At 48.7% G+C, this 283,084-nt stretch overlaps 9 protein-coding genes and 1 pseudogene across 21 annotated transcripts in view; 4 read left to right on the plus strand and 6 right to left on the minus strand.

Annotated features, from left to right (window-relative positions):
• CNNM3 (cyclin and CBS domain divalent metal cation transport mediator 3) overlaps positions 1-12,643 on the plus strand; it is an 18,107-nt gene extending 5,464 nt beyond the window's left edge. Inside the window, exons 3-9 of the mRNA XM_032397362.1 lie at positions 2,966-3,109; positions 4,104-4,253; positions 4,630-4,799; positions 5,003-5,099; positions 5,458-5,591; positions 6,036-6,174; positions 9,660-12,643. Of these exons, the coding sequence (XP_032253253.1) occupies positions 2,966-3,109; positions 4,104-4,253; positions 4,630-4,799; positions 5,003-5,099; positions 5,458-5,591; positions 6,036-6,174; positions 9,660-9,724 (899 nt within the window). The 3' untranslated portion in view covers positions 9,725-12,643. The remainder of the gene's footprint in view (positions 1-2,965; positions 3,110-4,103; positions 4,254-4,629; positions 4,800-5,002; positions 5,100-5,457; positions 5,592-6,035; positions 6,175-9,659) is intronic.
• Positions 12,644-13,677: 1,034 nt separating this feature from the next.
• Positions 13,678-19,664, minus strand: ANKRD23 (ankyrin repeat domain 23). Its single transcript, XM_032397357.1, has 7 exons — positions 19,638-19,664; positions 18,871-19,149; positions 18,172-18,315; positions 16,660-16,755; positions 16,477-16,575; positions 16,260-16,359; positions 13,678-15,959 (listed from the first exon to the last, which is right to left on the minus strand). The coding sequence occupies exons 1-7, from the start codon at positions 19,662-19,664 to the stop codon at positions 15,736-15,738; spliced, it is 969 nt and encodes a 322-aa protein (XP_032253248.1). The 3' UTR covers positions 13,678-15,735.
• Positions 19,665-21,531: 1,867 nt separating this feature from the next.
• Positions 21,532-32,111, minus strand: ANKRD39 (ankyrin repeat domain 39). Of its 2 annotated transcripts, XM_032397368.1 has the most exons (4): positions 31,972-32,111; positions 27,240-27,343; positions 26,609-26,812; positions 21,532-22,363 (listed from the first exon to the last, which is right to left on the minus strand). In XM_032397368.1, exons 1-4 carry the CDS (start codon positions 32,069-32,071, stop codon positions 22,220-22,222), a joined length of 552 nt encoding a protein of 183 aa, XP_032253259.1. In that variant the 5' UTR covers positions 32,072-32,111; the 3' UTR covers positions 21,532-22,219. The 2 variants fall into 2 exon arrangements, with proteins under 2 accessions (XP_032253259.1, XP_032253258.1); XM_032397367.1 differs by lacking the exon at positions 21,532-22,363 and having other exon boundaries at positions 24,708-26,812.
• Positions 32,112-33,489: 1,378 nt separating this feature from the next.
• On the minus strand, positions 33,490-44,958 carry SEMA4C (semaphorin 4C). 6 transcript variants are annotated; one of them, XM_032397370.1, is made up of 15 exons: positions 43,902-44,958; positions 40,925-41,070; positions 39,300-39,448; positions 38,883-38,945; positions 38,590-38,688; positions 38,397-38,493; positions 38,154-38,270; positions 37,907-38,058; positions 37,644-37,819; positions 37,184-37,328; positions 36,866-37,088; positions 36,619-36,731; positions 35,507-35,664; positions 35,359-35,429; positions 33,490-35,230 (listed from the first exon to the last, which is right to left on the minus strand). In XM_032397370.1, exons 1-15 carry the CDS (start codon positions 44,087-44,089, stop codon positions 34,401-34,403), a joined length of 2,727 nt encoding a protein of 908 aa, XP_032253261.1. In that variant the 5' UTR covers positions 44,090-44,958; the 3' UTR covers positions 33,490-34,400. The 6 variants fall into 6 exon arrangements, with proteins under 6 accessions (XP_032253261.1, XP_032253260.1, XP_032253264.1 ...); XM_032397369.1 differs by having other exon boundaries at positions 40,925-41,073; XM_032397373.1 differs by lacking the exon at positions 43,902-44,958 and adding an exon at positions 43,606-43,819.
• A 3,105-nt stretch (positions 44,959-48,063) lies between these two features.
• On the minus strand, positions 48,064-161,123 carry FAM178B (family with sequence similarity 178 member B). Its single transcript, XM_032397355.1, has 17 exons — positions 161,025-161,123; positions 132,506-132,570; positions 131,863-132,302; positions 130,530-130,591; positions 128,525-128,626; positions 123,129-123,281; positions 116,465-116,570; positions 112,601-112,685; positions 91,399-91,513; positions 85,412-85,505; positions 84,945-85,121; positions 84,549-84,646; positions 70,981-71,068; positions 64,263-64,388; positions 50,429-50,506; positions 49,968-50,120; positions 48,064-48,705 (listed from the first exon to the last, which is right to left on the minus strand). The coding sequence occupies exons 2-17, from the start codon at positions 132,549-132,551 to the stop codon at positions 48,676-48,678; spliced, it is 1,953 nt and encodes a 650-aa protein (XP_032253246.1). The 5' UTR covers positions 132,552-132,570; positions 161,025-161,123; the 3' UTR covers positions 48,064-48,675.
• A 66-nt stretch (positions 161,124-161,189) lies between these two features.
• On the plus strand, positions 161,190-163,043 carry LOC116627551 (cytochrome c oxidase subunit 5B, mitochondrial). Its single transcript, XM_032397356.1, has 4 exons — positions 161,190-161,350; positions 161,898-161,971; positions 162,144-162,243; positions 162,845-163,043. The coding sequence occupies exons 1-4, from the start codon at positions 161,248-161,250 to the stop codon at positions 162,955-162,957; spliced, it is 390 nt and encodes a 129-aa protein (XP_032253247.1). The 5' UTR covers positions 161,190-161,247; the 3' UTR covers positions 162,958-163,043.
• A 638-nt stretch (positions 163,044-163,681) lies between these two features.
• Positions 163,682-178,650, minus strand: ACTR1B (actin related protein 1B). Of its 4 annotated transcripts, XR_004298502.1 has the most exons (13): positions 178,449-178,613; positions 176,323-176,387; positions 174,982-175,057; positions 173,790-173,915; positions 173,321-173,445; positions 172,871-173,087; positions 172,642-172,734; positions 172,380-172,554; positions 171,343-171,404; positions 171,047-171,087; positions 166,907-170,879; positions 165,530-166,693; positions 163,682-163,766 (listed from the first exon to the last, which is right to left on the minus strand). XR_004298502.1 is itself a non-coding variant. In XM_032397363.1 (11 exons), the coding sequence occupies exons 1-11, from the start codon at positions 178,494-178,496 to the stop codon at positions 170,777-170,779; spliced, it is 1,131 nt and encodes a 376-aa protein (XP_032253254.1). In that variant the 5' UTR covers positions 178,497-178,650; the 3' UTR covers positions 170,597-170,776. The 4 variants fall into 4 exon arrangements, 1 of the variants encoding a protein (XP_032253254.1); XR_004298503.1 differs by lacking the exon at positions 163,682-163,766 and having other exon boundaries at positions 165,332-165,708; positions 167,021-170,879; XR_004298501.1 differs by lacking the exon at positions 163,682-163,766 and having other exon boundaries at positions 165,332-166,693.
• Positions 178,651-179,613: 963 nt separating this feature from the next.
• Positions 179,614-210,664, plus strand: CUNH2orf92 (chromosome unknown C2orf92 homolog). The gene is made up of 6 exons (XM_032397364.1): positions 179,614-179,781; positions 194,347-194,409; positions 199,583-199,687; positions 207,271-207,378; positions 208,670-208,820; positions 210,243-210,664. The coding sequence occupies exons 1-6, from the start codon at positions 179,691-179,693 to the stop codon at positions 210,376-210,378; spliced, it is 654 nt and encodes a 217-aa protein (XP_032253255.1). The 5' UTR covers positions 179,614-179,690; the 3' UTR covers positions 210,379-210,664.
• Positions 210,665-217,772: 7,108 nt separating this feature from the next.
• LOC116627569 (tyrosine-protein kinase ZAP-70) lies at positions 217,773-238,011 on the plus strand. Of its 4 annotated transcripts, none has more exons than XM_032397378.1 (14): positions 217,773-217,844; positions 218,058-218,131; positions 227,578-228,010; positions 228,644-228,804; positions 231,328-231,466; positions 231,556-231,637; positions 231,716-231,762; positions 231,956-232,004; positions 233,057-233,249; positions 233,788-233,994; positions 235,635-235,827; positions 235,919-236,063; positions 236,155-236,267; positions 237,520-238,011. In XM_032397378.1, the coding sequence occupies exons 3-13, from the start codon at positions 227,609-227,611 to the stop codon at positions 236,229-236,231; spliced, it is 1,695 nt and encodes a 564-aa protein (XP_032253269.1). In that variant the 5' UTR covers positions 217,773-217,844; positions 218,058-218,131; positions 227,578-227,608; the 3' UTR covers positions 236,232-236,267; positions 237,520-238,011. The 4 variants fall into 4 exon arrangements, with proteins under 4 accessions (XP_032253269.1, XP_032253268.1, XP_032253271.1 ...); XM_032397377.1 differs by having other exon boundaries at positions 235,919-236,059; XM_032397380.1 differs by lacking the exons at positions 217,773-217,844; positions 218,058-218,131; positions 227,578-228,010 and adding an exon at positions 228,294-228,392 and having other exon boundaries at positions 235,919-236,059.
• A 27,282-nt stretch (positions 238,012-265,293) lies between these two features.
• LOC116627554 lies at positions 265,294-273,385 on the minus strand (annotated as a pseudogene).
• Between the last annotated feature and the right edge of the window lie 9,699 nt (positions 273,386-283,084).

The raw sequence follows: 283,084 nt of genomic DNA on the forward strand, positions 1-283,084 counted from the left end.
AAGACAGTGTAGTCATCCCTGCCTGTAATTTTTGTCTGAAGATATTAGAGCATCCTGAAGAACAATACTTTGTTTTCTTTAGAAGGACCCCTGTGCTGGAGACAGTACGTTGGCCCAGTGTAACTCACCCAGAGGGGAGGGTCTCCTAAGATTTGGTCTCTTGTTCTCCAGTGAAAACGAGATGAGTATGGTGGTTAAGAGAATGGATTCAGGGGTGCCTGCATGGCTCAGTCGATTAACGTCTGCCTTCGGCTCAGGTCATGATCCCGGGGTCCTGGGATCGAGTCCTGCATCGGGCTCCCTGCTCCACGGGGAGTCTGCTTCTCCCTCTCCCCTTGCTCCCCCGCTCATGGTCTCTCTCTCTCTCTCTCTGTCAAATAAATAAAATCTTAAAAAAAAGAAAAAGGAAAGGAAAAAAGAACAGATTAAGAAGCTAGCTGCCTGGGTTCACATCTCGGTTTTGCACTTGGGTGAGTCACTGAAGCTCTTTGAGCCTGTTTTCTCTGCAGACTGTAAATGGGAATAATCCTCTGTTCCCAGTAACTTAATAAATGAATACAGCATTAGTGGCCAGCACACAGTAAGCAGTACGTGCCGCATTCCTTCAGTTCATAGGTGCATTGTTTTTTGTATTTCAACATCTTTGCAATCAGGATGTGTCTCACAATTGATGGCATCTTCAATTTGATGAAATATAGTAAATGTTTTCTTTTTCTTTTCTACAGCCTCATTCCCTTTTTTTGTTTAAAGATTTTATTTTTAAGTCATCCCTACACCCAACATGGGGCTCGAACTCACAACCCTGAGATCAAGAGTTGTATGCTCCACCGACTGAGCCAGCCAGGTGCCCCTGCCTCATTCCTTTCTTGATCATTTGGCCAGTGGTCTACTAATAATAATAGCTTTTGGTTGACTGGACATTTTCTTTTTATCTAAATTTGGAGCAGGGGCACCTGGGTGGCTCAGTCGATTAAGCATCTGCCTTCGGCTTAGGTCATGATCCCAGGGTCCTGGGATCGAGCCCCACATCGGGCTCCCTGCTCAGCGGGGAGCCTGCTTCTCCCTCTCCCTGTGCCTCTCCCCCTGCTCATACTGTCTCTCTCTGTTTCTCAAATGAATAAATAAAATCTTAAAAAAAAATAAAATAAATTTGGAGCAGAGGTCTTCCTGCACCTGATGCGGGAGGGGGGTGGGGGGGGCATGGATGCTGAAAGAATGAGGAGGCAGAGCATGCCAGATAGACTTTGAGAGAGTGTGTTTCTGAACTCAAGTTCACTACGCTGTAACTAAACCCAAGGTATGTGAAGTATGATTGACACAAAGAAGTGAACTTGACTTTTTGCTTTACCAAAAGATTCTTGAAGCAAATACCCCCTTACATGGATCCAGGCTTGCTTTTACCCAAAACTTTTTTCACTAGTAATGAAGGGCATGGCTGAGATGAGTTTCTCTGAGTTCATATCCTAGACCTGCACAACCCCGTCCAGCAGCCAGTGCCCACATGTGGTCGAAAGACAGCTGGGCTGAACTGAGATGTGCTGGAAGTGCCTCACACACACCAGACTTCACAGACAGTACAAAAAAGGAAAATATGTTTTAATTTAAAAATTTTTTTAATAATTTTTTTTAAGATTTTATTTTTAAGTAATCTCTACATCCAACATGGGGCTTGAACTTACAACCCCAAGATCAAGAGTCCCATGCTTTACCGACTGAGCCAGCCAGGTGCTCCTGTTTTAATATTTTTTTATTTTTTTTTTAATTTTATTTATTTATTTGAGAGAGTGAGTGAGTGCTGGAGGGGGAGGGGTAGAGGGAGAGAGAATCTCAAGCAGACTCCACACTGAGTGCGGAGCCTGATGTGGGGCTCGATCTTGCGACCCTGAGATCATAACCTGAGCCGAAATCAAGAGTTGGATGCTTAGTCTGCCTTCGGCTCAGGTCATGATCCCAGGCTCCTGGGATCGAGCCCCGCATCGGGCTCTCTGTTCAGCGGGGAGCCTGCTTCTCCCTCTCCCACTCTGCCTGCTTGTGTTCCCTCTCTCACTGTCTCTCTCTGTCAAATAAATAAATAAAATCTTAAAAAAAAAAAAAAAAAAAGAGTTGGATGCTTAACGACTAAGCCACCCAGGTGCCCCTGTTTTAATATTTTTATGTTGATTGCATGTTAAAGTGATACTGAGGGCTATATTGTGTTAATTACAATATGTTACCACTTAATTTCACGTGTGTTTTTTTTCTTAATGTGGCTACTCAGAAATTTAAAATTACATATATGGTTTGCGTTCTGTTTCTTTTGGACAGGTTTCATAAAGTTTCATAGATGAAAAGCAGAGTCAGTTCTTGAAGTTTTCCCAACAGTCCCCAGCACTCTGAGGCTTGGGCTTTGTTCAAGCTTCCATTTCTTTATTAGACAAACAAACCAATAGGAAGCTCAGCTGAAGGAGGGGAAGGTGAACAGTTCCAGGCTGCTGCCCTTCCTCCCGCACAGTCTGGGCTCTGACTGGCCACTCACCGTTTATCATCTTCCCCCTGGATGACTTGCATAGACCTTGGCTTCTGGAAATAAAGGACAGCTTTCAGAATGGGGATGCTTCCCCAGGAGAGTCACTGGGTGGCCCTTCTGCGCTCCCCCATGTAGACTGTCCCTGGGGAGAACGTGCTTCTGGAGTTGGTGCCCTTGTGTGTGCAGCCCTAGCATCTGTCCCGGTCTGATGCAGCCTTATCTAAACCACGTTCCTGTAGACCCGAGGCTGACTCCGCTCTGCCCCTGCCTGGGTGGCCTTGTGCGGCTGACCGTAGTGCCTGAGATTTAGGGACCTCGTGTGTAAAGGGAGGCTCGTCCTCACGAGCGTGTTGAGAGCCTTAAGTAAGAACTTAGGAAGAGTCTCACTGGTGCCTGGTATGTTGTGGGAACACAGACGTCACCTCAAATGGGATGTAACCTGAGCGTCCCCTCCCCCAGGGAAGTCCCACCTGGCCATCGTGCAGAAGGTGAACAACGAGGGTGAAGGTGACCCCTTCTACGAGGTGCTGGGCCTGGTCACCCTGGAGGACGTCATTGAGGAGATCATCAAGTCTGAGATCCTGGACGAGTCTGAGGACTACCGTGAGTCTTGACTCCTGGCAGCGTTCCATCTCAGCTGGTCTCTCAAGCCTCCTGAGATGTGTGGTGTGCCTCAGAGGACAGCGGGTCTCCGTGTTGCTGAGACGAGGCTGGATCTCCAGTCAGAGCTGTTGGCTAGCTGGGGCCGCGGGGGAGCGGGCCAGGAGGGCCCGCGGCTGTGCGTGGATGCGACGCCGCGGTGGCCCGGCGGGGCCTTTGCAGCCCCACTGCCTGCCTGGGGCTCTGGCTGCAGCAGCAGTTTGGTTTCTCCGGCACAGATGGGGGCTCTGCCCTTCAGGGGCCTTTCCCAGGCTCCCGTCTTCCATGGCCCTTTGGCTTTCTCGGGCTCTTTTCTACGTTACAGAAGCCTCTCCTCAGAGAATCCCGTTCTTTACTGCGGAGAGGGTCTTTCCAAAACCAAAGATCCGGGGGCCCGTGATCATGCCTTAGGGGTGTCTGGCTCTTAGGAAGATGGCTGAGGTCTGCAGGGCAGACACAGAGCCTGGACCTGATGGCCCGGGGCCTCACGTGCACGCTTGGGACACTGAGCCCCCCCAGCTCCATTTGCTATCAAGTGAATCGCTTTGCCCCCCCGTCTGTCCCCAAAATGCAGCCTCTTTAGTTTGGTTCCTCAGGCTGCCATAGGCATGGGGACATCAGGTTAGCTGCTGCCGTGTCGTGCCCGTAATCTGCAGACGTGCTTTCTGGTGAGGGGTCTCTGACCGTCCTGTCAGTATTCTGCCTTTCCAGCTCCGAGGACAGGAGCAGGCCCTGACCGTACTTCCTCAGGACATGGCTGGAGTGCCGGCCTGCCCCCTCCGCCCTGCCAGGTGTGCTGTGTGTGGGGAGCGGCCACCAGGCCCCAACAGGGCTGTGTCCCCGGGGCTCTGATGCCGCCTCCCCCACCTGAGAGCCCCCAGGCTGCGCAGTGGGCCGCGGTTTGCTCGTACTGACTGGAGGACTGCTGTTGCCTCAGTGGGCCTTCTCGCCATCCTAGGAGATGCCGCCGTGCGGAAGAAGCCTGCTCCTCTGAGTGCCCCCCTCAGGCCGAAGGAGGAATTCTCCCTGTTCAAGGTGTCTGACGATGAACATAAAGTGAAAATCTCGCCTCAGCTGCTCTTGGCCACCCAGCGCTTCCTGTCCCGAGGTGAGGGTGAAGGGTGGGCCTTTGCTCTCTGGCCCACCGTCCGGTGGGTCAAGAGGCCCCCAGGGCAGACACCCGAGTGCCCTCAGTCCCGGGAAGGAGGAGCGTACCCAGGAGCCCTTCGGCGCTTCTCTCCAGCCCTGTCAGCACTTCAGGGCCCCTGAGGGACGGCTCCTCTCTGCCAACGGCTGAGAGCTGCAGCCAGGCAGGCGCCACCTCTGGCGAGCCACGGCGGGGGGGCCTCGGGGGGGGGGTGCGGCCTGCCCAGTTCCCTCGTGTTGGGGAGGTGACTTGGCTCGGGGGGCAGCAGGAGGCGGTGTGGTCGTGCAGGCCACTCTGGGCCCGGTGGACACTGTCCCTTTTTCCCACCACGGGGCAGAGGTGGATGTATTCAGCCCCCTGCGAATCTCCGAGAAGGTCCTGCTGCACCTGCTGAAGCATCCCAGCGTCAACCAGGAAGTGAGGTTTGACGAGAGCAACCGTCTGGCTGCACACCATTATCTGTACCAGCGCAGCCAGCCGGTGGACTATTTCATTCTCATCCTGCAGGTAACCGGGAGCCCGGGCTGGAGCCTCCCACTTGCTCAGAAAGGAGGGAAGGGCCTGAGAGAGGGAGGATCATGCACATCCACGCCCCCTCAATAATTGGGGTTGGTGCTTTCTCCTTGTGCTCTCGTCTGGCGGGGAAGGTAATCTGTCCACATCTCTTTCTCTCCCTGCCCCTCCTCCCTCCCTCTCCCTCCACCTCCCAGGGCAGGGTTGAGGTGGAGATCGGGAAAGAGGGCCTGAAGTTTGAGAATGGGGCCTTCACCTACTATGGAGTGTCTGCCCTGACAGCACCATCCTCAGGTAAGCGCCAGCCCCTCCTGGAGCGGAAGGCTGGGCTCAGCTGCTGGTTGTGCGGCTCTCCGGGGCCCAGGGTCTGGCCTCCCCTTCCTCCAGAGCCCACGCGTCCTGTCGGGTGCTCCACTTGAAGAGGGGCTGGCTTTTCTCTTCTCTGGGCTGTGTCGAGGGAGGGGCAGCGTTTCTCTGGGGCTCGTCGCTGTTGCTCGCTCCTGCCCCCGCCAAGCCTTTCCCGCGAGGAAGTGTGCTTGCCGTTCTTCTCCGTTCGTAGCTGTGGTCACATCATAGAGTGGTCTGTGGGGTGGATCTCTGAGGCGGTGCAGTTGTCCCCACCAGAGACGTCACTGATTGTTCCTTCTGATAGTTCACCAGTCCCCGGTGTCCTCGCTCCAGTCCATCCGCCACGACCTGCAGCCCGAGCCAGCCGATGGTGCCCGCTTGTGTGCGTACTGTCCTGACTACACCGTGAGGGCCCTCTCCGACCTGCAGCTCATTAAGGTGACTGTCTGGGCTGCTCATTGGTGCTGGCTGTTAGGCAGCTCTGTGTCCCCCAGGGGCTAAACCAGCTGGCCGCAAGTTTGTATGGATTAAGAGTAAATTCTTCTTGAGTCTCTCTGAGACTCGCTGGAACAGGACCGTGTTAATTGCTCTGAAGGACAGACGGCCTTGGCTCCTGCAGGTCCCTCTGACTGCTGGCAGTCTAGTCCCGTCGCTGGGACTGTGCGCCCAGTTTCCTTTTGAGATCTTAAAGACTGCTTGACTGTTCTTCTCTGCCCTTAGCTGGCTTAAAGCTCTTCATTTTCCTTGGTCCTGCTGAGTGTGACTCTCCCACCTAGTTCTGGTGGTTGTGGGCAGGAGGGAGACGTGCGACCTTCTTGGAACTTGCTTTCTCCGTCTGGCTTCACAAGTGGCACCTGCCTGGGGGTGCTTTCTGTCCTCCAGGTCACGCGGCTGCAGTACCTCAATGCACTCCTGGCTACTCGAGCCCAGAACCTGCCACAGTCCCCGGAGAACGCAGACCTCCAGGTCATCCCAGGCAGCCAGACCAGGCTCCTCGGTGACAAGACAGCCACGGCAGCAGGTGAGCCCCACAGGGCCACATTCCCCGGTGTGGTAGCCCGGAGGGCGTGCACGTCCTGTGCTGGTCCTTGCTGCTCCCACACACACTCACTCTCTCTGCCCTCACTCTGCCTTGTATTCCTCTTCCCTTGTCCCCTTTTCTGCCCATTCTTTCCTTTTCCTCTTTTCACTGTCTGACTAGCTACGATGACATTGCGCTGCAGGCCAGGTCGCGTGCAAAGTACGTGCGGTCAGCATTTTCTCTGGACGACCTGTCAGCATGGGTTGCCTTCATTAGAGAAGAGTTGCTAAATGGGAATAAGATCAAGTCCAGACACTCTTGGTCAGTTAGGATTAGGGTTAGGTCACCTGGAAAATGAAGACCCAGTCACCAGTGGGCCCAGCTCAGAAGGTGGCTGGCTGGTGGGCACCATGCCAGGAGCTGAGAAGGGCACCAGTTGAGATGTTTGGTCAGGTCAAGCTAATATTTAAGTCCTGCCCCTCACATCTAGGGTCCCACTGGGAGCCGCCGGAAGATCGCGTTGGGTGAAATAGATGGGGCGTAGGCTAGCAAACCCTGCCTTGTAGATAAAAAGGAGACTGTGGAGAGTGGGCTTTGGGTGGGAGTGCTAAAAAGTTAGGGAACTTTCTTGGTTTGGTACTCAGGAAGGTACTTTCATTCTGATTGAGCTCCTGTGTTGGGGTCAGAGATACGCTCGGGGGCTGGGTGGTCCTGGGGGAGTGGGCGGGGCTTCCAGCGAGGCCGTGGCAGAAGCTGCAGGCTGCCGGACGCCCTGGGCACTCTGAGGTGGGGACACCGAGCGCTCTGAACACTGGCTCTGCCTGGCACTGTGCTGGGAGCTTTGCTCATCCTCACTCATCTAAGAACACGTCTCCATTCTCAGAGGTGGCAGTCGTTAGGCCCATTTTACAGATGAAGAATCAGAAGCAGAGAGAGGCCGAGGCGCTCTGGCCTGGAGCCTCTGCATGCCCTTGGCCTCTGGGCAGTGGTGTCCCACAGGGAACAGTTCTGGTTATTTAGACCCGCGCTTGCGAACACGAACGTGTTTTTATGATGGATACTTTCTGAGAGGTGATGTGCAGGTGCAAGGGACAGAAAGCTCCGGCCTGGGCCTGTGAGTGGCTCAGCCCCTGGGCGCTCCATCTCTGTGCGTTGGTAAAAGGGGTCCCAGCGTGAGGCGTGCTGCTCCAGCCCTGGATCCGGGCCTTCCGGGCCTTCCTCGGTGTGTGTGTACTGAGAAGTGGTGTTCTACCTGTTAGGGCTGGTCGCGGTTCTGTATTTACCCACTGTGATGTTCTGTTCTTTTGTGAGAGGCCGCTTGTTCACACCATCACCTTAGACTGGGGTCTCAAAAGCCAGTATGTTTTTGTTTTTTCAAAATGTGAGCGTTTGGTGTTGGTTTTTTCAATGTGAACCTTTTCTGGCCTCACCTGCTTACTGAGACGGCACATGTTCTATTCAAGGCATAGACTTAAATCTAAGAACCATGGTTTTTCCTTCATTTCATTCTTTATTATACATGCAGAGTTTTTTGGGGGTTTTTTTTAGATTTTATTTATTCATAAGAGACAGAGAGGCAGAGGGAGAAGCAGGCTTCCCGCCGAGCAGGGAGCCCGATGCGGGGCTCGATCCCAGGACTCCGAGATCATGACCTGAGCCGAAGGCAGACGTTCAACCATCTGAGCCACCCAGGCACCCTATACATGCGTAGTTTTTTAAAGTCCTTTTGGGGCTTCAGCCGTTCATTGGGCCATCCTCTGAGGAAATACAGGTGTCCCCTGAAAGTTCGCTTCGTGCCACTTTGCTTTTACAAAAGACTTAGGTCGTGCCTGTTTTCACTAACTGAAAGAACTCTGAAGAGGGGTTTTGCTTCTTGAAATGGTAATTGTTTCTTGGCTTTATGCCACGCTGGCTTACAAAAGATTTCATGGGAGCGCTCTGCTTTCAGAAAGCAGGTAAGCCCGTGACCTGCCATGGCTCTGTGGGTCCTTTGCCCCTCAGTGACTGCTTACCTGCTTTGTGCGGGGGCCGGGGCAGTGTCGTAGCCAGAGAGGTCTACCCGAGGCGCCACCGTGCTGATCGTAGTGGATTCCCCTCCCGTTCTGTTGCCATGATGTGGGTTTTCCCCGAAACGTGGCCGGATGTTTGTCCGCAGTGAGGCTCGCCTGCTGTCTTCCTGCTCCCTGCCTCAGCTCTCTGAGGTCGTACTGCGGCTCATCTCTGCTAGGTGGCCCTCCACTGCCCCCCAAGAGAGCTTAGTGTAGCTGCACACGTGGAGATGTCGCCGGGGACGTTGCTTAAATAGCACAGGTCAGAACCATCCCCTGATTGACTTTGGCACTGGATTCGCTGGCAGAAAAACACCTTATTGAGATGCTTGGGAAATTAGTAACTGCCTGAGGCAGGACCGGCAGACTGGCCGGCTGCTGGGCTGGTAAATAAAGTCCTATTGGACCCTGCCTGCTTGTTTCTGGATTGTGTGTGAGTGCCTTTGGCTGCGACAGTGGAGCTGAGCTGTTGCCACAGGGACTATGACCTGCAAAACCTAAAAATACTGGCCCTTTACAGAAAGTTTCCTGACCCCAGGCCCGTCATGTCAAACTCGGGTTAACCCCCGCACAGTGGCCGTTCCCAGAGCTGATTTCTAAGGGAGAGTGCACTCCAGACGCCGCGCTTCCTGCTCCCTCTGGTTCTGAGCCGCGGGCAGTCAGGGGCACACCCGCCTCCCCCCCCCCCCCCCACAGCACGCCCGCGGGGTGGCCCAAGCCGAGTGGTCCTGCCGGCGCAGCTGCACAGCTGGTCTCCTCTTGTCTCTCTCCCCTCTGCTCTCTCTAGCCTTCCCCGTAGACCTTTCCCTCTTTGGCACATTTGGAAACTGCAGTTGATAATTGACTGTGGACTAGTGAGCATTTTTTGTTTTCAGAAAACACCCAAGGTAAATATCTTCCCTTTCACTTTCTCTTTGCTTTCCTTCCCCAGCCCTCTAGCTGCCGGGAGGAGCCCTGGACACGGCCGCCCCCAGACAGGGAGGTGTTTCTCCAGGGGTGGGTGGTGAGGGGGCCCTTCCTGTCCTTCGTTGCCACTTTTCATTTCATTATTCTGGAAGACTGGCGGGGTCACGAAATAGCCCACTCGGTGGTGGAAACTTAAAGCTTCCTTCCGGTGCAGGGGCTTTCGTGTCCAGGCAGGCTCCTCTCACCCAGCCTTATGGCCTTGGCCTCCTGTGAGCAGAAACCCCCTGCCCTGCTTTCCTGCCTCTCAGTGACGCAGCCCTCCTCCCAGTGGTTTTCTCTTGGGTGGCAGAGTCAGCCTGACCGTTTTCCTGACTGCCCACTCCCGGCTCTGCCTTGACGCTGAGGTGTCCTGAGGCCCCTCTGCCTTGCCAGCCCTGTCCTGTCCTAAAGAGGACTTTGATACTTGGCTTTGATGGGACCTGCTTCCTTCACCGGCTTTGATGCTAACTCTCCTTTTCCTCTCTCCTCTAGGGCCCAACCACAGCAGACCCGGCCTCCCAGCGGAGGAGAGCCCTGGGCGGAACCCAGGGGTTTAACTGCTTGCCAGGCAGCCCCAGCTCTGGGGAATGGACAAGCACGTGGGGAACTGGAGAGCCAAGGAGTAGCTTGTCAGCCTGTCCCCATCCCCTGCAGGCCACGTTTTAGATGGCCCTTATAGATGTGGGTCCTGGGCTGTCCTCAGAACCAGACCTCAGTGCCGGGAGCCTTCAGCAGGTCCTGCCCTCCTTTAGGAAATGGGGGTCAGTTGGGGCACAGCCCTCCAGGCCTGCTTCTGAAGGGAATGAAAAGACACTGTCATCTGCGGTCCCCAGGACCCAGCCTTCTCCCTGTGACAGTGCAGTGTATTTATACCTCTTTGGGCCAAGCCATGATGTGAGTGCACGATTACTGCCTTTACGTGGCCGTGACCTGTACTCGCTTCGCTTTTAATTTGCCAACCTGCTGCTGCTGGCGGCACTTTGAGCAAACCGGGAGCGCTAGTTGGGGCTGGGGGGGTTCACATCCTTGGCCGTAGCCACAGTGAACGATTTGGCTTCCCTTACAGTGCCGTGTTTCAGAGCACGCGCCCCAGCCTGCCCCATGTGCCAGACCTCAGACTCGATGACCCACCGGTATGTGCCACTGTCCTGCTCCCTCCTGTGGAGGTTGCTTCTCTGAGCCCTGTGCTCAGAGCCCTGCGCGAGAGAGCTGGCCCCCAGTGGCACTGAGGAGGCCTGCTCCTTCTGCTTCTCTGCCTGTCTTGCCTAGGTGCTTCTAATGGTATCATCACTTAGTGTGTTTGAAGAAGAGAGGTCACCCGTGGGAGGAAGGGGTGTGCTGCCCCTAACCCTTTCTCAGTTGCTGGATCCCAGGGAGAGGATCCAGCCGTTAGACCTACTTTGTACCTTCTTCCTAGGCCTCCATGGAGAGCTGGCTGGCTGTCATTCGCACAGGGAGAGGCAGGGGAGGGAAGAGTTGGTTATGGAGCAGGTAGAACCTCATCCCCTTTCTTTAAAAAAACCAAAACCCGTCAGTTTTTCTTGTATCTCTGAAACATTTCAGCTCTTTGCTTTTTTGCTGTTCTTAGCTACGGGGTTTTAGAGAATTGGGAACAAGAAGGCATTTATGTTTTTCTTCTGACTTACCCATTTTTACCTTCTACAGTTCTTCAACTGTGCAGAAACAGGGGCGTCACAGAGACGTAGGATTGCAGATTGGATAGGGAGGGAGGAGGATTTCTGGAACCTTTCTCAAAGGAATTTGGGTCCCTTATCTGGGACCGGTGGGGATGATGGCCAAAGAACAATGGCATGCTTGCTTAGAAACTTCTCAAGGAATTCTAAGAGCAAACCCGGGTGGGAAGCATACTTTACAATCATCTCTCTCCAGAACAGTGGTTCTTAACCTTGGCTGCACGTTAGAATCACCTGGAAAATTGAAAAATACTGATACCTGATACTTGGGGCCTCCTCTTCCGGGGAGCCTGATTTAATTGATCTGGGCATGAGGATTTTATTTTTTGAAACAATTTTAATTAAAAAAAAATTTTTTTTTCTTTTTTTTTTAAGTAAGCTCCACACCCAACGTGGGGCTTGAACTCCCGACCCTGAGATCAAGAGTCGCATGCTCTACTGAGTCAGGCAGGTGCCCCTTAAACAATTTTAGAGTTATGTAAGAGTGAAGGGTTATATCCATATACCCTTCACCCAGCTTCCCCTAATGTTACCATCTTACATATAACCTGGTACATCTATCAGAACTAAAAAAATTAACATTGGTACAAACCTGTTAAGTAAATTACCGACTTTATTTGGATCTTAACGGTTTCTCCAGTAATGTCCTTTTTCTGTTGCAGGATCCAATTCTGGATACCAAGTTGCATTTAGAGTTACCGCTTTTTTCTAAGTCTTTATTTTGAAACGATTACAGATCCATAGGAAGTTGCAAGCTAGAGGGACCCTTCACCCAGTTTTCCGCAGTGGTTACTCGTACATAGTTAGAACACAGTATCAAAACCACGAAGCTGACACCGGCACAATGTGGGTGATCATTCTCTGCCCTCCCAAGTAGATCTGGGTGGCTGCCACTGCCCTCTCGACAGAGCCGTCCCACCACCACGGGGACCTCCTGTTAGAGCCACCCCAGCCCCTCGGCCTCCATCCCTAATCCCTGGCAACCACTGATCTAAGATTTTGTCATTTCAAGAATGTTGTGTAAGTGGGGTCATACAGTACGTGACCATTTGGGATTGGCTTTTTTCACTCAGCAGAATATTCCGGAGATGCATCCAGGTTGTTGTGTGTGTCAGTAGTTCATTCCTTTTGATTGCTGCGTAGTATTCCTCAGTACGTTCACTGTCCCGATGAAGGACATCTGGGTGGTTTCCAGTTTTCGGCTATTCCAAATAAAGCTGCTATGAACATTCCTTCCAGGTTTTTGTGTTAACGTTGGTTTTCTGAGGTAAATGTCCAGTAATACAGTTGCAAGGTTGTGTGGCCATTGCATGGTTTGTTTTTTTAAAGAAACTGCCACATGCCTTTAGAGTACCTGTACGATTTTACGTTCCCACCCGCGACGTGTGAGTGATCCAGTTTCTCCAAATCCTCGCCAGCATTTGGTGGTGTCACCATTTTTTATTTTCAGCCATTCTGGTAGGTGTGTAGTGAGATCTCATTGTGGTTTCCAGTTGTATTAACATAATGGCTGCTGTATAGCTTTTCATGTGCTGCTTTTGTGCAGTATCTGTTCTTGTTTTTCACCCATTTCTAGTTGGATTGTTTGGTCTTTTACTGTTGTTTTGAGAGTTCTTTATTCTAAATAGTAGTCCTTTGTTGGGTTTTTAGTTTGCAAATATTTTCTCCCAGTCTCTAGCTTATTTTTTCATCCTTTTAACAGGATCCTTTGTAGAGCAAAAGTTGTTAATTTTGATGAAGTGCAGTTTACCAGTTTTCTTTTACGGATTGTGCTTTTGGTATCATGGGTAAGAATTATTTACCTAGGGGCGCCTGGGTGGCTCAGTCGTTAAGCGTCTGCCTTCGGCTCAGGTCATGGTCCCAGGGTCCTGGGATCGAGCCCCACATCGGGCTCCCCGCTCAGCGGGAAGCCTGCTTCTCTCTCTCCCACTCCCCCTGATTGTGTTCCCTCTCTCGCTGTGTCTCTATCAAATAAAAAAAAAAAAAAAGAATTATTTACCTAGTCCTAGATCCCAAAGATTGTCTCCTAGGTTTTTTTTTCTAAAATTTCTATAGTTTTATGCTTTACCTATGTGATCCATTTTGCGTTAACTTTTGTATAAGATTTAGGTCAAGGGTTTTTGTTTTTTGTTTTCTGTTTTTTAGCCTGTAGATGTCCAGTTGCTCCAGCACCATTTGTCGAAAATGCTTTTTCCTCTCTTGAATTTTTTTTTTTTTTTTTAAGATTTTATTTGAGAGAGAGAATGAGCAGGGGAAGGAGCAGAGGGAGAGGGAGAAGCAGACTCCCCGCTGAGCTGGGAGCCCAGTGTGGGGCTTGATCCCCAGACTCCGGGATCATGACCTGAGCCAAAGGCAGACGCTTAACCTACTGAGCCACCCAGGTGCCCCAGTTACTATAGCTTTATAGTAAGTCTTGAAATTGGGTAGACTGGCTCGTCCCACTTTATTTTTCAAAATTGTTTTAGCTATGTTTCTATTTTTTAAAATTTTATTTATTTGAGGGGCGCCTGGGTGGCTCAGTCGTTAAGCATCTGCCTTCGGCTCAGGTCATGATCCCAGGGTCCTGGGATCGAGCCCCACATCAGGCTCCCTGCTCTGCAGGAAGCCTGCTTCTCCCTCTCCCACTCCCCCTGCTTGTGTTCCCTCTCTCGCTGTGTCTCTGTCAAATAAATATAATCTTTTAAAAAATATATTTGAGATAGAGCACAGTGGGTGGTGGGGGGGACAAAGGGAGAGGGAGAAGCAGACTCCCCACTGAGCAGGGAGCCCGATGTGGGGTTTGATCCCAAGACCCTGAGATCATGACCTGAGCCAAAATCAAGAGTTGGATGCTTAACCAACTGAGCTACTCCGGCGTCCCTTAGCTGAGTTTTTAAATCATCTTATTAACTATATCTACAAAAAAAATCTTGCTGGGATATTTGGTAGGAGCTGCATTAAGGCTGTGTATCAATTTGGGGAGAATTGACATCTTTACTAGATCTCATCTTCCAATCCACGAACAAGGTATGTCTCTCATTTGTCGTCTTTGATTTCATTCATCAGTGTGTTGTAGCTTTCAACATACAAGTTCTTAAGTGTTAGATTTACATCTAAGTATTTTGTTTTTAAAGGCAACTTTAAGTGGTACTGTGCTTTTAATTTTTGTGTTCATGTAGTCATTGCTAATACGTAGAAATAACGTCTTTGTAGGTTTATCTTATATCCTGAGATCTTGCTGAACTCCCTTATTCTAGGTGTTTTTTGTAGATTCCTAAGGATTTCCTACATAGGTATGTCGTCTGCATGATGATGGGGATACCTGGGTCCCACCCCCAGAGACGCTGACTTAATTAGCTTGCACATCAGGTCTTTTGAAACCTTCTTTGTGATTGTGATAAGCAGCCAAGGCTGAGAACCACTGCTCTTTGAACTTGGCCATCAAAGAGCGGAGAGATGCCTTGAGCACAAGAGCCAAGTGCCTGGACGCCCCACTCTGCACTTGGGGGCCTGTCTTGCTGTCAGGCCCGTATGGTTAACAGGTTGAGGTTTTGCTGCTGAGGAAGACCAGGTCCTGGGCCTAATGAGCTGCCCCCACCCCCCAGCCCAGAACAACTAGGCTGTGATGGATAGTCAACAGTTTTAATGAACAAAAAACGAAGTGTATAAAAGGGTCCCCATCTTCTAGATGGAGAGTCGTCTTCTCCATGAATTTGAACACCTGCTTATCCTATGGCTCCAGCACCTGGGTGAACTGTCAGCACAGTTGCCTGCAGGGCTGGAGCTGCCCGTGGCAAGAGAAGGTGTGTGAGGGCTGTAGTCGCTTTTTCACATAGTGAGAATAGCCTTGTGCTTGGCCCAAGAAGGCCGCCGCGTTAGACTAGAGAGAACTGCAAAATGCATGTCCATCCAGGTACTTTACGTACATGAGGGAGGCTGACCTCATCAGCCGGTCCCTCTGCCTGCGGTTCTCCATTTAGGGCAGAGTTCCTTAAAACTCACTTTGTGCCAGTTCAGGACCCAGCCCCGCCAGCAGCATGGGTCTCCGCCAGCGTGGCGTGAAAGAGAAAAGGCAGGGAGGGGAAGGAAGTGTGAGAACTTGTGTGCAGCTGGGTCCTGACCCTGCCCCCACGCAGAGAGGGGGGAGCAGTAGGGGTGCTGCTGCTCTCTGCTTCCCCTTCAGGGCCGAGCAGGTGCGGCCACGCGGCCCAGGCCAGGGCTCAGGCTCTAGTGCTAGTGTGACGTTGCCTGGGGCAAAGGAGGGTTGCAGGCCGCCACCCCAAAAGTTGGGTGGGCCACAAGCAATCCCCAGCTCCCAGGCATGTCACCCCGGCACGGGGCGCCACCAGCTGGCCAGCTAGAGAGCGGCAGGCAGGCGGACCGAGGCCTGCAGATGTGGGCACAAGGTTTCCCGAAAATAAACGTGAGCTCTGGCTTGTGTGTCGGGGCTTCTGAGGCAACCAGGTTGGTACTGGGCGGGTGCGGCAGTGGGGCCTCGACCCCGTCAGGCACCCCCTCCAGCCTGCCACACCCAGCTCCGGGAGCCAGAAGGCCCGAGCTGGCTGGAGCTGGAGGCAGTGGAGTCCCCAGAGAAAGCCCTGCCCCGAGGGCCTCGGCCAGCTGCGCGGTGCCCCACAGCGGTGTGGCCTGGATGGCGGCTGGGCGGGACACTGGCCCTTGTGGAGGGAGGGGCCCAGGCGGAGGATGGGGGGATATCGAGCGCCCAGCCCCGGGCAGCTCGAGGCTTAGGACTCTTCAGTATTGCTCCAACCTGGGCCGCTGAGGACCCGCTTTGTGTCCGGCTTCCCCGGGGTTCCCCGTGTCAGCCCTTCCTGGCGACAGCGCGGCGGGGAGCAAGTCCTCGCCAACCCTTGGAGCCAGGGAAGCCGGCTCTGTCACCTGCTGGGCAGGGCTGGCCAGAGGGACGAAGACCACAGAGGGGTGCGGACGACCGTGAGGGCACGTGGCGGGGAGTGAAGGGTGGAATGGTGGCTGAGAAGTGACCGTGCGGGGCTGTGGGCGGCAGGACCGGGTGCGAGGGTGCCCCGCGGGGGGCCTGCAGTGCTTCCCGGATGCCCCGCTGCCCGTCTTGGGCCAGCTGCACCGCGGTCACCGAAGCCTGGGAACAAGGGCCCAGGATCAGTCCTTTTCTCCTACGTAGGAGCCCCCCACCCTCCTCAGACCAGGGGGCCTAGTACGTTAGATAGCCTGGCCCCCCCGGAGCAGCAGCACCTACGTGGCTTTGTAGTGGCCGTGCCGTGCAGCCTCATGCACAGCCGTGTCCCCTTTGGGGAAAGGGGGCTCATCCTCCAGACACCCCCCCCCCCCCCGCAGGGTCCAGTGGGCACGAGCGGTCCCCGAGCTCAGGCTCCGAGTCCCCATCCCCTGGTGGAGCAGACCCAAACCAAACAGCAAGCACCTGCCTTGTCCTGGGCATCAATGTGGGTCCACATGCGACGATGCTCCAGGCAGTCACAGTGTCTCGTGTGCACGGCCACGTGCAGGGGGGTGCTCCAGATCTAAGGGGTGAGAATTCCTGTCCCCCCCCCCCCCGGGGGGAGGCCGCCTTACACCACCAAGGGGCTGTGCTTTCTCTTCCCTGGGAACAGGCCGCCCCACAGCAGCGTACCCCTCACCCTGTCCTGGGCGTTGACCTGGACTCCCTGGCTAAGCAGCTGTTTGAGAATGTCCAGGTGTCCTCCACGGCAGGCCCAGAACACCGGTGTCCTGTCCAGCTACCAAACAAAAGCACCGATGCACAGACACGCTCTCGTGCGGGACGGGGTCTGCCGTGACGGTGGCTCCTGCCCGGTTCTCACCAAGTTGCGAGTGTCCACAGCACTTGCCTCCATCAGCTTGGTCACGAGCTGGCCATGACCCTTCGGACAGACCCAGTGCAAGGCGGCGTGGTGCAGCTGGGGGTGGAGACGGGACATCAGGCAGTGGGAGCACAGCCGCCCCCTAGAGGCCCGGCCCTGGGTCCTAGTCCCAGGACTAGGTTCCCCAAAGGTACGCACCAGCTCCCTGCTCTCACCGAGGGCCCCTCCTTCCCGGCTCTGAAAAGGCCCGCAGTTTCCCAGGCCAGGACTGGAACACACGGAGGATGGCACCCCTGCAGCTCTGACACTGTAGTCCGAGTCCCCCCACTTGCTACCTTGTCATGGGCACTGGGGTCCCCTCCATCTACCAGGTACTTGCCAATCAGGGCCTCCTGGCTCTCGGCAGCTGCCTTCAGGAGCATCTCCAGGTCCACAGACTCCGGCCTGCGGCTGGGTAGGTTACAGGGCGAGACCAAATCACTTTCGCAAACCGCAGTCTTCACCAGTCTAGCCAAGCAGCTCCCAAGAGCCAGCTGAGGACTACATGTTGGTTGGTGGCTGGTACAAACTAATTCTTAACTCCCTTCCTCCCCCAGATTCGGGCCGACGAGGCACCTATTACACCCATTATGGGTTGCCATGCCCCCTGCCCCCAAGTTTATATGTTGAAGTCCCAACCCCAGGACCTCAGAATGTGGCCTTATTTGGAAATAGGGTCATTGCGGCTGTAATTAAGATGAAGTCACACTGGAGTAAAGTGGGCCCTAATCCAATGACTGGTGTCCTTAATGAAAGGGGACACGTGGGCACAGCGGGCACAGTGTGAGTGCCATGTGAACTCAGGAGAGATTGGGGTGAGGCACCCACAAGCCAAGGAACACCAAAGCTAGCCACCAAGCACCAAAAGCTAGCAGACTGGCAGGGACAGATTCTCCCCCACAGCCCTCAAAAGGAACCAGCCCTGCCGGTACTTTGATCTCAGACTTCCAGCCTCCAGAACTGGGAGAATCAATTTCTGCTGTTGAAGCCACTGTGCGTGTGGTCCCCAGCAAACAGGAGGGCTGTGGGGCCTCCAGAACGGAGTCTGTCCAGCTCAGCAGGCCCTGGCGGTGTCCGCTCTTCCCCAAGCCCTCCCGCAGTGACAGGAAGCGCTTCCTCACAAACTCAAGCCCCCCCACCCCACCCCCGACTTCTCACCTTAACCACGGGCTCACGTGCCCTAGGGGGGGACTCTGCATTTCAGTCGCCTCTCTCCCCATCTTTGAACCAAGTTTTTCAAGTCAGCCAGTCTCCAGATTCCATCTGGAGCTGTTAAATCTCTCAAGCTGGGGCACAAGAGCAGGCCAGCGGTCAGCCACGGGGCGCCAAGGCCTCGGGGGCAGGCTCCGGGTTGGTCTGGCCCTCGCCTCTCCCACCCGCAGGAGGGGCCCCAGCCACCCGAGGTCCTCGGGGCTCAGAGCCTGCCCGCCTCGGGGTTGGCACTCACCACCCCCCAACCCCAGCACTGCTCACTTTCTTCTTCTCTTCTCCCACTTCCCACCGCTCCCGGGTCACAGCCTCTTCAGCTCCCAGCCTCCAGGCCCCAGGCCTGCCTCCAGGATCAGGAACTCCATGTCCACATCCCGACACTTTCCTTCCAACTCTGTCTCCACATACCTGTAGGAGCGGGATAAGGAAAAAGACTCAGAAAAATGAGGAAGCCTTAGGAAACAGCTGTGCAGTACAGGGATCCTGACAAGAGGTGACCTACAGAGATAGCATTGTAGATGTCATAGTGGCCTGACCCTTGGCGAAGCTTCCTGGCGCTCTGCTGGCATGCTCCCTGATGCCCATGGCTCTTGGCTCTCACCCACTGTAGTGTTGCCCAGGGCCCAGGAGGATAACTGCCGCCTACCATGTCCTGTCGCAGGACACAGGGTCAGGGGCATGACACCGTGTCTATTTATACTGCTGGGCTTGTGTCCAGGTACGCTTGGGACAGGTGACACCTCAGCTTCCCTCCTGGGCTGTCGTCCTTACATTCCTATCAGATCACGCCATACTGCCACCTGACCCCGAGCTCAGAGGAACAGAGATGCCTCCTGGGTAAAATTCTGAATTCCTGGGTTCAAATCTTGGCTCTTGTGAAACTCTGTTTCTTCATCACTAGAATGGGGTAAAACTAGCACCTAGCTCAAGGGGCTGTGAGGATGAAACCGGGCCAGAACCCACCGTACAGTGATCTGCTCTTCCTTCCTGCCCCCACCGGGCGTTCAGGAGCTGGGGAGCACTGAGGAATAAGCGTTCTAGGGGAGAGGGAAAAGGTTGGGATGATAGGATGGCAGAGCGTAGGGCTTCCAGCCACACAGAACGAACGAACTGTATTCTCTTCCAAAGCCAATGCTGGTGGCAACCTAACACTCCTCTGGGCCTGCATGCTGCCCCCCCCCCCCTCCGCTGAGAGGCCGCACCAGGCAGGGTCGCAGTGGGGCTTGCTGGGCAGCGTGACTCCTGGGCCTCCCGGGCCCACCTCACCAAAGCAGACACCCCAGAGCGTCACCAGTGTGACCGTTCCTCTCACCGCCCAGGGAACTCAGAGCACCCTTCTTCCTCCCCGACCAAGGCAGCCAGACCCCCTGGACCATTTCCAGAGCAATGGCTATGGCAGCAGCTGAGCTCAATCCCCGCAGCTATGCTCGGGTCTTCTGAGTAGCCTGCTGTTTCCTGTTTTGCCATCACAGTCCAGGGCAAGACTCCCTAAACTCGAGGGCTGTCATGTCTACACCATCACCGGGTATCTCCCCGTTGCTTCGTCTGTCACTGCTTCACAGAACTGGACAGACAGAAAACAACTGCGTGTTTCTGCTCCTACACCTCTCCTCCGACCACAGGAAGCAGCCGCCTGCCCCCCTCCAGCTGGACCCCCTCGTTCTGCTGGCCCGGCCTGGGGACGTCTAGACCATGACCTGCCTCCCACCCCCGCCGCCGCATGTCCGTACCAACTGCTGGATGCTGATGACGTCCATGGTCCCCCCCCTGCTCTTCACGCCCCCAGTGAGAGGAGCTGAGCTGCTCAGCCCTTTTCAGGAGAGCTGGCTCCTGGGGGCAGGGCAGGGCAGGCCAGGGGCTTGTGCCCGGGGCCAGAGAGCTCAGTGGTTCTGTGACGCTGACCGAAATACCAGTGTGGGCGTGCAGCCCGCTGAAGGCAGGAGCCACTCTGAGCTGCGTCGGGTGCAGCGTCAGACACCCACTCTCCTGCACCTGTGCCATCCCCTACACCTGCTCAGGAGTAATTCGACCAATAAACGTGTGGCCAGGGGTGCCTGGGCCACTAGAAAAATGTTGAGCGTGAGCCTCCCTGTTGCCACAGGTCTAGGTGCCTGAGACCCTGAAAGACCCAGCCAGCCTGTTCTGAGCAAAAGGAAGCCAGAATCCTAGAGAGGACCTCGGGAAGGAAAGGGCCAAGAGGCTGACGTCTGCGGCAGGAATCCGCATGGCACCTACAGGAGGAGATCAGGCTTCAAGCAACTTCCCCACTCCCAGTTTCAAGGCTGCCCTCCATACTTTTGCTTTCCTTCCCCAGGCGCCCCCCACTTCTCCCTCAGCACTCCGAGAGCCAGCGTATTAAACTACACCACGGCCAGGAGCCAAGTCCAGCCTGTCATCAGCAGCCCCTGCCTCTTGAAAAGCCTTCCACGCCCCACACATGCAGGTCCCTACCTGCTGCTCTCCTGGGCAGGGAGCACGCCATCCCACAGGGAAGCTGGACTAGGTTGTTAGCCATTAATCTAGTCACCAACCAACCTGTCTCAAGCCACCAAAGTCAAACTTCCTCATTTAAGATGCCCAGCATGCCCTTCACCCAGCTGGGCCTTGAATTCTGCCTTGACCTTTGAAAGGAAATCTGATCGTAAATAAGACTCCAGAACTGGAGCTATATGAGCAGGGATGACCAGAACGAGAGGGAGAACTACAGGTCAAGGACAGCCCAAGGCCCCAGAGAGCTGGGAATGGTTCCACCCACAGCTGGCTTCTCGGTAAATACATCCAAGTTCTGAGACTTAGGGAACCCAGAGCTTTTAAAAGAAACTCAGTCCTTATGCATCAGGGGTTTTTGTCAAAGGTGATTTCTTGCCTTTGGTTATGAAAAGAGAGAGCTGCCTAGACTAGAGTGAGGGTAAGACAAGACAGACTTTGGCTTTGGTCTCTACTATCTGCCGACTCTAAAACTCCTCTCCTTCAACATTCAAGGACAAGGGCATCTTACACCAACATGCTTCATCTGAAATTCTCACCAGAAAACTAGTTTCTTCCACAGGAAATTGACTGGTATTAATTCTTACAAAAAAGTTATTCCTTGTAAAAAACTGAAACAAACAAATAAAGCTCAAGATGCACTTGACAAACCACTCTCACCACAGCAGACCAGGCGACACCCCAGGTACCAGTGTAATATATATCCTCGACTTTTTTCCTGTAATTTTGTGTACGTACATGCAGGTTTCCATAGACGGGTCTTAAGAGGCATCATACTGTGACTGCAGCTCAGCACACTTTCCATGTTAGTCTTACACTGCACTCGTGACCCATGTACCAGAATTTAATCCTTTCCCTAGCAGGGAACACTGAGCTTACCTCCTTTCTTCCTTATATTATAGCACAACTCTGTAGATGTCTCTGTAAGTAAATTATCTTTGTATACGTGGGTATTTCTCTAGGTAGCTACAGAGAAATTATTGGCCATCATCTAAATTTTAATAGATATTCCCAAACTCCCGTCTATGGTGGGTTTATCGATTTCCATGAACAGATACCAACAAAGTGATGGTTAAAAAAAAAAAAAAAATTTATATATATATATATATATATATATAAAACAAGATTAATATCCAGAATACGTAACTCCTTATGAATCAATAAAAGGAAGAAAATCTTTAAACAGGCCATAGTTATGGACAGGAAGTTCAGCGAAGACAGGCGGTCATTAGCAATGCACAACGAAGCAACAGCACTTGTTAGTCTATTAGGTTGTTAAAAGGGAAGGTGAGGAAGTGTGCGCTCGGACAGTGTGCAGCGTGCCTGGCACACTCGGGCCCTCCATATATTCGCTCCTTTAACCTCCGCAAGGCCACTGAAGCAGGCCGTTATAATCATCCTCACCTCACAGATGAGGAAGCAGGGACAGACGGGCAAAGTGACCTTTCCCAAGGGCATTCAGCTAGAAAGCAGCTTTTAATTTGTCATATGTCCCAGTTTCTTCTAATACTTACGTAGTTCTGTTTTTATACTTAGGTCTTTAATCTACTTGAAATTTATTTTTGTGCATGGGATGAGGTAAGGATACAACTTTATTTTTTCCAAACGGATAGATGTTTCCACGTGAACTAATTTAGAATATGATCGTCTGTCCAGGCTTAAGCACTTGCAGCCCTGCATCTACTCCCTCGCTCCCCGAGTGGCCAGAATAGGGCTCTTCAGGCCTCAGGTCCCCACCCTGCAGCACGGATGCTGGCCAAGGCAGGAGCTAGGAGGGCTAGTCTGGGTCCTCTTGCACGGCAGCCTGAGACAGAAAGGTGGCGGCTCAGGTGGCCAGCAGGTCCCACAGGTCACTGTCGCAGGGCAGCAGGTCACATGCTAGTCGTGCCTTCCGATCCCGGACAGCCTTCAGGGCTGGGCTGTGTTCCAACAGCAGGGAGCAAATGTCCACATGACCCTTCTCAGCAGCCTGTGGAGAAAGATGCATGAATCAAAAGCCATATCCCCACTGGGCTCTACCCTTTCTTGCTCCACTTCGGGGAATCTCTTGGTCCTAAAACAGGTCTTATGGAAATGGGAGACACCGGCTATTTGAGTAGATTTACCCTAATTCCTACCAAATCCCAACGACTTGCATAAAGATTGGTGGAATTCTCTAGTGCCATTCCTGGCAGTTAGCTTGAGTTTTTCTTTCTGGTGTCCTCTGCTCAGTAGCCATTCTTCTCTGTCCAGGCCTGCACATTAAAAATAAATATAGACGGGCACCTGGCTGGCTCAGTTGATGGAGCATGCGACTCTTGGTCTCGGGATTGTGAGTTCAAGTCCCACGTTGGGTATAGAGATTACTTAAAAATAAAATCTTGAACAAACAAACAAAAACAAATACAGAACCTTGGATCTCTAAGTGTCCCTTATAAATGTTCAGTCATCTATCAGCTGGGCACCGTAGGCACAAGATACACCAGACACGGCCTCCGGCCACGTACAGATGAGCAGAGAAAAATGGATCCAGGTTCCCGGCTTTCTCCTCTTCCTTTGAAATAGACGATCCCAACCTGGACGTCAATTTTTAACCTACCTCCTCCAGAAAAGAGAGTTAAGGTGATTTACACAGATTAGCTTATATAACTTTCATAATAACCATCAGAGGTAGGAACTATCATCATTCCCATTTTACAGATGAAGAAACTGAGGCTCATACAAGGTAAGTGGCTTGTCCAATGTCACAGTGCTGGTGTGGCAGCCTGGGGATCCTAAACCAGGTCTGTCTGACTGCCAAGTCTCAACTCTTAACAACCGTGTTATAGCACTCTATTCCCTGCTCCTCCCAATAGTCACTGATGTACCACGGGGCTTTTGAGAGGTGTCAAAATTAATATTAGTAGCAAATACCACCTCAAATTTGAATCCAGATCTTTATTTAGCAGGTCCTCTTGTTGAGTACAGACCTAAGGTTCTCAGTTTTGTTGCCTCAATTCAGGCAGTGGTATGTTGTGAGCAGTTCTGGGGTGCATTCTGGGGAGATGTGAGATGCATTCCAAAGAATTTTGTAGAAAAAAAAAGTACCAAAGTTTGCAAGTAGCTTATTTGTTAAAAAAAGAAAGAACAATTCCACTCTTCCCATATCTGCATCCCCTGAATGAAAGGCCAGAGAGGCACTGAGAAGGCCTCAGGCTGTAAGACCAGCCAGCACCATGCGCGCAGTGTCTTGCCGGTACACACCCTCCAAGGGAGTTACACCGTCCGAGCAACACCAGTGCAGACTGTCAAGGAATAAGCAGTCTGCCTCTTCAACCGGCAAGGATCTTAAAAGAAAATAAAACGCCATCCAGTTGTTCACTCAGCAAATATTCACTGGGCACCTGTGCTAAGAGCTGGGGCTACCACAGTAAACAAGATCAAGTCTTCGCTGTCTCTGGGGAGAGAGAGCTCAGACAGAATTTAAGAGGGAGAAAAGTTATGAGGAGTCAAGTGCAGGGTGCTTTTGCACACACAGCTGGGGGAGCTACCCATGTCTGAGAACAGGAAAGCTCTCTGAGTGTGAGGTAGAAGCTAAGATCCAGAAGGAAGGACAGAAACAAGCCAGATGAAAACTGGGAGAGGAGAGGCATCGAGCCAGGGACAGCTTGACAGGTAAGGTCCTGGAGTGTCACCATGACAGGGTCAAGAAAGGGGGCCTGAGTGTAAGTGACAAGGGGATGAGAGCTCAAGATAGTGGCACCTGGCTGGTTCAATGGGAAGAGCATGAAAGTCGTGATCTCGAGTGGTGAGTTTGAGCCTCACGCTGGGCATAGAGATGACTTAAATTAAAAAAAAAAGAAAGAAAAGAAAAAAGAAACTGGAGGAGGGAAATGTTGACATCTTCCCTTGAGTGGACGCAAGGGTAATATATCTGCAAATCCTTGGACAATGAAATCCATCTGGCTTCCTAAAAATTAAGTTGGTCCTTGAAACAGCCCCCCACCCAATTTTTTATTATGGTAAGAACACTTCACATGAGATCTGACTTCTTAACAAATCTATTTTTTTATAGTTTTTTGGTAATTGTTTTTTGTTTTTGTTTTGTTTTTGTTAAATGATAGCCACCACCCCCCTATCCACGCCTAACGTAGGGCTGAGATCATGAGTCCCACGCTCTGCCGACTGAGCCAGTCAGGCGCGCCCCCTTCTTAACGAACTTAAAGCTTGTTAAGCACGGTCACCCACCGACACGGCGCAGATCCGCTGCACTTCATCAGCTCCCCAGTGACGCTGCGCCAGCTCAGCAGCCCCCCCCCCCCCCCACTGCCCCGGCAACCACCATCCCACTCTCTGCTTCTGGGTTTGACTATCTTCTACACGGGCACACCTCATTTTTTTGCACTTTGCTTTACCGTGTTTTTACCAAGTGAAGATCTGTGGCAACCCCGCACTGGGCAGGTCTATTGGTGCCATTTTCCAACAGCATTTGCTCACTTCGTATCTCTGTGCCACATTTTTGTAATTCCTGAACTGCTTCAAAGTTTTTCATGATTATTACATCTGTTATCTGTGATCACTGATCTCTGATGTTACTAATCATTTTGGGATGCCTAAACCGCACCAATATAAGACAGAGGAGCTAATCTATAAATGTATGGGTTCTGACTGCTCCCCCAGTCTTTCTCTCTCTCTTCCTCGTGCCTCCCTACTCCCTGAATGACAATATTTAAAGTAAGCCAATTAATAGCCCTGCAATGGCCTCTCAGCGCTCCAGTGAAAGGAAGAGTCAGTCAATGTGGCAAAGTCCATTGCTGTCTTATTTCAAGAACCGGTGAGCCACAGCAGTTTCTTAAACCTTCAGCAACTCCTACCCTGACCTCCCTGATACGCTGAGCATTTATCCACATCGAGCTAAGACCCTCTACCAGTTAAAAGATTACAACTTGCTGAAAGGTCAGATGATGGTTAGCATTTGTTAGCAATAAAGTATTTTTAAATTAAGTTTCATACATGATTTTTTTGGACATAATGCTAGTGTACACTAAATAGACTACAGTGTAGTATAAACATAACTTTTGTGTGTCCTGGGAAACCAAGAAGACTCACCCGACTTGCTTTATCACGGAGGTCTGCATGTCTCTGAGGTGCGCCTGCGCCTCACGGAAGGTGTGTCATGAAGCATAAAAAACAAAACCAAAACCTGCTACATGTATTTTTTTAATATATCTACTAGTGTCTCTACCAAAGTGTTATCCCACTCCCATGATACATTAAAAAATAATGGTAATAACGTGTTATTCAACAGTCAAGTGTACAAAATAAAAACAAGACCTCTATCTTTGTGGCCGTAACATTTCAAGGCTGCTGTCGCTAAGCAAGCACCTTTCTGTCCTACCATGTTTCTGAAGTCCAGGTTGCTTGCTGGGGATCTGCCAACCCCTAGGTGTCTCAGCTACGGGCTGGGGCGACGGAGTAGAGTGTGCGGAGTAGGAACACTGGCTCCTAAAAGCTCTCCTCCTGGAAAAAAAGCTCGTCAGTGTGTCTTGTCTTCTGGTGGCTGAGAACTCGCCACGCTAGGGAGCGGAACATAGTCTGAGACTGTAGAGCCCCGTCTGAGGGACAGGTCTCTAATACGAAAGAGTGAGCACAAATTTTTGGTGGACAGCAAAAAGTGTCTGCCACAGGCTCTCATGGTAAGTCATGTAGTCAACTTACATTTTTCTATTTTAAAGTTCATAAGAGAATACGTTTACACACACACACCATAAATATGCATAAACCGCTTCTCTAAAATGCATAAGCAATCAGTAAAAGGGATGCCTTGAGCAGGGTGTCCCGGAAGACTGAGGGACCAGGGGTCAGGGTGGAAGGGAGACATTTTCACGCTGCACTGTTTTGTGCTCCTCAAACTCTTCACCACGTGCAGGTATTTCTGGTCAGCAGAAAGTTAATGAAGTGGTCACCCTGGCTACCGTACGGCGAGCAGGCTACAGGGGTGGGCGAGAGTAGATGTGAGCTTCAGAAAACTAACTTCACGGAAAAGCATTCATGACATATCATGAAAGCAAAGAAAAAAAAAAATGACGCCGTACGTGTAATTCTAATTTACACGCCCAGGGAAACTGCTGGCACATTGTACATTAACCCTCAAGTGATGACTGGTAAGCACGGACATTGCAAGTGCTTCTCTGCTTTCCCCGTGTTTTCTCCACTGAACAAAAGCCAAGATCGTGAAGGGGGAAGGGCGGCATACCTTGTGCAGACTGGTCATGCCATCGTCGTCCACCAACCTAGGGTTGGACCCGTGAGACAGCAGGAGCCGTGCGATTTCGGTGTGCCCACAGTAGCTGGCCCGGTGCAGAGCGGTGGCGCCCCCGTGCGTTTGGGCATCACACTTAGCCCCGCTTTCCAGCAGGAGCTGGCACACGGCATAGTGCCCGTTGCGGCTGGCATAGTGCTGCAGGGGACGGAGAGCGAGGTCAGACAGCAGAGCCCAGGCAGGCGGCAGGACGGTGGGCGGGGGAGAGCACGGGCTCTGGAGCAGGCTACAGGGCAGGCGAGAGGACAGTAACGAGCTCAGAGGCCACGTCCGCCAGCCGTGTGACCCGGACAAGCCACTTCATTTCTAGCATCAGCTTCCTCAACAGCAAAGTGGGGATAATAATCATTCCTACCTCACAAGATTGTTAGGTAAATGAAATTAAATAAATGATGTAAAGCACTTAACACTAATTAAGGAAAAAAACAAACCAAGAACAAGGTTCACACAATGCTTAAAACTCAAAACCTGCTGGGAGAGAAGAACAGGCGGCAGCACGGGCAACATCCCCCCCTCCGCCAGAGAGGGCAGGTATCCCGAGTGCAAGTTTCCCTCCCCAGCTCACCAGAGCCGTGTAGCCAGCCGAGTCGGGCTGGCTAGGGTCTGCTGCCTTCTGGATGAAATATTTCACTCGGCCTAGGTCTCCATTCAGGGCTGCCGACCAGATTCCTGTGGAAAGACAGCCAAAGTGCTGAATAATGCTGAATGACTGGAGACTTTCAGTGCTTCCTTGACTTCTTGACCACCATTTTCTCATCTATAAAATGGGGGATTTACTCATTCAACAAACATTAACTGAGGGGCGCCTGGGTGGCTCAGTCAGTTGCGTGCCTGACCCTTGGTTTGGGCGCAGATCATGATCTCAGGGTCCTGGGATCAAACCCCGAGTCAGACTCTGTGCTCAGCTTGAGATTCTCTCTCCCTCTGCCCCTCCAATCAATCAATCAATCAATCAAACAAAATCTTTTAAAAAATTTAACTGAAATCTCTGTGCTAAGGACTGTCCTAGGTGCTGGTGAGAGAGCTGTGAGCAAGACGGACAAGGAGCTTTATCTAATCAAGACAGTAGGGTTAGACAGGTGCAAATCCCTTCTTCCCACTTCAAACACATAAATATTAAATAAAGTAATGTTTAAAATGTCTGAATACATAGGCAAATTCAAAAGCAAGATAAGGACACTGCCAGTTGCCAGAGAAGATGAAAACCATAGCCAAAGTGGTGAGCAGGTACTCCATCTGCAGAATCCCAAAAGTCCTTGTAAATAGACACACATCTTAGAGGCTCCGGCTTGAACAACTAGGCAGGGTCTGGAGCAAAGGCCGCAGGGCACGTGCATGGCCAGGAACAGACACAACAAAGTTCTGCGCACAAAGCTGAGAGACAGGAAGTACCACCTCATGGGTGAATTGGGACTAGAAAATCTCTACTTTCCTGAACAGCAGCAGAAAGCAAGCTACCAGGCCCAGGCAGTTCACTCATTCAGCAAATATTTACTGAATACCTATCATGTATCTGGCACTGTTCTGCGCGCTAGAGGCCAGCCAAGAATTAAAAGGTCCCCAATCCCCAGGGCTGCCCCCAAAGCTTTGGTCTTATGGAGGTTACTTTCTAATTAAAGGAAACAGATGAGAAAAAAAAAAAAAATGAGAGAAATCAGGTGGTGCTAAGGACTATGAAGAAAAAGAAAACAGAAGGGATACAAGCAGTGGTCAGGGATGGCATCTCTGATAAGGTGACATCTGAAGAGAAACTTAAAGGAAATGAGAAAGGCACCATTTCAATAGGTGTGAGAAGACAGCAAGGGCAGAAGAAACCTAAAAAATCAGATACCATGACCCATTCAACTTGGAGATGTTATATGTATACATATATATGTATATTTATTTATTTTTGCATTTTTCCCATCATGTAAACTTCATTAACTGTATGATCTCTTTTCCAGCTTTATAGAGAAATAGCTGACATACATCACTGTATAAGGGGACCTATATCTATTTATAGCCTTAGGGAGCAAAACCCCCACGCTAAGGATCTGTCATAAAAATGGATCCAGACAAGTGAATGCTATAAGGGCTGCGCAGAGGCAACTTTTAAAAAATGTCCCATAAGGACACTCCCACAAGCCAACAAAGGTGTGGCTCTGTTGTGGATAACCTCTAACAAGAGAAGACACCCCCCCTCCCCCCCCCCACCGGTGAGCTCAAAAATTAAAAGCTGCAAAACAAGAATCCACTGCCACATGAGATAGTCAGCAAATACAACAAATGGAAAAATGCATACTTCAAAAATGAGCCATAATAGCACAATCTAAAAGACTTTAAAACAACATTTAGTGTGTTCACAGAGATGAAGGAATACAATCCACAAATGAGCAGAACATTAGGGAGAAAAAAAAGAACAGGGAGATCTGAAACAAAGTCAGGGCTGCCTGGCTGGCTCAGCCAGTAGAGCATGTGACTCTTGATCTCAGGGTCATGAGTTCAAGCCCCAGTGTACAGATTGCTTTTTAAAAAAGTCAGTAGGGGGACGCCTGGGTGGCTCAGTTGGTTAAGCTGCTGCCTTCGGCCCGGGTCATGATCCCGGGGTCCTGGGATCGAGTCCTGCATCAGGCTCCTTGCTCGGCGGGGAGCCTGCTTCTCCCTCTCTCTCCTTCTGCTTGTGCTCTGTCAAATAAATAAAATCTTTAAAAAAAAATTTTTTTTAAAAAGTCAGTAGGGGCGCCTGGGTCAGTCATTGAGCGTCTGTCTTCAGCTCAGGTCGTGATCCCAGGGTCCTGGGATCGAGCCCCACATCGGGCTCCCTACTCGGCGGGAAGCCTGCTTCTCCCTCTCCCACTCCCCCTGCTTGTGTTCCTGCTCTCACGGTCTCTCTCTCTCTCAAATAAATAAATAAAATCTTTAAAAAATAAATTAATTAAAAGTCAGTAAATTAAAAAATAGAATCATTGAACTAAAACAACAACAGATAGCTGGACAGTACTGCAGACCCACCCGGGAGGGAATGAGTGACTTGGAAATCACCCAGAACACAGAATGGTAAAGAGAAAAATATTAAAGAGAGGTAAGGAAACATGAAAGGCAGAATGTACCAACATATGTCTAATAGGAGTTTCAAACAAAAAAAAGAGAAAAATTGGACAGAATGGGAGAGAGGAAATGCCTGAAGAGATAACGTCTGAGAATTATTCTGAAGTAAAGACAACAATGAGTTCTCAGATGAAAACCACATTAAATCCCAAGGAGAATTAATCAAAACATATCTACCATGGTAAAATGACATCAAGAATAAAGAGACCTTTTAAATTACCAAAAAGAAAAGATCATTAGTCACTGAAGAATTATAATCAGATTATCAGGATTTTTTTAAAAGTTTATTTATTTGTTTATTTTTTAGTAATCTCTACACCCAACGTGGGGCTTGAACTAATGACCTCGAGATCACGAGTCACTCGCTCTTCTGACGGAACCACCCAGGTGCTCCCAGCAGAATTCTTAACAGCAGTAGCAGAAAAAGAAGATAAATATATTTTCAAAGGTTTGAGGGGGATAAATAATTGTCAGTCTAGAATTTCATACCCGGCTAAGCTACCAGTCAAGACAGAGAAAGAGAGAGAGAGAGATGAAGAATCATACTCACTGAAAAAACTTTTAAAAGCTATACTTCAGGAAAAGGGAAAATGAACCCAGAGAGGAGATATGAAAAAAAAACAACCCACACAAGGATCTTTCCCACGTGTGGGAAATAATGAGTAAGCAAACAAAATAATACCAGGTTGTAAAAACTGCTTTGATGAAAGCAAGGTAATATATCAGAGTAACCTGGAGGGGAAGGGACCCTACTTTGGACAGGGCAAGGTTTCTTTCTTAACAGCTGCACAACTGGCACTATAGGCCAGTTAATTCTTGGTTATGAGGAACAGTCCCGTGCATTGTGGGATGTAGACTAGCATCCTTGGCCTCTACCTACTAGATGACTGACTGTAGCATCCTCCCAGCTGTAACACCTGAAATTATTTCTAGACATTGCCAAACACCCTTAAGGGTCAGAACTGCAACTGCCCCCATCCAGTTGAGAACTACTAGAATGGGGTGTTGCCCACCCCCCACAGTTGAAAACCAGAATGCAGTGTTCAGGGTGAGTCTCTCTGAGGAGGTGACATTTGAGCCAAGACCAGAAGAAAAGCATTAGCTAGCCTAATGCTGCAGAAAGTTCACTCCAAGGAGCTGGAACAGCAAGTACCACGGCTTTAAGTCAGAAAGAGATCTTGCATGTCTGTGAAACCAAAACGAGCCCAGTGTGGCTGAAGCACAGAGTGGGGAAGAAAAGGATGAGAAATAAAGTGGGGGCGGAGAAGTAGAATAGGCAACGATTAGGTCACACAGTTTTGTAGGCCATGAAGGGAATTTGAACTTATTCTAAAAGCAATGAAATTATCTGATTTAATATATTCAAACGGTTACTCTGGCTTCTGTGTGGAGTAGAAAACTTTGTAGGAGGGCAGGAGGGGAAGCAGGAAGGCCCATGAGGGAATTGCTTCAGAAGCCCAGAGGGTGGCGACGTGGAGGGAGGTAAGCAGGTGCAAGAGCCACTTAACAGTAAATTAAATCAGAATGCATAAAAAGCGGTAGCATCCACCCAACAGCTGATGAGAATGTTATTACCCCATAAGCTGCCTCTGCACTGACAGGTGATACACGGCCTCCGAGGAAGAGCGGACTTGTTTTTCAGCTTTACTCTGTTCCTTACAGACGATATAATCTCCTTACAGTGTGGGGTAAAAGAGTTACCTCTCTGGGCCCCAAAGGTGGGGATAACATCACCTGCGTCGAGGGCCATGTGTGCCGTATCTAAACCATACAGGGCCTGACACATCGGGGCTCACATCGGAGGTCAGAACGTTAGTTCCCTTCGCAGCGCAGCCCTCCCTCTGAAGCTGCCCTCAAGGTGGCTGCAATAATCCGACTGCAGATTCTGCTTCCCGACCCCCCCCACACACACACCCACACCCCCGCCCCGCCACCCGAGAGGGCCCCAGCCTCCCGCGGGCACACCAGCTGAGGAGCCGGGCCGACCACTTGGGAAAGTTACCGAAACGAGGGCCTCCGTTTCCCAATCTGCACGCGAGACGAAGTTTCTAGAGGCCGAGCTCGTGCCAGGTCCCTGGCGGGATCTCAATGACGCGGGGGCTGTAAGCCCGCCGTCCGCCCATGCTCCCACCAGACCCACTGCGGCCCTCGGGGCCCCGCTTCTCGGCCATCTCCTTGTTCCGCGATCTGGAGAAAGCCGGGAGTCTCACCCCTGTCGAAGTCCATCTCGTCCAGCGTTTGCTGCACGCTGGACGCCGAACCCGGCCAGGAGCAGCAAGGGCCGTCCGCGCAGGGTCGCGGCGCCGCCATGTCGGCCCCAGAGCCCGCTCCGCCCCGGCTGTTGTGCGCACGCGCGGCCGCGACGGGTGGGTGGGGCGGGGCGGGGCGGGGCGGTACCAGTACCAGAGCCCAGCCGCGCCAGTAGCTCGGGAACCAATCGAGGCGGCGGGGCGGGGTTTGCGGCGCTGCACCGCGCTCCGAGGCGGCCGCGCGAGGGCGTCCCAGGCTAAGCAGAGTGCCGAGGGCGCCGCGCAGGATGCCCAGACCCGGACTGCCGGCGGATGGCGCCCGGGCCGCCGGCCGTGTAGGGCGTGTGGAGCCCTGTAGGGTGTGGGGACGCAGCGGGCGGCTCGGCCGCCCGCCAGAGCCCAGCCCTCCAAGGTTCCCTGCGTCCCACCGGTTTCCCTAGGGCAGGGAGTCGCCGGGCGCGCCCCAAGGTCCTCCGCCCCGTCTTTCCGCACCACCCCAGGCCCAGTGACCTCGCTTCCCCTTTCCTCCTCCAGCGCCTCCTGCCCATTTCCTGAAAACCCGTGGGAGGCAGGTGGCCACAACTTTTGCCACTAGGAGCACATAAGCCCCAAGGGCAAGTATAGGGCCTTGGGTTGTGCGGAACTCCCCAACTCCAGTGGGAGCCTACTTTACCGTATCAATCTTCATATAGCAAGACATCCTAAGGCCTGAGGTTTACTGACCATGATGGAAGCTTAGCGTACCCAGAAGTGGGCAGATCACAGCCCTTTCCTACAGCTAAGGACACCCAGGGCAGCAGCCCCTTTCAGCCACCGCAGGCCCTCCAGACCAGTCAAATGTAGGGAGCCCATTTCACAACTGCCTCCATCTGTGGACATGAATTACAGAATCCAGGCTGGGTCTTCCCTTCCTTACGAGTATCTGGGCCCTCCCTGTGCCCACTCCTCTGATAGGACAGTGGCTTGGTGCACACTGGGTGGTGGTGGGGCAAGTTCCATGTTCCACATTGCTGAAGCATTCAAGACGAATATTCCTGGAGCGTAGGCAGAAGGCTGGAAGTAAACTTTCCTCCTCTAGGCTAGTTGGGAACATCCTCACACAAGCCAGTCCATACAACCTGAAGCTCTTTCTAGGAAGTTCCCCTCCTTTAGCTCACTCCCACTTCCCCTTCCCAGAGCTCTGGGAAGGCAGGCCCCCTCTCAGGCCTTCCTCCCAATGCCCTAACTTCTCCTTTTGGCCAGAACCCAAAGCTGCCAGCTGCCTCCCAAGAGCCTGTGGCCCTGGTCTGGTTCCCAGCCCCACAGCTACCACTGTGGGGAAACACTGGAGCCTGGGCTATCCCCCCTCTGGAGAGGGGCACAAGCATGCAGGGATAACATTAGGGGCAGCTGCCCCAGAACTACAGGGAGGTGAGGCTAGTCCTGCCTAGAAGGTTTTAGCCCAAATGCCTTATCCCTACCACAGTTAACACTTAACGGTTTTCTTGATTTTTATTTGTCAATATAAAAATACTCAAATATTTACAACAAATAAATACGTGGGGACACAATAAGTTACACTGTTAGGAGCCCTCCTCCTAGGGCTGGGAGAGGATATGCAATATCCACAGCATGCCCACCCTCTCTCCTCCTCCCTCCCCCACCCCCCACACAACCTTTCCCAGCCCGGTAAGGGAGGACAAGTATAAAATACCACTGAACCCCAGGGCCAAGTGGGAGGCCCCTCCCACCCCTGCCCCAAACACACAGGAGAATCCATCTCCCTCCCCCCACCCTGAAAACATTCACAGCCCTAGGAGCAGGACCAGGCCCACCCCAGAGCCCCGGACTCCCCGAAAGGGGCACAGCACCCTGCCCAGCCCACCCCCATATGTACATTGCTGACCCATGCTGGGGACTGGCGGGAGGGTAGGAGGGGCGAAGTGATACGACCCCCTTCCCCTTCATAGCTCCAATGACTCACCAGGAGGACCCCAGGCCAAGGGAAGACTCGACAGAAAAAGTAAGACCTCTCTCTCACACTCTCACACACACACACACACACACACACACACACACACGACTAGGTCACACACAGACATATAGATACAAACACACCCACATCTCCAACTTCTGCCTTGGAAAGTTTTGGCTGCTGGGGTCCCACGTGTCCGTGATTCACAGCCCCTCACAGAGAGGAGGAAGAGGCCTTCCGGGAGGCTGGTGTCCTGGGGAGCAGTGCCCGTGCTGAGCAGAGCAGGTCCTCATGGCCGGGCGGGTGGCGGCCAGGCTCCGTCCCAGGCCGAGCCGGTGCCCGCGCCATGTCCCTGAGGTAGCTGGTGCGTGTGCAAAAGGAGGAGCGGCGCCTCGCACCCTGCCCCTGCGAGGCGGGGGGTGGGGTGGGGGTCCCCTCATACGGAGGACTCCTCAGGATTGGAGTCCGGCAGCGGCTGGCGCTGCTGCAGCTTGCGCCTCAGTTCGTCGGCCAGCTCGGGCAGGGGGTGCCCGAGCCCGCCGCGGTCCTCCGCTCCCAGCTGTAAGCGCACATAGCCGTTGGCGTTAGAGTTCCGCCCACCCCCCAGGTGAAGCCGGGTCGGAGAAGGCAGGGGCTGGCCGGGGATGCCAGGAGCTGGGGAAGGGGGCCCGCCCCCGGGCTGGCACCGCGCGTGTCCAGGCACGATCTTGAGGGAGCCGTCCGAGTAGTAGTAGCCGACGGGGTCCCAGAGTTTCTCATCAGTCTCCGGGCCGGGCCTGAAGGGGGGACTGGTGGGCTCCTTGGGCAGCTCCAGGGGGTACACCAAGGTCCTCTCCGCCGCCTTGGCACCTTTCTCCAGCTCCTCCCGCAGCCGCCGGCGCAGTGACAGAACCAGCAGCAGCAGGACCAGGCACACGGCCCCCAGGGCCACCACAGCCAGCCACACCAGCCCCAGATTTTCCAAGGGCGCCCGAGCCTCCAGGGTCACCGACGGGCCCGCCACCACGGCCACCAGGTAGCCTTCGGCAGCCAGCCGCGCCCCCTGCTCCTCCGAAAAGCAGTGGTAGGCCCCGGCGTGGCGGGGCTGGGCAGCCATCACGACCAGGGCCTGCAGGCGGGCGTCATAGAGGAAGGAGCCAGGCTGTTCCGCAGGCAGGTCCCGGCCCCCGAAGGTCCAGCGGGCGTGGGCCAAGTTGGAAGAGAGACGGCAGGGCAGCACCAGGTCCGTGCCCGCCACCACGGTGATGTTTTTGGGTGTGAGCCTGACTGCAGCAGTAGAAAAACAGGAGAGCCGAGTTAGCATGGGAAACCCAGGGCCCCGCGGAGATGCAGCTAGTCCAGCTCTGGCCCAGGGCCCATCCTACCGGGGAAGAGGGAGAGAAAAGACAGCTCACCTTTTTTATTGCCACGGAGGTTACAAATGCCTGAGGTGTCTGAGACCGTCACGTGCTGGATCAGCGAGGACCTGGTTGGGGAAGCAGGGTCCATGGGCACTGGGGCTCCAAACACCCTGCCCTCACCCTTGTGCTGAGCCCCACTCACCCCGAGGGGCCATCCACGGCCACACAGCGGCTGGTGTTGACGCTCCAGGCACAGTAGGGGTCCCGAGCGAGGACGCAGTCTGCGCAGGAGCGGTACTTCACGCAGTCGGCCAGAGGCAGCTGAACCAGTTGCGAGCGAGAGCCTGCAAAGAGCAGCTTCTGCAAGAGAAGCGGGGCACAGGAGGCTCAGCCAGACTGGGACACAGACTGCGGCATGGGCGCACGAGGGCAAGGGTGCCAGAGGAGGAAGAGGGCAGTGCGAAACTCCGAGGAGGGAAATCGAAGGACCAAAGAACGCACAGAGGGCTTACTACAAGCCAGACGCAATCCTAAGCACCTTATAGATGTGACCTTCTTAGACAGGGAACAGTGGAACTACAAGGCTGAGAAATATAATCTCACACACACACACACACACACACACACGCACACACTCACTCTCCCGTACTGTATAAATAGTGCAGGAAATGTGTTTTCCGCTAGGCCCATCAGCCCTCACAATAGCACGAGCAGAGCATAAGGTGTTTTCCTCTGTTTGAATGGTGACTGCCAATCTGTGTGTTTCTTCAACCACGGACTTTCTTTCTGCCATTATTCCATGTTCTGGGCAACAATCTGAGCCACAATAGTTGGTCAAGGGCCAGCACATGAAAGTTCAGGGGAGTCACAGACAGGCCAGAAGAAGGGTAGGATGCAAGCGGCACCTCAGGCAAACAGAAGGGAGTGCAGGCCGGGACTGGACTGCACTGGGCCGGACTAGGGGGCCGCTGGGAAAGCCGGCATCAGGAGGGCAGCTGAGCAAACGGAGCCCGAGAGGCCCGGTCCACCGTGGCACCACCAGAGAGGCTGTACGTCACAGAGAACAGCACAACCTCGAGGGGTCTGAAGGAAGCGTGGAGAGCGGCTGCCAAGGCCCAATTCTGGGAACACAGCCCCGTGGGGACCTGGCTATATATAACGCCTGCCGAGCGCAGAGTCCGTCAGCACGCGTGTTTCCTGGAACGCTCCCCAGGCTAAGTGTGGTGTGTTCGAGTGCCTCCCCACCCCTGTCCTGGCCAAGCAAAAGACTGGGGAAGGTATAGGGACAGCGGTGGGTGGGGCCTTGATTACTACCTTGCTCTGGGATAGGACCAAGCTTTCCACAGGCTCCTGGTCAAACACCTGCAGCTCCTCGATCAGGTGGACCCAGGGGCCCAGGCTCACGGCCTTGAGCAGCCAGCCGTCTCCTGTGGGGGTTGGGGGAGGACAGGCATAAACGAGAGGGCACGGGGGCCCCTGGGGCATCTCCAGATCTCGCTGCCCCGACACACAGGCCTTTACCCAGCTTCCGGCAGCCACACCCACCGCCCCAGGTGCCTACCTGTACCAATGAACAGCACTGTATAGGTGGCTCCGTCAAGGCCTGTGACCCGGTCAGCCACCAGGTGGGTGAAATTGGTGTCCTTCTTCACAAGCAGGGGCCGGCCCCACCGGGGCCCTACCTGCTCCTCCATCAGTGGGTGCTTCTTGATGAAGTTGAGGGTGTTATCAGGCAGCTCCAGAGAACTGGTGTAGCCATGGCGTCGGTGCCAGTTGTTGATGCACTGGGGGCGGGGGGGTGAAGACGGGAGAGCTGTCAGCACGTGGCAGAGCTACTGCGGCGGAGGGCAGGAGCCCATCCCCGCCCCGGAGGACTCACTGAGCCGGGCCGTGGGCTGGGGACAGGGTCGGTATAGCGGCCCCACTTCTGGGCTTGCTCACGGTATTCCTTGTAGGGCCCCTCGAATACCCTCTGGATCTCTTCCAGCTGGTACTCGCAGACCGCTGACAAGTCCACATCGCCCCTGTCACAGCAAAGGAGGGACCCCAAGGGTGAGGCACGTGCCCACTTTACCCCAGCTCGCGGCATGGACCGGGAAGGCGGGGCCCCCACAAAGCAGTCCTGGGCGTGTGCGATGTCATGTTGGCTCTACAGTACCACTGGGGGAAGGGCCCTGCACACCTCCCCTGGGGGGGCTCTGAAAAGGGGCACATGCCCAACATCCTCCTTGGCTTCTGGTCTACCGACCACTTAAGACTTTACTCAGACGCCTGCACCCACCCATCATCCCTACCCCGCAAACCTCCTCCCTAGCCCCAAGTATTCCTGGCCAACTCACCACCGCGCCCGGAAAACCCCGAAGAAGGTGGTGTTGTGCCAAGAGGCGTCGCGCAGGGTGTGCAGGGCCTGCAGCTGGTTGAAGTAGAGCTGCCGGTCGGGGGCCGAGCACACCAGCCTCGCCTTCAGGAACGTGGTCCACTTCCTCTGCAGGGTCCGCGCACCCCCCATGTCCCCCTGGCGGGTGGCAAGGGGACACTGCTGGTCAGGCCTGCCGAGCCACCAAGGCTCCCAGGGCTCCCCACTCACTGTAGGACTCCATACCTTGCAGACACGGGCTACACGGGCCACCACCTGTTCCGCGTAGCAGTCATACTCCACTGCCCGCTCGCTGAAGAAGAAGTAGACCTTGTCATCGTCCCCTGTGAAGCTGCCCACGCTCTCTGGGATGTAGGCAGAGCCTACAAAATGAGGTTCTACAGGAAGGGGAGGAGGGTTAGCGGTGGAGGGTGCTGCAGGGCCCCTCAACCATGGCTCCCCCCGGGCCCCACACCAGCTCCTCGGGGCTCACCGTTGAGCCAGAAGGCCAGGTACTCTGTCTTCATGGAGTGGTGAGGCCCCATGTTACGCAGGATTACAGGCTCTGTTCCTAGGAAGTTGTTGAGCGTGGCCGAGTACAGCTCGCCGTCTATGGGAGACAGAGGATCAGGCAGGCCAGAAGTGACATGAAGACACATTCAGGCCACGCAGACCCACAGTGAGAACAAGTTCTGGGGGCGGACTCCCCCCGCCTGCCCCGGGGACAGCCACTCACCCACAAGGAGGCCAGTGTGGCCCTTGGCCGGGTCATAGGGACATTTCCCCTTCCCATCCTCAAATTCTCCACGCTCCAAAGTGAAGGTGAGCATGTCCTGGGGCAGGGAAGAGACAATGAGGAGGAGATGCAGAAGGGCCCGGGAGTCCAGCGAAGGGCGAGGAGGGGACTGAGGGGGGACACCAGCACTCACGATGTAGGTGCACTTGGGCTGGAAGGCGTAGGTACCACAGACGTACAGGTGGGACGTGTTGTAGGGCTGCAGGAAGCGGATGAAGTTGAAACACTCCGTCTGCGGAGAGAAAGGCATTCACTGAAGAGTACGGGGACATGGGACATGGGACACAAGGACCAAGAACGGGTCTGGGACAAAGAGAGAGGGTGGGGGTGGGGGGAGACAGCAGGCGCCATGAGGCCTGGCCAGCGGAAGTACAGGGTGGGGGGTGGGGGGGCTCTGGCTCTCCTGGCCGTATCCGGAGCACCCACCTGGTTGCTCTTCCCTTTCTGGATACACTCGGCTTTCTTCTCAGCTGGTGCCTCCCATGCGATCTGGGGGGAGGGGGGCACGTCAATCCCAAGTACACACTGAGCATGTGCCCGGAGTATCTGCCACATGCATGGCCTGTGGCAGCCACGTGGGGACACCATAAGTGAGCACACATAGTCCCCATTCTCTGGGAGTTTAACAGAGGACGGAAGCCCCAAACTGCCCCAAAGCTGCAGATGAGGGAAAGCAGCGTGCCCACTCTGCTAGGAGGATGGGCCTGGAGACTACGCAAGATTTCCACAGGAAAGAACAGGGTGGGGGCGGCAGGGCTGAGGGGACAGTTTGGTCAAGCTAAGCCCCTCTGGGTCCTGCCACTCTCCCCACACCTGTGTACCTCCCACTCCCCCACCTCTCACCGCTCCTTGCAGCTCCAGAGCCTCCACGCTGAAGGCAAACAGGGCCTCCCGGGCCCCCACGTATAGAAGCCCTGTCTGCTCAGTCAGGGTCAACGTCAGGAAGTCCTGGATGCCCGTTTGGGAGAACCGCCGCACTACTGTGGCCAACTCTGCAGGACAAGGTGGGAGTGAGCACGGTGGTGAATGGGCAGAGGGCTTCCTGGGGCTCCAGGCGTCCTCCTCCCCCCAGAATCAGCCTTCCCCTATACAGTGGTCTTCGGGGCCTAATCACCCCTGCTGCCGGCCAGCACCCCACAAGCAGATGCCAGCTAAGCACCCTGACTGGCAATAAAGGGCCTTCTCTAATAGCCTTTTGGCTCTGACAGCTCCACCCAAGCCTCCCTGGCCTTTCCCAGCCTGGGAGGCGGCGAATCTGGGCTGGTGAGGAGGAAGGAAGGATATCTCAGCCACAGCTTCCGGCCAGAGGAAGCCATCAGACTGATGGCCCTCACTCTCAGGGTCAATAGCGTCTCTGGCTGCAGAGCTGGGCTCTTCCCCCTCCCAGCTTCCTCCGCTGCTTCCTTCTTTGCTGCCTGCTACCCACATCAGGCTCTGGCCAGGCCCCAGCCCATGATCCGGCAAAGCAGTTATGTACTGAAGTTGTAAGCTCTGCTTGCCTGAGGAAACTCTTCACTCCAGCAGGACCCAAATCCAGGCGGCCAGAGATCCGAGCACGGCCGGCCACTGGGACAGTCGGGGACATGGGAGACTGAGTTGGGGCTGGGAGGCCAGGCCAGCGTGGTCAGGGGGAACCAGAGGCTAGGGACCAGAGAAGGCACTGAAGCCTTGGAGCTGGGAAGCCTTGTTGCTGTTCACCATGCAAGGTACTACGACACTGATGTAGTCACAGAATTCCTAAGTCAGCCCCCAAAATAGCTGCTGACCTATCCTCAGGGTCCCCCTAAACCAGCCTTAGTCTTTGGAGCCACACACAGGCGGGCAAGGGAGGACTTCATTAGCAGCTGAGTGGAACCTGTGGGAGGTGAGCTCATCCTAGGTCCCCAGGGTGCACTGATGATACAAACACCTGACATCACCTCTTAATACAGGTGTGCGCGCGCAGAGGGCTGTCGGGTCTGCTGTCCCCCGACATGAGCACGTGTGTAAACACATCCAGGGCCAACAGAGGGCACAAGGGTAGCAGAGGGGTAGCAGAGGGGGCCTATTACGGTTGATAAAGGGGCTCCTGGGGGCAAAGAGCTAGAAAGGCTTTGGGGAGGGGGATGATAACACTCTGCCTTATGCCTACCCGGGCTCCATTTTCTCTCTGCGGGCTCTCAGTGCAAGTGCTAGTTCCAGAAGTAAGGCATGGGGAGAATGATACAGAACGGTCTCTCTTCCTTACATTACAGTGGCAGCCAGGTCCTAACCATCTAAAGAAGGGCTATCCCAAGACTATGAGCTCTGGGTCCCTGGGGCCACTCTGGGGCCACTCATTCTCATTTCTTAGAAAGCTGTCATATACATCGGTGGGCTTTGAGCCCGAGAGCAGGATAAAGCTGGCACGATCTAGGGGCAATCACTCCTCTCCCCCCACCTCCCCATAGTCCCTCCTGGCCTCCCCCCTTGGGACTTCAGGCACTCACCCCCAGAAGATACGGTCTTCCGGGGCACCAGGTTCCACCACATCTCAGCCCCAATGCCCAGGCCCCACAGCCCCACTACCAGCAGCCAGACAGCCCAGTGTGGGGCCATGGCAAATGCCCCGGCTCGAAGCTCCAGGCCAGCTGCCCTGCTGGGGGAAAAGAAAGGGTCAGAATCACAGCCAGAGAAAACAGACCGGAAGGGGGCCCACACAAGCCCATGCCGGGAGGCACTGACAGAACATATGACCTGATCAGCCTCCCCAGGAGCCTCCTGGATTCCCCCCCACTTACCCAGCCCTTGGAGCAGAACTTGGTGTCCCCCCCCCACACCTGGCCTCGGCCCCCACAGATTCCAAAGGAGGTGGGGACCCCAGAGGAAAGGGGAGGAGCTGAGTCAGCTGGAGGGGTGGACACTCCAAGAAACCTCTGGCCTCCAGGCCCTCACCCACTCCCTCTCAACAGGAAGTTGTTTAAGAAATTAAAAGGGGACCCCTTCCCCCCCCCCACATTCAGGCCTGACAGATTTGAGGATTTCTTAAAATAACCTCTGGAAGCAGGACTTGCCCCCACTGGGGCTCCAGCCAGCCCCAAGATATACTTCTGGCACGCAAACCCCTTGGCAGGGTGAAGGGGCATACGGTGGGTGGGCGGTTCCAGAAGCCCCTCCACCCCCCCGGGAGGGGACTTGATGGAGCCAGCCGTGCGGGGGTCCTGGCCCCAGCCTCTCCCCTCCCCCAGCGCAGACAATAGCCAGGCAAAGCCCCAAACCCCGGTTCCACATCAGCAGGGCTGAAGTGGAGCCGGGAGCCGAAGGGGCCCAGCTTCCCGAGGCCCCTTTGTTGCCCAAGGCGGGAGGCAGGAAGTGGGTGGGATGGGCGTGGAAATGACCAGGGCCTCATCCTGTTCCTCGCACAGCCTCCTAGGAGACACTAGCCTTCGGGCTTTGGGGCGGCGGGACAACAGAGCTGGCTCCGGTCTAATCAGGGATCTCCCGGCGAGCAGCTCTCAGGCGGGGGCGGGGGGAGCTGAGGGGCGGGTGGGGAGCGCGAGAGGGATTCCTCTCGGACCGCGGGGGACGCCCTGTGCAGGGCCGGCGCCTGCTGCGCTCCCCCCGGGTCTGACGAATCTTCCCAACTCAGGGATTGCGCCCCGGGACCCCGGCCTGGGCAAGCCATCTGGATTAATTGCACTGCCCCAGAACTCCAGTGCCGGGTACGGAGACACAGAAGCTGGGGACCTGCTCACCCCAAAACAAAGGGTCCCCGCCAAGACCGTCCTTGGTCACCCCCCCAGATTCTCCCCTCCCCCCAGCTCCCGGGATTTGAATGCAAACAAAGCGGCGGCGCTGGGAGCGTGGCAAGCCCGGCCGGCGGACGCCCCCTGTCGGTCCAATACCCCAGCACTGGAAGGGCGGGGGGGGGGGGCTGGGGATACGTTCACCCCTCCCTCCCCCACAACACACCCCCAGCCCTCCCTCTGCCCCTTACCCTAGACCCCGGCCGGACCCCGCGGCGCGCTCCGAGAATCGGCCAGCACGGCGATGCCCCCACCCCCAGCTCCTCCCAGGGCGGGGAAGCAGGGGCAGCCGGAGGGGTGGGGGCTGGAGGAGCGCGGGGCCCAGGCGGTGCGCCCCCCACCCTCGCCCACCGCGAGCGACGGGGCGCGAACGGCGCTTCCGCGGCTGCAGGGCGGGCGCTCCCGCCAGGGACTGCGCGGCCAGGCTCGGGTCGGGAGCCTGGCTTTCCAGGACAACCCGCCTCCTCGGCGGAGCGGGCGGGCGGGGGCCCGCGGCAGGGAAATCCGATCCCACAACATCGGCCTCAGTCCAAGCCCGCCCCAAACTTTCCGTCGGGGGTGGGGGAGCCGGGGGCAGTTCGGGGGCCTGGAGAGGATCCTGGCCGCCGACCCGACAGCACGGGGGACCCCCCGCTCCCGAGAGCAGCTCTTCCAGACCAGTCCGCGCCTCCGGACGCTATGGCTGCGGGCACTGCTTGCCCGGCTCAGGAGCCCCCGCCAGGCAGCCCGCTGGGGGCGCAGGAAGGATCTCGGACGAACTGCTGTCCCCGCCGCTAGCCCTCCCTGCACCCCCAGACCCTGTCCTTCGAGCGTGCGGCGGCCCCTGCCCGGGTCGGGGGACAAAGCGGCGGCCCCGGAGCCCTGGTGCTCCCGCCCCGCGCAACCCTGGCCTCACTCACCTCTTCTTCGCGGCTTGAATCCCTGGGCGCCGCCCTCGCGTTCGGCTCGGATCACGGTCCGCCCCTACCCGCGCGCCGCCGACGGCCTGCGCGCGCCCGCCTGCCCTCCTCCGCTGTCCCCTCTGCCACCGCCCCTCGGTCCCGGCTCGGCTCGGCGCCCCTGGGCTCGGGCTCCCCGCGCCACCGCGCCGGGTGCCGGCTCTTTCTCCAGCGCTGCCGCCGCTCTCCGCCCCCTCCCCCCTGACGTCAGGCGGGGGGGGGGTGTCGAGCGGAGGCCGGGGGCGGGACGCGAAGGCCGGCCCAGGAGGGGGCTGCGACCCGCCGCGACCCGCCGGCCCCCCAGCTCCCTGCCGGCGGGCTCGGACCCCCGCCCCTCCCCGCGCCCTGCCGCCCCGTGCCTCGGAGTCGCGGTCTGCGCCACAGCGCCGGGAGGTGGGGCGGGGGAGGGACTCCGGGCATTGCCTTGGCGGGGGGGATCGGACTCACCCGGTCTTTCCGAAGTGTCCCCCAAGGCCAACCGCGGGCTGGGCGGCTGGGCTCGGGAATGGGGCTGAGGAGCTCCCCACGCTGCAATTACTGGAACCAACGCGGGCAAACCACCTCGGGGCGAGTATCCGAGGGAGGGGTGCCGGGGAAACCGAGGCTCCTTCTCGGGGCGGACCAGAGTGGGTCTATCTTTTGGCCCGAAATTCTGCTTCGTTTCTTGGCCGCAACGCCCACTGGCCCCCCCCCCCCCCCCCCCCCCCCCCCCCCCCCCGCAGTCAGACTGGAACGGGTCTTACCATCCAGGAGGACCCACTAATCTCCGGAGAGTCTGCTCCTTGTTTTTCATGCTCCACACGGAGGAACAGCAGCGCCCTTGCCCAGCTCCCGGTGAAGACAACCCTCCGGGAGACTCCTGTTGCACAGAGCCTGCCCCCAAGAAATGACTCCTTCTGATGCCACTGGAAGGCTGAATAACAAGTGACATGAGCCCTAATGTTCAGATGAAAGCGGCTGAGGGGAAGCCTTGGTGGAGAACTACCACCTTTTAGAACCGCCTGCCTCCGCCCACAGCAGCTCCTAGAAGTCACTTGTAGCTCTGGCCTCCTGCGCTGGGGCCGTGCTGGGGTGGACCTTGCCAGCTGGTCCTCGGAGCTGGGCAGGTGGACAAACCCCAGGGAAGCCGCCCCATCAGCGCCCAGATACGGATGCCTCCTCTTGGCTAGGGGCAAATGACAGAGATAAAGAGACTGGAGCCCCGAGGCTTTGGTGGTAACTTTAAGCGGGTGCAGTCCTGGAAGGGAGGAACAGTGGAGGGCCCCCGTCAGCAGATCTGGATTATAAATCAGCCCCGACAGGAGCTTTTGTTCTGAGTTAAAACTTGGCATCTGAAAATGGAGACCAGAAGAGTAGTGGAGATAATTGGGAAAAGCAGCCCAGTTTGGATTCAGTAACAATTGGGTCTTTGCTGGTACACATAAAGGCCCCTTCTCCCGCACTGGCCAAAGCCACATTTCCCAGCTCCTTTCCACCATAGGAAAAAAAAACAAAAAAAAAAAAGCTGTGGTCTTGGAGATGCTGGAGATAGAGGGCAAGACAGTTAACAGCATGGGGTGGGCAGGGAAGGCTCTGTGCTTCAGCGGGCTGGGAGGGAGATGGGTGTAACCCCCCTCCTCCAGGTTAGACCCTGCATCTTTTTAAGTGGAGGTAAACGGATGCTCAATATTCGTTCTGTGCTTTAGACTTTGCAACCTGCCTTCACATACATTTCCTCACATAATCCTCATGACGACTGTTCAAAAGGCAGGTATGGGGTGCCTGAGTGGCTCAGTGGGTTAAGCATCTGCCTTTGGCTCAGGTCATAATCCCAGGGTCCTGGGATCAGCGGGAAGCCTGCTTCTCCCACTCCCTCTGAGGCTCCCTCTGCCTGTGCTCTGTCAAATAAATAAATAAAACCTTAAAAAAAAAAAGGGCAGGTATTGTGTCTCTGATTTTAGAGATAAAATGCGTCTCAGAAGGATGAAGCAACCTGCTCAAAGGCACGTAGATAATTAGCAAGGTCAGAATGTTAAATCAGGTCTTGAGACTCCCAATTCTGTCTTTGCACCAAGTCAGAGTGCATCTGGACAACCTTTAAGCCCTAAACAGCTTGTTTCCTGCTGTTTTTCCTCACCTTCGCTCCCACCCCCACCAGGCAGAGACTTGAGCTCCTGGCTCCACCTGCAAGATGGCCCCAGTGGAAAGTTTCAAAAGGTGGTTTGGTTTCACTGGCAGGGACAGTCTTCTGTACGTTAATGGCAGGCTTCTCTGTTCCTGCTAACAGACTCCGGGAGCCTTTCCCTCTCAAATGCTCCTCCAAGATAAGGCTGCAGCTCCCCCCACCCCCCCTCCCCTTTTCTACCTTCACTCATTTCCTGCTGTGTTCTGTTCATTTCCAGCACTGGCCTTTTCCATGGGTGGGTGGGCAGAGGATAAAGTTTCCTGCATGACTACTTGCTCATGATTCATACTTTTTAATAAAAGCACAACCGGTCAAAAATGAGGATTCCTGGGTTTTAAATTAAGAAAAAAAAAAAGAAGAAGAAGAAGAAGTCTCCTGTACCTGTCATGTCTCTCTAGGGCCTGTCTGGCATATTCTATTTAAGGTACCCATGCTTCAGGCCTTAGGCCCTAACAGGCCCTCCTGCTCACCTGCTTGTGGCCAAGTCAAGGAAAGACCCAGATATGCTAAATGCCTTCCGAGGTTCTCCAAGAGTCCACTGGCAGCTCAGCTCAGGCCAGTCCCTACAGATGGGCCCAGGAGTCTTATCTGAAAGGCAAGCCCCCACTCCCTCCCCCACGACATTGGTCATGTGCCATGGTGTCCCTGATTTGAGCTCCTCACCCCTAGTTCTTGCAAGGCAGCTTTCGGACCGGAGTGGAGCCCAGGGTTCACCCTGGGATTCTCCAGTTAGCACTGCCTGGCCAACTTCCCAAAGGATCCGGGAGCTGTTGTCAGCCCACAGAGGGGGAAATGAGAAAGCCTGGGTCAGCCACCCTTCAGGGATCTTTCTGAGGGCCTGGGGACCGAGGTGAGCGGGGACATAGGAAAAGGACTTCCTCTACTTCCTCCTAAAGGAGAGTTATCAAAGCTGTCCACCTGGGAAGCCTTTCCCTTCCCAGCCCCTCCCTGCCACCATCACCAAAAGGAAGCAGGAAAACATCCGTCATCACAGCCCCGGATGCTGCGTTTCCAGTGGCTTCAATCAGGATATCCCTCAGCCTTTTCCCAGGAGCTTAAGGATCTGGAAAGGGCAAGTGGTGCAGTTGCCAGCACCATTGTGGAATTCTTGGCCTAGAGGAGACTGAGTCTCTAACTGGTCCCAGACCAGTTTGAGATCTGGTCAGCTCCCAGCCAGTTCCAGAGAGGGCCCATTACATGTCCCAGGGGATATGGGACGCCCTTGGGTGACCTCGAAGCGCACCCCTCTGCTCAGGTTACAGCTAGGTCTCTGGAGGGACTGAGAGTCACCAACACCTCCTTTCTCCTTGGTATCTATTTCCCTCTTGGGGATGAGTGTGTTTGGGGAACAGGGGAGGAGGGGTCAGTGCACAAGGACCAGGACTGGGGAGAAGGGCCCCAGATATCTATGGTGATAGACCGCATGGATCTCTTTCTCAGAGCCACAAAGGGGCAGCTTCGAGAACTGGAAACTCCCCAGTTTGGCCTCTTAGGCCTCCCTACTCCCTCTCTGCCCTTGGCAGTGAGAACAAAGAGGGGAAATTTCAAAGGTGATTTCCAGGTTTCCAGAGCAAACTGAAGAGCTGAGGATTAACTGTCAGGATGTGCAGTGTCAGAAGCAGGGGCTGCCCGGAGGGAGGTGAAGAAGGCTGGCTCACCAGAGCCTTCGCTCTTTTATCAGACGATCTCAGGCCTACCTGATGCCCCTGGGGCCTCAGTGGTGCCCCAGCCAGGGGGCCCTGTGATGTGGCCAGGAACAGAAACCAGAACTCTCGGTCAAGTCACCTGGGCATCCAAGTCACCCTGGCCAAGGACTTCTTCCACCTCTCACTTGGCAAAGGGAGCACGGCAGGGCGACAACCCGTATGGCACCCAGCACTCTGCCGTGTGCTCATGCCCTCTGAATTATAGATGCCCCCAGCTCCCAGACTTCTGGGCGAGGGAGGCAGCTGTGTCTAAAACAGCTCCAGGGGGCACCTGGGTGGCTCAATCGGTTAAGCGTCCAACTCTTGATCTCGGCTCGGGTCTTGATCTCAGGGTCATGAGTTCAAGCCCTGCGTTGGGCTCCACGTGTGGAGCCTACTTAAAACAAAACAAACAAACAAACAAATAAATAAGACAGGCCCAGGAAGTGATGGGCTACCCTTCAGTTCTGCAAACTGAGCCACTTGTCCTGAAGGTCCTTTATTTGGGGGGAGTCTCTCTCCTAGTTAGCCTGCCTTACCCTACCCCTGTGGCATGAGAGCAAAGGAGAGGGGCACATAAACACATAAAGTCGTAAGCACCAGTCATGGTGAAGCTCCGTCGGCAGACACGGCTTGAGCTGAGGAGTGGGCCCGGGCCAAGGGTGTAGGGGTCATCCTCTGCTACTTCCACCTCTTACGGCCCCCGCAAAACCCTCTTCCAACCCAGAGTTATGAGAAGCCTGACGCTAAAATGGATTCTTGGGATTGGAGAAGTAGACAGAGAATGGGGATACCCAGGGATCTCCCCAGTGATGCACAGGGCCCACATGCTTCTCAAGGGGGGGCAGGTCAAAGATACCCAGCACTTCATTAAGGATCAGGGCCCACCAAACCAATCTTGGGCAAGCCTGAGGGAAAGTATCCAGAACTGTCTTTTGGCACCCCGCCCCACTTCTAAGTCTGGGGAGTTGATTTCAGAACTCAGTGATAAACCGAATTAAGTGTAATTACAGCCCTGACCCACCAGCTCACTCTGGATCCTCCCCAGTGAGGGCAGTGAGGGGGGGGGGGCGTAGTTCCAGATCCGGTCCAAACAAATGCTCCCTATTGGTGCTCCCCGTTTTCTGACAGCTCTCAGGCCACAGGAGTAACTGCTCCTCCCTCAGGATTTACAAACAGCCTTCTGGGGCAGGGGGTGGGGCCTAAGAGGCCCAGGTCACATGACTGTCCGAGGTGGGAACTCAGCCCAGCACCAGCAGAGATGTCAGGAAACTGGACGCTGGGCAGGAGCCCTCAGGATAGGCATTGAAGGAAATCTTCTAAACCACCGATGCTGAAATAAGACTTTAGTGTGCACAAAGAAAGCTCGCATTAGCGCCAGAGAGGAAGGAGGGTTGGGAGGGCCCAGGAGGCCCCGGGGAAAACGGAGAGTGGATACAAAGGCCTTGGGGCAGAGGAGACGACTGGGAGGACTGGGAGGGAAGGAGGGCTGAGGGGTGGGCCAGGGAGACACATCCGTTGCCTGGTGGGGGTCAGGGGGAGGCAGGCTCTTGCTTCATCACACCAGTCCTCCTCTGGCCTCTGTTCTTCGCTCCCTCCTGTTCCTTGAAGCCTGTTTGCTTCCTGCCAGAGCCAAGAGCTAGGGACCAGCAGCCGTGCCCTGCTCCTTTAGTCTTTCCAGGGGCTGAAGTACTGGGCCTGTGGCAAGGAGAAACACAGGGCGATGGCCCCGGGCCGGGTGGTGCCCGCTGTCCTGATGGTGACTCTCCAGCGTCAACATCCACTACAGGCCTCCTCGTGCCCGGTGCTGAGCTACAAGAGTCCTGTGGCTTCCCGTCCAGGAGAGGACACGGCAGGTCAACAGGCCATTTGAGCACAGCGCAGGAGTGCTCTGTCCGGGTTCCCTCTACTCACGGCTCAAAGGCCCAGGGCAGTGTGACAGGAAGGTGGGGCCTGCCCCCTGACTTGGCCAGGCCACAAATCACTTTTCCTGACAAACACGCTGTTTCCCACCAGAAACTAGTGCGATCTAGTTCCTGGGGGATTGAGGGTGAGGTCTGCTCTCCAGCTTTCTCAGAGACTTGCGAAATCTGAGACCCAAGCCACAGCCTGTGGCCAATGTGTCAGCCCCAAGTCAGAGGTTACAGGAGGAAGGACAAGCAGAGAGAAGGCCGAGGATAGACACGTTGGGAGCCGAGGGGCACTGGGAGGATGGGAGGAGAAATGCTCACCAGACCCAGCCTGTGTCCATCGAGGGTTCGGGACTAGGGGAGGGAAGAGCCCCCAAGGCAGCCGGTGCTGTTTGTCAGAGGGATCTCTGCCCTGGTTCTGACATTTACACGCTGCCTTCATGATGGGGCAAGCTATTTAACCTCTCAGCGACTCTGGTTAGCTTGCTCATAAGTAGAATGGGATGGTAACAGGACCTGTCTCATGGGGATAGCTATCTGGATTTGTGAAGAAAGGTGGTCTCTGTTCAATACGTATTAGCTATGACTATCATTCCCTAAGAAAGCCTGAGAGAATCAGGGGCGTGGAGGTTGTCGCTCCAGACATTGCAGGGACCAGGGCAGGCTGAGAGGGTCCCTCCCAGCAGAGTAGGAAGCCAGCCTCAGACCTGCAGGACAAGTGGGCAGAGGGGAGACAGCTGGTCCCTCTGGTGCCCCTTCCTGGCACTGCTCACTGCTCCTCCTCTCTAGGGTGAAGTTTTTCTTTGCATTTGGCCAGGAGTTGGCCTCTCTGTCTCCCCCTCATGACACCCCTGCACCGGGCATTGGATTCTTGGTGAGCATGATGTGAAGGTCCTGCGTGGCACCTCCACCCCCCCACACTGCCTTCTCCACCCATGGGCCAGTCAGGAGCTCAGTAGCTGCAGTCGGGGCGGACGTGCTGCCGGCTCTGGTCAGCCCACCTGACCGCTTCCCTCCCCTCCCAAGTCTCGGGCCGGGAGGGGGCACCACCTGGGGCTGGCAATGGGCCAGCAGCTCCTGCCAACGGATGTAGGTCTGGGCAGCTAGGTCCTTGAGTCTGGTCCGGTGCATGGCCTGCGGGCTCTCCCGGATATGGGTGCTGATGTGACGGTCCAACTGCATACAGAGCAGCTGCAGTTCTCCCTGGGGGGTGTGGGTGTGGGGGGAGGTGTGGCGTGGGCCAGGCCCCTCCGCAGAAGGGGAGGAGGGGGAAAGAAATCAGAGCAAGAGAGGGATGGATTTGAATGACTGCTCAGAAGTAGGGCAGGAAAGGGAGGAGAGGAACAGGGCAGCTGCTGGGAGGCTGGGTCAGGATCCCTTGGGAATGCCTCGCGGGACACTGGGAGAAGGAGGGAGCCTGGCTCCCCTAGGCCCCCGTCTTTCAGGGCCTCCCACTCTTTGCAGCTCCTGACAGCGGGCTGGCCTCCATCTCAGCCTCTTGGGAGACTCACCCATTGGTCTGGAGTAATGTCCTGGCAGCCGACCACCACCCCGGCCAGTGTCAGCAGGCTGTAGCACAGGTAGCAGGCCTGGAGAGGACACAGACAGACGGCGCCCCTACGTCCGTCGCCCCCAGACTCCGTGCTCGCAGGCCCGGCGGCCTGGACAGGGACTCAGCCCACCGCTGGGCTTCCAGGCACAGTTCCTAGGGAGGTGTCCTAATGGAGGGCTGTGGACCCCCTCACTCAGAACCCTCCCTCTGATGGATGACTGTCCTCCCTTCGTTCAGAAAAAGAAGAAAACTCTGCCATCCAGAAACCCATCCTGTCACTCAGGCCTGTCCCGGGGGCCCAGCAGAGAAAGCCTGCTGTGGAGAAGGGCCCGTCCACTCTCACCTCTGCACGGTGTCTGTGGTCCCGCTCTGTTCCCTGAGGCACCCGTGGCAGGTGCCACGATTCTCTGGGGGGGGGGGGGGACACATGGCCCCGGGGTGCCCAGCTTGCTCCTCGGCAGGAAACCCCTTGCACAGACAGATGTGCAGCCCTGTGTGGACAGTCAAACCGTGTTGACCCAAGGAGGCCAGTGAAGAGAGGAGAGGCTTCAGTTAAGCATCTGCACGCTTACCCTCCAACTCATACCCTTGCTCTGCCCCCTCGACATTCTGAGGGGTACAGACAGGACAAAGGCCAATTCCATCTGCTCAGGGAATGGTTGGATCCCAGGGTGCCCTGGAACTCTGTCGGCACCCATTCTTTGATGGGACTATCCAGACAAAGCGAGGCATGGGGAGGGGAGCACCCTCAAAGACAGGCGTGGCGTCTGCCGCGAAAGGCAGCCTGCTCCTGGCACTCTGAACTCCTCCACTTAGACGTGCCTGCCGCCTTGTCCCCTTCAGACTCCTACGTCTAAGATAGGGAGGGTGGCAGGAAACACCCCCACCGTTGTGCCCGTTGCAGATAACTAGCTCTGAGGCCGCGTTGGGATAGGAGAGGCGAGCTCCAGAGAAGGCCAGCAGGGCTGACGCATGGTAGTAACAGGGCTGGAGCTCAGAACCGGCCCAGAACTCCCCTGTGCCCCTACCATCCAGAAACAGCAGCAGCCCCTCTGCACAGACCCAGGAGCCTCCTGAGGGCAGAAGCCAGAACCGTTTTTGAGGGCATCAGACATGGTACTCTGGAATACTATCTTCCTGAACTCAAAATACCTCGGTGCAAAATCCTGAGACGGGAAGCACGCCCCCGCCCCCCCGGCCGCCGCCACCACCCCCGGCAGCACCTGTCTTGCCCAGGACCCAGCCTGCTCTTCGGCACCACAGCCGAGGCCACAGGCGGCCTGACCCCATAGTCTGGCCAGGATGGGCTGGCGGAAGACGCAGGGCAGGAAGCCTAGGGGACCACCGGCGTGCCTCCAAGCAGTGCCGCCCCAGGTTGGGCAAGAGCCTGTTCCTGAGCCAGCGGCACCTGTCGGGTCCTGCAGCTGCCTAGGCCTGAGTCCCCCAGCTGGGCTGGCTTGTCAGTGAGCTGGCTTGCTGGCAACCTGCTGCTTCCCCCAGGCTCCCCTTCCCCAGCCTGGCCTTGCCTTAAGGAGGGCCACAGCATTCAGAACTCCTTCTCACTCTGCAGTCCTGGCAAAAGGCTGCTGCCGCCCGGCCCGCCCCCCCGCGCCCCCCCACCCCGCCCCCATAAAGCAGGCACAGGCCTGTGAGCCAGACGCCGTTCCGTACTAAGACACAGCCACGAACACTTAGACGTTAGAAGATACTTCAGAAAGGCAGTCATTTGGTCAACGAGTACTGAATCTCAACTTCCCCATGGACCAAAAAGAGAAAGGGTCCTTCTAGGGTTTTTTTTTTTTGGTGGGGGAGGGGGTGAAATGCAGCTCTGAAGGCTTCAGGGAGGAAGTGACTAAGCCCAGCCCGGCCTCAAAGGAACAGTAGGATCTGAGGTGAAGATGGCCCTGTGGGGGTGGGGGCAGGGCCAAGATTACACCATCAGACAGATCCTAGGGCTGATGCAAGAAACAGGCAGGGCACCTTGGGGGACTGACCACCAGGTAGCTGGCTAAGCTGGGGCAGGGGGGAGGGAGAGGGCCCCCTGAGGACCGGGCTGGCCCCAGAGGGCCTGGACAGTGGGCTGTGGAGATCGTTCAGGGCTCCTGAGCAGAGAGACTGGGGTGTGGGGGACAGACCTCCCCCCACCCCCCCGGAAGGAGGCCATTAGAATCAGTTGGGATGGAATACCACCAGAATGAAAATGTGGCTGTCTCTGACAGAAGAGACTATAGGACATCCTTAATCTTTTCTTTTCTAAGCTTATTTTTCTACAACATGTGTGCTTTACTCGTATAATCTGAATACAATTAAAGTTTTTTTAAAAGTTAATTTAAAACGGGACAATACTAGTTATAATTGACTGAACCTCTTGGGTTTGGGGTGGGTGCGGGAGCAAGGGAGAGAGACGTGACCCTGAAAAGGAGCGGCACTCGTAGGACCCAGGCCCCTGTTTGAGAGGGCACTGAGCAAGCTGCTAGCAAGAGGTGGCGGTGGCAGGAGACGCCGAAGAAAATATCCAGGGGCCATAGAGCGGGTGGGTCAGAGGAAGGCGCGGAGAGGCACGTGAGAGATTTCTGCATTTCAGAGACCCCTGTGCTGCGTACAAAGCCAGGGGCTAAAAGGGACTTCGGAGCCACCCTGGGATTGGTACAGAGGCCAATCTCTGTCCCTGGGGGTCTCAGGCACCACCGCCCCCTCGCCCCCCACCCCCACCCCGGGGCAGAATCTATCTTCCTAAATGGGAGGCATGGGGGAAGATGGGCCCAGGATCTGAGGAATGCCCTGGAGGAAAATTTGTGCAGTGGGGATTTACTGAGAAAAAAAGCAGCAGGACCAGGGACTACGGGAGTGCGGGTTTCACAACTTCATTCTTAACGCTGATTCCCATCATTGAGTCCAGGGGGAAAATCCCAGGGAAACTATCCTGAATGTGTGTTTTTGGGGGCAGGGGGGCGGGAATAGCAAGAAGGAAATGATCGTTCTGAAGAAAATCCCTGTGAACCGCGTGTTACCAGCTGTATTTCCCCAAGGGGGAAGAAAACCTTGCCCACTACCTACAAGGAAGGCTGAGGGCATTTTTTTTCCTTGCCCTCAAGGGTGATCCCTGGAGTTGGGCCTAAGTGAGGGGAGGCCCTTAGTAGGCCTCCCAGAGAGGCCTAATGATTCTCTCTTTAAGGAAGACTTTGATCCAACTTAGGGGGATATAGTTTCATCTGTGCACAGAAATCCCCACAAAAACAGCAGTCTTTATAGTAGTACTTTTGGGGGGGGGGAAAAAAGGTTCCATACTACATGGGAAGCGCCCAGCCCATGTGGTCCTCTCCCGTCCGTCCCCTAGACCCATGGCCCCAGCACTGAGGAGAGGTAAGAGAGCATCCGATCTCATCCAGACAACCGGACAGACGGTGGCACTGGGCGCCCGCAAGTCTTCTTGTGAACCCCACCCTCCCTCAGACTCCTCTCCCTTGCCCTGTTTTGTGAAGGTCCGAGAAGCAGACATTTAGCAGAACCTGGGGCTCTGACTAGGAGGGGGCTGCACCCGAGCCACCTTCCTCTGAGAGGCAGGCCCGGAGCACCAGCAGCAGTCGGGAGAGCGGGCCACTCCCCGGGGACACAAAGTAAACAGCCAGGTTGTGGGAGCTGCGTTTCCTGCTCCAGTCGCGCTGTGGCCGGTTCCTGAGCTCAGCAAGCCCGTTCCTGTCCCGGCTGGCACCACAGAGACACGGGGCTCTGTCTTCCCTTTCAAGACGGGGAAGGGAAGCCGGGCAGAGGCCATGCAGCAGCTGGGCTGGTAGACGGAGAGGCCCAAGCCCCCTGCCTGCTCCCATTTCCTCCACAGAGGGAAGTGCAAGGTGGCCCTCTCCTCAGCCTGAGGCACCTTCCAAGTCCCCAGGGTCGTGTGTGTCGGGAGGGGGTAGAAGTTAGTGTGGCTTCAGGGTTAAAGGGTAGCGCAGAGACACTCCTTGGGGTTGGGGTGCGGGGGTGCTATGCTTCTCAGGCCTTCCGGATCTTGTCTGAGAAATGGGCCCCCACCAGTGCAGGCTGCCCAACTCTTTTCCCACTGGGTGTCAGCGGGGGCTTGGGAAGCCCCTGTGGAAAACGGAGCCCCGGAAACCTCAGGCAGCAACTTGGGGAAAGGCAGAGTCCGAGGGCGAGGGCGAGGAGTGGGACAAGCCCGCACCCAATGCTGACAAGACGAGACGGTCCCCCGCCAGCGAGGCCTGTAGCTTTCATTTTCTGGGTCTCTCCCCAGAGTGTGGCAGGCCTACTTTTCTGGGAAGTTCTGTGTTGGATGCCTCCTTCCCGGCTCTGGAGCCTTAAAGCCCTGCCCTCCCCCTGGGGAAGGACGACGAGGATGAGAGATAGGGCTTGTCACCCTGTGAGGCGGGGAGGAGGAGGGGAAGGCCAGTGTCTCCTTTTCCTAGCCCAGCTACTTCTGACCCCAGGAACCACCAGCCAAGGCTCTGTTTGCAGCACTTTCGTCATAAGAAAGAAGGGAAAAAGGGTGAACATTTCCCAGACACTTCATCCTTTAGAAAATTCCCCTCTAGCTAATGCCAAGGGAGCAGGCTGTGGCCTGGGTTATTTACACGAAAATAGGGCAGAAAGGAGGAGGCAGAGAATCTCCCAGGAAGTCACTTGCTCTGGCTGAAACAGGATGGTTTCTCCCACCTCAGATCATGACCAAGAATCCAGGCTTGCCCCAGGCAAGTCTCCAAACCAAGCCCTTTCCCTGGAAGCTGCCAGGCTGGGTGGGCATCCTGTGGGAGCAGGTTCAGCCAGGCTCTGGGGCAGCTGCTGGGGTGGGGGCTATGGGGGGGGGGCAAAGGCTGATTCAGGAACACCTGCTGGGGAAAACCAAGACTCACCCAAAGGACATGGCCTTCCCGGCCTGGCTGCTGGACCCAAGGGGCTGCTGCTCAGGATGCTGGCCCTGCAGGCCTATAGGTGCCCACTCCCTGCCTGGGACGCCAGGACCCAAAGCAGCTGCCTTTGCTTTCACCTCTCCATGCTCACAGGCCCTGGGGGGTGACTGCCCGGGGTTGGGGGGGGCCCTGCCTTCAATCACAATCTGGCTGGGCTGCTCTCAGCCCTGTCCAGAGGGCCTGCCGATGGACTCCAGGGGGAGAATTCTGCATGTGGGTCCACTCAAGGGTTTTGTTTCTGTCCAAAACAGATGCACGCACACATGCTGAGGGTCAGCTCTAGAGCCAGTCCGGGCCGGGGGAGACTGGAGCAGCACTGGTCTGTCTGCCTTGGCACATTTCAGACCCAAGGCTAGAGCGAGGCCTCCATGAATTCTTTTTCTTTTCTTTTTTTTTTGTTAAAAATCAAATTTAAACCTACAGTACCACTTCACAGTGCCCCGACCCAGCAGGGCTCCCAGAGAGGCCTAATGATTCTCATTTAGAGCAGATGTGGAAGCTGAGCTTGGAGAGATCCCGACTGCATGACCATCTCCAATAAGGGTTAGGTCTGAAGCAGATGTCTGTACTCTCTTCCTAAGGCTTAACAAGTTCCGTGTGTGTGTGTGTGTGTGTGTGTGTGTGTATGTATTTTCCATAAAGGGCATTTAACTGGAGACACCCTCTTTCAGAAGGAACAAGCTCCGTTTGCACTGCCCAGCAGAGGCCCAAGGGCCTATTAGCGGCAGGATAGAGAGGATGAGGCTGCGCCCCTAGGAGGGGGAGTGGGGCCCCAAGCCTGAGCCCCAAGGGCATGGTACTCTACCACAGGATGGGCAAATAACAACAACAATAATTAGTAATGAGTAATCCTGAGGTAGGGCTACTTGGAGGCCCCAGGCCAAGAGCCTCAGGCTGGTGGAGAGAGCCAGACCTCGTCCCACTGGTATGTCCACAGAACACAAGATGAGAAGTGACCCGTCCTGGAGTGTGGCACCTGCCATCATCTCTAGGACGCTATTTCTTCCCTGTGCCCATAAAGGAGACTCTGACCAGGACGGGTCATCGGTCGGAAGTCCTCGCAAGAAGATGACAAGGATGCACGACCGATAATTAGGAAATGAGATGGTGACACAAGGCCTCTCCCTAGCCCAGGCTCCCTGAAGGCACAGAGCACAGAGGCCAGGGAGCAGATGTCACAGGCAGGGCCTGCCATACTTACCCTCCGGCTTACAAGGCCAGACACTTAATTCTGTAAATGAAAGTGCCTGTTTGGGCACGGGGGTGGGTGGACCCTCAACATGGACTAGGGATGAGGCCAATCGAGGGTGATGGGAGACAGGCTGGCAGAGTCTGCAAAGGAACAGGACTTCTGGCTCAGCCGCTGGCGAGGAAGTTGGCTCTCGGGTCCCCTCTGGGCGGCCAGGTAGGTAGCATCCATGCAGCCCGCTGAGGGACCTCGAAGGCCCAGCACGGGCCCGCCGGCTCCCATCCCGCAGAAGGTGCGCCCTGTCCCTGCACTTCCAGATGCCTGGACAAAGTGAGTTCAGAGACTCCAGACCCTGAACTCCAGACAGACAAAGAGATTCTCTTTTAAGCTTTATCTCAAACTTGGGACTGGCCCCTGTGCAGCCGTGGCCCCTGCTCTTGGTACTGAGGATGAGGAAGGAACGAGGAGGCCCTGGCACAGTGGGGCGAGGATGGGAAAGAGATGGAGCTGGGACAAAGGCAGGAAGACTGAGGGGTTTTAGTTCTGTGGATCTGCTGCAGGGAGGTTATCTCAGAGCATCTGACCCATTCCTGTGTCTGCTGGTGGGAGGAACGAGGGGTTGCAGGCAAACCTTTGCTAGAGTGCTCCCCCCCCAGCCCCCCCTTCCTTTCCGGCTTCCTGCTGGCCGTGGGGGGTAGGGGAGATGACAAGTCAGGACTGGCTGGCTCTTCCTGCTCCTCCAGCTGGGACTAGAGACCCTGACCACAGGGGGATCTGGACCGGAAGCCCAGCTTTGCTGACTACCCAGAGAGGGACCAGATTCTCAGTGCAAATGTTTGAGAATTTAGGACTGGCTGTGCATGAACACATCAGTATGTGGGTGCTGGTGCTGGACGGACCCATTGAAACCAGCCAGGGTGTGGGCATGGGCACCCTCCCGGGGCTGGAGAGCCTATGGAGAGTACTGGCTTCCTCAAAAGCCATTTCCTCAATAGCAATGGCTTCTTCTCTTTCTTATCTTTCTCACTCCCTGAACGGTCTCCTGGTGTGCTGGCATGGGAGGACCCTGGAAAGCACTGAGTCCTTATACTTCCTATAGATATCACAGCATAGGGCCATTGCCCATGGCTACAGACCAGGCTATGGGCATCCAAGGTTTCTGGGTACCCAGGATCCTGCCCCCTCCTTTGTCAAGAGTGTTGCAGCCCCCGATTCCCTATACTCCATGGTGGTGACTTCAGCCCTGACTCTGGGGGAAGACATGTGACCCGGGCCGGCCACTGTATGCCTGCCGATTTGATTGGCTTACAGATGAGCATATGATCCAAGCCAAGCCAATGAGACTCAACTCTGGGATTCTGGTTAGGACTCTAGGATAAAAGATCTTTCTTTCCCCCACTTCCCTAGGGCTGCTAAGGGAAGGACATAGCCTGGAGTTTCTCAGGACCAGCAGGGAAAGCCTGCCTGGGAATACACCAAAGGGCAGAGCTGAGAGATGCAGAGAGAGGTTTCATGCCACTGCTCAGCTCCTGGTCCAGCTGAGACTGATGGGCTGTTCCAGGACCTTCCAGGATATGTGTCTGTGTTTCCGTTACTACAAAGTCCTGCCAAAAATGGGAGAAGGGACCAAAAAGGCAGTGAACTGAAAAGCAGTTGAGAAGGCCACGGCTTGCCTGGCAACTGCTTCTCCATCTGGGGAAGTGAGTGAGGGACCTCACACACCCTTCCTGGTCCTCCTTAGGTGCGTGGTGGGAGCTGAGCCCAAGCTGCTTAGACGCAGCATTTAGAAGGCACTGTCCCTGAGAAGGTATAGCCTGGGAAAAGAGACAAGGTGGGGCAGGGCTGGGTGCAGGACAGGTGGGCAAGGGTCCCTCCCAAAGGCTGCACCTGCCAGGGCACCCATTTCAGTGGGAGCCGTGGGACACCGCTGAGCTAGACTCTGGACCCGATCCTCAGAGACAACTCTGTTTAGGTGTGTGAAGCAACGTGTGGACAGGCCATGGGTTAAGTGAACAGACTGTAATGACCACGGGAATCCAAGGACAGGGGAGACAGGCCAGGCATTGCCAGGAAGAAGGAATAGCAGGAGCAAAGAGAATGGAGGCTTGACATCTCACATTTCCCATGACATCTGGGAAAGATGTCCGCTGCCTGGAATCAAATGGTGTGGTTTGATGTGCGGGAGAGAAGCTGTGGGGATGAAGTAGGGCCCCCTGACAGAGGGGCTGAACGTGGATGTGATGGGCACTTAGGACTGCCTTTCCCTAAGTAAGAATGGGAGGAAGACAATCACAGGGTTGTCCAGGAGGGCTCAAAGATGAAGAGAAGGACTGTCAGGCCAGCCAGTGTCAGTGTTAGGTGAGTTACCTGGCATGGAGCAAGGGCTGTGCCTGGGGGAGGTACCCCCAAGAGTCCCAGGACGACTGGGCCTGGAGCAGAGAGCTCAGAAGCTGCCTAAAGAATCCAAGCCTGCTCTCTCTGGCTCCACTCTGTCACTTCAAGCCCTGCTTGCAAAGAAGCCAGGGTTCCTGGGACCCAAACACAGCTAGTCTGGGCCTGGGCCCCATGTGGCCTTCAGCTGCTCACAAGTACCCATTCTGAAGAGGCTCGGTGGCCTACGAGGTGGGTGTGACCCGGGGCTGGTGCGTGGATCTCCCCTTGGGGTCAGCTTCCCAGAGGCCATCTCTTTGAGGTTTATTTCAAAAGATGTTTGATGTTCCTCATTTTGGAGGAAGGAAGAAGGAACCCACCACAGACCAGGCGAGAAGGAACACAGGATTCCTGAATATCTATTTTCTGTTTCTTCAAGCCAGTTCCTTTCTTCCCAACCCACCTAATCTTGCCCTGACTAAGGTCTCCAGCCCTGAGGGCAGGACTCCCCCTCAGGTGCAGGGAAGGGGCAGGATATAAGGATAGGCACTTTCAGGTGAGATGGCGGAGGGTACGGGGAGAGGGAGAGGCCCCCGCTCCAGCTGGGCTTCTGGCTGACGCGGGGCGAGGGGCCTGTTCTCCAGCCAAGCCTGAGGGAGTATGTCCCTTGGCTGGTGTTGAGTGCCAGCGGGAGAGGGCAGAGCCAGGCACGGAGCTGCCAGGGCCTCGAGGCACCCTCCCTGCCCACTCCCCACAACCTCCCAAACCACACCCCAGTGGCTCCAGCGGCTCCTGGCAGGGTCACCAGACGCAGGGGCAGGCCAGTCCCAGCCACAGCAGGAGCAAAAGCCGTCAGACTTGTCTGTCAACTCTATTAACACGAGGGCACGCCACAAACACATACAGAGATACACACAACACATGCATGCAGACACACACGCACTCATGCAGACATGCGCGCACGTGCACACACACACGTGCGTGCGGCGGGCCCGCAGCCTCTGCAGAAGATGTGCAGAGATCCAGGAGTGAGGGGCAAAGGAGTTTGTTCAGTGGGGCAGAGTTTGTTTACCCCAGAGCATCACCCAAGTGTGGAGTACTCACCCGCTCCCGCATAAAAATCAACTCTTTACACACGTACTTCTCCAACACACAAGCCATCCCCAAGCCTCAGAAGCACGGAGGTGGACAGCACGCAGTGTGCACGGTGAGGAAGCTGATGGGAGCCACCTGCGGTCCCCAGGCTCAGTCTGGGTGGTGGGGCCTTGAGGACCATCACAGATGCAGAGCCCTCAGTGGGTCCCACGCTGCCTGTCCCATGAGGACACTCATCAGGTTGTGTGGAGGACATGCCCTGGAAGACGGCGAGACAGGAACCCAGCTCCTGGTGCCTCAATGCAGCCCCAGCTCTGGGACATCCGCCTTTGTGGACCTCCATTTTCTTCCCACACGATGCTTAACTTCCTCAAACTTCCCAGATTTAACCAAACTGGGGAAAAACGCCCCATCCCACCATAACGATCCTGGTTCTGTAGACCTTCTGAATCCCCAGGGGGAAAAAACATGGAACAAAAAAGTTCCTTCATTATAGCAAAAGGCCTGAGGAAAAGCAAGAAACAACAGGAAGGTGAGCACATAGAAACAGAACATACAATGGCGGGTCTAACAAGACCAAAACATCAAGAATCTCAATTAAAGTGAATAGGCCAAGACTCTGAGATTGGGCAGAACACAATTAGACAAAATCTGGCCCAAGACGGTTCACGCAAGCCACCGAAAAGGAGACTCCTGGTTCTGGGTTGGAAGGCTGAGGAGACAGTAGCAAACCACATCCAGTTACACGTTTGTCTGCAGAGCGGTCGAAGGACAGGCTCACACGGGGCCTGGGACAGCACTGGTCTCTTACAGAATTGGATCCAAGGACCCAAGGAAGCACTGGGAAACCAGCTCTGCAGCCGCCTCCTGCATTAAAACAACCTCTCCACCTCTCTCAGCTGAATGGGCACCTGCCTCCCGACGGGCTGTCTCAGACCCTGGTGCTTACTCTGACTTAGATGTTTATTCTCCTCCGGGAGAGCCCCTGCTCAAACCAGGCAAGCACAGGGCCCCCGATAACCACCAAGGGGGCTGAGCCACCATTTCTTTATCAAAAGCGCTTGAAGATGCTGAAAGTGTTCTCCTCGTCTCGCCAGGAAGCAGAGTCTTAGACTACACAAGCTCCGCCATGATTTGCTAGGACACTTTGTGCTCTGACCCAGCTCGGACGAACAGCCGGTCCAGCTCCCCTGCAGGGCTGCAGCGGGACCAGCTTGCTGCTTTTGTTGCTCTTGGTGGTTAGCTTTCCCAGGCAGGAATCTCACCAGCTTATAATTGCAAACAATGTGCTGTGATTGGTTCTCTCAGGAGCAGGTAAGGCTTCTGAAGTCAAGGACCTCCAACACAAGAAGTGCAGGCCATAAACCCTCGTGGCCTTCGTGAAACAAGGACTTTCAGAGACAAGGGGGCTGACACGTAGAGGCTGGTCAGAGGGCATGCAGAGGGAGAGGGTTCTGGAAACCGGGTAGGAGAGTGGACGGCCCGAATGCGGTGGAAGAAGAGACCTCGGAGAGGGAGAGAGGAACTCAAATCACGTTCATTCCTTTGTTCATTCATTCACTTATCCAGTGCCCAATATACCAGGGCTGTGGAGAGGCCCCCATGCTGTGCCCATGGTCTAGCTGGGGAGACCCACCAGTAAAGGGTCAACTACAAAGCCACAGGATCCGTGCAGAGAGAGAGTCAAGCCCTGGGCACCAGACAGCAGCTCACCCAGCCCTAAGGGAGGGCAGGCCAGGGAGGGGAAGAAGGCTGGGAGCTTCCTAGGAGAGGGAGGAGACTGGGCAAAGGAGGAGGTGGGGAGAACAGGGGGAGGGGAGCCTGGCAGAAGTGTTTATCTGCAGGGCTGGAGGAGGGCTGTCACCCAGCTTCTCACAGGAAGTCTCCCAGACAGGGGTGAGCAGGGCCTGGCGGATGGGGCTCAGCACGGCCGCCCTAAGGGCTGGGAAAGCCCTATTTCCTCCAGGCCGGGCTGCCTCGGGCCAAGCTCACTCTGGCCTTAGTTTCCCCACTGCCCCTGGAGGGAAGGAAGGCAAAGACTTTGAGTCCTAGGGATGAAAGGCTCAGCCCAGGCCCAGACCACCACTCCCTGTAAAACAGGGCGGGTGACGCCGCTGCTCTTTTTGGCTGGTGAGTAGCCTGATCACCTTTGAAGATGAAACATGCTCGGGCCTAATGAGGAGTCAGTTGGCCAAGGTGGGAGCAGGGCTGGGCTGTGGGAGCCCGGCACCTGTCTCACCTGGCCCCAGCACCCGCCCAGGGGGACAGAACGCTTCCCATTTCTGTGCAGACCCCCATGCCCGCACCAGCCCCACCTCCTCCCCTTCCCCAGACCAGGGCCCTTTCCCTCCTCTGCTCCTGGCTACCTCCCTGTCAGGCTGGGACCGATCCTAGGTGGGCAAGAGGGGCAGCCAAGGCCTTGGAGAACTGCCTTGGCCTCACGTGCCCCTTCACTGCCCTGGGCGGGGCCCACACCCTTCGCTTTTGGGACACCCTGCCGAGACACACTGAACCCTCCATGTTTCCAGGCCACACGGGTCATTTCCAATATGGTAGCTGACCAGGGGGACACAGCTTCCTTCACATGCATGAGAACAGTGCTCAGAATAAAGGACACCCTCAGGCCACTTATTCCTCTTCTTTCCTGGGTGTGGAACAGACATGTGCTACCAGATGGGCTCCAAAAGCAAGGAGCCAAGTGGAAGCCTCCGCCCTGGCGGTCACTGCTCTGCTGGGTGAGGGCACAGGAGTGGTCTCCAAAGTGTTTGAAGCGCACCCTCTTCACTGGGCAGATCAGATGCAAGCCTCTTTTCTGCCACCGCTCCCCTTCTTTCTCTTTCCTTTTTCCTTCCCTCAGTCCAGCCTGGGGCCTGCCCACTTGTGTCCTGCTCAGACAGACCCTTCCCGCCCATGGGCCAACCCCACCTCCTTTCTAGAGGCCTTGGAACATCCAAACACAGCCTCTGAGACCAGCTCATTTCCCAGGAAGTCATTGGGAGAACAGAACGGGGCATGCACACAGCTCAGGCTCTCCTGGGAGGCAGGCCGGCAGTCTCGTAAATGCACTAATATTAGGCACAACTCAAAGATAACCTTACCTACGTGCTCCAGAAGAGGTGCGTCCACCTGGGATTATCATATCTTCTTAATGGTTCATTTGTGTTCATTAAGTAAATTAATTCATTTATCTGATTTGCAGAGCAATGCCCAAAGGGTGGACTTCTGGATCGTCAACATCCAACCTCCAAGTAAGCTTTTGGAATTTCTACTTTCCTAAATTAGAAAGATGTCTATCTCCATTCCTCATCCTCGAGGCTCCAGGGAGAGAGGAGCTCACTGAGATCTACACCCGTCCCCCGGCCTTCCCCACCTCCCAGAGCCAAGCTTGGGGCTCCCACTTTGTAGCCCCTACATCCTACACCACTGCCCCTGCTTGACCTTCACCCCCAGGGTCCACAGGCCTCCCCATTCCAAACGGCACAACCTGCAGGCTCAGGGATTCCTCTTTGTCCTCGCCTCCTACCAAAGCTGGGCTTTCCGAAGAGCTGGGCAATGTCTGGAAAGTCCATTAGGAGGAACTGGGGAGGGGCGCCTGGGTGGCTCAGTCGGTTAAGTGTCTCACTTCAGCTCAGGTCATGATCCTGGGGTCCTGGGATCGAGCCCCACGTTGGGCTCCCTGCTCAGAGGGAGTCTGCCTCTCCCTCTCCCTCTGCTCCTCCCCCTGCTTGTGTTCTCTTTCTCAAGTAAATAAATAAAATCTTTAAAAAAAAAAAAGGAAGAACTGGGGGAAAGGCCAAGGACTCGGCCTCAGTGGCAACCACGGCGAGGAACAGGGAGGAGGCGCCCAGCTCCATTCCCCTCACCAGGATTTCAGCTCCTGCATCCTCTCCAAACTGTGCTGTACGACTCCCGGAGAACCCCACGCTAACGCATCCGTACTGGACCATCGAGGATGCAGCAAAACCCCGGAGCAGGGCCAGGGGGACGCGCATGCCCGTGTACACAGCGCCCCACTGCGCCTCCGTGAGGGGCATGGGCAAGGGCACTGATTACAGGCTCTGCAGGGAGGCAGCTTACTGGAATTTTAAGGCCCTGGGGTTTTAGGAGGACTGGCGGCAATAAGGCCCTCCAGGCTGGGCAGCGTGGCCGGCCCTGCCTTCCCCGCTAGCTGGTGGTGCCGCACCCTGGCTGGGCGGGCAGGCGCGGGGGCTCACCTTGTGGTCGAGCTCAGCACTGGCCTTTGGCTGTTGCCCCTGGCACGGTGGCAAGGTCTCAGAGCCCAGGTACTGCCTGAGGGATGATGGCCTCATGAGGCTCAGCAGCTGGCTGAGTGAAGACAGCTGGGAAGGAGAAGAGAGGCTGTCATACAGAGGGGCCTTGGGACACCTGGGGACTCGGCCGGCACCGGGAAGTCAGAGCATGGGCTCTGGAGCCAGACCACCAGCTTCCGTGACCTGGATCCACCTCTCCCCAGCATGCTGTGTGGCCTCTTGGAGCCCGAGTGTCCTGTAGCTGCAAGATGGAGACAGCCACACACCCTGTTCCTAGGACAGGAGAGCCGCGCGTGCACACGGGGCCTGGCACAGGCCGAGCCTTCCTTCAAAGGCGTGAACTCAGATCTCTGTAGGCTGGGGATTTGATCCACTTCCCTGGAGGGAGCACTCAGGCCTGGAAGAACCAAGGCCACCCCGAGCCGCTGCTCAAGTCCCTCTCCCCGCTGAACTTGCTGTGGGCTTGGAGGGGCTCACGGGGGAGCAGAGGCTCTGTGCCCCCCGCCCCCTCTCATGCCTGCTCCCCATCACTCTGCCTGCCCCCATTTCTCCGCCCCGCCCTTTCCCTTCCACGGGATTTTAAAGCAAATCCAAACACTGTATCATTTTACCCATAAAGAGCTTCTCACCCAAAAGGATAAGGATTTCTTTCCCCAGCATGGTCACAGTATCATTCTCTTGCCCAGCAAAATTACCAAGAATTCCTTATATGATCTAACACTGTGTTCGGGTTTCTCTGATCGTCTCAAAAAATGTCCTTACCAGTTGTGTTTTTGGAACGGGGATTCCCCACAAGGTCCGCACACTGCATATGGTTGCTATGTCCCTTAATCTGCTAGCTGCCCGCCCCCTCCATGTAAACTGCTTACCCTCTCTGAACAAATGGGAGTGCCCCCACCCTTCCCAGGAACAGGGCCTGCAGGAGTCCAGGTGTCAGCAGTGAGCCACTCCTTCGGGCCCAGCCCCTGCACCTGGTTTGGGCCACCTGGGTTCAGCCCCAACAAGGACCATTCAGCTGCCCTGGAGCTAACTTGTGGTCAGGACAGAGGCAGGCAGTATGTGGGTCCCTGGCGCCTCTGGGCCCACCTGCAACCCTGGGAAAGGGGTAGATGCAGATTGAAGGAGCAGAGCCAGCCGAGTTCACGGAGGCACCATCTTTTTAGATGTAGCAGGTGTAGACTGCCCTAAAGGGCTTAGGCCTGAGCCCCCAGCCCAGCATCCTGCTCGAGCCCAGCCTTGCCCGGCACATCTGGCTTCCTCTCCCTGACTCACCCGCAGACACCTGCTCAGCATCTCAGCCGGCCACAGGCTTAGACAGCCCACAAGAGCAGCTGGGCTGAGGGCTAGGAGACAGGCCTAGGGCCTCGGCTCATGGAAGGGGGCCAGGGCTTCTCGGCCTCGTGTCTGATCCCTTTAGGAACGGAGAGGAGGCAGGAAGAGAGAGAAGGTTCTAGGCGAAGAGAGGCACCATCTGGAGCTTCCCCCAAACCAGAGCTGGGCCGTCTTGCTCAGGCCTTGCGAGGCTGGGGATGGTTTCCAAAACGGCCCTGCCTGCTTGGGGATCACAGCTGTGCAAGCACAGGGGCCAGGCTCTGCAGCCCACGCCCCCAGAAGCCGTCCTCAGGCAGGCAGCCTCGCCCCAGCTAGCTCCTCCCGGCTACGGGAGGCCGGGGCGGGGCCGGCGGGGGAGTACACAGCGGCAGCTCAGCGGCTTGCTAGCTCCCATGTTTTTCCTCTCCACGAAAACTGCTTCGCCCTGCTCAGCGCAGCAAGCTGCCGCCTTCTGATTGCTTACCCTCCTTTGTTTCCAGTTCTGGCAGCCACACCCCTCTCCGGGATAAGGGCTTATTTGGACCATGCATCCCCGCAGGGAGGGCCAGGGCCTGACATCGCACCTCCCCACCTCACCCGGCCGCTGGGAGCTGTCTCTACAAACACTCAGCCCATTAGGACAGACACCTCCAGGCAAGAGGCAAATGATCACCCAAGCAGGCAGGCCTCCACTGGTCTTGTCCGCCCGGTGGGCAGCAGGAGGCAGGCAAGTTCCAGCCGGGCAACTGGCCACACGGCCGGTCACTCCTGTGCTCAGGCCCCGGTGGTGCTTCTATCTGCCCAGTGGAGAAGACCAGGATCTTAAGTGTCAGTGAGGCTCGGGCAGCCCTGCTGTCCCCTGGAGCCGGCACCCTCACCGGGCCTTGAGACCAGACACGTGCAGCTGCCCCCTATCCGCCTTCCAGCCCCAGCCCCCCTCCCCTGACACTGCCGCCCACGCCACCCACACCTGCCAATCCTCTCGCCCGGAATGACTTTTGCGTCCACCACATTTACCACCTCCTAACGCGTTCTGTAATTTACTTGTTTACCATGTTTCTTACCTGTCCCCCTCTCCCTCGCTAGAACATAGGGCCCACGAGGGCAATTTTGTTCCCTGCAGTGTCCCCCCGGGCTCGAGCACAGCCCCTGGCACATGTTATATGTTTCCTAAGTCTTCGTTCCCTGAAGGAGTGCAGGGCAGGGCAGGACTGCCGTCAGCCTCTCCCTAGGAGATGCAGACCCTCGAACTCCTGCATTTGGGCCATTTACAGCCCGTGTCTTCCCGACTCCAAACTGGAAGACGTGGCTTGACGAAAGAAGCTTGCTGTGTTGCAAGAGGTGGCCTGGGAGAAGAAGCAAACTCCCGACTGGTCTCCAAACCTGTTCCACCTGTGTCTTGCCGATCTCGGTAAAGAGCCTCTCCATCCTGCCAGTTGCATAGGTCCGGGAGCCCTCCTTGTCTCCTTCCTCTCACATCTCCTGTCCCACTGGCTGTGCTTGGGAAACACACCTAGAGTTGGACCACTTCTCACCATCTACGCTGCTATCTCCCAGGCCAAACCATCTTCATCTCTTACCAGGATTACTGCAATTGCCTAAGCTCAACATAGCAGCCAGAGTAATTTAAAAATATTTTATAAATTAGATTCTGTTTCTCTTATCAAAACCTTCCAATGGCTCTCCAGCCACAGTGGCTTCTGTTTCTCCTCTAACCTAAAAGAACTCTGGCTGCCCCAGGGCCTTTGCACTGGCTGTTTCCTGTGTGGAATGCTCTTCCCTGAGAAACCTGCCTGACCTTTTCAGTTCTATGCACAAATGTCCCCATCTCCCAACATTCCCTCTTCTCTTTATCTGGCTTTATTTTTCTCCAGGGCCCTTATGACCATCTGGTATGGCAAATATTTACTTTTTTCTTGGTGCCTGTGTCCGTCTCCCTCTAGACTGTGAGTTTCACAAGGGAGGGACTGAGTTCTCTTCAGGGTTGTATCTTCAGTGCCCCGAGCAGGGTCTGGAGCACACTGTGCACGAAGCCAAAACCCTGCTGTTTCTGGGATATTCCCAAGATTCCCAAGGACAACAGGAAGCAGCCTGACCCCAAGGCTCTCCTGGAAAATGAGGCCTTGGGGGAGGGCAGGGGTGCATCCTGACCACCTACAGAAGTCCCATTCCTCAAATTCTAGTTCTTCAGCTCCTACTCCTAGGGCCTCAGACTGCAGCCTGAGACAGAGAGTCAAGCCATCCAGGGGTCAGGGACTCCTCCTGCCCAGCAGGGCCCTGAGAGCCTCTGCCCAGGCACTCACCCCAGAACTTCTCCTAGAGGAGTCAATTCTCTATCCCCCGGCTCCCCTTCAGAGTCAATCAACTGATAAGGTTTATCAAGCATTTGCACCTCAATGAAGGAAGTAGAAGCCACAGCCCTTGTTCTCCTAGCTGCCACTTAGGGATAAAGCTCAAGGGACCAGCAGGGCACCTTCAGCATGAAATGGCAGGCCTGGTCTGGGCTGTCACCACGATGACAGCCAAGGAAGGGGCTGGAGAAGCGGAGATGGCATGTTGCAGTGGTCAAGGGCAAGGACCCTGTGGCTGAATCCTAGCTCCACGGCTTTCCCCGCTGTATGGCCCTGAGAAGCTTCCTAACCGCACCTGCCTCAGTTGTCCCATCTGTGAAAAATGTCTAATGGTAACAGTCCTTACAGCCGGGGGCTGCTATGAGAGGTAAGCTCTGAGAACAGACCCTAGGACACGGCCCGTGCTATGCAGAGTGTTGGCTACGGCCGTTTCAGTTGGGATGTGATGATGGAAAGGAAGGAGGGTCAGGGCACAGAGCTGTGTGCAGAGAGAGCGGGGCTGGCCCGCGAGGAGGGCTGGGAAGAACAGGTGGCGCGGTCAGGCCGCATGGAGAAGCTGGGAAAGGGGGCGTTGCGGGGTTCGATGCGTGGAGGCTGTGGGGCCAAGGTGGTGGCCCTTTGAAGGCAAGGATCCGTCTGACAGGCCAGACTGGAAAGGGGAGCGCCTACAGCCCGGAGACCTGGGAGGCGCCTGCAGTGGAGATGGGGGAAACAGGCAGGGGGGCCGCAGGCAGGCCCCAGCTGGTCCCTCCTCTCCGCGAGCCGCCGGGAGGCTGCGCACCTGTGCGCAGCCGCACTGGCCGCCGGCAGACTCTCCTCTCTGCAACACGAGCACTGACTCAGCCTCCTGGCCCTGGCTCAGGACACCTTCTCTGGAAGCCACTTCATGGCCCTCGGGCAGTGTTAGTCACTGCACCCTCAGCCCACCTTGCTCACACCCTGTCTTCAGAGGCTGGTTCCTGGTGCGGAGCCTGGCACGGAGCCTGGCACACAGGCGGTGCTTAGCTGGGGTCTCGGAAGAGATGGGCACGCGGTGGGCATGCGGGCGACTGGTATGGCTGGAGAGCCCTGGAGCTGGGCGGGGCTGGGCTGGGCTTGGCCCCTGGCAGGCCCTGGGGAGCAGCTGGGGGCTCCCAGGCCCGGATGCTTGAGCCACTCTTTGGTCACTGCCAAACACTGCAGGTGGGCGACCACCCCCCCACCCCCGCACAGCTGGTCCTGCCTTTACTGAGCTGGACGCTGTGGCTTTTCCCCTCTGCTCTGCTGACACCGTGCTCTGTTCTCCTTGGGGCTCACGGACCCCCACCTGCCCTCCAGAGCCCTCTGGGTCCAGGCGGTCTTGTTTGCCTGCTGCATCTCCGCCGGCCCCCACTCCTAACCGCCTGCACCCCCGAGACACCGTTTGGTCTCTCCTCCCTCACGGAGATGCTCTGTCATCAGGCTGTCATCTGTGTGAAGGCACCCCAGTGCGGGCCACTCCCTCCCCCACCCCTCCCCAGGTCTCTGGGGAAAGGGAACTTCCGCTTGCACACTCCAGGGGCTCCACTCCAGGCTCGTTCACTCCACAAGTACACGCGGAGTCCCCATGTGTGCCAGGCACTGTGCTGGGTGCTGACGGGCAGAAAGATTTGGTCCCTGCACTCAAGGAGCTGCTGCTGGGATGTGTGTGTGTGTGTGTGTGTGCGCGCGCGCGTGCACGCGCGCGTGCGCGTACACAGACCGTGACCCAATAAATAAGAAAACGTCAGGAGGTAAATAATTTAAAACAGGGGGATGTGCCAGGGGACTTTGCATTGGGTGGTCAGGAAAGGCCTCTGAGTGGAGGTGTCATTTCAGCAGGAACTGGAATGACAATAAGCTCCAGCCAGGCTAAGTCCTCAGGAGAAAGTATTTACAGCAAAGGGGGCAGCCGGGGCAAAAGCCAGGCCGAGCCCACTCAGACAAGCCAACACAACCAGTCAGCTTTCTGAGCTCCCGCCCTGCAATCCCGGCATTGCAGACTCAGCAATATTGTCCACCCTGCCCCGGGATGTGCCAGAACGTTCTCTCAGCACTCTGGGCAAGGGGTTACGCAGGCTTCCTGAGGACGCCTCTATGAACAGAGACGCACAGCCCTTCACAGGGACTGCCTGGACCCTCTCGTGTTGCTGAGCTAGAGGGCTTGGTTGTACCCAGCAACTATTCTTGGATCCCAGGAGCTTCCAGGGGGTAAGGGTGAGGGCGTGCTCAACCTCTCTGCCACCCATCCGTGGGCTGGCTGGGACCCACGCTGCCCCCATGGCCCCGAGCTGCGGAGGCTGTGGTCAGAGCTTTCTGGGGAGAAGGGGAATGGGGAAAGAAGACAAAGCTCTACTTTTCTTTCGGCCCCAAGAATGCCTAACATTGGAAAAGGAGAGGCACTAGGCGTGAGTAGTTTTAAGGGCATAGTGTTTGTTTTCGTTTGCACTGTTTTTCTTTCCACCTATAAAAAGTAATATAAGCAGGGGCTGGGGAAGGAGAGAATGGAAATTAGCATTGAACGGGTATGGAGTTTTTATTTGGGAGGATGACAAAAGTTCTGGAGGTGGACGGTGGTGATGGTGCACCACTTTGTGAATGTACTCAGAGCCGCTGAATTGTACGCTTCGAAATGGCTGAACTCTGCACTTAAAATTGTCATGATGGTAAAAAAAAAAACAAAAAACAACAAAAACGTTAAAGCGGTAAATGTTATGTCATGCATATTTTACCACGGCTAAAAAAAACCAAACCAACAAGTAACACATGCTCCCAGCTCACTGCTCTAGCCTCAGTGCCTAGCACACAGTGGGCATACAAAACAGTCATTGCTGAATGCAAGGATATGAGGGAAAAATTCACACTCGACTTGCCTCTCCTGGCCTGAGGCTCCCAACCTTTGGGAAAAGCCACAGGAGCAGGCAGGCCTCGGGGGGAGCCCTCTGCTCACCCACAGGCTTCCTGGGCCCAGGGGATGCTGCCCAGCTGAGGCCAAGACTCACCTGGGCCTTCTCTTGCCAGAGAGGGAGCGTCTCTTCCTGGTCCAGCATCTGGGCAATGACCACGAGGCTGAGCTGGCTTCGAAGTTGCCTGTGGGGAAGGAGCAAGAGGGACTGAGGGGTGGGACACTCTGAGAGCAAGTGGGCTGGAGGCACATGTCGGGGCAGCATGGGAGAGGCGTGCTGCCTGGAGTACTCTGTCCTGCTCTTCTGGTTTATAGTATTTATCATTTATTTTAGAAGCAATAAAACATGATGGCAGGGTTAAAAAATAAGCAAAAGGAAAAAAAAATTAAAGTCGGTAATTTCAGAGGCTGGCTCAGCAGTGTTTGTCTTCTCAGTTCGTCTTTCTGAGTATCTGTACTTATCTGCGGATACACAGAGATAAGGAACGTTCAACTGCTTTGGCACAGACCTTTGCCTTTTCTGTCCTTGGTGGCATTAGAATCTTTCGTGGGGCTAAACTTTGTTTTTCTTTCACCTAGCATCAACTTTCCTTTGGAGAAGCTGCTCACCCAGAGTGGGCACATGAGCCAGGCCCGGCCCATCAGAGTCTGACTGACTGAGCCTCTTAGAGGTTGCCTCGGTGCCCTGGTTGGAATTATCAAGCAGGGCATGTGCCCTGGTTGGAATTATCAAGCAGAACATGTGCCGTCCCAGCAGGGCCACTGGTCGGGCAGGAGGTGATCCTACACCTGCTGGTGACCATCATGCCTCCTTGTGGGAGAGCCTGGAGGATGAAGCAAGCAGAGACAGAGGACAGGGACAGAGCTCTGACAACACCCAGAGCCTGCTGTGCCTGAAGCCCCCGGCCCCTGGACCATTCAGTAGGTCAGTTAACTGGTCATGTGGGCCAATAAAGTGCCTTTGGCTTCAGTCAGTTTGGGCTGGGCTTCTGAGTCAAGCATTAACTAGTCTTAACTGATGCACTCAGGGGGCTAGTATCTCTTCTCTTTGGGACTGAAGACCTCTGATGGGGATTTCAGAAGCTCATGTTCAGGGCTCTGATTTCCATGGGTCCTTGAGGACTAGAGGGAGCAGAAAGAGAAGAGAGGAGGGGCGTGGAGACCAGAGGATGAGGCTGGGGTGGCAGGGGCTGAGGAGGCTGTGGGGGGGTCGAGGGCCCCTCCTCTGTCCACACTCCCTGCCATAGCTCGTCTCCACCAAGAGGGTCACATCTCTCTTGCACCTCCATACACTCTGGGAGCAGATGTCAGCCCCTGGCACGGACCTTGATGTGGCCACAGTCCCTAGTTTCTGCAGAGAGCCACCATCAGAAGAAGCAAAGGAGAGGTCCTGAAGCTAGAGGAAACATAAGGCACATGAAGGAAGACGCTTGGGCTGGAACCAGCTCCTTAAAGGGGAAATGCCCTCAGGTCACAGCACTGCTGGGGGGACCCACACAGCCGCCCTCACCCGTATTCCTGGAATGACACCACAAGGAACTGAAGGACTGGACATCTGGAACAGCCTGCCACAGGCAGCATGGGGAAATGCAAGTACTCTGGGGAGGCAGGATCCAGCCTGGCCACTTCGGGGCTTGGTGGTCCACTCTCCGCTGCAACTTCCCCAGGGCCGGGCCTGCTGCTGCCCAGGCCTCACATGACGGAGGGAACTGGGGTAGGAATGGGGAACTGGGGTAGGAACTGGGGTAGGAATGGCTCCTCGAAGTTCCTGTGGGGCTGGGCAGGCTGGAACCGCAACCAGGGGCCTTGCTGATTTTCTTAGCACTTCGTCAAGAAAGTCAGAGGGATCAACAAGGCAACAGGTACTTGATGAAACGGAGAAAAAAAGCAGCCGCAAAGCAGTACCACGATCAGTACCAGTACCACATCAGAAAGGAGAACGTGAAAAAGGGGGAAATGCACAGTGCAGGGGAGGGTGCGGGCCGGCAGAGTCGCTCACACACAGCAGGTGGGAATTCGAATTGCACATCCACTTTGAGAAACTGCTTGGCAAGATCAACTAAAGATGAACACGTGCTCACCCATGACCTAGCAATCCTACGCCTAGGCACCTACGCGCGCGCACACAAGGCGGAAGTGCACTTTAGGTACACCATTAGTATGCATACCCAGACTGGGCCCTATCAATCCAACTCAATCCTACTCGTAATGACAGCGAGCTAAAATGCTATCCAAAGTCCCGATGATCTTCACTGTGCCACGCGAAAGAAGCCAGATTCAAAAGAATACATGTGCATGATTCAGTTCCTATAGAGTACAAAAATGGCCAAATAGCAGCTGTTGGAAGCCTGGGTAGTGGTGATGGCTGGGGGGACGGGCAGGTTCTGCTCATGTTGCATTTCTTGCTCTGAGTGCAGGTTTCCCACGGGTTCCACTTGTGGCCACTGAGCCATGCGCCTACGGTCTGTGTTCTGTTCTGTTTGTATGTTGCAGTTCAATAAAACTATTACTTAAAGAAGCAATTCAGGTGGAGGGAGAGACAGGATTGCCAGATTTAGCCAGTAAAAATAGAGGATGCCCAGTTAAATGTGAATTTCTTATTGACAAAGAGTCATTTTCTTGGCGTACGGTTCTCCTGCGCAATGTTTGTATTTTATCTGGCAACCCAGGGAGGGGCCAGCCATCCCTGGTCCATTCTGGATCAGGAAGACCTGACATTAACCAGCACGGGGCCCTCCCGCACCCTGTCTCCCTTTAGCCTGGACCCCTTTCTGCGGAGCACCTCAGCATCCCCACCTGACCTTCTGAGAGCTGTGGAGAGGCAGCCTCTTTTAGCCGCATGGGATAGAAAACAGGAGTCCCTCATCATCCCCCACACTGGACTCCTGTGAGCGCAGCCAGACCCTCGCCCCTCACCCAGCGCCCCACCCTCCCGTTTTCTCCCGGAGCCCTGGCCACGCGGCACACCCTGCATGGCTTCCATCTCATTGGCAGCCAGGACCTGCTCTCCGGCTGTTGCCTGGGAGCCCCAGCAGCAGCTGGGCCGGGAACACAGTGGGAGGTAAATGGCCCCTCTGTGCCTTGCTCCAAAGTTAACTCGCAGCCAGAGTCAGAAGTCCTGCATCTGGGCTTCGTTAATCCAAAACCCAGGCCTCGGAGGGCGGGGAGGGGCCAACCTGGGGGCGGGGGTGCTGGCAGGCCAGCGGAGCAGAGCCGGGGTGGTTCCAGAAGGGAAGAAGCAGGCTGGGTGGGTCAGGACAGGGCTGTTGTCCAGAAAAGAAAAAAAGCACCAGAAAAAGCACCGGGTGAATGGATGAAAAGGAACCCACATCTGAGGGTGGCATGCTCCCCCTCGCTGTCCCCGCCTGCCCACTGCCTTTCATTCTGACGGCCCCCCTGCCTTTTAAACACAGTCTCCTGTGCTCTCAGTTCCCACTGGGACACAGGGACAGGGGACAGGACCGCTTTTTAATTTTAGACTGAGACCTTACTCTATGGAGGAGAAAACACAAAGACTCACCCCAAATAACACCCAAACTGTGCAGGGGGCAAGCAAAGGGGCCCCATGGGCCCAGCCAAGGTCGGCCAGGGGCTCTTCCTCTCTCTCCTAGAAGCTGCCTGACCCCACCCGGCAAGGACTCCCCGGGACTCAAACCGGACGGACAAAGGAGGATGCAGAAGGCACTGGAGGCATCCCAGCCACTGTCATATAAGGAAACAAGCCCCAGCTCTCTGTGCTCACACCAGGCCAGGCCTCTGCCTCAGCCCTGCCCCCACCCCTGCTCCCCCCACGGGCCTCCGTAAGATCAGGACACTGGATCGGCACTCAGAGGAGTCTAAGGCACTGCGAAATCTGGAATCCACAGCAGAGCTGGGAAGTGGAATGCAGGCACTCTGCTTCCCAGCCTCCGGCCTTCCCTCCAGCTCCTGCAAGGGGCAGCCCAGCCAGGCACCGGGCACCATGCTCGAACTCGGAGGAAGGCAAAGGCGCTAACCAGTGTGGGCCGCTAGGATGTTGGGACAACCACCCTGGTCAGTGCAGCCCCCTCTGGCGCCCCTCGTCTTCACTTGTTTGGAGGGGAACGGGGCCCTGCCAAGGCTGAACTACCCTAAAAGGCCATCAGGCATCTGGCCAAAGGCGTGAGCTGCCTTTTCCATGTCTTTAGGGCAGTTCAGGAAGCAACAATAGTGGCCTGTTCCGCTGTGGAAATGCTGCCCAACACCCTGCCTCAGGGCATCTGCCCGCCTTGCCTCTCGGGGACTGTCCATGCTGCCTCTCAGGCATCACGGCCACCCCTCATGCCACCGCCTCTGCCCACCACCCCCCGCCCGCAGTCCTTCACTTGGAGCCTACCCTGCACGTGAGCACATACTACCCAGGCGGGAAGAACCAGGGCCTGGGCTCAGAGCTTAGGGCAACCTCCTTGGGAGTCTGCCCTGTCATCCACACACATGTTGGGACACTCATGAGTGTGGGCATGCACAGTGCAGACAGGAAGAGACGGCCACAGATCCATACAGGGGACTGCCACACGGCAACATGAAGGGTCCATCCACAACAGCTCACTGCTACATGGACGAATCCCACAAAGTGTTCACACTATGCCAAGAAAGCCAGACACAAGAGAGAACACTGAGCACGGTCCCATTTATGCACAGGTTTAAAACCAGGCAAAAGGAAGCTATGGGATAGAAGTCGGGGAAATGGTTTTCTTTGTAGAGGGAATGCCTAGGAGGGGCTTGAGAGGGCTTCTGGGGGCAGGGTGACGGTCTGCCCTATGATATAGCGGTAGTTACACAGACAGCCCCCTTTGCAAAGTGCACTGAGTAGCCACCTCTGATGTGTCCTTTCCTGCATGGATATTATATGAATAAAAAGGTTACTACTCTTTAGTAGATAAAGTTCATATGGACAATTACAACCCAATTCCCACCCTCTTTATCATCCTACTTCCCTCTTTCTTTCTTTTCGGTATTGTGATGAAATCCGTAGAACCTCAGGCTTAGAACACTTATTAAAAGTCACCCAATCTAGGCGGCGCCTGACCGGCTCAGTTGGTAGAGCATGTGACCCTTGATTTCAGGGTTGTAAGTCATGAGTTCAAGCCCCATGTTGGGCTGAGAGCTTACTTAAAACAAACAAACAAAAAATAGTCACGCCATCTAATGTCCGCGTATTTGTCCATCTAATTAGGCTCTCCACATACCTGAGGGAAGTGGCCATTATTTTCCACAACTCTTTCTTCTCTGTGTATACAACATCCATACTTTTCTCTCTTTCAGAATCTTTTTGCTACTGTGGGTTGGGTCCTCTGAAGGCCCTGGGGGTTGTCAACATTCTCGTCAGTGAGGTGCTCAGAGCTGGCCCTGACACTCCTTTTCCTGGCTGCCCCGTGATGCGACGCAGATCGCAGACTGAGCCCAAAGTCTTTCTCACATGTCTTGCTGTCAAATCCCATTTCCCAGATCCTGTTGTTAATTGTGCAGCTGGGTCTCTCTTTTCCTCTCAGACAGCCATTATGGTTTGTTGAGATCTTCTGGGATCTTCCATTCCCTGTCAGTTGTATTCAGGTCATGTGTGAGTCTGACTATTGTTCCATTAATGGCCTCATCTGAGACACCGGGTCTGCCCTGACCAACCTGTCAGTGAAGATAAGACTTCAGGGGCCCCGGGGGCCTGCCCTCCAGGCGGACTCTGCTGGCCAGCAGCACCTTGTGATGAGGAGCCCCAGCTACTTGGACATCAATCGCTCAGCCCACATTTCTTACGTTGTCCTCAGGATAGGACGGTAGTCTCTACCAAGTGCCTTACAGAAACCCAGACAGTCCTCTCCAGAGTACTATTCTGGCTGGCCTGTCAAAACATAAATGAGGCTAGTCTGGTATGATTTATTCTTAGGAATCCTAGAAAGCAGAGCTTCCTTTTCTGTGTATGTGCTCACAAACCGTCCCTGGGGAATGATGTGGGGGGCGCCTCAAGCCTGCCGTGCTCCTTCTGCACCCTCCCTCCCCACCTCCGGAGGTCTCTGTGGACTCAGGGGACCCCCATCTGCTCCTCTCCCAGGACTGACCAGGGACGTCCTTGTACCACGGGAGACTTAAACCCATTTCTCACAGCGGGATGCTGCCACACTGTCTTCTCCCGTGCTGTCTTAGGCTTCAATTCCCTTTGATCAATAGTGGAGTCCAGATGAAAAATTATGCTCCTTGACAAAGAGAAGAGAAGCAAAATAGAAATTATATAGTGTTGTTCTCTCTTCATCGGTGTCAATATTTCACTGCCAGCCCAAAACAGCATTCCTTGCTTCAAAAACAACTACGCGGAAGCCCCTCCTATGGGCCTTAGTTTTCCCCACGGGCGCTAACATTGGTGCGTGCTGTTTGTCCATCTGCCTTGTTTTTGCGTCCTACTTTCCATCTTCTGTATCTTTCAAAATCCGAGATCATGCTCGAGCTCTGGGTGCAGCCCCTGCAGCCTTTAGATACTTCCTACTTTTTCCTTACTGGGTTCATTCACAGTCCACATCCAAAGTGTTACTGCACCCTGTCTCCGAGCCTGCCTGAGCCATCTTTGAGTTTGGAATTGGCTACTAAAAAACAACTCTACGCTCTTTGGGCTCTGCCCTCCAGAAGCCACCGCTCCACAAGCATGCATGCACATGAGTCCCTCCTCCATGCCAGGCTCCAAGGGCCTAGAAAGCAAAGTCATAGCTCCTCCCTCAAGATGCTCACAGCCCAAGGGATTAGCCAAAGGCACTGACGATCAGGGCCCTGTGTCACAAGGTTTCTTGGGAGAGTTGCCTTGGTCTGAGCCTAGTCTTGAGGGTGAGGAAATGTTAACCAGGCAAAGAGGAGGAGAGAGATAAGGGAAGCTGGAACTGATGCCGAAAGGCTCCGAGACAAATCCTGAGTTGGGGTGGCTGGAGCATGGGAACCTGCCGGGGACGCTGGGCAGGGGGAGAAGGTAGGATTGGAAAAGAAGGCACAAAGGCCTAGTATGCCACTGTTTGAATTTCATCCTGGGGACAGAAGCCCGAGGGATTTTAATGGAGCAAAGGAGTGACGCAGCCAGCTGTGCATCCGAAGGGAGGTGATGCTGCTGGACAGTGCAAGCATGGGTCAGAAGGGGGACAGCCTGGAAGGAGGCAGCATTCCAGGGGCACTGTGGTAAGAGCTGGAACTGTGTGAGGGTGATGGGAGAGGTGGCTATTGTTGGGGAGGAGGAGCTGGAGGGGACAGGAGGTGACCCTGGACTCTCAGGCTTTGGGCAGTGGGCAGGTGCTGATACCGTCATGGGGCCATGGAAGACAGGAGAAGGTGGTCCTCCTTGGAAGGTGGTGACTTCTGTTCTGCACATGCTAACCCTGAAATTCTTTTCCACGCAGATCTGGTGCTTAGCAGAAAAGTCTGGCCAAAGGTATTGACTTGGGAGCCCCTGGCATGAGCCTGGAGCTGTGGCCATGGATGAGGATGAGATGGGGTCTCAGGTCAAGTTCCCCAGGAGGTGGACTCTGAAGCGGAAGTGAGCATGCAGGGAGAAAGGGAGATGGGCGCTCTTGGGACGACCTCCTGTAGGGATGAAGGAAGCAGGTCTGGGCCAAAGGGGAAAGCCAGGCTGGAATGCAGTCACAGCAAAGCCCTTGGCTGACCCCTCAAGGACCTCTGGGGCTGGCAAGGTCCTTCAGAGACATCCCGGATCGAAGCAAAGAGGCAGGCCTTTGGGCCCCCAGCACTGGGCTGCTCCCAAGGAAGGCACCTAACCTCAGGTAAGGTAACCGTGTTCAGCAAAGGCAATTCCTGGGATTTGGGCTAGCAGGGTGACACTCAGCAGCTGGGGAGGGGGTGCCAGAGTCCTGAAGTGGGACCATGTGGACAGAGCACCGCAGGGCCCAGCCTGGAAAGCTCCCCCAGACTGCACAGAGTGACCACAGGAGAGGGACTGGGGCAGAATCCCCAGGCAAACTGAGGCTTGAGGAGCAGCGGAGGAAGGAACTGGATGATGGCGACTGAGAAGGATGGGCCAAAGAAGGGGAGGGGAGTCGGGAGAATGATATTGTGAAGCCAAGGAAGAAAATGATAAGCTTATTCCTGAGGAAGGGCCATTAGGTCAGGGGTAATAAGGCAGTTTGGCTAGAGTGCCAGATGAGGTATGTCTCCTCTACTCCCAGCTCTTTAGGTCTCTCCTACCACCCCTTACATGCGCACCCACTCGTAAAGGTGAGCCAGATCCTCTTCAGCCACAACCCCTCACACTCCTGGCTTCATGGGGACCCACTTTTTCTCTGCTGCCCTCTCGGCTCCAGCATGGCCCCTCGACCCCTAGACATGATCTTCATCTTGCCTCCTGTCCCTCCGGATTTTGAGGCCTTCTAAAATTTTGAGGGTTTTTGGATTGTGGCTGCCCCCTTCTAGAATGTTCTGGCCTTGCCCACCCCCAGAGCCTGAAATGTCTGTTTTCTCAGGTGAGAACTCCCTCTGACACTCTGAGCTCTGAAGAATCCACCATGTGTCCAGGGTGGGCAGGGTTCAGAAAGCCTGTTTCGGGTGAATGGAGTAAGGGAGAGCAGGGGAAGGGAAGCTTAGAGGTGCAGCAGTAGCTGGAGGAGGGGGGTGGCGGCAGAATTGCTGTTCTAAGGTAGGAGACACACGAGTGCACGTATTTGCTGAGGAAGAGCCAGTAAGAGGATGAGAAGTGAAAGGTATAGGAATAAGGGACGACTGCAGAAGGTCTGGAAGGGCAGGCCCGTTGGGGTCCTGAGCATGGGAGGTGGGGTCGGGAGAAAGGCAAGGAGGTGAGCTGTGGGTCCACTAGGTGTGTGGGTGGCTGGCAGTCAGACAGTAGAGAAAGAAGGGGCAGAGCTGTTTGCTGGGGTAGAGATTTCAGCAGCAGGAAGCACGGTGATGTCTGGAATCTTCTGAGGGCCCCAAGGAGGCTGGCCAGGCATTCAGAGTGGGTCCTGGTCAGCCAGAAGGGATCAGGGGCCCACGTAGGGACAGGCCATGTGTGGTGGCATGCAGGAAGGGCGTTATGGTGGAGCGAGGAGCCAGGACATGAAGGCAGCAAGGCAAAAGCACTGGGAGAGAATGAACTGGTTGGTCTTGGGCCTGCACCGGGCTGGGGAGGGAGAGGGTGGGGTGGAGGGGGTGCGAGGGTGGGGCCATGACACCCCACTAAGGTGCAGCCCTTGGCCCCGCCCGGAGGGGATGAGCAGCCCCACCCCAGCAGCGTGGAACACGAAAGAAAACAAGGAGACTTGGGGAACGCTATGGGCGCCTGCACGTGCCGTGGCTCTTATCCCCAGTGTGCAAAGACCTGAAGCCTCTGAAGGCCACCTTCTCCTAGGGCTCCTGCACTTGGACTTGAGCAGCCAGCTTTTCCTTGCGGGTCAGAACCTGGCGGATCCGGCAGCCTGCTCAAGCCAGTTTTATCTGCCCCTCTACTTTGGAGGCCGCAGTTAAACGGGATATTTAATAAACATTCGCGGGTGGTGAAGGAGGCGGGTCCTGGAGCCTGCGCACATCAGCTTTCAGTGGAGTGAAAGCAGCCCTCAGCCTCTGTCCTCCCCCTAAAAGGGCTCCTGGGAGTGGCTGCAGAGGTTCACTCAGAACACACACTGGAGACCCTGCACAGAAGCTGGAAGGGCAAGTCCCCCCGCCCCACCCCAGTGCCCTCGCCCCCAGCTCCCTGGAGCTACCCGAGAGGGGCCAGAGTCCCAAGACAGACTCTCCTCCAAGGGAAAGTCTTCCCATTGGCCCCATTTCAAATGGTTTGCTCTTGTATTTACTTTCATTTCTCCGGGTTGAGCTCAACTGTGCCTTAAATTTACAGTGCATCCCTGAAGTCTTGGTCAACGAGGTCGGGGGCAGGGGGGGACGTGCCTCGCACAAATGTTGGTGGAAGTTCTCACTTTGTGCTTAACCATAAGTCAGTAGACGAAGAATGTGACAGAATGGGCAACAGTACGCCCTCCTTCCTGGGGTCAGTCTGGGCACTGAGCCCAGTGGGGCAGCCACCAGCGAGGGCAGAACAGGCCGCCAGCAAGCTCCTCCAACTTCGCCACCACAGGGAGCAGGGGGCAGGGGCGGGGGGTGGCCGGCTAAAGACCACAGTGAATACAGTGAAGCTGTAAGGAAGAATTAGAAGCTCTTTCTGATCCAATTTGGAATGACTGCCAACACATAACTTGAAGTGAAAAGAAGGGCGGAGAGAATATGCACAGAAGTCCCAAAAAGAAACGGAGGCAGCCTAGGTGGCTAGTAGAGGGAGGGGCACATTTTCAAATAGGTGTTCCTGGTGCCTTTTGAATTTTGCTCTATTTATCTATTTAGAAAAGTAAGATAAAATTTCTAAATAAATAAATAGATAATACCCATCCCACGTTCTTAGCAAAGCTTGTGGCAGGAATTATCACCCTAGTTGATGTGTCTGTTTGAAAGTGAGGTGAGGGGGCGCCTGGGTGGCTCAGTTGGTTAAGCGTCTGCCTTCAGCTCGGGTCATGATCCCAGGGTCCTGCGATCAGGGCCTGCGTCTGGTTCTTCGCTCAGCGGCGAGTCTGCTTCTCTCTCTCACTTTTGCTCTCTCTCTCAGATAAATAAATAAAATCTTAAAAAAAAAAAAAAAAAGTGAGGCAAGGCTGTTCCATTATATTCACTCCTGGCATTTAAGGAACACTTAGTAAGGGTTCTGCAGTTACAAAGACACCCTGTAAAAGACACAGATCCCTGAAATCAATTTGACTCAATTAACAGATGAACGACATCATAAATTTAGGCTATGTTGAAGGTAGTCTCAAATCTGCTGGGAAAGGTGGATTATGAAGAAAGAAAGAAAGTTGGTGTTGGCCCCATTGGCTCTTCAGAGGTGGAAAATAATCCAGTTAGATCCCTGTCTCTTATCTTTGAATAATAGATTCCAGATGGGATTAAGAACCAATAGTAACAAAGTTAATATAAGTACCGAGATAAAGAGAACATTCTATTTTTGTGATCTTGGGGTGGGGAAGGCTTTTCTTTTCAAGATAGATTCAATAAGAATCAACTTTCTATACCATCCACATAACTTTTCTGTAAAGCTAAATCTATTCTAAAACAAAATTTCAAAAAACCCAAAACCTCAGTTCGCCGGAAGGTATCATTCACAAAGGTTTAAAAAGGACGATGTGCAAAAAAAGAGAAAAAAACGATATATAGGACTTAGAAGAAAATACAGTGCTGAAACATATATAATAAGCAATTTATCAAAACGTTAATAAGATTAATTGCCCCATAGAAAAATGGGCAAGAAGCGTCAAGATGTAATTTACAATAAGAGAAACACAAAAGGCCAATAAACATATGAAAAGATTCTCAATTTCACTGGCAGTCAGAGAAATAAAAATCAGAACCACAGGATCACACTTTTCACTTACCAGATTGACTAATAAAGCTTAAACACAAAACTGATAATACACAGTGGAGAAACAGCCATTTTCATGTCCATTGGGGGTATTATTAATTGATACAGCTTTTGTTGGAGGCCACATTTTAAATGTATATACCTTAGGACTGCAATTTCACTTCAAAGAGTTTATCCTATAGAAATATTTACATAGATGTGCAAAGCCTGTGCCCTGGTTGTGTGTATACCAGGGAACACTACACAGCTATGAAAATGAATGAGGTTCATCATACACATACATATACATATATATACATACACATACATGTATATATATATATACATGAAAGTGAGACAAGCTGGGGCACCTGGCTGGCTCAGTCGGTAGAGCATGCAACTCTTAATCTTAGGGTCGTGAGTTCAAGCCCCACATTAGGCATGGAGCCTACTTTAAAAAAAAAAAAAAAGAAAAAAAGAAAAACAAGTACCAATAATGGGGCCTGTTGGGAGCAAATGGGAAATTGGGGCTGGACAACATGGGCCCTGGAGGTTTGGACTTGGCATGCGAGGTAAGGCAGAGACAAGATAATCCCATGCAGCCATAGAGCGGACAGACTTTGAGGGAGGAGGAGATGGACCATCCATCCAGGTGAGAGACAGGACATGAAAGCAGAAGCAGGTGGGACAGAGGTGGCTGAGACCCAGACAGGTACCTGTTTTCACAGAGCTGACATGGACAGGCAACCACAAACAAGGATTTGGGATTTGGAAGTCAGAACGGACAGGATGTAGGATGAACGGGCATAATGGGCTGGGGATGGGAGAGACCTCTAAGACTACAATTTCTGACTCTGCGACACAGAGGACTAACTGTTTGGGGCTGAGCAGGGAGCCTGGAGGCAGAGGTCAGCCTCTTCAGATCATATGCAAAGAAGTCCCATGTGTCTGGGCTTAATGCAGATGGCGCCCACTGAGGCCCTGGTTTAGCGTTCACACTTAAAGTCCTCAGACAGAGCTTCTAGAAGCCCATTCTTTTTTTTTTTTTTTTTTAAGATTTTTAAAAAAATTTATTTATTTGACAGAGAGAGACACAGCGAGAGAAGGAACACAAGCAGGGGGAGTGGGAGTGGGAGAAGCAGGCTTCCCGCAGAGCAGGGAGCCCTATGCAGGGCTCAATCCCAGGACCCTGGGATCATGACCTGAGCCGAAGGCAGACGCTTAACGACTGAGACACCCAGGCACCCCGAAGCCCAGTTCTTTCAAAGAGAGAGCAACAACTCCCCTTCCAGGACTGTGGAGAGGCCTTCTCTCTTTATTCACAGACAAGAGCTGAAGCTGAGCTCAGGGTGACTGCACCCAGCGGGCCCTGGGATATGGGTCTGCATGGAATGCCAAGCCTGCTTCCAGAAGCTGCCTCTGGGGAGGGAGTTGAAGAGGAATGGCCCCAGTTAAGGGTTACCGCGGAGGTGCCTGTGAAGGCTGGGGGGTCTTCCTGAAGGGCCCCAGGACAGGCCTGGTTGGAAGGGTGGGGAGGGCCATCATTCTAGATGGGAGGAGAGGAGAGATGAGGAATGGTCTGCTCCGGGAAGGCAAGGAATTCCCTATGGCTGTGGCCTAAAGTGGGGGAAGGAAGGAGGAGAGGAGAGACTGGGTGGGGCCAGGTCCAGTGAATGGGTCTCATCTCCCAGTGGGCTGAGTTTGGTCACCTCGTTCATTCAGTCGAAAAGAATTAACAGAGTGCAAACAGCATGTCAGACACTGTTCTAGATGATGGGGGATATGGCAGTGACTACTGAGGGACCTGCTCTCCTGGAGGAACACGGAGGAGAGGCACCAAAAATAAGGAACCAACAGTAAGATAAATTTCTGGCAGAAAGCCATGCTGTGCAGAAAATAAAGCAGAATGATGAGTTGAGAGTTTGGGAGAGGGGTCTGGGAGGAGTGATTAGGGGACATAATGCCGCTGAGGTCTGAGGACAAGAAGGAACCCGCTACTGGGAAGCAGCAGGCAAGGGGGGGGGGGGGGGTGGGCGCTGCAGTCAGAAGCTAATTGTATAAGGCAATTGTTTTGCTAATAAGACCATGTTAAGAAAATTAGGCTCTTTTCCTTTCGGAATGAACTCATTAGTGAGCTGTATTTTTAGTTCTTTCTCCTGGGTTTTAGAAACTGGGCAGGAGGGGGAGGTTTGTTGGGACTGATGGGGAGGACTCTGGACCCCCACACCCCACCGTGTCCCAGGGGAAGGGACGCGTGTCAGAGGGAGGAGGCAGGGGGGAGGGGCACCCACCTGCTCCGAGAGGTCACATCCAAGAAGCACTGCACGACGGCCAGCAGGTTGTGGTGGTGACCTGACACCTTGCTCAGGGTGCGGCACAGCTGCTGGAGCTGTGGGGGCAGCAGGCGGCAAGGGGGGCTGTGGGAGGGCCCGTCGTCACCCTGACCTCCCCACCAGCCCACTTAGGGGAAAGCCAGAGAGTAAGAGGAGGGGGCGGTCACGGAGCCCAGGGACTGGTGGGCACGTTCCCCGGCATCCTGGTGACCTCCAAGCCTGCTATTCCCATTGAGTGCGCTCAAGGTGCAACTTCAGTCCCAGCAACAAGGTCAAGTGAGGAGGCTCAGGACCTTACAGAGGAGGCTAGGGCTTGGGCTTGGGCTTGGGCTTGGGCTTCGGGGCTCATGATACCTTCCCGGGCCACTCGTGGATGTTCTCAAGGAGCAGGAGCAGAAGCTGCTGAAGATCGGTCTTGGGCAGCAGGCGGAGCCCCACGTCTAGGCCGGCTCGGCACAGCAGCTCGATCAGGCTCAAGAGCTCCCTGTCGGTGTAGGCCGTTGGCTGGGCCAGGGCACACAGTGCCAGGAACTGGAGAGCGGAGAGAGTGCTAGGGCAGGGAGGGATGGCACCCGGAGCCCTGTGGCCGGGCTGGGCAGCGGCTGAGAAAAACAAGCGGCAAGGCCTAGAGTCAAGCCCCCCATGGGGTGCTCCGGTGGCAGGCCCGGCCATGGGGACTGTGAGCTTTCTGCAGCATCAGTCCCAGCAGCCGGCGTGGTGCCTACAGCGGCGCCGAGCCCACGGGGTGCGCTCAGTGGTACCTACCGCGTGCAACTGCTCAGCAGGTCTGGATGGTGGGCAGAAGTGGGCGTCTGACTCACCTTATAGATGTAGCTCAGGCTACTGTCCAAGGCAGTCTCTGGGGGGCTGTCCTGCCGCTGACTCCAGCTCAGGCTGATGTCGTTTTTAAGCACTCTAAGGTAAGACAAAAGCAAAGGGAAGGAAATGAGAGGAGGTGGATGCAAGGGGATAACTGAGGCAGGGACGGGGGCCTGCCGTTGCTCAAGAGCAGAGAGCCCGTGGATGGTCCATGCAGCCTGGGACACTCATGCCCTATGTGTGTTGGTCATCTACTGTGCGTAACAAATCCCCCAACATACAGAGGCTTAAAAACAAATATTTATTATGTCATGCAGTTTCTGAGAGTCAAGAATCCAGGAGCTGCTTAGCTGGGTGGTTCAGGCTCAGGGTTTCTGGGGAGGTTGCCTCCAAAATATTGAGGGTGGGGCTGCTGTCACGTCAGGCCAGAATGGGCTGGAGGAACTGCTTCCAAGCTCACTCGTGTGCCCACCAGCAGGCCTCCAAGTCCTTACCCCATGGCCAGCTTCCCCCAAAGTGAGTGACTCGAGAGAGGGGAGAATGCCAGAGACTGAAGCCACAGCCTTTATAACCTGGTCTTGGAAGTGACTTCATCCCATCACTTCTGCTAATGCACACAGACCATCTAGACTCCGAGTGGGGGTGAGAGCCACACAAGGGGAAGAACGCCGGGAGATGGGGATTCCTGGGGGCTGGCTCCCAACGGCTGCCATTCCAGCCAGGCCTCAGGCTTTACTTTTCTGGGACTCGAAGACCAGAAAATCATACTCCATTATCCCAAAGGAGTCTTCCTCAAGAAAGTTCTTTGTCCATACAGGTATGGTGGCTCTTTGCATGCACGGAAAAGTACACCACATGGTAGCTTAGGTGGGGGCTAGTTTCCAAAGTCAGCAAGTAATATGGGGTAATTCAGAGTAAAAATGATCTTTGAGAACCCCTCCAAAGGTCACGCTAACATGCTGTCTACCAACGAAGTTAGAGCTTAGGGTCATAGGAAAAAAAACACCTCTTTAAAGACTAGATTCATACTCAGGGTGGCAAGATCCCTACAGTGAGGGGGGCATCAGTGGACAGCAGAGCCGCACAAGCCTTGCACAAACTTTCCAGGTGCATGCTCACTGGATAGAAAACAGCAGGATCGGTCTCACTAAATCATTCTCTCTCTCCGGTCAAATGTGTACTGTTGATTGTCAGATACTGTTGAGGTGAGCTTATGACAAGGCTCCCTGTGCTGTCTCATCCACTTCTCCATGCTTATTAACTGGTTTGGAGTTCCCGAGAACAGTGGGGTCTCCACAAATGAAGGTATGGAGGACAGGAGCACTGTTGCCCACAGCATCTCCAGGGTAGCCGCCTGACCGCTGACCAAGGGGGAGCCCTCCGTTCCTGCATGCTCCAGGGAAGAGTCTCTGCTCTTCTTTACTTGACCCTGGTGCTGCTTCTCAGACAGGAAGAGGGAGAAATCCATCTCTAGGCATCGGAGAATTGGTGCCCACACACCGACGTCAGGGGAAGGGGCGGGGGTTAGGACTGGGCTTGGTCATTCTTCCAGAGTTCAGCATTTATTAGGGCCAGGGAATGGGTGAGGCTGCGTGTGCACATCTGGGCACCTGCTGGGCCCGTGTCCGTACAGGAGGGCCGTTCTGGTCGGCTCCAGCCTGTGAGCAGGCACAGGGGCCGGAAGCACGAGTGGCAATGTGTTCAGACTTCCCCACGGGTGGGGGCAGGCACAGAACCGTGACTCTGCTGAAGAGGAATGGGCTTTCAGACAGTTCGGTGCTGCCAGAGGCGGAGTGTGGAAAACATGAGCTGGGGAGGGAAGCGTGTCTGTGACAAGTGGAGAGGGCCAACAGCCTCCCCGTGCGAGCATCCCCCTGCGCCGCCTCTCCTTGGGAAGAGCGGGCAGTATGGCGGCGTCCTCTATCCCCTGCCTTTCCGAGGCTCCGAGGAACCACTTGACCGGACCGTCTGCCTCTGTGACTGCTATTCTGGGATGTGGCATCCGCTGACGCCCAGGCCTCCATCTCCATGCTCCGAGCAGGAGGCCACGGAACACAGGCATTCAGAGCCCAGCAACCCCGCTCCCCTCCTGGACTCAGCAGGTTAAGAGCGAGGTGACGGTCCCACCACTGGACTCCATGAACAAAGCGCTTCATCTGTCCACCCCCTGCCCCTCAGCCCTGCCCCCCAGCTGGCTGGGTTAGGGCTCAGCCTGTGGCCAGCACCCAGGAGCTGGAGTTGGGTTACAACGACACTGTTCTATACTTACAAGTAATCTTAAGAGGGGCACGTCACTGACCCCTATCCCAGTTTCTAGATTTGTTTTCCCCAAGAGTTGAAAACAATACTAAAGTTACTGTCTGTACGGTGCGCGGACATTCTCAGCAGGAGGATGGTCAGAGAGGCGTATGAGCACAGCACCTCCACAACCGTAGGCCATCCTCAAGGCTTCCAGGGGTCGGGGCCCCACCATGCAGGCTACGAGGGGGGTGCTCTCCCCTAGGCTTGTACTGCTAAACCAGACGGGACCTGTCCAGGCTCTACGAGCCAAGGTCAATGAAGTAAAGGGAAACTGATGCGGAGCTGATGGGAAGGGAGAGAGAAGTACATTTTACCTGGGTCGGATTACATTGTCCTGAGATGGCCAGTGACCAGCCTCCCCTACACTGGACAGAATACCCTTTCAATGGATTAACTGTCATTTAGTTGCCCCTTTGGCCTCTGCACCAGGCTGCCCTTTCAGAGAACCAAGGGGATGAAGGTTTCTGGCACTAGGCTACGGCAGTTTGGCTGCCAGTCCTGTCTGTCTGACTGGGACTCTCCACTGGGCTTTGTAACCTGGGAGCAGCCTTGGAAGACCCGCCGTTGGGGGCCAAGGACCTGCCCTGCCTTTGCAGGTGAGATTGGGGCCCGTGATGGAGAGTATCTGCATAGCCGTGTGGTACAAGCCCCCTCAAGCTCTCGCTTCTGCTTCCTGGTCAGTGTTCACGCTCTGGTCCCTCTTCTGCCCTTTTGCTCCCACACATCCTCCCAATTCCTCTGTCCCCAGCCTCGTCAGTGGGCAGAGGGCTACTGTGTTTGCCACAAGGTGGACATGGCATGGTCCAGCAGCAGAAGGGCTGCATCTTTCTGAAAGGAGATCTTGAAGCATTCGATGAGATGGTGATGGGTTTCAATGAAATCTGAGATTAAGAACAAATGGTGAAAGAAAGACCAGTCTTTCTCATAGACACTAAAAAGATAGTCCAGTTGTGGGGCCATGTGCAGAGACATCTCAACCCCTCATTTCCAACCTTGGCCAATATGAGGGCTCTGTGGGTGCCCTGGAGGAGCCCCAGAGCATCTGTTCTGTCGAGGAGCCCTAGATCAGACATCCCTGGAAGTCAACAGAGCAGTGGGTGACATGGAGCCAATTGGCATGGGAAGAACTTGAGCTAGGTCAGGAACAGGACAAGGAAGACAGTGGGGAGAAGGCAGCCTGCCCCGATGTTCCTCTTGTGGTCCATGTGTCTATGAAGGATGCCATACCCCCAGTGGAGGAGATGCCAGAACCTTCACAGTGCTTCCTGAATAGTCTAGAAGAGCTCTCTTCCAACCCTATGACTCCCAGAGCCTCCCCAACTACAGCAGCCAGCCAGCAACCCAGGTAACCCACCCAAACATCTCTGCTACCCCACATCTTGGGGAGGTCACTGGAGGGGTCTCCAGGTTGTGTTTGCTTTTCCAAAAAGAGGCCGTGTTCAGGCAGAAAAACCTCCGCAGGCTAAGTGGCTGGGCAGGTGGCCCCAGCCTGTCCTTAGAGGGCCACAATAAGAAAATCAGCCCTGAAGCCATCGGCCAGCTCCTCTGGGCCAGGTCTGAGTCCTCCGTGGGGAAACGGTGCCAGGAGCATGAGGCCCAAGGGAAGAGGCAGGGTGTCCAAGCAGCACGTCTGGTGGTGTGACTACGCAGCTCTGACAACACTCTGCGACCACGTGGATTGGCCTTCCTCTTACACAGGACGACCTGCCCGGTCAGGCTAGAAGTCTGCAAGTCTGCATGCTGGGCTTGGTGTTCCCAAGTAGTCGAGGTGGCAGACTTACACAGCCATGGTTCTAATGCCCACCTGCCCCCCTCCCCCCCGTGCCTCCAGAGAGGATGGATTTGTCCTGACGCACGAGGAGCAGGAAGCCATCGAATCTTGGGGGAAGGGAGAAGGGCGGGGGAGAAAGTGGCGCTTTGCAGAGCACGGAATAAATGAGGTGGTTATACGCCTCTCCCTGCGGTGGCACCTCTCACTTTCCAGGTGGACACCCAGTGCTCATCGGAACAGCTAGAAATAGCTCCTCTGACCCCACAGGCCCCCCAGCCCCCCCTCCCACCTGCATTTGTTTTTCTAAGTGTAATTCTTCCCCCAACTCATTCTCGAAGGCGGTGTGATTGAAGCTCTGTGTTGGGGACGAGGCAAGTGGCTTACGACACCAGATGTGGAGCTCCACGGGAAGGGAGAGGGGCAGGAGCGAGGCAGGCTGGCACATGCGTGGGGTATTTATAGCAGAGTGAGTGTGGTTTGGTCTGGTTTGGTTTGGCAGACAATTACTAAACACAGTCGTGGAACAGGTTCTTAAGAAAGCTTTGGCCTTCCCTGTGTAGGAACACCCGCCTGCCTACCACAGCAAGGGAAAGGGTCCCTGCACCTCCTGGAGCCAAAAGATTGTTACCGGCGGGGGTGGGGGGGGGGGGGGGGCGGTCAGGCTCCCACATAACGGCCTGCCCAGGGCTCTAAACACTCTGTTACATCTTCTCAAAGAATTGTCAAGAAAGAGTTTGAGTGTAATATAATTTGCAGAACAAGTTTATAATATGTAACACTTTTACAACCCAGACCTAATCACTGTCCACCCAACAACAGTCATTTATGTATTGTATGGCTCTGTTCCTAGAGGGCAGGGACAATGGCTATGCAAATTAGTACCCCCCACACAGCCCAGCCCAGTGCACAAAGGGGACACCCACAAAACAAAACTGGCCACTGTGAAAATTACATGCAAAATTGTGCCTTGCTGGCCATGAGTTGATATTAGAAAATGGGCCAAAATTGAGGCTTGGAGGTAGACCAGAGAGATTGGGACATGTCCTGGAAGAGGAGGAGCAGTGAGGGCTCTGAGTCACCGAAGGGCAGGAACAGATGTCAGCCAAAGCAGCCAGACTCACCCGTGCCTGGTTCTTCCGTCCCCCTGAAGCTGGGAGCACAGTCATTTACCAGAACACTTGCCATTCGTGGTGTGATGCCCATAATCCACGGGTACTTGTGTGTGGTTGTTCTAGAATCCCTCAGACTCTGCTTCCCCATGGGGGCTAGAGGCCGAGTTTGGGAAGTCCCCCCCTGCCAAATGCACATAATTCCATATAATAATCAGAGAAAATCCTTCCTTTTTCTAACTTACAAATGCTTATGGAGCTGAGGATGTGGACCACAAACAATAATGGATAGTTTTGTACAATAAATGGCCCGTTATGTTGTATTACCTTTACAGGTAATTTTTTTCTTCCCTTCCATTCCCCCTAAAATAGGAAACACTTTAATATTTCTTTCCTTTTTTTTTTTTAAGATTTTATTTATTTATTTGACAGAGAGAGACACAACGAGAGAGGGAACACAAGCAGGGGGAGTGGGAGAAGGAGAAGCAGGCCTCCCGCGGAGCAGGGAGCCCAACACGGGACTCGATCCCAGGACCCTGGGATCATGACCTGAGCCGAAGGCAGACGCTCAACGACCGAGCCACCCAGGCGCTCCACACTTTAATATTTCTTAGCATGAATATACATTGAGAAGAATACATCTCTCTTTTTCAGGTAATATTTTGTCTTTTTTTTAATATTTTGACGGAGGTATAACCGATATGGAAAAACCTGCACATATCTAAATGTATACAAGTTGACGGGCTTGAGGTGAGATCCACAGTGTTGAACGAATGAGAGAGGACAACAAGGAAGGGGAAGGACTCACCTCTCACTGGGCTGACAGGGCCCCTCTGGGCCCAGAGCAGGGCTGCAGGCTCCCAGGCTGTGAAATGTTTCCATGACCTCTTGCAGCGAGGGGCACCACCAACGCTTGTCTCCATCTGTCAAGCCAAGGGAGGGCAGAGTGTCAGGGAGGGCAGAGGGGGACAGGTGCACTACTCCCATGGGAGGGCTGGGCGTGACAGCCCCTGGCCCAACGGGACCCGTTTCTGCCTTCTCTAGCGCCGCAGGTGTTTTCTGGAGGAATCGAGCAACCAGCGGTTTTGAGACATCCGCTGGAGCTTTGGGAACCTGGTCCTTCATTCTCTTGTTTTCAAGCTCTGGCCACCTTGAAGTGCGAGGGCCCAGGGGTGATGGCACCTTGACTGGCTCCAGCAGGCAGCCGTCGGGGTGCTGAGCTGCCCAGAGCCGAGCCAGATGAAGAGACTTAAACCAGAGGCCTCAGAACTGCAAGATGTGGAAGACATGAGTCTCAGCAGCCCTGGGCCCTTGCTGAGGGCAGCCCTGAGCCTCCTGCTGACTCGGCGCTGCCCTTGCAGCAACAGCTGGGCGGTCCCAGGTCCACCATATCCCAGCCCAGGGCACTCCCTGCAGCCTGGGACACGTCTCCACAGCCAGCTTGAGCTCAAAGTACCATTGTCTCTTGACTAGTTTGACAAACCATGAACAGTAATCTGACCTCACCAATGATGAGGGAAAACCTTATGTACTCGGGGCTTTTCCTAAGGACATTTTTCAGAACCAGGAAACTAGAAAAACAATGTGCAGGATCCTATTTCCCAAAGATGGATGCAATCCAGTCAGCCTCCCACACGCTCTTTGCATTGTGACCTCTCCGCACCCCACCAAGAGGCGGAGTCCATGTCTCCCCGCGGTCCTTCCTCTACAGCACCTTATTGATTGATTTACTGGCTTCTTGTCTCGGTCTCCCCATTAGAATGTAAATTCCATGAGGGCAGGGCCCACTCTGCACACCCAGGGCCTGGAGGAACGGCTGGTGTGGGGGTGGGGGAAGCTGAATGAATGAATGAATGACTGGAGAGAATCCTAAACAAACCTGACTGAGTAGTACTGGAACAAGAGGGAAACTGAAGACCAGCCATAAGATAAGCTGGTAGTATCAGGAATGTGGACAGACGTTGACTTTGACAGATGGTCAGAATCATGAACTCGAAACAGGGCTAGAAGCACATTAGCAGTACGTGCTTGACCCTTCGCCGTTCTGCGGGTCAGAGTTCCCTCCGAAAGGCCCACCTCAGTGGATCCCCCCATGTGCTGGAACCATGCCAGGTGCCCAAGATAAAAAGGTGGCTGGGGGGGCGACCTTGACCTCAGGGAGCTCACAGTCTAGGAGGGAGGGGAGCCAGGCAGATAAATACAGGAGAGTGTATTCAAAAAGCAAAGCAGGTGAAAGGTGCAGAGCCTGCTCAGAGGAGGGGAAGTTCACTGGGGCGGGGTGGGGGTGGGGGCATGGCACAGGTAACGGGAAAGGTAGCACGCACCCAGCAAAGGGACAGAAATGACCAAGGCAGAGAAGCATGAAAGAGCACGGAATGCCCAGCGACTCAAGGCAAGAAACACAGCATCCTCAACTCTTTGAGAAGTTTTGGCCACAGTCTGGTATGGCTGCAGAGCCAGCCACCGATGGAATGGCCTGCAGAGGGTCTCTGAATCCCGTCCAAGGACATCTCTTCTGCTGGCATCGGGTGTCTCTCTCTTTAGAAATGTATATGGGTCGGGGCTCACCCAACAAGTAATTAGACTCTTGGAGGAGGAAAAACTTTGTTTTTTTTCCTCTCGGGCAACTTAACAAGTAAGAGTAATGATACCCCTTGCCTGCTTCACAAACGAGCGGAGAAGAATGAAGTCTGCAAAACACAATGAGATTCCACTACAGAGAGTGAGCTGTTTACCGGGGCCCTTGGGGGACTGCGCACGTACGCACACGCATGTGTGGGCGGGCCGACGAACTTTCCAGGGAGGGAGGATGCGTGTGCAAAGAGAATCGGCCTAGGGTGAGGCCCTGGAGGCCCAGCTTGGGGGGGGGGGGGGGGGGAAGACAGCTGCCTGCAGCGTAGGACCCCAAAGGGTGCTGTGCACATCCACCCTCACACGCCCTCCTCAGCCCATGCAGGTGCATCAGGTGCTTTAAAACCCCTTGGGAACAGCGGCTGCAGGTGCCGCCAGCTTCCAAACCTGGAGCCCAGCATTGTCCCTCTTCGCTAACCCGCCCCGTATTGACTCCGCACCACAGCCTGACCCAGGCTGATGGGTCAGGAGAGGTTCCAGAGCAAGGGGCCTGGGCTGCCTCAGGATAAATCGGGCCCAATCAACAGCGCGGGAAATTGGTTAAGTGACGACAGGCGCCCGACAGCCCGTAATTAACACTGCCTAGAACTAGGCCACGCACTCAGCTTTTCCTGAGCACTGTGTCCCGAGTGGGGGTTTTCCGGAGCGCTGACACAGAACCAACCTCCGACGCAAGGCTGCCAGCTCCAACACCCTCACTCTGTTTCTCCACAGCCACACGGCAGTCGTTGGAGGCGATGCCCCCGGGCGCATCGGGGCCCCGTGCCCTTCTAAACGCCAGTGCTAACAGCCCTGAGCTCCTGGGCTCTGTTTAGAGGCTGAAAGTCTAGAAGCATCCCTCTGGGTGGTTCTCCTGGGATGGAACTGATGCTTTGGGGGAAGGCAGGGGAGGAAAAGCACTGGGACTAAAATAAAAGTGACTTTTCCATCTGTGCCTCAGAAGAAGCGTTACTTCACGTACCACCACCACCTCCACGCTCCTGGCACCACTGTCAGGGAATGGGAAAACCACACACGTCCCAAAACCTCCTCGGCTCGACGTGCCAGTCCCAGCAGCTCCCCTCTGCAGGCCTGTGTCATCCCTTCCCACCCACCAGGTCCCATCCTGGGCCTTAGCGGTTAGATGACAGGGCACAGGGTCCGCAGGACTCTAGTCTCTTTCTCCCCCTCCCCGACCCCCAAATCGAATTGCTAAAGAGTATTCTGGGGTGGCTGCCTTGGGAGGGCCAAACATCTGCCTGGGTCCTGATTCTTTTTTTTTTTTTTTAAAGATTTTATTTATTTATTTGAGAAAGAGAATGAGATAGAGAGAGAGAGCATGAGGGGGGAGGGTCAGAGGGAGAAGCAGACTCCCTGCTGACAGCAGGGAGCCCGATGCGGGACTCGATCCCGGGACTCCAGGATCATGACCTGAGCCGAAGGCAGTCGCTTAACCAACTGAGCCACCCAGGCGCCCCCTGGGTCCTGATTCTTGACGCCATCTTGGAGACCCCACAATTCTCCAGGAGGGGGTTCCCAATCATCCTTAATGGGGGCGGGTGCTGGTTCCTAAAGAAAAGTTAAGCAACCACCCCATCAGACTGAGCCCAGATCCCACTTGGAGCGTGGGACTCAAGACATTTAGGGGAGGCTTACAATCTGTTGAACACAATCTAACCGAGTAAATACAAGGATCTAATTAGCTTTATTAAGCAATTCATCCATCAGACAGCACCCCACCTAGCAAGCAGAGGGGAGCTCCAAGGAGTTGGGCAAAATGGAAGGTTTTTATAGGAAGGAGGGTGGGGCAAAAAAGTTATTATGGAAAGAAAAGAAAGGATTGTTCCATGCAAGGTCACCTTCCCTTAGGGGGAAGGGCAGGGGGTCTTATTATACACATAGATTACCTCATTGATGCCTATCAGAAAATTCCTGACAGACTTAACACTTCTGGAGGGAGGTTGAAACTGCAGTTAAGTATTAAGCCCTGGTTTAGTGACCTGGCCTAAGTGATGCCATTTTGGGCCTGTGGTTTTCTTTTCAACAAATCTTACGTTTTTATTTTATTTATTTTTATTTTTTTATTTTTTTAAAAGATCGTATTTATTTGACAGAGAGAGAGAGACAGCGAGAGAGGGAACACAAGCAGGGGGAGAGGGAGAAGCAGGCTTCCCGCGGAGTAGGGAGCCTGATGCGGGGCTCTGTCCCAGGACCCTGGGATCATGACCTGAGCCGAAGGCAGACGCCTAACGACTGAGCCATCCAGGCGCCCTAAATCTTACATTTTTTAAAAAAGATTTATTGATTTATTTGAGAGAGAGAACAAGAGTGAGTGCACATGCTTGGGGGGAGGGAAGGGCAGGGAGAGACTATCCAAGCAGACTCCCCCCTGAGTGTGGAGCCAGATGGGGCTCCATCCCATAAGCCATGAGATCAGGACCTGAGCCGAAACAAGAGTCAGACACTTAACCGACTGAGCCCCCCAGGCGCCCCGCTTACCATTTCTTATCCTCCCAATTGTGATTACTCAACTTCCCTCAGCACTTCTGTATTTAAATTTACTTGTCTCAATATCACTGGCTTTAGTCAATCAGCTTTAGCCTGTCATTTAAACTTTTCATTCACTCAATAAACAGTAACTGAACACCAGGCATTGTTCTAAACACTGGGGGCCCAGCATTGAACAAAAGAGACAAAATCCTGGTCTCATGGAGCTGATGGTTTAGCAGGGAAACTGACAGAACACATGAAAAATAAACAGTTTACACCGAATGAAGCCAGGTGGTATAAATGGCCTGGAAGAAAGGCGGTTGGTCGGGGTGCTGCGGGGGGGCAGCTAGACACAGAAGGAGGAGCCCTGGGTGCACCCTGAGCCCAGGCTGCCATTCCTTGTCTTTTAGGCCCAGCCAGGAGCCAGGGTGCTAGAGGGGTGCGAGGCCCAGGGGTGAGAATATAGGACAGAAAGAGGGAGGGGAACCCACCTGAGACAGGGAAACTGAAGGGACCCCATGGGAAACTGCTTTTTGCTCCTCTCCCTGCTTCTGTTCTTGCTGGGACCTGCAGCCCCACCTTGCACACGCCTTAGAGTACAAATAACGTACGTCCTAACTGTAAAGGTCAAGGAGTACATGATTTCTTTGGAGTTTTCCGGCACAGTCGGTAACATCCAAGGAGGGACTGGGTGGGGTCCTCGGGTACGTATTCCAGACCCCTGACCTTAGACATCTTGACCCCAAGACCCCTTGGCTCCTGGGCATAAGTGACTTGTGGAGGATACCTGGACCCTTGTCCTTGTTCTGACCAGTTAGGACATGTGCACCATCCTCAACGAAAAGCCCAGACCCCAAGCAAAGGAGACACTCACTCTCCTCTCCTTTCTGAGTACCCCTACACACCCTGTCTGCTATACTCTATCACTGATGCTCTTCGATAAACTCTGCTTTCACTTCCTCCTGGCTCACTTTGATTTCTATCCTGTGCGAAACCAACAACCCTCTTGGCTGGTCCTGTGGGACCCCTCTGGGTCCTCGGGCCCCGCCTGCCCACACCACACAGACCCTGCAGACTGGGGCAAGGAAGCAACTGGTCTCAGGAGGATGGAGTGATGTGATCAAAGGGATCCATGTATGTGGTAAAAACACAAAATTCCATCAAGTGCATATTTTAAAAACATGTACATCTCATTGCCCCAACTATAGTGTGAGCACGGGAAGGAGTCTGGAATTCTCCTGAGCCTGATGCTGCCTCTCACCACGGACAACTACATGCCCGGGACCTGGATAAGCTCTGACCCACACGCTCTTCTTGCTTCTCATCCCCATGGGTTTCTTCTCCAGACCGCTCTACCCACGTTTTTTCCAGGCTTCCTTTTGTTCCTTCTCTGCCATGCAACCCATCCCACTGACCCTTCATTTTCCCTTTCCTACCTGCTCACCCTGAGCTAAGGCCCTCCCTCTGGCACCTCCACAGCCTCCTGCCTGCCTTGCTGTAATCCAGCCTAAACCCCCCCACACCCTCACACACACACATGCACCCCCATATCCACCCACCACACACACACACACCTATACATGCACACCATATACTACAGATCAACACCCACTTCTGCACCACTTACACTACACCCACACTACGCACATACCACCCATCTGTACACACACCACACATACCACAGATGCAGAACCCACTTGTCCAACACAAACATACCCACACGCCACACACCTACACACTGCACATACCATGACACACACAACACTCATCCACACACACTCACATATCACACACACGCATCCCGCCCATACTTACCACACACAGCACCCAGCCGCACCCCCCCCGCATAGCCCCCCCACCCCTGACACAGAGTCCTTGTCAGCCCCTGATCCTTCTATTCATGGGAGCGAGGGTGTGTATAGGCTAGGTGATGCAGTCCCCAGGCCACCTCTCCTCTCTCCTGCCCTCTGGAACTGACACCACTGCCCGGCGTCACCTAACACCACTGAGCATTCCTGGCCCCCAGTGTGTAGGACAGACTTGCATTGTGCCAAACCATTGAACCACCATAGCTCCTAGAACTAGGTTTTGCTGCAAATAACAAAAAGACCAAAAATAAAACAAAAAAACCTACCTGGGCTTAGATAAGCTAGAATTTTATTTCTCTCTGATGAAAAAGTCTGGAAGCAGGTGGGCCACACTGGTGCAGGGACCTGACTGATTTGTAGGATCTTGGGTGCCCGTCTTCTGCTCTGCCGTTCTTGGCATGTGCCTCTCCTTCTCAAGATCACCTCACAGTTCAGGATGGCTGCCAGAGGCCCAGCTGTCATGTCTCGACTCCAGGCAACCACTTCCTCACTTTCCTATCTCAGGATGCACACTATTGGATTATTTTTAATAATGCAAGGCCCCCTCAGTATGACTCAGGAAGGTAGGAGCAAACCGCCCTCTCACATTTAAAAAGCAAGAATCTGAGACTGATTTAGACTCAACCAAGAGCTTCCCAGTAACATCCCTGAATACAAGGCCCACCAGGATTTCTCTCACTTTGGATTTCTGAACCTGAGATTTCTGGAATATTCCTGATCTCTACCTAAAATGAAACAAAAGATACCAAATACTGACAAGGATGTGGAGCAACAGGAACTCTCATTCATTGCTGGTGGGAACGCGAAAGAGCCCTTTCGGAAGACTGTCTGGTGGTTTGTTACAAAACTAAACACTCTTACCACACAATCCAGCAATTGTGTTCCTTGGTATTTACCCAAATGAACTGAAAATGTATGCCCACACAAAAAGCCGCACATGAATGTTTACGGCAGCTTTACTTGTGATTGTCAAAAACTGGAAGCTACAAAATGTCCTTCAGGAGGTGAATGGCTAAACAAACTGTGGTACATCTAGGCAACGGATTACTACGGAGTGGCAAAAAGAAATAAGCTATGAAGCCATGAAAAGGCATAGAGAAACCTCCAATACATATTGCTAAGTGAAAGGAGCTAGTCTGAAAAGGCTACATACTGTATGATTCCAGCTAGATGACATTCTGGAAAAGGCAAACTCTAAAGACCATGAAGAGATCAGGGGTTACCAGGGGTTTGGACGGAGACGGGGAAGAGTGAACAAGGGGAGCACAGAGGATGTTCAGGGCAGCGAGACTATTCTGCATGATACAGCAATGATGGACACACGTCATACATTTACCAAAACAGAATGTACAACACAAAGAGGGAACACTACTGGGGCTGCCTTCCATGGGTTCCTCCCCGCACCCATCCCACCCCAATCATGGGTCCCTGTGTGCTGTTCTTGGAGCGAGGGCCGTGGCTTTCATTCGCTCGGTGGTTTCCCAATGTGGCTGCATCTTAGAATCACTTGGGATTTCTTTTTTAATTCTAGAGCCCAAGCCAGGCTCATTAAACCATCGTAGTGGGGGGATGGGGGGACAGGTGACAGTAAAGCTGCTCCCTAAGAGATTCCAGAATCTCTTTGTTTTAGATTTATTTACTTATTTGAGAGAGAGAGAGCATGGGGAGGGGCAGAGGGACAAGCAGGCTCTCCGCTGAGCATAGAGCGCAATGTGCCTAGGGCTTGATCTCAGGACCCTGAGATCATGACCTAAGACGAAATCGAGAGTTAGACACTTAACCAACTGAGCCACCCAGGTACTCCAAAGTGAACCCTAATTTACACAATAGCTTTTAGTTAATGATAATGTATCAGTAGTGCTTCATCAATCCTAACAAATACACTATACAAATGCAAGATGTCAGTAGAAGAAACTAGTGTGTGTTGCAGCGGGGAGAGGGGGGTGGCAGGCCAGGGGAGTAATAGGGGAACTGCTTTCTGATCAAATATTCTGTAAGCCTAAAACTGTTCTAAAACAACAACAACAACTGGGGCACCTGGGTGGTGCAGTAGGTTGAGCATCTGACTCATGGTTTCAGCTCAGGTCTGATCTCTGGGCTGTGGGATCGAACCCCGTGTTGGGCTCTGTGTTCGGCACGGAGTCTACTTGGGATTCTCCCTCTCCCTCTACTCCTCCCGCTCGTGCTCTCTCTCTTTCTCTTAAATAAATCTTTAAACAACAACGACAAAAACAAAGAACTCTGAAGAAAGGAAACAGAGGAAAAGGTCTCCCTCCCCACACAGCAGCATGGGCAGCACATCCCAGCAGTCCAAGGGATTTGGTGTTTGCTGCATTCCGCATCAAGGACCCAGCTGAGAACCAAATGCGGTGGTTCTCAGACCTGTCTGCACATTCTGGAATCTCTTAGGGAGCAGCTTCACAAGTTATTGTCATCCTCCCATCCCCCCACTACTATGGTTTAATTAGCCTGGCTTGGGCTCTAGAATTAAAAAAGAAATCCCAAGTGATTCTAAGATGCAGCCACATTGGGAAACCACCGAGCTAATGAAAGCCACGGCCCTCGCTCCAAGAACAGCACACAGGGACGCATGATTGGGGTGAGATGGGTGTGGGGAGGAACCCATGCAAGGCAGCCCCAGCTCCCTGTGCACGCAACAGCTCTCAGCCTTGCTCCCGAGGTGCAGGAGCCCAGAGGCCCCCAGCCCCACTGTTTACTGGAATCACCTGGGGAGGTTTTTAAAATGCCCCTGTCAGGGCTGTACTCCAGGCCAGTCTCTGGAGTCCTCAGTCCTGTTTAAAGCTCAGACACAACTGAAAACTGGTGGCTAGAGGCTGAGCTCTAGGGGAGCCACGGAGATTTCTGATCAGGGTCTGAAAGACAAACATGAAGAAGTGCTCACCCTATGACTGCGTGAGGTTTATGCACTTGGCCAAAGCAGCAGCCACGGAGCAGCGCCACACGACCCGGCCAGGACACGAGGGAGATGCCCGCTGGGCTGGGGTATCACACACACGCCTGTCCCCCCAGGGCCAGCGGATCCCGCCTTCTGACCTCGGACGGCCGCACAGCACGTCTGGAGTCTGGCCCGCGCACGCAGCTCCCCAGTCGACACACTGCACAGGATCAGAGGGGCTGGTGGGAAAAGATGCTGATGTCTTGCTGCGGGCAAAGCACACATTCCCCGACACTCAGCGGCACACTGAACAAGTACCACCTGAGTCCTACTGTGCGCCGGCTCCTGTAGCCGCCAGGAACTCAAGAGGGAGGTAAAACGAAGACGAGCGAAGCCACAGTCCCTGCGCTTTGGAGCACAGAGAGCGAGACAGAGAAGATAAAGTGAGCCGGAGCCGGGGGTCCAGCCCCCCACCTCGGAGACTGTAGGTCATACAAACCATGTGAAGCTTGGGCTTTCCAGGCCCCTGATTGTCTGCGAAAAGGGAAAATCACAGTATCTACTTGGAGGATTTTGTTGTGGTGATTAAATGAGATAGGCCTGGCCCTGCGCTCAGGGCCTGGAACCAGCTCTCTAGAAATGTGAGCTATTATTTTTAAGGAAATGACTTTTATTATCACAACAGACAATAATATGCTTTTAAAATGAGAATCAATTCTGAAGTTGAATTACTGTTATTGTCACGTTCCAACTGGAGACTTTGAAGGGGCCGGGCCTAACAAATGACAGCTCTGAGGGGGCCGGGGGGCTGGGCTCTCCAGGGTGGTCCTCACGGGGTTTGCCTGCTCCTTTGGGTCTGCACCATGTTCTCACAGTACCAGTGTGAGGATTAAGAGTGCAGCTGGATCCCAGCTTGCCTCCTTGGCCCGGGCAGAGAGGCACCTGCCCTGTGAAGTTGGGAGTGAAGGTCACCCCCACGTGAACAGAGGGCTGGGCTCTGGGCCCCGCACAGAAGTGCTCCTTGTATGTGGATGGCCGCCGCGACCATGGGACATGGGATCCCAGGCTGTGTGGAGCCCCCAGGGGCAGCTGTTCTCCGGCAGGGCCTCTACCCCGGGAGGCTGCAGGAGGCTCTGGACGGGTTGCTCCGACCACCCCCGCGGGAGACTCTCCCGAGCACCATGAAAGGCAGGTGAGGGGAAGTGAGGACAACTCCTAATAAGACAGTGAAGGGCAGAAAGTGTCAACTGAACAGACAGACTAAGGGATTTTTGACTGCTTAAAAGCCATCTGAGAAAAGAAAAAGAAAACCAAAAACCAATCATCTGAGAATAGAGAGAGACAGGAATGGCCAAAACAGAACTAGAGGAATTAAGAAGAGGGAGCAGAGTATTTGTGCTGCTTAGATCCTTTGGTTTATCTAACGATCTCTGAGTCATAAAGAAATATGTTTTTGCTTTGATAATAGCTATTGTATTTTGAGTGTCCACTCTACACCTAGTGCTTCACCGATGTTATTACTGCCAACTCTGGAAATGAACCTGAGTGCTCAGTGCTGGCCCCTCGGAGGACTCTGACAGTCGGACTGCCAAGCTCCATCTGTGTCCTGACGCTGCTCCATGCTGCTGTAGGGTTCTTCCCAAGGGAGCGACTGTCAGACATCCTGTCTCCACTCCATCCACCCCATCCTATGCTCTGTCACCCGTCATGCAACCCCATGTTCCCACAATATGTCAAAATTCCTAGGAAGGCATCAGCCTGCAGCTCCAATCAAAGACTGCTTCTGCTGCTCCCTAATACTTTTCTGATGGTGCACATCCATCATTAAAATTTTTTAAATTTGTACCTCCAACAAATATACATTTATAAGCTCTACAAATGTACCTTGATGCTAATATGCCATGTATGTGTTAAAAGGTGAATTTAAAAAAGATGAGCTTTGGAGTGCCTGGCTGGCTCAATTGGTGGAGCATGCAACTCTTGATCTCATGGTTGTGAGTTCGAGCCCCATGTTGGGTGTGGAGATTACTTAAAAATAAAATCTAAAAAAAATAAAGAAGATGATGATGAGCTACTTTTGACAACAAATAAAAAAAGATGAGATACTATGATTTAAGTTTCCACCTTAAAATACTGGGAGAAAATAGAGCAGATCAAACTCCAAACAAGTAAAATTTGAAAGGAAATAAAGGTAAGAGCAGAAATCAGTAAAACAGAAAACAGAAAAACTCTAAGGAAAATCAACGAAACCAAAAGCTGGTTCTTTGGGGATCAATAAAGTTGATAAACCTGAAACCCAACTGATCTGACTGAAGAAGAAAGAAACACAAATTACCAGTATCAGAATGAGAGGTCATCATCACTGATCCAACAGACATTAAAAAGATAATAAGGGAATATTATGAACAAACCTATGCTGATAAATTAGACAATTCAGGTGAAATGGACACAAACTAACAGAGCTCACTCAAGAAGAAACAGATAATATATATAGCCATGTATCTATTTCTAACAATTGGATTTGTAATTAAAAATCTTCTCATAAAGAAAACTCAAGGCACAGATGGCTCAACTGGCTAATTTTACCAAACATTTAAGGAAGAAATAATACCAGTTCTATACAAACTGAATATTGAAGAAGAGGAAATACTTCCTAACACATTCTATGAAGCCAGTATTACTCTGATACCAAAACCAGAAAAAGAAAACTACAGACTAATATCCTTTGTGAACATAAATGTTAAGAGTTCTCAACAAAAAGTTACCAGATTGAATCCAAAAATACATACAAAATTAATACATCATGACCAAGTAGGATTTATTCCAGAATGCAAGGATGAATAAACAAACATTCAAAAATCAGTCAATGTAATTCACCATATTAAGGGACTGAAGAAGAAAAACCACATAATCCATCTCAAAATCTAACATCCATTCCTGATAAAAATTCTCAACAAAGTAGGGGTTTATCAAGGTTATAGCATACAAGATCAATATGCTTTTGCTTCTGGAAATCATCACAAGAAATAATGACTCTTAATAATGACTATCTGGGGAGAAGTGGCCATGGGGAGTGGTTAGGCAGTGAGGCTTTCACTTTTCATTTTGCACCTGTCTCTAATATTTGAATTTTCTGCACTTGATACATAGAATACTTTAAGATAACAACAGGGGTTACCTAGCTAGTGAGGTTATTGGTCTTTGTTTTGTTTTATTCTTTTTACAAGCAGCAATCTTATAAATATTATCTGAGAGGGAATAAGGAAGGAGGATAGAGAAGGAGGGAGACAGAATACAAGCAACAAAAGAAAGTGACCCACAAAACAGGGGCCTGTCTCAGAGAGCCCCAAAGCCCCAATGACTGTAATACTGGAGCCCCAGGGACAAAGGGAAAAAGCATGGTGACCATGTGAGGAAGAACAAAGTGTCCAAAGACACTGCTAATAAAAATGAAACTAATTCGTTCTGAGAACTACATTTCTCACTCACTTAAAAAATGTCCAAAGAATGGGGGCACCTGGGTGGCTCAGTTGTTAAGCAACTGCCTTCAGCTCAGGTCATGATCCCAGGGTCCTGGGATCGAGCCCCACATCAGGCTCCCTGCTTAGCGGAAAGCCTGCTTCTCCCTCTCCCACTCCCCCTGCTTGTGTTCCCTCTCTCGCTGTCTCTCTCTCTCTGTCAAATAAATAAAATCTTTAAAAAAAAAAATATCCAAAGAATGTACTGGCCAGGGTCATTTTATTTTGTTATATTCTTCCCCTCCTACACAAATATTATAGAAGCTGGTAGGGAATGGAATGGGTAGGTAAGAATGAACAACATTGTCTTGGAAGCTAACAGGACAGAACCTACGCGTGTTTTCCTCCTTCTCTCAAGTGTTTCGATCTCATTGATGGAGCTCCTTTTTTCCAGGCACTGCTGCCTACTCAGTGTGCTTGGCAGACTTACTGGCCAGTCCTACACTGGCACGGCCAAAGCATGTTTGTTAAAGAAACATGAGGTCAGTTCTTTTAAGCAATTAGTTGCACAAGAACATGTTTGCTTTCAAAACCAAATTCTGCCATTAAAAAAATGATTAGAGCTAATAAACGAGTTCAGCAAGGTTGAAGAATATAAGGTCTGTATACAAAAATCTGTTCTCGGGGCACCTGGGTGGCTCAGTCCTTAAGTGTCTGCCTTCGGCTCAGGTCATGATCCCAGGGTTCTGGGATCGAGCCCCGCATCGGGCTCCCTGCTCTGCGGGAAGCCTGCTTCTCTCTCTCCCACTCCCCCTGCTTGTGTTCCCTCTCTCGCTGTGTCTCTCTCTGTCAAATAAATAAATAAAATCTTTAAAAAAAAAAAAAAAAATCTGTTCTCTTTCTAGACACCAGCAAGGAACAATCTGAAAAGAAAATGAGGAAAATAATTCCATTTATAATAGCATCAAAAATAATAAGGGGCACCTCGGTGGCCCAGTTGGTTAAGCATCTGCCTTCGGCTCAGGTCATAATCCCAGGGTTCTGGGATTGAGCCCCACATGGGGCTTTCTGCTCAGCGGGGAGTCTGCTTCTCCATCTCCCTCTGCTCCTCCCCCCCCCCCCGCTTGTGCTCTCTCTATCTCTCAAATAAATAAAAAATCTCATAAAAAAATAAAATACTGGGCGCCTGGGTGGCTCAGTTGGTTAAGCGACTGCCTTCGGCTCAGGTCATGATCCTGGAGTCCCTGGATCGAGTCCCACATCGGGCTCCCTGCTTGGCAGGGAGCCTGCTTCTCCCTCTGACCCTCCCCCCTCTCATGTGCCCTCTCTCTCTCTCTCATTCTCTCTGTCTCAAATAAATAAATAAAATCTTTAAAAAAAAAAAAAAAAATAAAATAAAATACTTAGGAATAAATTTAACAAAATAAATATAAGACTTACACACTGAGAACCACAAAACAGTACTGGAAGAAATGAAAGATCTAAGTACATGGAAATATATCTCATATTCATGGATTGGAAGACTCAATATTATTAAGATGGCAATAATACTCAAAGTTATCTACAGATTCAACACAATCACTATCAAAACCCCAGCTGTCATTTTTGCAGAGGTTGATAAACCATCCTAAAATTAATATGGAAATACAAGAGACCCAGAATAGCCAAAATAATTTTGAAAAGAGCAAAGCTGGAAGACTCACACTCCCAATTTCAATACTGCAAGCTGCAGTGATCAAGAATTTGGGTACTGGGCACCTGGGTGGCTCAGTGGGTTAAGTGCCCCACTTGATTTTGGCTCAGGTCATGATCTCAGGGTAGTGAGATTGAGCTCCATGTTGGGCTCCATACTGAGTGCAGAGCCTGCTTAACATTCTCTCTCTCTCTGGAGAGGGGGATGGGGTAATTGGGTGATGGGCATTAAGGAGGGCATGTGATGTGATGATCACTGAGTGTTATACACAACTAATGAATCACTGAACACTACATCAAAAACTAATGATGTACTATATGTTGGCTAATTGAATTTAAATTAGAAAAAAAGAAAGTTGCATTCTAAATAGAAAAAAAAAAAGATTCTCTCTCTCCCTCTGCCCCTCCCACCCCAGCTCATGCTCTATCAAAAAAAAAAAAAAAAATTGGGGGTACTGGCATAAAGATATATAAATCAATGGAATAGGGCTCCTGGGTGGCTCAGTCAGTTAAGCGTCTGCCTTCAGCTCTGGTCATGATCTCAGGCTCCTGAGATCGAGCCCCACATAGGGCTTTCTGCTCAGCGGGGAGTCTGCTTCTCTCTCTCTGTGTTCATGCTCTCTTGCTCTCTCTCTCAAATAAATAAATAAAATCTTTTAAAAAAAATCAATGGAATAGAAATGAGAATCCAGAAATAAACTCATATATCTATGGTCAATTGATTTTCAATAAGAATGCCAACTCAATGGAGAAAGAATAGTCTTTTCAACAAACAGTGCTTTTCAGCAAGTGGATATCCACATGCAAAAGAATGAAGCTGGACCCTTATCTCACACCACATAAAAAAACCAACTCAAAATGGACTAAAGAACTAAATGCAAGAGCGTTTTAAAACTATAAAACTTTCATAAGGAAACATAAGGGAAAAATATTCATGACCTTGGACTAGGAAATGGTGCTTTGTCTGACACCAAAAGCACAGGCAACAGTAGAAAAAAATACATAAATTAGGCTTTATCAAAATTTAAAACTTGTGCATCAGGGGCACCCAGTGTGGAGGCTACTTCAAAGCAAAACAAAACTAAACTAAACTAAAAAAAAACCTTGTGCATCAAAGTCCACCATCAAGACAGTGAAAAGATAAACCACAGAATGGGAGAAAATATCTGCAAATCATATATCTGGTAAGGGTCTAGTATCCAGAGTCTATGAAGAACTCCTGCAACTCAACAAAAAAAGAACCCAACCACCCAATAAAAAAATGGGCGAAGGCCTTGAATAGATGTTTCCCCAGAGAAGATATACAAATGGCCACTAAGTACATGAACAAATGCTGAACATCCTTAGTCATTAGAGAAATGTAAATCCAAACCACAAGATACCACTTAACACCCACCAGCTTGGCTATTAAAAGATGGACAATAACAAATGTTGGCAAGGGTGTAAAGAAACTGGAAGCCTCATACATGGCCAGTAGGAATGTAAAAGGATGCAGCCACTTCAGAAAATAGTTTGGCAGTCCTTCAAAAAATCAACCATACAGTCACCATATGATCCAGCAATTTCACTCTTAAGTGTACACCCAAGAGAACTGAAACTTATGTCCCCATAAACACTTGTGTGCAAATGTTTATAGTAGCATTATTTACAATAGCCAAAATGTGGAAACAACCCAAGTGTCCTTCAACGGATGAATGGATAAAATATGGTATATCTACACAACGGAATATTATTCAGCCATAAAAAAGAATGGAATACTAATACATGCTACAGGGTGCATGAACCTTGCAAATATGATGCTAAGTGAAAGAAGCCAGACATAAAAGGTTGCATATTGGGGCGCGTGGGTGGCTCAGTTGGTTGGGCGTCTGCCTTTGGCTTAGGTCATGATCCCAGGGTGCAGGGATCGAGTCCCACGTCAGGCTCCCTGCACGGAGGGGAGTCTGTTTCTCCCTCTACCTCTGCCCCTCTGCACTACCCCCCCCCCCACCACTCGTTCTCTCTCTTTTGCTCGCTCTCTCTCATTTGAGAGCGAGAGCAAGCACAAGCAGGGGGAGAAGGAGAAGCAAGCTCCCCACTGAGCAGGGAGCCCGAAGCGGAGCTTGATCCCAGGATCCTGGGATCATGACCTGAGCCGAAGGCAGATGCTTAACTGACTGAGCCACCCAGGAGTGCTCAAATGAATAAAATCTTAAAAAAACCCCAAAAGGTTGCATATTGTATAATTCCAGTTATATGAAATGTCCAGAATAAGCAAGTTCATGGAGACAGAATGTAGATTAGGGGTTTTCAGGTGCTGGGAGGAGGGGGGTGGGAAGTGACCACTGATGGGTATGAGTTTTTTTTCTAGGGTGATGAAAATGTTCTGGAATTATTAGATAGTGATTTTAGTTGAGCAACTCTATGAATCATATTGAATCATACACTTCAGAAGGGTGAATTACATGGTGTGTGAATTACATCTAAACAACTCCAATTCTGTACCAGTCTTAATAAATATTAATAAAGCTTCACTGTGTCTACAATGGCCCCCACTGTCCTCTAAGATCTGGCTCCAAACATCCAGTTTTATCCCCTACTCTGCCCCCTTTAAGGAAGTCCTACTCTCCCCTCCTCCTTGTCTTTGTTCCCACTGCTTCCTGCTTCCCTTGCATCGCTCCACACCTGAATCCTACCCCCAGGGCTGCAAACCAGTGGAGCTCTATTCCATCTACAGTCGAATAGAGCCTGCAGATGGGTTCACAGTGGGGGTTTGGGGGTTTGGTCTTTTAACTGAATTAGTTACCAAGAGGAGATTTCACATAAATGTGGGTATTCTGGCTAAGACAGATTCTGCTGGCTGCCGATCCAACAACCATGCTCCCCTTCCTCCCTGTTAAGGGAACCCAGTCCACCTCAGTGGATGAACCATGTCATCCCACTTATCTTGCAGGGATTGGTCTGGGGTGCTACTGGAGCAGTCAGAGCTCCGAGCCACAGGCAACAGAGAAAAGCTCTAGCTGTTTGAACAGAAAACAGTTTATTACGTGTCCTAAGCCAATTGACTGTAAAGTTAATGAAGCTTAAGTTCTGGGGCCCTCCCTTGCACGGCCCCCCTATGAATTTCTAGGTTAGGTAGGGAAGCCAGGCTACAACCAGTGGGCATTTCTACATGAACATTTCTGGAAAATACCCTAAAGATATCCAGGAGAATGGGACCTGAACTTCCCAAGGTACAGTAGTTAGTATGATTTCTCTACTCATTTTAAATAAATGTTCACTTTCATACTTAATTTTCCATGTTAATGAATTAGATGATCCACATGTTATAATTAAAGACAAAGATTTTAAAGCAGCTATTATAGCTATGCTCAAAGTGGTAAATGAAAATATGCTCATATTGAATGAACAAATAAATCCCAGTAGAGAAATAGAAACTATTTAAAAAATTATACAGAACTAACTGGAAATTCCAAAACTAAAAATTCAAATATTTGAAAAGAGGCTGAAAGAGTGAGTCTCCAGGATTCTACCCTGGAGGGGTAGAATCATGAGGCTAAAAATTCTTCAAACATAGCCAGGGTGTTCAAGGGCACCAGACAGTCAGAAAACATGGCAAGTGTCCTCTAAAACCTGTGACCCAGTTCTGTCTAATGAAACAAAATGGAGTGTCCTGATAAAAAGAAAAGTACGAGAAGGAATGACCTCGTCTCCTCTACTCTTCTTTCTGCCTTGAACTGCTGTGTCATGAGAACATGATGATGCTTGGTGTTATGGCAGCCATTTTGCAACCTTGAGGAGTAGTAGTGAGAAGGGAGACATAAAAGCTAAGCCAGAGCCCTGATATTGCAGATCTGCTGAATATACTACAGAAGCCCTCACCTCTGGATTTCTTGTCACGTGAGATAAGAAACTTCTCTTAATTGGGTATTTAATTCTCTTAATTGTTACTTACAGCCAAAGTACACTAACTAAAACATGGCTTCTCTTGAAAATGGAGAGATCTGGCAAGACCAGACCTACTAGCCTCTTAGACAAGGCAAGAGCTCTCTAGTCATGGACTTGCTTGGTCCCCACAGGCAAGTGAGTTTGCAATCCCTGCCTTATACATCTTTTGAGAGATGAATCAACTGCCCTCTCTCCTACAAAGCCCTCCCTGTCTCCGGCCTCCCCGAACCCCCCACCCGACCTGGCTAGAAGTAATCTTCCTCTCTTTGGAATTCCCACAGTTTTGTGGCTGTGTCCATCTCCTGTTGTAATTGTGCGTTTCATCCCCTCCCACTTGGCTGTCAGCCTTCTGAGGGCAGGAACTGCGCCTTATTCATCCCTGTATCTCCCTCTGCCGTCTAGCAAGGTACCAAATACAGGACACACTCAATGCATGTTTTCTAAATAAATGCATAAACACCCCCTGCAGTGAAAAATGTCAGTGTTCTGCAATACCCCATTCTCCAAGCTCACCAAGGAACTTTTAACTGGTGACCTGGGCTTCTTCTCAATCTAGGAAAACAGTATCCACCATACCCCAAAACTCCAGCGACCCCTGAACCTGAACTCTGTTCAGCCCTCAGCCGCAGTGACCCAGAGTGCACCTGTGACAGTCCACTCTGAAGCCTGGGCCTGCGTTAGCTCCCCCTTTACTCGGGAGGCATGTTGGGATAAAGGTGATATTCCCAGGATAGTCTGGGAAAAGCAGCCAATCACCACAGACTCCAGGAAAGGATGGAAATGTACACACATGCAAATCTCTGAAAGGCCAGGCAACCTGAAAACACGTACAGCAATTTTAGTTCCAAATGGGAGGGAAGGCAGCTCAAGGTTCTGCCTCAGGAGGCTGTGTCCCACAGAGGACAGGGACCTGCGGAGCACCTCAAGTTGCTAACAAATCCTGAGCAGCATGACTTCCTTTTATATCAGTCCTGGATCTAACTTAACCTTGCACATGCTTCTTGAACTGGTGGTTGATTTGTAGTTCCAGCTTTTGGTAGGTTCTCTGCTGGTCCCTAGTTCTTGTCTCTAAACTTGTTTGTTTTTAATTTTGGTAAAAAACACATAACATAAAGTTTTCCACCTTAACCATTTTGAAGTGCGCAGTTCAATGGTGTTAAGTACACCCCCACTGTTGGACAACCGTCACCATGTCCATCTCCAGAACCTTCTCATCCTCCCAAACTGAAACTTCGTACCCATTAAACGCTAACTCTCCATTGTCTCTTCCCCTGGGTCCTGACAACCACCATTCTACCTTCTGTTTCTATGAATTTGACACCTGTAGGTATTTCCCATAAGTGGAAAGTATTTGTCCTTTTGTGTCTGGCTTATTCACTTAGCGTAAGGTCCCCAGAGTTCATCCATGTTGTAACATGTGTCAGAATTTCCCTTCTTTTTAACACTGAATAGTATTCCACTACATGTGTATACCATGTTTTGTTTATCCACTCATCTTTCAGTGACATTTGGGTTACTTCCACCTCTTGGCTATCGTGACTAACGCTACTCTGAATGTGGGTGTACAAATATGTTTAAGTCCTGCTTCCGGTTCTTTTGCGGACCTGGCCTCTGACTTTCCCCAAATCAGTCAAGATCCCGACCTTGGGCATGGAATTCTCTAGGCCAGTCTCTATTCCAATGGGAGAGAAAGAGAAGCCTGGGCTGGGCTCTCAGGTGATGCCATGAGAAACGTTCTGGAGCCAGAGCTGAACTGGCCGAGAACTCCAGAGCAGGTTCCTGGCCCCTCCTGATGGGAGGGCAAATCAGGCACAACGTGGCAAGAAGCAGAGAAGAGTGGGACGTCCCCTCTGCCCCTGCGGGAGGAGACACATACCAGTGCATGGAGGAGAAGAGCAGGACAAGGAAGGCCTCTGTTCCCCAAAAGGGCAGGCATGCAGCAGAGGAGGCCCCAGACGCTCAAGAAAGGGCAGCCCAGGCTGCAGGGGCAGAGGTTATGAAAAGGATGGGGATGCCGGGACTAGTGCTATTCAGAAGACCTCAGTTACAAGGGTACCGGTGTGCAGATGGGGGGGGGGGGGGAGGGGGGGGGGGGGGGGAGCAGGGGGAGGGGGAGCAGGAGGAGGCTGGAATATTCTCATTTGACAGATGGGCCTCGGCTCAGCCAACTCCTGAAGTACAAGAGGCACAAAAGCAGAAATCTGAAGGGCTGGTGAGGCAGGGGCTTGAGGGTGCATCGTGGGTCCATGACTGGCCTTCCAAGCTACGTGCTTTTGAGTTTTAGTGGAAGGGTGGGCAGACTACAGCTGTGGGCAAAGGTGGGGTCTGGACACTTGTGAATCCCTCTCCTTGTCTGCCGTAAGCACCTTTCCACTGGCTACATGATATGTTTCAGTGCCCAAGTGTCTAGGTTCAGGTACCAAATGAGGACAGCCTGGTAAGGGCACAGCCACTAAAGGGAAAATTGATTGCTCTGTGGAACCCTGAACATCCTCAACTGTAAAGATGACTTAAATCACCCCTTCAATGCCAGGACCAAGGTATAGACTCAAGGCTCTCACTTTTGCCCGGACCAAACTTAGGGGCTTCTCTGATGTCCTAGGAGCCAAGAGGGACTGCTGGTGGGGGCACAGCCTCAGGGCCTTCCCCTCTCGTGACTCCAACACAAGGAGCTTCCCTGACTTGATGCAGATGTTCCTGAAAGCCACTCACGCAAACCGGGGCTCTCAGGAAGAACTCAGAGGCAAGGCTGTCCCCTTAAGTCCAGAAAACTCACCTTCCAGACTGTTCTGGGATCCCAGGAGTCTGTGAGGTCAGCCTGGACTTGGCCACAGTGACGTGGATCTGAAGCCAGATCAAGGTGCCAAGGAGCCTGTTGGCTCAGCTTTTTACTAATGCTGGAGCCAGAGCCAAAGATGGCCTGATGTCTCCATGTTGTGGTGACGCAATGTCCCCACCAGCACCTCTCCCGCACGCTGGGCTCTGCAGCTGCTGAGAGCTGTGTACTGTGTAGGCTCCCGAGCTTGGGTCCTCAGGGCTCAGGTCTCCACCCTGCTCCCTAGTACTGACCAGACTGATGGAAGAGCCCATCCATGCTGAGATCCCATAGGAGACTAAAGGCTCCTGAAGAAGTTTCTGGAGGCCATGTCAACAGCTAGGAGGAGAGAAAAAAAAAAAGCAGTTTAGGTTAGCTGGCATAATAGTAGTATGGTATAAGGGTAGTAAACCTTCATTACTCCATATTAAATAAATCCCATTTAACCCTCACAAGTCCACGTGGTAGAAGGATATTGCCCTTATTGACATTTTACAGATGAGGAAATCACGCTCAGAGGGGTCAAGCAACTTCCCCAGGGTCACACAGCCAGTAAGCAGCAAAGCCAGGATTCAACCCCAGGCCTATGTGACTTGAAACTCTGTCCACCTCCCTGTCTTGGTCCTTCTGCCCCTCACTCCCTGTGGCCACAGCCATGCCCCTCCAGGACAGGGGCCAGTGTGAGGAAGAGACATAGCTCGAAAGCACTAAGTACACTCAGCTGGACAATGACAAGTCAGCTACTCTCCATGATTCTTATATCCTTTCCAGGTCACTGCCTTAACTTACAGTCATCTTAGGCCACTGGCTCTGGGAAGGACTTGGTACTGAGTACGGATCCTCAAATAACCTGGTGGGGGGTGCAGGTCACCCATCTGACTCAAACTCACTGGGATCTTTACCTGAATGCTCCTTGAGTCTGAAGGTCATCAGGCTGGGGATTTGCAATGTGGAGAGAACATGACATGGAGATGAACAATGGGATAGCACCCTCCCCGCCCAGGGCCATCCAGCCTGGGGACACACAGAGGAGGCCAGGCCTTAGAGGTGGGGCAGCGCCTTGGCAGCCCTGTTCCTGCCCGTGGTCAGCCGTGCTGCACATTATACCATCCTTCTGAGAGTGCTGAACAAAGCCTGTTGCGTGGACACTCTGGGCACATCCCCTCTTCAGGCCTGAAGCTCTCATCCCAGGGGCTGTTGCTTGCTGAGAGCTCTGAGCCAAGGCCCTCTCTGGCATTGACCTTGCAGGGAGGGAGCGCCTCAATCAAGGTCACACCCCCTCTCCGAGTGCAGCCTTAGTCTGATATCTGGCCTGGCCAATACTGGAGTCCGAAGGCCTGGACCCCTTGCCTCAATTGGGACAACTCTAAAAGGTCACCCCGTTTCCAGAGTATCTGCAGAACTGGCTGTGGCCTGTTGAATTTGCTCTGCCACTCAGCTTCTCCTTCTCCCAGGGGCTCTCCCTCGGCCGGAGGTATGGCTCTTGGGAGCCCTCCCCAGGGAACCTCCGGGAAACCACGTCTCAGAGTCCTCCTCCAAAGGACCAGGCCTATGATACCAGAACTGCCTTCCTCTTCCTCTCATAGCTTCTTGTAACTTCTTCATACTTATCATTTTCCAACAAGAATATACATTCACTGACAGCATATGCTACCCGCTTTTGTCTACCCTCCCCAGCAAGGCTCACCTTGCTCCAGGTACACACTAGGGCTCCAGTGATGAGCTTAGTAATTCGTGAGCACTAAGGCCAAAGCCTATTCACCCAGGGTCCACCATACACTCCACTAGGGAGAGGGAGGGTGGTGGACAGCAGGATCTAGTTTCCATGGGAACTCAGGATGTCCTTCCCAAAAAAAGTTGAATGAGTGGGGCTGGAGAAATCTGCCTAGCTCACCTATCCCCTAGCTCTCAGATCAACCCCAGGCATATATATGAGCCCCCAGCTGCCCGGTGACCCTACTCACTTAGCTACTTTGGATTGGACTGGGGAGGGGGGTTGTCACTTAACTTTTGTTGGGCCAATGAGACTCTCCTTCCTGGGAATTACCTTGGCCACGGAGCCTGGTGAATAGAGAGAAACTAAGGCCTGTCCTGGGACCCTAAACCTTCCCCATCCTGGTTCCAGCTTTTCCTGAGGCCCAGCCATATCCCTGCCCTTGGATCCCAGGAACCACCCCTGCACCTTGAGGAGAATCCCACCAACAGCTTCAGGCAGCCCCCGTGGATTTCTGCCTTCTCCCAACCATACTCCCCACTAACAATGTGAGGTTCTGAAGTGGGTTGAGCACCACGGCCACATTCTGTGGCCACATTTACCTGGGACACCATTTCCAAGATCTTTCTATCCCTAGAGCTTACTATGTAGCAGGGACTTGACCCATGCCTAAGAATGAATGAATGAATGAATGCTACTGTTACTATAGGAAGATATGTTCCAAGTGGCAAAACCTCCAAAGTGAAATAGAAAGAGTCCATCCTGCTAAGGTCTATAAGACCTCAGCTGCCCTGCTCCTCCTTCCCCCTCCAGAGACAAAGATGTTGGGTAGAGTCTTGCCCAGAAGGCTCCCAAGGCCAAGTGCACCCTTTTCACTTATCTGGCTTCAGCCGTGGGGGGAGGAGGAGCTTTCGTTTCTCCTTCCTGAAGGTGGAGAACCAGAGCCTTTGCGCTAACATCATCCCTTTCCCATGATGTCCAGGCCCTGGGCCTTATGGACAAGGCAGGTCACAGGAATTCCTCACTTAGTCTTCACCTGGGACTGTCGGTCCCAGTTTACAAAGTAGGAAACTGAGGCAGAGAGCTGACATTAAACAACTCGTCCAAGGTCGCAGGGTAGTACGGGGCAGAGCTGGAACTCCCACCTAGCGTCTGTCTGGCCTCGGGGCTGGGTCCTCTGTTCTACGGCCCCCTGCTGAGGTGACTGGAGGTGGGAGAAGAGCCAGCAGAGCTGGGCAGGGCTCACCCCCTGCTCCCGGGCTGACTGACAGGGAAGGCACTCCATGCTGTGTCAGGGTCACACAAGGACCCTCTGTGGGCGACGTCTCAGATGGGCCCTTTGTGCCTCCCAATGCCTGATTGTGCATTTGGCCATATACTGTGCAAGGAGCCGAGAGAAGCTGCGCTGACTAGGGGTAGAGAAGAATGGTAGCACTGTTCCTGTTCGAGGCCTGCCAGTCCCATCGAGCCTGGGGGAGGGGCGAGGGGAGCAGCCACACTCTGGGCCCCAGGAGCTGAGCGGGACTTTTTCCTCTGGGGTAGGGAGGGGCACCATGGGAAGGATCCCAGAAGGGAGAGGAGAGAGCTGGAGGGCCTTTTCTGGAAGGCAGCCAGTCTGCCTAGGCTGAGGAGTTCCTAGAACAATCCACCCTGCATGGTGGCTCTAATTTACAGCTGGGGTCCAGGCCCCAACTGGCAGGAATGAGACCAGCTGGAACTTGTGACCTGCCCATCCCCAGGCAGGGGTGGCTCTGGGTGGGGGCCAAGGCCAGCATCCTCATGCCTTGCGTTCAGATGACAACAGTTGGTCCCTGGGTTATGCGGGCTGCTCTTCCTCAGGGTGGAGGTTTTAAGCCCAGGGCAGAATGCATGTTGCCCCAAGGCAAAACGTTCCCGCAGCCCGGGCAAGAGAAGAAAGGGGAAGACGGAGCAGCTGTTCTAGACTTTTCCAGGCACCCTACGACTCCACGGAGAGAGGCAAACGCTCAAACACCTGGGACACACCCAGCTGTAAATTCATGAGGGCGCTTCACACTTCCAAGGGCGCTGCAGGGCCCGGACCTGTGACTTGGGAGTAGCAAGCGAGGAGCAGTGCTGACACAACGGAAGCACCTGCTGAGTAGCGGGGAGTCAGAGAGAGGGCTTCTGGTGACACAGGCCACACAGCGTGAGGCACACGCTCTGGTGGGGAGTGGAGCGAGACCACGGGCTGGTCCCTGAACTCCGTGACGACAGGGGCATCCTAGGCTGCCTCCCTCCCTCCCTCCTCTTGCCCCGGGCTGGGACACACCCCGCAGCACCCAAAGTCAGAAAAGGGACGTGCCCATCCTCCCCCTCAGCGGCCCTGCCCGTGCTGCCGGGCCGGCGTGCTCCCGCCACCTAGTGGCAGGTCCGTGCTCCTCACCTGGAAGAGCCACTGCAGCAGGGCCACAGGGCAGTCGGGGGTGTGCAGGTAGAGGTTGCTCAGGAGGCCCGTGCGCAGGAAGGAGAGCTGCTGGGCCAGCGGGCAGCTGCGGAGGCAGAGGAGTGAGGTCGGGGTGGGTGGAGGGCCCTCCACGCAGGCGGCCCGGCAGCCTTTCCTCAACACGCCTGTCTCAGTAAAGCGGCGGTGGGGGGGGGGGGGTGTTCCATATTTGCAGCCTCACCGGACGCCAGAATCACGACAGCACCTGCTAGGGACACAAACGCTTAGAGCCCCTGATGCCCGAAGCTGTCAGAAGGAAAAACAGCCCACGCCATCGCCAGAATCACTTGATCTCCGTGAACATCTCTCAGTGTTTTAAGCACACGACTGGACAGTACGTTTTGTCCTTTCCCCATGGCGGAGGGGGGACACGAAGGGATTTACTGAGGTCGCAGGAGGAACCTGTGGGGAGGTGAGGAGAGAACCCGGGAGTCACGGCTCTCAGCCCAGGGCCCCGGGCCGCCATGGACAGGCGGAATTACCCGCGGGGCCCACGTGGGGCCCGAGTCTGGGGTCTGGTTACACAGAGCGTTTCTGCCCTGTCTTGTGTTTTTCCGACACAAAGGACACCTGAGAAGACGGGAAAATAACAGAAAGGGGCCCAAGACGGAGCCGTTCTGGGAAGGAGAGAACAAACAAGGGTGCCGCAGAGGATTCTTCAGAAACCGCGGGAGGGGCAGAGTTGGGGGGCGGGGGGTGGCACTGAGACTCGCCTCCCGCCTGGGCTCCTACCCTGCGGTTCCCCTCACGACGGGACCCTGCTGGGCCTCTCCCTGCTGCCCTGAGCTCTCAGAATCAAAGGGCCAGTGTGCAGAGGAGCCTAGCTTTGAGTCTTCGGCCGCCCGCCCCCTAGACCGTCGGGACAGGCAGGATCCCAGGTCCCTGTAAAAGGAGCTGAAATGATTCATGTGGTCGTAGGGCCTGTGGTGGAAGGTGCTGCAGAAGTCACTTCAGAGTGGCTGGCTGGACTTCATCACCCTTCCTGGTTACCCCCAGGGAGGCTGGGTTCAGGGAAGGCGGCTCCTACTCTCTCTGCATTTTGTGAATGTTCCTCTGCTCTCTTGTTCTAGACGATGTTCCTAAGGCAATGAATAGGGATTCTAGGAAATGAAAAAAGTAATTTCAGGTCTGTTCTTTTTTTTTTTTTTTTTAATGGCCAAATCCACACAAAGAACATTTCAGACAGCGTTTAAAGTCATGACACTAGATAGAAATTTCTTCAGTCAGCCCAACCTCTTCTCCTTTTTAAAAAGGACGTATTTTAATCTGCCAGGAACAGAATGCTCCAAAACAAAGATTCTCCTCTGAGCCAAGTTGCTGTCTCCTTGAGTATGTCCAGGCAGTTTACAAATTGTGTATTTTTTTCCAAATTATTTAAGTTCAGAGGAGAAAGCAGCTTTGTTCCTAGGTCTGTGAAGCTGACCGCTCTAAAATAGACCTTTATTTGTGCATACGAACACATGTGCACCCCAGGGCTGCTGGCGCACTCTGTTCTAATTCACGTGCTCCGCCACACGGACACTTCATGGGCTGACCCTGCAATGCATGCGCGGTTCAAGCACAGCACCCCGAGTGCAGACAATACCCCAGCGAACAATGCCTGGAAGACCTCACGGACTGGCAGGTCTTGGCCAGAGGCCATGTGGCAAGGAGGCTGGTGCTCCACGGACTCTAAGGAGACTCCGGCTCTGGCATTCCGCTCAGGGGGGGCACCCCACCACTTTCTCAGTAGGAGAACTGATTGTACAAGCCCCTGTGGGCTCAGATCAACACATTTCCAACTGCTGCTCCGAGGGAGAGCTACCCTTCGGTTGCAACGTCTCCTTTTGGCTACCCCAGCCTCGCAGCTCAGTTTCTGCCAGAGAAAAGATCAGTCTGCCTTCAAGTTCATTGCTGCCCAGGGAGGTTTGGCCTGTAAGGCAAGGAGCAGGAGATAGGCAGGAGGGGTCCAGCTGCGCCTTGAAGCGAATGGCTTTCAAGGAATTCTGTGCTTAGAGCTCCATGAGATGCAAGGAATCTCTGCAGGCTGCTGGATCCCAAGCCGAGTGCTGCTTCACCTCAGGGGAACCACGAGCCTTCTCACCTTCAACGCAAGGGACAAGGCTGATTGCACAGACACTGCCCTGATCTGTGGCAGGAGCGGAAGCCGGGAGGAAAAGGGTGGGCAAAGTAGGTGTGTGCACTGAAAGCTCAAAGACCTTGGGTTACAGAATCACTTGTTAAGTTTGCAAAAACCCACTTCATGTCCACAAGCCAAGAATGTGGACATGGGGCCCAACTGGGTGCTTTGCCTTTTGCAAAGCCAATGCTAAGTCAGAAGCCATCCTGAGAATGTCAGAGGACCCGGGGGTGAGAAGGGGAGGGACAGAGCCTTCTGGGCAGCAGATGCCACGCAGGCCTGGCTGGGCGAGAAGCCCCAGCTGTCCACTCTGAGGATCCCAGTAAGAGAGGTTCCCACCTGGGATGAGAGACCGTCACGGTCAGAATACTGCTAACCCCCAGCCCCTGTGGCGAGGAGAGGGGGATTAGCCCCAAAGGGGAATCAAACAAAACACAGGCCAGCTTGGGTCAGCAGGTTGGGCTCTTGGGCAGAGCTATGACCTTCTACTTGGACTGTGTGTTCCCGATGATGCCCAAGTCAACATTCCTCTAGGCTCTCTATCTTCATCTATTTTTTGGGCAGCAGTCCTGGAGGGCAAAGGATCCAAATGCCTCGGGAATCCCAAGTGATGGCAGAGGGATAAGCACCAAGTGTAGTTATTTATACGGTATCAGTTTCTGTGTCTTTGCCAAGTTCCTCAAATGCAAGTTTAGGGAGAACAGAAAGGAATAATGGTCAGAGCTTTCATCCATGTTCCTCTTTTTCTCTCTTTCCTTTGTTTAAAGATGAGTGAGCACCCTTCGGGTCAGGAGTCCAGGGATCCCAGCAACACCCCGGCTGGCGGCATCCGCTGGCTCTTTATTTTTGGGGGCAGTTGGAGCCAGTTGGGCCCTCAGCTCTGTCCACACTCTCTGTAACTGCTGGATTTATTTCACCCGGGCCTCAACCCCGGCCTGCCAGTGAGACGGGGAGACAGAAGGGACCCCATGAGAAAAAAAAGCGTTTTTTTTTTCCTTTTGCTTCTTATCCTGTTTCTGTTCTTGCTAGGACCTGCACCCCCACCTCACTTTACACATGCCTGGTAATGCAAATAGCCTATGTCTTCCTTGTAAGGGACAAGGAGTTAATGATCTCTAGAATAGATACCACCTAAGGAAGGACCAGGTGAGAAGGAGGGGAGGAAGCCATCATACGCGTATTTCAGACCGCGGACTGGACATCTGGACGTGAAGACCCCCTGGTTCCAAGGAATAACACCTGGGCCCTCGTCTTTGTTTTAACTGGTTCCTGGATGTCTGAGGAGACACATACATGAGGCCACCATCCTCAGTAAAAAACTCAGACCCCGAACAAAGATAAGACTTCCTGCTCTTTTCCTTTCCCACTGGTCTGGACGCTCCGTCTGTGTCTCTCTCTACAGATTTTCACTAAACTCTGCTTTTACCTTCTGCTGGCTCACATCTGATTTCCGTCCTGCGTGAAGCCAAGGACTGTTTGGCTGGTCCTGAGGGAACCCCCACTCCCCCCACCCCCCAGGTCCTCGGACCCGCCTGCCAGCAACACCAGGAAGAGGAAGAGGTCCTGGCAAAACCGGAGCCCGAGCTCAGCCTCAGGGAGACCCAGCGCACAAGCACACGGACATCCACATGGCTCAGACCCACCCGCCGCCTCCTGCCCGCAGATGTGTTCCTGGAGGAGGGGTCCCTGAGCACACACAGTGAACACCTCTCCAGAACAGTGGTGGACAACCCTCCCCCCCCCCAACTCCAGCGCACTCTGTGGGGGCCCAGAGAGGACCATGAATCATTCAGCAGGCAATCTCCACCCTTCCCAGGGAGATCACTCTGGCCTCTGAGCTGCATGTGGGCATAGGTCCCAACGCTTCTCCACTCAGGGGGATCGGATTTCCTTTTGAACGGCTGTCAAGGGAGGAAAAAGTTCAGCCCTTGGTACCAGCTTCTGTCATAAAGGCATGTGACTTTGGTTCCAGGGAACTGACCTGAGGTCACACATCCAGCTGGGTGATGAATGAGGGCAGACCGGCCAGGCCATCTCTGATCCCGGGGCTGTGGGCTCCAGGAGACGTGTTCTTGCACAGAAACCTGTGTAGGTGTGGCCCGGGAGGACGAGGCCCGGAGCCCAGGTGCTGAGGCCTCCCGCACCTGCCCTGCGCCCCATGCCAAGAGCACCCACTTCGTACAGTGGGAAGATGACACCCCTCCTCCCAGACGGGCAAGGAGACCTGATCTATTTCCAGAGGGGGTTCTTAAAACTCGCATTCACATTTCCCCCTAAAACCTCTGTTAAAAATGAGACGGAGTCATAAAATACAGAAGAGTATAATAAGGAAAATAAAAGTTACCTGTAATCTCACAAAGTGTTAACTTTTTGTACGGCAAAACACTGAACCCTATTGCCTCTTGAGAGATCAAGTAACCTTTTATTTTCCCTTCGTCTTCATGCTTCCGGCCGAACACAACGGGGTAATTATTGAACCACTATTTCCCTCTCTTGTGTCTGGGCTTGAGGTACTTGGCACAAACAGGAAATAAGAGTGACCCCAAGGCTAAATGGTGACCTTCAGGAAGTGGCCCCTACCCACTGCGTAGCAGGGGCCCCCCGACTGGACCATGTGGAAGGCAGCGGGCATTCCTCCAGAAAGGCCCTGGGCTCCGGGCCGGCGAGGCCGCCTCTCCGGTGCCTCATTAGCATACTTGAGGGAGGAGGGTCTGAATTCCTCACCCCGGGGGAGCTGGCCGGCCACCTGGCCCCATTTGGCAGGGCTGCTCGGCCCCCAGGTCACCGCTGCGGGGGCCCTGTCGTCTGTCAAACACTTCCTGCCAGCCGTCCAGTCTGGGACAGGAACCCTGCTGTCACACAGACCGCGGCCTGCGAGGCAGCTCTGCGAGACGCCTTCCTCTCCTCTCCTCTCTCCTGTTCCTTCCCTGCCCCTCCCCTTTCTCCAGCGCCGCTATCCTTTTCTCTTCAACCCTGGTTTCTTTTTTCCCCTTTTCATCATCCCTTTATGAGACACCTTCTCAGTGTGGCGACGGCAGCCTTTACCAATATGCAGATGCTCAGGTCCAGTCCCCGCACGTCGCTTCCGGGGCTACGCTCCAGACAAATATCTGTGTATGAAGATGTTCTCTACCACATCACTTATAAAAAAGCTGGAAGTAACATATATGCTGAGGAAAATGGTTAAATATGTTGAGGCATCAATGCTATGCAATGTTCTCTCACCATTCATATTACGACTAATGGTGACGTTAGGGCCTTGTTCAGATCCTGATTTGAACAACATAGAATACACATTTAGAGGACGACTGGGGAAATCTGAACACCGACTGATAGCAATGGTATGAAGGATTTGTAGTTTTTAGATGGAATAATGGCATTTAAGTTATATCTAAGGATAGAGTCCTATCTTTTAGAGACAGACACTGAAGTACTTACAGATTCAATTAAATGTGTCTGGGATTTGCTTAAAAATAATCCTGAGGGGATAATGTTAGTGGGCAGGGGTAGAGATGGAACAGGATTGGCTTTGAGCTGATGGTTGCCGAAGCTGAGTGATGACTATATGGGGAATCATTACACTGTGCTCTCTATCTATACTTGAAACTTCCCGTGATATGAGATGGCTTTAGAATTAGTGAAACAGACCTAAGGAACCCCTGAATAGCTGGAAACCACCACAAGACTCCTGCTTTCAAGAGACCAGAGATAGTTCAACCTCTGTGCTCCCCACGGGCTGGTGCGGGCCCGGCGGCCTCCTCCCCATCCCCCTTGGCCACCAAGGCTCAGCAGGGCGTCGGCCTCATGAGCACGAGTGGTCAGCTGCACTGAGTCCTGCGGGCTTTCTCTCTTAATCTCAGATAGATGAACTCACAACTCCAAGTGTTGTATGTGATTGTGGTCAAGCTTTTAAAATCCCCTTAAAAAGCAACATAGCCCATGGCTGTGTGATAACGTAAATTTCCTTCCACGGAGTCGAGCCACGGGGCAGATGTCCTAATGTTACACAGTGTGCACTTAGGGCCGGGGACAAACTTTTCAGTGTTAGTATCACACACGGACAGAAGAAGGGTGGTGTCTCCAATGAGCAGATGGAAGTGACGATGACGTGCTTTGGAAAACTGCTGGATGGCCCAGAAAGCGGCTCCAGTGTTGAGGGAGACATCACCCCAAAGGCATGTAATGGTGAGTCTGACTACAGTTGTTCCATGAAACTGGGGTGCGGGGGAGGAAAAAGCAATATGAATACATAAATATACAACCGACCTAATATTTACGACAATGTAGGGCTTTTTAAAAGTATGTGCATCCAAATCAGCAAATTAAATATCATAAGCAGACATGTGGGACTATTTCATCCCACAGTCCTGAAAGCTGACATATCCAAACTGGCTCAAGTACAGCTTTGAATTTCCTCATTTGGGCCAGTCCTTATCGTTGGGCTCCATGAGGGACCAGGCCTGGCCATCCCATGCTGACATTTACCTGACGAACAGTTCTTCCAGGTGGCTACGTGGCTTCAGCTGTGAACGGTCCAGGAGGCAGTGCAGGGGCTGATGCCTGGGTAGAAACACAGTCTCCCCGGGATGTACTGGTGGGATGACCTGCAGTGACACGGAGAACCTCTCCACCAGCATCCTGGCAAAGCAAGGAGCCGGAGAGGCGCGCGTCAGCAGGCGCACCTGGTCTGTAGCCTGGAGGGAGGCCAGGGAAAGCCAGATGGTGCCCCTGCCTTGCGACCGTGGCCTGGTGGGGAAAAGACTGGGGGGAGGACAGCGCCACCTGCTGGTAAAGGAGGAGCCTACGAGATGCAGACTCGGGAGCTCTTCCCCATCCCACTCTGCGTCCTGCATCCCAGCCCCTTCCTCAGGGCTTTAGTTCAGGAGCCAGAAGTCCTGCTCCCAAACCCAGCACCGCCCATTGCCTTTGTTCAGCTCAAACTTTCACTGAGCACCCACAATATGTGGGTGCCAGGTGCTGAAGGATGAGTCAGGCGTGGGCTGCCATTGCATGTCTAGGAGAAGGGTAAATAAATCACCACAGTAGCCTTCAGCAAATGGGCTGACCACAAAACTGCCTACACGGTCTGCCAGGGGCGGAGGAGAGAAGCTCTGGGTGTGGCCAGGGTCAGGGAGGGCATCCACCCAAGGAAGGAGCCTGGATGTTTCTTCTGGGACACCAGTCCTCAAGCTCTTGTGATCAGGAGGACTCCCCAGGGATGCCCAGATGCCCAGGCCCTGCCTTGTGAGTCTGATTAGTAGATCAGAGCTGGGTCCCCTGGACAGGGAAGGAACAGAGAGAAGAAGGGATACATTCCAACTCTACTGGGAAGGGTAAAAATTGTCAGGATTGAATGACCCATTTAAGAGGGAGTGGGGAAAAGGGAGGCAGTTAAGACAATTCCTAAGAACAAAGTAAATCTTTGCATCATGACCGACTGGCCACAGTGCACTGGTAGGTGAAAACAGCCAAGTTTCAGAATAGGAAGTGTGTATGTGTGTGTGTGTGTGCAGAGGTATACACACAGACGTATGCACACACATGTTCTTAGAAACACGGAACACCCCCCCACACCTGACATGCCCAGCTACGAGCTGGAGTCATCCCTAGGGGATAGGATTTGGGGGAGGGGGCAGAAGAGACATTTCCTGTTTACTTCATACAACTGTGTTCTGCTTGATTTTGTGGAGACAGAACACACATTTGACAATAAAAACAGCAAAAGAAAACGAGCTACAAGCACTGCATGCCCTCCCGTCACCGGAGGACGGTGACCTCGGAGCGGGAGCAGCACTCAGGGCTCCTGTCGGGGTCTGGGACGCAAGCAGCGGCTGCTGGAGGGGGGCAGCTGACAGCCCACCACTGGCCCCATGAGATTTGTCTCGCTTTCTGGCCACCGACCCGAGAACAGGTGCGATGCTCACCACAGGGCCGTCCGGAGGGTGAAATGGCACACGGTACGGAAATGACATGAAAACACCAGGGAGCTTCTGCTCCTGTGGGTTTTTTGCAAGCGGCTTGTGCAAACCACCACACAGACGGGAAAACATTCTTCTGTTTTGTTCATTTCTTTGCCATTTCAGCTTTTGAGGATCTATGGCTTATGTTACTCGTATATTAAGGAAAAGGTGCAAATTATTAAAAGTCTGTGGGAATTAGGCTCATCTGTAAAAGGGTCTTAGTCTTGTCCCCCAAACCATCACACAAAGGGACTTCTGTGATACTAAATATAACGTATGTGCATTATTAAGAGTTCTGAGATGACTCTTCCACGTCTAATTGGGGATTTCCTGTGCAGCCCCAAAGTGAGGATAAAGGATGATGTTAGGGTTGAAATATTCCCCCCTCCCCTGCCCCAGCACACACACACAGTCTTTTAACTTTAAGAAATACAGAACGTAGGATGGCATCCATTCAAGATGCAAGCCAGTCCTTAGAGCATGAGGGGATGCTGGGCTCTGGGTGCTTGTGGGTCTCTTCCACGGCGGGCATCCATGGCAGGCGTGTGACTCCTGGTCACAGACAACTGCTCTGGCAGATGGTGGCTGGCCCCCAGCCGCAGCCTCACCCCTTCCAGACCCACGTCCTTCCTTGGCCCCATTCAGGGATAGAAGAAGCTGCTGGCTTTGTGTATCAGTGAGTAATTTTCTTTGAAGCAGAGAGTCGAACTGTCCCATCAAAATGATCTCACATCAAAACCACCACCTCAAAGTGGCTGTTGTCAAAAAGGCTTTCTCAAAGTACTACTTGAAAATGTCACGTGCCCAGAAAATCATTGGCGATTTCAGAGCCTGGGACACCTGGCTTAAGCCGGTTCCCCAGATAACTCCCTTTCTGTAGGGAATTTCAAAACACCCAAGCCATGACTTCCAGAAGCCTGGATGCACTCAGTAGAAACGTCAAGAGCTAAAATCGTTATTCTTGCTACTGAGATTTTATTTTTTATTTTTTTAAGAGTTTTTATTTATTCCTTTGAGAGAGACAGAGAGAGTACAAGCAGAGGGAGAGGCAGAAGCAGGCTCCCCACTGAGCTGGGAGCCCGATGTGGGGCTCGATCTCAGGACCTGGAGATCATGACCTGAGCCCAAGGCAGACACTTAACCATCTGAGTCACCCAGGCGCCCCGCTACTGAGATTTTAAAGAGGGTTTAAAAGGTTTCATTCCAAGGTTACGTATCCATTGAGTAGGAAACCTGGAAACAAATCCATGAGCCCCGACTTAGAGAGACAACTGTTTTTATCACTTATGATGCCACCAAGGCACTCTTGTCCAAAGAGGCCTTTAGCCCAAACCCAGTGCTTCCACTCAGTCTCCACATCCGCCCTTCTGGGTTCGCTGTGCGCCCTGCATGGCACCCCTTCTCTGGGCCTCTAGGCAGCATGTTAGTAGCTCTCCACCTATGTGGGATGGCTGTTCCAATCCGAACACTCACAGGTGTTCACAGTGGAAAGTATCAGTGAGGAGGCTGCGGTCCTCCTAACCAAGGCCATGGGTCAGCAAACTGCCGTCTGCGGCCAACCCCTGCCCATTGCTGTGAACGAGGTTTTATTGCAACATAGGCATGTTTATTCACTTATGTATTGTCTATGGGAGCTTCCCTGTTACAACAGCAGAGTTGAGTGGTTGTTGTCACAGAGACTGCATGGCCCTCAAAAGCCTAAAATATTTACTATTTACAAATATAGAGTTTGCTAATCCCTGATTGAGTCCAGAGATGGTTATCAGAAAAACTTGAGGGAAAAAAAGCAAACAGCCAGCCACAGTGATGTTGATAACCATCCCTGGGCAATAAAAACAATGTAAACCATTTGGGGGTCCTAAAATGGAAGCCCCAAAGAAGGCTGTAGGTTGTCACTCAACATTCCCTTAGTAAGTGGAAGCAGAATGCTAACTTAGAGTGTGTACAAAAACTTGACCTATCACCGCTTAGACCAATGCTTAATAGCCTAACTCAGGCTGACAGAAAAAAAAGCCAAGCCTGGACAGGCAGATGATCTAGGGCATGTTCACCAACCTGCCCTCAGCCACATGGCTGAGGTGACCTCATCCCCTGCAGTCCACCCCAGCCCCTCCGGCGCACTTGGTTCCTGAGGGAGGGAGGGAAGGAAGGAGGAAAGGAAGCAAGGGAGGAACCAATTAAAAGAAAGAAAAGGAAGGGAGACATACAGAAAGATCTACCCTGACTCTACTTCCCCCTTCAGCTACTGCACATTTTTCTCTTTCGACCTCTCCTCCTGTTCCCCTTTGGGCCTGTTCCAGTCATGTTCACCCCCAGCACTCCACCAGAGCTGCTCTTGTCAAGGTCACCGTGACCTCTACATTGCCCCCTTGAGCCCGTTTTCTCTCTAAACTTGCTCTCCAGGTGAGCTCATCCAGTTTGTGGCTTTAAACGTCACCTTGGTGACTCCTGAGCCTGCCTTTCCGGAAGAGGGGATCCAAGCCGTCTCCTTGGTCTCGCCCCGGGATCCCCCAAATGAACTCTTGACCTCACAAGGGCCCCCACTGCAGCCTTCGTCACTTAAATCTTCCCCAGTTTAATTAGACAACTCCAACCTTCCAGGTGCTCAGGCCCAAATCCTGGGGGGGGGGAGTCCCCTCTGATTCCCCTCTTTCTCCCATACACTCCATCCAGTTCATCAACAAATCCTGTCAGTTCTACCCTAAAAATATATCCAGACTGTGCCTACTCCTCACCACCCACCCTCCCTCCCAGCCTCTTACTTCTCAGAGGATGACTGCCATGGCTCATTTGCCCCTGTCTGCTTTCTTCTGTCCTTGCACGCCACCCCCCCCCCCGCCCCAGGCTCCCCAGTTTATCCTTGACACGGCAGCAGAGGATCCTGTTCAGAGCAGTGGCGGCTAGCTCACAGAGAGGAGAAGCTCATGCATCGAGCCCACTCTTGGCCTCCCTGACCTCCTCTCCCCAGCCCTCCCCTCCATGGCTGCCGCTCCACTCTCCCTGCGGGCCCCCAGAGCTGCCTCTCATCTCCTTCACAGTGCCCTGCTAGAAGCCAGCCACCTGCTCATCGAGGTCTTCCCTGATCCTTATGCACAATCTTACAGGCCTTCCACGCTCATCCCGCCCCCTCTCTTCTTTATCCTCTCTCCTGAGCACTTGTTACCTCTCTTCGCTCAGGAGGACAGAGATTTCTGTCTGGTTTTGCTTTTGCTGTATCCCCAGAGTCTGTAACCGAGCCTGGTACAAAGTTGGACTCGGTGGATGTTTGCTGGTTGGCTGGCCGGACAGACAGTTGGATAGATGGATGGCTAACAGGGTACCCTGATGATGGATTCAACTGCTGTCTCTCAGCGTCTCTGAGACCCTTCAGTACAGATGAGACCAGCCCTCCCTCCAGCCAACGGCCCACTTAGATCATGGCCAGCAGACACTCCCCTCCCCTCGTGACAGCACTGACAAGAGCCACCTTCTTTTCCCCGGGGTGGGGGGGAGGGATGAAAAATGTCACATGACCATATTCTCCCCTTTAAAGACAGTTTTCTCTTAGACTGTGGTTTTGTAGAGTTACTTCCCCCAAGAGACCTGGTTCCATAAATTTGGGTGGACAGTTGGGGCCGAGTAGGCTGTGTTTTCCTTTCTCTGCATCCTCAAAGGCCCACACTGAACCCTGACACACAGTAGATGATCCAATATTTCTGTAATCAATGAATGAATGTAGGGGTTTTCTTGAATGTTGGTTTAAGAAAAGGAGGCCGCTCGAGAACTTATAAATACACACAGATTGCTGGTTGAAATTCTGTCTGAAAATGAGAGCCAGTCAACACTTAAATCCTTTGCCTTGAGAGGCAGGTGCGTGGACTAGCCCCCCCCAGCCCCCACAAGTGGCCAGGCCCTTGCCCCTCTCGTGCCCACGTCTCCCACCTGTGCTCAGGTGTGAGAGGCACTTCATCTTCATCCAGATCCAGGGCGCTGAGGTGGGGGCGGTGCTGCAGAAGCACCTGCTCTCGCTCCAGGGCCTGGTCCCTGCGGGGAGCAGAAAGCCAGTAACAGAGGTCAGCACTGTCCCCAGTCAAGTGACCCAGGCACTGGGCTGCAGACCCTGTGAACATGCCAAGGCCTAGGAACAGGGACACTTCCCTGCACTCCTGCGTAAAGGCCCTCAACATGAGACCTGGATGGGGTGGGGGAGAGGCATCACATTGCATCAACTGTGCTGTCTGGTTAAGCGGACAGGAGCAGACAGACCTGAAGGAAAATTTTCACCACACAACTTCAAACCCGCCTTTGTGTACCTTGTTTAGGATGTGCCCACTTTTTGACACATCCAGGCCTGTGCTTAGCCCCTTCTCCTCCTCCCAGGGTCTGGCCACACTGACCTGGACAGGCCCCCCAGGCTCATGGCTCCCGGAGCCCCTGACACACGGCCTGCCTTTCCGGCCCCAAGGGCAGCCCTTCCAGGTCCTGCTCATTTCCTTTTCTCCCTACACTTTGGTCTCCAGCCTCAGAGGCCCGTCCCCACCACAGCCCTGCATGCCAACCATTATCTTGCTGGAATTCTGACTCCCTCACCTCCCTCCCGCCCGAAACACACAAACCCCTGAGCAGGCACTGTCCATCCTTCAGCCTTCTTGATCCTTGGTCCCTCAACAGCCTGGGAGCCTCCCCAGCTGTTGCCCTGCCCCTCCAGGTGCTTGCCCTAGCTTTGCCCAAAGGTCCTCAGTTCTTACAGACTTTGCCTCCAGTCCAGGCTGCCATCAGGAGTTTGGATCCTCCCAGCCAGTGACAACTGAATGATTTCCAACTGAATGTGCCCGGACCTCTCCAAAGCCACATGTCTGGGTCTGAATTTCCTTCCACGCAGGCTCCAGAGTCCCAGCCACCCAGGTCAGCAGACTTATCATAGCCCCAACTGCCCTCCTCCCAGGGCCCCACCCCATCACCATTCACCCTACTTCCTCTCTCCCCATTCCCATCCATTCTCCATAATGCAGCCTAAGTGATCTCTGAAACACAGCGGGAAACACATCACTACCCACTTAAAATTCTCCCAACTCCACCCTGTGTTCATGAGGCCTCTCGTGACCCAGCTCCGGTTCACATCCTGGCTGCACCTCCTGCTATGTCGACCCCCAACCCCCACTCCCCAGTGCCGAGAATTCCAGTTCTAGTCGACCACCAGAATATCTGTCATACCCACCTTCACATGTGTGGTCACCCATGACGCTCCCCCCAAATCTCCTAATTCTCCTAGGTTCAAAGATAAGGATACCTGTGGGGAGCCTTTCCTGACCCCCAGGTTAAATGAGGTGCCAGTATTCCAGGCCCCTCCACAGCCACTTCACAGCATGGGAAATACTAGAAGCATGAGGATACATGTCCAGGCGAGCAGGGCGGCACCATCACCTCCATGTATCCAGTGCCTGGCGAGGGCCCGGTAGAGCAAGAATCTCCCAGCGCTGGGTGCCCCGATGAGCTTTACTTGCCCGCACCACCGGCGTGGCGGTGCTCAGGCTGTACACCTCTGTCGAGGCCACCTGCCTTTTCCCCTTCTCACCCACGGAACGCTTGAACGGGAGCCAAGAGGCCCCCACACGGGCATGAATTGGGCAGAAGAGAGCAAGGGATTCCCCCTGCATCCCACCCACACCAACCCAAGATTCACGAGCCCTCCTGAACGAGGGTTCTGTATGTGGCAGAGGTCTGGGGCTTTCTGCCTTCCAGATGACCCCCTTTGACCTGACTACCGTTCCCTGTGCTCACTGTTAATCAGAACACACAGGGTGCTCCAGGAGACACGCTGTGATGGAGTGTGGTAGGCTGCTCGATCCTGATGGGAATGTGCTAGAAGTCTTAGAGGACAACCCCCCGAAATCGCTGCCAACCCCACAGAATGAAGACCCCACGATGGACCTCTTCCCACACTCACCGCTTCTCCTGCAGTAAGTAATCCAAGCTATTGACGTAGCTCTCTGAGGCCCCAAAGGTGAACTGGAGAAACAGGACGTGAGAATGGGGGACAGAGAGAAAGACAGATAGAGGGGGGAGAAGAATAAAATTAATCTAAATTAAGCCCTTTATTTATCTAGTTTATGTTTCTGAATAGGCAATACCCTCACATGATTAAAAACTCGGGAAGTATAAAGGCATGCGGTAAGCTGTCTCCCCGCAGCTGCATCCCCAGCCACCCAGGGCCCTCCTCACAGGTGTTCACTCCTCTGTGTGCTTTCGGAGACATTTTATCCACAGACAAGCAAACAGTCAGACATCACAGACTCCCCCCCATCCATAACGCATATGGTAGCAAACTATGAACCCTATTCTACCCTTGGCTCTGTTCAATTAATAGTGTGTCTTGAGAGTCATTCCATATCAATACTAAAAAGATAAGTAAAAAAAAAACCACTTTCAGGGTACTCTAATGTAGGACTAGAACATAATGTATTAATTCCCTAGTGGTAGGCATTTAGATTATTGACAATCTTGGGCTATTATAAATAATTAAGACCAGGAATGCCTGGGTGGCTCAGTTGGTTAAGCGTCTGCCTTCGGCTCAGGTCATGATCCCAGGGTCCTGGGATTGAGTCCCATATTGGGCTCCTTGCTCAGCAGGAAGCCTGCTTCTCCCCCTGCTTGTGTGCTGTCTCTCTGACAAATAGATAAGGTCTTAAAAAAAAAAAAAAGACTTCCCACAAGAAGAAAAAACTTCTACTTAAAAAGAAAACCAAACAAAACAAATAATTAAGCCCTATTCTCAAAATAAATTTCCTGGATCCATGGGCCCCTAAGTGTTCCCAGTCTACCTAGCAAGAGCTGTTTATTCCCACCCAGCTTAAAGTTCATCACTGAAGTTTCCATTTAGACATTCCAATCCACTGGACCAGAGTCAGCCCGAGTCTTAGTGCCTGGCCTAACTTAGACCCAGGCACCAAGGTCCCCCTTTCCCCAAGGGGATAACCTCAACCTTAGGCACAAAAGCCTTGAAGGCTCCCACACAGAAGCAGCATCAAATTTGGCACCACCCAAGCCATCTGTTAGCAGAAGTTAGCAGCAGAAATAAGGGGAGAGATGCACCCCAGCCACAAGGGTCCAAGGGCTGGGGAGAGGTGGGGGGTATGCAGTTGAGGAGGGATAGTTAGGGGGAGGTGGCCAATGAAGGGCAGTTGGGGTACGGCCAAGGAAGAGTGGCCAAAAAGGGAGTGGCCCGGGGGTGACTGAGGAGGGGCAGCAAGGAGAGGAGGCCGGGGGGGCTGCTGGCTTACCATGCTGTGGGTGTCCACCACTGGAGCTGCAGCCTTCTGGCTCGGGCCTGCCATGTTCCAGAACGGCTCCTCCAGTGAGGCCAGACTCCCCTGGGGGTCCGAGTCCTGGGGCTCCTGCTCTAACTCCTCAGGCAGCTGGTGGGCCCATGTCCTCAGGGCCTGTGGCCCTGCCACACCCGCCCACCTCGGGGCTCGGGCCCCCCTGCCGGCTGGCGGTACCCTCAGGTTCAGGAACTCGACAGGTGGTGGGCTCCAGTCAGTGGGGAACATGTCCCTGGCTGCATGCACCTTGGGCTTCTTTGACAATGTAGGAGTTGGAGCTGAGGCAGGACTGCTGCAGCGCCGGGTGGGGTGGAGGAGCCCCTGCTGCAGGGGATGGTCGAAGCAGCTGCCCTTCAGGCTGCGTGACAGGAGGGGCGCCACTTCCGCTTCCTGGACCCCTATGGATAGGACAGAGTATTGTGGTACCCCCACTCACCCACCACCATCCCGGCCACTGTGCCATGCTGGGTGAGGAGAGGGGGCAACTCCGGATTGATGTGGGCAGGGGAATGCGAGGGGAATCCCTCAACTGTGGGTTGTCCGCTCCCTCATGGCCGCAGGCCTCAGAACAGCTCTACCTGTGCGGGTGAGAGACACCTACCTTCGTGCTGAGGAAGGGCTGACGCAGTCTTCTCAGGCCCGGCCATCTGCAAACCTCTGGACTTTCTGTCATGGAAGGAACTGTCTGTCAGGTGACATGAGCCGCCAGAAGAAAGCTAAATGCTCTGAAGTTCTAGGTTCCCTATGGAAGAGGGCCTGGGCCCACTGGTGCCCAGGAGGGAAATCCCCCTCCAGCTCTACCCTAAGGACCAAGCACGTGCACCATGAAGACCAAGTTGCTGAGGTGAAAGGGGCTCAATGTGACCTCTCATTTCAAGGATGTGATAGGCAAGTGTATGGACATCAACTTTTTTTTTTTTTAAACTTTTATAAAATCAAAACTAGCACAGCTCAACAGAAAAGATGTGTTCTGAGATGACATTCTACATGTCTTGCTTGCTCGGTGTCACCCCTATAAAGACTGTTTGCTCACAAGGGGTAGGCCAGGGCTCTCTAGTCCCTGTCATTTTCCCAGAATCAGCACAGACCTGGCACACAGTAGGGTTTGATGCATTTCTGTTGAATGAATGAATGATTTAAAGAGATACCCAGGGCTGACCCAACAAGCTTTCTCCAGCGTTAGGAACTGTCCATCTACAGCTGAGATGGATTATGCCTCACGCAGACATCTCTCATCATTTCAGGCTTAGGATCAGATAAACTGAAACGTACATGAAAGGCTGATATCTGAATGAGCTACTTTCCAAAGGAAACAACCATTTACAAAAAACACAAACATTAACTCAACAAGTGTTCAAACCCAACCAAAGTGGAAGACATTCAAATCAATATGCCTATGAAGTATTCTTTAATCATAATGAAATCATTAAAAAATTAAAAATTTATGATAAATGTTGATATGGCTGTGAGGAAATACATTTCTGTTGGTACTCTAAAATGGCTTATTCTTGGGGCGCCTGGGTGGCTCAATCGTTAAGCGTCTGCCTTCGGCTCAGGTCATGATCCCAGAGTCCTGGGGTCGAGCCCCGCATCGGGCTCCCTGCTGGTGGAAGCCTACTTCTCCCTCTCCCATTCCCCGCTTGTGTTCCCTCTCTCACTGTCTCTCTCTGTCAAATAAATAAAATCTTTAAAAAAAAATAAAATGGCTTATTCTTTTTAGAGAGCACGCTATCAATATACAAATAACTGCAAAATGTTCATACCTGGGATTAGGGAATCCCAGAAACCTGTCCCTCCACAAAAGCAATAATTAAGCTAACAAAACCTGTCAGAACCAACATTGACAGAACTCTAGAATTTAACAAGAAAGTAACAACAAGCAGGGAAAGGCTTAATGAAGAAAGAAGCTGCTAAATTTCAGTACAGTTGTGTTCTGGATTTTGAACTTACCCGACTTCATCCCCCACCCCCAGTTAAGAGGCAGCTGGTGGGAGGCTGTGTTCCTGGTGTGGCTTTGCTGGTGACAGAGAGGGTAATATAAACTCCATTCTCAAAGAATTGTGGTTGTATGTTTTGACCTGTATCCTGGCTCCCTGAGGGATCAACTCAGGGTCTTACCTTTGTTTTCTCTCACTTGGAACTTTCTCAGGGCTGAAGTGGCCTCCTGGGCAGCATTTGCTGAAAGCATTTAAAGGCAAGTCTACCAGCCACAACCACCTGGGGCAAGGGATAACAGGTGAGGCAAGCAGCAGGGCGTCTGAACAGCCTGAAAAGGAAGAGGCTGAGGAAGGAGATACACGGAGGAATAAAGATTTTAAAAACTCCCACATAAACCAGAGTCCAGAAGGCCACATGCATGCCCAGGGCTAATGCATGTTTAGGAAAGACTCCAGAAGATGGTAAATGTTAACCTCTGGCTGATCATTAGGCTCCACATAAGCAGGAAGTGAAGGCGAAGGCAGAGTTGCCTAAGTAAGGCCTGCCTAAGCTTTGAGGGAGTACTCCATCACAGAACCAATCTGCAAAGACCAGAAGAGTTTTACTGTGGTGGCGGTGGTGGCATTTAAGGAATTTTCTAACTACTTACCAGTTAACCACTAAGCTTAAGGAACAGTGACTTCAGTGACAACACACAACAAATTAGTAATGTCTTTATAAAAATAGTTTAGAAAAGTCATTAAACAATCAACTACAACTCACAACCAGCAACGGCAAATTCATATGGGGGGGTAGTCCTATTTCCAGGGTTACTGCATTATAATATTCAAGATGAACAATTTTCAACAAAAATTACAAGGCATGCAAAGAAACAACAAAGTATGGTCCATTCATAGACAAAAAAAGAATGAAAGAAACTGTCCCTGAGGAAGCCCAGGCATTGGACTTACTAAACAAAAACTTTACATCAACTGTCTCAAATATGCTCTAAGAACCAAAGAAATGGTGAACAAAGAACTAAAAGAAACCAGAAGAGAATGAGGTCTCATCAAACAGGGACTATCAATAAAGATTTTAAAAATTATAAAAAGGAACCAGACAGAAATTCTGGAGTTGAAAAGTACAAAAACTGAAATGAAAAACTAAGCAGAAGGCTTCAACACCAGATGCAGGCTAGCAGAAGAGAGAATCAGTGAACTTTTATAGAGGTTAATTGAGACAGTCAATTCTGAGGCACAAAATGAAAAAAGAATAAGATGAACAGAGCCTCAGAAACCAGTGTGACACCATTAAGTACACCAATATATGCATAATAGGAGTTCCAGGAGTTGAGAGAGAGATGGAGATAGAGATGGCGGGGGTGGAGGGGGACAGAAAGAATACTGCACTTCCAAGAAGCTCAGAAAACTCCAAGTAGGATAAATTCAAGGAAATCCACACCTAAATACATCATACTCAAACTGTTAAAAACCAGTGAGAGAATCTTAAAAGCACGAAGAGAGAAATGATTTATCACCTACAAGGAAATCTCAATAAGATTAACAGGTGATTTCTCATCAACCCCAGAGATCAGCAGGCAGTGAGATGAAATATTCAAAGTGCACAAAGAAAAGACTGGGGACCAAGAATGCTGTACCCAGTAAAACTATCCTCCAAAAAAGGAGAAGATGAGATATTCCCAGATAAACAAAAACTGAGAAAATTTGTTTCTAACAAATCTGTTCTGCCAGAAATACTAAAGTAAATTCTTTAGGCTGAAGTGAAAGGATATTAGAAAGTAACTTGAATCCATACGAAGAAAAAAGAACAATGATAAAGGTAACAACATGGATATACTTAAAAGATAGTATAAATGTTGTTTTTACTTGTAACTCTTTTTCTCCTGATTTAAAAGACAACTGTAAAGCAATAATTACAAACCTGTCTTGATGGGTGCCCAATGTCTAAAGATACAATTTGTATGACAACAACAGCACAAAGGAGGGGTGGGAATAGAGCTATATAGGTGTGAAGTTTTGTATCTTATTGAAATTAAGTTGGTATTAATCTGAACTATACTGTGAACTATGTGATATTTACACATAAATAAAAAAGGCAAGTACTACTATATTTTTGGTTTATAACTCTTTTTCCCCCACGTGATTTAAAAGACAAATGCATAAAACAACAATTATACATCTATGTTAATGAACACACAATGTTCAAAGATGTAATTTGTGACAATAAAAACATAAAGGGGAGGGATAGAATTGTTTTTTTTTTTTTAAATGTTTTATTTATTTATTCATGAGAGTCAGAGAGAGAGAGAGAGAGAGGCAGAGGCAGAGGGAGAAGCAGGCTCCCCGCCTAGCAGGGAGCCTGATGCGGGACTCGATCCCAGGACCCCGGGATCATGACCTGAGCCGAAGGCAGACACTTAACCATCTGAGCCACCCAGGCGCCCGGGGAGGGATAGAATTGTATAGGAGCAGAGTTTTTTTATACTATTGAAGCTAATTTAAACTAGTTTGTTATAAATTTAAAATATAAATTATAATCTCCAGGATAACCACTAATAAAATAACTTGCAAATATAAAGAAAAGGAAATGAAGAAGGAATCAAAACGATACAGTACAAAAAAACCCCAATTAAACACAAAAGAAGGCAGCAATAGAGAAACTAAGGAACAAAAAAGATATAAGGTATATAGGAAACAAAATAGCAAAATGGCAGAAATATTTTCTTATCAGTAACTAGTGTAAATGTAAGTGGATTGAACTCTCAAATCAAAAGGTAGATCTGGGCAAAATAGATGAAAAAACATCTGACTATACACTATCTGCAAGAAACTCACTTTATAAACAGATAGGTTGAAAGTGAAAGGATGGAAAAGATACTCCATGAACACAGAAATCCAAAGAGAGCTGAAGTAGCTATCCTAATACCAGACAAAACAGATTTTAAGTCAAAAATTACAATGGGACAAAGAAAGCCATGACATATTGATATAAGACTCATTCACCAAGAAGGCATAATAATTATAAGCATTCATGTACCTCAAAAGAGAGCTTTGGCAGAGTTGAAGGGGGAAATAGTTATAAACTGATAGTTGAAGAATTCATTATCATACTTTCAATAATGTAACCAGACAGAAGATCAAAAGAAAACAGAGGACTTCAACAACACCATGAACCAACTAGACATAAAAGGCATCTACAGAACTCTTCACTCTTCACAGAGCAAAGAGTATACGTTCTTTGAAAGTACACACAGAATTTTCTTCAGGATAGATCATATGTTAGGCCACAAAACAAGTCTCAATAAGTTTAAGAAGATGGAAATCCTTTATAAAGTATCTTTCCTGATCACAATAGAAACTAGACATAAAAAAAAAAGGAAAACTGGGAATTTCACAAATATGTAGAAATAAGACAACAAACTCTTAAACAACCAGATCAAGGAAGAAATCATAAGAGAAATTAAAAAATACCTGGGACACCTGGATGGCTCAGTTCATGATCCCAGAGTCCTAGTATCGAGTCCTGCACTGGGCTTCTTGCTCAGAGGGGAGCCTGCTTGTTCCTCTGCCTGCTGCTCCCCCTGCTTGTGCTCTGTCTCTCTCTCTGACAAATAAATAAAATCTTAAAAAAAAATACTTAGAGCAAAGTGCAAACAAACACAACATACCAAAACATATGGGATGCAATAGAAACGGTGCTCCCAGGAAAACTTATAGCTCACAAATGTCCATCAACTATTGAGTGGATAAATAAAATGTAACATAGCCATAAAATGGAGTATTATTGAGCCTACGTTAAAAAAAGAAATTAAATCTGGGCGCCTGGGTGGCTCAGTTGGTTAAGCCACTGCCTTCGGCTCAGGTCATGATCCTGGAGTCCCGGGATCGAGTCCTGCATCGGGCTCCCTGCTCGGCGGGGAGTCTGCTTCTCCCTCTGACCCTCCCCCTTCTCATGCTCTCTCTCTTTATCTCATTCTCTCTCTCAAATAAATAAATAAAATCTTTAAAAAAAAAATTAAATCAGTAACCTAACTCTATACTGTAAGGAACTAGAAAAAGAAAAGCAAACTAAACTCGAGGCTTGCAAAAGGAAGGAAATAATAAAGATCAGAGGGGAAACAAAAGAAGAAGAGAATAGAAAAAATAATAGTCAACAAAGCCAAAAGTTGGTTCTTTGAAAAGACCAACAAAGTTGACAAACCAAACTAGACTGACCAAGAAAAAGAGGAACTCATATCACTAAAATCAGAAATGAAAGTGCAGACATTACTATCAACCTTAGAAATAAAAATGATTAAAAGGGAGAATACTATGAATAACTGTACACAAACAAATTAGGCAACATAGATGAAATGGATGAATAATACACTTAGGAATAAATTTAGCAAAGTTTAAACTCTGAAAATGACAGAACATTGTGGAAAGAAATTAAAGAAGACATAAATTAATGGAAAGACATCTTGCATTTGTGGATTGGAAGGCTCAAGATCACTAAGACTGTAAAACTCCCTGAAGTGGTCTACAGAATCAATGCATCCCTGTCAAAATCCCAAAGGCCTTTTCTGACAGAAATGGAAAAAGCGATACTGAAATGCATATAAAATCACAGGGGACCTTGAAACAATTTTGAAAAGGAAAAATAAAGTTGGAGGACTCAAAGTTCCTGATTTCTAAACTTACTACAAAGGCACAGTAATCAAAACAGTGTGGTACTAGCATAAGGGTAGACATATCATGTCTAGGTCATATATCAATGAACTAGAACTGAGATTCCAGAAATAAACACATACATCTATGGTCATTTGATTTTTAACAAAGATGCTAACATCATTTGATGGAGAAAGAAGAGTCCAGCAAAAGTGCTAGGACAACTGGACATCCACATGCAGAAGAATGACACTGGATCCTTGTCTCACCCAACACCACACACAATAATTAACTCAAAATAAATGGAAAACCTAGGGGCACCTGGGTGGCTCCGTCAGTCGAGTGTCCGACTCTTGGTTTCGGCTCAGGTCATGATCTCGGGGTTGTGGGATCGAGCCCCATGTGGGGTTCTGTTCTCAGCATGGAGTCTGCTTGAGATTCTTTCCCCTTTCCTCACCCCCGACCCCCGCTCCTCCCCCTGTTCACACTCTCTATCTCAAAGAAATAAATAAGTAAAATCTTTTTAAAAAATGGAAAACCTAAATATAAGCATTAAAACTATACAACTCTGAGAAGAAAACACAGGAGTAAATCTTCATGACTCTAGGTTGGGCAATAGTTTCCTAGATATGATACCAACAGCACAGGCAACAAAAACAAAAGAATAGATACATTGGATTTCATCAGAATTTAAAACTTTTGTGCTTCAAAGACTAGGTCAAGAAAATGAAAAGCAATCTACAGAGTGGGACAAAATATTTGCAAATCATATAAATCTGATAAGGGTCTAGTATCCAGAATATATGAAAAACTTACAACTCAACAACAAAAAGACAAAAAAACCTGTTAAAAAGTAAGCAAGAGATTTAAATGGGCATTTTCAAAAGAATCTATACAAATGGCCAAGGCACATGAAAAGATGCTCAATGTCATTGGCCACTTTATTAGGGAAGTGCAAATCAAAACTATAATGAGACGCCACTTCACACCCACTAGGATGGCAATCAATCAACCAACCAACCAATCAATAACTAGTATTGGTGAGGATCAGAGAAACTGAAGCCCTCACCCACTGCTGGTGTGAATGTAAAATGGTACAGCCACTGTGGAGAAGAGTCTGGCAGTTCCCGAGCAAGTTAAATATAGAGTTACCGTATGACCAGCAATTCCTAGGTACATACCCAAAAGAAATGAAAATAGGTACTCAGACAAAATCCTTGCATGTGAATGTTCATACAGCCAAAAGGTGGAAACAGTGCAAATGTCCATCAACCACTGAATGGATAAATAAAATGTAAGACAGCCATAAAATGGAGTATTATTGAGCCACAAAAAGGAATGAAGCACTGATACATGCTGTAACAATGGATAAACCTTAAAATCATTATGCTTAGTGAAAGAAGCCAGACACAAAAGGTCTCATATTGCATATGATTCTCTCTATCTGAAATGCCCAGAATAGGAAAATCCATAGAGAGGGAAAGTAGATTAGTCGTTGCCAGGTGCTGAGTGCTGGGGTGTGAGGGGGAGGGGAGGAGTAATGGGGAGCAGCTGCACCAGGGGTACAAGGTCTCCTTTTTGGATGATGAAGACATTCTGGAACTCGACAGTGCTAATGGTTGCACGACACTGTGAATTTACTAAATGCCCCTGAATTTTAAAATGATTAAATGGTAAATTTTATGCTATGTGTATTTTACCACGAGAAAGGATAAATAGATATATAAATTATCCATGGGGGGGAAAAGTACATGTAAACTAATGTCAAGTAAGTAGAGGACAACACAACTTGGCAGAAATCATGGATTAAAAAGAGAAAAGTACTTAGAGATACAGGAAATAACCATATTAAGTAAAGGATTTATGGTTTGTAATTTTTGTACAATGGCTAAAATAATAAAATATTCTAAAGTTGTGCCTACATCAGTACTGAAGGGCAGCATCAGATGCTTCTAGTGGACCAGCAAGATAAGGATGATGCTAAAAATTATCCTCTGCCCTGGTTCTGGCACCTTGTCCTCCTTTGAGCCTTCAGGGAGGTGTTGCCCATGACTGCCCATCCTTCCATTCACCAGTGGAATTTGTTTCTGGTTTTTCTACCTTAAAAAATAACCAGTTTCTTTTCCTTCTACCCCTTTTTCCTTCCAGTCCTTCCTGAACATTGCTTCTGATTCAAACTTCCCAGACCTAGGGCATCAACTCAGTTGTGTAACTTCCTGGCTCAGAAGCCATGGCCAGGCAAAGGTGTATGAGGGTTCTTCAGAGAGTGATGAAAATATTCCCTATCTTAACTGTGGCAGTTGTTACTCAACCTATTACATTTGTCTTATTGTATTAGGGTCCTTCCCCAATGACCTCATTTAGCCTTAGTTACCTCTATAAAGGCGTATTTCCAAATACAGTCACATTCTGGGGTGGTTAGGACTTCAAAATATGAATTTTAGGGGGTCAACTGAGCCCATAATAGTGTATTTGGTGGCAACAGCCCTGCATTCCGTAGAAGGTGGAGGCTGGTGGTGAGGGCCTCTGAGAACATTAAAAATCCTTTGTGTGTATCAGAAAGGGTGATACTGAAAGTCCAAGGGCTTTTCCCATGTTCCTGATTTGGACGCCATTTTGCGGCCAACATAGTCATGACATGAGCATGATCACAGAGTCATCAGCTCAAGCACCCAAAACTTGTGTGTGACATTCTACCCAAACTCTCAATATGTAAGTGGGATCTCAGGTAAAGATTGGCAAAAGAAATTGCTCTTATAACCAGAAGTATCTGAAAAGCTATTTGGTCCATAAATAACAATGCCTGTGGTAGGAAAAGTCTCTGTTCCTAAGGCCATTAGAAGACTAAGGCCTGGATCCATCAGACTTATAGAGGATGAGAAATATGTAGAGAGAAGGAGTGTAAGCATGGTGATCACACCTCCAGCTTTTTTATGAAAGCATTTTAACAGATAAACTGCAAAGGTGGTCAGTAGCAAAATTTGCAAAATCCTACGGAAGTTAAAGACCAGTAAAATATTTCTTTGGCTTACTGATCATACAAGGAAAAGGGCTTTGGGAAACAGCCTGGCAGTTCCTCCAATGGTTAAACATACAGGTACCATATGACCCACCAATTCCATTCCTAGGTATAAACAAGAGGGAAATGAAAACATACGTCCACACAAAATCTTATCCATGAATAATGCAGGAGCATTATTCATAATAGCCAAAAAGGGAAAACAACCCAAATGTCCATCGGTTGTTGAGAGGATGAACAAAATGTGATATATCCATATAATGGAGTATTATTCAACTATAAAAAGGAATGAAGTACTGACTCATGCCACAACATGGATGGACCTTGGAAACCTTACACTAAGTGAAAGAAGCCCAACTCATAAAACCACATTCTGTGTGATTCCATTTACATAAAATGTCCAGAACACGCAAATCCAGCAAATTAAGGGCTTGGGAGAGAGGAGGGAAGTTGTGGGGGGCGACAGCTAAGGGATGCAGGGTTTATTTCTGGGGTGATGAAAATGTTCTAAAATTGTAGGGATGGTGGCACAATTCTATCAACTGTACACGTTAAGTGGGTGAATTGTATGGTATGGAGTTATATCTCGATAAAACTGTTTTCTTAAAAAAGAAAGTACAAGGGAAGCAAAACTGAAGGTCCATGCTGCTGCTGCTGCTGCTAATCTTCCAAAGGACAAAGGACTACGGCATCAGGAAGCTGGAAAACCTGCTAAAAGCTGTTCACATTGTTGATGCTAACCAAGAAGCAAGAAGGAAAAGAAAAAAACAAAAAGTATCACTAAAATCTCTCAGTAATATTCTCTATAAGTGATAGTGCCTTTTGAGAATACAAGGTACAGGGATTAAGGCTGCTTTTTTTTTTTTTTTTTGAAGATTTTATTGATTTATTTGACACAGAGAGAGAGACAGCGAGAGGGGGAACACAAGCAGGGGCAGTGGGAGAGGGAGAAGCAGGCTTCCCACTGAGCAGGGAGCCCCAGGACCATGACCTGAGCCAAAGGCAGACGCTTAACGACTGAGCCACCCAGGCGCCTCTTAAGGCTGCTTTTTAAAAAACCCTTTTCTTTGGGGGAACTTAAAGTATACCAAGTCGAGTCTGGAACATTTGCCAAAGACAGGAAAACCGCCCTAACCCAAGCAAACGTTGCAGTGTTGAGAAGTCCACAGAGATGATAAAATATAAAAAGAATCAGAAACTGCTGATGCATTGAGACCAAGTCCATGCAGTAAAAGCTGTGTGCAACTGGGGAGGGTGGGAGGGAAGGATATTTACTCTTTTTCAAGAGTAAATATCGGTTTCTTTTCTGAGCACAAGTGCTTTTATGTCCTCCTGAAAATGCAGAACCCACTGAGTGTGGAAACACAACCCCGGTCTTTGTTCCGCTCCGGAGTGGACGGGTTTTGCCATTCCAGTTTTGGCTGTTCCTCAAGATCATGAAAAGCAGCGCACTCTGGTTTCTGAAAGTTCAGCAGGTCACCACTTCAGATGGAGCACAAGACGGAGGAGCACTTTCAAGAACAAAAGAGGAGTAAATGTGTCATTGCTGCCTGAGGAAACTTACCATTTCTCGGCCCCTCCTCTTCACCCGCACAACACTTCATGTATTTTTACCACACTGATGACTTGGTCCCTCTTGAGTCACTTAAGTGCACAGACGAAGCCTTGTCTCTGTATCCCAGTGCCCAGCCCAGGGTCCAGCGCAGAATGGATTCTCAGAAAATTAGGTGGTTGATGCTACTATACATGTCTGTGTACTTCAGTCTGCCTGGGCTGCCATAGCAAAATGCAGGCCTACCTCAGAGATATTGCGGGTTCCGTTCCAGACCACTGCAATACAGTGCATATTGCAATAAAGTGAATCCAATGGGTTTTTTGGTTTCCCAGGGCATAAAAAAGTCATGTTTACACTATACTGTAGTCTATTCAATGTGCAATAGCAGTGTCTGAAAAAACAACGTACATACTTTGGTTAAAAAATAATTTACTGCTAAAAACTGGTAACCATCATCTGAGCTTCCAGCAAGTCCACTGTTTTGCTGGTGGAGGGTCTTGCATTAATGTTGATGGCTGCTGACTGATCAGAGTGGTGGTTGCTGAAGCCTGGAGAGGTTGTGGCAATTTCTTAATATAAGATAACAGCGAAGTCTGCCGCATCAATTGACTCTTCCATTCGTAGGCTATTTCTCTGCAGCACGCAATGCTGTTTCACAGCATTTTATCCAAAGTAGAACTTCTTTCAAAATTGGAGTCAGTCCTCTCAAACCCTACCATTGCTTAGTTGATGGTAAATTTATGTAATATTCTAAATCCTCTGGGGGTGCCTGGGTGGCTCCGTCGGTTAAGCGGCTGCCTTCGGCTCAGGTCATGATCCCAGGGTCCTGGGATCGAGCCCCGCGTCGGGCTCCCTGCTCAGTGGAGAGTCTGCTTCTCCCTCTCCCTCTGCCTGCCTCTCTGCCTACTTGTGCTCTCTCTCTGTCAAATAAATAAATAAAATCTTTAAAAAAAATATTCTAAATCCTCTGTTGATGTTTTAAAAATCTTCACATCGTCTTTGCCAGGAGTAGATGCCACCTTAAGAAACTACTTTCTTTGCTCATCAATAAGAAGGAACTTCTCATCCTTTCAAGTTTTTAAGACTCAAAGTAATCTATCACATCTTCAGGCTCCATTTCTAATTCTGGTTTTCTTGCCATTTCCACCTCATCTGCAGTTACTTCCTCCACTGAAGTCCTCAGCCCCTGAAAGTCATCCGTGGGGGTTGGAATTGACTTCTTCCAAGCTCTTGGTAAAGCTGATATTTTGACCTCTTCCCATGCATCATGAATGTTCTTACGGCATGTAGAATGATGGATCCTTTCCAGAAGGTCTTCAATTTACTTTGCCCAGATCCATCAGAGGAATCACTGTCTATTCGTGGCAATGATAACCTTACAAAACGTATTTCTTATGCAATAAGACTTGAAAGTCAAAATTACTCCTTGATCCATGGGCTGCAAAACGGATGTTAAGTAGGAAAACATTAATCTCATTGAACATCTCCATCAGAACTCTGGGGTGACCAGGTGCACTGTCCATGAGCAGTAATATTTTTAAAGGAATCTTTCTTTCTGAACAGCAGGTATCAACACTGGGGGTTTTAAAGTATTTAGTACACCGTGTTGTAAACAGATGTGTTGTCACGCAGGCTTTGTTGTTCCATTTCTAGAGCACAGGCAGAGTAGATTTAGCATAATTCTTAAGGGTCCTAGGATTTGGGGGATGGTAAATGTGCATTGGCTTCAACTTAAAACCACCAACTGCATTAGCCTCTTACAAGAGTGTCAGCCTGTCTTTTGAAGCTTTGAAGCCAGGCATTGACTTCTCCTCTCTAGCTATTAAAGTCCTGGATACAATCTTCTTCCATGGAAGGCTGTTTTGTCTACATTGGAAATCTCTTGTTTAGTGTAGCCACCTTCATTAATGATCCGAGCTAGATCTTCTGGATGACTTCCTGCAGCTTTTGCATCAGCACTAGCTGCTTCATCTTGCACTTTGATGTCATGGAGACAGCTTATTTCCTTAAACCTTATGAACCCACCTCTGCCAGCTTCAGACTTTTCTTCTGCAGCTTCCTCACCTCTCTCAGCCTTCACAGAATTGAAGAGAGTTAGGGCTTTGCTCTGGATTAGGCTTTGGTTTAAGCAAATGTTGCGGATGGTTTGATCTTGTATCCAGACCACTCAAACTTTTTCCAGATCAGCGATAAGGCTCTTTCACTTTCTTTCTGGAGTAGTGATTTTAAATTCCTTCAAGAACTCTTCCTTTGCATTCACGACTTGGCTGTTTGGAGTTTTTGGCCTTCCTCACTAGGCTTAAACATTCCTAGCTTTGATTTAAAGTGAGGGACGTGCAACTATGCCTTTCACTTGAAAACTTAGAGGCCATTATAAGGTTATTAATTGGCCTAATTTCAATATTTCTGTGTCTCAGGGAATAGGGAGGCCTTACGAAGAGAGAGGGAGAGAGATGAGGGAATGACTGGTTCATGGAACAGTTAGAACACACATAACATTTATTGTTTGCTGTCTTATGTGGGTGAGATTCATGGCGCCCAAAACAATTACAATAGTTAACATCTAAGATCACTGATCACCATAACAAATATAATAATAATAATGAAAAAGTTCAAAATATTATGAGAATTACCAGAATGTGACACAGAGGCATAAAATGAGCAAATGCTATTGGGAAAATGGCCCCAACAGACTTGCTAAAGGCAGGGTTGCCACAAACCTTTAATTTGTTTAAAAAAAAAAAAAAGCATTATTTGTGAAGCACAATAAAGTACGATAAAACAAAGTATGCCTGTACCATGGGCTAGGTGGCTCAAACAACAGATTTATTTTTCATAGTTCTGGAGGCTGAAAGTCCCAAATCAAGGTGCTGGCAAGACAGGTCTCTTTCTGAGGCCTTTTCTCATGGTTTGTGGGAGACTACTTGACTGCTGGTTCACAGGACCTCTCTTTGGTGTGCTTGTGGGAAAGAGAGAATTGTGTGCCGGCTTCTTCCTCTTATACAGATACTAATCCCATCATGGGGTCCCACTCTCAAGACCTCATCTAACCCTAATTACCTCCCATAAGGCCCCATCTCTGAATACAATCCTATTGTGGGTTATGGCTTCAATGTATGAATTTGGGGGAAGACACAATTCAGTCCTTATTGATATGCAATATACCGAGCAGCACTATGCTAAATGTAAATCAAATTAATCAACTTTAAAGCAAATGTGCGTACAGAAAAGTATACCAGGGTAAGAATACACCTAGATGAATTTTCACAAAGTGAACACCCCTAGGTAACCATTACCAAAATAAAAATGACATATACCAGCACCCCAGAGTCCTCTCCATGCTCCCTTCCAGTCAGCACTCCCACCCTCTGCCCCCCAAACAAAACTAAACACCACAGATTTGTTTTGCCTGTTTTTTGAATAATGCATAACCGGAATCACACATTATGATTCTTTTTTTTGTCTGGCTTCTTTTGTCCACTGTTACGTTCGTGTGTTCATCTTCATTGCTGTGTGGTATTCTGTTGCATGGATATAGGCTTAACTCTTTTGTTGGAAGACATCTTCATTGTTTCTAGTTTTTGACAATTATGAATAATGCTTCTAAAAACATTGTTATACTTGCCTTTTGTACACACACCCAATCACACACATTTCTGATGGGAGTGCACCTAGCTGTCAAATTGATGGGTCACAGGAATAGGTATGTTCATTTATGGTAGATAAGGTCAAACAGTTTCGAAGTGGTAGCATGAACTTACCCTTTGTATGCCATTTGCCAGTTCTCCTCATCCTATCCTTGCCAACACCTGAGACCATCAGTCTTTCAAACATTTACCATTCTAGTAGGTATGTACTGGTTTCTCATTGGATTTTTTTTTTTTAAAGATTTTATTTATTTATTTGACAGAGACAAAGCAAGAGAAGGAACAGAAGCAGGGGGAGTGGGAGAGGGAGAAGCAGGCTTTCCGCTGAGCAGGGAGCCTAATGCGGGGCCCGATCCCAGGATCCTGGGATCATGACCTGAGCCGAAGGCAAACGCTTAACGACTGAGCCACCCAGGTGCCCCTCATTGCATTTTTTATTATAAATTTTCATTTTCCTGATTCTAATGGGATTGGACATTTTTTTCATATTGTGCTGTCCACCTGGATATCTTCTTTTATAAAGTACCTGCTGCCCAATTTCTACTGAGTTGTCCTTAACGTTTCTTGATCTGTGGGCATTCTTATATATGCTCAAGATGAACCCTGTCAGTTTTGTGTGTTATAAATATTTTCTTCCACTGTATGGCTTGTCTTTTTACTCTCTTAATGGTGTGTCTTTATAAAGAAAAAAGTCTTAAGTTCAATGTAATCTAATTTATCAACATTTTTTTCTATGATTAGTGTGTTCTGTGTCCTGTTTAAGAAATCTTCCCCATCTCAAAGTCATGAACATATTCTCATGTCAACTTTTAGAATTTTTATTATTTTACAATTCACATTTGGATCTATAGCCCTCACAAGACACATTTTAATTTTTATTGATGTGTAACTTAGAGAAAGTGCACAAATCTTAACCATTCAGCTTGATGAATTTATACACATGTATACAAATGTACATATAGTTGACTTTTAAACAACATGGGCTTGAATTACGTGGGTCCACTTAGACGTGGGTTTTTTCTATAAACACAGTACAGTACTATAAATTTTCTCTTCCTTGTGATTTTCTTAATAACATTTTCTTTTTTCTAGCTTACTTCATTGTAAGAAAACAGTATATGATAGAGATATCATACAAAATATATATTAATCAATTGTCTATGTCAACGGTAAGGCTTCCAGTCAACAAAAGGCTATTAGTAGTGAAGTTTTTAGGAAGCCAAAAGTTATATGCAGATTTTCGACTGTGCAGGAAGTTGATGACTGAACCCTCATGTTGTTTAAGGGTCAACTTGTGTGTGTGTGTGTGTGTGTGTGTGTATACTACCTAGATCAAGATACTGAACATCTCTCACACCCTAGAGGGATCTCTCATACCTTTTTCAGTCAATAACCCCCAAAGGTAACAATACTGTGCCTGTAACACCATCAATTATTTTGCCTGTTTTTGAACTTTATATGCATGAAAGCATATATTTGGTGCTCTTTTGTGTCTGATTATAATTTGCTCAACATCACGTGTGTGAGATTCATCCACGTTGTTGCATGTTGCAGCTCTTCGTTCATTTTCATTACTGTATTCCATCATATGACTACAACACAACTTATTTATCCACTCTCCTTCTGATGGACATGTGGATTGTTTCTTATTTCAGGGTATTATGAATAAAGTTCCTATGAATATTCTTGTACACGTCTTTTGAAGGATATAAATACTCATTTCTTTTGGCTGTCTACCAGGATACACAAAATTTTGATGTTACCATACTACAAAAACTATTTAGATTTGTCAAGCTCTCCCTGTCAAGTACATATAACATATTTTAGTTGTTCCCACATCCATAATTCTTATTAGAAAAAAAGTGAAAACCTTTTCTACTTCTTTGAAATAATTTCAGACATACCCCATATTGCAAAAACAACACAAAAAAAGTCCATATGCTCTGTATCAAAATTCCCCCATGTCAACATTTCACTATATTTGGTTTATCATTAATTATCCCGTGTGCATGTCGGGGTGCATGCGTGCGTGTGTGTGTGTGTATGTATGTATGGTCTTGACACTGTTGAAGAGTATAAGCCAGTTACTTTGTAGACTCTATACATTTGGGTTTATGTGACATTTCCTCATGATCAGATTCAGGTTATGTGTTTGGAGCAAGAATACACAGATGTGATGCTGAGTTCTCAGTACATCATATCAGAAGGCACATGATGGTGATTTGTCTCTACTGCTGTTGCTAATTTTAATCACTTGGTTAAGGCAGTATCTGCCAGGTTTCTCCACTGTAATATCACTGTTTTTCCCTTTGTTTCCCTTAGTGTCTTACGGGAAGATGCTTTGAGATTATGTAAATATCCTGTTTCTCGTCCTACTTTCATTTCCTAGTTTTACCATCCATTGATGATTTTTTTTAAAAATTTTAATTCCAGGATAGTTAACATACAGTGTTATTCTGTTCATGATTCTTGCCTGAAATAATTTTTATGAAGTGATGAAAACTGGTTTTTGTTTTTAATACCTTCAAATTTTTCAAAAAATCTTACAGCGATAATCAGGATTTCTCACAAATCCAACTGAAATCCAGAAGATCACCAGACATTTATCTGTAAAAATACCCCCAAAGTCACCTTGAAAGATTAAAAAAAATAAAACCGGCAAACTGGTGGTGGTGGCATTCTCAAGCAAAGTGCAGCCACCCCCCGGGAGCCTGAGAGTCAGCCAAAGAAGACAGAAAAGGAACTCTCCTACAAGTCTCCACTTCTGTGCAAACCACCCCCAGACCATCTTGGTGCAGGCTGAGAAAAGATGTTTTGCATGTTCAAAGCATCTCATTCTAGAAGGAGCACCTAGAATGGGGAGCAGGGGTCAAGTCCTGCAGATCCTGAGGGCCCCTGGGGTTCAGCCTGTGTCTTCTCTGGAGACAAAGCAGAAGGTGAACTTTGCCCTTTTCTTTCCAGGAGATTCTCACTCACCTTTCTAGCTTTCTGGAGGCTGGGACCTGCTCACCTGCTTAAGCAGCAGACCCAGCAAAATCAATCCATAGAGATCCTAATATCCTGTGGGTTAACTAGTGAGGCTCTCTGGAAGCAAAGTCACCAAGTGAGTTGACATATAAGCAGATTCCAATTTATAAGTGGACAGAGTCCCAAAAGCTCATCCTTCAAGCCAAGGGTGAGAAATGCAGACTCTGCAGGTTAGCTCACAAAACCAATAACTCACAGGGCAGCTGCACAGATGACTGAGGACTGAGAAGGGAACCTTCACCTAGAACATGATCCCTGCAAGATGAAGACTTTGACTGAAGCACCAGGAAGACAACTTGCCTCAACTTGTCCAGCAGAGTTTTACTCAGCAAGACCCACCTTAGCATGTCTGATGCATCAGGCATTGTGCTGAGCACTGGGGAACCAAGGATGGGTAAAATATGGCCTCTGCCCTTGAGAGCTTACAGCAATGGGAGGTTTCTGCCAGGGGTAGACCCAGGGTCACCAAGACTCCAATGGATGGTGGAGCATGGGCCCCACAGTTCCAACAGCTGTATTCAGACTGGCTGGTCATGAGCAGTCTCAAGGGGGAGGGCTGCCTGCCCAGTGGGCGGCTAAGCCTGGCTGTGGCAAAGCACATTTCACTCAAAGGTATCCATCTACCAGTGGTTATATGGTGGTCCAATTTTGCCAGGAAAGGAGACACATCAACCAGCTACTTCTTCTCTCTCCAACCCACAAAGTAATATATTTTTCATACTTGTATCCATTGTTCTTGTTTTTATCAACCCCCTCTGTCATGTTCCTTGAAAACATTAGCATTTTCAAAGAAGAAATGAACCACAGTAGAAGGGTACAGTCTGATAAAAGGTCATCTTTTCTGCCTGAGTCCCCAACTCTGAAACCTGTAATTGCTGGACCAAGGCCACAGCTGGCTATAGTACTTCATCAGAGCTGGGATGCCACAATTTTAAGAGCATCATGACTTTTTTTTTCCACCCAAAGATTTTATTTTTAAGTCATCTCTACACCCAACGTGGGTTTCGAACTTACAACCCTGAGATCAACAGTTGCATCCTTTAATGACTGAGCCAGCCAGGTGCCCCAAGCATCATGACTTTCTATGCCACCAAGAAAGACAAAAAGCTGCCAAGTGAACAACGACACAGAGGAAGACAACACAGCCCAACTTCAATAGCTGTTAACATGTCAACAAAGACGCACCCAGGAATCAATCAGAAATGATCATTCTGGTTAATCTGACATGCTCCAAGTGCTGTGCGCTAGGTGTTGAGACAGGAACACAGGAGGAGACAAAAGGCCATCCCAGTCAAATGGGGAAACACACTCAACATCTAAACTTTACTTCTTCTGTCCTCTCCCTCCCAAGCCCCCCAACACCAACCAGCCAGGACCTCTTCCTCCTCCATCGCACTCATATCCTTTCCAGGCTAAGATGTGAAGCCATCTGGTTTCACCATGCTCCCTCCTCTCCCATCCAGCCCAGGGACTGCAACTCCATCTGCCCACCTCATCCCACTGCAAACCCCGAAATCCTGCAAACCCAAGCTCAAAGCCTGGAACGTTCAGCCTCCCTCCGCAACCCTCCCACTCTCCATCGCTGTCCCACGGTGTGATTTCAACATGTTGTCCCACTTTTTGTTCTTTTGCTTTCCTCCCTACAAGAAAAATAAAATAACCTGTCTTAAAGTGTAGCCATGAGGTCAGATAATTATGGAATCCAAAATGCTTCGAGCCTTGATTTAAAAAAAAAAAAGGATCCAAGATTAACTGAGACTATGACAACAGCCCTGTTTTTATGAATATCGCTTTTTTCAAGATGCCTTACTCCTAACACCATGCTTTATGTCCATCCTTTTAAACAAATATTTAATAGCTTAGGAATGTTAGTGAGGGCAGAGGCTCTGGTTAGCACGGCCTCAGCTCGCAATCTGAAAGATGAAATGAGTTTTATCCACAAAGAAAAGTCAAACAGTCTCCAGTATTATAAACTGCACATCCATCAAACTAGGCATGGGCTGGGAACAGAGAGCCTTTCTGGAAAGAAAATAGCAGCTACCCTTTGTGCCCTAGGGAAACACTGGAAAAACACACACACACAAAACCACCAAATCAACCAAAACGTAAACCAATTCTCAAGTAATTTTGAAGACAGTTCCGTCCCAACAAAGCAAACGATGCTTTGGAGACACTTCCACCCAGGAGAGTAGGGCCAGCCCTGGGTCCAGCAAGGCGCCCGGGTTGGAGTAACACGCAAGCACACGTGTTGAACCGGGAAATCCATGAGAGCGCAAACAAGGAGGCGGGCGGCTGTGCCAGATCTGACCTACCTTGGGACAGTCGGCAGTCCTAGCTGAGCGGGCAGGGCAGGGCTAAGAGGCCCGGGGGGGGTGCAGAAGCCCGGGCACAGGCCTGGAGGAGGACGGTGGGGCTGGAACGACGGAAGACCGGGCTGGGGAGAGGAGCGGGTTCCTACCTTCAAGGCCGCAGGGGCCTTCCCGCGTCCCCAACGTTGCACCGGCAGGTTGCACCTGGGCAGGTAACAGCCGTCCAGCATCCGAGAGTGCGCGCCGTCGCCGGCGCCCCCAACCCCCGCCACGTGCGCACCCACGTGCACGGCATGCGCAGCGCCGGAAGCCCACGGGTGGGCGGTGCTCCTGCCGCAGAGGCCCTAGGGCCACGCCCAGCACCCGCTCACCTCTCTGAGCTTTTGATGTGCGCCCCCCACTTTACGCGCAGTAAAGTCGCGGGATCCTCACCTGGGGACCAGGGCTTCCAGACCGATGAGGACAGGGAGGCCCAGAGGGAAAGGGCCACTTGCCAAGGCACACCGACAGAAGAGGGCGACGCCAAGATTTGAACCCTGGCCCACGGAGGCCTCTCCACCATCAGACCACTTGAGATCTTTGCCAAGTAAAGACACTGACCGTGTTGTGTGTTGAGAGCGCTCCTCTTATAACCACCGTCCGTGATTATTATTCACGGCGTTTTGCTTTGAGAACAGATGTGTCTGTCCTAGGCATGTGTAGCTGAGTGTGTGTGAGTGTGTGCGGCTGTGCGCGCGCGCTTTGGAGGATGTCGGCCCCGGCAGATTCACACTCGACAAATTGGTCGAGCCCCCACCCTGTGCCTGGCCCCGAGCTAGGCCATTTACACACATTATTTCTCGTCATCCTCAGCCCGTCCTGTCATCAATTAAAACTCATATCCTACTCTTCTGGGGCACTGATTTTTAATTAGGCATCATGAATAGCTAATTAATCGTCCTCCTGCGTGGTTTTCCAGGCAGGAGGGCGGTAGAGCTGTGCTGAGCTGGCCAAAGCTACCGCGGGCACTCTAGCTAAGCCCATATACCCTGAGGGAGCCCCTCTTCCGGGGCCAGGACATGAGGGAGAGAAGGCAGAGGCCTTGGTGTGTTGGAAGGCCTTCCTAGCAACACTGCTAACTTGACCTTTACTTCCTTTGATCAGCTCTGCTAGGAGTTTGGCTCATTTATTCATCTGACTTCCATTTGTTAAAAGGGATATTGAAGAGGTTGAAAGCCCATCTGAACTCCTTCCTGTTCTTTGGAGAATGCTTGCCATTTTTTTATTTAAAATTTTTTTTTTATTCCTGCCATTTTAAATGTTTTAAACATACATAGGTAGATTCATTTTAATGAGCGTCATTTAAAAGTTTAATATGAAGAGACTGAGTGAGCCAGCCCCAGGCAAAGTTGAAAATATTAACCTATACAAGAATAATTCTTTTTCTTTTTTAAGATTTTATTTATTTGAGAGAGAGGGGGGGATGGAAGGAGAGGGGAGAGCACAGAGAGAGTGAGAGGGAGAACAGACCCCAATGAGCAGAGAGCCCGATGTGGGGCTCTATCCCAAGACCCTGAGATCCCAGGACCCTAAGATTGTGACCTGAGCCGAAGGCAGACACTTAACCAACTGAGCCACCCAGGCGCCTGCAGAAGAATAATCCTTTTTCAGGATACAAACGCTTCCACCAACATTAGCTCATTCCATCTTCACTGTGAGCTGGAGGGCACTTTGACTACTCTCATTTTCCAGGGAAGAAATTGAGGCTTGAAGGCCACCTGCCTGGCCCAGGGCCATACACTGGGTTATGAGAGACCACATTTAAGCCCAGGGCTCTCATTGCTACTGGCCTGTCTTTCCCCACGTCTCCCAGAGTTTCGCTCTCATTTTAGTACCTGTTGTTCTCACTTCTTTGTGTTGAGGCCCTGTGTCCTTGAGGCCCTCCACATTCCTCCACATTTCAATAACCAGAGGACTTTGGAAGGAGAGAAAAGGAGGTTTGGCCAACAGGGCTGCCTCAGGTGGCTCAGGGACTCCAATAGAGGCCCTCCTCTGGGCCCGGTCATGTCAACTGAGCTCAGTCTCCTCCTCCTCCTAGGATCTCTTGTTCCTTCAACCCCTGCTCTGCAGAACCACATGCTATGTGGTGACTTGATATCTTAGCCCGGTTAAAAAGCTGTGTTCCCAAGAGTCCTTTGAATAGTGACCCTAGAGCTGGGATTGACTCAGGGGAGAGGGGCTTTAGGCAAGTTGGCCTTGCTCCTTCCCAGGACCCCGACTCCCATCGGCCAGCCTGGAGGGACACTTTCAATTATTTTATTCATTTATTCTCCTTCATGTAATTATCTTTTTTTATGTAATTATCTTTTATTGATCATCTAGCAAGTGCTACATGCACTATATACATTGTAATTCAATCCTTTTTAATGACCCTACAAAAGGGAAATTGGAGGTTCAGAGAGGTTAATTTGCCCAAGTTATAGAGCTGCTAGTTGCAAGACCTTCTGAATCCATGTTTCTCTGACCCCGCAGTGTATACCTTTTCTTCCATACTCCACTGTTTGATTTCAAAAGAGGTATTGGAGAAAAGATTAAAAAAAGAATCAAAACCACAAAGAGAAGGAAGAGCCACATTTTGGCCAGAGGGGCTAATGTGATTATGTGAATGAATATTAAGCCTGTCTCTGAGCTTCTTGGAAGCAAGAAATAAGTGTGTGTGTGGGAGGGGCATGGGCACAAGGGTCTACATGCTTCTCTATATAATACAGAGTCTCTATGGTAGAAGGAAATAAAAGTTTTTCCTTATTTTCAATTACAAAAGTAACTTCTCATATAGGATCTTATACAAGGACATTATGTAACAAAATTCAGAAAAATTTCAATAACCAGGTACAGCAAAACACAGATAAACAATTGTCCTGTGTAATGCATCCATCCATTCAGTAGTCATTCAACAAACACCGAGCAGCTATCACGCATTGGCTGCCCAGATGCAAAACACACAAAAAAAGGTAATTACGCTGTGTAATCAATCTCCTAATGGAAGCAGGCCCAGTACTCTAGGAGCACACACAAGTGGGATAACAACCCCGTGGGTGGAAGTCTGATGACCTCACAGACGAGGTAACATTTGCCCACAGTCTTGGAGTTGGAGTTGGAATACCAACTCGTTTCCAAAAGAAGGAGAAGCATTCAAGGAAAAGGGAATAGAATGTGCGAAGGCATGAATGTAAATGGTGTGTTTGAAGACTGGATTGTCAGTGATCAGTGGGGAAGGACAGAACTCGTAGGTGACAGCCAGCCTGAGGAGAACCTTGAGGGCCATACAAAGGGTTTTCTTGGCAGTATATCTGATTGAGTACTGAAGGAACAGAGAAAGGTGGAGATGGGGGTAGGCAGTTTAGCTGGGGAGGCGGGCTGGGAGTGGAACGAGGGCTCTGGTAAGGCCTGAATGACAGAAATGGTCCCTGGAGATCAACCTCCAGTGGAGGAAGAAGAGCCAAGAGACTGAAAGGCAAGGTAGAGGAAGCTTAGTTTGAGTGAAGGCAAGGACAAGGCAGCTAACAACAGGAAGATGTCTAAAAGAATGAGGTTATAAACAGAGTCTGGGGGTTGGCAAGGGTGAACTTAGCAACAGAATTTCAGGGCACAGTGGGGTCAAACAGTAGGTTGGGTGACATCGTAAGTGGCCACTGAAGAGGTAGACAAACACAGGGAGGGAGCTGTTCTTCCAGAAGTCTGGAAGTGGATGGGAGAGGCACTGACCTGAGAAAAGGCTAGGGTCTCAGCATCCTTGAAGCCAAGGGAAGGGGCCTGATGCAGGGAGAGGGTGAAGAGCTCAGCAGGTGAAGGGGCAGCCTTGGGGAGGAGAGACCCTGTTCCTCCAAGACCAGGGGGGAGGGGACGAAGGAAACGGAGGAGGAGGGTGAAGAAGAGGAGGGAAGGGAGGCTGACTCTCAGTGAAATACAAGATGGGCAGGGCACAGTGAAGAAAAGAACCACCAAGCTCCCAACATGGAGGGTTCAGCCAAGAGTGACAGTCACAAGCCTCTCGTGGTGTACGATTTTCTCTGGCAGTGCTTGCCAACTTGGAAGAAGGAACCCAGAAAACAGATGGTTGGGCATATTTAGCATTGGGTACCATGGACAACGGAGCAAGGACCCGGGAATGACAGTGTAGTTGAACCATTGAGCAGGACATCATCCCAGGCAGAGAACCATGCTGATCACTCTCTGTGTGCCCCTCTGGATCCCCCTCCACCCCTGCTCTTCGCCTGGGGGGCTGTCATCCATAGGTGGCATCGAGGGACTCCCTTGCCCTCTGGTTGCTGGTTAGGGTCACTTTGCTAATCACCTCCACCCTACCCTCTCTGCCAAGGCTCTAGCAGCTCCTCCTGCTGTTCAGCACTCCCCAGGTGCAAATACCATTGGGCCCAGGGTGGCCGTCCCTGGTCCTCAAGATCCCTGGGGGCTGCCTAAACCCCGCCACCCCTCTGCAAACAGCCCTTTACTCACCTCTTCTGTGGGGGTCAGTGGGGCCTGACTGACCCAGGAAGAACAGATCCCATGGGCCTGCCCAGCAGGATGCTGATGGAGGGAGATGAAGGGAAGAGGGGAAAGGAAGAGATGGCATGGGGGGAGAGAGGAAGATTAGGATTTCCCAGGTGGAGCTTATGTTCCTCTCTGGAAGGGTAAAGGGGGCTCCGTGGAATGGGGAAGAGGGTTATGGGGTGAGAGAAGGGTTCTGGGAGAGGAAGGGTGGCAATTCACATTTGCTCCTGTACGGCCCCACTGGTTGACCACAACCAGTGCTTTTGTTTCTTACACACACACCCATCCCCCCCCACACCCACCCACCCACACACGTGCGCGCGCGCACGCACACACACACACACACACAGAAGAATCCTCCTTTGATCCCTCTGAGCCCCAGTGATCACCAGGCCTCATGCTGACCACAGTTCCAGGCGACCCATTTCAGATTTGTGGCATCTGCACAAAAACGTTTCATTTGTTCTGACCTGGCTTTGCTGCCAGAAGAGTCCTAGCTCCCAGCAGGCTGCAGGAGGTTCAGCCACTTTATCACACCTTCCTCAGGCCTCCTTAGGTGGCCCTTGAGGTCCGGGCTGTCCCTGGCTGAAGCAGGATCCCAGCAGGCCTGCACACAGCAACTGTCTCCCCCTTACCCCACTCGTTATAATTAAAAATTGGCCCTACACATGCCTTTGTAAGTGGTCAGGGTCTCTGTGGCCCAGCCAGAGCAACAGAAATGCAGATTAAGTCCCTTTTATGACCCCATTCTTTCAAGCTTGTGAGAACTCTGCCCAAACTAAGAACAAGTTCTCACCCCTTCCACTTTCTTGTGATCTATTTGAGGAAGAAGCCACATTTTATTCCCTTTGAATAGGGACCAGCCTTGGCCCATGGGAAGGACTCAATACAACCTCCTTAACATTCAAAGAGTCTCTGCAAGTCAATAAGATAAAGGACCTCCCCTAGTAAGAATATGAATAGCCAATTAAAAAATGTTTTTTTCATTTCTGGATAGGTAATACATTTTCTGGTAATATATATTTTTGTAATTGATATTCACTTATATATCTGTATATTTTAAGAAAAATCCCTTAGGGGGCACCTGGGTGGCTCAGTTGGTTAAGCGTCTGCCTTCGGCTCAGGTCATGATCCCAGGGTCCTGGGATCGAGCCCCACATCGGGCTCCCTGCTGAGCAGGGAGCCTGCTTCTCCCTCTGCCCCTTCCCCCTGCTCATGCTCTTGCTTGCTCTCTCTCTCAAATGAGTAAATAAAAAATCTTAAAAAAAAAGAAACATCCCTTATACGTGCATTTGTTTGAATATGTCTATATGAGCATGGAGCAGTGATTCTCAATCAGGGTGATTTTGCCCTCCAGGGGACACATGGCAATGGCTGAAGACATTTTTGGTTGTCACCACTGGGGAATGCTAATGGCAGAAATGCTAAAAATCCTACAATGCACACAGGACTGCACCCTACCCTGGAAAGAATTATCCAATCCAAAATATCAATAGTGTTGAAGTTGAGAAACCCTGGCATAGAGAAAGGAAAAAAAAATGGAAAAACACAAAACTGTTAATATTGAACCTTTTCCTCACTCATCATATATGTTTGACTTATTACAATATGTATTTTGACCACTAAAAATTATCCTATAAAGTAAAAACATAATACTCAGTGAAAGTTTCTTATTTTGGCAAAGACAATGATGGAGCCGGAGTAGGGGAGACTGTTTCCCAAGGAGACATTAGGGGGCAGGGGTGTGAGCAGAGGGTAGTGGGAGCTGGAGGCAGCAGGGCGTGGGTGGGGATGCTTAGAGACTGGTCCTGACATAGGAGCTCACCTGCAAAGTCTGAAGAATCCCAGGTCTTTGTGAGCTGAATAAGGACTTGCAAAAATGTCCTATGATTGGGCATAAACTTTATTTCCATTTCATAGACTGGAGTGAACCAGTCTTGTGGTCAGGCAGCAGGGAATCATAACTCCTCACAACTGCATTTCTCACTGGCCTGCTGAGAGTTGGGTTAGGTGCTTCTTGGCAAAGAGGGGTCAATGAAGATGGAAAAACTCTGGCTTAAACCACAGGTGAATTAAACAGGATTCTTCGCTGCAGGCCTAATCAGAGCCTTTAATGTGCTAGAATGTGCATCTCCAAGAGGGAATTCAGTAAATGCAGGACTTCCCAAGTCCTTTTTACTGACAGCATCTCCTGAGACTAGGATTCTGAGAAATACTAATCTAGTCTAATCAATTTTACTGATGAGGAAATGGGTGGCCAAAAGAAAAGTAACTGGCTAGGCTAACTGGTGCGGTTCCATCCCAGGACACCTGTATTTCAGACCAATGCTTTTTCCCTAGCATTAAACATTTAACCACAGGTACAAATCAACCCTAGATTCTTGGGGAACGTTCCTAAGATTTACGAAATTTTTTTTCCCCAATTTAATTTGGAGCAGTTGCACTGGAGGTTAAGAGAGAAGGGAGTAACACTGGAAGCCATTCAAAGCAAAACCCACCTTTCAAGAGGATCGAGACATTCTTTGCCTCAGAAGAGAGACCATTTTTGCTTGGTGGAGGGGGCACCCATGAAGACCAAATGTGCTCCCATGAAGGAATGCTCCACCAGGTCCTTTTGAAAATATAACCTGCACGGACAGATGGAAACACCTGCGACTTCAACCCTCCCCAGTGTACCTCAAATTGACCTCACTGGGCAAGGAGAAGCCCTAGAAAACTTATTCTGTATAATCTCTCCAAGAAGTAAAGTGACTAAAATTTACTTGCTCCTGTTACATGCCGGGCCTCTAGAAGGCACTTGAGGATTCAAAGATGAATAGAGCATAATTCTTGCTCTGAAGGGAATCTCCATCTGGTAGGGAAACATATTCCATGGAGTCAGACTGAGATAGGGCTATACTGACAATGTGAACAAAGTCCTAGCAGCCGATGAGGGGCAGTGTTTACACTTTTGAATGCCCACCCTTCTAAGAAGCTTGCACACCTCAGCTTGCGGGCAACGGGAGCTATGGAAGATGTTTTCAGTTTTAACCAGAGAACTCTGGCCCAGGTACCTTCAGTGACTCCACTTCCCATTATCAACTTCCCTTCTTGCTCCCCTATTTTGTTTGGGGCAAATTATGCTCAGAGACTGAGACTGTCTTTACTAATGATTTATTTAATACAGGTTCATTGAGGGAATTAAAATTTATAATATTTCACAAGCCAATAGCATAAGGATGTCTCTTTATAAGCTAATAAAGAAATAACATACTTCAAACCAGTGACAGGTTAATTACGCTATTGTTCCAGGCAAGGGGAGATGAAAGTCCAAATTTAGTTGAGGTATACCTTTCCACACTGGGTAGAGTCAATCCTTCCAACTAAAAGCTAGATAAAGCTTTCAGCTTAGGTTCCTCACTCCCAGGGCACCAGTGTTGGCAGGAAGGTGTGCTGCTTCGACGAGATCACTAAACGGATTGTGCCACTGCCTACGAGTGCCAAGGCCGGGACAGATGCCCCTTCTCTAAGACTGCTGCAAGGGTTTAACACCACTGCTGACCAAAAGTAGCCTCACTAGGGCAGGAGAAAGTGTCTCAAGATCTTCAGAGAACTATTTAGATCAAGAAAGAGTAGTCTTGCCCAGACTGAACACTCTCGAGGTGTTGGTCAAACCTCTTGGTTTTTAATGTTTAAAAATCTGTTACATGATGGACCCACTGCTGTTACAACGGTGTCAAGGACATAATAGTCCTCTCCACGCCAGGGGCGAGAGTTCATTAAGTCCTAATACCCAACTTCAAAACGAGTTCAAACCACAAACAACTTTGTCCAAAACAAGCTTTCAAAACATGGATTTGAAATTATAACAAGTCAGGACACAACAGCGTCCCTTAACTTGTTCCTTGGTTAATAACCTGCGGGTATAGCCCACCCTCTCACTCCACATCACCAAAGGTCTTGGTCCTGGGAGGAGCCCTAAATCTGGCCCAATCCTCCTTCCCCTCCCCGGTCCCCCCTCAAGCCTGGACCTCATCCCCACAACGACTTCATCATCTCAGCGCCACTGTAACAGGAAACTGATGCTAGGACTGCGGGTGGGTCCTGCCCAAGTTCTTACAGACTGGGCCAATGCAACAAGTTCGCGATGCCTCACACTGCCCGGCGAACTCGCATAACAGTTAACACAGTGGCCTTCAGGAGCTAGCTCCTAAATTTAAGTCATTTGGGGGAAAAGAATAAAATAAATTTAAATCATTTGGGGGTCCAGCAAGTCTCTTGACAGACTCGGGCTTAACAAGTTCCATCAAGAAGCCTCCTCGTTTACAGAGCACAACTAGCAGGAAACACGCACAGGAACTCCACTGTGGTCGCCTCATTCTACGGAGGAGGCCACGGAGTCCCAAGGGCGCAAAACGAGCTGCCCCAGCGTTAGTAAAGGGCAAAGCCCCAGAAGCCTACGTTTCATACCGAGACGGCCCGGGTGCCTCCGGAACCGAGCAGCGGAAGACGGCAGTGAGAACCAAGCACGCGCTGACTCTCCCGGCCTCCGGCCAGAGTCACGTAACTGGGGGCGGGCTCCAGGCCCGGAGGAAGCGGAAGTCCGACAGCCGGTTGGGGGAAGCCCTCCCCCGGAAATCACGCCTCTTTCCGGAGCCTGCTCCCGGAAGTGCTGCTATTCGTAGCGGGCGTGATGGCTTCAAGGTTACTTCGCGGAGTTGGAGCGCTGGCCGCGCAGGCCCTTAGGGCCCGCGGTCCCAATGGAGTCGCCGCGGTGCGCACCATGGCATCTGGAGGTACTCGGCCCGCCCGGCGCGTCAGGGACCGGCACCGTTGCCCTCCCGGGGTGGTGCCAGGGCAGCGAAGCAGGGCGGGCCGTTCAGCTCCTCGGGGCCCCAGTGACTGCTCCGGGGCCCTCAGTGCCTCAGGCTCGGCGGGCTTCTCCCTGTTATTCCTGGCCGCTTGTGCTGCCGCCCACCGAACTGACCCCCGCTCCGGAAGAATCCTAAACTGAGGCGCCGGGTGACCTTGGGGGACAGGGGTTGCAACCGGGATGCGGAGAGGCTAAGCTGCGCTTCAGACCCGCGCTCACCTCAAGTTGGATGAACCCCAGTAGGACTCTGACTTACTTTTAGAAAAAATGTGTAGAAATATTGGTCTCCGTGGTTGAAGGAAGAAAAGATTATTACCCTGTGCTGCCGCTTTTGGGGATCGTGACAGTGGTTCTTAGGAGACTGTGTTTGAGTAGCCCTTAGGAGCTTGTAAATTATATGTAAACGTTCGTGTATAATGCATTTTTCGTCTTGATAATTCAGACATCATAATTCACGTTTTTTCCTTTAGGTGGTGTTCCTACTGATGATGACCAGGCGACTGGGCTGGAGAGGGAGGTCATGATGGCTGCACGGAAAGGACTGGTGAGAAGCTCCTTTCTGTGCCTTCAATGGAGTTCATGGTCTTGGATGATGGGATCAGAACGGTCTCCTCTCTGGTAGCATTTGAGATAGGGAACCTGATTTGTGTGGGAACAGTACCACTAGCCTTTGGAGGGTAGGGATCATTTGGCATAATGGCTTAATTCTTTTTCAGGACCCATACAATATGCTAGCCCCAAAGGCAGCTGCAGGCACCAAGGAAGACCCTAATTTAGTCCCATCTATCACCAACAAGCGAATAGTGGGCTGCATCTGTAAGTACCTCACTACTATTTTTTTGTCCATTTGTTTAATGTATTCTATACAGGATGTCAGTAAGATGTTTCAAATCTTTTGTGTGTATGGTGTGTGTGTGTGTGTGTGTGTGTGTGTGTGTGTGTATAAAGGGGATATGTGTGTAAATGAGTTATTCTAAGGGTCCCCTGGCCCTTTCAAACTTCAGTAACCTTCATTAATTAAGTAGGTTGTCCTTACTGTAAAGAGGCATAGAACATCAGTAATACCAGCTCACTGGGGATGCAGCATGAAGGAGTATTCATCCAGAAAATATTTATTGTACTTCCTCTTTGCCAGATACCATTTTAGGCACTAGGGCTATATATCAGAATGGACTATGCTTTGGGATTCTACATAGGCAGAACTACTGTTAGAACCTAATAGTGACTCTGATGTGAGCCCATAAGTAAACTCAGGGCCTCATTTCTTCATCTGAAAAGTGGGGAAGGAGAGAGCTTGAATTGATTTCTTTAAGATGTCAGCCATAACTTTGTGTCTTAGAGGTGTCTGAGGAGGAGGTTAATATTGAAAGTCTCCACTTCTAGGTTGGATGGACTTCAACCACCTTTTCCCTTTCAGGTGAAGAGGACAATAGTACCGTCATCTGGTTCTGGCTGCACAAAGGCGAGGCCCAGCGATGCCCTAGCTGTGGAACCCATTACAAGCTGGTGCCTCACCAGCTGGCCCACTGAGCCTTTGCACTAACTTACTCAAAATGTGCTGTGAAGTTTCTTCTTTCCAATAAAGACTAGCCATTGTGTTGGCTCCTTCTCCCATAGTTGGCTGGTCTTATTTCTATCCTTTATTTTTTGGGAGGCATGGATTCTTATATTGGGAATAGCTATCTGTTAATATTATTTTGCCATCCACGTGCTTGTGTCTGCCAAGATTGACAATCCCATAATACAATGATTGGGACCATCTGCTATGGGGAAAGCATGGGCTATGGCGTCAGGCCGACTGGACTTGTAATATTGGCTCCATCATTTAGCTTTGTCACTGGGAGCATGCCCTCTGAGGGTAGGTTACATCTTCAAAACAAACAAACAAACAAACCTTGTGAGGTGTTAGAAGTAATAACGTAATATAAAGAGCCTGGCAGATGGCTTACAGTATTGTTATAAAATAGGGTGACCTTGTGACCAGAGTTTTGGGGGCTTTGAAGACTTGGGGTTCAAGGCATAGTTCATGGGGATACCATCAGCAAAATCCAGAATATGAGACAATTCCAGAAACCAATGACCAGTTTCTTCAAATAAATTGCTGTGAGGAGGGGCACCTGGCTGGCTCAGTTGGTAGAGCATGCTACTCTTGAACTCACGGTCATGAGTTCAAGTTCCACAGTGGGTGTGGAGCCTACTTTAAAAAAATAGTTTAAAATTAAAAAATTGGAATGAGGAAAAAAAAGAGACAGAACCTATCAAGTGAAATGGATGTGAGGGAGATAACAACCAAGAGCAAAGCGTGGACCTTGTTTGGATCTTTATTTGAAGAAATGCAACTGTAAAGAAAACAAATTGAATAATTTGAACTTTGGGTATTTGACATTTAGGGATTTATTAAATTTTAGATGTGTTAATGGAATTAACTTATGCGTTAGAGATTATTGGTGAGGTACTTAGGGGTGAAGTATGTCTGGGATTAGCTTTAAAACAGTGGGAAGAAAAGGAAGAGGAGTTTGGGGTAGGAATGATCCATTGTAGCCAGGTAGAAGAAGGGTCATAGTTCTACTCTTGTGTATGTTTGAACTTTATCATAATAAAAAAAAATAAGAGTTGAAAGAAATTTTAAAAAGTCCATTTCAGCTACTTTATATTTGTGACATCCTGGACAATTAAGTTCTCAAAAGCTGTTTGTAAAATGGAACTGGTACCTTTCTGTTTTTGTTGGGATTAGCCACAGAGGTAGCTTTAGTTACTTTCTCCACAAAATTGGTTCGGACTAGGTCTTTTTTTTTTTTTTTTTTTAAGATTTTATTTATTCATGAGAGACAGAGAGAGAAGCAGAGGGAGAAGCAGGCTTCCTGCCCAGCAGGGAGCCCGATGCGGGACTCGATCCCAGGACCCTGGGATCATGACCTGAGCCCAAGGCAGATGCTTAACCATCTGAGTCACCCAGGCGCCCCAGACTAGGTCTTTGAGCTGAGCTGATGATGGGGAGCTTTAGGGAGAAAAGTCCTTTCCCCCAATGTTGCCTTCCTCTTCAAGGTATAGTCAGAGCTGCTGTTTCTCTTCTTTGCTGTCATTATCTTTGGTTTCCAGGAAATGCTAGAGCATTTGTCTGCCATTCAAGGCCATTCCCTTTGGGAAGGGGAATACCTACCTATCTATTAAATCTACCCATACCAGGGTGCCTGGGTTGCTCAGTCGTTAAGCGTCTGTCTTCGGCTCAGGTCATGGTCCCAGGGTCCTGGGATCGAGCCCCGCGTCGGGCTCTCTGCTCAGCGGGAAGCCTGCTTCTGCCTCTCCCACTCCCCCTGCTTGTGTTCCCTCTCTCGCTGTGTCTCTCTCTGTCAAATAAAATCTTTAAATAAATAAATTAATTAATTAAAAAAAAAATCTACCCATACCACTCCCACCTCAAATGCTGTTCTAAACAAGAGTTTACTCCAGTACTGCCACTCAGCCCTTCTGTCTGGCCTACCTCCTGCATTCCCCCTTCCTTTTCCACTGTCTTCCTTTCCACCCTTCTTAGGGTGAGCTTTTGACTCCATATGTCATTAATTGGGTTTATCTTCTCCCTCCCTCAATTTCAAGACCCTCTTTGCTTTTTAAAACTGTACCCAGGGGCGCCTGGGTGGCTTAGTCATTGGGCATCTGCCTTCGGCTCAGGTCATGATCCCGGGGTCCTGGAATCAAGCCCCACATCTGCTTCCTGCTCAGTGGAAGGCCTGCTTCTCCCTCCCACTCCCCCTGCTTGTGTTCCCTCTCTCGCTGTGTCTCTCTCTGTCAAATAAATAAAATCTAAAAAAAATAAAAATAAAACTGTACCCAATTCTCAGGGCGCTTAGCTGGCTCAGTCTGTGGAACATGCGACCCGATCTCAGGGTTGTAAGTTTGAGCCCCACGTTGGATGTTGAGATTGCTTAAAAAAAACAAAAAAAACCAAACATATTCTCCCCTAAAGAAAGAAAAATCCCCAGTACATGTCCAGATTGTGGTAGGCAGGATAATGGCCCCCAAAGATGTCCATAATCTAGTCCCAGAATCTGTGAATACATTAGGTAATGTAGTAAAAAGTTATTAAGGTTGCAAATCAACTGACCTTAAAATAGGGAGATTATCCTGGATTATCCAGGTGGGCTCAATAATTCAAGGGCAGCAGAAGAAGAGAGTCCAAGGGAGATGTGACTGTGGGAGAATGGCCAGAGAGACGCAGCATTGTTGTTTTGAAGATGGAAGAAGGAGGCTAGAAGCGAAGGAATACCAGGCAAGGAATGTAGCCTATAGAAGCGAGGGAAGAAGATAAGCCTCACTCTGACGGTATTAAACAATCTGCAAGTACAGAATAAAAAACTCGTTTCCTGGAACAATTTGAGTGTAAGCTGCTGATCTGATGCCCCATCGCACTTCAGTGTATGTTTTTTACAAAGACGTTCTTTTATATACCTATAATATGACCATCAAAAATCAGGAAGTTAAAATTTATACAGTTCTGCCATTTAATCCTCAGACCCTATTCAAGGGTTGCTAAGTGTGCCTATAATATCCTTTATAGAGCCAGTTCAGAATCCTATGTTGCCTTTAGTTGTCATGTCCCTTTACTCGTCTCCACTCTGGAACAGTTCCTCAGTCTTTCCAGACCTCTGAAAATTATACCAACTCGGGTTGGTCTGATGTTCCCCCAGGACTGGGTTCAGCATTCTGTGTCTTGGGCACGAGCACTGCAGAGGTGATGCTGCACTCTTCCTGCTAGGCGTGTGATGTCGCCTTGTCCCACTGCTGACAGGGTTCACTTTGGTCACCTGATTAAACTAACGTCTGTCAGACTTCACTGTGCAGTTGCTCCTTAATAAGTATCTTAATGCAGGCAACACTTTGAAATGCTCCTCACCAAGACTTTGATTTATATCAGAATGGACTCATGCTTTATTATATTCAGTGGATTATAATTCGTAACTATTATTTAGCTTCTGATGTTTAATTTGTTCCAAATTTGGCTGGTAGGAGCTTCTTCAAGTTGGCACCTGTGGCCTTTTGACATGTCCCTATCATTCTTTGAGCACTTTTTAAATTTTCCGGCACAAAATGTTCTAGGCTCACCCTTCCAGGCTGTTTATAAACTCATGAGGTAGGTACTATTATTATCACCCCCATTTTAGAGATGGGGAATCCTAGGAACAGCTCAGGATTATGCAGCTAGCTAGTTGTGGTGACAGGATTGTGAATGCAGAACACAGCTTGAGCCTGAGCTCTCCCCGCCCGCCACCTTTTTTTTTTTTTTTTTTTTTTTTTTTTAAGATTTTATTTATTTATTCATGAGAGACAGAGAGAGAGAGAGAGACAGAGGCAGAGGGAGAAGCAGGCTCCCCGCGGAGCAGGGAGCCCGATGCGGGACTCGATCCCAGGACCCTGGGATCACGACCTGAGCCGAAGGCAGACGCTTAACCGACTGAGCCACCCAGGCGTCCCTGCCCGCCACCCTTTTGAGGTAATTTTAGAATTGCAGAGACTGCACAGAGTTCCTGTTTACCCTCCACCCGGTCTCCCTTAATGTTAACAGCACAATGACTGAAACCAGGAAATTCACACTCACACGGGGCTATTCACTGATTTTGCCAGCTTTCCCAGTAAGGTCCTCGTCCGGTCCCGGACCTCACATTGCATTTCGCTGTCATGCCTTAGTCTTCTCCAATCTGTGACAGTTGCTGTCTTTACCTCCATAACCTGTCACTTTTGAGTAAGAGAACTGGTCCGTTAATTTGTAGGATGCCCTGAGTTTGGGTTTGCCTGTTTGTCCCTGGCCAGACTGAGGTGATGGGAATAGCACGGGTGACGCTGCACCTTACTTAGTACAGCACCTCAAGAGACCGTGACTAATGACTGCGGAGGCACATTTTGGTCATTGGTTTAAGGTGCTATCCACTAGGTTTCTCCGCCATAAAGTTACTATTTTTCCTTTTTGTAGTTACTAGTTATCTTGTGGGGAGATACTCTGAAGCAATGCAAATGTCCTTGCTTTGCTCACTAATGTTTGCATCCATTTTTGTCTACAACAATTAGTACTGTGGTGTTTGCCTGCCTGTGGTGATTTCCATTTTCCATTGCTCCTTCTACAGGAATTGAACTACTGTAAGGAAGAACTGTCCCTCCTCCCCCTATGTTTACATCTATTCAGTTTATTTATATCAGAGTGGACTCATAAGTATTTTATTCTATGGCTTATCATCCACCACAGATTTGATCACTGGGTGCTCCTTCAAGTTGGTTTCTGTGTCCTTAAGACAAGCCTCCTCCTTTTGGGGGCACTTCCTTACTCTATGGTACCACAAGATATTCCAGGCTTACTTTATACTTTCTCTGCTCTAGATCTGGAATTCCTCCAGATCTGATTCCTTCTACCGAAGAGTGGTATTTAGAAGCACTGTATGTGCCTGTTACTGGGGTGTCACTGTGTCTAGGTTCTCTAAGCAGACACGGCTGGGAAATACGCACATACATTCTAACCCCAGCGTTCACACACTGAAGCCTATTTATTTCAGCATCTATCTGTATGTGTATTAAAAACCATGAGTCCATACCTCCAATCCCAATCCAATACCACAAAGTTCGTTCTAGCCTTACCACCTTTTTGTAGCTTTTCTCCAACAGTGGGAAACCTGGCATGACCAGAGATCTGTAACCATACTGTCCCTACTGGAAGAGGGAGTGGGGAGGATGCTGCATTGTGCTTGGCCTTAGAGGATGGGATTTTGACAGACATGAGGGAAAGTCATTCCCGGCAGAGAGTAGAAGCTGGCGGGCAAAGCATGATGATGTGTGAACCTACAACAGGAAAGGAACAGATCCCAACGGGCCTGAATTTAATGCAGCATGTAGTTCATGAAGGGGATTTCACCTGCGGCACATCAATTCAGTTCTTTTCTGCCAGGCAGTGAACTGCCTGACATTTTGGATTAGGAAGTGGCAGAACCAAGGCTATGTGGGCTTGAGATCCAAGAGCAAATGGACTGGGTAGGGGGGAGAATGAAGCTAGTGTCGTAAGACAGGGTGGTAGAGGCCAGCACAGTAAAGGAGCGGCGGGTAGGAAAGGCATTATAGAAGAACCAACAGAACTTGGTAAATGGCAGAAAGTGGAGAAGGTAAGGAAAAGGAAGGAGTCAAAGTAATAATGCTCCAAACCTGTGTAGTTTGGAGAAAGTGGTACCATGAACCCAACCCCAAAAAGCGTTCTCTGTAAATTGTTTTCCCCTTGAGGGCACGTACAGGCTTAACTACCTTGTGACCACAAAGCCTGGTAAAATGCCCTGTGACGATAGGCCTCAATCAGCTCTCCCTTACTACCTGATCTCAGCTCTCGGATCTCCTTCAACCCCACCAAATCCAAATGCCTTCAACACACGGCTATGACAACCATCCTCCCATGGCCGGCTGCCCATCACCTAGGACACAGCTGAAAACCCTCTCAAGGCCCTCCACGAGCTGGCCCCAACCTCCCTTTTGGGTTTATCTTGCATTATAACCAGAGGAGGCCACTTACCCTTCCCTGCTAACTTGGCATCACTTGGGTCCATGCCCTTCTCTCAAGCCCCACTGGTCCCTGGCATCCCTTTGAGTTCTTACCTCAACCAGGAACACCCTCCCCTACCTGCCTGACCCCTCCTGAACCTGTGCAAGTCAGCCCACCACTTGCTGGGTTGGATGCCCCTCTTCCCAGCCCCACAATGCTACCAAAATGGCCAGTCCATCTTCTTCCCCTAACCCATACGTTTTTGGGGGCCAAGACATGTCTTGTTTACCACTGGCCCCAAACTTGTGGCACCTTCCTGGACATACTGCAGGTGTCCAAATCCCTGATGAAGGAAGGAAAGGGCAGACAGTCACCAAACTCTCTCATGCCTCACTGAACCCTCCCATCCCCCACCACTCAGCTTCTTCCTTCAGAGCTTAGCTCATCAACACAGCCTTCTCTACCTCCCCCAACAGTCTCCTTCCAGCTGGCCTGACCCCTGAGCCCATATCACTGTTGGGTCTGTCAGCCTCGGCCATGTCTGAGCAGGCCAGCAGAGGTGCCCAGACAGAATGGGCGGGTGCAGATGCCCCGAGCCCAAGCCCTGCCTGCCACAAGGTCCTGTCCAGGAATAAGGCTGGGGAAGGCAGCCTTGTTCTCTGCTCCTCCTGGTGGATTGCAGCAAGTGGGTAATGAGGCAGGGGAATTCTACCACCAGGTTGAGAGCCCAACCCCCTGGGGCCTCCTGTGCCACGTTGCCCTGCCAACCACTGAAACCCTCAGGCTTCTGAGCTAGAGCCAGTACCATGCTGCCTTCTTGCTGGTCCTTTCTCAAAGTCCCCAGGGATGGATGAGTGAACAACAACACAAAGAACCACAAGGAAACAGAGCCACGCACCAGGCCTTGTCCATAATTATTACTATAATGATTTACAAAAAAAGTTTTCAGGCAACTGTGTTAAATTATTGTACACATCTGGGAGAGGGAAGTGGGGGTCCTGGCCACAGGGTCAATGAAAACCTCCTTCATGGGAGAGGTGGGAAAAGGAAATGTGCCCCCCTTACTCCCCCTAGGTCTGACTCCAGATAAAGTGGCTTCCTCTCAACAAATGGAAGACCGTTAACCCTTTCCTATCCCGGGCACTAAGGTAAAGGAGAGGGAGCAGTGTCAATGAAGTGCTTTGAAGGGAGACCGCAATAAACTGTGGCCACCCGGACCCAGTGATCCTCTGCCCTGGCTCAAAGGGTCTGTACTTGGGCCAGACCCTTGGCTGGGGATGGAAGACTGCCCAGTCCTCAGCCTACACCAAGGCATCCACCTAGGAAGACAGGAGGACTGAATGCGATAGGGTAAGGGATGCCTAGGTGTGGCACAGGAAGCGGTGACGCACCAGGGGGGAGCCGCTGGCCACCCCTCCACCCACGCCTCAAGGCTAGCTACGCAGGCATCCAGGCACTCTGGCTCTGGGAGGGATCCTGGCCTTGGAGCCTAGGGAAGCAGCCCCAAGGGTCAGAACAAGACCCTGCCAGGGGAGACCCGTGGAACAATCCAAAGCTGGGCTCCTCAATTCCTAAGTTCCAGCTCATGACTCCATCCATGCAGCTAAATGTTACTGTGTGTGTGTGTGTGTGTGTGTGTGCGCAGGTTTGTGTGCGTGTGTGTGTGTGTGTGTGTGTGCGTGCGCAGGGGAGGGCTGCAGGGAAGCATGGCTGCCCCATCTGTCCAGGGTTCAGGGCATGCAGGGGACTCTAGGCCTAGGATGTGAGCCCAGACCAGAAAGGGGTAAGGGCTCTGACTCCCCTTTGCTCCCACTCTCCCACCACGCTACACCTCTTCGGGCACTAGAAGGTTTTCCGATGAATAGCACGGGAGCCATCCTCTTCATACTCCTTTTTGGATACCCACATCTTCTTAAAAGTATCGAGCGAGGCCAGGATGGAGCCACTGTGAGAAGGGAGGGATAGACTATTGTGGACCCAAGGGTTCGGCCAACGGCCATTTCTGGGCACTCAGAGCTCCATCTCCTTTACCTGGGAGGGAAATCCACCCACTTCCACCTGGCCTGGGCCAATGGTCTCCTCCCAGAGCCCTCCCCGTGAGCCCGGCCTCACCCGATCCACGTGGAGTACAGCCGCTCCTGAGGGGCCGAGATCTAGAGGGAACAAGCAGCAATGTAATTGTCCACCCCACACGGCAGACCCCACCCCAGCCTTGGGAACCTTTCCCTCAGAGCCGGAGGCCAGGTAGCAAGTGCATCAGCTGGGAGCAGTGGGAGCAGCCGGACACGGAGGAGGCGGCCGAGCTGAGCTGGGAGTGAGAGGATGTCGAGGTGGCATTTGCCCTTTCCTCCCCCACAGTCAAGGTTGCCCAGCACCCCCATGCCCCATGGGGCTCCCTGTAACCTCACCTTGATTTTGACATCCTTTGGGGCAAGCTTCTTCACTTCACTTAGCAATCGGTCACCGAAGCCTGTGAACACAAGGCTGGCTGAGCCCAGGGCCCATATCTGAACCCCCTTACCACTAGCAGCCCCATCTCTACCCTCTGGTGTCCCCAGCTGCTGCCAGCCTTCTTTTACTAGTTCTTTCAGGATCAAGGAGGGGGGCGAGCCACCCCAAGGGCAGGAAAGAGCACCATGCCTGAGGTGGGCCCAGCTTCCTCAGAGAGGCAGCGTGAGAGGGAACCCTGAGTCACACACCTCGGTCTGGCTCCTGCACTCTTCCATCCAAAGCAAAGTCGCGGGTAAATGACAAATTGGGGGAAAATACCTACCATTTCTGCCCATCACAGAGGCAAAGATCACATGCAGTGCTGGGAGGGCCCTGGGGGACTCACTTTGGCGGTATCTACCAGATAACAAGAACCTATGCCCACCCTCTGACTCAGCAAGTCTCCTGGGATTTCCCCTTTAGGGATATTCTTACTGTGTGAGGTTATCCGATGCAGCACCTCTGTGATTAGAGATGGCTGCAACAACCTCGCATCCATTCAGTGAAATACCACATGGCCGTATGAAAGAGCTCACATGGATGGGGAAAGACCTTCCAGATATGGGGCTACGTGACAAATACACGGTGTGCAGCATGGGGAGCGTGTTATGATGGGTGTAAAAGCGGGAGCAAGGGGCAACGCACTTTTGCTTTCACCTGCACAGTGCTGCTGAGCCCACAGCTGAGGAACCCGTACCTGCCAGGGGAGGGGGCGGGGCGACCAAGACAGTGGGGAAAGGGAGACGTCATCTCACACATTTCAGATCTTACGTGAACTTATCACCTACTTACAAAGTCAATAAAATTTAATTTTAAGCCTTTCTCTTAAAAAAATAAATGCTGAGTACCAAAAAGCCAATAGAAAATGGGCCACGTCCTAGGCTCCAGGGAGGGGGTTGTGGTCTAAGACCTAATGGTACCTTAGTCTTGATCGCCACCTCCCAAATGGGGCTACCTTTGAAAAGCGTGGAGCCACCCGAAAGCACGATGTTGGCGAACAGCGTCCGGCGAAGGTCCATGTCGGACTTGTGGATGGCGAAGGCCAGCACCTCGTGGAGCCCCTCACTCTCATCACCTACCAGGTCTGGCTGGAACAGCAGCTCAGGGGCCCGGAACCGCGCTGGCCCCACCTTTGGAACACAAGATTGAGGGGGCCTCTTCTTCCTCCAGATACCAGCATCACCGCCGCCCCCCCAGTGCCAGGCCGGGCAACTTACGTCGAGCATGCTGCCATCTGGCAAGGTGTACTGCACCTTCTCCGTCTCCAGAGCCTCGTCCTTCTGTGGGTTGATGGAGAGGTAGCAGGCTCGCTGCGGTAGGCAGGGACACAACGCTCAGAAGGCTGCAACCGGGAAACCCACACCCGGGGCTCAACCTCACGCCTTGGTGCCGCCATGTCCCGTTGCCGCACCCAGCCTGCCTCCACACCCTCCTGCTGTCTGTCACCTCTTTGATAGTCCGGACAACCTCGAACTCGGCTGAGGTGTGAAAGTCAACTCCTTCCTTGCGCAGCAGTAGCCGGAGGTAGCGGGAGATGTCGCGGCCAGCAATGTCCACGCGCATGATGGAGTGCGGCATGGCAAAGCCCTCGTAGATGGGGACAGCATGAGTGACCCCGTCCCCCGAGTCTAAAACCACTCCCGTTGTGCGTCCTGTTGCATACCTGTCACCAGGTCAGCATCCCTTCATCTCAGCCACTGAGGCACGGGGCCCTCCTCACCCCTGGAAGGGACCCTGGGACATGTGCCTTATCGGGTCTGAAAAAGGGACCTGAGCAACTCCCCAAAGGAACAGTTACCAGGGGGCTGTTTCTATGGGGAAGTGAGACATGAGCAGGAGGACGGCCACAGGGAGGACGGGGACCCAGGAGACCCCCAGGGCTTGGGGAGCACTCACAGGCTGAGCACGGCCTGCATGGAGATAAACAGGGCTGGCACATTGAAGGTCTCAAAGAACACCTCTGCTGCCTTCTCCCGGTTCTTACTCGGGTTGAGTGGAGCCTCCGTTAGGAGAACAGGATGCTACAAGAGATGGCAGGGTTTAGGCATGCGCAGACAACGTGCTAGGTCCTAGAAGGATCTTCCCAGCCGGCCAACCCCCCGCTGCGAGCACAGGCCACTGCAGTCTGCCGTCCTGCCCAAGGGCAACAGCGCACTGTCTGTCAGCAGTTCCCCTTCCAAAGATCCCGCTTTCTCTGGAGAACTCGACTTGGCAGCCACCAACTGTGCGGACCCGCATCCACGCCACGAAGAGGCAGCAGGCGCTAATAAAATGCAGAGGAAGCGGGGCAGCACAACCAGGAAGGAAAGAGCAGCGAGACGGCAGAGCGAGGGCAGAGCGGGGAATTCAGGGCCGCCTGTCACACCTCCTCGGAGAAAGTCTGCAGCTGGTCCTTGGAGTAGACGTACTGCCAGATGCGCTCCATGTCGTTCCAGTCCCGCACCACGCCGTGCTCCATGGGGTAGCGGATGGCCAGCAGCCCCCGGTGCTCCTGCGGGTGAAGGTGGGAAGGTCAGCCGGAGCACCGGGCCCCTCTCCAGCAACCGCTTTCTGCCTTCCTGGAAGCCGCCCCTTCATCTGCCCTGAATAGAACCACCACTGCTTCCTGGGTGTCCCCAAGCCTGGTGGCAGGTCCTACACTCAGCACAGGCTCCTCTGTCCAGCAGCAGCTTCTCAGGCCCTCAGGGCCCAGTCAGCTTCAACTGGCAGGGGACAGCGAGGGTGGTGACGTGCTCCCTCCCATGCTAGTCCTCCCCTTCCTCCCTTGGCTGTGCTTCGGGGGCTTCTCTACTTGCCGCCAACACATTCTCCCCTCTTCTCCCCTCACACTGCCCAGCTTCCTTCCCCACCACTCTGCGGTGACTGCTCCCGAGCCAGGAGCCGCCTTGTGGCTGATCCCACGCTGTTCTCTCCTGTGGTCACCTGTTGCTCACCGCTCCTTCCAGCTTTTCAGCCACTGCTCACACATCCTGCATGGACCTGCCCTTCGGTGGCCCCCCAGAGCGTGCCCCCTTTCACCAAACACCACCGGACCCCTCTCACCCACAGCCATGGCTCCTACCGACCCCACCTCCTGAGAGGCCCGCATCTCTGCACCCCTGGCTCAGGCCCCCCCCACTGTGTCCCCCAGGTGCCTAAACTGCACTTGCTGCTGCCCCCCTACACCTCCGCTCCTCTCCCCGGGGCCTCCTCTGGCCGTGCAGCACTTAGACAAGCCACCCCACCTGGACTGTAAGAGGTGGCCCCACGACACTCATTTCTATCAGTCAAGTCTGAGGGATCCAGACTCTTAAGTCACTTTTTAATCAATTCTTTCCTCTGTAGCTTCCAAATCGCTCTACAAGACAGGGCCTGAAGTAGTCTGTTCCCCCATACAGGAACCCTCGTGCCATCTCAGGGCGTTTCCGAGCTGGAGCCTTGAGAGCCCAGGAAGATACCAGACAGATGGCCCCAGAAAACAGATTCCCTCTCGGGAGGTATAGCTCTGACCACGAGCCCATGTTCCCGGGACTATGAAGACCCCAAGCCCAGGCAAAGGCAGGCCCCACAGGTGTTACCTCTGCTTTTGGTCCAATGAAGAGGTCCCCCTCCAGGGCTCCAGCCATCACTCGCATGTGCTTAGGGCGCCCGACACTGCAAGGACAGGTCGAGTCAGCAAGGTGGGTGGGGGGCGTGGGTGAGCCCACATCCAGGAAAACCAGTCTAACTGTGGTCAAAGGGTAACTGCTCCAAAGCATCTGGACGTGGCCACGTGGCAAAGGCCAGAACCCAGGCCTAGGGGATATGGGCCTACAGAGCGGGCCTTGGCAGGATGGCATGCTCAGGGTCAGAAGAAAAGGTATCCTTTTCATTCCCCACCCTCCCTCCCAGAGAAGGCGGAGAGCTCTGGAATCTCGGGCCCTTCATGGTCCAGCCCTGGCAGAGGGTCAGCTTCTGTAGCCACAATGACTCAGCCCACGCTCTCGATTTCAGGAGGGCAGGGCTGCCGCCACTGTCTACAGACCAAGGTCCCAAAGTTGGGTCATGGCTCCCTTGTGCACCCCTCTCTCATTCATTTGATCCTGCCCCTGCCCACTGCCAGGGCTTTCAGAATACAGATTCAGTTCTTGGAAGACTGGACGACCTACCATTCCAAAATTTGCCTCAAGTTCCCTGCACATCAATAGGAACTTTTAATTTTACTGAAGTGGGGTTCAGAAAAGAAAGCTGAAGCCCTACTGAGTGCTTGGTGCTCCAAGCTGGCCCTGTCCCCAGACCAGGCCTGGGGTTCTTGGTATAGCCAGCCACTTTGGGGCCCCCCAATGCCCCTGCTTAGGCCAATCCCTCTAAAACCTCCAGGATTTGAGAAGAAGCACCACCTAGGAAAAACTTCCTGATGGGCTACAGTAGCCGAAGGAGCACTCCAGGTTTATTCCATGCTTTCCCCCCTCTTACCCCTGCTGTCACTGGCTCTATTCAGGGAAACACTCCCCTTGACCGAAACCCATTATTTTCTAGAGTTGGAAAATAAACAAGCTCTGAAAGAAACATTTCCTGGGAGGAAAGGATGGCTGTGCATTAATGCTCCACTCTTTCTCCTCTGAGTTTAGGTTTTTCTCCCAGAGCTGTCTCCCTTCCATTCTTGCTGCTGCTATGCCACCCTGTTCCCAACAGAATGCTGGTGGCTTCTCCTTCCTCCCTGGCTCAAGGGGGGACCAAAATGAGACTTCAAAGAAGAGGAAGCCCACAGCACTTGTCTTGTCCTTCCAGAGCCGGTAACAGCATTAGTCTCACAAGTCTGGTGTTTTCCCTTATAGGTGGGGGGCAAGAGTTGGCTTCAAAGAGAGCTGTGACAGAGAGCCAATGTTCTTCTAGGAATCCAACAAAAAGGTTAGGGCTGCTGCCTGAGCAACACTTACTAGTTTGGGAAACAGTATTTGGGAATCTGGTCTCCTGCAAAGCCAGCCTTGATCACCCCCGAACCCTGCAAGGAAAAACAATGTTTAGCTCCTGACATACACCTCCAGATGAAGGCAGTGCCCTGCAGTAGAGAGAACTGGCTGCTCCATCATGGCAGCCCGCGGAGGAAGTCTGAGATCCTGCCAAGAGGGCAAGATCATTTACAAGGACACCAGGGATTCACAACTAGGGGGTGATTTTACACCCCTCCTCCCAAATTTGACAATGTCTGGAGACTGGGGAGGGGAGAGCAGGGGGAGAGGGCTACTGGCACCTAGGGGGTAGATGCCAGGGATCCTACTAAATATCCTACAATACACAGGCCAGCCCCTCACATACCAAGAATTATCTAGAACTATCTATCTATGTCAATATTGTGGAGATTGAGAAAACATGAAGTACATCCTCCTCTGCACACTCTAGGGTCAGTTCCAGGCAGGAGGAATCCATAGCAGCATAAGCTACTCCCCAAAGTCAGCTAGAAGCAACCTCCAAGCATAGTTTTTATTTTTTTCAATAGCCCCTGGCCACCCCCACCTCCCATCCCAGCAGACATTGACTTCATACAGGACCCCCCCGGGGAAGATCACTGTGTACACAGTGACAACTGGCACCTCTCTTCAAGTGGCTTCTCCAAAGACTACAGGTAAAGAACTTGGTCCCGCCACTGCTCCAGCATGGAAACTAGACTTAGGATCTTAAAGGGAACCTGGTATCTAGAAACCTCCCACTAATGAAGGAATCAGCCTCTCAACCTCACTTCCCACAGATCACCGTCACAACCTTTTGGTGCAGTGCAGAAATAAACATCCTCTCGTTAGAGAGGAGGGGCTGGAAGCCCACGGGGACCAGGAAGGTTGTCCTCTGAATTCCTAAGCCTGTTGGTTAGCCTAAGTGAATGATCTGCCCACCAAGAAAGGAAGTGTCCTAGTCCTTCCTATAGCCTGTTGGAGAAGACCTCCGAGCCCAGTTCTAGCTTTCTTATTAAACATCCCCTGCTGTGATTCAAGGAGCCCACGTGGATACTCCGAGGTGGAAAAAAAAAAAAAAAAGCCATTCAGGATTACATGGAGGTCATGTGGGAGGGAGACACATCCCAGAAAGAGGAGTGAGTCATAATCAAAAACTCCAAGGCACACACAGCTCAGGCAGATACCCAGCTAGGGGCAGATCTATAGATCTCCTGCCCTTCATTTTCCTCCCATGGACCGGAAAGTTCTGAGGTCAGAAATCCTCAGAGGCCAGCTGAAAACATGCTGAGCCTCAGTGCTGAAGGACAAGGCCACAAGGAAGCCAGGCAACTTTTCTCTGAAGCTTCCAAACCATTATCCGAAACTGCTATGGGTCTTGGGAAGAGTGGTCCTGAACTCTCCCCACTGTCCTGCTAGCTGTGGAATTTCTGCTCAGCTCGGGCAAGGAGTACTTAAGGAGAGGGTCAAAATAGCCAAGTGGCCAACCAGGTGATGGTGGATATGTGGTTGGCAGACCAGTCAAAGAGCCCAGTAGGGCCTGTCCACTCTGGACGTCCTGCTAAGAGTTGCAGCCTCTTGGGAAGTGCTGTTGTAGAGGTCACCAAGCGAATTCTCTCTGAAAGATCAGACCAGCACTGTGCAAAAGGACAAATGCTCTTTCTCCTCTTCCACCAGGAGGGGCACCCAGAGCCCGAGAAGGGGGTAAAGGGGCTGGGGCCGAAACCTAACCAGTGACCCCCCTTCCAACCAAGAAGTGCTCAGAGTGCATCCCCAGGCCTGACACACGGGTGCATGGCTGGGCCGTCGGGATGTCACTCCAGCACTCCGGATGCTGATCAAGTGTCGCCAGACAGATGGATCCCCTGCCTCTCCAGTACCCCCCCGCCGGGCTCGGGGGTCGGGGGGCGCTTCGGGCAGGAGCTCCGCTGCATCGGTGGAGGGCCTGGCCCCAAGGCCTGGGCGACAGAGCCAGCTGAGCAGGAGAGCCCTAGGCGGACGTGGCGGGCGGGCAGTGCATGGAGGACTAGTGGAGACTGGCGGGGGTCCCTCCCGGCGCCGCCGCGTGCGCCCCCGGGGGCAGGGCGCCCGTCCTCCCCCCGACTGCCGGGCCTCACGTTGTCGATGACCACGGGCTGGTTGGCGATAATGTCGTAGGACTCCATGGCCCGGCCGGGCCGGCCCTGCCCAGCGGGGGGCTGCAGGAGCGACCGGCGGGCGTGCGGACCTAGATCGCGGCCGCTCTAGACCCGGTGCCGCGCCCCTCCCATCCCGCGCGCGCAGCCTACGCTAGCCCCGCGGGCCTTGCTGGAGAGCGCCCCCCCACCCCGGCCAATCACCGCTCCCACTCGTGCAGATTGACGGCGGGCGCCCCGGGCCTGCTGCGGGCAAAGGGGCGGGGCCTCCGGGTGCTGACCAGCCAATTGAGGCCTCCCGGAAGTATTGCCGGGGCGCTTCCAAGGTAGGCTGCGCAGTGTTTTGGGGGGGGCGGGGGTGACGTCATGACTCGGCTCTTAAAGGGGACCCGGGCAGAGTCTAGGGGGTTCTGAGAGTCACCTGTCCTGGAAGACTTCGTTCCCGAGCGGCAGCACCTGCGACCACGCTACTTCGTGAGCTCGTAGTCCCCGAGTAGGCCGGGGCTGGGTATTTTACCCAAAGCATTTCTTTACCGAGCACTGGGGAGAATCCTTTTCCGTGTAAAAATTACAGTTCTGGGTAACTTGGTAGCTGGCTTTAATCGAACACATGTGCTATGTGTTTGCGGAGCACTTCTACCCATTTTACATAGATTATATTAAATCCTTGCAATAACTGTCAGGTAGCTGTATTCTTATTCCCATTTCGCAGATGTGGGGACCGAGGGGCCTCGCAACTCTGTAACTAGCCCGGGGCTATCCAGCTAGAACAGCTGAGGTCAGCCTGCCCGCAGCCTCCTCCAGCCCCGCGGGGGTCTGTTGCCTCAAGGGTGCAAGGGATCGAGTCCTAAATTCATTTACCAAACTGAGCCATGGTTATTTGCTTCTACTTACACCTTTCCCACTAAACTGTGAGATTAAATTTGGTAAAAGTGAAGCACAACATTATACAGAAAAGTGCAGAAATCACATTTCAATGAATTACTACAATGTGGGCACACTTGTATAACCATAACTGAGTTTTTTTTTTTTTTAAGATTTTATTTATTTATTTGAGAGAGAGAATGAGAGAAAGCACGATAGGGAAGAGGGCAGAGGGAGAAGCAGACCCCATGCTGAGCAGGGAGCCCAGGACTCCAGGATCATGACCTGAGCCGAAGGCAGTCGCTTAACCAACTGAGCCACCCAGGCGCCCTAACCATAACTGAGTTTAAGAAACAGAGCATGAGCAGCACCCCAGAAGCTACCCGCTCCTCTCAGTTGGTGCCCGGCTCCTCCTCCGAGGTGACTGCTTTCCTGAATTGTAACACCAAAGGTTAGTTTTGCCTATTTAGGAACTTTATGCAAATGGAATAATAAGTATGCATTCATAAAATGGGCCAGTGTGCAACCATTAAAAATAATGAAGTTTTATATAATCTCATATGAAACACATCAGGACACAGGGCTAAGTCAAAGCAAAGAAAGCCAGACACAGTGTCCAAAATGTTATATATGTGAGAGTCTCCAAAGAGTATATGAGGCAACTTCAGGGCTCACATGGGAAAGGGACCACTGGTAAATGTGGGTGAATGAAGGGAGAATTCTTTTTTTTTACAATATACTTTTTTTTTTTTTTTTGCTCTTGAATTGTTTTTAACTTGTTCATATATATATATTTTTCCCCTCATTTTTTTTTTATTGTGGCAGAATACACACAACATAAAATTTACCATCTTAACCATTTTTAAGTGTACAGTTGAGTGGTATTAAATACATTTGTAATGTGCAACCATTACCATCATCCATCTCCAGAACTCTTTCATCTTGTAAAACTGCAACTTTGTACTTATTAAACAGTAACTCCCCATTCCCTCTCCCCTCAGGCCGGGGCAACCACTGTTCTACTTTGTTTCTATGCATTTAGATACCTCATAGTTACCCTTTTGTGACTAGCTTATTCTACTTGGCATATCCTCAAGGTTCATCCATGTTGTAGCATGTGACAGGATTTCCTTTCTTTTTAAGGCTGAATAACATCCTATTGTATGAATATACCACATTTTGCTTATTCATTCATCTCTTGAGGGACCTTGGGTTGCTTCCACATCTTAGCTACTGGGAATAACACTACCTAATGAACATGGGTGTATAAATGCCTCTTTGAAACCCTGTTTTCAATTCTTTGGCATATATAGCCACATATAGGGTTGCTGGATCATATGGTAGTTCTATTTTTAATTTTTTGAGGAACGGCCATGCTGTTTTCCATAGCAGCTGCACAATTTTACATTCCAAACAACAGCCCAAGAGGGTTGCAGTTTCTCCACATTCTCATCAACACTTGTTATTTTCTGGTTTTGGTTTTGTTTTTGTTTTTAGTAGCTAACATAATGGGTATATGGGCATCATCGTTTTGATTTGCATTGCTTTAATGATTTGTGAGGTTGAGCATTTTTCATGTGCTTATTGGCCATTTGTATATCTTCTTTGGGACAATGTCTATTCAAATATTTTGTCCATTTCTGAATTGATTATTTGTTGTTGAGTTTTAGGAGCTCTCTACACATTCTAGATATTAATCCTTTATCAGATATTTGCAAATATTTCCCCCATTCTGTGGATTGCCTTTTTACTCTGTTAATAGTGTCTTCTGATGCACAAATTTTTTGCATTTTCAGGAAGCCTAATTTGTCTATTTTTGTTGTTGTTGCCTGTGTCTTCGGTTTCATATCTGAGAAATCATCACCAAATCCAATGTCCTGAAGCTTTTGTCCTGTTTTATTTAAAAAAAAATTTTTTTTAAGATTATTTATTTATTTATTTTAGAGAGAGAGAGAGCATGCACACGAGCCGGGGGAGGGGCAGAGGGAGAGGGACAAGCAGACTCCCTGCTGAGGAGAGCCCCATGGAGGGCTGGATCCCAGGACCCTGAGATCATGACCTGAGTCGAAGTCAGACGCTTAACCAACTGAGCCACCCTGGCAACCCCTTGCCCTGTTTTATTTTAAGGATTTTATAGTTTTAGTTCTTATATTTAGGACTTTGACCCATTTTGGGTTTTTTGTATATAATGTTGGGTAAGGGTCCAACTTTATTCTTTTGCATGTGGATATCCAGTTTCCCAGCACCTTTTGTTGAAAAGACTGTCCTTTCCCCATTGAATGGTTTTGGCATTTGTCAAAATCGTTTGACCACATATGTGAGGGCATATTTCTGGGCTCTCTGTTCTAGTTCATTGGTCTGTATGTCTGCCTTTCAGATATATTACTTTTTAAATGAAATAAAAAAACTGAAGTGGAAAAGTATCTGCATGACAAACAGCCAAGCATTTATGAAAGAAGTGCTAGGGTTCTGCTTGCGCAGAAACTCCATGAACCCTGGGCAGCAGGGGCAACAGTGCTGGGGGAGGAGTGGCTGAAAAGGGCCCCCAAAGTACACGTTATTGAAGGCTATAGAGCGAACCCAGCTACAGAGGCAGGAGGGCAGGCTCATCAATTATTCTCTAAGACAACCATGAAGAGGAAGAGCTCAGAAACCTTACTTTGGAGGGAGAAAGGGACAAAGAGAAAGAAAAACTGGGAGGGGCAGGAGAGAGTGATAAGGTGAGAGAATCCCCCAAACCTGCAAGGCCAGCCACTCCTTCCTTGCTCCTTCTAGCTTCTCTCAGCATCTCCCCCATTTCTTTTTTTTAATTTTAATTTTATTATTTTTTATTTTTAAAAATATTTTATTTATTCATTTGACAGAGAAAAACACAGCGAGAGAGGGAACACAAGCAGGGGAGTGGGAGAGGGAGAAGCAGGCTTCCCATGGAGCAGGGAGCCCGATGTGGGGCTTGATCCCAGGACCCTGGGATCATGACCTGAGCCGAAGGCAGACGCTTAACGACTGAGCCACCCAGGCGCCCCTCCCCCATTTCTTATCTGGATGGCTCCCTAGCTCTTAGAGTCCTTTGATCTTCTCAATTTCAGTAACTATTCCTTATACCCACGTTACCAATAAAGACAAAAGTTACCAATGCAGGTCAGTTCTTAGCACGCATGGAAGAACCATCGGATAGGGTCTTTGGGGATTTCCCTGAGAGACAGACCCCAAAAGAAAGACAGAGAGAATGGAATGCTCTGCCTGATGCTACCTCCTCATTCTTTCTACTACAGATACCCAGCTGTGGCCACCAATGATTTGAGAAAAATTAGTGACCAAACAAAACTATTAAGGAAATACTGTCAACTAAATTAACTGAAAATTGGATGAGTTCTTGCTGTAGCCTGAGTGCTTCCCCTTTGATTTCTATTGGATTTCCTTTTAAGATCTTATCTTATTATTTCCTTGGGCACTTAGGATGGAAGATTGGGGTGAACTGAAGAGTCAGATGCCTGGGTGTAATTTGCTGTCTTCAAATCAGAACCCTATCATTCTGTTTCATTTTTGTGTATCTCACAGGTGAAAACATAGGGTCACCTTGTTATACATTGCATTTTCTTATGCTCTGTGAAATAGAAATGACATACAGTAAACTGCATATATATAAATAGTACAGTTTGGTGAATTTTGACATATGAATACACTGTGAAACCATTTTCCCCAATCAGGATAATGAAGATATACATTGCCCTGCAGTTCATCATGCACCTTGGTAAGCCCTTTCTTTCCTCCCCCTGTTGCCCCTTTATCCTTAGACAAGCACTAGCCAGGACTTTCTGTACTATAGATTAGTTGTCATTTTCTAGAATTCTCTATTGTATATGATTACATGGTTATACATAATACAGTATTTATATATTTAAATATATAGAATAAATTGTAATATAGTGGGATTTTAAATTGTATGTAAATGGACTACATAAATGGACTCATCTGTATGTATCTTTTGTTGTCTGACTTCTTTCACTCAGCACTTGTATTTTGAGATTGCTTCATGTTATTGCATGTAACATGTTTGTTACTTTTGTTTAGTAATTTTATCTTATTTTATTTTTTAATTTTTTTAAATTTTATCTTATTTTAAAAAAATATTTTATTTTATTTATTTGACAGAGAGGGAGAGAAAGGGAGAGAGAGCACAAGCAGAGGGAGCGGCAGGCAGATGGAGAGGGAGAAGCAGGCCTCCCGTGGAGCAGGGAGCCCGCTGTGGGGCTTGATCCCAAGACCTGGGATCATGACCTGAGCCAGGCAGACTCTGAGATCACAACCTGAGCTGAAGGCAGACGCTTAACTGACGCAGCCACTCAGGCACCCCTACATAATGTCTTCTGATCCATAAGCATAGTATGTCTCTCTCCGTATTAGGTCTTTAAAATTTTCTGATTATTATCATTAATTGATAAAGCATACTCTTTAATCCCCATCACCTATTTCACCCATCCCCCAACCCACCTCTCGTCTGGTAATCATCAGTTTGTTCTCTATAGTTAAGAATCTGATTCTTGGTTTCTCCCTCTTTCTCTTTTTTAACCTTTGCTCATTTTTTGTTGGTTTCTTAAATTCCACATATGAGTGAAATCATATGGTATTCGTCTTTCTCTGACTGGCTTATTTCTGTTAGCATTATAGTCTCTTGCTCTATCCATGTTGTTGCAAATGGCAAGATTTCAGTCTTTTCTTATGGCATATATCTATTATCTATCTATCTGTCTATCTATCTATCTATCTATCTCACATCGTCTTTATCCATTCATCTGTCGATGGACACTTGGGCTGCTTCCATAATTTGGCTATTGTAAATAATTCTGCAGTAAACACAGGGGTGCATGTATTCCTTTGAATTAGTGTTTTTGTATTTTGGGGGTAAATACCCAGTAGTGTGATTCCTGGATAATAGGATAGTTCTATTTTTAACTTTCTGAGGAACTTCCCTACTGTTTTCCACAGTGGCGGCACAAGTTTGCACAAGTGTTCCTATTTTTCCACATCCTCACCAACGCTTTGTTGTTTTTTAAATTTAATTAATTAACTACTTTTTAATTTTTTAATTTATATATATTTTTTGTTTTGTTTTTTGATATTGTTATTTTAAGAATTTTTTGGTGTATAGGTCTTATACTCTTTCATCAAGTTTATTGCTAAATGTTTTATATTTCTGATGCTATTATCAATAGTATTTTTAAAATTTCAATTTCTAATTGTTTAATATCAGTAGATAGAAATACAATTGATTTTTAAAAATAGATTTTATTTTTTAGAGCAATTTTAGGTTTATAGAAAAATGATGCAGAAGGTTAACAGTTCCCATATACCTCCACCCCTTACCCTCTTTCCCCTATTATTTTTTTAAAGATTTATTTATTTGAGAGAGAAAGAGTGCACGTGCCCATGCACGAGTGGGGGGAGGGACAGATGGAGAGAATCTTCAAGCAGACTCCCTGCTAATCAGGGAGATTGACTCAACTTGAGGCTAAATCCCACAAGCCATGAGATCGTGACCTGAGCCAAAATCACTAGAGGGACACTTAACCAACTGAGCCATCCAGGCGCCCCTTCCCCTATTATTAACATCTTGTTTTAGTGTGGTACATTTGTTATAATTTATGAACCAATATTGATACATTATTATTAACTAAGGTCTGTAGCTTATACTAGGGTTCACTGTTTTGTACATCCTGTGGGTTTTGATAAATACATAATGTCATATAATCACCATTACTGTATCATACAGAATAGTTTTATGGCCCTAAAAAATCACCTATGTTCCACCTATTCATTCCTCCCTCCTCCTGAATCCCTGGCAACCTGATCTTTTTACTGTTTGGTTTTGCCTTTTACAGAATGTCATATAGCTGGAACCATACAGCATGTAGCCTTTTCAGACTGGCTTCTCTCACTTAGTGTTAGGCATTTAAGTTTCCTCTATGTGTTTCTGTGGCTTGATAGCTCATTTCTTCTTATTGCTAAATGATATTCCATTGTTTCAATGTACCACAGTTTGTTTATCCATTCATCTATTGAAGGGTATTTTAGTTGCTTTCAATTTTTGGCAATTATGAACAAAGCTGGTGTAAACATTCATATGCAGCTTTTTGTGTAAATGTGATTTCAACTCATTTGGGTAAATACCTAGGAGTGTGATTGGTGGATGGTGAACCTATGCTTTTTTGTTAAAAACCACCAAACTTCATTCCAAAGTGGCTGTACTATTTTTTTTTTTTTTTAAAGATTTTATTTATTTGAGAGAGAGAGAGCACAAGCAGGGGGAGCGGCAGGCAGAGTGAGAAGCAGGCTCCCCGCTGAGCAAGCAGCTGATGTGGGGCTCGATCCGAGAACCCTGGGATCGTGACCTGAGCCAAAGGCAGACACTTAACCTACTGAGCCACCCAGGTGTCCTGTGGCTGTACTATTTTACATTCCCACCAGTAATGAATGAGAATTCCTGTTGCTGCACATACTCACCAGCATTTGTTGTCAGTGTTTTGGACTTTAGCTGTTTTAATAGCTGTATATGGCATCTCATTACTGTTTTAATTTGCAATTCCCTAATGACACATGATGTTGAGCATCTTTTCACATGCTTATTTGCTACTTGTATATCTTCTTGGTGAGGTGTTTGTTCAGATCTTTTGCCCATTTTTAATTTTTTTTTTTTTTAGTTTTAAGAATTCTTTGTATATTTTAATTAATTAATTAATTTTTAAAGATTTATTTATTTATTATTTTAGAGAGACAGTGAGCAAGGGGAGGGGCAGAGAGAGAGGGAGAGAATCCTGAAGCAGACTTCCCACTGAGCATAGAGCCCAACACGGGGCTCAATCCCAGGACCCCAAGATCATGACCTGAGCCGAAATCCAGAGTTGGCTGCCTAACCGACTGACCCACCCAGGCACCCCTATTTATTTATTTTTAAAGTAGGCTCCATGCCCAGTGTGGGGCCCAAGATGGGGCCCGAACTCACCACTCTAAGATTAAGACCTGAGCTGAGATCAAGAGTCAGATGCTTAACCCACTGAGACATCCAGGTGTCCCAAGAATTCTTTGTATATTGTAGATACAAGCCCTTTATTACATATGTGTTTCAAAAATATCTTCTCCTAGTCTGTGGCTTGTCTTTCCATTCTGTTAATACAATTGATTTTTCAATATTGACCTTGTATCCTGCCACCTTACTAAACTCATTTTTTCTTAGGATTTCTTAGAATTTTCTACGTAGATGATCAAGTCAACTGAGAACAAAGACAGTTCTACTTCTTCCTTTCTTTTTTTTTTTAAGAGGGGGGAGGGGCAGAGGGAGAGAGAGAATTTTTTTTTTTTTGAGAGAGAGAATATTAAGTGGACTCCACACCCAGCCTGGAGCCCCATGTGGGGCTCTATGTCACTACCCTGAGATCATGACCTGAGCTGAAATCAAGCTAATGCTTAACCAATTGAGCCACCCAGGTGCCCCTCCTTCTTCCTTTCTAATTCATATGCCTTTCATTTCTTTTTATTGCCTTATTGCATGGGTAGACTTTAGAACAATGTTGAATGAAAGGGGTGAGAATGACATTTTTGCACTGATCCCGAGATTAGGGAGAAAGCATTTTGCTATGATATATGTTACTGTAGATTTTTTATAGATGCCCTTTATCAAACTGAGAAAGTTCCCTTTATTTTACATCAATGGGAGTTTTATCCTAAATGGATGGTAGATTTTGTCAAGTACTTTTTCTGCATCTAATGTGATGATCATATGACTTTTCTATTAATGCGATGAATTACAGTTATCTATTTTTGAATGTTCAAGCAGCCTTGCATTCTTGGAATAAGCCGCACTTAGTTGTGGTATGTTAGTCTTTAAAAAATAATGTTGGATTCAATTTGCTAAAATTTTGTTAAGAATTCTTACATCTTTGGGGCGCCTGCGTGGCTCAGTTGGTTAAGTGTCTGCCTTTGGCTCAGGTCATGATCCCAGGGTCCCAGGATTGAGCCCCACATCGGGCTCCCTGCTCAGTGGGGAGTCTACTTCTCCTTCCTCTGCCCCTTCCCCTGCTTGTGCTCTCTCTCTCTCAAATAAATAAATACAATCTTTAGAAAAAAAGAATTCTTGCATCTTTTATGAAAGATATTGGCCTATAGTTTTCTTTTATTATAATATCTTTGTCTGGTTTGGTATTAGGATAATGCTGGTCTCATAGAATGAGTTAGGAAGTATTTCTTCAGTTTCAACTTTTCAGAAGAGTTTGTATAGAGTTGATGATGTTTATTCCTTAAATATTGGTAGAGTTAACCAGTGAAGCCATCTGGACTTTGAGTTTTCTTTGTGGGAAAGTTTGTATCCACAAATTCAGTTTCTTTAACATAGAGCTTTTTCTTTCTTTTTTTCTTTTTTTAAAGGTCTTATTTATTTATTTGACAGAGAGAGACAGTGAGAGAGGGAACACAAGCAGGGGGAGTGGGAGAGGGAGAAGCAGGCCTCCCGCTGAGCAGGGAGCCCAGTGTGGGGCTCAATCCCAGGACCCTGAGATCATGACCCGAGCCGAAGGCAGTCGCTCAACCGACTGAGCCACCCAGGTGCCCCGAGCTTTTTCTTTTTTAAAAAGAAAAACAATTTCTTTTTTGTAGAGCTATTTAGGTTATTTTTTTTCTTGAGCAAGTTCTGTTTATATCTTTCAAGGAATCTGTGCATTTTATCTGACTTGTAGAAGCTATTGACAAAAAGTTGTTCATTATGTAATGTCATTTTCCTTTTAACATCTGTAGTATCTGTAGTGATGTCTATTCTCACATTCCTGATATTGGTAATGGGTGTCTTCTCTCTTTTTCCCTCATCCGTCTGGCTAGAGGTTTATCTATTTTACTGATTTTCTCAAAGAACCAGTTTTTGGTTTCATTGATTTTTTTTATTATGTTATGTTATGTTAATCACCATACATTACATCATTAGTTTTTGATGTAGTGTTCCATGATTCATTGTTTGCATATAGCACCCAGTGCTCCATTCAATATGTGCTCTCTTTAATACCCATCACCACGCTAACCCATCCCCCCAGCCCCCTCCCCTCTAGAACCCTGTTTGTTTCTCAGAGCCCATAGTCTCTCATGGTTCATCTCCCCCTCTGATTTCCGCCCCCCCTTCACTTTTCCCTTCCTACTATCTTCTTCTTCTTCTTCTTTTTTTTAAACATATAATGTATTATTTGTTTCAGAGGTACAGGTCTGTGATTCATCAGTCTTACACAATTCACAGTGCTCACCAAAGCACATCTCCTCCCCAATGTCTATCACCCAGCCACCCCATCCCTCCCACCCCCCACCACTCCAGCAACCCTCAGTTTGTTTCATTGACTTTTTTCAGTGGTTTTTACATTATTAAAAGATAACAATAGGGGCACCTGGGTGGCTCAGTCAGTTAAGCTTCTGCCTTCAGCTCTGGTCATGATCTTGGGGTCCTAGGATTGAGCCCCACCCACATCAGGCTCCCTGCTCAGCAGGGAGTCTGCTTCTCCATCTCCCTCTCCCTCTGCTCCTCCCCCCTGCTCATGCTCTCTCTCTGTCTCTCAAATAAATAAATAAATAAATCTTTAAAAAAAAGGTAACAACAACAACAAACAAAGAAGAATATGTGACAGAGACATATGTGGTCTCTGAAGCCTAAAATATTTTCTATTTGGCTTTTTATAGAAAAAGTTTATTGACTCCTGCTCTCGACCTGGATGACTGCATAATTATAGATGTTTTCCCTTCATGCCTAGATACTCAAAAAATCTGCCTGGAAATAAGAGAAATGAGGCAGAAAAAGGCTAATGATCACTTAAATGTAAGTGCCATAGGGTGCACTTAGGTTGCAAAGCAGCCTGAATTCTGTTCCTCTGGTGATGTGAGCAGATGGAAGGGAAGGGAAGGGGTAAATGGGAGAGGGGGTGGTAAGTATTCTGGGAATAGGACTCACTAGGATTCAGTAGTGGCCTGAAGAATGTTAAGGGGACTTACCTGGCCTCTTATTTCATCAGCAGTAAAATGAAGGTGATGCTGGTGTAGTCCCCACAGGGGCAATGGAGGTGGAGAAGGTGGCCAGACTTGGGGATGTGTGGGAAAATCAAACAGAGAGGATTTGTTCATGGACTGGATGTGTGGTGAGAGAGAGAGAAGGGAGTCTAGGATGAACCCGGGATTTTGGCCTGAGTGCGTGGAAGGATGGAGTTGTTGCTGAGATGGGGAGAGTAACAGGAGTGGGCAGTGAGGATCAAGAGTTAGGTGGTTGTGCCTCTTGAGTTTGAAGTTAGCCTATTTTTTCCATTGCCTTGGTTTCTACTAACCCTCAGCACTGTGTGACGTCTCCCTGGTAAAAGGCCCCCAGTGGACTCCATTTCCACCTCACACCTAGCCCACACTCAGCCCTTTCCAAGGTTTTGCTCCACTGAAGTTTCACCCATCTCTTTTCTCATGTCTTTTCCTCCCCTGGGTATTTTTTTCCCATCTACCAGGACACATTTTTGGTATTTCCACACATAGGGTAGGTTTACTCTTTCTGCAGGAGATTTTAGACCATCTTGGGCTGCTGTGTTTTCTCACAACAAAGGCAAGTGGCAGAAGTGAGGGAGTCAGTGCCTGGAGTTAGTGTTTATTTTTCTATTTACTGATAATTTGAAGTTGGACATTTTCTGTCTTTTGGGTATGCTGAGGGTGTGAGTCTTGTGTTGTTCTATATGTTGCTTTTGTTGTTCTATTTTTTGTTTTTGTGAAGATATTTTAGAGAAGTAGGTTTTATGGGGCTGCCATTACCTAATGTTATGGGTTGAATTGTATCCCCCTTCCTAAATTTATATGTTGATGCCCTCACGCACAGTACCTCAGAATGTGGCTCTATTTGGCCTGTCTTTACAGAGGCAATCAAGTTACAGTGAAGTTCTTAGGGTGGGTCCCAAGCCCGTATGACTTGTATCCTTATAAGAAGAGGAAATTTGGACACAGATACATATGGAGGAAAGATAATGTGAAGATGTAGGGAGAAGACAATCATTTATAAGCCAAGAAGAGAGGCCTTAGTAAGAACCAACCCTGCTGACACCTAGATCTTGGACTTCTAGCCTCCAGAACTATAAAATAATAGATTTCTATTATTTAAGCACGCCTCCCCTTATTTTGTGGTGCTTTTTTATGGCAGTCCCAGTAAGCTAAGATGCCTGAGTCACTCAGAATTCTAATATATAACTTTTTGTGTAACTTTTTGTCCCCTAAAGGTCTCTTCAGTCCCCGACTGCATACAGTGCATGAGCCTAAAGGCAGGGCTGGCTACATAATTTGTGGGATTCAGTGCAAAATAAAAATGTGGGGAAGAATGTACAGTTAAATGTGCTATAATATAAAGATTTTACCTTTAAAAATAGTTATGTTTATAAAACATAATAGGGGAAACAGTGATACACATGTGACAACATCAACTTTTGTATATATTTTCAGAGTTATAATCATATATATATATTTTTTAGATTTCATTTATTTATTTGAGAGAGAGAGTGAGAGAGAGAGAGAGCATGAGTGGGGGTTGGGGAGAGGGAGAAGCAGACTCCCCACTGAGCAGGGAGCCCGAGGCGGGGCTCAATCCCAGGACCCTGGGATCATGACCTGAGCTGCAGACGCTTAACCGACTGAGCCTCCCAGGTGCCCCAGAGTTATAATCATATATAATACAATAAATAACAATACTTTCCTAATGCAATATCTTGATTTAGCGTAAGATTTTTCTGACTACCCTAGCTACTTCCAGTTCACTTAAGCTGATTTGTGTGTGTATGTGTGTGTGTGTGTGTGTGTGTGTGTGTGTGTATAATTTTTAAGTAATCTCCACATCCAACATGGGGCTCAAACTCACAACCCCAAGATCAAGAGTCACATACTCCACCGACTGAGCCAGCCAGGTGCCCCTCACTTAAGTTGATTTAGTTGATTTTTCTGTCATGCACAACTTAAGAGTCCTGGTTAATATCCTACCATCTTCAGGCTGCAGTGCACACAGGATGGAGGAGGGTACTGCAGAGCCGAAGGGGTGTGTGGAAAGCCTGTTTCCTCAGGGTGTCCAGTGGCCCCTTCTCGTCCCTCTCCACAGACACCAGGCCCTGCCCCCTCCCCCTGTAGAACTGCCCTCCATCTTGCTTCCTGGTGTGACTTCACAGACCTTCTGGTTCTGCAGTATCCTGGAGCTCGAGGCTGTTATGGCTGAAGGATTTCAGGAGAGATACAGACTATGGCAAAGAAGAGAGGAGCAGAGACCCTCTTCTTTGTTCTCTTCCTGGACTGTTGGCAAGGTACAGAGCTCTACCCTCTCAAAGGTCCTGTCACAAGTATAGTGTGGCAGATACCCAAGGAAGAGACTCCCTGTGAACCTAAATCAGGAGGGAGATGGTGTTCTCCTCCCGCAGGTGGAATGGTGAACGCAGGATTTTTCCCCACCTCTACCTTCCTTACCTCCCTGAATCCACCGTAGGGACTTCTTGCTCGGAAGCGGCTAACTTTAACATTTTTCCTGACTGAAGCTTTCTCAGAGGACCTCTGTGGGAGGGTAGCCCACAGACACACTGAGCTTTTTGTTACAAAATTTTTCAAACATATACAAAAGTAGAAAGAGTAGTATGAACCTCTATGCACTAATTAGGCCAATCTTGTTTCATCTATCCCCTCATACACACACACACACACACATACACATTTTAAATAACAGCTTTGTTGAGATATAATTCACATAACATAAAATTCACCCTTTTAAGTATATAATTCAGTGGTTTTTAGTATATTCACAGAGTTGTGAATCAGCACTGCTTAATTTAATTTAATTTAATTTTTTAAAGATTCTATTTATTTATTTGTCAGAGAGAGAGAGAGAGCACAAGCAGGGGGAGCGGTGGGCAGAAGGAGAAGCAGACTCCCTGCTGAGCAAGGAGCCCGATGCGGGACTCCATCCCAGGACCCTGGGATCATGACCTGAGCTGAAGGCAGATGCTCAACTGACTGAGCCACCCAGGCACCCCAACACTGCTTAATTTCAGAACATTTTCATCACTCCATAAAGCACTATCACACTCACTAGCTGTCACTCCCCATTCCCTCTTTCCCACAGTCCCTGGCAACCACTAATGTACTGACTGCTCTATGGAGTTGTCTCTTCTGGATATTTCCTATATGGAATCATACAACGTGTGATCTTTTGTGACTGGCTTCTTTCGTGTAACAGGTTTCATGGTTCAGCCACCCTGTAGCCTGTGTCAGTATTTCAGTCCTTTCTGTGGCCCAACAATATTCCCTTGTATGCATAATGCCACAGCTCGTCAATCCATTTATCAGTTGGCGGACATTTGGGTTGTTACCACTTTTTAGCTATCTGAATCATGCCGTTATGAACATTTTAGGAACATAGATTTTTCAAAGTGAACATTAGATTTACATCCTCTATTTTTAGGGTTTTACTGCATTTGGAACCACTTTTGCTATTTACTAAACTAATTGGCCGACAGCATTCTGGCACATTCTCTCAGTGTAAAGATACTGGGCCTGTGGAGCAAAGCAAAAAGGACAGGAGGTACATTATACAAATCATACAAATCAAAACATTATATAAATGTCAGGGGTGACATCAGGACAAGGGGAGAATGTGACTATTCTTTGTCAGGGCACTTTAAAAACCAAAGCATTTTTGTGAACAAACATTCTACTGCCTGGGCTTACTTCCACTTCCACTGTGTGGATTCTTAATGATTCACTAATGTCTCAGCAAAAGAGAACTTTTTATTTCTTTCATTTACCAAAAAGCCTTCAAAACTGGAAGCATTGTCTGTGTACTATTAACTACCTGATTACCAGTTTTCCTGTAGAGTGGAAAGCTGCCATGAGCACACATTACTAACGTTTATGCAGATTTTCTGTCAGGAAACCGAGTGAGACTCGGCATTGCCACTGGTTGTAAGAAGTTCAAATTCTTGCCGATACTTTATGAATGTGGTGGCACTCAGTAGGTGGGTGTTATGGCCCTAACAACCCTTCATGAGGGGATAGGTATCTCTTTCTTGGTGGTTTGCCCACTCCCCTGGGGCCGGAGAAAGGGCTGGCCTTGACCTAGAATCAAGACATCACAACATCCGTAAAGAGAAAAGCCTGAAATATAGTTCAAAATTCCACAAGTTGCTACAGTTTTTTTTTTTTTTTTTCGTTTAGCACAGTCAATCCATATCCTTGACGTGGTCACATGAGTGTCAGCAGAAGGCTTGAAGTCAGTCCATGGCATCCTAGGGGAGACTGTTGACCCAGTGCTTTTCCATTTATACCTTCATTTTTGTATTCGTCAGTGACAACATCAGGAATTCCTTGTGCTTATCAAACAGATCAGGGAGGGGTGGCCTGAGGCCCTCCAAGCCCCCTCCAAACATAGACCCTAGTGTGGATTAATGCAGAGTATGCAGCAGTTTTGTTCTCTGCCCTCCAAAACGAGAAGGCATCCCATTTCCAAGATGGTCAAAGTCATGCCTTGTTGGCATCATTTCTTATGGAGGGGAAAGTGTTTGTTGAGAAGACACTGAGATGTGTGTCCATCTGTCTTTTTGCTCCCCTCCAACACTGATCACTGAGCATAACCATCCAGTGCCCCTTCTTGCCATTCATAGTAGATACTAACACTGGGATGTGATAAGGGGAGAACACTTTTCCATCTACAGATGACATCAGCACATTTCATCTCAGCCCCTCCTCACAGGCCTCTTGTGGTTGGCACCTTTCTCACCAGTCTCAGATGGGAAAACCAAATCCCTCAGAACTTTACTGCCCAAGATCACAAGGCACTCAGAAGGTGGACTAGAACCCAAGTCCAGTGCTCTTCCTCCTAGAGCAGGTGAAGTGCGTGATGCTCCTCTCAAAACACCATGTAAAAAAGTATTGATTTAAAAAGATTTCATGTAGATCCAATGAGTGATTTAATCACAGCTAAGGTTTATTTTCTCCACAGGTTCAAATACTGGATTTTCATCAAGTTCAAAAAATTGGGATGAAGGTTTGTCTAAACTATTCGGTAAGTAATCTCCTCATGTGAAGCCTCCATGCTGTTTTGAAGAGTGTCACGCTTTTCCAGGGTTGTCTCTCAGATAATCCGATGCTTTGGTGGGAGGGAAAGTACTTGCCTTGAGGCTAGAACCAGTTCTTTGAAGTGTCAGAGTCCCAGGAAATTAGGCAAAGTATAGAAGATAGATACTTGGAAAGGATTCTGCTCCTCAGAGAGGGGTCCATGCAGCAGAACAGGGCCACCATGTGGGAGTTATTGCAAGTGCTGAGTCAGAGCCCACCTTAGACCAGCTGCATCACATCTGCCTGACAAGGTGCCCGGGAGATTTCTGCAGCGGTGGGATGGTGAGGCCCTGAGGCTGAGATAAACATTCTCCCCAGGTCCTTAGTCCTAGTTGAGCGTGAGAATCCCCTGGAGAGATTGTTAAAAAGACCCCTGATCAGATTCCCTGGCATAGGATGAGATATTTGCACCAGTAGTTTTTAAAGCTCCCCAGGTGATTCTAGGCTGGGACTCATTGATCTATTCCAAGTCTCTCATGTAACATTTGAGAAAACCAAGGCCTGGAAAGAAGATGGTAGGAAGCTCCAAGACTATGTTACAACTGAACTGCCAAGAATTATCTTAAGCAACTATTTTGGACTGTTGGATTCTAGTTGAACACTTGCATCATCCAGAGGAATGCTTAATGAAGAGACTGGTAAATTTTAGTGATTCATGTAGATCCTACCATTTTCCTTCCCCCAGCCCCACAGCAGGTAGCCAAGTAGTCGGCAGCCTGCATTCTCAGTGTAGTTTGCTGGTACCAGAATGGGCAATAGGAACCCATCTTCATTGTGTTTACTGTCTTTGATGACTTAAGGAAATGAGAGATAAAGAACTTAAGGAAATCAGGAAAACAATGTTTGAACAAATTGAGAATGTCAATAAAGAAACAAATTATAGAAAGGAACCTGAGATTCTAGAGTTGAAAAGTACGGTGGCTAAAATGAAAAACTTACCAGCGGGATTTGACAGCACATTTCAGCAGACAGAAGTAAGGATCATTTTGAACTTGGACAATTGAAATTTTCCAGTCTGCAGAGCAGAAAGAACAAAAAATGAGCAGAGGATGAGGGACCTGTAAGGTCGCATCAAGTGTACCAACATATACATTACAGAAATCCCAGCAGGAGAAATGAGAGAAAGGGGCAGAGAAAATATATGAGGAAATAATGGCCAAAACCTTCTCAAATTCGATGATTTTACACATCCCAGAAGCTCTAGAAACTCCAGGCATAAATGCAAGAGAGTCACACTGAAACACATTATAGTCAAATTGTTGAAACCCAAAGACAAAGAGACAGTCTTGAAAGCAGCAAAGGAAAAACTATTCATTGTTTACAAGGGATCCTCAATAAGATTAATGGCTGATTCCTCCTCAAAAATCATGGAGACCAGAAGTGATGACATATTTAAAGTCCTGAAAGAAAAGTACTGTCAACCAATAGTTTTATATTTGACAAAACTATTCTTTGAGCATAAAAGATAAACTAAGACATTTCCAGATAAACAAAAGCTAAGAGATCTGCCCCTTAAGAAATGCTAAAGAGAGTACTTTGGGCTGAAATGAAAGGACAGTAGACAGTCAAAAGTTTGAGAATAAAATGAACACTGGTAAAGGTGACTACATAGGTAAATGTAAAAACCAGTATTATTGTAACTTTGGTTTGTTACTTCATTCTTTTTTACAATGTGATTTAAAAGGCAATGAATGAAACAGTGATTGTAAATTTATGTTCATGGACATACAATGTGTAAAGATGTAATTTGTGGCAATATAGGGGAAGGTAGAGATATATATGAGCAGAGTGTTCATATACTAAGTTGGTACTATTCAAACTAGGTTGTTATTAGTTTAAAATGTTAGTTGTAATTCCCAAAGTAATCATGAAGAAAAGAACTAAAACATATACAGAACAGTAACAAAGAAGGCAATTGAAATATAACATTACAAAAAATTGGGGTGCCTGGCTGACTTGGTCTGTTACGCATTTGCCTTCAGCTCGGGTCATGATCCCAGGGTCCTGGGATCAAACCCCACATCGGGCTCCCTGCTCAACAGGGAGTCTGCTTCTCCCTCTCCCTCTGCTGCTCCCCCTGCTTGTGTGCATGCTCTCTCTCTCTCTTTCTCTCTCTCTGTGTCAAATAAATAAATAAATAAATAAATAAAATCTTAAAAAAAAAAAATAAACTCCCACAGGAAAGCAGTAATAAAGGAACTGAGGAACAAAAAATTTATAGGACACAGAAAACAAATAGTTAAATAGCAGAAGTAAATTCTTTTTATCAGTAATCACATTAAGTGTAAATGGATTAAACTCTTATTAAAGGGCAGCGATTAGCATATTGACTAGAAAATCCAATTTTCTTGTTGGGAATTAAAATGGTGCATCTGCTATGGAGAACAGTATGGCTGTTCCTCAATTAAAACTAGAATTACCATATGACCCAGCAATCCCATATTTGGTTATGTATCCCAAAGAATTGGAAGTCTCAAAGAGGTATTTGCCATGCTTATAGCAGCATTCTTCACAATAGCCAAAAGGTAGAAGCAACCCAAGTGTCCATGGATGAATAGACTAACAAAATGTGGTATATACACACAATGGAATATTATTGAGCCTTAAAAAGGAAGGAAATTCTGTTGCATGCTACAACATGAATGTTGTAGCATAACCCGATGCTTTCTTTGCCAAATTTAATAAGCCAGTCACAGGAAAACAAATACTGTTTGGTTCTACTTATAAGAGATATCTAAAGTCAAATTCATAGAAAGAAAGTAGCATGGTAGTTGCCAGGGGCTGGGGTAGGGGAGGTGGAAACAGGGAGTTGTTTAATGAGTATGGAGTTTCAGTTTTGCATGATGAAAATTTCGGGATATCTGTTATACAACAAGGAGAATAAACAATACTACTGAACTATGCTTAAAAATGATCAGGATAGGGCGCCTGGGTGGCTCAGTTGGTTAAGCGACTGCCTTCGGCTCAGGTCATGATCCTGGCATCATGTGCTCATGTGCTCTCTCTCTCATTCTCTCTCTCTCAAATAAATAAATAAAATCTTTAAAAAAAAAAAATGATCAGGATAGTAGGAGCACCTGGCTGGCTCAGTCGGTGGAGCCTGCAACTCTTGATCTCAGGATTGTGGGTTTGAGCCCCACATTGGGTGTAGAGATTATATAGAAATAATAAAATCTCAAAAAAATTATTAGAATGGTAATTTTGTGTTATGTGTTTTTTACTACAATTAAAAATAAAACTTATTTGGGCACCTGGGTGGCTCAATTGGTTAAGTGACTGCCTTCGGCTCAGGTCATGATCCTGGAGTCCCAGGATCGAGTCCCGTATCGGGCTCCCTGCTCAGCAGGGAGTCTGCTTCTCCCTCTGACCCTCCCCCCTCTCATGTGCTCTCTCTCTCTCATTCTCTCTCTCAAATAAATAAATAAAATCTTAAAAAAAACTTATTTAAAAATTTAACATCCTTTTGTGATAAAAACACTCAATAAACTAGGAATATAAGGGCACTTCCTCAATGTGATAAAGTCCATATATGAAAAATACCCAGCTAACATCATAATGATGAAAGAATGGAAGTTTTTCCCCTAATATCAGCCATGAGACATTCTTGCCAATTCTTTCAACATAGACTGTGAGTCCTAGCAGAGAAATTAGGCAAGAAAAAGAAATGAAAGGATCTAAAATAAATCCATAAAAAGTTCACAAAAATTGTTAGAGCTAAAAAATTAATTCAGATAACCATTAGTTTGTTCTCTAGAGTTAAGTCTCTTTCTTTTTTTTTTTTTAAGATTTTATTTATTTATTTTTGAGAGAGAGAGAGTGAGCGTGAGCACAAGCAGGGGAGAGGGGCAGAGGGAGGAGACTCCCCCCTGAGCAGGGAGACCAATGCGGGACTTGATTCCAGGACCCTGGGATCATGACCTGAGCCAAAGGCAGATGCTTAACTGACTGAGCCACCCAGGCGCCCATGTCTGTTTCTTGGTTTGCCTCTCTCTCTTTTTTCCCTTCTCTCCTTTGTTTTGTTTCTTAAATTCCACATATGAGTGAAATCATATGGTATTTGTCTTTCTCTGAACGACTTATTTTGCTTAGTATAATAGTCTCTAGCTCCATTTGAAAGTTTGCAGGATATAAAAACAACACAGAAAAATCATTTGTATTTCTATATTCTGATATGAATAGTCCAAAAAAGGAAAAGAAATCAAGAAAACAATTTTATTTACAATGGCATCAAAAAGATTAAAATACTTAGGAATACATTTAGTGAAGGAGGCAAAAAACTTGTACACAGAAAGGGACAAAACATTGCTGGAAGAAATGAAAGAAGACCTAAGTAAATGGAAAGATATCCTATGTTAATGAATTGAAAGACTTACTGTTGTAAAGATGACAATAATCCCCAAAGTGACCTACAGATTCAATGCAAACCCTATCAAAATTCTAATTGCATTTTTTGGAAAATAGAAGAACTCATTCTGAAATTCCTATAGAATCTCAGTAGACCCAAAGTAGTCAAAATCATCTTGAAACAGAAGAACAAATTTGGGGGACTCCTGGGGGGCTCAGTCGATTAAGCCTCCCACTCTTGGTTTCAGCTCAGGTCATGATTTCATGGGTTGTGGGATTGAGCCCTGCATCAGGCTCTGTGCTCAGTGGGGAGTCTGCTGGAGAGTCTGTCTCTCTCCCTCTTCCTCTGTCTTTACACCCTCTTCTCTCTCTAAAATAAATAAATAAATCTTAAAAAAAAAAGAACAAAAAATTTGGAAGAATCCGACTTCCTCATTTCAAAACTTACTACAAAGTGGGTCAGAATGACAACTGGAGCAAGAAGGAAGATAATGACACTAAATGTCATGAGATTTGGGGCAAAGTTTCTAGCTGCATATCTTTCAGTGGGAAATATCTACTGCTCAAGACATCTAGTGCAATCACACTTTTTCAGAAATGATTGTAGGAGTTAGGATTTCCCTTCCCAAGGCAAGATATTTCAGAGTATAATATCCTATGTCCACTGAGCTTATATCATTGATTTACTGTATTTGTAGACTGTTTTAGGTACTTCCAGAGAAAAATGTCAATCCCCCACAGCTGGTATTAACATGCCTTTTTTTACTTCATTTGAGATGAAATTCTACAGCAAGTGTTTTACAAGGTTCCATATGGGACACCATTTGATGAAGCAAGAACAGCAAGCAAATCAATTACAAAGAGAGACATGAATTCAGAAAGTAAGTATATGTCTTTAAAACTATAGGTACATCTATTCCTATAGGGGTCCATGTATTGTATTATATATACAGTGCTATCATTTCAGCATTTGTTAGAACAGCTCCCTGGGTGGCAAAGACAAATTGAGAAATGAAGGACAAAATTGTCTGAAAACCTCTCTATAACCTTCAAATCTATGGTCTAAAATGTGCCTATCCCTCTATTTTGCCGGGGGGGTGGAGATCCTTGGAGTTCATGTGTCAAGTAGGTTCTCACTTTCTGGAGGCTGTTCAGAAGACAGGAACTGGAATTGCAAGTGGTGTTTACCTTTCCTGACAACAGGAACCCTGAGTAATGTAATAACTTTGTCTTGCACACGCTTTATACTTCCTGTACTTCCCGATGCATAGTTTGATACTTTGCTTAGCCCCTGGGGAAAGCTGGTGCAGTCATTAGTACACCCATTCAATGGGATAAGACCCAGGCCAAAAAAATCACTTGCCCTAGGCACACCAGTAGAAATAACAAAAATGAAAAATACTTTCTGATACTTCCCAAAAGCAGCTTCAGATTATTTTTTTTAAGTAGCAGTTTGAGAATTAAGACAGTTGTTTGATCATAGGTTGTAAGGATAGAATTGTGCATCAGAAACTTCCAGCAGTACAGGAAAGTGCCCTGAGCAACCGAGTAATGGGCACTGTGTTGGAATTTTGCATACAGATGTGAATTTCAGTTCCCGAGGTTGGTTTCCCACAGCATCTGCCTGGGCTCCAGTCTCTCTGTAGTCAGCAGCTAGCTGGTGCCTCGCTCTACATTGACATGTAAACTTTCAAATATACATCCCCAATACAAGTTGAATTCTGTATTAACATTGTAACACTTAAAACAAAATATGGACCCAAAGTACTCAGAAGTGTGTACTGATACAAATTTTTCTCTTTCATTTTTTCCCCCATTGTTTTCATCAAAGGAACCAGTGTTCCTGGGTATTCTACTGCACCAAGGTTTCTCCTTGGCAGCATGGACAGAATTTCTATTAATGGTAAATGCAAATGGATATAATTGGAGTTGGGGGCCAATAAGTAATACCTTATCTTCCTTGTGCCTGAGTTTAGAGCCAAATGTGAGACTGAGCTAAGGATCCGGCGGGTGGAGCTCAGACTATCTTCTCTAGAAAACTTGGCTGGATAATGTGGGTGCTTCACTTCGAATTAGGAAGAGTGCTAATCACTGGTGAGGTTTAGGGTACCTGTGGTTTCCCCAAACCCCCACCATGAGAGAGTTTGCTTCTGTAAAATTCACAGCATAGAGGAGCAGTTCAGAATGTCTGCTCTCTGGAGGCAAATGGATGTGAGAGAGAGAGAGAGAGAGGAGCTGGCCATAGGTACCTGAATCCTCTTCCCAAACTTACCTGTGAAGTCCCTTTCTCCCCCTGGGGACGGGGACTGGTGAGGGGCAGAGCACATTCTTGAAGTGATACCCCAGAGGAGTTCTCTCCCTCCCCACCACGAGGAGTGTGGGAAGGTGCTTCCCTTTAGCTGATGAGCAAAGGCTCATCTCACAGACCCAATTATGGTGGGGGCAGATTGGCTCTGAAGACAGGTTGAGGAACTAGCATCCCATGAAGCATTTCTTCCCTAGGCAGATAGAAAGATTTAAAAGGGAAAATAGGCTAATTATGTCACTGTCCAAGCTGGCAAATATGTGGGCTTTTCTGGGAGTAAGGGTGGTTCCCAACCCTGACCATGCATCAACCATGGAGTAGAGGATGAGAAATGGGAAGAGATTATAAACCCTTATTTCTGGAACCCACCAAGAGTTTCTAAAAGTGGAGTCCAGGGTTCCACACAATTATGCCTATTTTCCAAGTGATTTGCCTACAGGTTATATTTGGAACCATTGACCTAGATGGTTTTTGGAGATTAATTTACCACAGAATTCTCTTTAAGATGAATACCTCTAATATTCCTGAATTTGTCCTATACATTTCCTTCTGTGAATTTCATGATAATCATAAATTCAATGTAGTTGAGCATCTCTTTGATACCGAGGTCTACACCAGGAGACGTGAAAGGATGATTTTATACTGAGAACCACAGACGGGTTCGAATGATTTCATCAGCATAGTCCAGGTCATGCCATTTTTCTCTGAAATGCTACACCATTTATTAAAAAGTCCATCTATGCTCCAATGATCTGAGATACCTCCTTTATCTTATACTAAATTCCCATATGTCCTGGGTCTCTTCCTGGGCTTTTTTTTTTTTTTTTTTTTTTAAGATTTTATTTATTTATTTGACAGAGAGAGACACAGTGAGAGAGGGAACACAAGCACGGGGAGTGGGAGAGGGAGAAGCAGACTTCCTGCAGAGCAGGGAGCCTGATGCGGGGCTCGATCCCAGGACCCTAGGATCATGACCTGAACCGAAGGCAGATGCTTAATGACTGAGCCACCAGGCACCCCTCTTCCTGGGCTTTCTATCCTAACCACTGGCCTACTGGTTTCTGTATACAACAGTACCACACTGTTTTGTTTTTTGTTTTTTTTAATTTTTTTTAAGATTTTATTTATTTGCGAGAGAGAGAATGAGAGACAGAGAGCATGAGAGGGAGGAGGGTCAGAGGGAGAAGCAGACTCCCTGCTGAGCAGGGAGCCTGATGTGGGACTCGATCCCGGGACTCCAGGATCATGACCTGAGCCGAAGGCAGTCGCTTAACCAACTGAGCCACCCAGGCGCCCAGTACCACACTGTTTTAATTACAGAGGCTGAAATAGTATGTTTCAGTGCCTTATGAGACTAGGCCCCCCTTCTTTGCAGTTTTTGTTTGTTCAGTGTTTTCCTGGCTATTTTTGCATGTTTGTTTTTGCACGTGTATCAACTTGTGTAACTTCATTAGAAGCCTGTCGATATTTTTATTAGCATCACATTAAATTTATAACACAATATTCACTTTGGGAAAACTGATGGTAAATCATTCTGTGCTGGAAATGGGGATGTCTTTCCATTTCTTCAAGTTTACTTTTGGCTTTTTCAGTGTGTGATTTTTCTCCCTTATAGGAGCTTGACTCAGTGCTCGGAGTATAAAATGGGTTTATTTTCCTCTACCTCCCCAGACCCCCAAGGTGTACAGTGGCCAATTTAAACTAGGTTTGGAGGCCACTCCTTTTTTTTTTTTTTATTACACAAAGCATCACATTACATATTGATCATTACACTCATCTTGATAATCCATGATGTTGAGTTTCTAGGAGTCTCACAATTAGAAGATTAGAAAACTTCCCTTGGAACTATAATGTCAGGTTGAATCATTTGAACTTACTGTTTTTTTGTAGGTCATAAGTGGTTAAGGGGCGCCTGGGTGGCTCAGTCAGTTAAGTGTCCAACCCTTAATTTCAGCTCAGGTCATGACCTCAGGGTCATGGGATTGAGCCCTGCATCAGGCTCTGCACTCAGCAGGGAGTGTGCTTGAGATTCTCTCTCCCTCTCCCTCTGCCCCTCCCCCCTGCTCTCTCTCTCTAAAATAAATAAATAAATATTTTTAAAAACTGGTCAAGTAGCTCTAATTTCATATGGTTCAACCTCAACACGTGGTTCAATCATTCAGGCATCTGGGTCACATACCCAATTCCAGGCTTCCGGTAGAGTGTAGATCCCTTTGTAATGGTGTTACTTCTCTCCATCCACAAAACCTGAGGTAGCTGATTCAAATCCTTATGTTTATATGGACATAAGCAAATATTTCCTTTCTTCAGCTCTCTTCCTTGGAATTTCATTTCTACTGTGGTTTTAAAATAGGTCCACAAATTCTTTGATACCCCTCCCCTTGAGTGTGGGCTGGACTGAGTGACTTGCTTCGAATGAATAGAACGTGACAGAAGTGATGGTGTGCTACTTCATAGATTAGGTCATCAAAGACATTGTGGTTTCTGCCCAGCTATCTCTTGAATTGCTCACTCTGGGGAAAGTCAGTTGCCATGTTGTGACGACATTCCAGCAGTGTCCACTGACTTAAGGAAAGGCCCTTGTGGTGAGCAACCGGGCCCTCCTGCCTCCAGCCAGTGGGGAGATGAGGCCTTCTGCCAACAGCTGTATGAGTGAGTCATTTTGGAAGCAGACCCTCTGGTGCCACTCAGCCTTCAAAGGACTGCAGCCTTGGCCAATGAATCAGTCTTAGCTGGGTGGTTCTGGCTCAGAGTTTCTCATGAGGTTGCAGTCAAGAGTCTTCAAGTTTCCTTCTCTCACTCAAGACCTAGCTATTGATCTCCTACTCGGTGAGAGGTGCTGTGCCAGGAGTAGAGAGCTGAACAAGGCACTTGTATCCTCCAAGAGCTCACTGCTAATAGGAAAGTCGGTGTCATCTGTAATTATTAGCTATAAATATGCTAAAATGGAAGGTGCTTAAAAAGTGCTTCAGGGGCACCTGGGTGGCTCAGTTGGTTAAGCGACTGCCTTTGGCTCAGGTCATGATCCTGGAGTCCCAGGATCGACTTCCACGTCGGGCTCTCTGCTCAGTGGGGAGTCTGCTTCTCCCTCTGACCCTCCCCCTCTCTCGTGCTCTCTCTCTCTCATTCTCTCTCTCAAATAAATAAATAAAATCTTAAAAAAAAAATGTGCTTCAGGTTGTATTTGCATGGAGCTTTGAGAGGACAAAAGAGAGGCAGGTCTGCTAACTAAGGTTTTTTGAGTAGAGAGAGTGAATTAAGAAGAGACCTCCCTGCAGACAGTAGTAGAGGTCACACTACACAAGAAAAGGAGGCTGACCAGGCCCCTCTTCAGAGGCCAGGAGCTGCTCTGAAGCTATTGTGCTGCACTAGGAAATCCACAAATCTTCATTAGCAGCCATGACCATTCCCCCCCAAAATTAATGGTAAAAAGGGTTGTGTAGGAAGAGGGCTGAGGAAATGATTTTTTTTTTTTTGAGAAGTGATGTGTCTTGTTAAAGTGTGCACAGGTGTGCAGTGAGCTCCAGCTATTATTGATTTAGCTCCGCTGAGGGGAACCTGGGTCTTAGTTAATACGGCCGCAGTAGGGTGCTCTGAGTAGAAGCAATCAAAGTCTTATTTCAGTGCTAGTCTCCTAAGAGGAAAAAGAGAGAGAGAGAAATGATGACATAAAACTTCGACTTTTCCTTGAACACAAAGCCAAAATTTCTTGGTTCTGGGCTCATTTGACACATTTTTACCAGGCCCAGGATGTGACTGATTGGCACTTGAATTGAGTCTGCCTCATGGATGTGGGGCTTAGCTTGTTGTCCTTGCTCCTGTAACTGCTTCTCTCATAGTTAATGGTTTTCTGTAGTTGAAACGAGGTTTGGAAACTGACTATATTTGGCAAAACTCGGTAACTGTGCTTATTTTGTCTCGCCAAAAAAAAATCCAACAAATGATCAAAATCACAACCCATATTGATGGTAAATGTAGACAGTGGCTTCTAATTCTGGTTTTGTGTTTGTGGTACAGAGACAAGGAGGATAAAAATTTGTGTTCAAGTGATGAGTCTATCTTTTCCACACCTCTATGAAAGAGCAAGGCCAATGTAACCCCTTAGTGGACTAACTCTGCACTGTCCAGAGTTTTCTGTGTATCTGTGGTTGTTAATCTCTTGACTGATTTGACAAGCTGGCGTTTCTGAAGTCAGGTAATTATGACTCATGTTAAGTTGGAAGTTTTCTCTCTTTTCTAAGTCAAATTGAATAAGGAACACATTTTTCTCCTTCCTCAGAAATAATTAAGACCTCAAGAGGCTGTTGTTTCATACCATAGCTGTGTTAACCACATTGTCTCATTCCCACCTCTTTGAGAACTAGGCCAAGGCAGATTCACCAAACTCACGCCAAAGCTGCCGCTCAGCTCAAAGGCATCTGGGCCTGGGGGGTCCAGCCTTGAAGTGTTCTAGGGACACAGGGTTCATTACTTCTCACTCTTCCTCATTCCCTTTTTATTTATTTATTTTTTAAAGATTTTATTTATTTATTTGACAGAGAGACATAGTGAGAGAGGGAACACAAGCAGGGGGAGTGGGAGAGGGAGAAGCAGGCTTCCCGCTGAGCAGGGAGCCCGACTCGGGGCTCGATCCCAGGACCCTGGGATCATGACCTGAGCCGAAGGCAGACGCTTAATGACTGAGCCACCCAGGCGCCCTCCTCATTCCCTTTTTAATAGCCTTACTTTCTAACTGCTAACCTCTTAGTCCACACATCTCGCTGGATCTCCTACCCATTGGTTCTGGTTTGCTCCTGGAACTTCTCAGAACATCTCCCAGCCCCTTTCCAGGGCCATTCTTGTGTTGGACAAAGATCTCCTGGCTTCCCAGTCTTCTTCACGCTAAACTCACTCAGGCCCTTTGACAAGGTCTCATATACAAACGAGTCAAAGATAGCCAGTGGAAGAGTTAGGATGCTAATATTTCTGATTTTCAACCCTGCCTGTTTCTATTAGGCCATTCTATAGCCCCTCTCCCAATAAATGCATATGTCAGTGTAGTTCACTCTGTCTTGCCCTTGCAATTTAAGAAAAATTTTTATAGTACTTTGTGATTTATAAATTGTTTCCATGAATATTATGCTATCTGTGAGGTAGGTCTTATTATTTCTATCTTACGCTTGTGGAGACTGGGGTCAGAGAGGCTCAACAACTGACTGAAAGATTCTCTTGAGGTCCTCTAAGGTGGTCCCTGACCAGCTCATTTGGCGGGGGGGGGGGGGGGTAGTCTGTGAGAAATACACATTCTCAAGCCTCCTCAGACCTACTGAATCAGAAACTCTTGGGTGGGGCCCAGCGGTCTGTCTTTTAAGGCCTCCTGGTGATTTGGATGCACACTCACGTGTGAAAACCACCGTCTCAATCTATGGGTGGGTCACCCAGGAATTTGTTAGATTAAAAAAATAATAACAAAACATTGATGTACGTTTGGACTTTTCTCCAAAATCCTCCCTAACTCCTCACTTTGATTCTAGAGGAAGTTATTTTTTTTTAAGATTTTATTTATTTATTTATTTGAGAGAGAGAGAGCGTGAGCAGGGGAGGAGCAGAGGGAGAGGGACAAGCAGACTCCGCTGAGTGTGGAGCCCACCTCAGGGCTCGATCGCATGGCCCCGAGATCATGACCCGAGGGGAAATCGAAATCGAGAGTTGGATGTTTAACTGACTGAGCCATTCAGGCGCCCCTGGGGGAAGTTACTTTTATCATGAAAATAGAACTTATCAGGGGCGCCTGGCTGGCTCTGTCATTAGAGCAGGTGACTCTTGATCTCGGGGTTGTAAGTTTGAGCCCCACGGTAAGTGTAGAGATTACTTAAAAATAAAATCTTTTTTTTTTTTTAAGATTTTATTTATTTATTTGACAGAGAGAGACACAGCAAGAGAGGGAACACAAGCAGGGAACACAAGTGGGAGAGGGAGAAGCAGGCTTCCCGCTGAGCAGGGAGCCCGATGTGGGACTCGATCCCAGGACTCTGGGATCATGACCTGAGCCGAAGGCAGATGCTTAACGACTGAGCCACCCAGGCGCCCCTAAAAATAAAATCTTAAAAAAAAAATAGAACTAATCACAGACCAATGGTTGTTTTTAGATGAACTCATTTTGTCTTTTGTCTTCTGTAGGTCACAATTCAGAGAAGAGGGATAAAGAATCCTCTCTCTCCAACAGGAATATAAATGAGCCATTTTCTGCTATAGATAAAGAAACACTTGAAGAAGCAGTTAGGACAGGTAATAAGCTATATAGTGTAAGCTAAATAAGACACTTAAGTATAGATAACTTCAGAGTGCATCTGTGCCTTTCATGGTACTTTTACAAAGGAGATGTCAGCATGCCTTTAATTTACCCACAAAAGCATACAATCTGCCAGTAAAATGATGAATTAAACTAATTCTGGGAATTTGACCACCCTTTCGAAAAGATGCTACTTTTAGTCATTTCTACCCAACCAGGGTCATTCCTAACATAGGCATCATCTTCTGAGCCTCTGCCATTACTGCACACTGAGACTTTCTAACAAGTAGGAGGGAGTAAATCCAAATATTAACTAGTCCCGGATCTTCAACCTTGGATGACCTGAGCCTGGGCCCATTCAGAATGGGTAGAAACTTGCCCATCATGGCAATGTGCTGACTTTTTCCAACAGGGCCCTTAGAGTTGCTTGGTGCTGCGGCCTCTTGCTGTAGCTTAGATCGAAGTGGCAAGTTGGACATTTCTAATTTTCTCCCCATAACCCAAGATGGCCCTTGGCCAGCATCCCCCTGCCTGCATTGCTAGGCGCCCCCTCAGTGGTTCTCCACACCAAACCATCCAGTTCCTGTTATGGAACGTCTGTGCCCCATGTCCTTGATTCCTGCTTTTGTCACATTACAAATGGAGTGACAGAAGCCCTAGGAGTCCCTGATATCAGCTGGGGTCTCCAGCTAAGATTGCCTTGTGCTCTAAAGCCCACATTCGGTGGCATTCCGAATCCACCCTCAAGATTTCTGCAAGTCCCTATAGGCTGTAAGAGCTCAAGATCATCTGGTGGCATGTTTACCCTTGTGCGTGAAATTCCCCCAAACTTACGGACTTGAGGCAGATTATATATATGTGGCAGAACTTCCCGAAGCTGGGAGGGTGGGGTGATGGGGGCCAGCTTCAAACTGAATATTTGACTCCATTGTTTTTAGTAGCCATTGCAGAACTTTCCACTGCCTCTGTGGCCCCTGACTCCTCTTTCCATCTGACCTCTCCCCTATTCTTCTCCTCCTGCAAACTGTGCCTTGTTGTCTCTACTTCTTGGTTGCTTTGCTGCTTGCTGGCTCATACCCTCAGCTTCTTACCTCCACCACCAAACAGCATCCCATGTCACCGCCAAACAGCTTACGAGTGTATTTTCCTAAACAAAGCCTGTTTTGTCCCCAAGAGGACTTCTGGAGCCAGCAGCTAAGTCGCTACAGTCTTCAGTTCTGGTTGTCCCTGCAGATCTGTATGGGGCTGTCTCTTTCTGTTTACTTTGCCATGTGTCTTTTCATTTAGATGTTCAAAATAAGAACGTACTGTGTGCGCAGCTTCTGCGGTTCCTCCAGAGGAACATCATCATTGCCGCCGCCTCAGTGGCGGGAATCCTTGTGGTCACAGTGTTGTTGCTGCTGGCCTTGACCACATGCATCAGGAGGAAACAACTATCGTGAGTGGCTCTTACCTCCCGCCTTCCTTCGAAGGACTCGTGGGTATTTGTGCCAATGTTGCCCCAGAGCTTCCTGCCAATCCTGGAGTTAGGTTGTATATTCATAGAGTACGGATGGCCCAGGCTAGGAGTCTTTAAGCCCTGCCTTGGTGGTGATGCACAGTTAGGTATGGATTTCCTGGCTTGGACCGTGCTTGCCTCTAAAGAATCCCTTAGGTTCGGCCACACCTGTTTTCACACTGAGGGTCACTTAAAAGAGGAGATGGTACGGCCTCAGGCTGAAAGATTGGAAAATAGGAAGATGAGGGCAGGGAGGGATGAGGCCGTGGAGGAGATGAGCACAGGGCTGATGTTTGGCTTGTTCACCCTGGGTCAGTAGCCCTGATTGTTAGAATATTGAAAGATCCCTCTACTGGTTGGTAAACAGCACCTTCCCAGGACCTCCCACAGACTTTCCAGTCTTCCCCAGAGTCCTGCAAATGAAGGGTTCATGCCTGGCCCAGGAGTGGCCCTCCAGGGCTGTGCTCTGACAGTGGCCACGTTGACTAGTCAGGGGCTGTCTGTACCACTTGCTAAATATGTCTGCTCTCCCCCCGATGAGAGGGCTCTGACACAGTGGCTGTAATCAGGAAAGGCACTAGAAAGTAAACGGCTTACAAGACTATGCATTTGCAATAACTGCATCTCGAAATTATGTGCCTCCATCTGCCTCCCTTGAGACACACTTCTTAATCACAGGGAAAAGCAGCTTCCCAAGGTCCCTCGGGTCTTGCCTAACTCAGCTCGTCCACAGAGAAAGGGGGCTGTGGTGTGCCATGGGGGGTGAAGTGTCCCTCCCCCCCCAACTCGGAGGCTACAGTACTTAAGTTTGCCCACAAGAGTGACATTGCTTTCCCTAAAGGAGTTCTTTAAAACACGAAGACTCCTGAGACTGGTAACCCATTCAGGCCAGCCACCACTGCCTCACACCCAGCTTCCTCCTCTGAGACAGGACTGGGTCCCCTGAAGTGAAAGGGGAGCCTGGAATGTGGCAGAAGTTAGAAAGGGAAGATTTAAAGAGCTTCTGGAAATAAGCTTGACCCACTTCACAGTTCTGACTGGGGCTTATCCATTGGATTTGTCATTTCCCTTCTGTGCCTCTTAGAGGTGTCAGAAGAAGTGGTCAAGACCGTGGCTCCATCCCATAGAGGCGAATCGAAGCTGTGGAGAGCCTGTGTCATCAGAAAGTGGGGGGAAAGGAGTTTCCCAGAGGCTCTCTGGTGCCCAGAGGCAAAATGAGTTTCACACATGACCAACCTTCCTGATGGGCAGTAGAATGCTCACCCCTCAGAAACATCAGCCTCTGTCCCTCCCCAATGAGTAGACGGTAGGAATTCCTATACACAGCATTGTGCAATATGGTTTTGTTGTATTTTATTTTAGACATCCTCCAGCGAACATGACATATAATATTTTTATTCTGAATGGGAAGACTTGGTGGCAAAAGTTTCAAGAAAAGAACCCCAGAACACACAGCGATAAACAGAAACAGTTGTTGAAGAGCAAGTCCCGTGTCTAAGCCAGCTGGTGGGGCCAGCCAAACCAGGACTGGAAGCTGTGAGGCCGGGCAGTTCTCCACTGGGACACCGCGGAGAGGCATTTGGATTTCTGGCTGTGAGGTGTGCTCTACAAAATGTTGACCTTCTCCTGTCAATCTCGAATGGACCAAGACACAAATGCTGTACCACAGGATGCTTATAGTGTGGTATGGTTCTAATGGCTAGTGCAGGAGACACACACATTTGCCCAAAGACAAACCCGACCAACTACCGATTTATTTATTTATTAAAGCATCGGTTCTCTGATTCAGCCATTCAGGGAGCAGGTATTAATTGAACACCTAATATGTAGACAATCTCACACATGAGGCCACCAAAAGTATTGGAAGCAGGCCTGGTCCTCGCAGGTTTCTGAGGAGAGGGCAGACAGCGGGCTGAAGCTCTTTGGTGGTGTTCTTAGGTCTCTGAGCTCCCATCTGCAGGGGTCCAGAGGGGGGAGCGGTGGGGGACGCCCGGCAGCCCTGTCCCTGCGCTGGAAGGTGGTGTCTGGGGACGCCCGCTGTCCTGGGACGGGGACACAGAGGTTGCACCCGGGGCTGGCGCAGGGGCCCCTGGAGGCTGCAGCCGCCCCTGGGTCCGCGCGCCCCAGCTCCCACCCTCTGCGGCTGCACACCCTCTGCCGTCCCGGCGGGGGCCGCGGTGGGGGCGGCGGTCGCGACGGCAGGGCGAGGACGCGAGCGAGGCCCGAGGTCGGGCGACAGCGACAGCGGCGGCGGTCGGGGAGGGCTGTGGCCTCGGCAGAGGGTCCCTGTCCAGGCGGCCGAGGACGCGCGCGGGGCCCGGCTGGAAGGCGTCTGGGGGTGGGTGGGTTCGCTAGGGAGTGAAGTGGGATCTAGGGAGGCAGGTGGCCTCAGGAGGGCGGGGGCACATCACGCCCGGAGGGACCCGCAGACCAAGGGCAACCAGTGCCCGACGGAGAACCCCGGGCGTGTCGGAGGCCGGTGTGGACTAAAAGCCGGAGGCGCATCGGCTGTTCACCCGCGCGGAAGGAGAAGGTCCCCCGGGCTGCTGCTGGCCGGGCACCGCGGGCTCTTGCTCAGCCGCTTAGAGTCTCTGCAGGTGCAGGCCCAGGCTAATCTTCCCTTGGGCTGGAGAGGACCCCGCCTCCTCCTCGCTGCTGGCCTCGGCGCTCCTTTCCTGGGTCCAAGTCTCCTGGGTCACCTTCAGCCTAGGACCCTCCTCCACCTTAATAAGCTGCACTTACTGAGAACCTATTGTGCCTGTAAATTCCTTTAGGCATGATTTTTTAAAAAAAAGATTTTTATTTATTTATTTGTCAGAGAGAGAGAGAGAGAGCACAAGCAGGGGGAGCAGCAGAGGGAGAGGGAGAAGCAGGCTCCCCACTGAGCAAGGAGCCTGATTCAGGACTCGATCCCAGGACCCTGGGATCATGACCTGAGCTGAAGGCAGACGCTTAATGACTGAGCCACCCAGTCGTCCCCCTTTAGGCATGATTATCGTCATTTTATTTCGAGAAAAGGAAGGCTCAGACACCTAAGATCACCTGATAGAGGCCCCAAGTTAAGGGGGCAGCCTGGATTCTAATCCAGACCCAGGGTCTGTGCTGTAACCTTTGAGTAGCCCGGCCCCTGTCACCCTTGGGACCTGCTGAGGAGGAATGAGTGGGAAGGACTTCTGGTCTCCTTTTTTTGGGAGGTGGAGTGAGTGAAGCATTCCCCCCAGGGATAGAAGTGGTTCTGGAAAACCAGGTCTGGTGGGTGGCTTACATCAAGGGCACCCTCTCTGGTTTTCCCGGCCATGTGGTTTTCCTTGTCTGCTCTCCCAAAGTGGGGAAGCCCTCAAAGCTTTAAGCCATGGGGAATTGGGGGACAGGTCAAGGCCAGGCTGGGTCTGAGTGAGACATTCCTCTGCACCCCTCTCTCCCCAGTGAATAATCAGCCCACTTTCTTCTTGTTTGAGTCCTACTAGGGATGGTCCAAGCCTTGACCTGGAGGATGGACCAGCACCAGGGAGTCACTGTGACTCTTTAAGTCCAGGTTAATACCCCTGACAAGCCCTACTGGTTTCAGTCTGGGCAAACTACGTGGACCCTCTAGCATACATTCCACTCCAATTTCAAGGGTCTTCCCTTGAGAAGTGGGATCCTCTGTCCTCTTTTTAAAAAACAACCCCCCCCCCCCCAAAATATGTTCTCTCTTTGAACCAAATCCTTCTAAGCTCTGAGAACCTAGAGTTGGATCAATGGCTGTAGGAAGGGACCCTTCCAAAGACAGACTGTGAGAGGTACCTGCTCATGGCAGGTTTTGTGGGCTTTCCTGGGGGGCAACTGATAGCACTGTCTGAGGGAGAGGGAGCTCATATACCCAAAGGTAGCTGGCGGTCTCATGTGGGCAAGGAGTCCTGGAGCTCTGGGAGCCCTGGGCCCGTCTTGTGCTGGCCTAGGCATCATCTTCCCAAGCCCCCAACAGTGTTGCTACTGAGCAGGGAGGGAGGAAATGAGGGAGGGCATATCCCACGAATGGTCCCCTGGGATGCTGGGCTCAGCTGGACTCCAGTACCAGTCCTGCCTTGACCATCTCTGAGGCTCAGTGTCCTTATTTTTGCCATAGGGGTAAGCATTTACCTCCTTCCCAGGGTTCATTCAGCAAGAACCATTTATTAAGCACCTGCTGTATGCCAGGCACTGTGCTGGGCTGGGGACACCATGGAGAGTAGGTAGAAAGCCTTCCTGTCAGTGGGTTGCTGGTATCCCCTTGGAAGCTTGGGAGGACATGAGGCTGTCAGGGCTTAGGTATACAGCAGGCACACCATAAATACCAGACTCTTCCTTGAGCTACTGATAGGTTGCACCCCCACCCTCATCCCATCCTCATCCCAACCTCTTGGAACCCTAGAACTGAGAGGCAGCCCATCCTCCTGTTGGCCTCCCACCCCTACCTCAGGCTTCCATTTGAAGAACAAGTTAGGGTCAATGACCTCTAGCCTCTGCCAGTGGTCTCCCCATTGCCTATGGGCCCACTGTGAGCCTCCCCTTGCGTTTACCTCTTCCTCTATCCAGGAGATGTCTCCCCGCGTTCTTAGTCTGCTCTCATGCTGGGGGCTTCCACCTTCAGCTCAGTGGTTGGTCTAGCCAACCTGACCCTGGCTGGGTGAGGGGCAGACACCAAACAGCACAGGGGGTTTCAGGATGGAGCCCTGTGGAGGCTCTGGGCTCCCAGCCTCTGCCTCTCACTAACTGTGAAATCTCAAGCCTCAGTTTCTTCTTGGCCTCAATTTCTCTATCTGTAAAATGGGGGCTAACCTACCTTGTGGGGTTGTTGTGAGCATTGCACCTTTGCTGGGGCCAACATACAGTAGCGTTCAATATAAAGGAATAAATAAATCTTAGCTATTATGATTATTCTGCAACACTTTGGCTCTTTGCCTGCCCAGCATCCTTTCTCCCTCCTTCCAGCCATAGCTTCTGACTTCCCTTGGGTTCTTCTCCTCCGTCTCAATGTGGTGTGCGTGAGGCATGTGACCTAGTCCTAAGCCACTCTCACATCCCATCCACTGGCTTCAGGGACTGGTTGGGGGATGGACATGTGATCCACTCAGCCAATGAACTGTGTTAGAGTTTCTGCTGGGAAAATTGAGAGATAGGTTCTTTTTTCTTCCCCCTCCTTCTTTTTTAAATAAATGGTAACTCTCTCTATATGTATTTTGCAACATTTTCCAAATATAAAATATGTCAGTGAATCATATCCCATTCTCAGAGTTTTAAAGATCTCATAGATTTTACTCAAGATTCTTGCTTTTTGAGTAAGATCTGCTGAGTCACTATGTCGGACCACAGAAAGAAAAGTTGTCTGAGAATGAAGTCTTCAAGTGGAGGAGGTAACAACCTGGAACCATCATTTGAGCCCTGAGCAAGCTTTTCCTAAAGGCTCTACCTGGGATTTTCATCCATCCATGCTATATTTACTGACCACTATTATGTGCTAAGTGTCACTCCAGTTGCTGGCGACACAACCAGGAACAAGATAATCCCCACTTCACAGCGGTCACCGTTCTGCCCCAGGGCCTTTTCACTTGCTGTTCCCTCTCCCCAGAATGCTTTTCCCCTGATCTCTCCATGGCTCCCTCCTTCACCTCCCTCAAGTCTTAATTCACAGGTTAGCACCTCAGCGAGGCCTCTCCTGACCTGTCTATTAAAAATCACACACCCACATACCTCTTCTACCCTCTCCTGATTTATTTTACTCCTTAGCCCTTGAAACCACCTGCTATCCTCGATAGAATACTTATTTGTTACTTCTCTGTCTCCCCCCGTTGAATGTCACTTCCACAAGGGAAGGGATTTTCATTGGTGTTGTTTGCAGCAGATCTGTAGTGACCTAGAGCAGGTGCTCAGTGTTAAATAAATAGGGAGCCCAAAAGGACTATCTGAAGATGTTAACACTGTCATTGTGGTTTGAATGTTTAAGAAGGAGCCAGCCAGTTGATGGCCCCCAGGGAAGGGCACCGCATATGGCTGGAGTGGCAAATCAATTTTCTTTTGACTTAAACTATGCTGGATTACTTATTTTTAAGGGGTGTCACTTTCCACCTTTAGGATCCTGAGTGGTGCTTGGTAGGATATAGTACTCAAGAGCTGCCTCTGGAGGGTGCAAGGGAACCCCGTTGCTGCCCTTGGGCATGCACGCCATCCCCAGCACACTCTAGATATTGGGAAACTCGGTAGTCAGTGGTGATGATGGCAATAATGATGCATTTGCTTTGAGGCCTGCTTTAATTTTCACAATAGCCCTATGAGGTAGGTCCCATTATCATCCCCGTATCCTACATGAGAAAAGGCACAGAGAGCCCAGGTAGCTTGCTCAAGGCCCCTGAGGTATAAGCAGCAGAACCAGAAAGAGCAAGGAGATTAAAGTCACCATGGTCTGGTCAGCCAGGTGATTCCCCAGGTGGGAGGAAATTTAGGAGGGACCTGGGGTGTGTGTATGTCCTCCCTTTGGGGATCATTGTGCTGAGGTGTGATCCCTCTCTGGAAGGCTGGAACCTTCCCCCCCGCCCCCACCTTGAACCCTATCCAAATGCCAGAGGTTTCCCCAGCAGCGGTCTGGTGCCGAGTGTGGCCTGCTCGAAAGTCAGGTGAAACTGACACAGGGCCCTGCTCTGTTTGAGGATTGGAAGGCTTCCTGCAGGAAGCCACCTTTCATCATTGACCTGGAGGAGGAGTCGGAGTCAGGCAGTTGAGGAGGTGGGGGAAGCGAGTTCAGGCTGGGACACTGCGTGGGAAAAGGCCTGGAGGCGTGACAGCAAGCCACCAATTTCTTCCAAGGCTCTTTGCCTGTGTGGACCCAGCCGGGACAAATGCACTGCAATTCTCCCAGCCCACGTTTCCATCCGTCATCTGTTTGCTCTTTCCTCTGAATGTTCAAAAGACCCATGTACCTCCTTCCACTTTGGCAAAACACACGGCCTTATCTGCAAGCCAATCTCAAACTGTCTGCCTCTGAGCACCGGCCTGGCCTCTGTAGATTCAGAAAGCAACCTCTGGGACCGCAAGGGGGCTGGAGGGCCGCTGAACCAGTGCCTCACAGGAGGCCAGGAGTTCCCTTCTCAGGCCTGATGTCCCCAGAGATTGGAGGCCGCCCTCAGGCCCCCCCCATGCAGCCTGCTCACCTTCCAGGTCTTTCCCTTCTCCTGTGTCCACCAGCAGGTGGGCTCTTTTGCCAGACTGCCTGGGCTTCAGTCCCGCCTGGCCATTTGGTATCTGTTATTCAACCTCTCTGGGCTTCTCTTTCTTATCTGGAAAATGAATTAAGCGGGTTATATATGGATTAAATTGTCAACTGCCTACATTGTTGTCTGGCATGTAGTAAAGTGCTCAGTAAAAGCTACTCCGACGCCTGTACATGATGTGATTCTGGCGCTATGATTTCTGCTCTCTTCGCTCTGCTGGCGCCCTCTCCTCTCCCTCCAGAAAGGGTTATCCAGTGTGGAAACAGGTTTTTTTTTTTTTTTCTGCATCCTGAGTTTCATGATGCCTGTGGGGAAAGGGAAGGTTTCTAGCAAAAACAGTTTGGGGGAAACTGATGTAGGAGAAAAGTATCCCAGGCAGGAACTCAGAAAAAAAAAGATTTCTTGAAGGGGGGAGAGGGGGACTTAGGGAACTGGGGGACAGTAGAGACTGGAGAGAGGTCCCCAGGACAGAAGGCCTGGGGTGGAGCATGGAGGAAACCTCAGGCAGGTTGTGGGGGGCTGAGCCCATGTCCCCCAGAGTGGCAGAACCCAGAGAAGAAACGTTCTTGGGGTTTCAACAGTGGGTCTAGGATGGCCGCACCCTTCCACCCCTGAGGCTGCATGCGTGGGCAAGCCACTGAAGACGTCCCCATATGTTCAAGAGGGCAAGGAAGTGGTGGAGGAGAGCCCCCTGAGGCTTTGGGGCACCAGAGGGAGAGAAGAGGAGACCAAGCACGGGCAGTGGCCATGCAGCAGGGAGTGGATGTGATGGGTGGGGCCCCTTTGTCCTCATGGGTGTGGGTGAGTGTGAGGGAAGGGAGGAAATGAAGATGAGGAGGAGGCTGTGGCCAGAGCAGGAGGTGGGGATCAGCCAGGTACAGCCTGTGGGGAAGGTCCAAGGTGGGGCAGGCTGGGAGCAGGTGGGCACTGGGGGACACACTGTCTCTGTGTCTTGACGAAATGGCTGATCCCTCTCAGAATCCTTCTCTGGTTACCCCTCTCCCCCCCTCCCACCACGTGCACTGGGGCTCCTTTGAATACACATGGTGCCCAGGCTGTTACCATCCCAGCCCTGATCTCCCTGTTGACTCAGCTGCCGCCTCCTCTAGCCTGTGACCCATGTTGGGGCAGGGACAGGGGTGTCATTGCTGTCCCAGTGCCTCACACAGTAGGTGCTCTGAACCTTTGGGGTATGGCCCTACTGAGCAAATTTCTCCTCTCTCCAGCTTTGACCTGCCTGTGGAACAAATAAATCACTCTTAGGAGCAGGTCGGCCAGGCAGGCCTTGGGTCCATGTCCCTCCCCCTGGGAGGGGGAGTGGGGCCATTCCTGTTTCCATTGAGTCCTGGGGATCAGCCTCCCACTGCCACTGCTCCACCCGCCATTCTGGCACACATCGCTCCTTTCCTTCTCCTCCCGGGCTTTGGGGATGCTGTTGGAATTGCCACTTTGCATAACCCCCCCCGCCTGCAGCTAACCTTGGTTTCCCCCAGCGCAGGGCAGGCCCTGCTTGGCGTGCGAAATGCCCTCTGCCCTCCCCGGAACACATGACTTTTGATTTTCCTTGAACACAGCACTTTGTGACTTTGGCGTAAACTTCAGACGCAGCCCCCTTTCCTGTCTTCACAACAAGGAAATAAGTTGAGTTTCAGAGAAACCAGCTGCTGAGAGCACACCAGGCCTTCCGGCCCTGGTACCTGCTTGGCTTGGGCCTTTGTGCGGCTGCCGGCGGGCCCAGGTGAGTGGCCGCCCTCCGGCCTTCTGCCCCTGTCCCGTCACCACAGCCACACCCCGGGGGACTTGGGGCAGCTGGTGGAGGGTGAAGATTCTGTCGGTATGGCCTACTTACCCTTTGCCTGGGCATGTGAGGGGGCGGTGAGCCGGGCCTCAGGCGGGGGGCTTGGGCTGCAGAGATAGCCAAGTTAGTTTCTTGGGTCCAATTTTCATCCAGAACCAGCTGTTTGTTGACGTTGGGGACCAGAGACCTGTAGCCCATTTGCCTCGATATCATCTGCACATCTCCAGGTAAGTCATCCTGGATGGAACAGCACCTGGCTGCCAGTTCCATGGGTAGCCTGGGTCTGGTGGAGGGAGACGGAGTTAGGAGGCCACTGGGAAGGACCAGGAGGGGCTGTAGGATTGGGATGGGTGGTGTCCAGGTGGAAGAGGAAGCAGACACCCCTTGCGGCCACCCTGAGGGAAGCAGATTCCCTGCCAGAGTGTCGGCTGGGTGGTCGTGTCCGGGGGACACAGCGATGTCTGCTCAGTCCCTCGCTTCCTGCTGGGCCCCGTCAGGGTGACACCCTTGGCTCCAGGAAGCAGAGAATCTTCCAGAGAGAGCAAATGTGCTCTGCCCCCTGCCCCCACCAGCCCCATAAATATGAGGGTGGCTCAACAGGGCTGTGAACTTGAACAACCAAGTGCAGATGATTCCTATTGGGGGCCCAGGAGGCTTGAGCCACTTATAAGGGAGCTCAGGTTCAAGGGGGACCCAGAGAGGTGAAGGAGAAAACAGTCTGCATCCTGCCCAACTGCTGTGTGTCCTTGGCAGGTTGCTTGGAGTCTCTGAGCCTCAGTTTGTGCATCTGTTAAATACAGAGGCAAATATCGGCACCTTGCAGGTGCCTGGCTCTTGACTCTCGGGTAAGAGGTTGGGAAAAATGTCCCAGGCAGGAAAGAGTCTCAGCAGGAAGGAACGGGGTTCCCGTGGTGAACAACTCAAGATGCGCATCATTACTTCTGTCTCAGCCCGGGTAGTGAGCGCACAGTGGGTGCTTAGTAAAGCTTTGCTGAGAGCTTAGGGCCAGGGACTCCTGGCACGAAAAATCTTTGGGTGCCACCTCAGAAGGCTCTTCTCGGCGCGGTGCTTCCTTTACCTTTTTGTGCCTGTCCTCCTGCCTCCCACATGGCAGCCCCGGCAGGGACACGGGCCTGGCAGGGACACAGCCTGGACGGTGGTAAGCGTACACTGTGGAGCCAGGTGGCCTCGATTCGAGTCCTGGCTCAGCTACCTGCTGTGTGTGCTGTGGGACCTTAGGCAGGTCACTACCTCTGTGTGTGTCAGGTCCCGGGTCCATAAATCCTTCACTCACGGGGTGTGAACAAATAGACTTGACCCTTGAGCAACACAGGGCTTAGGGGTGCTGAAACCCCACGCAGTTGAAAACCTGCATATAACTTTTGACTCCCCCCAAACGTAACTGCTAAGAGCCTAGTGTTGACCGGAAACCTTCTGATAACATAGAGAGTCTAATACATACTTTGTAGGTTATATGTGTTATGTCCTGTATTCTTACAATAAAGTAATCTAGATGAAATAAAATAGTATGAAGAAAATCCTAAGAGAAAGACATTTATTGTACTGTTAAAAATCCGCGTGTAACTGGACCTGAACAGTTCAAACCCGTGTTGTTCTGGGGTCATCTGCAGATCTAGATGCCCAGCACATAGTAGGTGCTATCTGAGCACGTGGCTGTAATTCTAACTGTCACTACTAGCCCTGGGAGGTCAGGCTCTGGACTTCGTTGCTTCTGGAGACTCTCCTGGGGGCTGCAGCAGCCAGACCTCTCCGTGTCGACCCCTCCCTGCACATCCGCCCACCCAAAGCATAGGCTGTGGTTCTCAACTGGAGCCAATTTTGGCACCCCCTATACCTCCCCCGCCAGGGACATTTGATAATGTCTGGAGACATTTTTGGTCATGACTCAGGGGGTCTTGTTGGCATCTAGTAGATATAGGCCAGAAATGATGCTAAACACCCCACAATGCACAGGACAACACCCTGCTGTCCCCCCGACTCATCATCCCACCTTTCCCACCCCCTAAGCCTCTCCTCATCTCCCTTTTACAGTCACAGAGCCTGACACCCAGGCTTCCAAAGGGAAGCTCCTTGTTGAGCTCACACGGTCCTTAAACCAAGGCAGCAGGGGTTGAGGTGGGGGGACTGCTCTCACAGCATTGCCCAGTGGATCAGCGGACACTTAGCAAGTCTGCTGGGTGCAAGGACCTATCCCAACCCCACAACAGCCCAGCACTCTGGGCCGTGATGGTCAAAGGAAGCTCAGAGTGCAGGGACACCTGCCAGCCTAGGGTTCGAGCCCCAAGGGATCCAGCTCAGAACAAGGGATTCCGTCCCCTAAAGGACATTCATTCTCCAGAGTGGTGAGAGCAGGCTGCTGGGTCAGACACCTGCGTTCAAATACTGACTGCCACATGATTTTGAACATGACATTAACCTCCCTGAGCTTCAGTTGCTTTAGCTGAGGAATGGGGCTAACAGTTCCCATTTAACGGGAGTTGAGGCAAGGTTTAGATTAAGTGGATGATGCTCATAGTAAAGTCCCCGGCACAGAAGCTGCTGTTGTTGTTACCTGTTTCACACGTACTTATTGGGAGGAAGCAGGAGCTCCAGTAGAAAACAAGGCAGCTGTAGGCTCTGCCTCGGGGAGCTCAGCCTGGTCACAGACAGAGGAGTCAACAGACAGTGGTCATACACGGCCATCAGGGCTGTGATGTGGGGAGGACGGGCCCTGGGACAAGAGAGGAGGTGCCTGACTTAGCTTGGGGAAGGAGGGGTGGAAATCATGGAACACTTCTAGGAGGAGGGGACAACAGAGAGGACTGAAGCATATGGCCAGAAGAAGGCCAGAAGTAGAGTTACACCTACTATGTGCCTTGCTGGTCAGGGTTGGGGAACGAGACAAAATCTCCACTCTTACGGTGCTTACATTCTAGCAGGGGACAAAGGTCCTATGTCAACAAGTTGGTGGATAAATCACATTTTTGGTGGTGAAGATTCATAAAGCTGGGTCAGGGATATCTCTATCCTGAAGAAGGGGAGGTGATTTTAGAGAGGGAGGTCAGAGAAGAACTCTTGGAGGAGGAGGTGATATTTAAGCGGAGACTCGATTAAAGTGAGGGGTTTTGAGGGAAGAGGGTCCAGGCAGAGGGAACAGACAGGGCAAAGGCCCTGAGGTTGGACCAAACCTGATTTGATCAAGTGACCTGAACAAGTGACATAAGGAGGCCCATGGGGCTGGTGGGGCGTGAATGATGACAAAGAAGGGATTGGGCAGATTGCATAAGGACTTGGGGGCTACTGTGAGGACTTGGGCTTTACCCCTGTGTGAGGTGGGAGTCCTGGAGGGCTGAGAGCAGCGAAGGACATGATAACACAATGGCAGGCCAGGTGCTGTGCTTGGTGCTTGGTGAGTCTTATCCCATGGAATCCCCGGAATCTCCCGGTGCCAGGCACTGTTGCTTGCACCGTTTTCTAGGTGGGGTCTGCTGAGCTTAACTCACTGCCCAGGACCATACCACTACTGCACACTAGATCCCTGATTCTGTGGTTGAAATGTGATCCCCTGGTGTCAGGAAAAAGATATGAAGGAGCCAATCGCCACCCATGGCCCAATGCCAACTCTGTCACCGTGACTTAGAATGTAACCAAGGTGGCATTTTATTGGCTGAAATTGCTTGTGCTGCTCTATTGGTGGGCAGAGGGGGGCCCACCATGATTGTGGACTAGAGAGGAGGAAGTGTGGCTTTAGGGGGGATTTTGGGTCTCAGGCAGGAGATTGGGGATCAGTGAGAGGAAGGATGGGCAGAGAGGGCTGGGCCCCCATTCCAGCAGTGCCTTTGGTGGGGTCATTGGCTGAGGGCAGCTCATGGAGCCTCCAGGCCTGGCTGGTGCAAATCCCACCCCCTCCCACCGAGTCCAGTTGGATGGGCTCATTCCCTCTGCAGTCTGACTGCCTCAGTCTCCCCTCTGGGCTCTCACAATGGACATCTAATTGGGGCTTTTGATGCTCAGAGTATGTTCTGTGGAATAGTAGACCCTCAAGGCTCTGCTACATAAGAGTGGGGATAAAACAAAGCTAAAACAGTCCTTCCATGCAGGTCTTCTCAGAGCTTTTATTTTTACATTTTTTAAAAAAAGATTTTTATTTATTTGAGAGAGAGAGAGAGAGAGGGAGAGAGCACAAGTGGGGGCGGAAGGGGCAGAGGGAGAGGGAGAAGCAGACTTCCCAATGAGCAGGGAGCCTGACAAAGCTGATCCCAGGGCCCTGAGATTGACCTGAGCTGAAGGCAGACGCTTAACTGACTGAGCCACCCAGGCGCCCTGAGCCTTTATTTATTTATTTATTTTAAGATTTTATTTATTTATTTTAGAGGGGGGCATGGAGGGTGAGGGGTAGAGGGAGGGGGAGAGAAAAAAATCTCCAGCAGACTCCATGTTGAGCACAGAGCCCCAACGCAGGGCTCAATCTCACAACCCTGAGATCATGACCTGAGCAGGAACCAAGAGTGGGACACCCAGGTGCCTCTCAGAGCCTTTAATATGCTAATATGCTTTCCATGGCTTTTGAAAATGTGTTTGACCACCTGAGCCTTTTTTCCTTTGAAGTATGTTTGGAGTATCAAGTCTCTCTGGAATAGATATAACTGAACCCTACCTTTACTCAAGGAGGATGCTTGAATGGTGGAATTTCAGGTAGATCCTTCTGACCAAGAACCACAGGTTTCTTCCTTCTCTTCCCAGGGCCTGGGCTGTGAAAACAAGCCTGGTGTCCCCTCATCTCTCAGTGGAGCTGTGAACTCGGAGAAGGCCAAATTAGGATCTCTGAACTCAAAGCTCATGGGGAGGCTGGATGGGGTCAGTCCAGGCAGGAATGGAGTAGGAGAGTCTCATGGTGGGCTTGTCTCCTCGGAAAGCCATGGAGTCTGTAGGGACATGACTCAGGATAGAAACATGTGATCTTCCCAACCACATCTAGTCCCATCAGGAGGCTGCACACTGGCCCAGCTCCTCTGAAAGCAAAGGGTCCATGCTGGCCTGGCCCGCAGCAGTGCTGCATGGACAAATGTTCCAGCCTCTTGTCCCCCTGGCTCTTCATCTTCTGCCTCCTCTTGTCTACTTCCTCTGGCCTCCTCAGCATCTCTGGGAACTGGAAAATTGGTCACTCCGGCTCTCATCCCCCTGTCTTACTAGTGAGGACAGCCTAGAAGGGCACAGGAAGGCAAAAGCAGACATGGGGCTGGCTAAGCCCAGGACCCACCTGCCGGGCAGTGTCGTGTTATTATTACCGTTGTTGTTACTGGCAGTGAGACAGGGTGGTTGTGATAAAGCTCAGAATGCATGGGAAAGGCTCCTGCCTCTCGGATGCTTTGGCCTTTGATCTGAGATGGCCAATCATGGCTTATGGCCCTGGACTGGGCCCCAAGGGCCAGTTTCTCCCCAGCCCCCCTTCTGCACTAACCCCGTCTCTGGCTACCCAGGTTGCACCTGTGGCCACTGTGGGGAGGAGCTTCTCAAACTGTGTTGTCGACAATTTCCTGCCACAGCTTCCTGCCCCAGAGACCAGCTTCACTACCCCCACCCCTCCCCACAGCCCCTGGACAAGCCCCCATCTTGCTGCCTGGTCCTGTGTCCTGTGTATAGGGAGCAGTTATACAAGTCTGTGAGGCAGGGATGGCTGGATTTGGGAAGATGGAGAAGAGTAGGGAGGGTGTACTCAGTAGAGGGCACTGCATGGATAAAAGTATGGAAGTGCACTTGAAAGAAGGCGAATAGCACAGCCCAGCTGGAGCAGAGGGAAAGTTGAAGAGTTTAGTTAGATTCAATGAAGTGGGCAGAGGGAGCCACAGTAAGTTCTTGAGCAAGGGAGGCCTTGGGGAAAAATTGCCGAGAAGCAACTTGCAGACCCTGGAGCTCAGCTCATGGGAAACAAACTGTGGGGTTTAGCCAACCACAAACACCATGCGAGTTAGATCTGGATCTTAGGTTTTATTAATAGACACAGCAGGTGGAGATCAAAGGAGGTGATACCACACAATCAGACCTCAGGAGAGAGATCTGGACTAGACAGGTGGGCATGGTGGCACGTTTATAGCCATAGACGGAACATCCCAAGTAAGGGGACCAGGGCTGGGGAAGGAGACAGAGCAGGAACCGTCAGAGAGGGAGGAGACACGTCAGGGAAGGACTGGGGAGAGCCAAGAGGCTCAAGCAGGAGGGAGGGGTCACCAATGTCCATCACTCAGGGGATCCAGTGTTGAGGAGGGCATTAGGTGCTTGCCTCGTGGTGATATCAGTGCTTCCTCTCTAGCCTGGAGAGCATCCTGGTGGGGGTGGGGAGCAGACTGTGAGGCTGGTGAGGGGGTGGGAGTCAAGAAAGTAGAGCAGGAGCATAGACAGCATTTTCTTTCCTATGTCAGTTATTTTTAGTGTCTGGTTTGTTTATACTTTCCAGTTCCTTTCGTTAAAAAATGATGGTATAATTTACATACAGGAAAATTCACCCATTTTAGTGAAAACTTCTGTGAGATTTGACACATGCATACAGCTGAGAAACTACCATCTCCATCAAAATATTGACTATTCTCCCCAATCCCCTCATGTCCCTTCTAGTCAATCCTTTCCCTTGGCCCCCAGCCTTTGGCAACCACTGATGCATTGTTTTCCACTGATACGGTTTTGAATGGAATTATAGTTTGTGGCCTTTTGAGTTTGGCTTCTTTCACTCAGCGTGATGCCTTTGAGATTCACCCATGTGTTGTGGGTATTAGCATTTCCTTCCATTTTATTGCTGAGTGGTATCCCATGGTAGGGATGTACCACAGTTTATCTATTCATCTGCGGAGACAGATTTGTTTCCAAAATTTGACAGTTGTGAACAGAGCGGCTATAAACATTTCCGGTTTGGTTTTTCTGTGAATGCAAGTTTCCATTTCTCTAGGGTAAATACCTAGGAACATTTTTGACTCTTCAACACTCTGATGGAATGGTGACCTGCATCTCCAGGTGGAGACACAAATGTAGTCCCTGATTAATCACTTGCCTGTAACTGTTAGGACATCCAGGAATCCCCTTAAGCCTGGCCTTCCCAACCCCAATGTCAGGAGCAATCGGGTTAGAATGCAGATTCTTGCTCCTCCTCTGGCTACCCCAACCCAGACCTCACCTGATTCCCATTCCAGTATCTTCCTCTCAGTCCCTGTGCCCATCCTAGCCTGTCCCTGGACACCCAGAGGGAAATGCAGCCTTTCTCAAGCCACAAAAGCCTTCTTTGAACGCCCTGCTTACATTTGCTTAACTAAGAAAGGCACCCAAGGATCTTCCCCTGAACACAACCTATGCCTGGGTGGTCTTGCTAGGCCCACCTTAGAGAAATGTCTGGAAGTTGTTATGGGGAGATAAGTTTTTTCAATATTATATAAAAACTTATAAATATACAGCAAAATGGGAAGAATTAGTTGTATACCCGTTAACCACCCTGTAGATTCTACAATTAATATTGTTATATTCACTTTGTCACAAGCAGTTGATCCTAATATTAGCAGATTCTGTATTTAGCCTACTTGCTAATATTTACTTGTAACCCCCAAATACTTGAGGCCCTTTCACAGTCATTCAGGAACACATGCAGAGAAGCAAGAAATTTGAGTCAACTGATGTGCACATTCCCACTGAGGTCAAATAAGGGGACACTCCTCTGCCTTTTCTCACACTGTAAACAAGTGTCCTCTATTTGGTGCCACATTTTTGTGCTTTTGGTTGGTGATTTCACTGTTCAAATGGCAGTGTAGTGCTGATGTGCTTTCTTGTGTTCCTAAGTGCAAGAAGGCTGTGATGTGTCTTCTAGGAAAAGTATGTGTCAGACAATCTTAGAGTTGTAGTGCTGTTGGCTGAGCAGTCAGTGTCAATGAATCAATATATATCAAATTGTGTCTTTAAGCAGAAACAGGGTTATATACTGATCAGGTGATGAAAATGCTGTGACCAGAGACGTGAGGAACCTAACCTTGGATTTCCTCTAGGAGCAATCATTTAGTATCTGCTAATTCAGTGTTTGCAATAACTTTACAGAACTACTCTGAACAGTAAGACTTGACTGTATCTGTCTACCTATCTGTCCACCCAACAGTTGATGTTATTTTTTGGATGCTTTTCAAAGTAAAATACAATCATCAGTATCTACCAGACCTAAATATTTCTGCATATAGATTGTTAACTAGCATTCAATATTTTATGGTTCTTCTTCTTTTTTTTAACCAAAGGGTCCAAATACACTGAAATGAACAAATTTTAGTACATTCTTTGAGAAATTCAGACACCTGTATAATCCAATGCTTATCAAGATATCTGTCATTATGGGGCGCCTGGGTGGCTCAGTTGGTTAAGTGGCTGCCTTCAGCTCGGGTCATGATCCTGCGGTCCTGGGATCGAGCCCCATGTCTGGCTCCCTGCTCAGAGGAGAGCCTGCTTCTCCCTCTCCCTCTGCCTGCTACTCTGCCTACTTGTGCTCTCTTTCTATATCTCTGTCAAATAAATAAATAAAATCTATTAAAAAAAAGATATCTGTCATTATACTATAACCCCAGAAAGTTAAAAACAGATAATTTTAGGTTATCTGCCTTACTAGATGTTTATCTAAATATCTTTAATTCCTTCTCCTCTCCACATTGGATCATACTTTTCTTTCTTTAAAAAAAAATATTTTATTTATTTATTTGACAGACAGTTTGATAGCGAGAGCAGGAACACAAGCAGGGGGAGCGGGAGAGGGAGAAGCAGGTTTCCCCTGAGCAAGGAGGCAGACGCTTAAAGACTGAGCCACCCAGGCGCTCCGGATCATAATTTTCAATTGCACATCTCATTTTATTTAGTGGCGATATTAAAGTTCACATTGGAATTAAACCCTAATGTATTTAACCAATCTCTTACTGATGGATATTCAGAGTAGTTTATGCTTTCTAGAAATTTGTCCATGAAGGCAGAGGGGGCAGGGCAAAGGGGAATTTCTAAGGCCGAGGGGACTCCATGGGAAGGTTAATAGAGTAAGGTTCTTTTGAAGAACAAAGCTTGTTCCAGCTTCAGAGCCTTTGTTGTTGCTGTTCCCTCTGCGTGATGTGCTCCCTTCCCTGATTTTTGAAAAGCTGGCTCCTCCTCATTCTTCAGATCTCAGTTCAAATGCTACCTCCTCAGAGAAGGTGACAGTGGCCTCTTCTCTCTCTTAGTATCACTCTATTTATTTCCTTTATGACACGGACCTCAGTCTGTAATTATTTCTTGTTTAATATGTCCCCCAGACTGTTGTCTTCAGGAGGGCAGGACCATGTCTGTCTTATTCACTCTTATCTCCAGCACCAGCCTGAAACACAATAATTCAACACGTGTTTGGGAAATGAATGAATGGTTCCAGGTGCTGGTGTGTGGGGGCCAGTGGGGGTGTCTGGGCGCTTCGCACAAAGTCTCTGAAAAGTCAGGGGAGGGCTGGGGACTCTCCGATCTGAGCCCAGCAGGCTGGAACTCCTCTCCAAGGTGATTCTGGCATAAAGCAGGCTCTGCACGATTGGCCCGGATGCCCCTCAATGCGGCCTCTCTCCCACTATCTCTGGGCCCAACGGACGTTGTTTAAGAAGGCAAGCCGAGACCCTGACGTGCTCTCCATCTCACTCTGAACGCGCAGGGTCTGGCGAGGCACAGGGGCGGCGGCGGCGATGCCGGACCCCGCGGCGCACCTGCCCTTCTTCTACGGCAGCATCTCGCGCGCCGAGGCCGAGGAGCACCTGAAGCTGGCGGGCATGGCCGACGGGCTCTTCCTGCTGCGCCAGTGCCTGCGCTCGCTGGGCGGATACGTGCTCTCGCTCGTGCACGATGTGCGCTTCCACCACTTCCCCATCGAGCGCCAGCTCAACGGCACTTACGCCATCGCCGGCGGTAAGGCGCACTGCGGCCCCGCCGAGCTCTGCGAGTTCTACTCGCGCGACCCGGACGGGCTGCCCTGCAACCTGCGCAAGCCATGCAACCGGCCGTCGGGACTCGAGCCGCAGCCGGGGGTGTTCGACTGCCTGCGCGACGCCATGGTGCGCGACTACGTGCGCCAGACCTGGAAGCTGGAGGTGCGAGCGCGGAGGCCTCGGGGCCGGGGCCGGGGCCTGCGGCGGGGCCTGGGGAGAGCTGGCCTCCCCGAGCCTGGAGAGCCTTGGTGCGCGGGCAGGGGAGAACGGTCGTCTTCGCCAGCCTGTACTTTGCTGTGCCACGCCAGATTTGGAAGCTGGAGGGGTGGGTGGGGCGGGACCTAGGAGGAGGCTTCGGAGGGAGGGGCCTGAGCGATGCCTTGGTGCACGTCTATGCTGGACCGGCCTGTGGAGGTCGCGCTGGGCGGGGGCTGGGGGCCGGGCCTGAGAGGATGCTGGGGTGGTGGGTGGTGGTCTTCGACAGCCTGCAATACACGACCACCAGTGTCAGATCGTCAAGCTGGAGATGAGCTTGGGGCCGCCTGTAAGGAGGGGCCTGGGGCGTGGCGCTGGATGGGTGGAGGATTGGAGAGGGATCATGGAGATGGGAGGGGGGGAGGCTGTCCTCAGCTGCCTGAAGGACTCACCCTAGGTGCGCCTAGGGTGAAGGGTTTCACGGGGACGGTGGCAATTAGGAAGGTCCGGGAGATGAAAGAGGCTTCCTCTGGCTGCGCACTTGGCCCCTTGGTGACACTTGGTGACAGTTACAAGTCTCCTCGATCCTCCCTTCTTTAGGGCGAGGCCCTGGAGCAGGCCATCATCAGCCAGGCTCCCCAGGTGGAGAAGCTCATTGCCACAACAGCTCACGAGCGGATGCCCTGGTACCACAGCAGCCTGACGCGCGAGGAGGCAGAGCGCAAACTCTATTCGGGCTCGCAGACCGACGGCAAGTTCCTGTATGTGGGGCTTGAGGCTTGGGGCTTTGGGGTGGTGAGGCTGGGGCTTGTTGGCCGGAATCCTGGAGGCTGGGGCAGACCTCAGCGTGCAGGTGGGCCATGAGGGGGTGCACCTGTGCTAACATGTGCAAGGCGGTAGTGTGTTTCTGAGTGTGTGAAGGGACATTATATGGGAAGGGATCTGCAGTGGTTAGGACTCCAGAGCTGGGCTGCCTGGGTGGGAATCCAGGCTCTGCTACCTACCAGCAGCTGTCCCCATCCTACTGCAGCTTTGACCTCTTTTATGTCTTAAGCTTCCATGGAAGATTCCATGCCCCAAGGAAAATTGTGCAAACTTTCTGTAGAGTTTATGACAGTTAACTGGTCTACTGAGGTAAGAGAGGAGTCAGGAGAGCCAGGGCCAAGGGCTTTGACTAGCTGTGGGTGCCTTGGATGTCAAGCTTGAAGTCACAGAGACAGGTAGGGCCAGCAAGAGCCACAGGAGGCTGAGGCTGAGGGAGCTAGGATCGGGTACAGTGTAGAGACTGAGCTGACACTGAGGTTCAGAGGCAGTTGGAGCAGTGACATTATTAGGGACAGTGACTCACGCTGGCCAATGTCAAGAGACCAGAAGCAGCTACTTTGAGCCAGACTATTGGAAAATTAGGCAAGGCATGCTTTGGACAGAGGCTGTTGTAGATTCTTCTTGTGGTTCCTGTAGTCAAGAATTGCTTTCTCAGTATGGAGATAGTTAGGGGGCTAAAGGTCAAAGCTGTAGGCATAGAACCTCGCATGGGGCAGGGGGGAGGGAAATACCCCTGGTGGATCCTGATGCTTGTCACAAGCCAGAACGGGTCCAGTTCTGAGATAAGGGTGTAGGGTGTGATAGAAAGATGCATGCCACTCAGGCCTGGAATTAAGACCAGGGCCATGCTTGTTCTTGACCACAGTTCAGAGCTGCTGAAGAATGGTTGGAATTTTACCACATGCTGTTTGCTATCACAGCTTTCTGCGTAATTGCAGGATTTCTGGTACTGGTTGATTCAACTTGAAAAGAAACCTGACCCCTGCAAAGGGCCTTTAACAGGATATTGTTAAGTGTTTCCTAACTTCTTCTGGATCACAGACTCCTTTGGGAATCTTTCTGAAGCTGAACCCCTTTTTCTCTCTCTTTTTTTAAAAAGATCTTATTTATTTGTCAGAGAAAGAGAGAGAGAGAGCACAAGCAGGTGGAGTGGCAGGCAGAGGGAGAAGCAGACTCCCACTGATCAGGGAGCCCGATGTGGGACTCGATCCCAGGACCCTGGGATCATGACCTGAGCCAAAGGCAGATGCTTAACTGACTGAGCCACCCAGACATCCCTGAACTCCTTTCTCAACCCAAAACATGTTTATCCCAGAGATTTTGCATACAGCTATAGGAGATCCTAGTTGAACCTGATCCTCATCCTTGGAGCCCTTTTCAGGTTAAGAACCTCTGATGTCGTTCAGTTGTCTCTTTTTACATATGAGGAGACTGAGACAGAGGATCAGTGACTTGCTCGGGGTGGCACAGATGATCATGTGACAGAGCTGGCTGTCGGTCCTATTAGCAATTAACTGAGTGAGAAATGGATTTGAATCCTGGCTCTACTGCTAACCAACTGTGCAGGAGATGTAATCATATGCCTCAGTTTCTTCATCTGCAAAATGGGCACACTAATAGTACTTACCTTGTGGGGGATGCTGTAAAGATTAAGTGACAACTGTGTGAAGAATTTAGAACAATGGTAGCTCTTATTTTTGTCACTATTATCAGGTTCCCTATATTCGGAAGTAGAGATCCACATTGATTGCCTAGCTGGTACTTCTAGCTTAAGTCCAAGTTTGAACAGCAAGGACAAAGAACTGCTACCACCTACTGGTATTTTGGTAAATAAATACCACCTAGTTTGGTAAATAAAGTAGAATTTGCGGCATGGAAATATATATGGTGACCACACCCATGTCTTTGCCTATGTGGTTATTATGGGGGAATTGGTAGCTCTTCTTTCATGAACTCACATATCTCTTTCCAAAGAGAGTTTGCCAGTAAGCACTGGCTGTTGAGTTTCTGCTCTCCGTTCAGAACTTCAGGGTTTGAAGTTTGAGTAATTAGAGACTATAACCTCCAGGCTAGCCCACCAGTCTAGTTATTGAAGTGCTTTCCTTTCTGTTTTACATGAAGAACAACAAAGGTAAGCACAACTCCATGGCTAGCTCCCGGGGCACCTTTGCACAAATCAGAACAAGTCTCCTTGTGGACCCTGCCATTCTCCTCTCATTCCCCTTCCCCACCCCACCCCACCAGCCTGTTACCAAGAAGTCTGGACATTGAGTGGGGCCTGACCTTGAGGCCCCTAGTCCCTGCCACTTCTCTATGAGACTATCAGGAGCAGAGCCCATGGGTGTGTGTGTGTGCGTGTGCATGTGTGTGTGTGTGTGGAAAGTGGGGCCCAGCAGGGGGTCACCCCAGGAAAGGCCCAGGTGATTATAGGGGTGATATCCCCTCCTTCCCCCTGCCAGGTTGAGGCCCCGGAAGGAGCAGGGCACTTATGCACTGTCCCTGATCTATGGGAAATCTGTGTACCACTACCTCATCAGCCAGGACAAGGCGGGCAAATACTGTATCCCTGAGGGGACTAAGTTTGACACTCTCTGGCAGGTAAGCTTGCCCAGCCACCTTGTGGTTGGGGGGTTGCTTAGGGGCCCGGGGAAGAGAGGAGCCCTGGCCCTGAGCCCACCTCCCTACAGCTGGTGGAGTACCTGAAGCTGAAGGCGGATGGGCTCATCTACTGCTTGAAGGACGCCTGCCCCAACACCAGTGCCAGTGCAGGTGAGGGGGGTTGTGGGGGGCGGGGGGTGAGTGGGAGGCCCCGTGCCCCACCCCTCACTGTCCCTTCTGCTCCCCCAGAGCCTGCTGCACCCACACTCCCAGTCCACCCATCCACATTGGCCCATGTGAGTTAGCGGGCACCCCAGGGTTGGGTCCTGAGGGGTGGAGCTGGGCAGGTGGGTGATGGGTCCTGTTCCCAAGGCGAGGCTGGGGTGGAGAGTGGGTCACCCCCAGCACTGCTCAGAGGATGCGAGTCTCAGGGGCTGGGTGCCCCCAGCTCAGGGTCCTGCTGACCCTTGCTGACCTCATGACCTTTAGGTTCCCAGACGGATTGACACCAGCTCAGATGGGTACACCCCTGAGCCAGGTGAGCTGGAGGTGTGTGTGTGGGGTTCATGCCAGGCTGCGGTCAAGGTCCCTGGCTGGGCTCTGGGCTGGGGCAGGGGAGGGATATGGGCCAGGCCTGACTTGGTTTGCCCTGTGCATACACTGTGCCTATAGACGTCCGCGTGGGTGCGTGTCCATCACGCCTGCCTGTATGCACGTACATTACGTATGTTGGACAATACGTGGGGGGCACGCGGACATGCCGGGGAGTACCACCTGGGCCACAGACACACATCTGTCCAGCACCTACCATGTGCCAGTCATGCTTCACGCTCACGCGTGTCTGCACTTCTGGAATGTTTCTGATATGCCAGATGATGTGGTCATGGCAATTATTCTCATTTTACAGATAAGAAAGGAAGGCAAGTAACTTAATGAGGTCCTGCAGTTCGGCAGTAATGGAGCCGAGATTTGAGCCTGGGCAGGTGGGCTTTAGAGCCCATGTTCCTGAAATGCCTTGCTGCGGATGCTAATGTGTTTGACGTGTAGATGCAAGCCTGTCCATGTGTGTGCGCAGAGAGCATACATGGTTGCATGTGGACACAGAGCCCCATCCCGGAGCCCTGGTAAACATGGCTATGTGGCGCACCCACAGACCCGGGCAGGTCAGACATGCCAGTGGGCACACACGCACAGATGTGTGTTCTCTAGCTGGCACACTAACAGTTACTCATGTAGACGTGCCTTTGGGCCTCATCATGCACAGAGATGTGGGTGAAAGTACCCGTGCGTGCATATGTGTGAGCACACAGGGGCACATGTGGTTACATGTGCACATAGACCCACACGCCTTTAGAGTCCACTTGGACGTGGCTTCCCAGCTCACCCACAGATGGGACCAGGGGCACACACGAGTGCGCGTGTGCACATGAACACACGCATGTACCCATGTGCCTGGGCATGCTCTGGGTGGTGCACCGCTGTCTGGGGCATGTGCCGTGTGGCTGTCAGGGTTGCCATGCCCTCCTTGTCCCCCCATCCCACTCCTTCATCCTGACTTGGGAGTGCATGCTTGTGTGTGTGTGTGCCCAGCACGCCTAGTGTCCTCAGAGAAAGCACCGTCAATGCCCATGGACACGAGTGTGTATGAGAGCCCCTACAGTGACCCTGAGGAGCTCAAGGACAAGAAGCTCTTCCTGAAGCGGGAGAACCTCCTCATGGCTGACATCGAACTTGGCTGTGGCAACTTTGGCTCAGTACGCCAGGGTGTCTACCGCATGCGCAAGTATGGCCGCCCCTGCCGTGGTTTGGGGAAGCACTGTGGGGGGCGGGGCAGAGGACGGGAGTGGCCTCCCCAGGCCTTGGGGGCTGGAGCCAGGATGCAACGTCAGTTTTCCTGGGAGACAGACCCTGGGCCAGGAGACTGCATGCTAGGGGAGTACTGGGAGGGCTCAGGGATAGCACCTGAGAGTGTGGGAGAGGCAGGCCGGGGACAGGGAGAGGTGGGCCGAGCTGCAGTTGCAACAGAGGCCTCGCCCATCGCGGGGCAGCTGCAGAGAGGCCCCCCTTGTACGCTTGAGCTGAGCGCTCCCCGGCTACAGGCAGCCCCTGGGGAGGGTGTAATGTTGAGGTGTTTTGTTCAGTGAGAGGTAGTTCTCAGTGAGGAGCTTGGCTGTGAGCTGCCCCTGGCAGCTGAGGAAGTGTGTGCCTGGGCCCTGAAGGGAGAACCCAGTGGCAAACGTGTCTGGAGGGGAGAGAGGCCGGTCGGGTGGGCACGAGGGGCTGAGCAGGGCCCGGGCTGACTCAGGTGCACGCCACGGCAGGAAGCAGATCGACGTGGCCATCAAGGTGCTGAAGCACAGCACGGAGAAGACAGACAAGGATGAGATGATGCGCGAGGCACAGATCATGCACCAGCTGGACAACCCCTACATCGTGCGGCTCATCGGCGTCTGCCAGGCCGAGGCCCTCATGCTCGTCATGGAGATGGCGGGCGGCGGGCCCCTGCACAAGTTCCTGCTCGGGAAGAAGTGAGCCCCGGGGCGGGCTGGGACGTGGGGCTTGGAGTCTCGCGGGCTCATCCGTCCATGAGCACACACTTGTTTTCACTGACTCCTGCCCCCCCCGCACACCCCGACGCCCACACTCACACCCACAAGGCAGAGCCGTTAACAGCAAGGTGTCCTCATGCCTCCAACTCTTACCCTCACAGACATGATCTTTTACACTCACCGAGGCGTGGGCCCATCACCTCCCGTCCCCACTGGTGCACATGTGTTTGTGGTGTAACCTGGCTCACACGGTCAGTTCTTCCACAGGTGTTTACTGTGCAATTTCTCTGTAATCGGGACTATTACCAGCCCTTGGGATTCATCAGTGAACAAAAGAGACAAAGATCTGTGTCCTGTGTTCTGGCTGGGGAAGAGAGGTTTTCAAGAATAATTATAATACAACAGAGAGCATGTTGGACAATAAGTCCTATAAGAAAGACGATTAGGAGTGTCAGGGTGGGAGATGAAAAGTGAGAAGCTGAGGCCTGTGTAAACGGAAGGAGGCAGCCAAGGGCAGCTGTGGGGAAGAGCGGTCCAGGCTGGGGGCACAGCCAGTACAAAGGTCCTGAAGTGTGCTTGTGCCAGGGGTTGCGGAGGAACTGTGAGGAAGGCCCTGTACCTGCAGCAGAGTACGTGAGGAGGAGACGGGGAGCTGATGTGGGTAGGGAGGTGCTGGGGCAGATCACACAGGGCCTTGTGGGCCATGGGGAGACCTTGGACTTTTACCCCAAGCGAGGTGGGAGCCCTGGGAGGCTCTGAGCAGAGGAGCGGCCAGACCTGACTTCTGTGTGGGGACAGGCCATGGGGGGTTAGGGCAGAGGTGACTGTTCTGGTCCAGGCTAACGATGATGAGGGCTGGGCCCTGGGGGCAGAAGCAGAGGTAGAGAGAGGTAGGAGGATTCTGAAGGGATTCTGAAGGCAGAGCTGCCAGGGTGTGCTGACAGATTGGAAGCTGGGTGTGAGACAGGAGCTGATGGAAAGCCTAGTGCTCTGGCCCAAGTAAATGAAAGGGTGTAGCTGCTGGAGAAGAAAGGGGACAGTGGGGAGGGCTGGTTGTGTGCGTGTGTGTGCGTGAACAAGCAGGAACTTAGCTTTGTCTTTTTTTTTATAGATTTTTTTTTTAAGATTTTATTTATTTGACAGAGACACAGCGAGAGAGGGAACACAAGCAGGGGGAGGGGCAAAGGGAGAAGCAGACTTCCCGCTGAGCAGGGAGCCCGATGCGGGGCTGGATCCCAGGACCCTGGGATCATGACCTGAGCTGAAGGCAGACGCTTAACGACTGAGCCACCCAGGCGCCCCTAGCTTTGTCTTTATTATTTTCGAGATGCCCATGAGACAGCTCCCCTAAGGGCATATAGAGGATGCAGGTCAATGTGTACATTTGGGAATCATAGTATGTGGGAGAAATGTAAAACCTTGAGACTAGATATGGACAGAGGTTTTTGCCTTTTTTTGTTCACCTCCCCACCATATCCCCAGCCCGTGCCTGGCACACAGCAGATGTCCAGCAAGTACCTGCTGAACACATGCTCAGCTGGGTCAGAGAAGTGGGCTTTGCCCCCTTGGGAACTTGGGCTGTCCCCTCCCAGCTGACCCTGCCTTCCCCTGTACCCCAGAGAGGAGATCCCCATCAGCAATGTGGCGGAGCTGCTGCACCAGGTGTCCATGGGGATGAAGTACCTGGAAGAGAAAAACTTTGTGCACCGTGACCTGGCGGCCCGCAATGTCTTGCTCGTCAACCGGCACTACGCCAAGATCAGTGACTTTGGTCTCTCCAAGGCACTGGGTGCCGACGACAGCTACTACACTGTGAGCTCCCGCCCCTTTGGCACCCAGGTGGATGAGGTTGGTGGGTGGAGGGTCCCTGAGCCCTGCCCTGGCAGCATCTCCCCATTCTCAGGCCCGCTCGGCAGGGAAGTGGCCGCTCAAGTGGTATGCGCCCGAGTGCTTCAACTTCCGCAAGTTCTCCAGCCGCAGTGACGTCTGGAGTTATGGGGTCACCATGTGGGAAGCCTTCTCCTATGGCCAGAAGCCCTACAAGGCAGGTGTGGGCAGAGGTGGGTAGGTGGGTGGGAAGGGGTGTGAGGGTGAGGTGGCTCCCGTTACTTACATTGCACTTGGCTCTGGCTTGAGCAGAAGATGAAGGGTCCCGAGGTCATAGCCTTCATCGAGCAGGGCAAGCGGATGGAGTGCCCGGCAGAGTGTCCGCCTGAAATGTATACACTCATGAGTGACTGCTGGATCTACAAGTGAGTGCCAGTGGGTGGGAAGCGTACCCAGCTGAACTGACACCTAGACCTGGGGCTGGAGGTCATGGTGCCCAATAGTCCAAAACTCATCCCACCCAAGACTCGCCCAGTTCACCGCCTTTCCAACCCTCGGTACCTTTACTTTCTGCACCTATACTCAGTGCCTCAACACCCTGACCCTAGAGTGCTCTGATGGACCAACACCACACCACCTCCTGTAGACACCTAGTGCTCCAGCATCTAAAACGTCTGTCCCCCACCAGCCAACACTCAACACATTCTCAAACAAGTCAGTGCTCTTTTACCCAAAATATGGTACCAGTGGTCAGGGCATGGGATAATACTCCAGTCTAATTCCTCAGTCCCCCACCATCCAACATTCAACACCTATTTACTTTCACAGGCAACCTCTACAGCACCCAAACACTCAATATATTCAAAACCTCCACCCCTGTCTGGTGTTCAAAGTCAACACTTGAACACCCCAACTCCTAAAATCATCAGTATTTCAACTTCCCATCAGAAGATAGGCAACATGCACCCAAAAAAGCTATTGTCTTACACTGAGCCATGCAATGCATGGATATTCTAACATTTGATACCTTTCCTATCCCAGCATCCATTATTCCACTGGCCAACACCTATGACATTGACACCCAAACACCTAAGCCACCTGATTAAATAGACACCCTATTTATGATAAATAATAAATGGTCAGTCCATCCAACATGTGTTAACCTGGCCCCCATTGGGACATACTCAGTACACCAACACCCCAATACTGAAAGAGGCTAGCATCTTTAATAGCCTAACTCCCCACTAGCTGAACCCACTGTCAGTGCTCCAATGTTCTGCTAGATGAGGGGCAGCATCCTTGCACCCATATAAGCCCGCAACTAGCACCCAATATACTGGCCCTTGGCACATGCGCAGTACTTCAGCATTCAATATCCCAGCTCCCCTTGGTTGATAGTTGTTACCCCGACACTCAATGAATTCAATTCCCTAAGTCTTCATCAGTTAACACTCAACAGATTGTTCCCCCAACATCCTGTATGTCGGCAGCTCTTCTATTACGTGGTACGGCAACACCTGAATTCTAGTCCTCTTATACTCAAGAAATCTCTCCATTACCCCAAACTCCACACCCTGACAACCCACTGATTTTCTGAGCCCCCTTTGTGTCTACTCTCCAGCCGAAGCTGGGTTGTGGGGATGTGGTCAGTGGCCTGGATCTACCTAACCTCCACAGGTGGGAGGACCGCCCAGACTTCCAGGCCGTGGAGCAGCGCATGCGGGCCTACTACTACAGCGTGGCAAGCAAGTCTGAAGGCCCCCCAGGGTGTGGAAAGGGGACTGAAGCTGCTTCTGTCTGAGCTCCAGCCAGCCTTGGGGCCTGCAAGCTGCGATGCCCCAGCTTCAGCCCCATCCTAGGACCTCCAGTTTGGCTGAAGTCAGCTTAGCTCCTCTTCCCAAACCAGCTGGGCTGTGGTAGGGCAGGCAGCTGAAGCCTCAGGCTCATACTGATCTAGTGTTCCCCACCTGGTCACCTGTCCTCTTTGGCTGGGGGAGGAGGGAAGGCCCTGGGAGGGTGGGATTGTATAACCTGCTCCTGGTCTGGTATCTACTGGGCAGCCCTGAGCTGAGGGTGCATTGCTTACAATAAGGACCCTCCTTCCTCTGGGCCCTGAAGGGGAAGACTCCGGGAACTCTCAAGTGGCAAGACCTCCATCATTGTAATAAACTCAGCTTCTCTCTTGTTTGAGTCCCTCATCTTTTCTGGGGTGAAGGGGGACCAGGAAAGGGGCTGGGTCATTGGAAGGGGTCAGTGAGAAGTGCCTGAAAACAGCTTTTCTTGGTGGGCCTGGATGTGGTCCCTAGGGCCTTGGGGTCTGGTCTTCCCACTTCTCTGCCCTGAGGACATTTTTGTACAAGTGAGGAGCTATGGCAGAGTCGGGAACTGAGGCAGGTGCGCCACTGGGCCTCCACTTCCCTGTCTTTGTGGATTGAGTGAGGTGGGTGCTTTCCATGCTGGTTGCTTGTTAGCATCACCTGGAGAGGTTTTTTTTTTAAGATTTATTTATTTATTTGACAGAGACACAGCGAGAGAGGGAACACAAGCAGGGGGAGTGGGAGAAGGAGAAGCAGGCTTCCTGCCGAGCAGGGAGCCTGATATGGAGCTTGATTCCAGGACCCTGGGATCATGACCTGAGCCGAAGGCAGACGCCCAACGACTGAGCCACCCAGGCATCCCATCACCTGGAGAGGTTTTAACAAACGCCAACCCATCCTCCCACCCCACGCCCCAACACTGATGTGTCTTAAAGTGTCTTCAGGTGATTCTATCACCCAGAACCCTAGTCAGCTGCCCCACCTTCCTCCCTAGACACAGACAGCCACAGATGGGATCTTCATTACCTGGTGTTCCAAGTGCCGGCTCAGTCCTACTGAGAAGTCCTATCCCCAACCTCTTGCTGCCTCAGTTTTCCCACGTGGAAAATTGGTGTATGTGCTGCCAAAGCGAGCACTCCCCACATGGAAAATTGGATGTTGGAGCATAGAACCCAACAGGTCGAGTGAAATAGAGCCAGGCTCCTGTGTTTCTTTTCTGAACTTGCTCCCCGTTCCTCAGCTGTGATTGGCCCCATCCCCAGTTCCCAGCCATTGTCTCATTCTCTAGAGCAACTGGCTCAAGGGCAGCCGTGAAACCCACTCCGAGCCAGGGAAAGGCAAAGAGATTTTCTGCAGCTTCTGGGAAGGCAAGTTTTCTTTCTTTTTGTTTGTGGAGGTTTAGAAATCCTGTGGCTGTTCTGTGGAACTATGGGGGAAGGACGGGGGCTTTATCTCTTGTGTGGAGTGGGAGCATGAGGCCCAGGTGGGTGACACTGGCGAGAAGACCCCAGAGCTAGGAACTTTACATTGGGATTATTAGGTACAGACCTTACTCTGATTTCACCATTTACTGTTGAGTTTTAACAATTTATGTGTAAGCCTCATATTAGCATATTCTTGGATGCACTTTGTACTCTATATGAAAATTAATTCAGAGAGCCCCCAGTTGTACCCTCAACTCCAGACACACCAAGACTCTTGGCTATGTGCATTCATTTGGAGAGTAAATTTATAATGGTTTGGAATTGTCTGAGGGTCTCCAAGTCCTGGGAGACCATCTCCTCCTGCATCTAGATTCAAAAGGGACAAACACTGATTGTAAAGATGAAACACATAAGCTCATATTACTTCCATTTTGTCATTCTGGGTGACCATTTGGAGATTTTGTGCTTAATATTTAAAACAGTGAAGTCTGAAAAAACATGACCTGTAAGACTTTTAGTTGGTAAATGTGCATATTAGTTCATATGCGAACTATATTACTGAATTTGAATAACACCATTAAGATGCAAGCATTGTTTTTATTTATTTATTATTTTTGCAAGCATTGTTTTTAAATTGTTTTAAAACTAACGAACAAATCAAGGAAAAAACATTACATCAATGGCAAGATTTTGTGGCTTCCTGAATTGTAGTGTTTGCAGATATTTCAGTTTTATTACAATTCGCTTGTTAGTGACTGGACAGTCATTTACATTATTACATAGAGTTTTCTATCAGAAGGGAAATACATTTTCACTGTCTGCATTTCTTTTATGGTCATCATTATTATTTGTTTTATGATTATCGCTGAAAATAATTTTATAGGAAGGAGGTATTAAAAATGATCCCCTCTTGTCAAATACACCGTGAACACCACATGTGTTGGCAATAAATGTTGAATGAACCAATGAAGGAAGGTGCTATTCCACATGGGTACCACCAGGTGGCGCTGTTCTCCAAGCCAAGGTCGCTCAGTTCCTCAAATCTGGTCCTAGCTCAGGCTGGTTAGTGAGGCAGAATTCTTAGAATGTTCTTTTTTCTTTTTTAAAAAGATTTTACTTATTTATTTGACAGAGAGAGAAGGAACACAAGCAGGGGAGTGGGAGAGAGAGAAGCAGGCTTCCCACTGAACAGGGAGCCCGATGCTGGGCTCGATCTCAGGACCCTGAGATCATGATCTGAGCCAAAGGCAGACGCTTAACGACTGAGCCACCCAGGCGACCCTAGAATGGTCTTTCAAATGCTGACCCCAAACTGGATCTCTACCCCTCTCTTCAAGGTCCCAAGACTACATAGAACTCACCTCTTTCTCCAAAAAGAGATTTCACTCCTCCTATATAATGCTGCAATGTGCTTATTCTGGAAATGTGTGTCACGGGGGAACACAGACCCAGAGTAACCGCTGCTGTGATGGTGGAAGCCCACAGGGCTCTGAGGGCAGAGGAGGCTCTTGACCTAGTTGAGAAGGGGTCAGTTTGGTGGGCTTCCTGTAGGAGGTAATGTGTAAGCTGAGTCCCCTGCAGGGTGAGTGAGATTTGGCTGGGGAAGAGGTGAAGAAAGTGTTCCAGGCAGAAGGAACAGCATGTGGAGGTGAGAGAACATGTTTTGGAAACCAAAAGAGTGACTAGAACGTTGTATTTGAACGGGGCTGCTGAGGCCAGTAAAGGGATAACCCTGGAGCAGTGACCCCCGTGGGAGACAAGTGGCACCCTTTTGTATTTCCTAGTGGCTTGCTAGGAAGTAATTCATACTATTTACCCTACCCACAACCCCAGCCCCTGGGTCCAGGTACGTGGCCGCATCCTTCCTAGCATAGGGTTTTGTTTTTTTTAAGTTTTTAAAATTTAAGTATAGTTGACACACGATGTTACATTAGTTTCAGGTGTATGGCATAGTGATTCGACAAGTTTATACATTATGCTCTGTTCATCATGAGTGTAGCTACCATCTGTCACCATACAACACTATTACAATATCATTGACTATATTCCTTATGCTGTGACTTTTATTCCTGTGACTTATTCATTCCATGACTGGAAGCCGGTATCTCCCACTCCCCCTCATCCTATCTTTTCCCGTCTCCCTGCCCCATCCCCTCTGGCAACCATTAGTTTGTTCTCTGTGTTTACAGGTCTGATTTTGCTTTTGTTGTTTATTTTTTTTTAAAGATTCCACATATAAGTGAAATCATATGGTGTTTGTCTCTCTCAGTCTGACTTATTTAGCTTAACATTATACCCTCTAGGTCCATCCATGTTGTCACGAATGGCATGATCTCATCCTTTTCTATGACTGTGTAATATTCTGGTGTGTGTGTGTGTGTGTGTGTGTGTGTGTGTGTCACATCTTTCTTATCCATTTTTCTATTGATGGACACTTTGGCTGCTTCCATACCTTGTTTATTTTAAATAATGCTGCAGTAAACACAGGAGTGCATCTATCTATTTTTTTGAATTAGTGTTTTCGTTTTCTTTGGGTAAATACCCAGTAGTGGAATTACTGGATCTTATGGCATTTCTGTTTTTAATTTTGGGGAGAAACCTCCATACTGTTTTCCACAGTAGCATACCAATTTACATTCCCACCAACAGTGTATGAGGGCTCCCTTTTCTCCACATCCTCACCAACACTAGTTATTTCTTGTCATTTTGATTTTAGCCATTTTGACAGGTGTAAGGTGAGATATCTCATTGTGGTTTTGATTTATAGTTCTCTGATGATGAGTGATGATGAGCATCTTTTCATGTGTCTATTAGTCATCTGTATGTCTTCTTTGGAAAAATGTCTGTTCAGGTCCTCTGCCCATTTTACTGTCTTATTATTTTTTCTTTATTATGTTATGTTAATCATCATACATTACATCATTAGTTTTTGATGTAGTGTTCCATGATTCATTGTTTGCATATAACACCCAGTGCTCCATGCAGAACGTGCCCTCTTTAATACCCATCACCAGGCTAACCCATCCTCCCACCCCGTCCCCTCTAGAACCCTCAGTTTGTTTTTCATTGTCAGGTAGGATAATCCTCTGCCCGTTTTAAAATCAGATTATTTGTGTGGTTTTTTTTGGTGTTGAGTAGTATAAGTTCTTTATATATTTTGGATATTAATCCCTTATTGCCTATGTCATTTGCAAATATCTTCTCCTATTTACTAGGTTGCCTTTTTGTTTTGTTCATGGTTTCCTTCACTGTGCAAAACCTTTTCATTCTGGTGTAGTCTCAATAATTTAATTTTGCTTTTGTTTTTCTTGCCAGAGGAGACATATCTAGAAAAATGTTGCTATGGCCAATGTCAGAAATTACTGTATTCTCTTCTAGGAATTTTATGGTCTCAGATCTCACATGTAGTAGGTCTTTATCTTGAGTTTATTTTTGTGTATGGTGTTAGAAAGTGGTCCAGTTTCATTCTTTTACACGTAGCTGTCTAGTTTCCCTGCACCATTTATTGAAGAGATTGTCTTTTCCTCATTGTATATTCTTGTCTCTTTTGTCATAGATTAATTGATCATATAAGCATGGGCTTATTTCTGGGCTATCTGTTCTGTTCTAATGATCTATGCATCTATTCTTTTTTTTAAAAACATTTCATTTCTTTACTTGAAAGAGCATGAAAGAGAGCACAAGCGGGGGAGAGGGAGAAGCAGGCTCCTTGCTGAGTAGGGAGCCCGATTCGGGGCTCAATCCCAGGACCCCTGGGATCATGAACTGAGCCTAAGGCAGACCCTTAGCCAACTGAGCCACCCAGGTGCCCCTCTATGCATCTATTCTTGTGCCATTATCGTACTATTTGGATTACTACAGCTTTGTGATATGTCTTGAAATCTGGAATTGTGATACCTTCTGCTTTGTTTTTCTTTCTCAAGATTGCTTTGACTATTTGGGGTCTTTTGTGGTTCCATACAAATTTTAGTATTATTTGTTCTAGTTTTGTGAAAAATGCAGTTGGTATTTTTGATAGAGATTGCATTGAATCTGTAGATTGCTTGGGGTAATACGGACATTCTAACAATATTACTTCTACCCTTTTACCAATACATGAGCATGGAATATCTTTTCCTTTGTGTCTTCTTCAATTTCTTTTATTGATGTGTTATATAGTTTTTAGAGTACAGGTCTTTTACCTCTTTGATTAAGTTTATTCCTAGGTATTTTACTCTTTTTGGTGCAATTGTAAATAGAGTTGTTTTCTCAGTTTCTCTTTTGCTACTTCATTTTCAGTGTATAGAAATGCTACTGATTTCGGGGTATTAATTTTGTATCCTACAATTTTACTGAATTCATTTATTCTAGTAGTTTTTTGGAGATGTTTTTAGGGGTTTTTTGTATGTTTTTTCTCAAGTTTTTATTTAAATTCCAGTTAGTTAATATACAGTGTAATAGTTTCAGGTATAGAATTTAGTGAATCATCACTTACATACAACACCTAGTGTTCAACACAAGTCCCCTCCTTTACACATCACCTATTTAATCCATCTCCCTACTCTCCTCCTCTCCAGTAACCCTCAATTTGTTCTCTATGGTTAAGAGTCTGTTTCCCGGTTTGCCCCTCTTCCCCCTCCATGTTTATGTTTTGTTTCTTAAATTCATATGGTATGAATATGAGTGAAATCATATGGCATTTGTCTTTCTCTGACTGACTTATTTTGCTTAGCATAATACTCTCTAGTTCCATCCATGTTGTTGCAAATGGCAAGATTTCATTCTTTTTGATGGCTGAGTAATATTCCATTGTATGTGTGTATACACACCATTGTGTTCCCCTTTCTCCACATCCTCAACAACCTGTGTTGTTAATTTTAGCCATTCTGACTGGTGTGAGGTGATATCTCATTGTGGTTTTGATTTGTATTTCTCTGATGATCAGTGATGTTGAGCATGTTTTCATGTGTTTGTTAGCCATCTGTATGTCTTCTTTGGAAAAATGTCTATTCATGTCTTCTGTGTCTTTAGGATTTTCTATATATAGTATGTCATTTGCAAAAAGTGACAAGTAGTAATAGTATAAATTAACTTCTTCTTTACCAATATGGATGCCTCTAATTTATTTTTCTTGTCTAATTGCTGTGGCTAGGACTTCCAGTACTATGTTGAATACAAGTGGCAAGGGTAGACATCTTTGTCTTGTTGCTGATCTTAGAGGAAAATCTCTCATTTTTCGCCGAGTAAGATGTTTGCTGTGGGTTTTTCACATATGGCCTTTATTTTGGTGAGGTATATTCCTTCTAAACCCACTTTGTTAAGAGTTTTATCATGAACAAATGATGAATTTTGTCAAATTCTTTTTCTGCATCTGTTAAGATGATCGTATGATTTTTATCCTTCATTTTGTATCACATTGATTGATTTGTAAATATTTGTTCATTCTTGCATCTTCAGAAAAAAATCCCACTTTATTGTGGTGAATGATCCTTTTAATGTATTGTTGAATGTGATTTGCTAATATTTTGTTAAGGATTTTTGCATCCATGTTTATCAGGGCTATTAGCCTGTAGTTTTCTTTTTTGTAGTGTTTTTGTCTGGTTTTGGTATCAGAGTAATACTGGACTCATAGAATGTATTTGGAAGCTTTACTTCCTCTTCTATTTTTTGAAACAGCTTGGTAGAATTTGTGAAGACATCTGGTCCTGGACTTTTACTTTATTTTTTGATTACTGACTCAATTTAATTGCTAGTAATCAATCCGTTCAAATTTTCTATTTCTTCCTAATTCAGTTTTGGAAGATTGTATGCTTCTAGGAATTTATCTGTTTCTAGTTTGTTCCATTAGTTGGCATATAATTTTTTTGTAGTATTCTCTTATAATCCTTTCTGTTTCTGTGATGTCAGTTGTTACTTCTTCCCTCTCATTTCTGATTTTATTTATTTGGATTCTCTCTTTTTTTTCTTGATGAGTCTGGCTAAGAGTTTATCAATTTTGTTTAACTTTTCAAAGAACCAGCTCTTGGTTTTGTTGATCTTTTTAAATTGTTTTTTAGTCTCTATGTCATTTATTTCTGCTCTGATCCTTATTATTTTCTTCCTTCTACTCACCTTGGAATTTGTTCTTATTTTTCTACTTTGTTTAGGTGTAAGTTTAGGATGTTTATTTGAGCTTTTTCTTGTTCCTGGAGGTAGGCCTGTATCATTATGTATTTCCTTCAAAACTACTTTTGCTGAGTCCCAAAGAATTTGGGTCATTATGTTTTTATTTTCCTTGTCTCTATGTATTTTTAATTTCTTCTCTGATTGTTTCATTGACCCATTGGTTATTTAGTATTATGCTGTTTAGCTTCTACATGTTTGTGTCTTTTTCAATTTTTTTCTTCTGAAGTCTAGTTTCATACTGCTGTGGTCAGAAAAGATGCATGGTATGATTTCAGTCTTCTTAAATTTATTGAGGCTTGTCTTGTGGCTTACCAAGTGATCTATCTTGGAGAATGTTCCATGCACACTTGAAAGGGATGTGTATTCTGCTGGTTTGGAATGGAATGTTCTTTAAATACCTGTTATGTCCATCTGGTCCGTCATTCAAAGACACTGTTTGTTTATTGATTTTTCTGCATGGATGATCTAACCATTGATGTAAGTGGGGTGTTAAAGTTCCCTACTTTTATTTTATTACCATCAATTTCTCTCTTTATGTCCATTAATATTTGCTTTATGTACTTAGGTGCATAGATATTTATAATTGTTATATCCTCTTGTTGGATTGATCACTTTATCATTATGTAATGCCCTTCTTTGTCTCTTGTTACAGTCTTTGTTTTAAAGTCTATTTTGTCGGATACAAGTATTTCTACTCTGGCTCTTTTTTCCATTTCCATTTGCATGGGAAACATTTTTCCATCCATTCAATTAGGATTTTTAGGTCTGAGGTAAGTCTCTTATAGGCAGAATATATCTGGGTCTTGTTTTTTTTTGTTTAAGATTTAATTTATTTGAGAGAGAGAGAGCATGCATGAGTGAGGGGAGGAGGAGCAGAGGGAGAGGGACAAGCAGATCCCACACTGAGTGTGGAGCTGACATGGAGCTTGATCTCATGACCCTGAGATCATGACCTGAGCCAAAATCAAGAGTCAGATGCTCAACGGACTGAGCCACACAGTTGCCCCTGGGTCTTGTTTTTTTTTTTTTTTTTAATCCCTTCTGCTACTTTGTGTCTTTTGATTGGAGTATTTAGGCCATTTGCACTTAAATTATTAATAAGTATGTACTTATTACTATTTTGCTATTTGTTTTCTGGTCGTCTTTGTAGTTCTCTGTTCCTTTCTTCTTTTGCTCTCTTTCTTTGGATTAATGAGCTTCTGTAGTGTTATGTTTGGCTTTCTCTATCTGTTAGAGGTTTGGATTTGTGGTTACCATGAAGTTCTTATATAGCATCCTAAGTATATGACAGTCTATATTAATTTGATGGTCATTTAAATTCAAACACATTCTTAAAAAAAAAAAAGACTTTCTTTTTTTTACTCCCTCCATGTTTATGTATATACTGTCATATTTTACATATTTTTATTCATAATTTTCTTACACCTAACTATGGCCATTTCTTTTCCACTTAAAAAAGTCCCTTTAACATTTCTTGTAGGGTCAGTTTAGTGGTGATAAACTCCTTTATCTTTTGTTTGTCTGGGAAACTCTTTATCTCTCCTTCAAATCTGAATGATAATTTTGCTGGGTAGAATAATCCTGGATGTAGGTTTTTTCCTTTTAGCATTTTGAGTATATCATGCCATTCTCTTCTCTGGCTTACAATATTCCTGCTGAAAAATCAGCTGATAGTCTAATAGGTTTTCCCTTGTAAGTAACCTTTTGCTTCTCTATTACTGCTTTTAAAATAATCTCTACCTTTAAACTTTGCTGTTTTAATTATTATGTGTCATGGTGTGGACCTCCTTGGGTTCATCTTGTTTGGAACTCTCTGTGCTTCTTGGAACTGGATGTTTATCTCCTCTATTTAGGGAAGCTTTCAGCTATTATTTCTGCAAATAAGTTTTCTGTCCCCTTTCTCTCTTCTTCTGGGACCCCTATAATGTGAATATTTAGTCACTTGATGTCCAAGAGATCCCTTAACGTATTCTCATTTAAAAAATTTTCCCTTCCCTCCCTTCCCTTCCCTTTCCCTCCATCCCCCCTCCTTCCCTCCCTCTCTCCCTCCCTTTCTTTCTTTCTTTCTTTTTCTTTCTTCCTCCCTCCTTCTCTCCTTTCCTCTCTTCTCCTCTCCTTTCCTCTGTCTGTCCATCTTTCCGTCTTTCTTTCTCTGTTCAGCTTGGGTGCTTTCCATTACCCTGTCTTCCAGATTGCTGATTCATTCATTCTTTTGCATCCACTAGTGGACTGTTGATTCCCTCTAGTGCGTTTTTTTTTAATTAAAGATTTTTAAAAATCTATTTATTAGAGTGAGCGAGCGAGAGAATGAATGAGCAGGGGGAGGGGGAGAGGGAGAGGTAGAAACAGACTCCCCATGGAACAGGGAGCCCAACACAGGGCAGGACTCGATCCCAGGACCCTGGGATCATGACCTGAGCCAAAGGCAGACACTTAACCAACTGAGCCATCCAGGTGCCCCCCCCCCCAGTGTGTTTTTTATTTCAGTTTCATATTCTTCAACTCTGATTGGTTCTTTTTTATATTTTCTATCTCTTTATTGAAAGTCTCACTGAGTTCTTCCAGTATTCCCTCTAGCCCAGCGAGTATCTTTATGGTCATTACTTTAAATTCTTTATCAGGCATATTGCTTATCTCTGTTTCACTTAGTTTTTCTGAGTTGTTTGTTATTGTTGTTATTTCTTTTAGTGAATAGTCCTTTGTCTCCCCATTTTGCTTGACTTTCTGTGTTTGTTTCTATGGATTAGGTGGAAGAGTTACTTCTTTTAAACTTGAAGTGATGGTCTTGTGTATGGTTGTCCCCTATGTATACTGTGTGTGGTTGGTGACTTTGCTGGCTGACTGGAGCTGTGGCTACTGTGGGATGGGGATCCTGGGGTTTTCTACACAGTGGACACCCTGTCAAGACAGCTAAAGGTGAAGTGGATGCAGGCCAGCATGTCCCAGATTTCTATGTGTTGAGGGCACCCTTGTAGGTAGCTGAAGCTGAAATGAGTGCAACCTGGGGCATCTTAGGATGCCCTGTCAAGATGGCTGGAGCTGAGGTGGTGTGTGGACCAGGAAGTCTCTGAGCTTTCTGTGCAGAGGGTATCCTGGCAGGATAGCTAAAACTAAGGTGGGTGCATGCTGGGGGGATATGGGGCTCTGTGCACAAACGACACCTTGGCAAGATAGCTGAAGCTGAAATAGATGTAAACTGAGATGTTCCAGGGTCTTGGCACAAAGGGTTCTTTGGAGAGGTGCCTGGAGATGAGGCAGGGTACAAGTTGGGACGTCTTAGTACTCTATGCACAGGGGGTACACTGTAGGACAGCTAAAGCTAAAATAAGTGTGGTCCCTGGGCTCTCTGCACAAAATGTGCCCTAGCAGGACAGCTGAAGCTGAATTGGGTGCAAATCATGGTGCCCCAAGGTGTTTAGCACAGTGGGTGTTTTGGCACGGTGACTGGAGCTGAGGCTGGTGTGGGTGTTCCAGGGTGCTTCGCATGGTGGGCACCTGACAGAGCAGCTGGATATGAAGCAGATGTCACCAGAGAGGTTCCAGAGCACTCTGCACTGGAGGTGCCCTAGCAAGCTATCTGAAGCCAAAGTAGTGTAGGCTTGGAATGTTCCAGGGTGCTTGGCACCTGTATCACCTTGGTGCAAAGGCTTGGGTTGCAATGAATGTTAACCAGGGGTGTCCCGGTGTGTATTGCCCTGTGGCCATCTTGGTGGGACAGCTGGGGCTGGTGTGAGCTATGAGCCCAGTGTTCACTGAGGCAGCAGGCTAGTTAGACTGGCCAGGCTGTGCACTAGTCTGCTTTCAAGGTGGGGGAGAGTGTAGATCATATTTGTCACCCCCTCCCACCTGGAGAACATTGCAGCATCTCCCCCCCACCATTTGGTGGAGATCAAGCTGGCTTTTTTATATGCCAATTGCTCTTGTAAACCACAGCTTTTTTTCTGTCCCCAAGGACAGAGGTATCTGTTCCTGGTCCCTCAGTACCATCCCTCCCCATTGCAGTTTGAAGTATTGGGATTGAGGTTCCCTTCATTACCATGTCTTCATTTCTCTTACTGTTCTCTATGTGGTCTCTCTAACTTTGGTTGTGCAAAAGATGTTCAGTGACCCCCAGTTCTTTAGGAGGAACGTTCTATAAATAGGTGTAATTTAGTGTGTTCCGTGGAGGAGATGAGTTCAGATTCTTCCTATATTGCCATCTTGGACCAGAAACCCCTAGCATTGGGTTTTATCATTTAAACATCTTTTCAAATTTCAGGTGGGAAAATGCTATTTTATTGTGTAAATGGACAAATTAACATTTCTCTTGTAAGTGGCATGGTTGAACAATGTTTTCAAATATGCCTGTGGGTATTATGAGGCCTCTCGCCCACCAGAGAATGTGCATTATCTCAGGAACAAAAGAAAAGCTCTGTTCTCTGGCCATGTGGGTGGGGAAGTGATGTGGCAATATTCCTATTCTCCTTTGATTTATCTTTTTTTCCTCTCCTTTTAAGTCCCTTCACAGTTTTAAATTTCTCTTCTCTGTTGGCTGGGGCCCCATGTGCTTATTGCTTTGTCCTTCTCTAGGGTGTCTTTGAGATCAAAGGACAGGGCTGTGAAGTCCCAGGAAGTTGTTTCATGTGAGAAAATTCTGATGTGCTACATAAATTTCCCATTTAATTCTTGGGGCACCTGGATGGCTCAGTTGGTTAAGCATCTGACTCGGTTTCAGTTCATGATCTTAGGGTTGTGAGTTTGAGCCCTCTGTTGGGCTCCATGCTGAGCATGGAGTCTGCTTGAGATTCTCTTTCCCTCTCCTCCTGCCCCTCCCCCAACTCGTGCACGTGCTCCCCCCCTCTAAAATAAATAAAGTCTTTAAAAAATTTTCCCATTTAATTTTTAAAACATCTGCCTATGGTGGGGACCCTTAAATACATCTCACAGATGAAGACACAGAGGCTTAGAGATGTTAAGACACAAACCCAGCATCTAATGACAAATATGTAAGAGGCAATTCCTTTGGCTGCTTTTCTAGTCTTCACTTAACCAAATCATCTTCAGACATCAAGATTCTGTTTAAGTTCCAGAGGAGAGAGGCTGCTAACTCTCCATCTTGAAGAGAAACCTATTGTCTCACTCTGCACAGTCAAGGAATAGAAGTCTTGTCTCTCATTTAGGAAGGAGTTGTGGAATTTAGCTCAGCACCAGGCTTATACTTCAGAGAAAGAAGAGAGAAACGAGAAAGGGAGAGAAAAACAGAACATCCATTCTCCTCAGAGAACCTAACTCCTGAGTTTGGCCTTGGTTCCAGTTCCATGTCTGTCACTAAAATCTGATGTGACTTTGCTAAATTCCTTCTCAGTTCTGGGTCTCTATTTCCCCATCTATTGAATTTTTATTCTAGTAACTGTACTTTTTATATTTGAGCTCTAATTCTGAGCTCTTTTCTGTTCACCTGTTTTTGCTTCATAGTCTCCTGTTCTTGTTTTATGGTGGTTATTCCTTCCTTTGAATCATTTAATATATTCGTTAAGTCTTTTTTAGATTGCTCCCATTCTCTACTTTTTCAGAGGTAAATTCTTGCAGTTGGGGAGTTTGTGGGAACCTGAAGAGGTGGTTGTGAATCCATCACTTTAGGATAATTCTCCCAGGTACACCTGGTTAGGGCGTTATGAGAGCACATACTCTTGACCTTGTATATTAGTGGCCCCTACACTGTCCTAGCCTCCCATTGGTGTGTGTGGGGCCTCAGTCCTATCGTTGGGCACCTCTGTTGTTGTCTCTTGTTCATGTTCATGTTTTCCTGTCATTTCTAAGGTTTGGAGTGAGATGGGTAGTTTACTTGGTTTGCTATCTTGAACGGAACTCCAATTTTATAATCTATAAACATATCACAGATGAAATGGAAGCTCATAGAGGTGGCCTGAATTGCTCAAGAACACACACATAGGAAGGAGAATTATAATCTGGCTAAACCCTCTCCATTCCCCTGCATCTAGCAGCCTGGGTGCTATTGTCAGCTTTGACTCATTGCTAGCTATGTGTTCCTTGGCCAGTTTTTAAAAATTCTGTTAGCTGGGGAGTAACAGCTATCAGTATCTCTATCCCTCAGATATACAAGACAAACTCAAAACTGTGTCCTTGGCAGAAATGAAAAAATATGACAAGGTTTAACCTGGTATATTAGAGAAGGTGTGGGATCTGGAGTCTGGGTATATGACCTCAGGCAGGTCACTTAGCCTCTTTGAGTCTCAGTTTTCTCATCTATAGAATAGGGTCAATAATCATACTTATCTGTCTGGCTAGATGAGTGTGAAGTGAGAAAATGCACAAGGTTGGTTCATAGTAGGTGCTTAATAAACATTACTTCCAGTGAGGAAAGCAGACTGGGGGCTATGGGAGTGTAAGAATGTGACAGTTGATTCATCAAATCCATCAGGGTTTTGGAAACCAAGTGGGAAGAGATTCTCCATGGACTCAAAGAAAGAACAAAGAATATGAGGGAAGGACCCAGGGAAGACAGATTTTAGCTCCATTTTAAAAAACTATGTGAACTTAACCAATCTGGAAGGAGTTGACTTTAGACGGAGTGAGTTCCTAGCCACCTAAGGGGACCAAACAGAGTCCAGCATTAAATCCATACAACTATGGCCAATTGATGTTTGACAAGGGAGCTAAGTCTGTTTATTGGGGAAGGAATAGTCTCTTCAACAAATGGTGCTGGGACAACTGGATTCCCAGATGCAAAAGAGTGAAGTCATACTTCTACCTCACATCATATATAAAAATTAACTGAAAATGGCTCAAAGACCTAGATATAAAAGCCAAAAAACCCCCCAACAAACCAAAACCAAAAACCCCCCAAAAGCAAATAACAATAACAACAATAACAACAAAACCAAACTCCAAAAACTCTTAGAAGAGAACATAGAAGTAAATCTTAATGATCTTGGATTTGGCAATGGATTCTTAGATATGATACTAAAACCATAAATAACAAAGAAAAATAGATAAATTGGCTTTCAACAATATTAAACTTTTGTGCATCAAAGGACATTATTACAAAAGTGAAAAAAAAACCCCACAGATGGGGAACACTTTGCAAACCATATATTTGATAAGGATCTAACATTCAGAATATATAAAGAACAGCTACATTTTATAACAAAAAGACAACCCAATTAAAAACTGGGCAAATACTTGAATAGACATTTCTCCAAAGAAGATATAAGAATGCAAATCAAAACCGTAATGAGATACCATTTCATGCCCACTAAGATGGCTAGAATAAAAAAAAATTTTAGATAAAAAACCCCCAGAAAATAACAAGTATTGGTGAGGATGTGGAAAAATTGGAACCCTCATAAATTGCTTGTGGGAATGTTAAATGGTGCAGTATAGTGGAAAATAATTTCATAGTTCCTCACAAAGCTAAACATAGAATTGCCATATGATTGAGCAATTCCACTTCTGGGTATATACCCCAAATAATTGAAAGCAGGGACTCACAGTGATACTTGTACACCAGTGTTCACTGCAGTATTATTCAATAGCCAAAAGGTAGAAATAACCCAAATATCTATCAACAGATGAATAGATAAGCAATATATGGTGTGTACATATGATGGAATATTTCTCAGACACAAAAAAAGAATGAAGTCCTGACACAAGCTACAATGTGGACAAACCTTGAAAACATACTAAGTGAGATAAGCCAGATGCAGAAGAAATATTGTATGGTTCCACTTACATGAAATATCTAGAATGGATAAATTCATAGAGAGAGAAAATAGATTTATTAGAGGTTCCCAGGGCCTGAGTAAAATGGGGAGTGAGGAATTATTGGTTAACGAGTACAGAGTTTTAATTTGGGGTAATGGAAAAATTTTAGACATAGTGGTAATAGCACAACATTGTGAGTGTAATTAATGACACTGAACTATACACCTAAAAATGGTTAAAATGGCAAATTTTGTGTTATATATATGACAAACTTTAAAAACTCATATGTTTTCAAAAAATGAACACATAGTTGCTTTATGTAAGTCCAATGAGGATCAAGATAAAGCAGAATGTTTCCTGCTTAGAGGACATCTAATGACGTCTACTTTGCCACAATTATGTTTATGAAACCTGTGTTTTTAGGTTTCACTTTGAGCAAGAGGTGAACAGAACATTCAGAGGAAGTTAAAAGCATTTTGCTGCTGCTGTTGAACCAAAATGGAAGTGTCCTGGTAGTTGGAGATAGGCAAAGTATGGGGTCAGATTAGGTCGGTGGCTTCCACATTTATTTTTACTATTACTCATGTAATAGTAAATTTTACTCCACACTCATTTTACTATTACTCATACAATAAATTGTATGAAATACAATTTAGAGTGACCCAGTAAACACATATATTTTTTTAAATTAGTCATTTTAGGGGTTGGGGACCAAAAATTGTATTGAAGAATCATAAGTTAGTAGTTTCTAGAAGATTCCAAAACTCCTCAGTTTAAGATTTCCAGAAGGAATGGATGTCCAGTATCCCAGAGAAGGTGATGAATATATTTTGGTCTGGGAAATAAGAATCTAAGGATAAATACTTTGAAATCAAATTGATGTGTCAGTTGTTAACAGTACCAGAGATCGTGTGGAGGTAGGTGATTTGGGAATGTAGTTTGTATGTGTTGCGATAAAGCTGAGGTGGCATCTGAATTCCTTATTAATTAATTATATTTATAATAAAGTAGCATCCAAGATTGGGAGTGAAATTTTCAAATTCATAGAAATGCCTATTACTAATTCATAAGGATAGGGGAGAAAGCAGTAGTAAGGAAATAATTATTTATGATGTTGATGATGGGACTTACACCCAATGCTGCCATGACATGGGAAGGCAGTTCCTTGTAATTGCTGTGTTGGTACAGTACTTGTAATTAAAGACTAAAAAGCTCAGCCTGCTCAGAAAGTTTAAAGCAGGTTTTATGTAATCAAGATGATACTCATTTTGTTGTTGTTTTTTATCAGGTCATAACTATTTCTTCTTCCTTTCCCTAATTTCTTTACTTTGGCTTTTCTTATTGTTTGGAATTTCCTGTAGTAAGAAGGAAAGTGGAATTCACTTAAGAAAATAAGCCATGAATAATCTGATTTTTCTTCACCCTGGCCTAGGCCTGGTTGGCTGAACTGCAGGGATGTTATTGTCTATGAAGTAGAAATATCAGTCTTTCAAAGTTAATGATTATATTGGACTGACCCCTTTGTGACCACAGCACTCTGGGCTGTATGTGGCACGTAGAAGGTGTTCTGGGGTCTTATAGGCATTTTTCTTCTGCTTTGTTGTCTGGTATGAAGTAGTTAAGTGGCATTTTCTTAGAAAGTTTTCAAAGGAAAAGTTGTACAGTATGAGTGCTCCAACATCCATGCCACTCTAAAAGTAATTTCTGGTTCTTATTTGATAAAAAGTACAGCTTTGTAGCACTTTAAGGCCAATGCTTAATTTCTAAAATATAAAGAAGGGGAAATCCCCCAATATTTGGAAACCAACACACTTCTAAATAACCCATCGGTTTAAGAAATCACAAGAAATGAAAAAAAAAAAAAAAACACTTGGAATTGAATGAACTTAAAACATCAAAAATTGGGGGAGGAAACAAAGGCAGTATTTAGAGAGAATTTAGTCGCATTAAATGCATATTTTAGAAAAGAAAAAATATCTAAAATCAATAATCTAAGTGTCCACCTCAGGGAGCTAGAAAAAGAAGAGCAGTTGAAGGCCAAAGCAAGCAGAAGAAAAGAAATAATAGAAATTAGAGCAGAAATCAATAAAACTGAAAACAATAGAGAAAAATCACCAAAGCCAAACGCTTGTGAAAATGTCAATAAAATTGATAAAGCTTTAGCCAAACTAAGAAAAAAAAGACATACCAATCTGTAATATCAGGAATGAAAGAAAGGTCATCACTAATGATTAAAAAGGTAACAAAGGAACACTACCAACACCTCTGTGCTTACAATTTGATACCTTAGATGAAAGGGACTATCCATTGAAGGACACAAACTACAAAAACTCTCACAGAAAAATAGGTAATCTGAATTGCTTATACAATTAAAGAAATTGAAGCAATAATAAATAACGTTCCAAAAGAAGGAAAGAAAGCACCAGACCAAGATGGTTTCACTGGTGAGTTCTACCAAACATTTAAGGAAGAAATGATACCAATTCTCCACAATCTCTTCCAGAAAATAGAAGCAGAGGAAGCAATTTTTGACTCATTCTGTGAGGCCAACACTACCCTAATACTAAAACAAGATAAAAAAAACCCCAAAAACTATAGAGCAGTATCTCTCATAAGCATAGATGCAAATTGATTCAACAGTGAGTTATACACCACAACCAAGTGGGACTTATTCCAGCTATATTAGGCTGATTCAACTTTTTAAAAAAAATATTTATTTGACAGAGAGAGACCCAATGAGAGAGGGAACACAAGCAGGGGGGAGTGGGAGAGGGAGAAGCAGGCCTCCCGCCGAGCAGGGAGCCTGATGCGGGGCTCGATCCCAGGACCCTGGGATCATGACCTGAGCCAAAGGCAGACGCTTAACCACTGAGCCACCCAGGCGCCCCCTGATTCATCTTTTTAATTAATTAATATAATCCACCAACATCAGGGTGCATGTGCCCCTTCAAATCACTATTTTTGTATCCCTTGGGTAAATTCCTAGTAGTGCAATTGCTGGGTCATAGGGTGGTTCTATTTTTAACTTTGTGAGGAACCTCCATACTATAAAGAATAAAAGAATAAAAATCAGAGAGCCATATCAATTGATGGAGAAAAAGCATTTGACAAAAATCCAATACCTATTCATGATAAAAACCCAGCAAACTGGTAACAGAGGGGAATTTTCTAACTTGGTGAAGGACATACATAAAACCTATAGCCCAACACCCACTCATGATAAAAACTCTTGGGAAACTAGGAACAGAGGAGAAGGTCTTCAACTTGATAAAGAATATCTACATATATTTTTTAAAAAGCCCTTAAAGTTAACATCAAGTGAGAAACTTGAAGCTTTCCCACTAAGACAGGAACAAGGCAAGGATGCCTCCTCTCATTATTCCTTTTCAACAGTGCACTGGAGGTTCTAGTTAGTGCAATAAGACAACACAAGGAAACAAAAGATAGATTGGGAAGGAAGAAATAATAATATCATTGTCTGGGACGCCTGGGTGGCTCAGTCAGTTAAGCGTCTGCCTTCTGCTCAGGTCATGATCCCAGGGTGCTGGGATTGAGTCCCACATTGGGCTCGTTGCTCAGTGTGGAGCCTGCTTCTCCTCCTGCCTGCCACTCCCCCTGCTTGTGTAGGCACGTGCTCCCTTTCTCTGACAAACAAATAAATAAAATATTTTAAAAAAAGGTACTGCATATTGGGCAAAAATGTCATTGTCTGCAGGTGATGTGACTGTCTATGTAGAAAACCCAAAAGAATCAACAACAACAGAATCCTGGAACTAATAAGCAATTATGGCAGAGTTGCAGGGCACAAGGTTAAAAAATCCATTGCTTTCCTGTATACTGGAACTGAACAAGTAGAATTTGAAATTAAAAACACATTACCATTTACATAATACTGCCCAAAATGAAATACTTAGGTATAAATCTAAAGGAAGATGTATAAGATCTATATGAGGAAAATCGCAAAACTGATGCACACCAGGGGTGCCTGGTTGGCTCTGTTGGTTAAGTGTCCAACTCTTGATCTCAGCTCAGGTCTTGATCTCAGGGTTGTGAGTTCAAGCCCCACACGGGGCTCCATGCCGAGCATGGAGCCCACTTAAAAAAGAACAAACAAACAAAAAACAAAAAACTGATGCATATCCTAAGTAAATGAAGAGATACTGCATATTCATGGATAGGAAGACTCAGTATTGTCAAGATGTCGGTTCTTCCCAACTTGCTTCTTACACTGTTGGTAAGAATGCACACTAGTGCAACCACTCTGGAAAATAGTATGGAGGTTCCTCACAAAGTTAAAAATAGAACCACCCTATGACCCCGCAATTGCACTACTAGGAATTTACCCAAAGGATACAAAAATAGTGATTTGAAGGGGCACATGCACCCTGATGATTATAGCAGCAATGTCCACAATAACCAAAATATGGAAAGAGTCCAGATATCCATCAACAGATGAATGGATAAAGATGTGGTGTATATATACAATGGAATATAACTCAGCCATCAAAAAGAATGAAATCATTAGCAATGACATGGATAGAACTAGGGTGTATTATGCTAAGCAAAATAAATCAGTCAGAGAAAGACATACCATATGATTTCACTCATATGTGGAATTCAGGAAACAAAACTGATGAACATAGGAGAAAGGAAGGAAAAATAAAATAAGATAAAAATAGAGATGGAGACAAACCATAAGAGATGCTGAACAATAGGAAACAAACTGAGGGTTGCTGGAGGGGAGGTGGGTGGGGGGATGGGGTAACTGGGTGATGGGCATTAAGGAGGGCATTTGATGTAATGAGCACTGGGTGTTATAAGCAACAGATGAATCAGTAAATTCTACCCTGAAATTAATAATACACTATTTATCAACTAACTTGAATTTAAATAAAACAAACAAACAAAAGGTCAGTTCTTCCCAACTTGATCTATAGAGTCCACGCAATCCCAATTAGAATCCCAGCAAGTTATTTTGTAAATATCAACAATTTTAAGTTTATATGGGAAGAGACAAAAGACCCAGAATGGCCAACACAACATTTAAGAAGAACGAAGTTGGAGGACTGACAGCACCTGACTTCAAGACTTACTACAAAGCTACAGTAACTAAGACAGTGTGGTGTTGGTGAAATCATAGACAAGTAGATAATGGAACAGAATAGAGAGCTCAGAAATAGAGCCACATAAACATAGTCAAATGATCTTTTACAAAGGAGCAAAGGCAATGAAATGGAGCAAAGATAGTCTTCAACAAATGGTCCTGGACATCCACATGCAAAAAAAAAAAAAAAAATGAATCTAGACATAGACCTTACACCCTTCATAAAAATTAACATAAATGGATCACAGACCTACATATAAAATGCAAAACTTAAATTCCTAGAAGATAACCTAGGAGAAAACCTAGGTGATCTTGGGTATTGTGATTTTCTTTTAGATATACCACCAAAGTCACAATCCATGAAATAAATAATTGATAAGCTGGACTGCATTGAAATTAAAAACTTCCGCTTTGTGAAAGATAATGTCAAGATAATTAGAAGACAAGCCACAGACCGGGAGAACATATTTGTAAAAGACACATTTATGAAGGACTGTTATCCAAAATACACAAGAACTCTTAAAACTCAACAATAATAAATAACTGGATTAAAAAATGGGACAAAGATCTTAACAGATACCTCACTAAAGAAGATATATAGATGGTAAATGAAAAGCATATGAAAAGATGCTCCACATGATATATCATCAGGAAGATGCAAATTAAAACAACAATGAAATATTGCTACACACTCATTAGAATGGCCAAAATCTGGAACACTGACAACACCAAATGCTGGTGGATGTGGAGCTGAGGATGTGGAGTAACAGGAACTATCCTTTATTGCTGGTGGGAATGCAAAATGGTACAGCCACTTTGAAAGACAGTTTGGTGGTTTCTCACAAAACTAAACAGACTCTTACCATATCATCCAGCAATTGTCCTCCTTGGTATTTAACCCATAGGAGTTGAAAACAAAAACCTGCATATGATATTTCAAGCAGCTTTATTTATAATTGCCAAAACTTGGAAGCAACCCAGATTTCTTTCAGTAGGTGAATAGATAAATTGTGGTACATCCAGACAATGGAATATTATTCAGTGTTAAAAACAAATGAGCCATCAAGCTATGAAAATATATGGAGAAACCTTAAATACATATTATTAAGTAAAAGAAGCCAACCAAAAAATGGCATACTGTATGATTCCAGCTAACATTCTGGGAAGGGCAAAACTATGGAGACAGTAAAAATTTTAGTGGTTGCCAGGGGTTGGGGATAGGAAGGGATGAATACGTGGATCACAGAGAATTTTCAGGGCAGTGAAAATATTCTATGATATTATAGGGATGGATACATGTCATTACACTTTTGTCCAAATCTGTAGATGTACAACACCAAGAGTGAACCATAATGTAAACTATGGAATTTGGGTGATCATGATGTGTCAATGTAGGCTCATCAATTATTAAAAAGGTACCATTCTGGTTGGGAATGTTGATAATGATGGAGGCTATCCATGTGTTGGGGCAGGGAATATATGGGAAATCTCTATACCTTCCCTTCAATTTTGTTGTGAACCTAAAACTAAAGACTTATTAAACAAACACTACAGTTAGCATCAAAGGTTAATGGTGAAAATCTGGACACTTTCCTCCTAAGAGGAGAACAAGGTAAGACTGTTGTCTTTTAGCATTTACATTCCCATTATACTGGAGATCCAGTATATACAGATTGAAAAGGAAGAAACAGAATTTTTTTCCACAGAAATGATGGTGTAGAAAATCCCAAAGAATCAACCAACCAAAAAACACCCCCCCCCCCCATAAAACTCCTGGAACTAATAAACAGGTATAGCAAGGTTTCAAGATACAAGGTTAGTATACAAAAGTCAATTGCTTTCCTATATACCAGCAATAAACACTGGGAATTTGAAATTTAATAAAAAAGCAATACCATTTAAAGTAGCATACAAAATTTGATATCTGATAAAATTAAGATCTATATAGGTAGTATTTTGATAGGGATTGCATTAAATGTGTGGATTGGTTTGGGAAGTATAGACATTTTAACAATGTTTGTTCTTCCAATCCATGAGCATGGAATGTTTTTCTATTTCTTTGTGTCCTCATTAATTTCTTTCATAAGGGGCGCCTGGGTGGCTCAGTCCTTAAGCGTCTGCCTTTGGCTCAGGTCATGATCCCAGGGTCCTGGGATCGAGCCCCGTATCAGGCTTCCTGCTCTGCGGGAAGCCTGCTTCTCCCTCTCCCACTCCCCCTGCTTGTGTTCCCTCTCTCGCTGTGTCTCTCTCTCTCTCAAAATAAATAAATAAAATCTTAAAAAAAAAAATTTCTTTCATAAGTGTTCTATGGTTTTCAGAATACAGATCTTTTACCTCTTTGGTTAGGTTTATTCCTAGGTATCATACAGTTTTGGGTGCAATTATAAATGGATTGATTGCTTGATTTCTCTTTCTGCCACTTCATTATTGATGTATAGAAATGCAACAGATTTCTGCATGTTGATTTTATTTTTTTAAAGGTTTTATTTATTTGAGAGAGAGTGAATTAGAGAAAGAGCACAAGCTGGGGGGAGAGGGAGAGGGAGAGGGAGAAGCAGACTCCCTGCTGAGCAGGAAGCCTGATGTGGGGCTTGATCTCAGAGCCTGAAATCATGACCTGAGCCGAAGGCAGACATTTAATGGACTGAGCTACCCTGGTGCCCCAGTATGTTGATTTTATATCTTGTGACTTTGCTGAAATTGTGTATCCGTTCTAGCAATTTTTTGGTGGAGTCTTTCAGGTTTTCTACATAGAGTATCATGTCATCTGCAGAATGGGAGAAGATATTTGCAAATGACATATCTGATAAAGGGTTAGTATCCAAAATCTATAAAGAACTTATCAAACTCAACACCTCCAAAATAAATAATCCAGTTGAGAAATGGGCAGAAGACATGAACAGACATTTTCCTAAAGAAGACATACAGATTGCTGACACATGAAAAGATGCTCAACATCACTCATCATCAGGGAAATACAAATCAAAACCACAAGGAGATTCCATCTCACACCTGTCAGAAGTGCTAAAATTAACAACACAGGAAACAACAGATGTTGGTGAGGATGTGGAGAAAGGAGAACCCTCTTACACTGTTGGTGGGAATGCAAACTGGTGAAGCCACTCTGGAAAACAGTACAGAGGTTCCTCAAAAAGTTAAACATAGAACTACCCTATGACCCAGCAATTGCACTACTAGGTATTTATCCAAAGGATACAAAAATACTGATTTGAATGGGCACATGCACCCCAATGTTTATAGTAGCATTATCAACAATTTCCAAGCTATGGAAAGAGAAAGTGTCCGTAGACTGATGAATGGATAAAGAGGATGTGGTGTGTGTGTGTGTGTGTGTGTGTGTGTGCGCGTGTGCATATATATATATATATATATATATATATATATATATATATATATAATGGAATATTATTCAGCTATCAAAAAGAATGAATTCTTGCCATTTGCAATGACATGGATGGAGCTAGAGAGTGTTATGCTGAGCAAAATAAGTCAGAGAAAGACAAACACCATATGATTTCACTCATGTGGAATTTAAGAAACAAAACAGATGAACATAGGGGAATGGAAAAAAAGAGGGAAGCAAACCATTAGAGATTCTTTATGATAGAGAACAAACCCAGGGTTGATGGATGGAGGTGGGGGGATGGGCTAAATGGGTGATGGGTATTAAGAAGGGCACTTGTGATGAGCACTGGGTATTATACATAAGTGATGAAGCACTAAATTCTACACCTGAAACCAATTTTACCCTATATGTTAGCTAGAATTTAAATAAAAACTTGAAATAAAAAAGATCTATATAAGGAAAACTTCACAACTTTGATGGAATAAAAGAAGATCTAAATAAATATATATTCCATGTTCATGGATTGGAAGATGCAATATTGTTAAGATGTCAATATGTATGTCAATTTATACATTCAACACTATCCCAATCAAAACCCCAATAAGCTATTTTGTAGATATCAACAAACTGATTCTAAAATCTACATGGAAAGGCAGAAGACCTAGAATAGCCAATATAATACTAAATAAGAACAAAGTTGGAGGACTCAATACCCAATTTCAGGACTAACTATAAAACTACAATAATCAAGATAGCAAAAGATAGTGTTGTCAAAAGAATAGATGCGTAAATCAGGGGAACAGAACAGACAGCCCAGAAATAGATACAATCAAATGTAGTCAACTGATCTTTTATAAAGAAGAAAGGACTGACAATTCAATGGAGAAATAACTGTCTTTTCAACAAATGGTGCTGGCACAATTAGATGTCCATATACAAAAAAAGAACCTAAACACACACCTCGTACCTATCGTGAAAATTAACTCAAAATAGATCACAGGCTTAAATGTAAAGCACAAAAGTATAAAAGTTCTAGAAGGAAACGGAAAATCTAGATGACTTTGGATTTGGTGAAGAATTAAAAAAATATTTTTTATTGTGGTGAAGTGTATGTAACATAAAATTTACTATTTTAACCATTTTTAAGTGTACAGCTCTGTGGCATTAAGTACATCTACATTGTTCTGCAACCATTGCCATCCGTTTTCAGAGCTTTTTCATCTTTCCAAACTGAAACTCTATATCCATTAAACAAAAACTCTCCATTCTTCTCCCACCCTCCAGCCCCTGGAAACCACCCTTCTACTTTCTGTCTTTTAAAATTTGCTTATTCTGGATATTTCATATTAGTGAAACAATACAGTATTTATCCTTTCAGCTTATTTCATCTAGCATAGTTCCTTTGAATTTTATCATATTGTAGCATGAATCAGAATTTCCTTCCTTTTAAAGGCAAAATACTATTCCTTTGTATGTATTGACCATATTTTTAAAATCCATTCATCTGCTGATGAACTTAGATTGTTTCTACTTTTTGGCTACTGTGACTAGTGCTGTAATGAACATGGGAGCAAAAGTATCTGTTCAAGTCCCTGCTTTCAATTCTTTTGGATAAATACCCAGAAGTGGAATTGCTGGATCATATAGTAATTTTATGTTTAATTTTTTGAGGAACCATTGTATTGTTTTCCATAGAAGCTGCACTATTTTACATTCCCACCAGCAAGGGTTCCAATTTCTCTACATTCTGACACTTGCTATTTTCTGGGTATTTTATAATTTCATTTCATTTCATTTTTATTTTAATCATAGCCACCCTGATGGGTGTGAAATAGTATCTCACTGTGGTTTTGATTTGCATTTCTGTTATGACTAATGATATTGAGCATCTGGTCATGTACTTATTAGTATTTGCATATCTTCTTCAGAAAAATGTCTATTCACATCCTTTGCTCATTTTGCGATTGAGGTTTTGTGTGTGTGTGTTGTTGAGTTGTGATAATTATTTATATATTCTAGATATTAATTCCTTATCAGATAGACGGCTTGCAAATATATTCTCCTGCTCCATGGGTTGCATTTTCACTCTGTTGTTAGTATCTTTGAGGCATAAGAGCTTTCACTTTAATGAAGCCCAATTTATTTTTTCTTTTGTTGACTTTGCTTCTGGTGTTGTATTTCAAATATCATTACCAAATCCAATGTCATAAATTCCTCTGTGTTTTCTTCCAATAGTTTTGTAGTTTTAGCTCTTATGTTTAAGTCTTGATCTATTTTGAGTAATTTTTGTATATGGTATAAGGTAAGGGCCCTATTTTGTTCTTCTGCATGTGGATATCCAGTTTTCTAAACACCACTTATTAAAAAGACTGTCATTTTCCCATTGAATTATCTTGGCACCTTTGTCAAAAGTCATTTAACCATATACAAGGGGGTTTATTTCTGGTCTCTTTATCCTATTCCTTTGGCCTAGATGTCTGTATTTATGCCATTACCACACTGTTTTGATTACTATAACTTTTATATGTTTTTTTTTAAAGATTTTATTTATTTATTTGACAGAGAGAGAGACAGCGAGAGAGGGAACACAAGCAGGGGGAGCGGGAGAGGGAGAAGCAGACTCCCCGCCGAGCGGGAAGCCCGATGTGGGACTCGATCCCAGGACCCTGGGATCATGACCCGAGCCGAAGGCAGACGCTTAACCGACTGAGCCACCCAGGTGCCCCGTAATATGTTTTGAAATCAGGAATGTGAGGCCTCAAATCTTGTTCTTCTTTTTCAAGCTTGTTTTTGGCTATTCAGGGTCCCTTGAGATTTCATATGAATTTTAGGACAGATTTTCTAGTTCTGCAGAAAGTGTTCTTAGGATTTTGATAGGGATTGTGTTGAAACTGTAAATTACTTTGGTGTTATTGATATATTAATAATATTAAGTCTTCCAACCCATGAACATGGGATGTATTTTCATGTATATGTCTTTAATTTCTTTTGGCAATGCTTCGTAGTTTTCAACGTACAATCATTTCACTTCCTTGGTTGAGTTAATTCCTCAGTATTGTACTCCTTTTGATGTTACTATAAATGGAATTGTTTTTGTAATTTCCTTTTCATATTGTTCATTATTAGTGTATAGAAATGCAACTGAATTTTGTGTTTTGACTTTGTATCCTGCTATTTTCCTGAGTTCATTTATTCTAACAGGGTTTTGTTTTTTTTTTAATCTTCAGGATTTTCTGCATGTAAGATCATATCATCTGTGAACAAAACTAATTTTATGTCTTCCTTTCCAAATTGGATGCATTCTTTAAAAAAGTAGGCTCCATACCCATTGTGGAGCCCAATGCTTGAAATTACAACCCTGAGATCAAGACCTGAGCCAAGATCAAGAGTCGGATGCTTAACTGACTGAGCCACCCAGGCATCTGCTTTTTCTTTTTCTTTAAAAGATTTTATTTATTTATTTATTTATTTATTTATTTATTTATTTATTTATTTATGAGAGAGGGAGAGAGCGAGCAGTGAGGAGGGGCAGAGAGAGAGAGAATCCCAAGCTGACTCCACACTGAGCATGGAGCCTGACATGGGGCTCTATTTCCCAACCCTGAGATCATGACCTGAGCCTAAACCAAGAGCTGGACACCCAACTGACTCAGCCACCCAGGCACCCTGTTAAATGCTTTTTCAGCATCAATTGAGATGATCATGTGATGTTCTTCCTTCATTCTGTTAATGTAGTGTATTACATTGATTGATTTTTATATGTTAAACCATCTTTCAGTCCAGGAATAGATACCACTTGGTTGTGGTGCATAATCCTTTTAATACGCTGTTGAATTCAATTTGCTAGTATTTTGTTGAGGATTTTGCATCAATATCATTTGGGATATTGGTTTATAGTTTTCTTGTAGTGTCTGTGTTTGGCTTTGGTATCCAAGTAATGCTGGTCTCAGAATGAGTTAGCAACTGTTCCTCTTCAATGCTTTGGAAAAATTTGAAAAGGTTTGGTGTTAATTCTTCTGTAAATGTTTGGTAGAATTTACTAGGGAAGCCATCTGGCCCTGGGTTTTCTTTTTGGGAGATTTTTGATTACTTATTCAATCTCCTGACTAATTATAGGTCTATTCAGATTTTCTATTTCCTCATGATTCTATCCTGGTAGACTTTGTATTTCTAGAAATTTGTCCATTCTATCCAATTTATTGGCATACAAGTATTTATGATACTCTCTTACAGTCCTTTTTATTTCTGTAAAATTGGGAGTAACATTTCCTCTTTTATTTTTGTGGTAGTTAATTTGGTTCTTCCCTCTTTTTTCTTTGTCAGTCTATTTATCTCTGTTCTAGTCTTTAGTATTTCCTTACTCCTGCTAGATTTTGTTTTATTTCATTCTTGTTTTCTAGTTAAAGTACAAATTTAGGTTATTGATTTGAAACCTTTCCTCTTTTTTAATGTAAGCATTTCCACCAATAAATATCCCTGTTACCATTGCTCTCACTGCATCCCATAAGTTTTTGGCATATTCTCATGGAATTGGGCAGTTGTTGCTAGTAAATTGCAAGCTCTGCAGCTAGATACATGACTGTTACATCAGTTTGAAGTTTGTTCCCTTGTCAAAAGTTTAACTCTGGTAGAAGTTTGGCCTCACATTCTGGTGTTTGGACATCGATTAGCTAGGATATGTCTGGTCAAAAAGACCTTGGTGGCAAGCCAGATGCCTTATCACACCTCACTAGAGGAAAGGTGGCTGTTCTAAGCTCTGCCTAGCTGGTCAGGTTGGAGACACCAGGGATCTGTCTTTGACTACCAATGACTCCTTCTAGCAGCACAGCTGCCATTGTGGTCTTACCCCATCCTGTCCTCTCAGCTTCACCATGGGCTGTTCAGGTGGTAACATTTTGAACTGAGGGAGAGCCAAGGAGCTTCTGACCAGACATAGCTGTCTGTGATCTTGGGGCTGTGGGCTTGGCCTAAACATCACATTACTGCTTGGTTTCAGGTTGGACACTGCCAGGCACCTAATGCTTGACCTCTGTTTAAAAGAGGGACTTCAGGGGCGCATGGGTGGCTCAGTTGGTTAAGTGACTGCCTTCGGCTCAGGTCATGATCCCAGGGTCCCGCGATCGAGCCCCACATCGGGCTCCCTGCTCGGCTGGAAACCTGCTTCTACCTCTCCCATGACCCCTGCTTGTGTTCCCTCTCATGCTGTCTCTCTCTCTCTGTCAATTAAATAAATAAATAAAATCTTAAAAAAAAATAAAAGAGGGACTTCAGGTTCTTTTCAGCTTATTGCAGGAAGGAGTTACACTAGTCCAAGTTAAAAGCAGACCCCAAATGGTTACAAACCTATAAGCTGTGAGGTTTTTAAACTTGTGACAAGGGACAGAAGGGAAATTCTACTCATTGCAAAGAAATTCTCACTTAAGCTTCTGTGAGCCAGAAGCTCTTTTTTTTTTTTTTTTAAAGATTTTATTTATTCATTTGAGACACAGAGATACAGAGAGAGAGAGAGAGAGAGAGAAAGCATGAGCAGGGAGAGAGGCAGAGGGGGAGGGAGAAGCAGGCTCCTCGCTGAGCCAGGAGCCTGATGCGGGGCTCAATCCCAGGACCCTGGGACCATGACCTGAGCCGAAGGCAGATGCTTAACCATCTGAGCCACCCAGGCGCCCCTGTGAGCCAGAAGCTCTTAAAACCCATGAACCCGTGAACCTTCAGCTGGTCATCCTTAGCTGGTCCATTCTCTAGGAGGAACTGGCATGTGTCCTTGTGCCAGTCACCTTGTAGCTGAACTACTTTATATTCTGGGTGCTCAATTACAATACCATTGCAGGAGGGGGGAAAAGATGGCAGAGGAGTAGGGGACCCTATTCCAACCAGTCCCCAGAATTGAGCTGGATATCTACCAGACCACTCTGAGCACCCACAAAATCAGCCTGAGATGTAAGAAGATCTGGATCTCTACAAATAGAATAACACAGGCGGTTGGTTTCGAGGTATGAAGCGGGGAGCCGTGATTCCACGGGCAGATATCAGAGGATAAACGGCAGCGGGAGGGTGCCTGGCCGTGGGGATCCTACACCGCCGGTGAGCCACAGCCTCACACGCTGGGGATGGGGCACAGACTCGCAGACCAGTAGCAGTGGGGCAAGGACTTTAGGGCAGCCCCCTGACGGAAACCCAGAGCGGTGGGGGTCATGCGTGAGAAGTGGGAGCGGCTGGCGGTGTTAGAAGCACAAAGGGCAGAGACGTGCCCCGACCTGGAGGCAGGACTGGGAGCGTTGAGGAGGGGCGCACAACCCAGGACACTGCAGTTTATAGCAGCACGGACAGAAATGGAGATAGTGTGGCCCGGACAACTCACTGAAGAACAGACTGTGATCTCTCTGCTCTGAGGCAGAGGGTTGGAAATGGTCTCTTCTGCTCTGACTCTCGGAAGAGACACGGAAAGCCACCAGGGAAAGCCGCCAGAGAACAAAAGCCCCAAAAAACCGGTTTTCACTGAGCCCATCCCCCGCCACAGGGGGGCAGGGCAACTCTGCCCAAACAGGGTTGCCTGAGTAACAGCGTGGCAGTCCCCTCCCCCAGAAGACAGGCTGGGAGAACAAGAGGCCAGCAACCCTAAGGTCCCAAGAAAACAGGTGCACCTTGCTTGGGTTGTGGTCAATAATTTGGACTCTATACATTCCCTCAACCACCCCTCAACAGAATGACTAGGAGGAGGAACCCCCAAAATAGGAAAGACTCAGAGATTATGACTTATGCTGCAGATTTACAAATGGATGCAGATATAACCAAGATGTCGGAGATGGAATTCAGGCTAGCAATTGTGAAGACAATGGCTAGAATGGAGAAATCAATTAATGGCAACATAGAGTCTCTAAGGGCAGAAATGAAAGCTGAATTGGCAGAACTTAAAAATGCTATCAGTGAGATCCAATCTAATCTAGATAATTGAACAGCTAGGGTAAGTGAGGCAGAAGAACAAATTAGTGACCTGGAAGACAATTTAATAGATAAAAAGGGAAAAGAGGAGTCCAGGGAAAAACATCTCAGAATCCATGAAAATAGAATCAGAGAAATAAGTGACACCATGAAGCATTCCAATGTCAGAATTATTGGAATCCCAGAAGGGGTGGAGAGAGAGAGAGGACTAGAAGATATATTTGAGCAAATCGTAGCTGAGAACTTCCCTAATCTGGGGAATGAAACAAACATTTGTGTCCCTAGAGGCAGAGAGGACCCCTCCTAAGATCAAGGAAAACAGGCCAACACCCTGGCATGTAATAGTAAGACTCGCAAATCTTAGAACCAAGGAGATCATCTTAAGGACAGTTAGGGGGAAGAGATTCCTTACATACAGAGCAAGGAACATCAGAATAATGTCAGACCTATCCACAGAGACCTGGCAAGCCAGAAAGGGCTGGCAAGACATATTCAGGGTACTAAACGAGAAGAACATGCAGCCAAGAATACTTTATCTGGCAAGGCTGTCATTTAGAATGGATGGATGGGGAGATGCAGAGCTTCCAAGACTGGCAGAAGCTGAAATAATATGTGACCACTAAGCTGGCCCTGCAAGAAATATTAAGGGGGGGTTCTACAAAAGGAGAAAGACCCCAAAAGTGATATACAACAGAAATTTACAGGGACAGTCTATAAAAACAAGGTCTTCACAGGCAACAAGATGACAATAAATTCATATCTTTCAATAATCACTCTCAATGTGAACGGCCTAAATGCTCCCATAAAACGGCACAGGGTTGCAGATTGGATAAAAAGACAGGACCCATCCATATGCTGTCTACAAGAGACTCATTTTGAACGTAAAAAATACATCCAGACTGAAAGTGAAGGGATGGAGATCCATCTTCCATGCCAGCGGACCTCAAAAGAAAGCTGGGGTAGCAATTATTATATCAGACAAATTAGATTTTAAACTAAAGACTGTAGTTAGAGGCACAGAAGGACACTATATCATTCTTAAAGGGTCATCCAACAAGAAGATCTAACAATTGTAAACATCTACACCCCCAACATGGGAGCAGCCATCTACATAAGCCAACTATTAACCAAAGTAGTCCTATTGATAACAATACGTTAATTGTAGGGGACCTCAATACTTCACTCTCAGCAATAGACAGATCATCTAAGCAGAAAATCAACAAAGAAACAAGAGCTTTGAATAACACACTGGACCAGATGGACCTCATAGATAGATACAGAACATTCCACCCTAAAACAACAGAAAACTCATTCTTCTTGTGCGCACATGGAACTTTCTCCAGAATAGACCACATACTGGGTCACAAATCAGGTCTCAACCGATACCAAAAGATTCAGATTATTCCCTGCATACTCTCAGACCATAATGATTTAAAACTGGAACTCAGTCAAAAGAAAAAATTTAGAAGAAATTCAAACACTTGGAAGCTAAAGACCACTCTGATCAAGAATGTTTGGGTCAACCAGGAAATTAAAGAAGAACTTAAACAATTCATGGGAAACCAATGAGAACAAAACACATTGGTCCAAAACCTATGGGATACTGCCAAGGCTGTCCTAAGGGAAAAATATATAGCCATCCAAGCCTCACTCAAAAAATAGAAAAATCCCGAATTCACCAGCTAACTCTACATCTTAAAGAACTAGAGAAAAAGCAACAAACGATGCCTAAGCCACACATTAGAAGAGAAATAATTAAGATTAGAGCAGAGATCAATGAATTAGAAACCAGAAACACAGTAGAAATGAAACTAGAAGTTGGTTCTTTGAAAGAGTTAATAAGATCGATAAACCACTGGCCAGACTTATCCAAAAGAAGAGAGAAAGGACCCAAATTAATAAAATTATGAATGAAAGGGGACAGATCATGACTAACACCAAGGAAATAGAAACAATTATTAGAAATTATTATCAACAATTATATGCCAATAAACTGAGGAATCTGGATGAAATGGAGGCCTTCCTGGAAGCCTATAAGCTGCCAAGACTGAAACAGGAAGAAATTGACAACCTGAATAGGCAAATAACCAGTAAGGAGATTGAAGCAGTGATCAAAAACCTCCCAAAAAACAAGAGTCCAGGGCCTGATGGATTCCCTGGGGAATTCTACCAACATTCAAAGAAGAAAGAATACCTATTCTCCTGAAGCTGTTTCAAAAAATAGAAACAGAAGGAAAGCTCCCAGATTCATTCTATGAGGCCAGAATTACCTTAATCCCCAAACCAGGCAAAGACCCCATCAAAAAGGAGAATTTCAGACCGATATCCCTGATGAATATGGATTCCAAAATCCTCAACAAAATCCTAGCTAATAGGATCCAACAATACATTAAGAGAATCATCCGCCACGACCAAGTGGGATTTATCCCCGGGATGCAAGGGTGGTTCAACATTTGCAAATCAATCAATGTGATAGAACACATTAATAAGAGGAGGGAGAAGAACCATATGGCCCTCTCAATTGATGCAGAAAAAGCATTTGACAAATACAGCATCCTTTCCTGATTAAAACTCTTCAGAGTATAGGGATAGAGGGAACATTCCTCAAGTTCATAAAATCCATCTGTGAAAAACCCATAGCGAATATCATCCTCAATGGGGAAAAGCTGAGAGCCTTTCCCTTAAGATCAGGAACACGTCAAGGATGCCCACTCTCTCCACTATTGTTCAACATAGTAATAGAAGTCCTAGCAACAGCAATCAGACAACAAATAAAAGGCATTCAAATTGGCAAAGAAGAAGTCAAACTCTCTCTTTTTGCAGATGACATGATATTTTATGTGGAAAACCCAAAAGACTCCACCACCAAATTACTAGAACTCATACAGGAATTCAGTAATGTGGCAGGATACAAAATCAATGCACAGAAATCAGTTGCTTTCTTATACACTAACAACGCAACTGTAGAAAGAGAAATTAGAGAAACGATTCCACTTACAATAACACCAAAAACCATAGATACCTCGGAATAAACCTAACCAAAGAGGTGAAAGATCTATACTCTAGGAACTACAGAACACTCATGAAAGAAACTGAAAAACACACAAAAAGATGGAAAAACATTCCATGCTCATGGATCGGAAGAATAAACATTGTTAAAATGTCTGTGCTACCCAGAGCAATCTATACCTTCAAAGCCATCCCGATCAAAATTCCAATGACATTTTTCAAAGTGCTGGAACAAACAATCCTAAAAATTGTATGGAATCAGAAAAGACCCCGAATCACCAAGGAAATGTTGAAAAAGAAAAACAAAGCTGAGGGCATCACGTTGCCCGATTTCAAGCTATATTACAAAGCAGTGATCACCAAGACACCATGGTACTGGCACAAAAACAGACATACAGACCAATGGAACAGAATAGAGAGCCCAGATATGGACCCTCAACTCTATGGTCAAATAATCTTTGACAAAGCAGGAAAAAATATGGAATGGAAAAAAGACAGTCTCTTCAATAAATGGTGCTGGGAAAATTGGACAGCCATATGCAGAAGAATGAAACTCGACCATTCTCTAACACCATTCACAAAGATAAACTCAAAATGGATGAAAGACCTCAATGTGAGACAGGAATCCATCAAAATCCTAGAGGAGAACATAGGCAATAACATTTTTGACATCGGCCACAGCAACTTCTTTCAAGATACATCTCCAAAAGCTAGTGAAACAGAAGCAAAAATGAACTTTTGGGACTTCATCAAGATAAAAAGCTTCTGCACAACAAAGGAAACAGTCAACAAAACTAAGAGGCAACCCACAGAATGGGAGAAGATATTTGCAAATGACACTACAGATAAAGGGCTGGTATCCAAGATCTATAAAGAACTTCTCAAACTCAACACCCAACAAACAAATAATCAAGTCAAAAAGTGGGCAGAAGACATGAACAGACACTTCTCTGAAGAAGACATACAAATGGCTAATAGACACATGAAAAAATATTCATCATCATTGGCCATCAGGGAAATTCAAATCAAAACCACAATGAGATACCACCTTATACCAGTTAGAATGGCCAAAATGGACAGGGAAAGAAACAACAAATGTTGGAGAGGTTGTGGAGAAAGGGGAACCCTCTTACACTGTTGGTGGGAATGCAAGTTGGTACAGCCACTTTGGAAAACAGTGTGGAGGTTCCTCAAAAATTTAAAAATAGAGCTACCCTGTGACCCAGCAATTGCACTCCTGGGTATTTACCCCAAAGACACAAATGTAGTGAAAAGAAGGGCCATATGCACCCTAATGTTCATAGTAGCAATGTCCGCAATAGCCAAACTGTGGAAAGAGCCGAGATGCCCTTCAACAGATGAATGGATAAAGAAGATGTGGTCCGTATATACAATGGAATATTACTCAGACATCAGAAAGGATGAATACCCAACTTTTACATCAACATGGATGGGACTGGAGGAGATGATGCTAAGTGAAATAAGTCAAGCAGAGAAAGTCAATTATCATATGGTTTCACTTATTTGTGGAACATAAGGAATAGCATGGAGGACATTAGGAGAAGGAAGGGGGGAGATCGGAGGGAGAGTTGAACCATGAGAGACTATGGACTCTGAGAAACAAACTGAGGGTTCTAGAGGGGAGGGGTGTGGGGGGACAGGTTAGCCCAGTGATGGGTATTAAGGAGGGCACGTACTGCATGGAGCACTGGGTGTTATACAAAAACAGTGAATCGTGGATCACCACATCAAAAACTAATGATGCATGGTGACTAACATAACATAATAAAATAAAATAAAATATAAAATAAAATAAAAATAACATTGCAGGCAACTTCCTTCTTAAATGCTTTCACTTGTTTCTTTTTTTATCATAATCATCAGTGATCCCTTGGAAAGTAGTATGGGTCTTCCTGCCATTTCTCTGTTGCATTCTTATACGGATAAAATCCTCAGTGCCAGCAGGAAGCAGATCATCACTTTTACTTGCATCAACAAAGGGGTTGAAAGAGTGGAGGTTCTGGATAGCAGACATAATATGATTCCTTTTCTTCAGTAGAAACGGCCTGTGGAAGGAGGCGGTGGGGGAAGGTGGACTGGGGGTATGGAGTGTGCAGAAGCCAGGGGGCAAAAGGGAGAGGCTGCTGTCCTCAGTGGTGGCTTAGTGACTGGAGCTTATTTTCATTTTTGTTTATCTCAAGATATTTTGTAATTTCCTTTTGGACCCGTTTGTTGTTTAAGAGTGTGTTTTTAAATTCTCACATATTAATGAATTTTCCGGTTATTTTTCTGCTGTTGATTTCTAGTTGCATTCCCTTGTGACCAAAAAAAAAAAAAAAAAAAAAAACATTCTTTGCATGATTTCAATCTTTTTATGTTTATTAAGACTTGCTTTGTGTCTACATATGGTCTAACCTAGAGAATGTTCCATGTGTACTTGAGAGAAATGTATTCTGCTGTTGTTGCTGTTCATTGGAGTGTTCTGTATCTCTCTGTTAGGTTAAATTGCTCTACAGGGTTGTTCAAGTTCTCTACTTTCTTATTGATAAGCTCTTTGCCTGGTCTTTCTATTATTGAAAGTGGGATATTGGGGGTGCCTGAGTGGCTCAGTCAGTTGGGCATCTGCCTTCACCTTTGGTTGTGATCCTAGGTTTGTGGGATCGAGTCCCACATTGGGCTCCCTGCTCAGCAGGGAGTCTGCTTCTCCTTCTCCCTCTGCTGCTTGCTCTCTCTGTCTCTGTCAAATAAATAAAATCTTAAAAAAAAAGAAAGTGGAATATTGAAATCTATACTATGATTGTACAGCTATCTATTTCTCCCTTCAGTTCTGTCAATGTTTCGTATATTTAGGAGTGCTGATGTTTGGTGTGTATGTAGTTTTTTGAGTTATAATTGACATGGTACATTAGTTTTAGGTGTACAACATAATGATTCCATATTTGTATATATTGCAAAATGATCACCACAATAAGTCTTGTTAACATCCATCATCATACATAGTTACAATTTTTTCTTGTGTTGAGAACTTTTAAAATTTAGTCTCATAGCAACTTGTGAATATAGAATGCAATATTATTAACAATAGTCACCATGTTGTACATTCCATTCCATGACTTTTTAATTTTATAACTAAATTTGTAACTTTTGACCCCCTTCACCCATTTTATCCACTCACATCCCTGGACAAACACCAATCTGTTATCTGTATGAGTTTATTTCTTTTTGTTTTTTATTTATTTTATTTTAGTCTTTTTAGATTTCACTTGTGAGATCATGTGGTATTTTTCTTTCTCTGACTTATTTCACTTAGCATAATGCCCTCAAATTTCATCCATGTTGTCACAAATGTCAAGATTTCCTTTCTTTGTTTGACTGAATAATATTCCATTTCGTGTGAGTGTGCACGTCTGTGTGTGATAAATCTCACATTTTCTTTATCCATCCATCAATGGACACTTAGGTTGCTTGGTGCATATATATTTATAGTTATTATATATTCTTAGTGAGTTGACCCTTTTGTTACTATATAATGTCCTTTTTGTCTTTCTAACAGTTCTGACTTAAAGTCTAATTTTTCTGATATAGTCACCCCTGATATCTTTTGGTTACCTTTGTCTGATAACATCCTTTCATTTTCAACTTATGTGTGTCCTTAGATCTAAAATGAGTCTCTTGTAGACAGCATATAGTTGGATCCTGTTTTTTTTTTTTTTAAATATCCATTCTACAAATTTATATCTTTTGATTGAGGAGTTTAATTTAAAATAACTACTGATAGGGAAGTATGAATATTTGCCATTTTGGTACTTGTTTTCTGTATGTCTTATAGCTTTTTTGGCTCTCATTTCCTTCATTACTGCCTTCCTTTCTACTTGGTTGATTTTTGTAGTAACACATTTTGAATCCCTTATTTCCTTTTGTGTATATGCTACATATATTTTCTTTGTGGTTACCATGGGCATTATATGTAACATCCTAAAGTTATGGTAATCTATCTTAAATTGATGCCAACCTAACTTCACTTGCTCACAAAAAGCTACCCCATTACAACTCAGACTCTCTCTCTCTCTATGTTATTGATGTCACATATTACATTTTTACATATTGTGTACACATTAACATAGATTTATACTTATTTTTGTGCAGTTGTCTTTTAAATATTGTGGAAAATAAAAAGTATAAAACAAAGTTATAATAATATTGTTTCATTATATTTGTCTATGTAGGGGTGCCTAAGTGGCTCAGTTAGTTAAGTGTCTGCCTTCAGCTCAGGTCATGATCCCGGGGTCCTGGGATGGAGCCCTGCGTTGGGCTCCCTGCTTAGCAGTGAGTCTGTTTCTCCCTCTCGCTCAGTCCCTCTGCCTGCTGTGCTCTCTTTCTCTCTTTCTCTCTCAAATAAATAAAATAAAATAAAATATAAAATAAAAAATAAATCTTAAAAAAATATTTGTTCATGTATTTACCTTTACTGGAGGGCTTTATGTTTTTATATGGCTTCAAGTTACTGTCTAGCATCCTTTCATTTCAACTTGAAGGATTCCCTTGACTCTTTCTTATAGGGCAGGCTAATGGTGTAGAACTCCTTTCACTTTTGTCTGTATGAGAATGTCTTACTCCTTCCTCTTTTATTATTTATTATTTATTTATTTATTTATATTGAAGTATAGTCGACATACAGTGTTTCAGGTATAAAACATAGTGATTCAGCAACTCTGAATGTTAGTCTGTGCTCAGACAAAGGGTAGCTACCATCTGTCACCATACAATGGTATTACAATATCACTGACTATATCCCTTAGGCTGTACCTTTCATTCCCATGACTTACTCTTTCTATAAGTGGAAGCTTGTACCTCCCAATTCCCTTTACCTGTTTTTTCCATCCCCCTACTCTCTTCCCTTCTGGCAACCATGTGTTCATTCTTGGTACTTATAGGTCTGTTTCTGTTTTTTTTGTTGTTGTTGTTTTTGTTTGTTTTTCGTTAGTCTTGTTTTAGATTCTACCTGTAGGCAAAATCATATGGCATTTGTCTTTCTCTCTCTGGCTTATTTCACTTAACATAATACCCACTAGGTCCATCCATGTTGTTGCAAATGGCAAAATCTAATGTTTTGTTTTTTGTTTTTTTTACAGTTGAGTAATATTCCATTGCATATATATAGATACACCACATCATTATTCATCTATCGATGGGCACCTAGAGTGCTTCCATATCTTGGATATTGTAAATAATACTGAAATAAACATATGAGTGCATATGTCTTTTTGAAATAGAGTTTTTATTTTCTTTATGTAAATACCCAGTAGGGGACTTACTAGATCATATGGTATTTCCATTTTTAGGTTTTTGAGGAATCTCCATACTGTTTTCCACAGTTTGCATTCCCATCAACAGTCTTTGTCCTAAAGTCTATTTTGTGTGATGTAAGTATTGCTACTGCAGCTTTTTTTTTTTTTTTTTAACTTCCATTTGCATGGAATATCTTTTCCTGCCCCTTTAGTCTGAGTCTGTATGTGTCTTTAGGTCTGAAGTGAGTCTCTTGTAGGCAATATATAGATGAGTGTTGTGTTTTTATCCATTCGATCATCCCATATCTTTTGAGTGGAGCATTTAGATCATTTACATCAAAGTAATAATTGATATGTATTTACTTATTGCTAGTTTGTTAATTGTTTTCTGGTTGTTTTTGTAGTCTTCTCTGCTCTTCTTCTCTTCTTCTTTTCCTTTAGGATTGATGATTTTCTTAGGTATAATGCTTGTATTACTTTCTCTTTATTTTTTGTGTATTTATTATAGGTTTTAGTTTTACCATGAGGTTCATGTATAACACTTTAAATGTGTAGCAATCTATATTAAGTTGATGTTCACTTAAGTTCAAACACATTCTAAAAGCACATTTTTACTCCTCTCCCTTCATGTTGTGGGTATATGATGTCATATTTTACATCTTTTTATTTTGTGAATCCCTTAACTAATTTTCACAGATATAATTTTACTATTTTGTGTTTTATCCTTCATATTAGCTTTATAAGTGATTGATCTATTACTTTTACTATGTGTATGCCTTTGCCCATTAAATTTTTTCCTTTCATAATTTTCTTTTTGTTATTGTCTTTTCCACTTAAAGAAATCACTTTAGCATTTCCCATAATCCTGGTTTGGTGTGATGAACTGCCTTAACTTTTGTTTGGGAAACTATCTCTCCTTCAGTTTTGAATGATAATCTTGCCAGGTAGAGTATTCTTGGTTGAAGGTTTCTTCCTTTTAACACTTTGAATACCTCATTCACTCTCTTTGGCCTGCACAGTTTCTGCTGAAAAACCAGCTGATAGCCTCATGGTGTTTCCCTTGTATGTAGTTGTTTGCTTCTCTCTTGCTGATTTCAAAATTCTATCTTTATCTTTAAGCTTTGACATTTTAATTATTATGTGTCATGGTGTAGACCTGCTTTGGTTCATCTTGTTTGGAACTCTGTGGCTCTTGGACCTGGACATCTGTTTCCTTTCTCAGGTTAGGGAAATTTTCAGCTATTATTTCTTGAAATAAGTTTTCTGTCTTCATTCTTTCTCCTTTTTCCTCCGAGACCCTTATAATGAGAATGATTGCTTAATGTTATCCAAGAGATTCCTTACCCTATTGTCATTTCTTTTCTTTATTTCTCTTTACCTCCCTCCTTATCTTCCTCTCTCTCTAGCTTTCCATATCCCTGTCTTCCAGATCATTGATCTGTTCTGCATCTGTTAATCTACTACTGAATCCCTCTAGTCTATTTTTCATTTGTTACTGTTAAAAGTTAAAAGTATTGGTTATAAAGATGCTAGCTGGACTTGAGAAAAGAATGGATAAACCCTTTGTGAGAACAACAAAGGGATATAAAATATTAAATAGAACTCACATTGGGGCTGCCCTGGCAAAGTGGCTGAAGCTGAAGCAGGTATGGCTTGGAGTACCCTCTGCGGATAGTACCCTGGTTGGATGGCTGGAGCTGCAGTAGGTGTGGTTCAGGTGGTTCTGGGCACCCTGTGTTATGGCCACCATGGCAGGACAGCTGGGACTGAAGCAGGCACAGGACAAGGGTTCCTGGGGCAAGCCACAGCAGGGTTGTTCTGGTGGGATGGCTAGAGCTCAGGTGGGTGCAGGCCAGAGGGTCCTCTGCAAGGGGTGCCCTGGTGGGACAGCTAGAGCTGAAGTTGGTGTAAGCCAGGGTTGTCCTGATGTGTGCTGCACCAGGCAGCCTTGGTGGGACAGAAGGAGTTGGTGCAGGCACTGATGGGGTGCCTGCCTTGGGGGAACATTTAGAGCTGGTGTGGTGTAAAGGCCTTGGGCTTGCTGAGGTGGCAAGGCAGCTAAAGCGTGCAGACTTTGCTCTCATCTGTACCATCAAGGTGAAGGGGGAATGTAAATAATGGTACTCACCAGCACTTTGAACCCAGAGAGAGTTTCAGTAGTTCCCTACTGTTTGGCAGTTGCTCTAGGATTAGTAAATGTTTTTCCTTCACTTAAAGTCTAGTTGCCATTTAAACCACTATTTTTTAGCTGGGCCCCAAGTCAGGCAAATCTGTGCAAAGTCCCTTGGTCCTATCCTCTTCTACTATAGTTTATAGCATTGCGGGTGGGGTTCCCATTGTTACTGGTTCTCTGTCTCTCTAGCCATTCTCTATGTAGTCCCACTATCCTTGTTGTGTATTGGCTGTTCAATAAGCCCTCAGTTCTTATTCAGGAGAAATTACTCTTCATGTAGGTATAGATTCAATGTACCCATGAAAGGAGGTGAATTCAGAGTCTTCCTATGCCATCATCTTGTATCCTCTCTCATATTTGAAGGACCATTTTGTTGGATATAGAATTCTCAGTTGCCAGTTATTTTTCTCTCAACACTTTAAATGTATCATCCCATTGCCTTCTGGCCTCCAAGGTGGTTGCTGAGAAATCTGCTGGTCGTTGTCCTCTTGGGGACTTCTTGTATATAAGAAGTCACTTTTCTCTTACTGCTTTCAGGATTCTATGTCTTTTGACAGTTTGATTATAATGTGTCTTGGCGTGGGTTTCTTTGGGTTAATCCTTCTTGGAATTCTTTCAGTGTTTGGATTAAAAAAAAGATTTATTTAGAGAGAGGGGAGAGGGGCAGAGGGAGAGGGAGAGAGAATCTCAAGCAGACTCCTCACTGAGTGTGGAGTCTGACACAAGGCTTGATCTCACAACCCTGAGATCATGACCTGAGCCAACATCAAGAGTCAGATGCTTAACAGACTGAGTCATGTAGGTGCCCCAGCTTTTTGGATTTTTATATCCATTTCTTTCCTCAAATTCGGGAAATGTTCAGCCATTATTTCTTCAAATAATTTCTTTGTCCCTTTTGTTCTCTCTTCTTCTGGGACTTTCATAATGTATATATATTGATCTGCTTGATGGTTTCTCATAAGTTCCTTAGGCTCTGTTCTCTTGATTATTTTTCTTTTTGTTCTTCAGATTCAATAATTGCATATAACCTGTCTTCAAGTATCCTGATTTTTTCTTCTGCCTGTTTAAGTCTTCTTGAGTCTCCTTGACCTCCTCTAATGAATTTTTCATTTTAATTATTGTATTTTTAGTTCCAGGATTTCTGATCGGTTAATTTTTAAAAGTTTATTTGACATATAATTGACATACAATGTTATATTAATTTCAGTGTATGGCATAGTGATTCAACAGTTCAATATACTACACCATGATAAGTGTGATCACCATACAACATTAATACAACATTTTATATTTCCTATTCTGTACTTTCCATCTCCTTGACTTCTTTATTTTATAACTGCAAATTTGTCCCTCTTAATTCACTTTATCTATTTCTCCCACCCCCAGCCCCTTCCCCTCTGGCAACCACCAGTTCTCTGTATTAATGGAGTGCATTTCTATTTTTTGTTTGTTTGTTCATTTGTTTTGTTTTTTAGATTCCATATATAAGTGAAACAATATATTTTTATTTCTCTATCTTATTTCACTTGGCATAACACCCATTAGGTCCATTCATATCCCAAAGACATACAAGTGGCCAATAAGCACATGAAAAGATGTTCAACATCATTGATCATTAGGGATAGGCAAATTAAAACCACAATGAGATAACACTTCAAAAAAAAAAAAAAAGAAAAACAATAACAAATGTTGGAGAAGATATGGGGAAATTGGAACAGTTATATATTGCTGGTGGGGATGTCAAATGGTACAACTGCTTTGCAAAGACAATTTGGTAGTTCCTTAAAAAGTTAAACACATTTACATATGACTCAGCAATTCTACTCTTAGATAATACCCAAGAGAATTAGAAACATATGTTTAACAAAACACTTACATAAATATATTATGTGTGCAGCAGCATTATTCATAATAGCCAAAAAGTAGAAACAACCCAAATGTCCAACCACTGATGAATGAAAAAATGTGGTATATCCATACAATGGAATATTATTCAGCCATAAGAAGTAATGAAGCACTGATATGTGTTACAACGTCTATTAACCTTGTAAACATTATTCTATGTGAAAGAAGCCAGACACAAAAGGATTTATATTGTATGATTCTATTTATATAATATATCAAATGTAGGCAGATCTATAGAAACAAAGTAGATTAGTGGCTGCTCAGGGCTGGGGGTAGGAAGTGACAGCTAATGAGAATGTTTTTTTTTTTGGCAGGGGAGAGTGATGATGAAATGTTCTGGAATTATAAATGCTTTTTAAAATTGGAGTATAATTGACATATAATATTATGTTAGTTTCAGGTGCACAACATAGTGATTTGATAATTATATACATTATGAAATGCTAACTATGATAAGTGTGGTTACCATCTATTACCATACAAACTGACTGTATTATTGATTATATTCCTTATGACTTATTTATTGAAATTTTCTGGAATTAGATAGTGATGATGATTGAATCACAATGTGAATATACTAGAAATCACTGAATTGTACACTTTAAGATGGTTAAAATGGTGAATTTTATTTTATGTGAATTTTATCTAAAAAAAGAAATGATGTCTGAAGACTGTCTATTGAACATAGTCTGCACTTGCAACCTGGTTATTTTTTTCCCCTTTGGCCATTGGATGACTTGTTGAGCCATCTGTTGTGACAGTGTCTGCTCTGTAGCATTTAAGACTCTGGACATGTCGTACCTGCCAACACTAGTGCAGATAATTGGGAGGAACAAAATGACTTTTTTTTTTCAGCGTTATGATATAGTGATTCAGTAATTCTGTATGTTACTTGTTGCTCATCACAATAAGTCCACTCTTAATCCTCTTCACCTATTTCACCCATCACCCCACCCACCTCTACTCTGGTAACCACCAGTGTGTTCTCTATATTTAAGAGTCTGGTTTTTTATTTGTGTCTTTTTTCCTTTGTTTGTTTTGTTTCTTAAATTCCACATGGGTGGATCTATTCTGGAGAATCTTCCATGTGCACTTGAAAAGAATGTGTATTCTGCTGTTTGATGATGGAAGGTTCTGAATTTATCTGTTAAATCTATCTAGTCCAGTTGATTTTCTGTTTGGATGATATGTCCATTGATGTAAGTGGGGTATTAGAGTCTCCTACTATTATTGTATTATTATTGATTACTTCCTTTATGTTATTAACTGCTTTAAGTATTTGGGTGTTCCCATGTTGGGTCCATTAATATTTACAATTTTTATATCTTCTTGTTGGATTGTTCTGTTTATGATTATGTAGTGTCCTTCTTTGTCTCCTGTTACCATCTTTGTTTTCAAGTCTATTTTGTCTGATATGAGTATTGCTACCCTGGCTTTCTTTTCACACCCATTTGCGTGATAAACCTTCTCTATCCCTTCACTTTCAATTTGCATGCATCTTTATGTCTTGAAATGAGTCTCTTGTAGACAGCATATAGATGGGTCTTATTTTTTATATCCATTTCGTCACCCTATGTCTTTTGGTTGGAACATTTAGTCCATTTATATTCAAGGTAATTATTGATAGGTATGTACTTACTGCCATTTTGTTCCTTGTTTTTTGGTTATTTTGTAGTTTTTTTTTTCTGTTCCTCTCTTCTGTTGCTCTCTTGTCTCATGATTAGTTGGCTTTCTTTAGAGATATACTTGGATTCCTTTTTCTTTAATTTTTGCATATATATTACTGTTTTTTGATTTGTGGTTACCATTTTGTTTGTATATAATGTCTTCTCCTTATAGTAGTCTATAGTAAGTTGATGGTCACTTAAGTTTGAACCCATTTTTACTCATCTCCCCCCATGTTTTAGGTATATGGTGTCATACTTACAAACCTTTATTTTGTGAGTTTTTTGACTGATTTTTATAGATATACTTATTTTTTACTGCTTTTGGGCTATTTACTTTCCTTACTTTTGTTTATGGTCTCTCCTTTCCATCCAAAGAGTCCCTTTTAACATTTCTTGCAGGGCTGGTTTGGTGGTCATGAATTCCTTTAATTTTTGTTTATCTGGGAAAATCTTTATCTCTCCTTCTATTCTGAATATTTTGAATGATAGCTTTGCTGGATAGAGTATTCTTGGCTGTATATATATTTTTTTCCTTTCAGCACTTTGAATATACCATGTACTCCCTTCTGGCCTGTAAAGTTTCTGATGAAAATCCGCTGATAGCCTTATGGGGTTTCCGCTTGTATGTAACTGTCTTCTTTTCTCTTATTGCTTTTAAAATTCCTCTCTTTATCACTACTTTTTGCCATTTTAATTACTAT

This window comes from Phoca vitulina, unplaced genomic scaffold (assembly GCF_004348235.1).
Source record: "Phoca vitulina isolate PV1807 unplaced genomic scaffold, GSC_HSeal_1.0 scaffold98, whole genome shotgun sequence".
Classification (NCBI taxonomy): Eukaryota; Metazoa; Chordata; class Mammalia; order Carnivora; family Phocidae; genus Phoca; species Phoca vitulina.

Coding starts and splice junctions, on each gene's coding strand:
- ANKRD39 (XM_032397367.1), bottom strand. CDS start 32,071: ATGGCGGCGCCGCGACCCTGCGCGGACGGCCCTTGCTGCTCCTGGCCG. Junction 27,344..31,971: donor CGAGATGGACTTCGACAGGG/GTGAGACTCCCG, acceptor GTCTTTCCACAG/GAATCTGGTCGGCAGCCCTG. Junction 26,813..27,239: donor CGGCTGGCTACACGGCTCTG/GTGAGCTGGGGA, acceptor CGTCCCCTGCAG/CACTATGCCAGCCGCAACGG.
- ACTR1B (XM_032397363.1), bottom strand. CDS start 178,496: ATGGAGTCCTACGACATTATCGCCAACCAGCCCGTGGTCATCGACAAC. Junction 175,058..176,322: donor AAATACTGTTTCCCAAACTA/GTAAGTGTTGCT, acceptor CTGTCCTTGCAG/TGTCGGGCGCCCTAAGCACA. Junction 172,735..172,870: donor TTGTCCGGACTATCAAAGAG/GTGACAGACAGC, acceptor TGCCTACCGCAG/CGAGCCTGCTACCTCTCCAT.
- LOC116627551 (XM_032397356.1), top strand. CDS start 161,248: ATGGCTTCAAGGTTACTTCGCGGAGTTGGAGCGCTGGCCGCGCAGGCC. Junction 161,351..161,897: donor GCGCACCATGGCATCTGGAG/GTACTCGGCCCG, acceptor TTTTTCCTTTAG/GTGGTGTTCCTACTGATGAT. Junction 161,972..162,143: donor TGGCTGCACGGAAAGGACTG/GTGAGAAGCTCC, acceptor ATTCTTTTTCAG/GACCCATACAATATGCTAGC.
- CUNH2orf92 (XM_032397364.1), top strand. CDS start 179,691: ATGAGCAGCACCCCAGAAGCTACCCGCTCCTCTCAGTTGGTGCCCGGC. Junction 194,410..199,582: donor AGGTTTGTCTAAACTATTCG/GTAAGTAATCTC, acceptor ACTTCATTTGAG/ATGAAATTCTACAGCAAGTG. Junction 207,379..208,669: donor TGAAGAAGCAGTTAGGACAG/GTAATAAGCTAT, acceptor CTTTTCATTTAG/ATGTTCAAAATAAGAACGTA.
- LOC116627569 (XM_032397377.1), top strand. CDS start 227,609: ATGCCGGACCCCGCGGCGCACCTGCCCTTCTTCTACGGCAGCATCTCG. Junction 228,011..228,643: donor GCCAGACCTGGAAGCTGGAG/GTGCGAGCGCGG, acceptor TCCCTTCTTTAG/GGCGAGGCCCTGGAGCAGGC. Junction 228,805..231,327: donor CAGACCGACGGCAAGTTCCT/GTATGTGGGGCT, acceptor TCCCCCTGCCAG/GTTGAGGCCCCGGAAGGAGC.
- FAM178B (XM_032397355.1), bottom strand. CDS start 132,551: ATGGCCGGGCCTGAGAAGACTGCGTCAGCCCTTCCTCAGCACGAAG. Junction 116,571..123,128: donor CTGGAAGAACTGTTCGTCAG/GTAAATGTCAGC, acceptor CTGCCTCCGCAG/CTGCCCGCTGGCCCAGCAGC. Junction 50,507..64,262: donor GTGCTGAGCTCGACCACAAG/GTGAGCCCCCGC, acceptor TGTCCTCTCCAG/GCCTGCTACCTGTGCTACAG.
- SEMA4C (XM_032397369.1), bottom strand. CDS start 44,089: ATGTCACTTGTTATTCAGCCTTCCAGTGGCATCAGAAGGAGTCATTTC. Junction 41,074..43,901: donor TTAGTGGGTCCTCCTGGATG/GTAAGACCCGTT, acceptor CTTTTCCCCCAG/CAGGGCAGCTGGCCTGGAGC. Junction 38,689..38,882: donor AGAAAGGGAAGAGCAACCAG/GTGGGTGCTCCG, acceptor TTCTCTCCGCAG/ACGGAGTGTTTCAACTTCAT.
- ANKRD23 (XM_032397357.1), bottom strand. CDS start 19,664: ATGGACGTCATCAGCATCCAGCAGTTG. Junction 19,150..19,637: donor TCATCAGCATCCAGCAGTTG/GTACGGACATGC, acceptor CGGGAGGCCCAG/GAGTCACGCTGCCCAGCAAG. Junction 16,360..16,476: donor AGGTCAACGCCCAGGACAGG/GTGAGGGGTACG, acceptor CTCACCCCTTAG/ATCTGGAGCACCCCCCTGCA.